Source organism: Nycticebus coucang, chromosome 24 (assembly GCF_027406575.1).
Source record: "Nycticebus coucang isolate mNycCou1 chromosome 24, mNycCou1.pri, whole genome shotgun sequence".
NCBI classification, from domain to species: domain Eukaryota; kingdom Metazoa; phylum Chordata; class Mammalia; order Primates; family Lorisidae; genus Nycticebus; species Nycticebus coucang.
Window position 1 is genome coordinate 18,890,324 of NC_069803.1, and position 263,029 is coordinate 19,153,352.

General features: G+C 43.6%; 2 protein-coding genes and 1 non-coding gene across 11 annotated transcripts; 2 read left to right on the plus strand and 1 right to left on the minus strand.

Annotated features, from left to right (window-relative positions):
• Positions 1-7,323: 7,323 nt before the first annotated feature.
• Positions 7,324-66,754, plus strand: PDGFRL (platelet derived growth factor receptor like). The gene is made up of 6 exons (XM_053578270.1): positions 7,324-7,510; positions 18,544-18,841; positions 52,597-52,748; positions 58,174-58,467; positions 63,345-63,484; positions 64,942-66,754. The coding sequence occupies exons 1-6, from the start codon at positions 7,456-7,458 to the stop codon at positions 65,128-65,130; spliced, it is 1,128 nt and encodes a 375-aa protein (XP_053434245.1). The 5' UTR covers positions 7,324-7,455; the 3' UTR covers positions 65,131-66,754.
• LOC128576644 (U6 spliceosomal RNA) lies at positions 15,559-15,668 on the plus strand. The gene has a single exon (XR_008377473.1). It is a non-coding gene; the product is annotated as a U6 spliceosomal RNA (small nuclear RNA).
• Positions 66,755-67,964: 1,210 nt separating the features above from the next.
• MTUS1 (microtubule associated scaffold protein 1) lies at positions 67,965-229,744 on the minus strand. 9 transcript variants are annotated; one of them, XM_053578264.1, is made up of 18 exons: positions 229,102-229,325; positions 223,852-223,949; positions 186,341-186,392; positions 182,089-182,157; positions 178,176-180,384; positions 170,495-170,690; positions 144,718-144,879; positions 136,966-137,100; positions 135,568-135,606; positions 103,392-103,606; positions 93,823-93,889; positions 78,631-78,833; positions 77,508-77,613; positions 76,111-76,184; positions 75,882-75,977; positions 72,914-73,030; positions 69,464-69,561; positions 67,965-68,521 (listed from the first exon to the last, which is right to left on the minus strand). In XM_053578264.1, exons 5-18 carry the CDS (start codon positions 180,237-180,239, stop codon positions 68,308-68,310), a joined length of 3,786 nt encoding a protein of 1,261 aa, XP_053434239.1. In that variant the 5' UTR covers positions 180,240-180,384; positions 182,089-182,157; positions 186,341-186,392; positions 223,852-223,949; positions 229,102-229,325; the 3' UTR covers positions 67,965-68,307. The 9 variants fall into 9 exon arrangements, with proteins under 9 accessions (XP_053434239.1, XP_053434238.1, XP_053434235.1 ...); XM_053578263.1 differs by lacking the exons at positions 186,341-186,392; positions 229,102-229,325 and adding an exon at positions 229,611-229,744; XM_053578260.1 differs by lacking the exon at positions 186,341-186,392.
• Positions 229,745-263,029: the final 33,285 nt, after the last annotated feature.

The following is a 263,029-nucleotide window of genomic DNA, read 5'->3' on the forward strand; positions in this document are numbered from 1 at the left end:
TGAGAAGTTCCATCTGTGTGGAAAGACATTTCATCTCATAAAATATCTCAAAGACATACAAAAGTAACTCTCATTATCACCTTATCTCAACTTGTCTTTTAAAGTAGGTCAAAATATGGGTGGAAACATCTAGGAAGAAACTGAACTCAATACCAATTTACTTAAGTGAAACTTGTAACAAATTGGTAGCCGCCTCTTAAATACTTTTAGATACCAGAGATTTCAGATGTCATATCCCCAGCTAAGGAGTACTACTCAGGTCGGAGCCATCGACAGAAAGGGAAACGAGGCAGAGACTGCAGTACACAGGGTGGGCTCAGATCTCCGCAGTGGGAAGCAAGCTGGTTGGGGAGCTCTGGGTCGCTTAACTTAGAAATACTACAGCGTTGCCATGGTTCAGGGGTTGCTCAATGGCTGAGGAGTCTCTAAGTCTCCAGAATCTTCTCCTGATTGCTCACTGATACCTGATAATTCTTCATGCAAGAACCAAGAGTTTCATTGTCCTGCTAAAAATTGGGTTTAAAATGCCAATGTTTTTGGCAGAACTATTGACTTACCTTGGCACCAAGGTGTAAGGACTGAGAGTAGATGCTTTTCAAAAAGAAGATGTATAGTAAAAAAAAAGCAGGAGAAAGCAAACAGGTGAGAGACAATTGGGGGACATTAAGTAAAGAGAAAGAGCGTAGGAAGAAGAGGCTGAAATCTGAAGTCACAGCTTCCTATTTCACCTGTTGGCTGAGAGTTGTCCCCTCCTTCCACGGCCACTGAGCAGCTCTGGGGACTAATGAACAGCTCATACATCTTCACAATGTGCTATTCATGTATCCTGCAGCTCGGAAGGTCATTTCTTTTGCCTTCTTTTGCCTCATTGATTGCAAGTAGGCCAAGTTTCCAGGATCCTTGCCCCACCCCATGATGTCTCTGGGAGCACCAAATTGGCATTTTTATTAGAAAAAAGTTTTCAGAGAGTGACATATTTAAAACTACTACAGTTAGCTTCTGCTGAAATCCTGAGTAATCCTTCTTCTTAAAATAAAATTCATATTGATTCTTTTTTTTTTTTTTTCAGACAGAGTCTATGTTGCCCTTGATAAGGTGCTATGGCATCACAGCTCACAGCAACCTCAAACTCTTGGGCTTAAGCAATTCTCTTGCCTCAGCCTCCCAAGTAGCTGGACTACAGGTGCCCACCACAACACTTGGCTATTTTTTTGTCGCAGTTGTCATTGTTTAGCGGGCCCAGGCTGGGTTTGAACCAGCCTACCTTCGTGTATATGGCCAGCACCCTGACCACTGAGCTACAGGCACCAAGCCTATCTTGATTATATTTCTGAAGTTAATATGAAACTAGTTAGAGAAGTTGAATGTCCTTATCCTAGGGAAAGGGAAAGGATACCCGAAGTATTAGCTGATTTGTTTTTTTTTTTTTTTGCTTATCTAATACATTCCTAATGGTATTTACCACTTTGAAGGGGGGGAAAATATGGGCGGCACCTGTGGCTCAAGGAGTAGGGCGCCGGCTCCATATACCGGAGGTGGTGGGTTCAAACCCGGCCCCAGCCAAAAACTGCAAAAAAAAAAAAAAAAAAGGGGGGGGGTAGGGAAGGCCAAGGAGTAAGGAGGTTTTTCTATGACATCTGATAGTCATAGAAAACCACTATTCACTTAAGTTTACAATGAAAATGTTACAGGTAAAATAATTGACAGGGAAATCATCATAACGGAAGCGCTCACATTTCACTGAGACTGTAATCTGACAGACTGCTGACACTGCTGCTTGTCCTCCGTCAGGAACACATGGTATACCACCTTGGGCTTCTAAGGAAAAACGGGAAGAAAAATACTTTTATATCCCCACGTCTACAAATACACCTTCCCCCGACCCTGGATCACACCTGGTTCTCTCACTTGTCCATTCCTGACTTTTTACTTCTCCCCTGCTCTTCTCTTTTCTCTGCAACTCCCCATTTCTTTTCTTTTCTTTCTTTCTTTTTTTGAGACAGAGTCTCACTTTGTCACCCTCAGTAGAGTGCCGCGGCGTCATAACTCACGGCAACCTCAACCACTTGGGCTCAAGTGACCCTCTTGCCTCAGCCTCCCCAGTAGCTGAGACTAAAACCGCCCTCCATGATGCTCAGCTAGTTTGAGAGACAAGGGTCTCACTCTGGCTCAGGCTGGTCTCCAACTTGTGAGCTCAGGCAATCCCCCCACCTCCGCCTCCCAGAGTGCTGAGATTCCAGGCATGAGCCCCAACTCTCCATTTCTTAAGCCAATGCACAGAATCGTAGCCCTCGCTCTTCACAGGGAGATAGTAATGCCTGGCCACTCTGATAACACTATGGCCTTGCAAATGTGATAGTGGTCCTCTGAATACCACTTTTACAAGGTGTTTCTGTGTTTTCAGCTTCCTTTCTTTGCACATGAAGAAATAGAGGAATGAACTCCCTGGTCTGTTCCATCCCTGAGCCACTTTCTATTTTGTAGGGTCAGGGGCCAGTGGATAATTAACCCTAAAGAGCAATGCAAGAGTGAGGCAGAGGTAGCGGATAGGCAAAAGCTAATAATGACAGAAAAAAATGGGTGTTGCAGGTAATATCATCATTTATCTAAAAACCCTCTAAGTCAAGTGAAAACTATTTAGACTATTAAGAGAGTTCATGAAGGTGACCAGATAGAAGCTAAACATAGGAAAGATTAATCAGCACTTGGGAAACCAGGCTTCAAGTTGTATTAGATTTAGAGCTGAAAGACGGTGCTTATTTTCATTGGCCAGCATTGCGGCAATTGTTGGAGAAAAAGTGGGGAAAGATAAACACAGAGGCTCTAATAATAAGATTCTTTATTACCCTAGAGATGAAGCACATGATTTTTACCGTGAAATAAAACCCATTAAAAATACAGCTTTGAGAAAAAAAAGAAAAAGAAAAATAGCATCTCAGTTTTGGCAGTTTTATTTTTCAAATTCAAAGTCATCTTGAGATTGGCTCATCTAGGGATAATAAACTTTGTGATTAAAGAGCTATATGTCTTGGAAAGCCCCTGTCCTCCTTACAGCCCCCGCCTCTATCCTGATACAGGCCCCCCAGCGCTGCCACAACGAAGCAGCATGGAATGAACGGCTGAAACCACAGAAAGGCATTTTCTCACAGTTCTGGAGGCTGGAAATCTGAGATGAAGGTGTCACAGAACTGATTTCTTCCAAGGCCTCTGTCCTTGGCTTTTCGATGATCTTCTTTTCCTTCTTCCCTCGTTGACCACATCTGCCTCCAAATTTCCTCTGCTTTTAAGGAATGGATTAGGACCAACCCCAAACAGACCTTATTTTAACTTTATTACCTCTTTAAAAGACCTTCCTACAAACACAGTAACATTCAGGTTAGAACTTCAGCATGTGAATTTTTGAGGGACATAATTCAGCTCGTAACACAAACCTAGGATAAGTGCACATGCCTAAATTTAGCTGAAGTGTAGGTGATAAGGAAAGGCTTTGGAAATAGAACTCTGAAATTATTTTCTATGAACCACTTTGAAAATGTAAGGGAGGCAATTTTCACTCACAATGGCAAAATAAGTATATGGTATATCAACCAGCAAAAAATGAGAAGCCTAATAATTAACCAGTAAGATTTCTGTGGAAAAAATGTAACCATGTAACAGTACATAAGTGTTTAACTATATGACATACATCACTTTAACTATATAAGTATATTTGATAGAAGAGGGGCTTTGGAATGCAGAATTCCAATATTGTTGTTTAAATACCAGCACTAGCCAATTAAAAAGTATAAGGGGTACGTAGACAAAGACGTGAATAAATGAAAAGATCCGTAACACTACGACATTCCTGGATGGGAAGCCTTGGTAGTATAAATGTACCCATTCTGACTCGGCACCCGTAGTTTAGTGAGCAGGGCACCGGCCACATACACCGAAGGTGGTGGGTTTGAGCCCAGCCCTGGCCTGCTAAACAACAGTGACAACTACAACCAAAAAATAGCCGGGCGTTGTGGTGGGCACCTGTAGTCCCAGCTACTTGGGAGACTGAGGCAAGAGAATCACTTAAGCCCAAGAGTTTGAGGTTGCTGTGAGCTGTGATGCCATGGCACTCTACCAAGGATGACATAGTGAGACTCTGTCTCAAAAAAAAAAAAAATGAGGTCGCGCCTGTGGCTCAGTGGGTAGGGTGCTGGCCCCATATACCGAAGGTGCCTGGTTCAAACCCGGCCCCGGCCAAACTGCAACAAAAAAATAGCTGGACATTGTGGCAGGTGCCTGTAGTCCAGCTACTCGGGAGGCTGAAGCAAGAGAATCGCCTAAGCCCAAGAGCTGGAGGTTGCTGTGAGCTGTAATGCGATAGCACTCTACCAAGAGTGACAAAGTGAGACTCTGTCTCTAAAAATAAATAAATAAATATATATATCCATTCTTTTCAAAAACATAAATTAAATGCAATCATAACCAAAACAATAAACTTTCTATGGAGATTGACAAGCTGATTCCAGTTTTCATCTGGAAGAGAAAATGAATGAGGATAATTAACAAAAGAGCAATGCTGGGGGGGGGGGAGGTGTCATCCCTTCCCCAAACAAATATCTAAACAGACTATTAACTCGCACCAAGTAATGCTGTGTGGTATTTGCATAGGCACAGACACAGAGATCAATAGAATAAAATAGAATAGAAACAGATACAGGTACGTATATAATTCAATGCATACTGAAAACCAGTTTAAAAAGATGGAAAAAGCAATAGCCATATAGCAAATGACTGTGTAACATTGACAATGTAACTGGAAACATATAAAATTGGTTTTCTAACCCATGATACCAAAAATAAAGTGTAGCTGGATCTATAGACCAAATACGAGAAGCAAAATTATAAAACTTTTACATGAAAACGTAAAATAGATAATTAAGACAGAGAAAGCCGATTGCACTAATGTACACAGCTATGATTTAACAATAAAAAAAAAAAAAAGACAGAGAAAGCCTGCCTAAGGAGCGATAAAACCCAGAAGCCATGAAGGAAGTTACTGAGACATGAACTGCATAAATATTTGTTATAATTTCTTGAAGAAACACACTATTAACAAAACTAAAGCATAAGCAAAGGATTAGAAGAAAATTTGTGCAATATTTAAAACAGCTTAACACAGGATATTCATTAGGACCCTGTGTGACCCTGGGCAAATTTCATGAGTTCATGATGTCTCACTTTTCTCATCTAAAATAATTGGGATAATTTTTGCTATGAAATTCACTACAGTTAATGAAAGGCTTATAATGTGTCAGGGTTCTAAGAGTTCTACATGTATTAACTCATTTACTGTGTTGATTCATTTAACCTCCCAGTATAAGTTAGATACAATCAGATAAGGCATAAAATGCTTCACACAGTCCTAACTTCACATAGCACTTGTAAAACATTCGTTATTATCGGTTATCATTGTCACCATTTAGTAAATATGTTTTCCACTTCCGTAACACTCATACGGTGTTTCCTACATGCTGGGCAATTTGGCATTGTTCTAGGTCAGGGTTGTCCAATCTTTTTTCTCTGCCACACAATGGAAGAAAAAGGGTTGTCTTGGGCTACACATTAAATACACAAACACTAAAAAAAGTTGATTAGCCAAAAAAAGGTCCATGCATATTTTTTGTGATATCCAACATCGCAGAGAAGCAAAAAAAAAAAAAGTCCTCACAAAATCAGCATGTGGCCCTCAAGCTGCACGTTGGACACCCCTGCCTTATTTTATACATGTTAATTCATTTAATATATTCATTGAATCTTCAAAACAAGTATGTGAGATAAGTACCATTACTCTCATTTCTTTAAATTTTGAGACAGGGTCTCAAGCTGTCACCCTGGGTAGAGCCATGGCGTCACAGCTCACAGCAACCTCCAACTCAGGCTCAAGCTCAGTTTTTTCTATTTTTAGTAGAGGCGAGGGTCTCACTTTTTGCTCAGGCTGGTCTTGAACTTGTGAGCCCCAGCTGGGCCCTGGCTCAATCCACCCCCCCTGGACCTCCCAGAGTGCTAGGATTACAAGCATGAGCCACCACGCCCGGCCCATTATTCTCATTTTAGAAATGAAGAGACTGAGATTATGACCAGCCACAAGTTTGACTCTGGGCATCTTCATCCATAAAATGGGGATAATAATGTTACTACTTCGCAGCCTTGTTGGTAGGATAAAGAACAAACACAGGTTAAGGACCTAACCCTCTGCTTGGATGGAGCACAGTAAATTCCTAATGAGTAACTATTATTTTTCAGGAACTGGTGGTGGAATACAAACTTTAATTAAAGACACATTTCCTGCCCTTGAACTTATAAAAATTGTGCAGGAGAAAAGCATAAACAGATACACAGCTAAATGCTAAATTTTATTGGTAGAGCTGACAGAGGTATCCATACTAGAGGAGTGCTGGGGTGAGGAGGTGAGGTCCCAGCTAAACCATACAGGATGAGTGAAGCCACAGAGGGCAGGCAGGTGGTAACACTGAGGGGACGATTGGAGGCAGAGGGAAAGCAGAGGCAGTGGACCCTGGTGGCTGGGTGTTGGGTGGGGGTGTGTGGAGGGGTTGGACAGGCGGTGCTGGACGTGTGAGGCCTGGAGGGCAGGGAGGGAGCACGGCCAGCAGAGAGGCGACTCACGGCCCAAGCTTTCTAGAATCCCAACCTTGCTGGACAGCCTTTGAAGGGTTTGAGCAGGGTGAGATTTTCTGGGGTTTCATTTGAAAATAGATCCAACTGGTAAAGAGAGGATGGATTGAAGTACAAGAAGGGCAGGGGGACCCATCAGGACCGGGGACCACGCTCCTGATGAGACAGGAGCCCTCAGCCCGGGGAGTGAAGCTCGGTGATGATGGCAAAGTGGGGAGAGCTGGTGCACACTTTACTCCCGGAATGAATCTGTCCTTGCCACCTGGCACCAGGTACAGGGCTGGGCGCAGAGCCCATCTCTGGCCAGACACGGAGGAGCAGCACGAACCAGGGACAACGGTCCTGTTACTGAGCGCGAGTGAGCAAAAATATTTAGGGCACTTTTTACAGAGCACTAAGACTCTGCTTGAGCAGGCGGGGCGAGCGCTGGTGATATTTGGACAATCATGTTTAAATGTGACCCGATCAGTACCCGCAGGATGATACCAGACCTTCTCGACGCCGAGCCTCGGAGAAGTTCAAGGAGTGACGGTCACACTGAACCGTCCAGGTCTCGCTCGCAGCCCCGCCTCCCTGCGCTGGGAACAAGCGCGGCGCACCCCGGCCCCGCCAGGGGGCAGGAGAGAGCACAGCGCGCAGGGAATTTAAAAAATCCACAAGTTTCCCCCCAAACTGGGTTCCTCCCCGGGAAACCGAATCCTCCAGCTGTGGCGTCCCAGGCGCCCGCCCCTCGCCCGCCGCGTGTCCCTGCGCCCCGGGCCCCCACCCCCGGCCCCGGCCCCGAAGATGAAGCTCTGGCTGCTGCTCGGACTTCTGCTGGTGCGCGAAGCGCTGGAGGATGGTGAGTGAGTCCGGCCGGGGGGACACCCGGCTTGTGCCAGACTTTAGCGGGGACCCCTACCCCCTGTCCTCCTCCTGCCAGCTCTTCCTCTCTATTTCGGCCTTGGGTGGCTCTGCCCCGCGGCACCGCTCCCTGCTCCGTGCACCTGCCCCCTCCGGGCAGGGTCCCCTCTCCTCCCGCTCGCCACGTCCCCGGAGAGCCTTCTAAGGAGGTGACAGTAGCCCGACCCTGGAGAGCCCCGGTGGGACCTCTCCGAGCCTCCCGGAAAGCCCTGGGCGGGCGCGTGGAGCATCCCCAGCCAGCGCCTGGTCCAGCCCCCAGTGTCAACGTGTCGGTCCGGGAGGTGGCCCGGGCGGGGGCCGCGTGGCTGGGGACCTCGGCGACGGAGGGCGGCTGCCACCGATGCGAGGCCATCTCTGATTCTTCTGCAAAATTCCAAATGCCTTCCACTTCTCCGCAGTCCCAAGTGTGTTTCGTAAACGTCCTTGTACTTAAATCCTGCAAGATTCACTTTTTTGATCTTTCTAGGGCTTTTTAAAAATTTCGATATATTAAATTTCAAAAAGAATCAAAATCCCACAGCTTGTTACATTTCTTATCTGATTGGCTGGAGAAAGGAGAAGATAATACTTTTTTTTGTTTTTATTTTATTTTTTTGGTACTGCTTATGTGCACCACCCGGGTCCACCCTGTTGTGTAGACGCATAACCACAGGGTCAGGCTGTGTGTGTGTGTGACATATTTATACTATCAGCCTTTAGTTGTTTTGCTTGTCTCATTATTTACTCAAGTGGTGTTTTTGTGTGCTACATATTTAATCTGGATGTATCCTGGTGTCCTCAAACGTTTTGAAATTCCTCATCTACCGTTTTTGCTTAGATTTGGTTGAAAGGCAGCTATTGCTGTTATGCAACCTCGCACTGGAGCCAGCTCAACCTGGCTCACATTTTATCCACTCCTCAATCCTGACCAGTTCCTTTCTTCCCTATGAAACTCCAGGCCTTCACCAAAAAAAAAAAAAAAACACACATTCTAGTTTGCAAAGTTCAAGATGGTGATGGGGCTTCAGTTGAGTGCAAGGCTCTCTTAAGCTTAGGGACCTGCTTGATAAAGTGCAGGCAGCGTAGACTGGGTGGGGTGGGGGGATAACACTTAATTTGGTGCCCAGAGAGAAGCTGGCATGAATTCAGCTTGTAAAATGCAGTATTAAAATGCTCCTGGCAAGTCAGAAATGCAGTATTTGGTATCATAAGGCAGAACATGGACGGATAAAGTCATTTCAAATAATCCGTTCACTTTTTTGTACCCAAGATATCAGTCTTGAAGGCTCAGGAAGCAACTTCAGCTTTTGCCTCTTGGCTCTCTCCCAGCCAAGGTACATTATTACAAACATCTGCTGCAGTAAATTAGCATCTGTTTAAAACGTAATTCATACAAGCAAGTAAACATTTATGAGACAACCAGAGTGGAATAGAGACAATATTTTATAAGAAATAATTGATAAATTTTAAGTGTGATTATAGCACTGTGGTTTTGTGTTTGAAAGAATATATATATATATATATATACACACACAGACAATTTATGGACAAAATAGTGAACATATACTTACTCATTAAATGATGTAACAGTTTTCCTAAACCTATTAAGAATGTTTTTCCTGGTTGGGTGTGGTGGCTCATGCCTGTAATCCTAGCACTCTGGAAGGCCAAGGCAGTAGGATCATTTGAGTTCAGGAGTTTGAGACCAGACTGAGCAAGAGGGAAAAAATAGAAAAATTATCCAGGCATGTGGCACAGGCCTGTAGTCCCAGCTACTCGGGAGGCTGAGTCAGGAGGATTGCGTGAGTCCAGGAGCCTGAGGTTGCAGTGAGCTGTGACCATGCCATTGCACTCTATGGGGTGATGGAGCTAGACTCTATCTCAAAAAAAAAAAATTTTTTTTTAAAAGAATATTTTTCCTGTTTTGAGTTGGGGCCAGGCACAAGCAGTGGGCATCTAATTGGTGGGTTGCTAACATGCTGCCATCATTGGCTTCCCAAAGCACAAACTGCAATCCTACAAACCCAAGGCCCACAGTCAGTTCATTCCACTGACTTTCAGTTTTTCTCTTCGTACCTAACAGAGAGCCTTGTAAGAGGAAAAGGCTTCTCTTCAAGTGTGAATTGGGCAGACATCTGTTCTGACCCAGTGACATTTGCCTTGTCTTCTAAAATGCTTTAAATTTTTGGAAGCGATGCTCTTCCACTTCAGCAAGAGGGGAAGCTGGAAGGCGTGTAATGCTTCAAGGCATGAAACTGAGGCATGAAAACAGTCAATCACTAACGCAAGACCCACTTAGCGACAAACATTGACCACAGCACTTCATTTTCAGCATTTATGTGGAATCAGGGCCACTGAGTTTATTGATTGAGTGTTCCTAGAAAGTACAAAATCGCAGGCACTTACTGACTTTTGATTACTTCCTTATTTTTGTTCAATGTCAGGAGCAAATGTTAAAGCATAAATATTGATTTGTTGCTGCTGTTTTGTTGAACACCAGAGCCTTGATCCATGCTAATTTAATCTTCAGTCTAACAAGAGGTTCTTTTACATCTTATGAAAGAGTTTTCCTTCTGGGAGGACTAAAGACATTCATTGAGGCACGAGGGCAAAACAGATTTCTAGAAAGGTAAGGGACAGAAACACAATGACATTGATTCTCTAATTAAGACCATGTAGCACTTTTCTGTCTTAGTTTATTCCTTGGAGACAGAGAGTAAACTTAGTTCAGAAATCTTTATAATTGAAAAAAGAATTATAAGAAAATGCCTCATTTTTGATGAGTACAAATAAGGAATGTTTTGAAGTACTTAGGATCTTCACCTGTATGTTCGACATACACAATAATCGCTGGTCCTTAAAGACAAGAAAAAGTTTGAGGGCAAAAGAGAGAGACCTGGTGAGGAGGGAGACAAGTCCTGAGGTGTGTTGGTTTTTCCTAGACAAGGCTGTAAACCCCTTGGTTTGTGGTGCTCATAATCAAATGGAAAGGACGGGCAATACACAAACAAGTAAAGATGTAATAATTTGAGACAACAACCAAAGCAAATAGACAACTTTCAGAATGGGAGAAGATATTTGTCTATTATGAATCAGACAAAAGCTGGATAATTAGGATCTACAGAGAGCTCAAATTAATCACCAAAAAAGGACCCAACAATGTCCAGGGGTCTTCAAACTCCACATGAGGTGGTGTGATTGTATTTGTTCCTGTTTTGTTTTTTTACTTCAAAATAAGATATGTGCAGTGTGCATAGGAATTTGTTCATAGTTTTTTTTTTAAACTATAGTCCGGCCCTCCAATGGTCTGAGGGACAGTGAACCGGCCCTCTGTTTAAAAAGTTTGAGGACCTCTGCAACAATCTTTTGTATCACTGGGTGAGAGACATGAATAGAACCTTCTCTAAAGAAGATGGATGGATGGCTAACAAGCATATGAAAATATGCTCCTCATCACTCATCATAAGAGAAATGCAAATCAAAACCACCCTGAGATATCACCTAACCCCAGTGAGAATGGCCCACATCACAAAGTCTCAAAGCTGCAGACGCTGGCATGGATGTGGAGAGAAGGGAACACTTTTACACTGCTGGGGCGACTGCAAACTAATGCAACCTTTTTAGAAGGAAGTATGGAGAATCCTCAAAGAACTCAAGTTAGACATTGCATTTGATCCTGCAATCCTATCACTAGGCATCTAACCAGAAGAATAAAAATCATTTCATCATAAGGACATTTGCACTAGACTGTTTATTGCAGCTCAATTTACAATTGCCAAATTGTGGAAACAACCTAAATGCCCACCAACCCAGCAATGAATTAACAAGCTGTGGTATATGTATACCATGGAATACTATTCAGCCACTAAAAAAGATGGATACTTTACATCTTTTGTATTAACCTGGATGGTGGTGGAACACATTCTTCTTATTAAAGCATCACAAGAATGGAGAAGCAAGAATGCCGTGTATTCTATTCTAATATGAAGGCAGTAGATGAGCTAATACAAGGGGGTGTAGGGAAATGAGGGAGCCAGGAGAGGGGAGGAGGGAGGGGGATGGGAGTCATGGTGTATGGCACACCTCTTGGGGGAGGGACACAATTATCAGAGAGATTCCACCTAACAAATGCAATCAGTGTAACCTAATCCTCTGTACCTTTAATGAATCCCAAACAACAAAAAAAGATAAAATAATTTCAAGAAGGGGGACACCTGTAGCTCAAGCAGCTAAGGCGCCAGGCACATACACCAGAGCTGGAGGGTTTGAAACCAGCCCACGCCTGCCAAACAACAATGACAACTACAACCAAAAAATATCTGGGTGTTGTGGCAGGCACCTGTAGTCCCAGCTACTTGGGAGGCTGAGGCAAAAGAATTGCTTAAACTCAGGAGTTTGAGGTTGCTGTGAGCTGTGATGCCACAGCACTCTACTCAGGGCAATAGCTTGAGGCTCTGTCTCAAATAACAATAATAATAATAATAATAATAATTTCAAGAAGTGCTAAGTAGCACGAATAAGCATTAATCAGGATGTATATGTTTCCCGTTGCCACTGTAACGAAGTGTCATGAACAAGGAGGCTTAAAACCACAGAAGTTTATTTCCTCACAATCTGGAGGCTTGAAATCCAAAGTAAAAGTACAGGCAGAGCCCTGCTGCTTCTGAGACTCCAGGTAGAAGCCCTCCCTGCCTCTTCTGCTGCTGGCCAGCAACCACTGGGGTTCCTCGGCTTGCAGCTAGCATTTTGGCTGTCTCCTCCCTGTGTGCCTGTCTTCACGTGGCGCTTCCCTCTCTGCGTGTGTCCCTTCTCTTCTGATAAGGACAGCGGTCACATTGGATGCGAGCCGACCCTAACGGCTTCATTGCAACTTGATTACATTTACAAAGACCCAAATGAGGCCACATTCACAGGTGAGGGGGTGAGGACTTCAGTGTATCCTTTTAGGGGACACACTCCAACCAGTAGCATAGGATGAGATGTGGAAAGGATGGAGGGAGGGAGGAAGGCTGTGGGTCAGATGGACAGTCAGACATCTTCCCGAAGTGAGGGAGCGACTCCAGGAAACGTCCAGAGTGCTAGGGTGGAAGCAGGAGCTACTTTGCAGGTGCCTTAACAGTCTGGATGAAGAGTGGCTTGGCCCACAGTGGTGACAGTGGATGGACGGTCTATTTTCAAGGTGAAGACAGAAGGATTTGCTGCCGGTTAAGATGTGAAAATTGAGACAGACTCTAATATGTTTGTTCTGAGCAACTGGGTGAATGGAGTGGCTATTTGCTGATTAAGGGAACACCGGGCAGGAACAGGTCTGAAGGGGCATCCAGGGGTCACTCTTGGACATGCTAAATTTGAGATGCCTACTAGTCTTCCAAGTGCCTGTGCTGAGTAAGCGACACAATATTCAGATCTGGACTTGAGTAGCAGAGCCAGGACGGGACCTGGGGCAGCTTTCAGTGTATAATTGCAAACAAGAGCCTTGGGCTTCTTAAGGTCATTCAGAGAGTGAACGCAGTGAGAGAAGGTGAGGAGGCCAGGAAGAAGTGTGGTCAGTGACCCTGGAGGCAAACCAAGACAGCAAGACGTCCTGGGACTCACGTGGATCGAGTTTGTCCAAAAATAAAGCCGTCAACTGTGTTCTAAGTAGAGTTCTGGAAAATGTTTCAAATTAAGTCTTTGTCCTGGAATAAAGGATCTTATCTTCAGAAAATGACACTTTCCTTTTAAAAGTGCTAGGAGAGGGGCGGCGCCTGTGGCTCAAGGAGTAGGGCGCTGATCCCCTATGCTGGAGGTGGCGGGTTCAAACCCAGCCCCGGCTAAAAACCACAAAAAAAAAAAAAAAAAAAGTGCTAGGAGAGTGTTTCTGGAGTGGGGTTGTCGAAGGGATCGGGGTGAGGAAGGACTCTCATCTTTCTCGCGATACACTTTCATGTCCCGAAGGTCACCGGTCACCTTCCCACCTTCTCAGCTTTGTTCATGGAAAAGTGTGTGTGTTCTGGGAGGGTGTTTCAGAAGGATGGGAAAATAAGAGTGGGTGTCTCCTGGGTTATATAACTAATTGGGAGACAAGGGAGCTGCTCAGAAAATTTATAGTGTGGTTAGGTAGATGCTGCCCTCAGGACTGGCCTTTCCTCTCTAATCTGCCTACTAGGGAAGAAAAAACCACACAGCTCTTTGATATTAATGACTGTTTAACGCGTAATCCCCATCTAAGCAGCAGTCACTGATTCTCCTGATGAATTTAGTTTCTCTTCCAACACAGCTTTATAGAATTAGAGATATTAATAGTCAGATCCCTTTTTTTTATTTTTTGAGACCTTGTCACTCTCTCACCCTGGGGAAGAGTGCTCTGGCGTCATAGCTCACAGCAACCTCAAACTCTTGGGCTCAAGCGATCCTCTTTTCTCGGCCTCCCGAGTAGCTGAGACTACTGGCACTTGCTATATGCCCAGCTAATTTTTCTACTGTTAGTAGAGACTTGCTTGTTGGTCTTGAACTCCTAGCCTCAAACAATCCTTTCGCTTCACTCTCCCAGAGTCCTAGGCTTACAGGCGTGAGCCATGTACCCGGCCTCAAATCACTTCTAATGAGTAAGGTTTGGTTGTACTCTCAGTCAATGCTGAATAATCACAGTTCCTTTGTCCTTCCTTTGTATTAATTTATTCATTCATTTTGGAGACAAGTTTTTGACCAGCGTCTCCTCACTTGGGGATTCTAATGTATGCCTCCGAACAGGAAACCCACACCTTCCAAGGAGGTTGGGCACCCATTCCCAGCATCGAGTTCTGTTTGACTTGGAATTTCTCATCGTATCAAACAAAGATATGTGCAAATGAAATGAAACTGCAGCACTGTCCTGACCTCTAAGTGGACCAAGAGGCAAGAGCATAAACCAGAGAGAACTGCAGACCTGGAGTCAGAGGTTCTTTAATACCTCTGGATAACCAAGAGCACCTGTAGCACCTGTAAAGTTAAAACAATAATAGCTGCTGTAAAGTTAAAACAATAATAGCTGCTTTGTCTCCTGCAGGAGTTTGTCATGAAGATCACGCAGGACCACCATGAAATAAGTAGCACTTAGCTAGCAATGGCTTACCGTGGCTCAAATGCTGTTCTCAGCATTTTAAATATTAATTCACTTAATTCCTGCAACAATCCAGGAGATAGTTATTGTTATCCTATCATTCTCAATTTACAGATGAGGAAACTAAGACGGGAGAAGGTAAGAAACTTCCTAATGTCACACAGCCAGTCATTGGCAGGCCTACACTTGAAGTCAATGATGATATTTAATTATTTGTGAGTTTGTGAGGGCTAGATGTTGGCACTGAGCGAGAGGTCGTAAGAACAGGATTGGTTCCAGAGCTGGGCAAGGCTGAGAGTGGAGGGTAAGTGGCTCTTGTGTCACAAGTCAAAGGTTAACACAAAAGATGCCACAACAAGTTTCATGGGTACACAGTTGAATCCAAAGCAGCTGAGTTTTTACAGGTGGGATCTTGCTACATTGCCCAAGCTAGTTTTAAACTCCTGTCGTCAAGCAGTCCTCCTGTCTCAGCCTCCCCAGTGCTGGGTTTATAAGTGTGAACCAACACACCTGGCCTGAGTGTTTTTGTTTTTTGTTTGTTTGTTTTTCAGACAGAGTCTCACTGTGTCACCCTCGGTGGAGTGCCATAGCTTCACAACTCATAGCAACTTCAAACTGTTGGGCTTAAGTGATCCTCTTGCCTCAGCCTCCCAAGTAGCTGGGACTACAGGCACCTGCCACGATGCCTGTCTTTTTTTTTTTTTTTTTTTGGCTGTAGTTGTCATTGTTTGGCAGGCCCAGGCTGGTTTCAAACCTGTCAGCTCCAGTGTACCTGGCTGGCCCCCTAACTGCTGAGCTCCAGATGACGAGCTGGCCTGAGTTTTTGATTATAATTTTCTTTTGACTTACCACATTTCCCCATTTTATGCAAGTATCCTGTAATTCTGTCTATTGGCCAAGGTTTGTATATTTATTTAAAATATAGAGTGCTCACTTTGACAGTACATGTACTAAAATTGGGTTGATACAGAGAAAATTATCAGTGTGGCTTCTGCTCAGGGATGACATGCAAATTTGTGAAGTGTTCTGTATTTTTATTTTATCTAACAAACGCAAACGATGTCACTTAATCATTTGTATCTTATATTAAATCTGAAACAACGTGTATATATATATATGTACTATATACACAGAATGTTTATCTCCGTATAGTGAAACAAGCACTTTGGAATTGAGGCCAAAGACCTGAATTCTTGCATTTTGCCATTAACCAGCTGAGTGACTTCGTGCAATTGATTTAATTTTTTTTTTTTTTTTGCAGTTTTTGGCTGGGGCTGGGTTTGAACCCGCCACCTCCGGCATCTGGGGCTGGTGCCCTACTCCTTTGAGACACAGGCTCTGCCGTTAATTGATTTAATTTTTTAGGGCCTCCTTTACTTGTTTTTCATCTCCAATGGAGGAACCCAGAGATGTTTTGCAGCCAGCGGACAAGCCCTCGGGTAGCTTCAGTGCTCTGGGAACAAGATGAGATGGGTTGTTTGTTAGGGAGCAGGTGTTGGACCTTGAACATTTGTGTGGGAGTCAAGCCCGTGGGAAAGGAGCACGTGGCGATCCTTGAGCACGTAGCCCTTGTACATCATTGCTGGGCACTCCCCACACCTGTTATCCCCTCAATAAATAGCCATTACAGAGGTTGCTGGGGATCGGGCTCTCCTGCACCTCCCTCTCCTCTCACCTCTCGCAAGCTTGTACTTTTAATCTGCGCACCGGTGACACAGCAGCACCACCATGATATGAACTAACCTAAATGATCTCTAAGGATCCTGTAAGTTTGGACAGTTTGTAATTCTATGGGTATATATCAAGCTTCCCCTTTTCGTGGGACATGCTGTGTGGACATGCTGCAGGGGCCCTGGCTGAGATTTCTGGAGTCTGGTAGCCTTCCAAGGGCAGGGCAGCAGGAGCGATCTTCCATGGTTGCAGGCAATAAGGGGTTCCTTGCCTGTAGAAAAGGCAATAATAATAATAAAACCAACTGAAATTCAGTCAGCTTTTTATTATCGCTATTTTGCTGGCAACTCAACAATTTAAGCGATGAGATACTCTTCCTCCTAAAAATATTTTGTTGGCTAGATTCGAAACCAGGGGTCCTCAAACTGCGGCCCGCGGGCCACACAAGGCGGTGTGATTGTATTTGTTCCCGTTTTGTTTTTATACTTCAAAATAAGATATGTGCAGTGTGCATAGGAATTTGTTCATAGTTTTCTTTTTTAACTATAGTCTGGCCCTCAACGGTCTGAGGGACAGTGAATTGGCCCTGTTTAAAAAGTTTGAGGACGCCTGAACCATAGCTATGGTTAACTGTTGAGTTTTAATAAGCTTTAAGTTGGTGCACACTTAGTACTTTAATAAACATTGTACTCATGTGGACAAAGGTAAATTTCATGCTCCTCATTAGAGAGTTTGTTATGATTCGAAATCTTTTGAGTGTACTTTCAGTACAGTTTGTATCCAGTGTCTGTGAGGCTTACATATTCCTATGTTTAAATAGTAAATTCAAAATGTATAATGGCCAAGTGTGGTGGCTCACGCCCACAATCCCAGCACGTTTGGAGGCGGAGGCTGGTGGATCACTTGAGCTCAGGAGTTTGAGATTAGCCCAAGCATGAGACCCCATCTCTACTAAAATTACAAAACCTAGCCTGGTGTTATGTTGGGCACCTGTAGTCCCAGCTCCTTGGGAAACTGAGGCAAGAGGATCACTTGAGCCCAAAAGTTTGAGGTTGGTGTGATGATGCCACAGCACTCTACCCAGGGACACAGAATGAGACTCTGTCTTAAAATAAAAAATGCAGGGCGGCGCCTGTGGCTCAAGGAGTAGGGCACCGGTCCCATATGCTGGAGGTGGCGGGTTCAAACCCAGCCCCGGCCAAAAAAACACACACACACAAAAAAAAAAAAATGCAAAAAAACCCCAAATGAACAATGATCAGAGAGATTGCAAAGGCAAAAAATAGACCTGAGTGGCTTCAGTTCTGCCATGACATGGGACCACTTGGAGATTGTGACACAATGTATGAACCTTAAGGAATAGTATTTTTGTAAGGGCAAATTTTAGTTTATACATGAACTAGTTTGCTAAATTCGAATAATTTTGAAGCTGAAATACAATAGAACCTCTGTAAGCTGACCACTCGAGGGACTGTAATAAACTGGTCAACATAAGGAGCTCGGCCTACTGTGCTCAGATGTACATATGGTGCGTGTCCACTCTAAAAATTAGGTCAGTGTAAGGAGGTGATCAATGTAGGGAGGGTCTCCTGTATATTTTTTAATTAATTGCTCTAAAACTAAAGAATGGATTAAAAAAGGTTACGTGATTATCATAAAAATAATTTTGACATGTGAGGGGGGAAGTATTAAAAAAGTTATCTAGGCTTGGCCTCTGTGGTTCAAGCGGCCAAGGCCCAAGTCACATACACCTGAGCTGGCGGGTTCGAATACAGTCCTGGCCTGCTGAACAACAATGATGGCTGCAACCAAAAAAATAGCCGGATGTTGTGGCAGGTGCCTGTAGTCCCAGCTACTTGGGGGGCGGAGGCAGGAGAATCACTTGAGCCCAGGAGTTGGAGGTTGCTGTGAACTGTGATGCCACAGCACTCTACCGAGGGTGACAGCTTGAGGCTCTATCTCAAAAAAAAGTTATCTACTCTAACAAAGAAGGAGGGGAGAGGGGGAAGGAAGTGCAGAGAGAGAGAAGGAGGGAGGCGGTGGGGTCTTGGTGTGTGCCACACCACTGGGGGCAGGACACAATTGTAAGAGGGACTTTACCTAACAAATGCAATCAGTGTAACCTGGTTTCTTGTACCCTGAATGAATCCCCAACAATAAAAAAAGTCATCTGCTCTAGGTATTGGCTACTCTGTGACTGTCACTCTGTACCCCTCTGCTCTCTCTTCACATGTGTATAGTTGCTGGCCAACACCCTCCCAAGAACAAGCGTGCAAAAGAACCAGGAGAGAACAGAATCAAACCCACCACCAAAAAGGTGAAGCCCAAAATTCCCAAAATAAAGGACAGGGACTCAGCTGATTCAACACCAAAGACACCGTCTATAATGATGCAAGTGATGGATAAAGGTCGCTTCCAGAAACCTGCTGCTACCCTGAGCCTGTCAGCAGGGCAAACTGTAGAGCTCCGATGTAAAGGGAATAAAATTGGATGGAGCTATCCTGACTATCTTGACACCTTTAAGGACTCTCGTCTCAGGTAAGTGTTGACAATTTTTTTTACTTGTGTTGGGACAAGAGTTTAGTGTCGATTCCCTCATGAAATAGGACATCATTGCTGATGTCTACCACGTCACTTTAATAGATTAAGGTTGAGAGGCTGAGGCAAGAGGATCACTTGAGTCCAAGAGTTTGAGGTTGCTGTGAGCTATGATGCCACAGCGCTCTACCCAAGGTGTCTGAGTGAGACTCTGTCTCTAAATAGATAAATAAAACAATTGATATAACTATCCTGAACATTTAATCTTTGACTTTATTTTGATAAATAAATAAAACAATTGATATTTTACATTATTCTAAACGTTTAGTCTTTGACTTACAGAAAGTATCTTAAACTCAGATTTGGTGCTTGAAGATTTAGTATTTTCAAAGAATATTTTCAAAGTTATATCAAAATTATATGTTAAAATATGTTTGAAAACATTTTATGGACCCAAAGTGAATCGAAGAATATTCAGGACCTGAAAGAAAAAAATTTTAACTTTTTAACAGGAGTGTTCAAAGTACAGTAAGGGTCTTATAAGAAAGTAAAGACAGATGTAGGTTCCTCAAACCTTAGGAAACGTGCAAATATGATAAACATCTAGTCCCAACTCTGTATTAAATAACAAAAAAAATCACATTTTATTTGACACCAGAGATTCAAGAAAGGACTCTTGACATCTTTCCCACAACGTGGTGTGTTTGGATGGAGTATTCGCCCTGTGTTTTCTTTTCCTGGGGAATGAATTCTTTCCAGGGCCATGAGGGGCTGGGGCTGGAATCTCCGCAGGTGTTCTTTCCACAAAACCTTGTAGTTTTAACTAATATCCGTGGTTTTCTGGAAACTAAGTTCACGTGTTAGCACATTTGTTCACATTTAATCTTCTGACTACTTCCTCTTTATTCAGTCAGTTGTGAGATATTCCTGGTCCCTGATCTATAAAAGCAGGCCAACGAGAAGATCAATTCATGGGGAAGAAAGAGCTCTGATGAACTTGCAGAGCCCCAGGACCCAAGTAGAGAAAGATACCTATACATTTGTTTTTCCCAAAGTGCCAGGAATGTCTTCTTTGCTTATCAAATAGTAGCATGAATTAATATGTTTGGCTTTATTTATCAAGGCATCAAACTGTTTGGTAAATGATTCCAACTTGAGACCAAGAAAGGAAAATTAGGCTCAGCGCCTGTAGTCCAGTAGTTAGGGTGCTGGCCACATATACTGAGGCTGGCAGGTTCAAACCCGGCCTGGGCCAGTTAAACAATGACAACTGCAACCAAAGAAATAGCTACAGCCTTGTGGTGGGTGCTTGTGGTCCCAGCTACTCAGAAGGCTGAGGCAAGAGAATCGCTTAAGCCCACGAGTTAGAGGTTGCTGTGAGCTGTGATGCCACAGCACTCTACCAAGGGCAATATAGACTCTCAAAAAAAAAAAAAATTAATGTCATCCAAATCCACCTTTGCCTGTTGATTTTACACCATGGTATTTGAGCATGCCGTGTCTCAGTTTCCTAGTCTGTAAAACAAGGGGTTACTAAGGACCCTCTCTGGTATGAATCTGAAATTTGAGAAAAGGTTTTAAATCAATATTTCAGTAAGTTAACATTTTAACCAGCAATAATTTCATATAGATTTTATGTAGATTTATTCCTAGTATACCTTTTAATCATTTTAAGAGCACTATGGTATTCCATCAGTGTGATATGGCATCATTTTCTTACCTGGCTCCCAGTCTGGCTGTTTGAGAAGTTTGTCCTATCATAAATAGTGCAATTATACTGGTGGGGCGCGGTGGCTCATGCCTGTAATCCTAGCACTCTGGGAGGCTGAGGCCAGTGGATTGCTTGATCTCATGAGTTTGAGACCAGCCTGAGCAAGAGCGAGACCCCTGTCTACTAAAAATAGAAAAAACTGAGGCAAGAGGATCTCTTGAGCCCAAGAGTTGGTGGTTTTATGATGCCATGGCACTCTACCCAGAGCGACAGCTTGAGACTGTCTCAAAAAGTGCAATTATGAACATGTTTGTATTAAAAAGTTGCTATGATCATTTATATGTCTAACACTGGGAGAAAGAAAACATTGTTTCCTCCATCAAATCCTAAGGATAAATGTGTTATTTTATATCTTTATGAAAGGAATTGAAGAGGGAGCATGTTATGGAACAGAAAGGCCAGCTGGAGGAACAGCTGGATCTGAAACCTGCCTCTCCCACTAACCAGCAAAATGATCTTTGAGTAATTTCCTTAGACACCAGTTTTCTGATCTGGAATGGGGGCGCAATATTACCCATTGTAAGTGCTGCCAATGCAATGCCTGGCCCATTGTATTGGTGGGTATGCAATACATTTTAACTAATTGTTACCAGGGTGAAGCATTTTTCTCAAGTACAATTATCCAAGTGATCATCTGGGACAATTCTGACCAGGATTATTGCAAATAAGGGGATTTTGCACTGCCAGCATGGCTGCTGCCACAGAGAATCAAAGAAAGCTTATGGGCTCGGAGTCCGTGAGTAGGGCACTGGCCATATACATTGAAGCTGGTGGGTTCAAGCCCAGCCCTGGCCTGCTAAACAATGACAACTGCAACTGAAAAATAGCTGGGTATTGTGGCTGGTGCTTGTAGTCCCAGCTACTTGGGAGACTGAGGCAAGAGAATCGCTTAAGCCGAGGTTGCTGTGAGCTGTGATGGCACAGTACTCTACCGAGGGTGACATAGTGAAACTCTGTCTCAAAAAAAAAAAACACTTATGGACCTCTTTCTGAACAATGTAGGTACTTTTATTTAATTGATTAATTCCTAGTTTTGTTTTTTGTTGTTTTTAAGACACAGTCTGGTTCTGTTACCCCCAGGTACAGTGTAGTGGCCTCATCATAGTTCACAGCAGCCTTGAACTCTTGGGTTCAAGGGATCCTCCTGCCTCAGCCTCCCGAAAAGATAGGACTACAGGCGCATACCTGGGCCACTATGCTAATTTGGTCTATTTTGGGTAGAGAGAGGGTTCTCTCTTGCTCAGGCTGGTCTCAAATTCCACAGCTCACACAATCCAACCATAATGAATTTTTTGGACTTTGGGGCCTGAGTTGCACTTCCCTCATGAAAAAGTAAGTCCTCGGAGGGTGAATACTGCATCTGTTTGGTTCATCATTCAATTCCTACAACAATGACACACACTGGAACTCTGAGAATTTTTTTCTGGTTTCCCCAGGGCTTTAGTGCTCAAGTGCAAAGTCAGTTCTTCGTCCTACGAGCTTTCATACGACGTATAAAGATCATAACTTAGCATGGCGTATGCCCTGCTAGACAGATAACAGAGTGTTAATGCATTTCATGTCTGTGGGGGTGTCCCACCTGAATCTGTCCTCACGGTGGCTTGACCTCGGACCCGTCAATCAGTTGACTTCTTCCTCTGTCTTATCCACACTGCCCCCTTCTGACTTCACTTCTCCATCCATGCACCTTAGTTGCTGGGGTCTGGCATTTCTCAACTTGTGAACCTGTCCTAAGTTCCTTTGCTCTCTGTTACTCCTTCATTCTGGAAGTTTCCAGCCCCACATGAACCTTTCCCTTACTTAGTATCACAGGTGGACACTGGGTACTGCGAGAGAAAGCCACGCAGCTGGCCGCTGGGGCTACGGTCCATCGTGGTCACCTCCATTCTGTCTAGTGAAGCTGAATACATTTCTCCAGAGCAGTGATTTTCAGTTAGCGTACGTGAGAGGATCTTAGGTATGCTGCGAACATTTTTAAAGATCGTTAATTTATTTTAGAACAGACGTTCAAAGCACAGCAAGTCTAGTCCTTTTTATTTTACTTTTTCTTTTTTAATCAATATAAATTAAGTGTACCACAGAACTTTAACTACAGGGTCAAGTGTGCCGTGAGATGAAAAGGTGGAGAAACACAGGAACTGTATGAAAGGGTCACAGCATTAGGAAGGTTGAGAACCACTGTCTAAGGCCAAAGCTCTAGCTATGCCCTGGGTCTCATCCCTACCTATGTTCTGGGTCTTCAACTTCTTCTTTTCATAAATTGCCACCAAATTATTATGAGAATTTCTGCCTTGATTCCCATTTATCCTCCAACCACCTTCCTCTGTCTTTTTTTTTTTTTTTTTTTTTTTTTTTGGCTGGGGTTGGGTTTGAACCTGCCACCTCTGGCACATGGGGCCTGCGCCCTACTCCTTTGAGCCACAGGCGCCACCCATTTTTTTTTTTTTTTTTTGACAGTCTCACTATGTTGTCCTGGGTAGAGTGATGTGGTGTCACAGCTCACAGTAACCTCAAACTCCTGGGCTTAATCGATTCTCTTGCCTCAGCCTCCCAAGTAGTTGGGGACTACAGGTGCCTGCCACAGCATCCAGCTTTTTTTGTTGTCGTCGTTTAGCAGTCCGGGGCCAGGTTCAAACACGCCGGCCTCGGTGCTTGTGGCCGGCACCCTACCACTGAGCAACAGGCGCCGCCCCTTCCTCTGTCTTCTTACCTTCACAGCCAGTCTCTAGGAGAAGTGAGACTCACTTTGCTCCCATTTTCCTTCTATTCCAACTTCAACTACCCCACCGGGCCCCATTACTCTACCTGCATTTTATCACCAAGGCCACAGGGCACTAAATCCAGAGTTCACTTTTCCATCCCCATGTGACTTGCTCCACCGGGTCCATTTAGCAGACTCCCGCCCCACGCTCTTCCCGTTTCCCTCTTGGTTTTCATTTTGTGTCACTGGCTCATCGGAGTCCCCTTTACCAGCTGTGAATCCTCTGTTGTCTCAGATGTTAAATGTTGGTTGTGTGCCCTCTTCATTAGATGCTGCCAAAGGCCCTCGATTTATCTGATGTTATCGTTACTTGTTTTTATTGGGCCCTCCAACTGCCTGCTGACCATGTTCACTTGGGTTTTTCAAGGGTCTGTGTTGAACATCTAAAGCTCAGCCTGTCCCTGTCCTGCACACCTGGGCTTCCTCCTGTTCAGCGACTGGCTCTAACTCCAGCCCATTGTCCTTGACCAGAGGCATGGGGATCACCTTGAATACTTCCCTTTTTCACTTCCACATCCAAGCAATGATACCCTGGGGGTGAGGGGAGATAGTCCCTTTCCCCCACAGTTTGCTGAAAGATCAGCTCACAATTAAGGCAGAAAGATTTATTTACCATGCACAGGGGGAGAATCACAGAGTGATTACCCAATATCCCAAGGAGGTCCAGAAATTTTTATACCCTCCTTTTAGAGGGGAGGGAGACATGAGGAATTCTCTAGAGGTGGTTCTGTTAAGGGGAAATAAATGGTTGCTAGGGAGGATGAAAGAATGCGGAAAATAGATTGGCTTGTAAATGACTCTCTTTGCAAATTAACCAGAGAGACTGGTATTATATTTAAAATGATTTGGGCCAGGTCTGGTTGCATTCTTGATCTTGAAATAAGGATGGGGAAGTCAACTGTTCTTTTCATAGATCTGTCTGGTTTATGTTGATAGAGGGAAATCTTCCAAGATCTGTTGATTTCTAAGGGCCTTTAATTCAAAATATTCTCTGTACTCAGGGGTCATATTTTGAGGTGGAATTTCCTCACCTCTTTCAATACTAGTAGCTAATTGGTTCTCCAATTTTCCCACTTCTTTCTACCAAAACAGGAGGGGCCCTAGGGTCTGTTTATTCCCTGGTATCCGCCTGTACCCAGCACAGTATCTGGTACTTTGCGGGTCCTTCATTAAGTATTTCAGTGAACAAATCATGCTGTGGACACTGAGCCTAGAGCAGGTCTCAATGTAGGGGCCCTGAGGCCACATGACCTGGGACTTTGGAAACAAGCTCAACAAACTTTATTATTACTTTTTTAATGTTTTTTTTTTTTTTTTTTTTCGGCCGGAGCTGGGTTTGAACCTGCCACCTCTGGCATATAGGGCTGGAGCCCTACTCCTTTGAGCCACAGGCACCTCCCTATTTTTTTATTTTTTTTTTCTGGCCGGGGCTGGGTTTGAACCCGCCACCTCCGGTATATGAGGCCAGCACCCTACTCCTTGAGCCACAGGCACCACCCTCAACAAACTTTAGACCTGAAAGGAAATTAGTGGTTATTTTGCTTAAGCCCCACGTGTTAACAGATCAGGAAACCAAGAGTTGTAGAGGAAAGATGGCTAGTCCAGACTGACAAGCTGGCGAGTGGCAATGTGGTTCCTAGAACTTGAGCCTCCTGGTCCCTGGGGTGGAGCTGCTGCTGAATTCCAGAACACTGTAGAAAGTCTAGTGGGGCAAATTCAGCTCAAATACACTGTTAGCCTAATGGGGCAGCTTCAGGGAAGGTAGATTTGTTTACTTTTTCTTTTAAGCTCTAGACTGGCCTGGACTAGACTAATAAAATACAGTAGAAGCAGTGTAAGTTGAACCCAAGGAACTGTAATAAACTGGTCAATGTACAGAGATGGTCAACATAAGGACCTGGGCCTACGTATATGTGGTGCATGTCCAGTCTGTGAAAATTAGGTCATCTTAAAGAAGTGGTCAGTGTAGAGGTTCGACTATACATGTGATTTCTAAAGGTAAGATGTAAAGCAGAAATTAATTTGCTTATCCAGAGTGGTGCATGTATTTCTTGTTGGGATGGCTTTGAATTGAAAGTGGTTGGAATTCTTTTTTTTTTGAGACAGAGTCTTACTTTGTCACCCTCAGTAGAGTGCGGTGGCATCACAGTTCGCAGTAATCTCAAACTCTTGGGCTTAAGCAATTCTCTTGCCTCAGCCTCCCAAGTAGCTGGGACTACAGGTGCCCACCACAATGTCCAGTTATTTTTATTTTGTGGTTGTAGTTGTCATTGTTGTTTGCAGACCCAAGCTGGATTCGAACCTGCCAGCTCCAGTGTACGTGGCTGGCACCCTAGCCACTGAGCTACAGGCCCTGAGCCAAATTGACACTGAAATGTTAAAACATTATACTGGGCTATTTAGAAAGGAGAGCCCTGTCAGAAGAGCCTAAAGGTAGCCTTTTCCCACCCAGAGGCGGGAGCCACAGGGAGGTTTATGAGTTCTGGGTCTCCTCTTTATTCTGTGATGCTTTGATGCTTGTTTCTTGGCATGAGCCAAACCATATCATCAGAAGGTCCACTAGATGGCAGGTTTCTCCAGCTAAAGAAACTTTTTAATGAGGACCTCTTGTGCCTCCTGGCCTTTCACCCTTTTATGTTAAGAAATGGACATAGTTTCAAGTTGCAGTTTAAACAATACACAATTCAATTTACCAACAAACAAATCAAGAAAGGCAGGGCATTTGTAAATGTGTGTAGCCACATGGGGACAAATTCATTTACAGCCCTGGGCCCTGATGAGTCTTTCAAGAGGGATGGCTGTCCTGAACAGCTTGGTTTTGTTAGAGGCTAACAGTAGCATCTGGAGGGTCTGTATTTTCAGGTGCTGAAATTGATTCAGATTTAAATTCCAGATCATATAGGTGTTCCCTTTCTTTGAGATTGAAAGCAAGAAAGATAATTTTTTCTTTTATTATTTTTTCTACTTCTCATTAAGCAGAAAGGACTTTTATTATTTTATTAAGTCCAATACACATAGATCATGAATACATTTATACATATGTGGGTATAATGTGATTTTTTTTTTTTTTTTAAAAACAATCTGACGTGGTTACATCAAACCAATCAACATAGCTTTCGCCTCATTTACTTGATTGTGTTAAGACATTTATGTTCTACACTTGACAGATTTGACTTGTACCCTTGCAATATGCTGCATAGGTGTGGTCCCACTGTTTACCCTCCCTCTATCAAACCTCCCCCCTCCCCTCCCTTCCCACTCTGTTAATTACTTTTGTTACATTTTATTTTTAATTATGTAATAGTTGTGTGTATTTATGTGGTCCATGTGATATTTTGATACAGGTATACAAAGTTTAATGATCGAATCAGTGTAATTGGGGAATCCATCACCTCTGGCATTTATCATTTCTTTGTGTTAGGAACATTCCAATCTTTTTTTTTTTTGAGACACAGTCTCACTATGTCACCCTCAGTAAAGTGCTGTAGCATCACAGCTCACAGCAACCTCAAACTCTTGGGCTTAAGCGATTCTCTTGCTTCAGCCTCCCAAGTAGCTGGGACTACAGGTGCCTGCCACAACGCCCAGCTATTTTTTTGATGCATTTTTTAGCTGGCCCGGGCCAGGTTTGAACCCGCCACCCTCGGTGCATGTGGCTGGCACCATAATCACTGTGCTATGGGTGCTGAGCCCAATCTCTTAGTCTCTACAATAAATCATTAACTATAGTCACGCCATTGTATTATTAAATATTAGATCTTGTTCCTTCTAACTGTATTTTTGCACCTATTTGCCATCTCCAACTTCTCTCCCCTTCCCCGTTACCCTTTCCAGCCTCTAGTAACCACCATTCTACTCTCTATTTCTGAGTTTAATTTAAAAAATCTTTAGATCCCACATGTATCTGAGAACCTGTGATATTTGTTTTTCTGTGCCTGTATGATTTCACTTAACGTAATGTTCTCCAATTCTATCCATGTTGTTGCGGGTGACATTATTTTATTCGGTTTTTAGAGCTGAATAGTATTCCATGGTGTGTACGCACCACATTTTCCTTATCCATTCAGCCATTGATGGACAATTGGGTTGATTCCGTATCTTGGCTATTGGGAATAGTGCTGCAACATGGGAGTTCAGCTCTCTACTCAATGTAGTCATTTCCTTTCTTTTAGACATATATACTAAAATAATATGGTAGTTCTGTTGTTAGTTTTTTGAGAAATTTTCATCCTTTTTCATAGTGGCTGTCCTAATCTACCACTAAGCCTATGAGGGTTCCCCTTCTCCACATCCTTGCCAGCATTTGCACCTCTCTGAGAAGGAGTGATGCTGAGCGTATTTTCATATATCTTTTGGCCATTTATATGTCTTTTCTTGAGAAATTTCTATTGGGGCCTTTTGTCCATTTTTTTAAGTTGGATAACATATTTGATTTTTTCCTAGTGAGTTGAGCTCCTTATATATTATGGTTCTTAATCCATTGTCAGAGGTGTAGTTTGCAGATATTTTCTCCCATTCTGTAGGTTCTTTTCACTTTGTTGACTGTTTCTTTTGCTGAACAGAAGCTTTTTAGCTTGACATGATCTCATTTGTCCATTTTTGCTTTGGTTGCCTGTGCTTTAGAGGTGTTACTCAAGAAATCTTTGCCAATGGCCTGGAGTGTTTCCCAATTTTTTCTTTCTTTTAGTAGTGTTATAATCTCAGGATTTATATTTAAGTCTTTAACCCATTTTGATTTGGTTTTTGCATATGGTGATCAGAGTCTGGTGTTATTCTCCTGTATATGGATATGTGATGTTTTTGTGCATTTTTTTTTTTTTTTTTGGCCAGGGCTGGGTTTGAACCTGCCACCTTTAGCATGTGGGACCGGCGCTCTACCCCTTTGAGCCACAGGCGCCACCCGATATGTGATGTTTTTGAATATCTTTTCCCTAAGTTATGTTCTTGATGCCTTTGTAGAAAATGAGTTGACTATAGCTATGTGGACTGATTTCTGGAGTTTTCTATTCACTTCCATTGGTCTGTGTGTCTTTTTATACTAGGACCATGCTGTTTTGGTTACCATAGCTTTGTCGTAAAATTTGGTGTGAAGTAATGTGAATCTTCCATTTTTGTTGTTTTTGCTCAGATGGCTTTGGCTATTCTGGGTCTTTTGTAGATCCATATATATTTTAGGATTATATTTTTCTATTTCTGCAAAGAATATATAATTGCTATTTAGATAGGGATTGGATGTACTCTGTAGATTGCTTTAGGTAGTATGGATATTGTAGCAATATTCATTCCTTCAATCCTTGAGCATTTTGGGGTGGCTTGTTCTTCTTTCATCGCTGTTTTATAGTTTTCATTGTAGAGAACTTTGACTTCTTCAGTTAATTCCTAAGTATTTTATCTGTAGCTTTTGTAAATCAGTTGACTTTCTTAGTTTATTTAAATTGTTCACTGTTGACTTATGGAAATGCTACTGATTTTTTTTTCCCTTTTCTTTTATGCTACTGATTCTTGTATGTTGATTTTTCTATCTTGCAACTTTTCTGAATTTATTTAACAGTTCTAATAGCTCTTTGGAATCTTTCTAAATATGAGATCATGTCATCTGCAAACAAGGACACTTTGACTACCTTCTTTCAATATTATTGATGCCATTTGTCTCTTCCCCTCGTCCGACTGCTCAAGCTAGAACTTCTAGTACTGTGTTTAATAACAGTGGTAATAGTGGCCATGTTTGTCTTGTTCCGGATCTTAGAGGAAAGGCTTTCAGTCTTTCCTCATTCAGTATGAAACTATCTGTGGGTCTGTCATATATGGTTTTTATTGTGTTGGTATGTGTTTCTTCTATACCCAGTTTTCTGAGAGTTTTTATCATGAAGGGATGTTGAATTTTATCCAAGGCTTTTTGGAATCAATTGAAATGATCATTTATGTTTTTTTGTCCTTTCGTTCTGTTGCTGTGATGCATCACATTTGTTGATTTGTGTGTATTGAACAATCCTTGCATCCCTGGAATGAATCCCACTTGATCATGATGAATGATCTTTATGGATTTATAGTATGTTGTTGAATTCAGTTTGCTAGTATTTTGTTGAGGATTTTGTATCTGTTGTTTAGAGAAATTAGCCTGTATTTTTTCCCTTTTTTTTTTTTTGTTGTTGAGTTTGTAAGTTTAGAAATATCCCCTCCTCCTCAATTTTTTGGAAAAGTTTAGGTGGGATTGGTATTAGTTCTTTGTATGCTTGGTAGAATTCAGCAGTGAAGCTGTAGGGTCCTAGGAATCTCTTTGATGGGAGACTTTTATTATTGCTTTTATCTTATTACTTGTTCTATTCAGGTTTTAGATTTCTTCCTAGTTCAATCTTAGTGGATTATATGTGTTCAGAAATTTATCCATTTATTCCAAGTTTTCCAATTTCTTGGCATATAGTTGCCCATAATGGTCTCTGATCCTTTAAATTTCTGTGGTGTCAATTATAATGTCTCCCTTTCACCTCTAGTTCTATTTATTTGGAAACTTTTCTCTCTCTCGCTCATTTTTAGTCTGGCTAAAGGTTTTGTCTTTAAGAGACCGATTTTTTGTTTCATGGATCTTTTGTAGGTTTTTGCTTTTCAATTTAATTTATTTCTGCTCTGATCTTTATTTCTTCTACCACTTTTGGGTTTTAGCTGCTCTTTTTTAGCTCTTTAAGATGCATTATTAGGTTACTTGGAAGTTCTACTTTTTTTTTTTTTTTTTTTTTTTTTTTTTTTTTTGGTAGTTTTTGGCCGGGGCTGGGTTTGAACCCACCACCTCTGGTATATGGGACCAGCGTCCAACTCCTTTGAGCCACAGGCGCTGCCTCCTTCTACTTTTTTGATGTAGCTTTTTATTGTTATAATCTTCCCTCTTACTGTTTTTACTGTATCCCATAGATTTTGGTATGTTATACTTCCATTTTTATTTGTTTCTAGAAATTTTCAAATTTCCTTCTTAATTTCTTCATTGACCCAATTGTTTCTCCTTTCTTTCCTTTTCCTTTTCTTTTTCTGAGACAATGTCTTACTTTGTTGCCCTCGGTAGAGTGCCATGGTGTCATAGCTCACAGCAACCTCCAACTCTTGGGCTCAAGTGATTTTCTTGCCTTAACCTCCTGAGTAGCTGGGACTACAGGCACCTGTCACAACCCCTGGCTATTTTTAGAGACGGGGTCTCACTCTGGCTCAGGCTGGTCTCGAACCCATGAGCTCAGGCAATCCACCTGCCTCAGCCTCTCAAAGTGCTGGGATTACAGGTGTGAGCCGCCGTGCTCGGCCCCCATTGACCTAATTGTTGTTGCCAGTTACTGTTTATTGAATGCTCTGTTTTTTGACTCCCCTGCCCTGTCTGCTATTAATTTCTTTAAAGGCATGTACCAAGTTCAAAGTCCCTTGCTAGGTAGATGCTGGATATAAAACAGTGAGAAAATCAGACATAACCTCTTTTAATCTTATGGGATGACTATTAAATAAGAAATTTTAATACAGCAGTGCAGGCTCTTTGCTAAGAGAAACACAGCAACAGGTAGGAGAAAAATTCAAGCTCAAATCTGAAGGTTCAGAGTTCAGGTAAAGAAAGATGGAGGAAAAGTCCAGAAGGAAGGGACTGTGTAAGACCTGGAGGATTTGGAAGGTAGGGGGAAGATGGGATGGGCGGAGCCAGCAGGGGAGAGAGAAGAGAGAGGATGCTGGGAGGTCAGCAGTGGGCAGGCCATGGAGGGCCTTGTTGGTCTTGTGAAGGGATTTAGAGTGAAATCTAGGCAATTATGAGTTACTGGCTTAAAGCTTTTATAAAATCTATATGCATAGAAAATGTAGAATGGTATAAACCACATGAGGGTTAGTACTCATTGCTTTTAGAAGAAAGACGAGGTCTCTTCCTGTCTCAGGTGTTATATACTCAATCTTGTTCCTACACCCTTTTTCCTCACACTGGGGTTTATAGACATCTTCTTGGGTATAACGTTTCTTTCCCAGTTACTTTTTAACTTTTGCTTTCATTTCGTTGATAATACTTTTTAATGCTATAATAATAATATGGCCAGGCACAATGGCTCACGCCTGTAAACCCAGCCCTCTGGGAGGCTGAGGCAGGTGGACTGTTTGAGCTCAGGAGTTTGAGACCACCCTGAACAAGAGCAAGACTCCGTCTCTACTAAAAATAGAACCAGCCAGGTGTAGTGACCCACATCTGTCGTCCCAGCTACTGGAGATGCTGAGGCAAGAGGATTGTTCAAGCCCATGAGTTTGAGGTTGCTGTGAGCTATGACAACATAGCACTCAGCCCGTAGGGACAGAGCGAGACTGTTTAAAAAAAATATATATATATATATGCAAGAGGGACTTTACCTAACAATTGCAATCAGTGTAACCTGGCTTATTGTACCTTCAATGAATCCCCAACAATAAAAAAATAAATAAAAAAAATAATAAAATAGAAAAGGTTTAATAATCTGATCATCTGATCCACCCCTGGTTGGGGATCAACATGATCATTTCCATTCTGGAAATATTTCACTTCGTTATTCTCTTCATAACACACTTCCAGAGTTTAGAGTAGGGGGATTCTTGGCATGGTGCTGAGCCAGGGAAGAAAACAAGAAGCAGAGGTGGCCAGGACGATGGCTTACATAAATCAATGCTGGTGAGCAGCAGGGAGATACTGGAGATCTCAGCAACAAACATCAGGGAAGTGAAAACAAGCTGGGCTGCTGTGGCCATCAGCCCCCATCCTGCTCCTTAATAACTCCGGGTCCAGGCTTTGTCTTTCAGGATGTTTGTGTGATGTCTGGTCGGATGTCAGCGTTTTTTCAGTCCAGAACTGGAAGTTGGGAGGAGTGGGTGGGGCATGGGAGGTCTCTTTGATGGCTGGTTCCTCTGAAAACAATAAATAGCTTTTTAGAGAAGGGAGGTGTCTGGGTTTCCTTTTGACCGCAGATGGCAGCGGCTTACTCCACACCCCCAGGTAACACAAAGGGCGAATGGGCTGCGGGAGCAGACGGCAGCCCCAGGCCAGGGAGCAGACGGCAGCCAGGCCAGACTCCTGCTCTCCAGCATCTGGAGGATTTAAAAGAGAAAGACGTGGGCGGCACATGGCTCAAAGGACTATGCAGGTTCAAACCCAGCCCCAGACAAAAAAACAAAAAAGAAAGAAAGATGTTAGGAAGTGTTTATAAACAGAAGAATCCCACTGTTGGAGAATGAATCTGCCCTGACTCTGACCACACTCTGGTGCTATGCTGGGAAAGGTGTTTTTTTTTTTTTTTTGCAGTTTTTGGCTGGGGCTGGGTTTGAACCACAGGCGCTGCCCTTTTTTCTTTTTTCAAAAGCATTTTATTTTGGAAAAATACACAGAACATAAAACCAACCTTTTTAAGTCTCCAGCTCAGTACACTTAAGCGCATTCACATTGTTACACAGGTGTCTTTTAAAAGCTGACTCTTTCCTTCCAAGCTCACTTTGTTTTCTGAGCAGAACAAACGAGGACGCTGAGATTCTGCTTTTGCCTTTCATCCTCAGCTTGGAGTTACAGTTCAGGTCCAATGTGCAGTAAATCAAAATTAATCACTGTGGTCAGACTCTGACCCTTGCCTTCCAGTGGCTTTCCACCCCGGAAATGACCACTGAACACCTGTCCAGTGCTGCAGGTGGAGCTTTCTCCTCCCAGACTGAAAGGCACCAGCGCCAGGGCCGCCAGGATTTCCCCAGAGATGGCTAGGTGGGGGCAGCAGGATATAAGACTTCTCCGGCTGTACGAAATGTTCTGTGCTCAGGTTGCAGGAAAACACGGCTTCGGTTCAGGACATGGGTGGGGGGAGGGTAATAATAGAACTAGTCTCATTGTGTTGGCAGGATGGAATGAGGTCACCCATGTACAACTGGGCAGGAGTAGCCGTCAGGGTACACATGAGCTATTTTTGTGTACCCTACTGTACCCAGAAGAGGTAAACCACAAGAAAAGTCAGTTTTTGAAGAAAATTCTTTAGACATGTGTCTCAATCTCCTATAGGCACTGGAAAGCTCACTGATAGTCATACTAATGGTCTAGCTATTCCATCTAGTCGTTAAGGTGGGGAAAGGGGTTGAAGTGTATTCTGTGATTTGGGGCAAGATGTTTTCTGCTGACTCTTATTTAAAAACAATGTTTCAGTTCGGCGCCTGTGGCTCAAGTGGCTAAGGCGCCAGCCACATGCATCTGAGCTGCTGAGTTCAAATCCAGCCCGAGCCTGCCAAACAACAATGACGGCTGCAACCAAAAAATAGCCAGGTGCCTGTAGTCCCAGCTACTTGAGAGGCGGAGGCAGGAGAATCACTTGAGCCCAGGAGTTGGAGGTTGCTGTGAGCTGTGATGCCACAGTACTCTACCCAGGGCGACAGCTTGAGGCTCTGTCTCAAAAAAATAAGTAAAAATAAATAATGAATAAAAACAATGTTTCATTAAACAAAACATTTCCTTCCTCGAGCATTCTGGTAAGTCGAGGTGTGCCCAGATGTGTTGCACAGCATTAAAACAGAGTGAGAAAAATGTATCAAGTGGAAGACACTCGGCCAGTGGTTCTCAACTGGTGGGTTGCGACCCCATAGGAACTGTATTAAAGGCCACGGCATTAGGTAGAGAACCACTGCACTAGAGGAATATTGCAGAACTATTTTATTATTAGTTTGTTTTATTATTTGTTTTATTATTAGTTTTTTTTTTTTTAGAGACAGAGTCTCAAGCTATCGCCCTGGCTAGAGTGCTGTGGAGTCATAGCTCACAGCAACCTCCAACTCCAATGCAAGTGATCCTCTTGCCTCAACTTTTTTTAGTAGAGACGGGGTCTCACTTTTGCTCACATTGGTCTCAAACCTGTGAGCTCAAGTAATCCACCCGTCTAGGCCTCCCAGAGTACTTAGGATTACAGGCATGAGCCACCCCACCTGGCTTTTTATTTATTTCTGAGAGAGTCTCACTTTGTCATCCCCTGTAGAGTGCTGTGGTGTCATAGCTCACAGCAATCTCAGACTCTTGGGTTCAAGCAATTCTCTTGCTTCAGCTTCCCAAGTAACTGGGGCTACAGGTGCCCTCCACAATGCTCAACTATTTTTTTTTTTTTTTTTTTTTTTTAGAGACAGGGTCTCGCTTTAGCTTAGGCTGGTCTCAAACTGGTGAGCTCATGTGATTTGCCAACCTCAGCCTCCCAGAGTGCTGGGATTACAGGCATGAGTCACGGCACCCAGTCTTATTTTTTTTTTTAATTAAAATTTTTTGTGTGTGTGACAAAGTTTAACTCTATTGCCCTGGGTGGAGTGCCATGGTGTCATCATAGCTCAAAGCAACCTCAAACTCTTGGGCTCAAAGGATCCCCTTGCCTCAGCCTTCTAAGTAGCTAGGACCCCAGCCCAGTTTTTCCATTTTTAGTAGAGACAGGGTCTTGCTTTTGCTCAGTCTGGTCTTGAACCCCTGAGATCAAGCAATCCACTTGCCTCAGCCTTCCAGAGTGGTAGGATTACAGGCGTGAGCCCCTGAGCCCGACCCACAAAACTATTTTAGATGGTACCTTGGTAGACTTGCAAAATGGAACATTATTTACAGTATAACTTTAAGTGTTTCATGACTACTGTGAGTGAAATCTTGCTTGAACGAATATGTATACCATGGAGGGGATGTCTGGGATTTGATGCAAAAAATGAAAATTGGTATAACGAATGGTAACATCGTCTTTTATTTTTTTACCAAGTATTTTGATGTGTGACATGTAAATAAAAGTTTTGAGAGGTATGTCAAAGGAGCAAGAAAAGAAGAAGAAAGGCTAAGCCTCCAAATGGGATGTGTTCTGTCCACTGGGATGTAACTGTGTAAAACGGCACATCATAAAACTGCAAAACATGGCGCCTGTAGCTCAAGCGGCTAAGGCGCCAGCCACATACACCAGAGCTTGCGGGTTCGAATCTGGCCTGAGCCTGCCAAACAACAATGACAACTACAACCAAAAAATAGCTGGGCATTGTGGTGGGCGCCTGAAGTCCCAGCTACTTGGGAGGCTGAGGCAAGAGAATTGCTTAAGCTCAGGAGTTGGAGGTTGCTGTGAGCTGTGACACCACAGCACTCTACCCAGGGTGACAGCTTGAGGCTCTGTCTAAAAAAACAAAAAAAAAACAAAAAACAGAGATGGGAGAAGTTTGCCTCCCATATTTGGGCTCCCTAAACAGCTCCGTCCCACCCACACAGTGGGCTGCAAGGGGGCAGGTGCTAAGTCACTGTCCTGGGAAGACTGCCCAGTACCTTCCCAGTCACTTCCCATCCTGCATTCCATTCGTCCCCTCTGTCCTGGGGCCTCCAAATCCTGTCTCCTTTCCTCTTTCAGCACCTGACTGCTCTAAACCTTTGGTTGGATGGCCTTTGGAGCTCGGTCTTGACTTTGCCCCTGGACTGCGTCTTTCAGATCACAACACACTGCTCAAAGCCCTACTCTCGCCCACACCCCTCCTCTCAAATCCATGTGAGATCTGGTGTTGCACTTGCCTTGGAGCAGAGGTCAGAAAGTGCAAGGTCACCCTTCCCTGTGTCCAGCAACGCTGCTCTTTTATGAACTTGACTTTGCAGCTATTTCAAGGCAGGGGGAGTTGGGACCTTATTTACCAACCAAAGTTAATGGGAGAGTGTGTGCCCTTGTGCAGTGACTCATGGAATACACAATATATCATGTCAGCTGGTGGCCGTCCTAGGGAAAGAGGCACAGGACCGAGCAGGGAGGGTGAGCACAGCTGGAGAGTGGAAGGTGGTCAGCTGAGCAGAGAATATGCCAAATGGAGTTCTTGCTTGCCTGATTTACGTATCAAGACAGTTCACTAAGTCAGAAAGGCTTGTGAGAAAAGAACCAGAAGTGGTCCCTACCACAAGCAGCTTAACAACTTGCGAGATAAAAGACGTACACCCCAAATACAAGTACAGAGCAACAGAAGACAGCTTGGGTTAAGTCTGGATGGGAAACAGAGAAGGCAGCTGCCAGCAGGAGCTGGGGGGGGGCAGTTTGATCCCGGGATGAGTAAGGCCCTCGCTGTCCAAGACCAGGTCTTGCAGATAAGATGAAGACATGTGGGAGAAAGGGCCCGGGAGGATGGACCCTTGGGGAATGTGTAGCCACCTTGGGGAATCACGGTCTGGCCTGGGCCCTACATTTCCAAATAATCAGGTTGGACCCAGAGAGGTTAAAAGATGTTCATTCCCAAGTTTGCACAGCTTAGCAAAGTAAATTAGAATGGTGTTTTGTTCCCAAGACCCCTGTATTCTCTATACCAGTGGTTCTCAACCTGTGGGCCCTTTGGGGGTTAAATGACCCTTTCATGGGGGTCACCTAAGACCATCCTGCATATCAGATATATGCATTACAATTCATAACAGTAGCAAAATTACAGTTATGATGTAGCAGTGACAATAATTTTATGGTTGGGGGTCACCACAACATGAGGAACTGTATTAAAGGGTCGTGGCCTTAGGAAGGTGGAGAACCACTGCATACCAAGGAAGCAAAGTCTTTTTCTTTAAGTTTCTGGTGTTTGTTCAGAAAACTTCTGTCGAAGTGACGTGAACATAAGCTGGGTACCTTGAAAATGTTGGCAACAGGGAGATTTGGTGGGTCTCTTTCTGCAGAGAATCCATGGTGCCGGGTGAGCCGCCCCGGCCCCCAGGCGGAGCATTCAGTGCTCTGACTCGGCGCAATGCGCTCCCGGTGCCTGTTAGTAATGTGAAGCTTGTTTTCCTAGCAAGGATGGCAGAGACTCTCTCAATTGTCTTCTGTCCTTCCTCTTTGGGGCCTTTTCTTCCCGAATCTGTGAACATGAGCTTAAGCCCAGCTGGGGAATCTTTTTCATATGCAGCCCACAGAGAAGTGGGTTATGAGCTCGTTCTGATGAGCTTATTCTCTATGGCAAGATTAAATTTGCCAGAAATATAATAGAGGCTAAGCAGCCCTAATCCCAAAATGCTCCAGAATCCCAAACTTTTTGAGCGCTGACATGAGACTCAGAAGAAATGCTCCTTCGGATATGAAGGCTAACGACTAATGGGGCGCTGACCCTCTCAACTGTGTTCACTGTTCAGCAATGCTTAAGTCGTTAGGAACGGATTAGAGAATCTATGAGCTGATTCTTCAAATCAACGCTGCCACATGAAGTTTTCAATAATCTTTTCTTTCCACTTGTAGGATTAGGGTAGGGTTTAACAGCCATTACTGTTCTGTTGCATTTATGTGGCTATGAGAACAGGTTTTTTGTTTTTGTTTTTCATTTTTTGAGACTGAGTCTCACTATACTATCCTGAGTAGAGTGCTATGACTCCATAGCTCACAGCAACCTCCAACTCTTGGGCTTAAGTGATTCTCTTGCCTCAGTCTCCGAAGTAGCTGGGACTACAGGCACCTGTCACAACACCCAGCTATTTTGTTGTTGCAGTTGTCGTTGTTTAGGTGGCCTGGGCTGGGTTCGAACCCATCAGCCTTGGTGTATGTGGCTGGTGCCCTAACCACTGAGCTACGGTCACCAGCCAGTTTGTACATTTTCATACATTGTTTTACATGTTAAAAAAAAAAAAAAAAAAACCTATATTCTACTCTGCAATGTTAACACTGTATCTTGGGATTTTCAGTGATCTTTTTGTTTATCACTAAGTTTCTAAATAAAATATATTTTATAATAGGAAGCAAATTATAATAAAGCAAAACAAGCTAAACCACTTAAAAAGTACTGAACAGCTGCACTATAAATGTGTAAGCGCAAGCGCTTATGTGGACTTTAAATACCTGCACGTGAATTTTACATCTTGTTGCCTTTTTGGAGTAGTGGTCCCTAACCTTTTTGGCACCAGGGAACATTTTCGTGGAAGACAACTTTTCATGGCCCAGGAGGAGGGGGCATGGTCTGGGGGTGATTCAGGAGCATTGCATTGACCTCAGATCATCAGGCAGTAAATTCTCATCAGGAGCACAACCTAGATGCCTCACATGTGCAGTTCACAGTAGGGTTCAAGCTCCTGTGAGGGTCTAATTCTGCCACTTATGTGACAGGAGGCCGAGCTCAGATGGTGATGCAGGAGATGGGGAGCAGCTGTAAATACAGATGAAGCTTCAGTCGCATGCCCACTGCTTACCTCCTGCTGTGCAGCCCAGTTCCAAATAGGCCACAGCAAACTCATCTTTTAAACTTTGCAACCATATGATTCAGATGTATAGGGTTATTCATTTTAAAAACTGACCTTACAGGTTGACTGCATCTTAATGCTTGTGACCAGAAATGTTTTGGATTTTGGATTTTTTTCACATGTTGGAATATTTGCATTATAAGCCTTACCAGTTGAGCATCCCTAATTTGAATGTCTGAAATCCTCCAGTGAGCCTTTGCGGGGGATGGGGAGGACGGGGGCAGAAATCGTCAAATCATCATGTATCAACATTTCTGGGATGTACAATCCTTAGGATAATTCTTTAACTTCTACTCAACCCTACCACTCTTTGTTTTTCCTGCAATTTCTAGATATTAAATGTCATGTTATTTTGGTTCTACTTTACTGTTCAAATTAAGAGTAAATTGGTTGAGCGCCCGTAGCTCAGTGGTTAGGGTGCCAACCACATACACTGAGGCTGTGGGTTTGAACTAAACCTGGCCCGGGCCTGCTAAACAATGACGACTGCAACAAAAAAATAGCTGGGCGTTGTGGTGGGTGCCAGTAGTCCCAACTACTTGGGAGTCTGAGTCAAGAGAATCACTTAAGGCAGCACCTGTGGCTCAGTAGGTAGGGCGCCGGCCCCATATACCAAGGGTGGCAGGTTCAAACCTGGCCCTGGCCAAATTGCAGCAAAAAAATAGCCAGGTGTTGTGGCAGGCACCTGTAGTCCCAGCTACTTGGGAGGCTGAGGCAAGAGAATCGCCTAAGCCCAGGAGTTAGAGGTTGCTGTGAGCTGTGTGATGCCATAGCACTCTACCGTAGGGCAATAAAGTGAGACTGTCTCTCCAAAAGAAAAAAAAAAGAAAAAGAGAATCACTTAAGCCCAAGAGTTTGATGTTGCTGTGAGCTGTGATGCTATGGCACTCTACTAAGGATGACATAATGAGACTCAAAAAAAAAAAAACCTCTTATGATTAACTTTTTTCCTAATGTGAATATTTTTCTGGTTATAACTGTAACACCATCCCAGGTTTCACTGAATTTCTTGCATCTGATAGTTCCTTAGCTTGTGCCCCGTTTTTCACCATGGCAGTCACTGCCGCAGCTGACACCTAGGTAGCAATGATTTGTTCCCATGGGCAGCAGAATCCTTAGGCTCCAGGGTATGCACATTTTAAGTCTGTTATTCCAGATGGCCTGATAGGATTTTCTGCTGGGTGGATCTCCCCTGTGTCTGGCCTGGTTTTACTTTGTGGTATCAAAGGGATATCCACTTTGCATTTTCTCCGGATCTGGGCAGTCTCTGAAGGAGCAAGAGGAGCTTTTCCTTTGTAAAGCAGCCAGATGTACAGAAAGACCTCAGCAGGCTGGCGGAGGAAGACCTACAAGGGAAGGGGGGGGAAACATTCCAGCGTGGCAGTCAGAATCCACAGCCACGGCTGGCAGGGCAGGGCTGGAGCGTTATCACGTATGTGATCTGTGAAAGAATAGAAAAGTGCCTGGTGGGGCGGTGCCTGTGGCTCAAGGAGTAGGGCTCTGGCCCCATATGCCAGAGGTGGGAGGTTCAAACCCAGCCCTGGCTAAAAAGTGCAAAAACAAACAAAAAAGTGCCTGGTGTTACTTTTTTAATAATACAGAAGAATCTGCCATTAATCACTGCAGTAGAGACCTGCATCATGTTTTGTGTGCACTAACATCGTGACCCATTGTTGGGGTAGAAACTTTGAGGTTACACTGCAAGGATGTTAACTAGTTCTTTGGTTGGTACCCAGACATGAAGCCAACAGGTAAAGAAAGATTTGTTCCAGCCTAATTTTGTTTTGTTTTTGAAACAGTCTCATTCTGTTACCCTCGGTAGAGTTCCATGGCATCATCACAGCTCACAGTACCATCAAACTGTTCAGCTCAAGCAATCCTCTTGGGCTCTGGGACTACAAGCGCCTGCCACAATGTCGTGCTATTTTTTTTTTTTTTTTTTTTTAGAGTCTCACTATGTTGCCCTGGGTAGAGTGCCATGGCGTCACAGCTCACAGCACCCTCAAACTCTTGGGCTTAAGCAGTTCTCTTGCCTCAGCCTCCCAAGTAGCTGGTACCATAGGCACTGGCCACAACGCCCGGCTATTTTTTGGTTGTAGTTGTCGTTGTTTGGCACGCCCGGGCTGGGTTCGAACCCACCAGTCCTGGTGCATATGGCTGGTGCCCTAGCTGCTGAGCTACAGGTACCAAGCCCATCCTGCTGTTTTTAGAGGTGGGATTTCACTCTTGCTCAGGAAGGTCATGAACTCGTGAGCTCAGGCAATCCACTCGTCCCGGCCTCCCACGGTGCTGGGATTACGGGTGTGAGGCATGGTGACTGGCCCCCACTTAATTTTGGATGCTGGAACTCTACCACCTTGAAGTTCCTTAGCTTGCAGATTTGCTTCTGTCTGCGTTTCTCATGCGTACTTCTTTTATCTTTCCTTTTCTAAGAATGTCAACAGCGACAGCTGCAGTATGTTTCACCCAGCTGTCCGTTTCCCTGAATCTGCACTCTGTCCATGTGGCTGTTCCCAGCATCGTGGGGCTGGCACATTATCAAATGGAGGCTTAGGGTAAACACAGGCCTTGTCCAAGCCCTTGATACTGGCCGAGCAAGTGCCCACGAGTCTTTACCTCCCTTGAGTCTTGGCGCAGTTCATTGCATATAGTAGGAGTCTAGAAATTAACATTTGAAATGAATGTTGGATAAAGAAGATATTTAACTATCTCTTGACCTTACAGCTTGTGTTTCTGCTTTATGCCAATGGAGGCAACACAGATTGTCCAAGGTGGGTTTAGATAGTTGAGTGGCTCTGGGAAAGTTATTTAAACTGAACGTTAGATGGTTCCTCTGTGGCTCCCACGCTTCGTGTATAACCTGGGGAAAGTTAGCTAACCCTCCGGCCTGTTCGTTCACCTACACGTGGAAATAGGAATAGTGCCTATCTCACAGGGCTTCAGGAAGGTTAAAACAGGTCACAGGACTACAACAGTGCTTAGTACATAGTAAACATTACTTAAATTTCAGTTATTGGTGGTAGTTTCATTATCTGATGGGATTGACAAAAAGTAACATGTACTTTGGGTACTATTAGTTATGTTGGCTATGTTTAATAAGGGGTACTTTTCCTGTTCCTGTTTCCTGCAATTAGTTACTAGATGGTTTAGTGTCAACTTAATACAAAAGCAGCGTGTTATTTCTGTTATGGGATTTTTATTTTATTTTTTTTGAGACTGAGTCGCACTTTGTTGCCCTTAGGAGAGTGCCGTGGCGTCACAGCTTAAGCGATTCTCTTGTCTCAGCCTCCCAAGTAGCTGGGACTATGGGCACCCGCCACAATACCTGGCTATTTTTTTGCTGTGGTTGTCATTGTTGTTCAGCTGGCCCAGGCTAGGTTTGAACCTGCTATCCTTGGTGTGGGTGGTCTGCCCCGTACTCACTGAGCTATGTGCACTGCCTTCCAAGTTTTTATTTGTGTGTGCACGTGTGACCCTATTTAGCAGGTTTTACAGGCTAGCTAGAGGCATCATCTCTCCATTAAAATTGTTTGAGTACATCTCATTTTGGTAGGATGAAAATCTAGGCCCTTTTTTTTCTTTCTTTTTTTTTTAGAGACAGTCTCACTTTGTCACCCATGGTAGAGTGCTGTGGCATCACAGCTCACAGCAACCTCGAGCTCTTGGGCTTAGGTGATTCTCTTGCCTCAGCCTCTCCCAAGTAGCAGGGACTACAGGCGCCCACCACAATGCCTGGCTATTTTTTTGTTGCAGTTTGGCCAGGGCCGGGTTTGAACCCGCCACCCTCAGTATATGGGGCCAGTGCCCTACCCACTGAGCCACAGGGGCCTCTCTAGGCCCTTTTCATTTATAAACCTTCATAACCTGAGTCTGTACAACACTAGATGCTTTGCTGATTACAGCAGCACTTAGTACATAGGCACTTAAGCACCTTCTCCAAGTCCCAGTGTCCCCATCAGTAAGAGGGGAGAGACAGTGCCTCTATCCCAATGTGACTGTGAGAACTAAGAGGGATCATAATAATGATATTATCTAAAATGTACTGGCTCGGCGCCTATAGCTCAAGTGGCTAGGGTGCCAGCCACATAACACTGAAGCTGGCGGGTTCGAATCCAGCCCAGGCCTGCCAAACAACAGTGACAAACTATAACCAAAAAATAGCTGGGCTTTGTGACAGGTGCCTGTAGTCCCAGCTACTTGGGAGGCTGAGGCAAGAGAATCGCTGAAGTCCAAGAGTTTGAGGTTGATGTGAGCTGTGATGTCGTATCACTCTACCCAGGGCGACAGCTTAAGACTGTCTCAAAAAAAAAAAAAAAAAGTATTAAAGCACTTAGTCTGTGCTGGAGGCTGTTCCAAGTCTTGAATTTGTATGGCGGGTGTACCACCATGCCCAGCCCTCCATGAACGTCTACTATAATTACTATGAGTCTGGAATGTAGGTCCTAGCTGGCTGTGGAAGGTATGAGCCGTAGTTGTGGAGTCTGAAGGTCATGGTAGAGTTGGATTTGAATCTAACGGGGACAGAGGGGTCCAGTGTTTCCCAGTCATGCATCTTTTTGTTACATACAAACCCGCTGCCTTTTTGCTCCTCTAAGGAAGTTGCCTTCCCTTGGGATGCATAGCCCCTTCTTGTATATATTCAAATCCTTACCTCTATCAAGACCTTCTTGGCCTAGAATTTCTTGGAATTCTCATGGCACTTTATATAGGAGGACTTGAAAGCAGAGAATGCTCTAAACATCATTGTTATCTCTCCTCTTCTTTCTGGCACCCCCTACTTAATTTGTACTCATTAGATATTTATGGGACCAGTGAATAATGATCCTGTAACCAGGGCTCACTGCTTGCCCTTGGCTTGGAGAGTCTGGCTGGGGGAGTTCAGGGACACAGGACCCCACCACTGTTACCTGGTCACCACCCCAGGTGAGATGCACAATTGTCTCTAACTTTAGAGTTCTCAGCTCCCTCCTGGGTGCCAACCCATGACATAGGTGGCCTCCAGGACAGAATAGGTTGGGCTACATGCAGGAAGCCTTGGACCTCCACTAATGGGAGCAAGACTCTGTAAAGGCCGTGCAGGCACTAGAAGACGCTCATAAATTTTGAACAAATCTCTTTGAAACCCGGACTTCCCTATCACTGAGCTCTCTGGGGGTCAGAGCTGGAAGTGTTAGTTCAAAAGGAAAAGACTTGAAGTGAGTTGATGTGAGTGGTTCAGAGCTGCCCCAGTTAATGCAAAAGCTTATCCTCTGATGGTACTTTTTTCCTGGCACTTGGTCGAGATACCCTTTTTTAGTTCTACTCAAACGTCACACCCTCTACCTCTTCCATGCCTGGGGATGTTCAGTGGTTACAAGAAAAGGAAAGGTCTTTGAAGAAGCATCATCAATCTCAGAGACTGCAGCTCTGAAGGGCTCAGTGAATCCTGGTCTGTTTCAGGGCACAGACTGGGGCCCAGAAGCCTTAGGTCATTTCCGACCCCGTGGGGAGCCTGCTGCCCGGACTATTCGAGACCATTAGTAGAACTGGACATTTTAACTCCAGGCATTTGAACTGTAATCCTACTAAGTAATTTGTTTCCTGTTTTATATTGTTTGCATAGAAGAGGGGGTGGAAAAATGCAGAAATGTTTTCCAGGGCATTTCCTTCCTTCCACCCCCAGACCTACTAAAGATACAGTGTGGGGATCTCAGGGTGTTGGTAGAGTTACTCCCAAAGGTTAGATTTTCATGTGCCCAGTTATTTCCCTGGTAGGAATGTCATCATATACTTTCCATTGCCAGGAGGCCAGCAGATGCTGGGCCCAGAGAAGGTGTCGAATGAATGTATTTGCTTACATGCTGATTCTGTACCCTTGTTCTGAGCTCTATGGGAATGTGGCCTGCAGATACAATATCCCCGGGTGAAGGGGGAACGGAAGGAGGGGGTGTTCTACATCCATTTTTTTCTCTCCTTTTCCATTTTTTATCCACGGAAATCTAGCTCCATCCCGATGCTAGTACATTGTTGAGGGGTGGGAGAATGGGGGAGCAGAGGAAAAGAGGAACGGGGATGCGGGGTCACTGTGTGTGACCCACCTCTTGTGGGTGGGACATAATTATAAGAGGGACTTTAACAAATGCAAGCAATGTAACCTGGTTCTTTGTACCCTCAATGATTCCCCCCAAATTAAAAAAATCAAAAACTGGGGCGGCACCTGTGGCTCAGTGAGTAGGGCGCCGGCCCCATATGCCAAGGGTGGCGGGTTCAAACCCAGCCCCGGCCAAACTGCAACAAAAAATAGCCGGGCGTTGTGGCGGGCGCCTGTAGTCCCAGCTACTCGGGAGGCTGAGGCAAGAGAATCGCGTAAGCCCAAGAGTTAGAGGTTGCTGTGAGCCGTGTGACGCCACGGCACTCTACCCGAGGGTGGTACAGTGAGACTCTGTCTCTACAAAAAAAAAAAAATATCAAAAACTGACATTGACCTTCTGATGGTTACCCAAGACTTTTCTTTTCTTTTTTTTTTTTTTAGAGACAGAGTCTCACTTTGTCACCCTTGGTAGAGTGCTGTGGCATCACAGCTCACAGCAACCTCCCACTCCTGGGCTTAGGCAATTCCCTTGCCTCAGCCTCCGGAGTAGCTGGGACTACAGGTGGCTGCCACAACACCCAGCTATTTTTTGTTGCACTTTGGCCCGGGCCGGGTTTGAACCTGCCACCCTTGGAATATGGGGCTGGTGCCCTACCCGCTGAGCCACAGGTGCTGCCCATTGGTTGCCCAAGACTTTCATTCTGCCAAGTGAAAGATGTGTGTGTTGTCATGAATGTCTTGGACATGTGAGACTGTCGAGTGTCCATTCTGGAACTTTTTTTTTTTTTTTTTTTTTTTTTTGAGACAGAGTCCGCACTATGACTCCCTGGGTAGAGTGCTGTGGCATCACAGCTCACAGCAACCTCCAACTCTTGGGCTTAAATGATTCTCTTGCCTCAGTCTCCCAAGTAGCTGGGACTACAGGCACCTGCCACAATGCCTGGCTATTTTTTGGTTGTAGTTGTCATTGTAGGCTCAGCGCCTGTAGCTCAGTGGCTAGGCGTCAGCCACATATATCAGAGCTGGTGGGTTTGAATCCAGCCTGGGCCTGCCAAACAACAGGGGCAACTACAACAAAAAAAAATAGCCCGGCATTGTGGAGGGCGCCTGTAATCTCAGCTACTTGAGAGGCCGAGGCAAGAGAATAGCTTAAGCCCAAGAGTTGGAGGTTGCTGTGAGCTATGATGCCACAGCACTCTACCCAGGGTGACATAGTGAGACTCTGTCTCAAAAAAAAAAAAAAAAAAAAAAGTTGTCATTGTTGTTTGGCAGGCTGGGGCTGGATTTGAACTCACCACCTCTGTGAGTATGTGGCTGGCACCCTAACCACTTGAGCTACAGGCACCGAGCCATACTGGAGTCTTTCTCCCGTGACCGCCTTCCTCTCTGTGACTTGAGATTTTGTTTTCCACCTTCTCTTTTTCTTCTGTTCTTTTCCTCATCGAGTTCATCCATTCCTTTGGGCTTCTCACCCTCACCCCCCCATAGCCAATTCCCCAGATACAAATCTAGTGCTGTTTTACCTCCTTTGTGCCAGAGCTGTCTTCCAGCTGTCCACAGGACACTCATATTCATACTTAGCTGACCCACATTCCATCACAAATTCAAAGTCTCCAGCAGTGAAGCTACTGTATTTGCCTACTCAAATCTCCTCGCTTTTCCCAGTGATTCCATTTCCATCAATTCCCCATTCATCTTTCAGACACACGGAAGGACCTTGGTGGTCACCACTGCTGCAGAGCACGCTTCCACCCCTCACACCCCGTCTGGCCTCATCCTTCTCTACCCTTGAATTTGCTTGGGTTCCACAGCCAACACCCAGCCCAGGCCTCGGGACTTAGCTCCCAGCAATGACAGCCTCCCTCCCAGGCTCTGCCTCTCTTCCGCCTTTCCCATTCTGGTTCTCCGGGCCGAGGCCCCAGCGGTGGTGTTCTCTACCATTCCCACATCCCAAAGTGGAGATGGTCCCCAGCGCTTGGCGAGTGAGATGAGATGTGCACCCCTCTTGCTATTCTTTTTTTTTTTTTTTTTGAGACAGGGTCTCACTCTGTTGCTGTAGGTAGAGTGCCATGGCATCATCATAGCTCACACAACCTCAAACTCTTGGGCTCAAGAGATCCTCCTATCTCAGCCTCCCAAATAGCTAGGACTGCAGGCACCTGCCACCATGCCAAGCTAGTTTTTCTATTTTTGGTAGAGGCGGGGTCTTGCTCTTGCTTAGACTGGTCTTGAACTCCTAAGCTCAAGCGATTCGCTCATCTCGGCCTCCCAGAATACCAGGATTACAGGTGTGAGGCACCACACCTGGCCCTCTTGCTATTCTCATGTACCACGACATCCAGCCCCCTCTGGTATCTCATTCTGTAATGAACAGATGAAATTTCCTAATCCTGGTGGAGTGCCCTCTGTGCATTCCAGGTCCCTGGCAGCCCTCATGTGGCCTGTAGTTTCCGGAGCAGACGTGCTGGCTGCCTGTCTGTCCCCTTGCCATCCATCCTGAGCGCCTCTAACCTTTACAAGTTCAGCTTGTTTCAGGTCCTCTCACAGCTGCCCTTCACCTCATCAGCCTATACTTCTGTGTTGTGAGAACCCCTTTAGTTATTCTGCTTTTTTTATTGTTGGGGATTCATTGAGAGTACAAGAAACTGGGTTACATTGATCGCATTTGTTAGGTAAAGTCCCTCTTATCGTGTCTTGCCCCCACGAGGTGTGTCACACACTGAGGCCCCGCCCCGTCCCTTCTTCCCTCTCTGTCTTCCTTCCCCCCCTTTCCCCACCCCCCTCCCTCCTCTCTCTCTGCTCTTCTCTTCCCCCGCCCCCACCATGTACTAGGTCATTAATTGTCCTCATATCAAAATTGAATACATAGGATTCATCCTTCACCATTCTTGTGATGCTTTACTAAGAATAATGTGTTCCACTTCCATCCAGGTTAATACGAAGGATGTAAAGTCTCCATCTTTTTTAATGGCTGAATAGTATTCCATGGTGTACATATACCACAGCTTGTTAATCCATTCCTGGGTTGATGGGCATTTAGGTTGTTTCCACATTTTGGCGATTGTAAATTGAGTTGTGATAAACAGTCTAGTATAAGTGTCCTTTTTCCTTCTGGGTAGATGCCCAGTAATGGGATTGCAGGATCAAATGGGAGGTCTAGCTTGAGTGCTTTGAGGTTTCTCCTTCCTTCCTTCCAAAAAGGTTGTATTAGTTTGCAGTCCCACCAGCAGTGTAAAAGTGTTCCTTTCTCTCCACATCCACGCCAGCGTCTGCAGTTTTGAGAGTTTGCGATGTGGGCCATTCTTGCTGGGGTTAGATGGTATCTGAGGGTGGTTTTAATTTGCATTTCTCTAATAATTAGGGACGATAAGCATTTTTTCATATGTTGTCAAGCCTTTGTCTTCTTTAGAGTTATTCTGATTTTTTAAATGTATATTAGTTTTAACTTCTTAGTTTGTAATATCTTTTGTTGTTTGATTCCATTTTTATTGAAGTTCTAGAACACACAAAATTTCATTAATGATAAATATCAGAACCGTGGTTGTGTTGCTTGGGAGTGGGGCGAATCAACTTGTAGAAAGGGATACAAGGAAACATTCTGGAACAATAGAAATGTTCTGTGTTTTGTTTTGGCTACGTACAAGTATCAAAATTCATCAAATTAAATACCTAAGCTCTATTCAGTTAACTGTATGTTAATTATAACTCTTTTTAGAAAAATTAAATCCTTCATTTTTTCAAAGAAAATAAAACTTATTAATGTTTTACCTACTTGATTCCAGTCAGCTCCGTGTTCCAATTACTGTACCCACTGTTTTTCTAGCTATGCCTTCTCACAAGGTTAATTACAGTTTGCGCTTATCTAACTGGAGGGTAACACCTCTTCTTTTTTCTAACTAAAGGATTTAGTAGGAACTACCCTAATTCATTCACGCATTGTAACGAATTCTACAACAACCATGTCCTTGATTTGATCTTTGCCCTGAGGACTCATTGTAACCAGCCTTTGTTACTTAAAGTATTTTTCTTTTCTCTCTTTTTTTTTTTTTTTTGAGACAGAGCCTCAAGCTGTCACCCTGAATAGGATGCCCTGGCCTCACAGCTCACAGCAACCTCCAACTCCGGGGCTCAAACGATTCTCCTGCCTCGGCCTCCCAAGTAGCTGGGACTACAGGCACCCACCACAACGCCTGGTTATTTTTTGGTTGCAGCCGTCATTGTTGTTTGGCAGGCTCAGGCTGGATTCGAACCCACCAGCTCAGGTGTATGTGCCTGGCGCCTTAGCCGCCTGAGCCTACTCAAAGTATTTCTTGATTTTTAACTTTTGTTGGATGAAAAAGACAAACAGTACTAATTTCAATGCCTTACGTCTCAGAATTTTTGCATGCTCTATTTTCTCCTTTATACCCCTTGCAAATAGGCCAAGTTTGTTCCTAAACTCAGCTCTTTCCTATAGTCAAATGCAGCTGATAACAACCGGCACCCTTGTAATATTCTGTTTTATAATTTGGTTACCTAAAGTAATAATTTTAAAAATATATTAATAAGCCTTGGTGCCCATAGCTAAGTGGTTCAGGTGCCAGGCACGTACACTGAGGCTGGTGGGTTCGAACCCAGCCTGGGCCTGGTAACGAGGACAACTGGAAGGAAAAAAATAGCCGGGTGTTGTGGAGGGTACCTGTAGTCCCAGCTATTTGGGAGGCTGAGGCAAGAGACTCTCTTAAGCCCAAGAGTTTGAGGTTGCTGTGAGCTGTGACATCACAGCACTCTACTGAGGGTGACATAGTGAGACTCTCTCAAAAATATACATATATATGTGAATAATATGACAATTGCAGCAGTATGTTTTGCAATGCCAGTGACTTGGGAGCCTGAGATGGGAGGATTACTTGAGCCCAGGAGATCAAGTGAAATATGATCAGGTGGCTGCACCAGCCTGGAAGTCAGAGGGAGATTTTTTGGAGCTTTACCAGAGCATCCTTGATTTTCTGTTCTTTGGCAGATTCCTTATATTCTGAAGACTTTGGCTTTTTTCTTTGGCCTAGTTCTACAGTTGGTCTTTCTTCCTCCGCCATTGTCTCCACGGAGGCAGGGGTGCCCCTCCCGCTACCAAGTGGCCTAGAGTTTCCCTTCCTCTACCTTGCTGAACCCCTCAGCCACCTGGCCTGCTCCCGCCACCTCCAGATTGTAATATCTTTAAAGTCCACTGTCTTGCCGGGCGCAGTGGCTCACGCCTGTAATCCTAGCACTTTGGGAGGCTGAAGTGGGTAGATTGCCTGAGCTCACGGGTTTGAGACCAGCCTGAGCAAGAGCAAAACCCCATCTCTAAAAATAGCAGAGCATTGTGGTGGGCACTTGTAGTCCCAGCTGCTTGGGAGGCTGAGGCAAGAGAATCGCTTGAGCCCAGGAATTTGAGGTTGCTATCAGCTATGATGCCATAGCACTCTACAGGGGGCGACAAAGACATTCTGTCTCAAATAAATAAAGTCCAATGTCTTTTTTAAATTTTTTATTAAATCATAACTATGTACATTGATGCATTTATGGGGTTCAGGGTACTGCTTCGATATACAATGTGAAATGCTTACATTGCACTAAGTAACTCATCCATCACAATGATACTCATTTCTTAATAGTTTTGAAAGGTGCCATTGCAAGGTGTATGATGCAATACCCTCCCCCCATATCTCCCTCCCACTAAATCCCCTCTCCCCTCCCTTCTCTCTCCTCTTCCCTTCTGCTTTCAGCCCACTGTCTTTATTTGCTGTACTAACTATCCCCAATGCTAATTGTATATTTCTCATTGCTGTAGTAATCATGATAGCTACTACTAATCTCTAATTATATGTAATTAAGATATAATGAACTGGCGTTGCAGGAGGTGCTCTGTGTTTCCTTATCTAATGAGCGTGAAGTCGGAACATACTTGACTTAAGGAAGACTTGCTCAGCTATCCCCAGCTCCAGCTCTCAGGGAAGCCACTTCTGTCAGAGACTCAGTGTCCTCGTCTGCAAAATAGGAACCTGGCAGCTTGCCTTTCTGGGTTCTCTTCATTTCCAGCACCGTGGTTCATTCCTCTCACTCATGGTTAGGGAATCCTTTCTGTGTACTCTGCCCAGATTTGTTGCTTAGAGCATTTAAAACAAACACAGCTTGATGCCTTCCCTCTGAGTTTTTACCAGACAGTGTAATAACAGGAAGCAAGGGACAGATAACAAGAGAGCCGATTACATCATTGGGAAAAAGTGGGGAGATTCCTGAGAGTTGATCCTTATCAGAAACTTCCTGAAGGAGGAGAGATTTCCGTTGAAAGGAGGCAGTTGATGGTGTGGGAGTGGAAGTGTGGTCTGGCAGGACCGGGGTGGGGGCAAAACAGTTCACCAGGGAGCACAACAGGGCTGTGTTTAAGACCAACCAACCGTTTTGCTGTATTCTAAAGTTACTGTAAACACTGTGTTATACTGCTGTAAGATAAAACCAGAGAATCTCAGAGGAGTGAAGTATTTGAGGTGGATCCCCAGAGTAGAACCACTTATTTTGGCATATACACCCCCATGCTGACTCAGAAGCCACAGGGCGCCTCCATGGCAAGGAAGATACATCTGGATTTCTGTCCCAATATCATATGATTAGTTACCATTACAATTGGCTAATGGTAGCATTTAATAATAAATATTTTTGCCTTTCTTCATTTCAAAAAGGAAATGGAGGGGTTTGCAGATATACTTTCCATGAAACAAGATAGAAAATAGGGGAGAGAGAAAAGAGAAAAGTACTAGCCTGGGCCAGAGCAAGACTCCATCTCTAAGAAAATAGCCGGGTGTTATGGTGGGTGCCCATATTTCCAGCTACTCGGGAGGCTGAGGCAGGAGTGAGAGAGGATACCCGGGAAGGGTGAGGTCCAGGAGAACAGGGCTTCTCAAGGAGACCCCAAGGACACACCTGCAGGGTCCTCTCCATGGTGACTCAGCTCTTAGGAATTTGTAAACTTAACTTCCTGGGACCTGGAAATTTCCACTTCTGTGAAATCCTATAGTTCTGTGGGGGCTGGAACAGCATCTCCTGTGTGAGTCAAACTGACCAGTGAGAAAGCTACCTATGGGATGGAACTTTTTGACTGTCGAGAAAAAGGGAAAGACCAAGCCAGTTGGGGAGCCTGGCCATTTCAAATTCTTCTATTCTGTAGCCTCTGCCAGCTGAAATAAAGCCCTTCCTCATATAAACATGGTGTTTGGGTATTCTTTTTCTCTCTCTCTTGTCTTCCAGCAACAAGAGGATTGCTTGAACCCAAGAGGTTAAGGTTGCTGTGAGCTATGACCCCTTGGCTCTCTACCCAGGGTGATAAAGTCACCCCCCCCCCAAAAAAAAATAGAAATAATAGAAGTCAGAGGAAATGTTGGAGCATCCGATAACTGTACATACTCTACTAGAGATGAGCATACTTAGAGGTCAAGGGTCTTAACAGCCAATGCATTTTTTCCTAAAGAAAAGTTTTTATTTTTAAGATGATAATGTAGCATTTCTAAGATTGCAGGCTCATATTCGGAGGCTTATCCTCACTGGTAAAAGGGATTTTGAACATGGAATAATGCTGCGAGCTTTCTTTTGTGTTGCCTGCTTTTAAAGGAACTCATTAGAAACAGGCTGAAAGCAAAACACCAGCCCCAGGCTTTCCTGCTGAGCTTGTGAGGCTGCGTTGCTAATGTACCCACGATCCTACTTAAGAAAACCCCAGCTCTGAGGTCAAAGAGAATGTCTCCTCCTGGGAAAACATAATTGTCATTTATTATTTCCTTTTAGGAAAGACTTTTCTCTCTACCTCCCCTACACACTTTGATTACTTTGTGCCACTGGAGAGAGTACACTGGGGTGTCTGCATCTGAGAACAGTGGACCCCTGCGTGATGGCTGGAGGGTCCCCGGCCCGGGGCTGACCTGCTTTGACTTTGTGTCTCTTTTCTGCACAGTGTCAAACAGCATGAACGCTACAGCCAATTGACGCTGGTCAATTCCACGGCCGCTGACACAGGCGAATTCAGCTGTTGGGGGCAGCTCTGTGACGGCTACATCTGCAGGAAGGATGAGGCCAAAATGGGCTCTACCTACATCTTTTTCACAGGTAAAAATGCTCGGTGCATCAGATAGACACTCAACTTCTGGCCTGCACCCAGATCTGAAGGTTCCCATTGCATGCTGAATAGCAAATAATGACATGGGGCCCCAACTGTTTACCAGGCCCTGGGCTAAATGCTTTACATCACTGACTTATTATTTCATGGAAGTCTTACAAGAAGCCTTCAGAACACATCCTATTAATACTATCATTTACATTTATTTTTTTCAGATGGGAAAGTGGAGGTTTAGAGATTAACTAAAGCCTTAAGGTTACACAGTAAGTAGTGGAATCAGGAGTTGAATACAGAACTGTCTAATCCCAGGGTCTGTACCTGTACTGGCCAATAGGGCAGCCACTGGACTCATGTGATTACTTACATTTAAATGAAAATTAGTTAAAATAAAATGTAAAACAGTTTCTCAGGGCACTTGACACATTTCAGTTGCTCATGGGGGACAGTGGCCAGAAGCTGTTGTCCTGCACAGCACAGAAAGAGAATGTTTTATCACAGAAGGTTCTGTCGGTCAGCACTGTTGGTCAGCCCTGCTGGTGACTTTTTACCACCATGTTCTCAGAACCTGCGATGGTCTCCTTCCTGGAAACTCCATAGTCAACAGGATTCGTCACTGAAGAGCTCCCCTCATTTGTTCTTGGAGTGCTATGAGCTGAGGTTTGGGGGGCAGGATTCCCAAGGTGGTGATCTTTGAGGCTCCGGTCTCTGTCTCTGAGCCTGGGTGAGGTATCTGAAAATGCATCAATCGCAGTGGAGAACTCTTGGGCCCTGCAGTGAGAGGTATGCGTTTGCATGGTGGAGCTTGCATTTTGAGAAACAGGCCTTGTTCAGAGTAGCTCTTCAGCCTCTTTCCTCTGCAAAGCTCTCTAAGCTGCAATTCAGGAAATGAAGTTCTCCAGCAAGGATCAGAGGTCAGGAACAGCTTGCTGGAATCTTGCAAATTCCACTCCCATTTTCTGTTGCTGAGATCAGAGTCCTGTCCTAGTGTTCAATCGGGATTTTATGAAATTCATCTGTGCCCTGAACCCATCTTCCTTTCAGCCTTAAAACGACTTAGGGCTATGACTCAAAATGATCTCACGCCCTGGCTGTTCATTAAGCAAAATCTCATATATTTTTCCCTTTCTGCCCAAATAGTTCCTGTCTGGCAAGGAGCTGTATTAACAGGGTATGCCACAATTCTGGAAGCACATGCGTCTCATTTACACGGTATTCCTAGGAAATAAGCAAAAACTGTTTTCTCTATTTTAGAATAATAATGCTGAGGCACAGACTCAGTGTTCCGTCACTTTTTAGTGGCAAGTCAAACGCTGTTTTTCTCACCCAGGATACGGTGTTCTATTGCCTTGAACCCTTTGTAGGACAAGGTGATAGCTAGACAGCCAGACAGACACTAGCTGGCTTACCTGGTGCTGTCTGGAGAATGCTAACAGTTCTTCATACACAACCCCTCTGGATTGTCATTTTCGAAAATGCTACACAGAATTGCCTGTATGCCCTTCGTATTATGTGACCCTTAGAGCCACAGGGGAAAAGGCAATGAATTAAGACTGTGGTGACAGACAAGGACTGATGCCACAGTGCAAATGGCAGAATGAAGACTCTTGCCAAAATTAGCCGTTGGGTCCTCCCAAAGTATTGATCGGGGTTCTTTTTTTTTTTGTGGGGGGGACAGAGTCTCATATGTCACCCTTGGTGGAGTACCGTGGCATCACAGCTCACAGCAACCTCAAACTCTTGGGCTCAAGTGATTCTCTTGACTGTTAATTTGTGCAAGTTTTGATTAATAACAGTCCCATCCCAAGGGGAGTTTCAGGGACTGACCCCACTGATGTTTTGTTTTTGCACGTTCTCTTGTGCTCCTTAAACAGATGTACCAAAAAAACCCACTTTGGTGGGGTCAATCCCTGACACCCCCTGCCCCCCACCAGGGGTTGCAACTGAGCAACTACAATATGTATTTCCTCTTTAAGCTTTATTCGAGAAGCTTTTGGAAGGTTTCCCCCCCTTTTTCTCTTTAATTGACATATAACTTTTTAAAAAAAATTTTATTGAGACAGTCTTACTTTGTCACCCTTGGTAGAATGTCATGGCATCACAGCTCACAGCAACCTCCAACTCTTGGGCTCAAGCAATTCTCTTGCCTCAGCCTCCCTAGTAGCTGAGACTACAGGTGTTTGCCATAGCACCCAGCTATTTTTTTTTTTTTTTTTTTTGAGACAGAACCTCAAGCTGTTGCCCTGGGTAGAGGGCCGTGGCATCACAGCTCACAGCAACCTCCATCTCCTGGGCTCAAGCGATTCTCCTGCCTCTGCCTCCCAAGTAGCTGGGACTACAGGCGCCCGCCACAATGCTGGGCTATTCTTTGGTTGCAGCCATTGTTTGGCGGGTCTGGGCTGGATTCAAACTCACCAGCTCAGATATATGTGGCTGGAGCCTTAGCCACTTGAGCCACAGGTGCTGAGCTGCACCCAGCTTTTTTTTTTTTTTTTTTTTTTTGTTTGTTTGTTTAGCAGGCCCCGGCGGGGTTCAAACCCACCAGCCCCAGAGCATGTGGTCAGCACCCTAACCACGGGGCTACAGGTACCCCCTACATATAACATTTTTAAATTAAAGAAAAACACTCAAATCTTAAGCATACAACTCAATAAATTATCCCCCAGTGAACAGACACATGTAACTACCACCTAGGTCAAGTGTGAGAACATTACCAGTGGCAGGGCTTTCCCAGTAAAAGGCTGGGGCTCTAATTTTCATATGTAGAAAAACCACATTAACAAGTACTTTATTAAATATCGTTTGCTATAATTTGAATTTACTTCATAGCCTCCTAACTTGTCTTTTTTTTTTTTTGAAATCTAAAATCCCATGTGCTTAGTGGACTTGAAGTAGTATGTTTGTTACCTACATAAGTGGGTGTAAGTACATTTGCAGGGGGCACATGTAACCTATAATTTCTAAAGTGCACTTCAACACATATTTTGCTTTGTAGATGGAAGCTACTGATTGCAAATACATTTTTTTATTTTATTTTTTTTATTGTTGGGGATTCATTGAGGGTATAATAAGCCAGGTTACACTGATTGCATTTGTTAGGTAAAGTCCCTCTTACAATCATGTCTTGCCCCCAGAAGGTGTAGCACACACCAAGGCCCCACCCCCCCCTTCCCTCTCTCTGCTTTTCCTTCCCCCCACATGACCTTAATTGTCCTCATATCAAAATTGAATACATAGGATTCATGCTTGTCCATTCTTGTGATGCTTTACTAAGAATAATGTCTTCCACTTCCATCCAGGTTAATATGAAGTGCAAATACATTTTTAAAGCAATGGGTGTGGTCACTTCAAAGCTTGTATTTATAGTACAAGGAGTCGGATGACATTTTTTGTGTTTTGAAATTCAGATGGTTTTTATTCTACTGGTTCACATTACTCTAGACACCCTTACTTATAAGAAAAATCGCCTTTAAGTGTCATGAGCATAAAATCCTGAAGTGTTACTGCTAAAAAGACATCTTTAATGTTATCTACTCCAGACTCTTCTCTTTACAAATGGGGGTATGGAAGCACAGGGGATTAAGTAACACATCCAAGGCCGTGTGGACTGAATCTGTATGAACACCTCAATGTCAGGCCCAATATTAACAAAGGTGCTCCTGGCTAAGCCTGAAAGTCAATTTATCATGAAGTAGCACAAATCTCCTGGCCTGGTATAAAGCCTTGCCAAAGATAGATACTGGGCATAGGGTTTCCTAATCTTCGAGCCGGGAGAGAGAGAAAGAATCTCCTTATTAGTGAACTTGGTAATCATAGCCCAAGAACTCTTGGCCCATGAAGACATTTGAGCAGTGTCCAGGAATTCTGACCCTCAACCTAAAACACCATTTAACTGACCCAAAAAAAGGCTAGTGGAGGAGAAAGCCAAAAATAATTATTTTTTCCAGAAACATTGCAGGGTAAATCATAGGAAATAATTTAACAAGTGTTTGGGTGTGCTTAGTGCCAGAGATTTCTCTTAGCACTTTCTATTACTATTTCTCTTACTGGAATAGTCCCTCCCAGAATGATCCAGAAAAACCAAGGATTTAATGTGCCAAGCCCAAGAAACAAACAAAACCCCCAAAGCCTAGCCCAGAGTCCTTTGTCTTAAGGACAGTATGGATAAGCCAGTCCTCGCTTCTCCCATTTCTGTAAGATATCAATAAAGAAGCCACATTATGTAAAGCTCACAGAACCAGGCAGAGTGATCTCAAAGGGAACAGCCAGTAAAAGAGACTGGCTGACGGTCCCCAGCAGGTGGTGGCCAACACCCAGTCTGGAGACCTACGGGTTGCTCTTCTGCTCCATTCCCTTGCACTAAGCTTGGCAGGGCGGGTTCTCTGTGTAGGGACAGGCTGGGACCCTGCATGTGCTGGACCTCCGTCCCTACTGGCCAGTGCTGCAGGGGCTGCTTTCTTCACGTAAAGCAACAGCGGATAACCTGAAGGTTTTGAAACTGCCCTTCAGCCTCTTTCCCTGCTTCCTCAGGGGCTGCAGACCTACGGGCCCGATTAGGCCTTGAACTAAGGAGGTAGGAAGTGAAAAATCAGCTTTCCAAATAATAAAAAGCATTTCTTTTCTTTTTTTTTTTTTTTTGTAGTTTTTGCCCAAGGCCAGTTTTGAACCTGCCACCTCCGGTATATGGGGCCAGTGCTGCCTTACTTCTTGAGCTATAGGTGCTGCCCTTTTTTTTGAGACAGAGTCTCACTATATTGCCCTTGGTAGAGTGCCATTGTGTCACAGCTTATAGTAACCTTAAACTCTGGGCTTCAGCCATTCTCTTGCCTCAGCCTCCTGAGGGCTGGGTGTACAGGCACCTGCCACGAGGCCCAGCTATTTTTCTTTTTGTTGTAGTTGTCATTGTTGTTTAGCAGGCCCAGGTTGGGTTTGAACCCACCAGCCCCAGTGTATGTGGCCAGCGCCTTAACCACTGAGCTATGGGCGCTGAGCCATGAAAAGCATTTTTAAAAGTCAGCTCTTGGCTTGGTGCCCATAGCACAGTGGTTATAGCGCCAACCACATGCACCGAGGTTGTCGGGTTTGAACCCAACCTGGTACTGCTAAACGGCAATGACAATTGCAACAACACCAAAAAAAATAGCCGGGCCTTATGGTGAGTACCTGTAGTCCCAGCTACTCAGGAGGCTAAGGCAAGAGACTTGCTTGAGCCGAGAGTTTGAAGTTGCTGTGAGCTGTGATGACACAGCACTCTACTGAGGGCGACATAGTGAGGCTCTGTCTAAAAAAAAATAATAAAACAAATATCAGTCTTTTCTATTCCCAAGGACTCGGTATTCTGAGCAGGTTCCCGAACCCGAAGGCACTGTGCCTGGGTCACTTCCCAGTGTCAGCGAGCCCCTGTCTTCCCCTTTGCAGAGAAAGGAGAGCTGTTTGTGCCATCTCCCAGCTACTTCGATGTTGTCTTCTTGAACCCGGACAGACAGGCGGTGGTTCCCTGTCGGGTAACGGTGCTATCCGCCAAAGTCACCTTGCACAGGGAGTTCCCGGCCAAGGAGATCCCGGCCAATGGGACAGATGTGGCCTATGACGTAAAGCGCGGCTTCGTGTACCTCCAGCCACGGGCTGCACAGCAGGGCATCGTCTACTGCAGGGCCGAGGCTGGGGGCAGGGCGCAGGTCTCAGTCAAGTACCAGCTGCTCTACGTGGAAGGTGAGCCTGGCATGATCGTCGTCCCCTCCCTGGCCGCTGTTGGTGGCCCGTTCCCTCCCTACTCGGGTACACAGGACTCCATTCTTCAAGGCTGCCCTTCTGCACTACCATTTCTGGAATGTCTACCCGCTTGCCTGTGACTCTGGCCCAACACCCCCCTCTTCCCTTCCTGCCGGATCCATCCATTGTCCGCACGGTGCTGCCTGTGTGTGTGTGTTTGATCATCAGGTCCCCTCCATACCTACCCTCCTTTGGGGTGTCCTCCCAGCCTCTTTGTTTTAACCCAAATCTGCCGTCTCCCAAGTGTACGGCCCGCTGTCCACAGCGAGGCTGCGTCCTTCTGCCCATTACCACTTCTGACCCTTGGTGTCTCTCCTTCGGCTGGGAGCCTCAGTCTCATCTCCCTTTCTGTCGCTCCTGTCTGTTCTTGAACATTTCAGTGCATGGCCATCCGTCCCCCTCGATAGACCATCCATCCTCCGACCACCCCATTGGCTCTAGCGATCACAGTGTGACTACAACTGTAGCCCAGGTAGTCCCAGCTCTGGCCACAGGCTCGCACTGTTCTAGACTGCTCAGTTTGCTCCCTTCTCCTGTCCCCAGGCCCTCCACCTGCGGGGCTTAGATCCTGGGTCTCATCACATCAGCATTCCACTGACGCCTGCAGACCTCACTCCTCTGCATGTCCCTCCTGCCTATCCGGGAAAAAATTAGGCTACATGAACCCATTCCACTGTCTTGTCTCCCTGGGCCTATGTTGCCCAAAGACCAAGGTTCGTACTGACCAACGAGTCTCTAGGAAAATGTGGGTCTTGATCAATGAGAGTTTTTTTTTTTTATTTGTTTGTTTTAAGGCAGAGTCTCACAGTTGTTGCCCTCAGTAGAGTGCAGTGGCTTCACAACTCATAGCAACCTCAAACTCTTGGGCTTAAGCAATTCTCTTGCCTCAGCCTCCCAAGTAGCTGGGACTATAGGCACCTGCCACAACACCCGGCTATTTTTTTGTTGTGCAGTTATCATTGTTGTTTGAGCTGGCCTGGGCTGGGTTAGAACCCGCCAACCTGGGCGTATGTGGCTGGCGCCCTACCCACTCAGCTATGGGCGCCACCCCCAAGGAGAGTTTTTAATCATTTGCGGCAAGCAAGTGCTAAGAAAAACCTCCAAAGCAGTGTCTCCCTGAGGGAAAGTGGCTTGAGGTTTTACAGGGTAGTTAAGAAAGAAAAAGACATGTTTTCACATGCAGGGACGGAGTTTTCTGGGGTTAGCTATCCCACACTTGTTACGGGACAACAAAGCTACCTGTCCTCCTGGGTGGAGACTTTAGCATGGTCAGGAGCAAAGTTCGCCTGCCTTCACCTATGGGCTGCCAGGGTCTGTGGGGCTGGTTTCAGCCAGGGGAGCAGCCGCAGGCCTCAGGAACAGAGGCTACAGAACGGGTTGATTGCTCAAGTTGGTTGAATTCCTGTGTGCTCTGGAGACTCCTTTCTTGCTTGGACCCAGAGAGCTGAGGTCTGCTGGGACAATCTGGCAGGTGCTAGAGGGGATTGCTATAATTGCCTGGTCTCTGGTCGGCACCCCTAGCATCCCTCGCCTTTTGTCCCATATTTTCTCTGCTTCCCCTGAATAATTTCCCAGTCTCTGGTCTGCCCCTGTCCTGTGTCCCCTGCCTTTTGTCCCAAATCTTCTCTGCTTTTTCCGAGGTGTCCTGTCAGCTTCCAGTCCTCCGATCCTGCCTGCCTCAACAGGAGGCTTCCAGCCGGCCTCATGCCCCTCCTCTTGACCGAGGTCAAACATGATCACATCTGTCCATATAAAATGGAAATATATTTTAAAAGTGTGACCCTTCTAGTGAGGACTTTCAGTTGCTTTCATAGCCAGCTGCTTCTGTTCCTAGTAGCTTCCATGTTCTGCTCTGATAGGCTAGTTGGGTAAGACAGCCCCATTCTGGTTTCTAGACTGTTCATTTAAAATATATCCAAAGGCTGTCCCCTCTCTCCCCACCATGCCCAGGTTCTGCAGCTGAGTCCAGAAGCTCAGAGCAGGAGAAAATAGTCCGCTCCCTCCTGTGCTCAGGGGCTTTAGTGCTGGGAGAGAGAGGCCTGAGCCCAAGCGCTGGTAACCCTGGTAGTAAAGGCTAACCCGGCTTCTCGTCTGTGAACCTGATGGGGCAGACAGTGGCTTCAGCACCTTACCCTGAGAGGTTCACTCCTAAGCAGCCACCTCAGTGTCATTGGCCTGAGGCAGACGTAACCTCATTCTGCTCCATGTGCACTTCCCCCCCCCTCTTTTTGAGACAGGGTCTCACTCGGTCACCCAGGCTGGAATGCAGTGTTGCAATCATAGCCTTGAACTCTTGGGCTCAAGCAATCCTCCCACCTCAGCCTCCCAAGTACAGGGGACTATAGCCACATGCCACCACACCTAATTGAAAAAAATTTTTGTAGAGATGGGGTCTATGTTATCCAGACTGGTCTTGAACTTCTGTGTTCTCACGCCCCTCCCCTCAGCCTCCCAAAATGCTAGGATTACAGGTGTGATCCACCATGCCCAGGCTATGTGTTTCTTTGCTCCAAGCCACAGTGTAGTCTGAGCTACAGAACACAAACGCTGGAGCCTTGAAGTCTCTGTGTCCCACCAATCCCCTGTCTCTGGAGTATGTGGTAACCAGAAACTTACCTGGATCCACTTGCCTCCTAGCAGCCCCCTCCTGGGCTGATGGTGCAGAGCCATCAACCACAGAGCTCAGGTCATCCCCCTTCCCTGACCAGAGGTTCTCGTGGTCTAATCGCTCTTGACTTTCTGGAGTGCTGCCCGCCCACCCCCACCCCTCCACTTGTCAGACCCTGTGAGGGAGGAGAGGAAGTGCTTGCATTTCACACACTGACATCCCTCAAAGGTGATTTCTGTCTCTCTGCAGACTCTCAGCCTGACCATGGCGGGTGGTCTTTGGGAAAGTCTGTCGTCCTGCAGTGGCGTTTGCCAGGCAGCCCTGTGGAAGGATGAGTGGCCCCAGGAGCTGGTGGCTCCCTGGAGTTGAAACTCAGGCTCCTTGGTGCCTGGTGTCAGCTGCTGGCGGTGGCCCCAGTGCTCTGTCACTAACTAACTCCTGCGGCCCTGCTTTGACCCTTCAGTCTCCCTGAGGCCAGTGCCCTTTCCCAGCCTAGCCACGTCCCTGCCTGAGCTCAAGGTCCCCTGCCCCACTTTCTTTCCTCCCCGTACCCCCACACTCCTTAGCTCACTACTATCTGGCTCTCTCCCTTGCCTGGCACCAAAACAGCTGTGGCCAAGGTTCCCAGGGACTCGCACGCCATTAAATCCAGCAGATAATTCCTGTCCTTTTCCTCTCCGAGCAGGAACAGCCTCCTCCCTGGTTCCGTTTCCCTGCCCTCCAGCTTCGTATTCTGCTTTGTCACCTTGTTGCCTCGACAGCTGTTCAGCGTTGGAGCTCCATGGGGTCCGCCCTCTCTCTCTCCTGTTCTCTTCCTGGGCAGCCTCTGCCTTCTCCATGGCTCCACGTCTGATGTGCACACTCTGAACTCCTAAATGAACGTGGGGCTCAGACCCGGGAGTGGCAGGTTCACATCACCAACTGTTCACCTAGTGCCTGTGCGTGGAGGCCTCAGGGCCCTTCAGCTCCCTTGTGCCACCCCTGAACCCAGGGTCATCCCTGCCCTGGTTCTTCTGCCTTCTGTCCCGGGATGGCCCCTCAGTCACCCAGGGGATAGGCCGGTGGCTGCAACTCAAGCCCAACCTTCCTTCTCAGGGTCCTTTCTACTTTTCCCATTAAATCAATTTCGAATCTGGTTCCTCTCCTCCTCACTGCAAAAAAGGGTTTGTACGGTCATCTCTTCCCAGGACTAAGGTGCACAACATTTCCCACTGACGTCTCTTAGGTTCATTCTGTCTCCAATCCATTTCCCACACTCTAGATGACTAATTCCTATGGCATCAGTAGGTTCCCACGTCTTCTAGTAGCAGGGCCAAAACTCAGGTCTAGTCTGAGCCGCTTTTGCCTTCCTTCCCAGCCTGGCGGCCGCTCCTCCCTGTGCCCCTCTGCCCAGCCTGGCGGCCGCTTCTCCCCATCCCCCTCTGCCCAGCCTGGGCCACTTGTCCCTGCCCTCAGCCCAGCCGGTCTGCACTGAGCCATCCCTCACCTAGGGCTGCACACCCATGGTTCCCATCCATGTCTCTGAAGCTCTTCCCTGAGATTTTCATTCAAATGTTACTGTTCTCAGACTATTCCGAACTGCTGGTACACTCTGGGCTTCTGTATCATAGCTCTAACACAAGTGTTAAAAGACATGATTACTTGCTCGGTGTTTACCCTTCTAGAATACAGCTTGCGAGGGTTCAGAGCCCAGGTCAGCCCAGCCCTTAACACATAGCTTTGCTCAGTTGAGTGAACTGGCCATAACGGAGAAACTCGTGCTGAAACGCAGGGAAGGCACTGCCAACCCAAGTGGCACTTGTGCCCTGCTTGTCCGTATGTTTAGACTTTTTCTAGGGATGGACAGCCACATACCTGCCAGCTCCCTGCTGCCCCTCTGGACATCACCACCCAGGCTGTTGTCACTATGTCCTACCTGCCCCTTCTCTTAGTGGCTTCTTTCTTCTTCTTTATTCCCTATAACCCCGGACAGACCTCTGCACCTCTCTCCCAATCACAAGCTTGGTGGCTGTCCCTGGGAGTTCTAGACCAGCAAAGTTGAGAGCTACAGTTGACTCAAAGGAAGCCAAAAGTGTTGGGCTGGTGTTGGCCAGGTGCTGGTGGGGAAGCTGTAAGCAAGGAAGAAATGTGTCTCTTCAAAGAACAGACCACAGCTGTGGGTTCATTTCCAGTGTCACGCTCAGTCTCACCTCACTGTGCTGGCTTCTAGTTCCCAGTGGTCCTCCGTCAACCACCATCGTGGCCTCCTCCAACAAGGTGAAGGGCGGGGATGACATCAGCGTGGTCTGCACCGTCCTGGGGGAGCCTGACGTCGAGGTGGAGTTCAGGTGGATCTTTCCAGGGCAGAAGGTGAGCACTGCTCCCGAGTGTCAGCCAGACATTTTAATACAGTTCTGTCCCCACCCAGGGACACAGGCCATAAATCAAGTAGCCCTAGAAACCCGTGGGACTATGGAAGGGGCCATGGCTGGCTTTTCTTCTTCTAAGGTGTTTCAGCATATTTACAAATGGACTTTATTTTTTTGAGGACAGGGAATAAAAACCAATTGGAGTCCATTAAGCAATTTGCTCAATGTACCCTCTCCATATGTAGTTTTTCTTTAAACCCCTTCGTGATGAGCGGTATGAAATGGACAGTCTTTAATGCCATCTTCTGGGTCTACTGCAGGTTAATCTCACCTCCTTCTGGGTTCTTTTTCAGCCTGCACAGGTTGTGCCCTGTGCTGTGTGGCAGGGACCTCTAAGCAGACATCTACCAAGTGGGCACAGAGACACAGCCTGTATTGAAAAGGTGCTGTGAGGCCAGAGATCATTTTAAAATAGACATCCCTTAAAAGCAGCTAAAGCTTATTTAGCTCTTGTGCACAGCCTGCTTACTAAAATAAACAGCTCTGCCTCCAACATGGAATGATCTTTGTTGCTAGAAAAAACTTGGCCTCCCCAGACATGCTCAGTAGCTGATATGCTTCTGGCCTATGGGTTATGATTGGTAGAAAATAACTATCCTTGGGGAATGGAGTTTACCAGCATTCTTGTGCTAGGTACTTGTTTTTAAAAAATGTTACCTGGAAAGGACATGAATGATTTTCAACAGAGGGTTTGTTTGTTTTTTTCTACGTTGCTGAGATTTTCTAAACACAAAAGGTATTTATTCACTTATATTAGTCAGTTCAACTGATTGAGACAGTATTATGTTCTTATCACCAGAGGTGTCTGAGACATTGCAATAGTGGCTCATTTTCCAGATACAGGGGGTCACGTGCCCCCATTCCGTATCTTATCCATCCTTGGTACAACTTTTCTCCCACTGGAGTCTAATGACACATTTGCCTAATCAGACGTCTCCCTCTTACACAGTGAGTGTTCCCTCAGGCTTCTGACTCTCTATCCTGTAAATAGGAGTCCCTGAGCTTAGGGGAGAGAGGAGGCCCATGGAGAGAAAGGCAGTGGAAAATTCTGGCCATGCCCTTAAGGCTTTTAATACCAGTTCCATTCCTTGGAGTTCCAAAAGGATAAATTGTATATTAAGTAGAAACTTACTGAAAAAAGGCCCCGAAGAGAGTGTGCCACACAGCACAATGAAATTCCAGATTTTTTCCAAATTCAATGGGAAAAAAATATAGCTTAAAATGATTTAAATGATTGCATAGCGTAGAAGTGCCTAGAGCTTACGAGCACTGCGTGCCAAATGATCTCTCGTGAGCTTGTTTCCCACTTTTGAAAGGGACGCTCAACAGTGTTGGGTGAATGGGAGCTGCTGAAGCAGCTTGTCTCTCGTGCTTCAGTCTGTGGGTGTTGTTACACAGGACGACAGGCCCGTGACGATCCAAGACTCTTGGAGGCTGATCCACAGGGGACGTGGTCACACCACAAGAATCTCGCAGAGCGTCATCATGGTGGAGGACTTTGAGACCATAGACGCAGGGTATTACATTTGCACCGCGCAGAATCCTCAAGGACAGACGACAGTAGCTACCACCATTGAGTTTTCCTGACGTGGAGAAGGGAAGTATGATGAACTTGTGGAAGCCCCAGTTGTAGAATTAAACGATGGGCTTTGGGATCCATTTTATTAGTGCTTAGCAGGAGGGCTGCTGTCCAGTACCTGACCCCAACCCCTGCCCTCGTGAGTCAGACCCAGACATCCGAACTCAAAGGGAGTCATCGGGTCTGTTAATACAAGTGTTAACTTTTTAACACAAAGCATGTATTTTGGTTGCTTACCTACATATGTGTTTCTAGTTTTTATAAGTAAATATGTAAACAACTTTATATAATCATTTCTATTAAATGAGCAATTTTTGTAAATAAAAAATGGGGTAAGTGCTTGTTTAAAAGTATAGCCAGAGCAGCAATATTTGGGTCAATACCTAGTGTTGACAACACGTTAAAATTTTAAGATGTACTAATATGTAGTTCAACTACTTAGCCGCAAGCATCAACTTTAAAGCAAACGTGAGTTAATTTATAATAACTGAAAAACATCCTACATACTTGATTTTTAAAATGGTATACTCAGAAATACTAATTCTAGATGAGTCTGTTCAATAAGGGTGAAAACATATTTTTAAAAGTGTAACTGTCAGACTCAGTGCCCGTAGCTCAGTGGTTAGGGCACTGGCCACATACACCAAGGCTGGTGTGTTCAAACCTGGCCCAGGCCTGCTAAACAATAATGACAACATCAAAAAATATCTGGGCGTTGTGGTGGGTTCCTATAGTCCCAGCTACTTTGGAGAGTCTGAAGCAACACTCTCTTAAGCCCAAGAGTTTGAGATTGCTGTAAGCTGTGATGCCAAGGTACTCTACCAAGCGTGCCATAATAAGACTCTGTCTCAAAAAAAGAAAGAAAAAAGTGTAACTGTCAATATAAAATAGATGCACAGATTAACATTTGTTTTAGACATCCCTATCTTCATAAATATTTACATCACAGCTATTCTAATTCTTATGTTATACAGCTCAGATTGTTAAAACCAGCCAAAAATTTCTTTTTCTCAAATACACATAGCTTCGAACTTGGAAAAGAAAAGCTTAGCGCTAACTCTAGCTGTGAGCTGAAGCTCTGCCCATGACCGATTCTGCGGTTGCACTGGAACATTCCAGGTAAGTCACGTCAAAGGAGACACAATCTAAATGACTACAGTCTGAGGACCAGAAGCTTTGCCAAGGCAAGTAGGTCAGAGGTTGCAATTCTTATATTGAATATTCCAGCATTATTTATTTGATCAAAGTAAAATACACTTTCCGTCACTAAAAACCGACAACTACAGTTTACACATCTGTGTTTTTATGACGTGCCAACATTTTGCATCCTACAGGAAATATTTGGTTTTTTAAAAAAAGGTTGTCTGTTCTATCCTCTGAAGAACATCTGATATTAATTGCTGTAAGATTTATTTCCCAGACACACTGTCTGGAGGACAGCAGGGAACCGCATGAGATTTACCACGTGTAGGGGATGAATGGCAAACCCAACTTTGGCTAAGGTCATTTGAGAATGAGTTTGGAAGCATGAGCAGAGATACTCCAGGAAGTGGCAGTGAACCTATGGTTCTATTTATCGGAAGCGAACGTGGAAAGTTACGTACATAATAAGCTACTGGAAGTTAGACTTCAGACACAATCACTAATTAAAGGGAACATGCACCGTGAGTGTCCATTTGCTATGTAGTGTACATGGAAATGACTCAACTATCCCGCCTCTAGGATCCTAGAGGCTCTTCTTACTCTCGGGGCTATTTGTACAGCAACTGAATGCAGATTAAGTAAATACTGACACTGCCAGGTTGACACATGCAGGGACAGGGAGAGAAAGCCACCGTTCTTCCTTCTGCCTTTTCCAAAGTCTTAGAATGGGGGGAGGTGATAAGTGACGTTGTGGAAGGAAATGGAAACATTTCTTGGAGAAGTGTCACACGAGCCACATTTTCCATTTGGCCAGTTCAAAGTCTACCTGAAAAATCAGCCTGGTCTTCCTACACCGTTTTCTTCTATTAAATACTGCATCATTGGTGTAGCCAAGGTGCTTCTGTGCATCCTTAACACTGAATCCTATTTTAATTCTACTAGCCCATGAGTTTCTCTGGTTCTCAATTCTTAAGCTTTTCCAAATTTATAGTATCAGCTCCAGGCCATAGTTTATTTGGAAAGTGGCTTCAGCACCTTGAAGACGAGCTGGCTCTGGAAAAGGACATTCCTTTAGCCTTGTGTCCCAGAGAGAAGCAGGCAGGAGGTAGAAGGTTTGCTTTTGTGGCTGAGGGGAGGAGGCTAATGAGAGAGAAGATGACAGTTTAAATCTGCAAGGACAGCTTTGATCAAGGTAAAAAATAAGGCAGAACCATCCATTGGTGCTGCTCTATTTTATACACATTTTTAAGAAAAATTAGGGGTCTACATTTTACTCCTAGCCTGAGAAAATGAATCATAGCATAGTGTTGGGCTCACAGGGGTAAAAAATCTACAGCAAAATGTAGTTTCAATGGACATGGCTGAACATTGAAAAACTGCCAGAAAGTTACCCCCCTACCCCCCAGGAAAAAAACGTAGAATGTGGACAGTGACAAGTCAAAGCTTCTCCTGTCATGACAGCCTCTTCCCAGCATAGCCCAGGGCTGAGCAGAGCTGGTAGGGAATCATAATGTGAGCAACTCTTGCTTTCTATTCTATGGCTTTGCTGAAATGTGTACACGGACTATCTGATTCGTCAGCTTTTGACTCAATACACAGCGAAGGCGGCTGCATCAGACACATGGGACGTCCACTTCATTCACACCCCGCCCCCCAGGCAGACCAAAATAAAACTCACAAGAAGGTGTCTGCGGTGAGGAAGAGTAGAAAGGTTATACATCTTTATCCTAATAGGCCCCTGAGAGCTTTTCCCCCTATGCTTAGGTGAAAAAGGCAATGAACAAGATTCTCTCGTTCTTTAAGTGCTCTGTGCAACGATGTCCGGGTCGGTTCTGAAATCTTTTTTGGAGGTGTCTTTAGGACTAGGTCAAAAGTCTCCCTCCAGAGTTCCAGTCTCAAAAGGAGCCGATTCCAGCAGTGACTTTCCAGTTACCGGCGGTGAATCCATGTAAGCTACTGCGGTGCTCCCTTGCTCCCCGTGAGGGTCAGTCCTACAGACCTGTATCCAAAGGCTTCCGGACAGTCTAGCGTGTTCAGATGTGTCATCTGGGTGAAATGCTAGGGCTGGAGAAGGAGCCGGAATTCCTCGGGGACTGGAAAGGGATAGCAGAGGACGTGGGGGACCGCTTGGGGCTACACAGGTCGCCGTTGTGCAGTTTCCACAGAAGCTCCTCGTTCTCCATGGAGAGGCGCTTGTTCACTTTTGACTCCTTCTCCAGGGATTCCTGCAGAACCGCCTGCTCGGTGGAGAGTTGCCTTAAAGACGGGAAAGAGGCAGAAACTATGTCAGTCTAAGTTAAAAAATAACTTAAAAAAATTTTTTTTTCCCACCATTTTAGATTCGAAAGTCCCAAGTTATCCTTTTGGGATAAAATGGAATCCTGTACCAGGTCAAAGATATTTGGCTGGCTAAGAAACCAAGAAGCATGAGCTTGAGGAAGGAGAATAAGCTATACCTCTTTTGGGCAATTTCCTAGCAGGAAAGTGAGTGAACTTTTTTTTTTTTTGCTTCCCAGGGGGCTGGGTTTGAACTCGCCACCTCTGGTCTATGGGGTCAGTGCTCTACTCCTTTGAGCCACAGGTGCTGCCCCAAAGTGAGCGAACTTTTATAAGCCTTCTACACGCGGGGGATGTTTCCTGTTTCCTTTTGTGCTGCTGTTTCTCTGCAAGTATTCTTAGGGCCTTGTAAGCCAGAGGGTCTGCAAGACGCTGGCTCACGGGGGGCTCAGTGTCCCATCCAGGCCCCTCTGGTAAAAGCACAAACTGCCACAATCATTTCTTCCATAGAGAAATTCGTACCCCTTTACCCACTGGCTTCAGTGGCATTTCCAGGAGGGACAGGAGTGGAGGGTGCTAAGAAAGTATGGCCCTTGGTTCTGCACCTATAGCTCAAGGGTTAGGGTGCTGGCCACATACACTGAGGTTGGCAGGTTCAAACCCGGCCCGGGCCAGCTAAACTACAATGACAAATGCAATAAAAAAATAGCTGGGTGTTGTGGTGGGCACCTGTGGTCCCAGCTACTTGAGAGGCAAGAGAATCACTTGAGCCCAAGAGTTTGAGGTTGCTATGAGCTGTGACATCATGGCACTCTACTCAGGGCGACATAATGTGACTCTGTCTCAAAAAGGAAAAAAAAAATATAGCCAGACGTTCAAGGAAGGGAGGCGCTTCGGAGAAGCAGGACATGTTCTTTTTACCTTGAAATGGCCATGTGCTTGTCCATCCGGGCTTTTAACTCCTCATTCTCTTGCTGGAATTTCTTCAATTTGTCAACCAGGGCTGTGTTGTTGTCCACCTTGGCATAAGTAAGAATTCCCATGTTTATATAACAAAAAATAAGTACCCCCCCCCCATTTCCTTTTTCCCCTCCTCCAGAACTCAGTCTAATCCAGTGATTCTCAACCTTCCTAATGCGTGACACTTTAAGTGGTCGCAACCCATAGGTTGAGAACTGCTGGTCTAACCCATCATTGCCATGAGCACACTGTGGAAAGACTTAATTAAGGAAAATTTAATACCATGCTGAAATACAATCAGATGCCCTGAAAAAAAAAAAAAAAAAAAAAAAAAAACCTCTAGCAGCAAAATAGAGCATCTAGATATTATTTTAAAAAGATGTTTGCCAGGCCACTTAAAAGTGGACATTACCCAGGAAGAAACGGATTTGTTCCAGATTACACTGTTTTAGAATATTACCCTGAGAACTGGTGGCCTGTTCTGGGTGCTGTGTCTCTTTCAAGGTCAAATAAACGTCATAGCTCACACCTGTGTTTATCAAAAGCTACTATAGTAGCTTATGATAAATTCTGCAAAACAAAATATTTCTGCATTTGATGAAAACTCCTAGGCTAACAGTTCTGAGTCCGCCAACCGTTCCAAGTTCTCAGCAATGGTTAATGGGGCCTTACACACAGTTCCATGGTCACTCTTCAGCACTGACCTCTCTTCAGCACTGCCAGGCACTGCAGTGACCCAGCAAAGCTCTGCAGAGCATTCAGTGAAAAAGAAGGGACACTGCGGAAGGCCACCCCCCAGAGCCCAACTGAAGATTTGTTTGTTCTGTTCTCCTGCGGGCCTGGTGCAGCTCAACTTTCAAGGTAAACAAATTAATTGGTGGAAGAGATTAAAGGATAAGATCCCTGAAGACATTTAATCACTTAACATGATGAAGAGCTGATTACATCCCAGCTCACTTTCTAAAGGTACAAATTTATTACTTGCTTAGGAGGTGTTACATCTCCATCCAAATTCATTCTAAGTCCCTATCCTTGTAGCATAGAAATAACTTTCTAAAAAATGAATCTGGAATTTCTCTGTGTACCATTCAGAGAAGTGCAGCAATCATAAAGGAATTCTAGGTAAAACATGGGTGGAAAAATCTGGAACTGGAGACTGAGCAGTGCTTGGCCTTTAAATATTATCTCATTCAATGCTTCATAGAGTGGGAAACTAGTCCTGAGAATGTCCCAGAGCTATTAATAATTATTGGCAGAGCTACTTGCACAGCAAAGCTTTCTCCCTTAAGACATTTAGCACGAGGCAGTTTTTTAATTTCTTCAAAGGCCTGGACTTTATAACTGAAGTCACAGTGGGGTTCCCTGTCATCATGTTAACCCATTCTTCCATATACACACAACAGAAGGCTGATGGATATTATTATAACTTTTTGAGTATTGCAAGAAACAGACATACTATGATCAGCAAAAAGTCCAACGTGCTGGTAATTTATGGTGGACCCTGTTTTACTACGCATGGTTTTTGGAGAAGTGCTGACACGCGATTGGCACACAGAGCAACTTTTTTTTGTTTTTGAGACAGAGCCTCAAGTTGTCGCCCTGGGTAGAGTGCCTTGGCAGCACAGCTCACAGCAACCTCCAACTCCTGGGCTCAAGTGATTCTCTTGCCTCTGCCTCCCAAGGAGCTGGGACTACAGGCACCCGCCACAACACCTGGCTATTTTTTGGTTGCAGCCGTCGTTGTTTGGAGGGCCCAGGCTAGATTCGAACCCGCCAGCTCAGGTTTATGTGGCTGGCACCTTAGCTGCTTGAGCCACAGGCGCCGAGCCAGAGCAACTTATTAATAGGACCACCAGTCACCACTGATGGCCAGATTAGCAGGGTTATCTATTAGACTTCCTATCACTGATGACCCCTGGCAGGAAGTGGTATGTATGTCAGGATGGGCCCATTAACCATCATAAATTCCAGGCACAGTGGTTCACACCTGTAATCCTAGCACTTGGGGAGGCTGAGGAGGGTGGACTGCTTGAGCTCATGGGTTCGAGACCAGCCTGAGCAAAAAGCAACACATCATATCTACTAAAACTAGAAAAACTGAGACAAGAGGATCGCTTGAGCCTAAGAGTTGGAGGTTGCTGGGAGCTATGATGTCATGGCTACTCAGCCCAGGGGGACAGCTTGAGACTCAAGAAATCATAAGTTCCATTTCTTCAAGAAAAGGAGATTTTGGGCGACGCCTGCGGCTTAGTGAGTAGGGCGCCGGCCCCATATACTAAGGGTGGCGGGTTCAAACTGCAACAAAAAAATAGCCGGGTGTTGTGGCAGGCGCCTGTAATCCCAGCTGCTCAGGGGGCTGAGGCAAGAGAATCACCTAAGCCCAAGAGTTGGAGGTTGCTGTGAGTCCTGTGACATCATGGCACTCTACTGAGGGTGGTAAAGTGAGACTATCTCTACAAAAAAAAAAAAAAAAGAGATTTCCCGATAATTCAAGGTGCCCAAATATCCACAGGGTAGCTTAGCCATTACCTCCCTCAACAAAGGAAATCTGTCCGAAGAAAAGCAACGCAAACGCACCATGCTCCCTACTGTCCAGGGCTGGTTTGGGTTTGCAGGAGGCCCCTGTTCAGCCATGAGTGTTGCCGGGAGAAGAGGCAATGATTGCCAGGCAACTGGCACAGTCGAGAGCCGACTAGAGCAGTAGCTGGGCTCCAGCTGCTTTGCCAAACCCTGCCCACTTGGCTGGAGCCCGCCCAGCAGCAGCTGTGGTTCAGGGCTGGGCCAAGACTGATGCCAATCACCGGCTGCGCCACTTGGTCTCACAACACAAGCCTCCTCTGTCCTAGAGGCTCCACTCTACATTTTACTCATATTTTTCATAATGCTTGCTCTTTCCCCACTGGATTAATGTTATTAAAGCTTAGTTCTTTTACCACATGCTAACCCCCCATAAGGAAGGTGAGGAATTTAGATAGACTGCGTTGCTTCCATGGGATTAATTTATATATTCAACTGTTTACGTCTTGGACATAAGAAACCCACCCAGAGTTGGTGGGAAATTAAGGCACTGGTTTTATATTACAGGTATTCAAAATTTTTTCTTATCCAAGTGAAGGTTCACAGACCTATAAAATGTGAGCCAGATTTGTTTGTCATAGTTTTCCCAAGAACTGAATGCTGCTTTATACAGTCCTTGGGGGGGGAAAATGTTTTGGAAGGCACCAGTGACTAAGCCTTAAACATGCATGGGAAAGAAAACATTATCTTTTGTATGATTTCCAAGTATCTTGAAGTAGCAGTCAACCTAAGGCCAGAGGTCTAAGTTCAGAGCTCTGCATCTATTTCCTGGATACACCCCCGGCCCCTTCCCCCATGGTCAGACCCTCGACCGTTCTTCTGAAGGAGCCGTACCAGTTTCTCCATTTTCATTAACTTCACGTCTTGTTGGTGCAGCTTTTCATTCTTGATCTCCAACACAGCTTTCAGGCTTTCTAATTCTTGCTCCAGATACATGATCTGCGGGTTTTTCTAAAAAGGACACAGCAAGACATCACTCTGACTTATCTCCCACGACCAGGTGGTCCACATTCTTACGGTAAAGAACCTTTGATTTGGCTGGTGCATAAACAAGTAACAAGGGGCTTCGTCTCCTTAGAGCAGTTTCAAAGACAGAGGTGGAAAAGAGGAGTTAAGATCGTTTTAATCTCAAAGACTTTGAGCATAATATTGAAAACACTCTACTCGTTGATCAATAATTTAACATGCAGAAATATTGGTTTCATCAAATACGTTATTGGAAATGAGAAAAACCATGGCTGTGGTGAGGGACAGAACTCTGTCTGGAAGGCAGGGACTCCACAGTCCTTTATTGGTGTTTGCAGGGAGAACAGGGAGTAACAGCTTGTAACCCCAGTAACTGGTTAGGAATGAAAGGCAGAACCTTTACAGGGCTCTCTCGAAAATAACAGTGTCCTGAGTCTTGAGAGTGTTTTTTTTTTTTTTTTTTTTTTGGTAGAGACAGAGTCTCACTTTACGGCCCTCGGTAGAGCGCCATGACGTCACAGGACTCACAGCAACCTCCAGCTCTTGGGCTTCCACGATTCTCCTGCCTGAGCCTCCTGAGCAGCTGGACTACAGGCGCTCGCCACAATGCCCAGCTATTTTTTTGTTGCAGTTTGGCCGGGGCTGGGTTTGAACCCGCTACCCTCCGTATATGGGGCCGGTGCCCTACTCACTGAGCCACAGGCGTGATACTATGTTGCTAGGCCATAACTCTAGGGTAGCAGTAACACCCCAGCACCTACATGCAGTATAGCACATACTCCAGTAAAGTCCTTTCCAAGAGAAGCAGTGCATACGTGAAGATGTCCTCTGAGAGCACACGGTGGGTGTGACTCCCCGCCCCAATCCTTGTTTTGGTAAATTCAACTGAACCATGGAAAAGTTATTACACACACTGATAACATTAGATCTACTCATCAGGTGTTTAATGAAGGCCTTTCTTAGATAAGATTCAGCGGTGTAGAGAGATGAACAAAACTATTCTCCAGGGCAGCGTTTTCTGGCCTGGACCAATCCTGACTATAAACACATCTTCCACTCCAGGCTCTTTTGATAGTATTTCAGAGTAGCTGGAAGAGAAGATCTGAAATGTTCCCAATATCCCGAATGACAAATGCTCCAGGTGATATCCTAAATGCCCTGACTTGATCATTACATGTATAAAAATATCACAAATATGCAAAAACAAAAAATGTCATATATAATGTCATTGTATATTTTATCCCGAAAATAGCATATCCTAATTCCTTTCTGTTACAGGGAAAAAGCAAAATTTCCTCTGTCGATTTTTAAATTAGGAAGCCTTGTACCCAATGCACTTTTCCCTACTTGACTAACAGCCTGTCCCTTTCTCCCTGACCCCACTCCTGTGGGCTCTCTTTCCCACGACCCCAGCGTGCCCTGCCAGGAAAAGTCTGGGGTACGGCCGAGTTCCTGGATCTGTTTCCTCTTTAGCTTTTCCAGAGTGGCTGTGGTAGAACCAGCTCCTTTGTGTCCTAGGAAGCTCTTTACAACCTGTTCCCTGAACCCTTACTAAGGTTTTCACTGGCTAAGAATGTTCCAGAATAAATAGCTTTGAAGTTTCCTCACATATGACTTCATCTAATTTTATCAAATGGTTAGAGAGACAGTCTCCCCAGGGGATTATCCCCTAAAGATCTCACTGAGAGGCCCACACATGTGCTTTAAGAGTTGGCCACAGATTTTAAGTGGTGAAAAAGCTTTGCTTCTGCTGTAGTCCCAGAGCATAAAAACAGAGTGAAAATGGTGGCACCAAAGGTAGATGCAGCAAGAAAAAAATTTTTCCCCAAAAAGGTAGGGGGTCAGGGGACTATGTGCACCATTCCATGTTGCAAGAGAAAGTTGAACTTGAGCTTACATGAGATTTGTTTTTCAAAAGTAACGTTTATCTGTAAAATGAAATAATATTCATCCATAAAAAATGAAGCACATGCTACTACATGAACCTTAAAAACGTTATGCTAAGTGAAAAAAAGACCATGTATCATTTGTATAAATTGTCCAGAATAACCAAATCCATAGAGATTAAAAGTACACTGGGGGGCTTGGCGCCTGCAGCTCAGCAGCTAGGGTGCCCGTTACGTACATGGGGGCTGGCAAGTTTGAACCCAGCCCGGGCCTGTCAAACAATAACTACAACAACAGCCAGGCGTTATGGCAGGTGCCTGTAGTCTCAGCTACTTGGGAGGCTGAGGCAAGAGAATGGCTTAAGCCCAAGAGTTTTAAGTTGCCGTGAAAGGTGATGCCATGGCACTCTACCCAGGGTGACATTTAAAAAAAAAAAAAACACACTGGTGGTTGCCTAGTACTGAGGGATTCGGGAAATGGGGACTAACTGCTGATGGACACAGGGCTTCTTTTGGGGATGATGAACTCTTCTAGAATCGGGTACTGATGACCCATGTACAACTTTATGAATATACCATCCATTGTACATTTTAAAAGGGTGAACTTTGTGTTATGTAAATTATCTCAAAAAAGTTTGTTTTTTAAAAAGAAAAGTCTTTGCATAAGAGCCTGTTCTCAATCAGTAATTTTCTTGTTTTCCGGAAGGTAACAGCTTAGACTACTCAAAACATATCGGACTTCACCTGGAGGTCACTTTTTAGGATGTAAGAAAAAGATACCACTAAACGAAGAAGCTGGTTTAAAACAATTTAAAAAGCACCTTGCTAGACCTCAAAAGGCTTCCAAACCTGTGTTATTTCTCTGGCTGCTAGACACTTAATGGACTCTAATAAAAGGCAATTGAGCAGAAGACAAATTCCACAGTGATGAAAGGGCACACATAACTTACGAAATTTGCTTTCTCTCTTGAGACGCTTTTTTGTTCTTCTACTTTAAGCTTTTCATTTAAAGCATCATTTTCACTCTTCAGGTCATCGATTTGCTTCTAAAAGACAAAGGAGGAAATGGGGAACAGAAGTTAAAAACAGGACACGTGGTAGAAATGTATCAGCAGCACATAAACAACAATGCTGGGGTGGTTTTTTTGGGGGAGGGGAGGACTATGGAGATTCACCCACCTCTAGTGATTCCTGCTTCTCAGAAAGTAAATCCTCCAGTGATTTCTTTTCTATTTCATGGCTTTTCTTGATTTCTGGAAAGAAATGTTTTGAAGGCAGTAACAGACTATGAGATCACAGTACTGCACAACCACTAAACCCTATGAGGGAGGAGCGGGTTACAAAGTGACAGGACCATGTTACTTGACAGCTGTAGGGTGCTTTCACCAAAATTAAGCCCCCCTGTTCTCAACATAGCCTTTCGAGGTGGGCAGGGAAGAGAGTCCCGTTTGATGACTGACAGCTGAGGCCCACAGAGGCCAAGAGAAAACACTGGGTGTCCATTTCAGGGCAGGCTCCCGAAACACTGGCCCCCAGAGTCTTGGTCTGGAGCCCTGCACTCTTTTCAATGAACTAAACAGAAGTCTCAAATTAAACTCATTTCTAGCAGGAAGGAAGAAAAACTGTGTTAACTAAACGTCTCCCCGGAGGCAATTTTTCATATTATCTCTGACCTCACTCAAGTATTTTTCTGATGAGAGAGTCCTTGCTAAAAGTCATAAAGCCAGTTCTTGGCACAGGCCGACTTGCTGCTCTGGTTTAGCAGAAAGACTTGGGCCACAATGCTGATTCTGTTCTGAAAGAAGGGCTTTTTATTCTTTTCTTTTTGCTTCAACTCCTCCAATGATGGTAGAAGATACAATAATAAAAAAGCCTCTTTTTTTTTTTTTTTGGAGACAGAGTCTCTGTCAACCTGAGTAGAGTGTTGTGGCAGCATAGCTCACAGCAACCTCAAACTCTTGGGCTCAAGGCAATCCCCTTGTCTCAGCCTCCCAAGGAGCTGGGACTATAGGCGCCCACCATAGAACCCAGCTACTTTTACTATTTTTAGTAGAGACAGGGTCTTGCTCTTGCTCAGGCTAGTCAAACTCCTGAGCTCAGGTAATCTATCCACCTCAGGCTCTCTGAGTGCTAGGATTACAGTCATGAGCCAGCTCCCACCCCAGAAAGTTTTTTATTCAGCAATTGTCACCCACACTTCACAGCAATGCTGGTCAGCGAGAGCAGGTAGTGTGCATCCTTCCCTGTGGCCAGGATAGCTGACACTTTCAACTTCCCAGGGACCTAAACTGGCCACCATCATCACCACCACTGCCACTGCCACCACCACCAAAAAAGGCCTTTAAAATCTCCCAAGTACATCCTACTTGTACTTATAGCAAACTATTATTTGCAACCTCAGGGGTAAAAGGCATCTGTTAACAATGAACAGCGCAGAAAGGGACCGAGAATACTCCAGACCACGAGCACAGGGCATTCTCAGAAGGGGAAAGTTATGAATCATTTCCATCTAAAGACGTACCAGGCTGTTCCATTAGATCTTTTCCTGTTTAAAGACAAAAAAATAGTATCCTTGCCTGAAAGGGAGGCTTCGTAGGCTGCCTTGAGCAATTCTATCTTCTCTGAGTGGCTAGCTTCAATTTCCAGCTTAGAGGTTTCATGGGCAGCATTTAAGTTGTCAAACTATAAGAAACAAATAGTTACTTTTTAACAGTAAAAGCGAAAATCCTCAGCTGAGTTAAGGGAGCAGCCGCAGTAGGAGTTTTTACACAGAAGCTTGTCCTCCAGTTTAAGGGCTACGTAGCACATGGAAAGAATGGATTTGCCACTGCCAACTCTCTGTTCTGTCCCATCCCTAGGACCACAGACACTGAAGCTCTCCAGGGGCCACTGATGGAAATAGCTGAGTCCATCACAAGGGATGAAGGTGTGTTTCACCACGACAGGGCCACACGTGCTCCGTGCCTGCACGTTAACCACTGTACTCTTGAGTAGTCACTGCAAATATTTGCTAAATGAAAACTGAGTTAAAAAAACAAAGCAGCCAGGAAATTAACAAGAGGCTTATGACATGCTATTAAGTGAAAAAAGGCAATGGCAATTAAACAAGTGCCATTTAAAAAAAAAAAAAGAAATGGCTTGGCGCCTACAGCTCAGCAGCTAGGGTACCTGCCACATACACCAGGGTTGGCAGGTTAGAACCCAGCCTGGGCCTGCCAAACAACAATGGCAATTACAAAAAAATAGCTGGGCGTTGTGGCAGGCGCCTGTAGTCCCAGCTACTTGGGAGGCTGAGGCAAGAGAATTGCTTAAGCCCAAGAGTTGGAGGAGGTTGCCGTGAGCTGTGATGCCATAGCACTCTACCGAGGGTGACATAAGTGAGACTGTCTAAAAAAAAAAAGAAGAAATGTAAACCATTGATTTGGCACCACCACAACATGATGCTTACAATGGAATCATTTCTGAGTAGTAGAATAAAGGGTTCTTTTACATTTAATCTTTTCTTCCTTCTTTTACTCAACACATGTACATTGTTTTGGTCATAAGAGAAAAAATCCCCCCCCCCACAAAAAAAAAATCCGATTAACATCTTTTTCTCCTGTTAAGCTAAAAAAACACCAAACTCATCGAAGGAAATGAGCAACAACCAGAAGTAACCAGCCGCTGCCAAGAACACGCTCAGCTTTCAAAGGCACAGACCTGCTCTTGCAACTGAGTTTTATACTTCTCTGCTTCTTCTACATAGGTGTCCCGAAGCTTTTCATATTCCCTGGTGTAAAATTCTTTAAGCTGATTCTCTCGTTCTGTTCTATCGGCCTGGTGCTGCCGGACGAATCCTTCGTAAGCTAGTTGAAGCTCATTCCTGGATTTTTCTAATTTCTCACAGGTGGTGGAAGCAGTGACTAAAAAGAGATAAAAAAGAAAATTGAAGGTGACAGTTCATTGGTTTAATGTCCTAAATTCCTAACACTGACGCACAGCTGTGATAACACCGGACATACAAACACAATCATGAGATCTCTCTGGTGACCAGATCTCCCAGCATAATTACATGGAAGGGAACTGTAAAAAGGAACAAGGGAAAATGATCTCTGGCAACAAAACAAAAACAACAAAAAACCAGCTCAGGGCGGTGCCTGTGGCTCAACGGAGTGGGGCGCCAGCCCCAGAAGCTGGAGGTGGAGGGTTCAAACCCAGCCCCGGCCAGAAACTACAAAAACAAACAAAACCCCACCCCAAAACCTGACTACCAAACAGTAAGAAAAGTACTTGGGAAGAGCCAGGGTGCCAAATGAAGCCCTCTTTTGCATGGTGACCAGAGTAGTGACCACCAAGAGAGGAACCTCAGACTGGCTGTGACATTTTATTTATTTACTTTTTGAGACAGTCTCATTTTGTCCCCCTTGGTAGAGAGCTGTGGCATCATAGCTCACAGCAACCTCCAACTCCTTGGCTCAAGTGATTCTCTTGCCTCAGCCTCCCAAGTAGCTGGGACTGCAGGCGTCCACCACAACGCCCAGCTATTTGTTGTTGCAGTTGTCATTGTTATTTAGCAGGCCCAGGCTGGGTTTGAATCCGCCAGCCTTGGCATATGTGGCTGGCTGTGCTATGGGCACCGAGCCTGGCTGGGACGTTTCTAAGGTCCAGTTACTCCATTCCCGGCCTGTGAGTGCAGCAGCTCAGACACAGATTAGGCAGAGCAAACACGTGCTCTTTAAGCCTGTACTACAGTTGACCTGATTTCAGTTTGTTATTTCAATTACCATGGTAATAAAATCAGAGCATCCTATCTCTGTCCCACTGTTACAAAATAAAATTCCTAATGATGTAACACGGAACAGAAGAAGGCGTGTATATAGATAGATCCGTGTACACAAACTGTAATCATCCTACAAGATCTCAAATCTCTCAGGAAGCCTGATCTGGATCACTTCCCGCCTTCCACCACTGATGTGTGAATACAGGTGAAGGGGGTGCTCTGTGAATGCTATTGGGCTGCATGTTCACAACACCCCGAGAACAGTTACTGGTAAATCTGTTAATCCTGACCTTTTAGTACAAAATCTCTATTTCAGGACTTGGAGAAGGAAAACAATTGTTTTAGGGTAGAAAAAAAAGGATAGTTTCATGATGATTCTACCTAAGAAGTGTGAAGGCAGGGTGTGATGGCTCATGCCTGTAGTCCTAGCGCTGTTGGAGGTGGGTGGATTATCTGACCTCAGAAGTTGGAGACCAGCATAAGCCAGAGTGATCCAGAGTGAGACTCTGTTTCTACAAAAAAAAAAAAAAAAAAAAGCCAGGCGTTGTGGCCGGTGCCTGTAATCCCAGCTATTTGGGAGGCAAAGGGCAAGAGAATTGCTAAAAAGGAAGAACGGAAAAAAAAGGAAAAACAAAAAAAAAAACCCTTCAAACTAAGAAGAGAGAAAGCTGGCTGAAATTGAAAACAAAACAAAAAAAAGGGTGAAAATGGCAGGTTCTTAGGACAATTCTCCTACAAAGATGTAGACTTTTTCCCTCGGGAAATACTGGTCCCTTGCTCCAACTTACTCTTATTTCAGAGGTAAAAAGGGCCACACTGAAATAATGGCCAAAAGTATCTGCTAAGAAAAAAAAATCAAATCCACAAATATTTATTTAAAAGGGAGAGGAACTAACGTCTAACAAACAAAAAACTACGACTTGAGGCCTGGTGCAGAATGGGGCTGTGTGTGTTATCTCGTGGAACCCTCAGAGAGGTCCCCTGGGAATCTTATTCCTAAATGTATAAATATGGAAACTACTTAGAGAGTAAATAACCTGCCCAGCAGTGCAGCTCTAGCAGGTGGTAGAGGATGGTATTTGGGTGAGCAGTCTGAATTCTGATTCTGTCTGCACCACAAGCTGGGGCTCTGCTTTCCCACCAAGCTGCCTCTCAGGCCCAGAGCTGATGAGGCACATGGAGGGGCCTCCTGAGAGGCTCGGGACCCAGACGCATAGCAAGGGCCTGGGCAGTACCTAGGGCGCCGTGGGGCAATCCATGTGGTTCATACTTAAAGAGGATCAGAAGGTTTGGTCAAATGTTTAAAATAATTTTTCAAACAAACTGTGGACTGCAAACTAATACAACGGATCTATCTGTGTACACGCATTCTTCTGTCCTGTGTTACATTGTTAGGAATTCTGCTACTCTTGGGAATAATCTAAAAGGGACTACTTTGGACTAGAAGAGCTTCTAAGTGGAAGTTAAGAGTTTGCTCCACCTGCCAGAATTTACCACATCTGCTTATAATCAAACGACCATCATTTTGATTATACAACCTTAGCACATCAGACTTTAATCAAACAGGATACACAAAAGTCCTTTCCCATCAGCCACTGGACAGGCCATTTCCTGTGTTTACCAAAAGAAGAAAAAATGCTAAGAAACCGAAGCTCAGATAGTGTGCAGTTGTGTTGGCCACCATGGGAGAGGTGACGGGAGGACACAGGAGGACAGATGGGAGGTGATGGGAGAAAATGGGTCAGATGGGGCAATTGCATGCTGCTATCCTCACAGCCCAAAGCAGCAGGCCCTGCCCCAGCTGGTGACATCAGCCTGCAGCTGTGCACAGACCTTTGCTCTGTTTACAGTGTGGGGAACAGCTGGGCCCTGAGGATCACTCACACAAATGCCTTTAGTTTCACTAACTGGACTGGGTGCCTAAGGAAGCAGTTATTTAGCATAAAGACTCATGAAATATTTCTAAAATGATGCACATGTGAACGTAGGGCTCTCAGAGTGCTCCTCAACTGGGGTGACATACTGCGGGGGCAGGTGTCAGCCCATGGCCACGAACTTCCCTGCACTCACAGCAGGGCCATCTGCATGTGCCCTAGCGCCTGTCCTCCATCTAGTCCCACGTGGCCTCCGGACTCCATCAGCCTTCAGTTAAGTGATCAGACACCCCAAAAGCCAAAACCACATGTAAAGTCTTCCAGAACTTGGAACAAGCAAGCATGGAACTTCCTCCCAGTGCTAGGTGCAGCAGTTTGATAGAAGGAAACACACAAATACAAAACCCACACAACAAAGTCCAGGAGGTTCTGTGTCCTTGCTGTTTTAATCGGTTCATGGATTTTTAAAAGTGTATATATATATATATGACTGAAAGGCACCAAAAAGACCACTGCCTGTGGAAGGTCGGATTGTAATCTTCATATGCACATTTGCAAACTACAAAAGCTGTCTCCAGCAACCTAGCTTGAAATGAGAAATAATGGTTTTCAGAATTTCTTTATTTATTATTTTTATTGACACAGTCTCACTTTGTTGCCCTCTGTAGAGTGCTGTCCTGTCATAGCTCACAGCAACCTCAAACTCTTGGGCTCAAGCAATTCTCTTACCTCAACCTACCTAGTAGCTGGGACTACAGGTGCCCACCGGAATGCCCTTTTGTTGTTGTTGTTGTTGTTGTTGTTTGTTTAGCAAGCCCCAGGCTGGGTTAGCACCCACCAGCCTTGGTGTACGTGGCCAGTGCCCTAACCACTGAGCTACGGATGCCAAGCTGGTTTTCAGAATTTAAAAAGAAAGAAATTATCCCATTTACAAAATAATCCTGAAAACATAAGGCCACCTTAAGATTAGAAGTCAGTATTTTTCCCTCTGGAACACACCAGCCCTGAGAAGAATTCTAGGCCAATGACAGAAAAACGTTAGAGACCCTCCCTGACAGTTTAAATCATGCTTATCTAGGTGAGGAAAAACATTTCATCAGAAAAACCAAAATAGCTTAAGTTTTATCTTTCAAATAATTATTTGTATGATGCTGGGTGCAGTGGCTTATACTTGTAATCCTAGCACTCTGGAAGGCTGAGGCAGGTGGACTGCTTGAGCTCAGGAGTTCCAGACCAGCCTGAGCCACAGCAAGACCCTGCCTCTAAAAATAGCTGGGCATTGTGGCAGGCGCCTGTAGTCCCAACTACTGGGGAGGCTGAGGCAAGAGAATCACTTGAGCCCAAGAGTTTGAGGTTGCTGCGAACTACGATGCTATGGCACCTTACTGAGGACATCAGATTAAGATTCAGTCTCAAAAAAAAAAAAAATTACTTGGATGACATCTGGAGAGGGTGCATTACCATAATTGAACATCACCTCTAAAAAATAGAGCTGGTTTCCTCCCAGGTCTTTTAGCACTGTGGTTCCCACGCCCTGCACTGCAGACTGGTACTGGTCTGTGGTTAGGAATCGGGAGCACAGCAGGTGGGCAGCAGGTGAGCCAAGCTTCCTCTGTGTTTACAGCCACTCCCCGTCTCATGCCCAAGCTCCACCTCCCATCACATTAGCAACAGCACTGGAGTCTCATAAGCACGTAAACCCCACTGTGAACTGTGTACCTAAGGGATGGAGGTTGCACGCTCATTATAAGAATCTAATGCCTGATGGTCTGTGGTGGAGCTGAAGACATGAGCAACACACTTCGAGTGTCACTCTCTCCCATCAGCCCCCAGAAGGGACCACCTGGTTGCAGGAAAACAAGCTCAGGGCTCACACTGATTCTGCCTTCCAGTGAGCAGTATAATGATTTCATTATATATGATGATGTAATAATAACAGAAATAAAGCACACAATAAATGCAAAGGGCTTGAATTATCCTGAGACCACCCTCATCCTCTTCCACAACCCCTATCCTGATCTGTGGAAAAATTGTCCTCCACACAACCAGTCCCTGGTGCCAAGAAGGTTGGGGACCGCTAGCAGTTGTCCCCGAGGAGCAGGCATGGAGCTATTACTTAATTAGTCCTCATGGGTTTTTCTAAGAGGGGAAGGGCAGACTCTTATTATTTCCATCTCCTGGAGACTCATTTCCCTTTGTTGGCTGATAAAGGTGCTGTTTACACAGGAAAATAGGACACAGCCATGCCCCCAAATTGTCACTTTCTTTTGAAACGATACAGTCTTTCTTAGATTTTCTGAGTAGCAAACTTTATTCTGCGACAACCACAAATATTTTAATGCTCAAGAATATGAACAAATGATGCAGAATACAAATGCCTACATACAGTAACTAAGAAAATGCCATGAAGGCTACGTTGAACAGTGTGATGAGAATATTTCAGATTGTCTATGAAACCCGCACACTGTACCCCTTGATTGCACTAATGTACACAGCTATGATTTAACAATAAAAAAAAAAAGAAAGAATATGAACAAATGTCTTAATAGAACAGAGCCAGAATACTTAGATTCGAATCTCAGCCACACCACCCACCCGGTACGTGATTTGAGCAAATGAGGTTTTCCAAGTCTGAACTTCCTCGGTTTTTAGATGGAAATAACATGAGCGCCCCCTCGATCGGATTCAACAAGATAACACGTGAAGCCCCTGGTCCTGGCACCCGATCAGAGTAACAGGGCAGACAAATGTCACCACGATTATGATTACTAGCCTTGCAAGACTCCACCAATTGAAACGTGTTTGAAGATTCCTCAGAGACGTGCTTGGGGTTCCATAACACAGTATCATGCTACCAAAAAGTGGCATTTTTTGTCTAGTACACAAACAAGATAAATACGCACACACGCCATGACACAGGTAACACAGCGTAGCACACACCAGGCTCAAATCTTTACTCCCTCCTACTCTTATTCTTGATATTATATGCAACAACCTCTTCTAGGCTTTTAGGAGATAGTGTCTAAATCAGACCTATCATAAAGTATTAAAAAAGAAAAGGAAAGGATAACTAAAAACCGGGGAGGTGAGAGCCCATGGAGGCCAAGCAAATTTTCATCTACATCAGAGACTGTGAGAGAAAGAAGAACTAGACAAGAAGCAAGACGATTCCATTCCCAAACCGCATGCACACACTTTCTCTGGCTGCTTCTGGCAGGCCTGCCGTGGGGGGTGACCCTTCTCCCGGAGTGTCCCTTCTCAGCACAACCTGAAAATGAGGAGCTCTAAATCCAGCTCTGCTTGCCTGCCTTGGGCCCCTCTCTCAATTTCTCTCTGGCCACCTGCTTTTACTTCTGCGCCCTCACAGCCAATACCCCGACTGGGCTGAACATAACTCTCGTATCTTACTTCCCCTGTACCCCACACCCCCAGAACCACGCAGGAGCACCACCTTCCCCTGTAGCAGTGTGACCCCATTTCGTAATATTATTTATTTTTTTTTTTTGGTTATTGGCTGGGGCTGGGTTTGAACCCGCCACCTCTGGCATATGGGACCGGCGCCCTACTCCTTGAGCCACAGGTGCCGCCCCGTAATATTATTCTTTCAAGGGAGATCCTATCATGCCCCACTTCCACGCTGTGCTGATGACTCTCGGAACACAGGGTCTGTTTTGAAATTCGAGGTACTAAGTAAGATCACTGAACCGAGTCCCCAAGAAGCCATTTTTAAAAAGCAAGCTGATACTCTGTAGACAGGCAGGACCCCAGACTACCACACAAATAGACAGTCCCAGCTTTTTGGGCCTGTGTGTCCTGATACGCAAGGCAGGAATGAATACCGCTGTTCTGCCAACCTTACAGTTTGGTGAGAATAAAGTGAAATACAAGGGTGTTATTATCCTGCAGAGAGGGAACCTCACAGGCTATCTGTGGAATGGTCACTTCCTTGTAAGAGCTCCACAGTTTGATTCCCTAAATGTACTCTTTGACATGGCCAAAACATTCAGCAGACGTTTCTAAATTTCCAAATTAGCCACAAATGGCTGATTGCTTTTAGGAATTATATCAGTGACTCCATATGAACCAGTTTCAAAGTCTTCCGCTAATCACAACTTTTCCAAAAACCTCACTATTAATCCTCCTGCAAATAGTATCACTTTACCTTTAAAAACTCAGTTCTTACTTTAAAAGTGCTCTAATGTGGGGCAGTGCCTGTGGCTCCAAGGAGTAGGGTGCCAGCCAGAGGTGGTGGGTTCAAACCCAGCCCCAGCCAAAAACTGCAATGAAAAAAAAAAAAGTGCTCTACTGTGTGTTTTTTCGCGCAACAGTGCAATACTTTGAGTTAATAAAATCAGCATCACCACAAATCTCATTTTGCTGAAGAGGAGACGGAAATGGCAGAACGGGATCTGGAACCGGAACACCGGACAGCTTGTGACCGGCTATTTTCCCAATAAGCTACAGAAGTCCGAAGCTAATTCACATGTACAATGGGTGCCTCAGGTTGTAGGCCTTAATTCTCTTGTGGAAGCCTAGTTGAAAAGACTGCATGATAAGGCAGGTAAAATATGACTTTCTCTCTCCCACGCTGATCAGTCCTAATGAAGTCTTAACTCACAGGTGGGGAGATGGGCTGGCCCAGCCAGCCTGTCTTCCATCTTGCTCTGCAAGCCCAGGTGCCAGCTGGGCCTTCTCAGCCTCCAGCTTCTCCCTGCCAACACCCATCCTCCCATCCCTGAAGAAAAGTCTCAAAAGCCTTTGCTGTTTTTCAGCTACTCACTGGCCAACAACATACTGCAAAACAGATGGTCTCCCTGTCACAACATTCAACGTACAAATGAAAACATTTAGGACTAAAAGTGGCCTGGAGACAATGTTTAAGATTCAGGCCTGAGGAAAAGGAGGCAGACTTTAAAGAAATCACACTTCCATTAAAAAAATAAGTCTACTGTTAATAAAAAGGTGATTCTGAATCAGGTACTATTCTGTCTCTCCTACTTTCTGATCATTTTTAAGGCACAAGGGTCAAAAGAGTTGGCAAAACTCCTTAGCATAAAATTTGGTAGCCTATTTATAAGAATAGATTCAATTCAGTTGTAGCTATATGATACTTTCACTATGGTAACTTGACTTTTTCTTTGTGGTTGAGACACAATCTCACTTTGTTGCCCTCTGTAGAGTGCGGTGGCATCATAGCTCATAGCAACCTCAAACTCTTGGGCTCAAGCAATCCTACTCCCAAGTAGCTGGGACTACAAGTGCCCACCACAACGCCCGGCTATTTTTAGAGACAAGGTCTTGCTCTGGCTCAGGCTGGTCTCAAATTTGTGAGCTCAAGTAATCCACCAGCTTCGGCCTGTTAAATTGATTTTTCTATAGTTTTTTAACATAAAGAAAACAACATTCTCTGCAGTTAGTACAGTGTCAAAGCACTGTGCTGGGAGCACTTCATCAGAATCACTGGGCTGGGCATTAAAAGCGCAGGTTCCTGGACTCTGTCCCAAGGCAAGTGAGTCAGAATCGAGCCATGTGACAACTAAGAATCTGCATTTTAACCAGGTCTATTTCATTACACAGTGAAGTTTGAGAACCACTGTTCCAGACAAAATGACATTAATTTAGGAAAATCAGAATTTAGGAGTCTGAGCCGGACGAGGTGGTTCACGCCTGTAACCCCAGCATTCTGGGGGGCCAAGGTGGGTGGACTGCTTGAGCTCAGGAGTTTGAGACCAGACTGAGCAAGGGTGAGACCCTGGCTCTACTAAAAATAGAAAAAATAGCCAGGTGTTGTGGCGGGTGCCTGTAAGTCCCAGCTTACTCAGAAGGCGGAGGCAAGAGAATTGCTCAAGTCCAAGAGTTTGAGATTGCTGTGAGTCTTTATGACTCTGTCTCAAAAAGAAAAAAAAAAAATTAAAAGTCTGGACATAGAACAATGCACAGGATAAGGCAGAACACTCAATGAATTTATGAAGGAAGATACCCCCTTGGCTAAAGTCCAAGTTTAGGATAGGGGTGGATAGGAAAAGGATGAGCTGAGTCTGAGGTTGCTATCAACTCTATCTTCAAATAATTCAGCAAGATAAATAGCTCTGTTGTTGTGTACAGTTGGTTTTCATGATATTAATAGATTTTTCATTAAAGCCTACTTTTAAAAAAAAAAATCACTTCTGGAATTCTTTTTTTTTTTTTTTTTTTTTTTGAGATAGAGTCTTACTATGTCTCCCTCGGTAGAGTGCCGTAGCATCACTGCTCACAGCAACCTCAAACTCTTGGGCTTCAGCAATTCTCCTGCCTCAGCCTCCCAAGTAGCTGGGACTACACATGCCTGCCACAACACCTGGCTATTTTTTTGTTGTTGTTTCAGTTGTCACTGTTGTTTATCTGGTCTGGTCCGGGCCGATTCGAACCCACCAGCCATGGTATATGTGGCTGGCGCCATAATCACTGTGCTACGGGTGCCAAGCCTCACCTCTGGAATACTAGAACTCAAAAGTGAGTTTTTAAGTCACTTTAAATACACAGCCTCACTAAACCAAAACTGTAGACAAAATAGGGAGGATGAGAAAATTAACACATTCCATAAGGTGTCAGGTAGTCTGAAGTTCATGAACACCAGTGAAGTGTTGATTAGACAATCTGTGTCCCGCTTTTAGCAATATACTTTTTTTTGCAAGTTACTTTCCCTTAGTAGATAAGACATATTTTAATTAAACAATATTTCTTAAACCCTTGACCAGAAGAAAAACATTTCAAAAGTAGCTCTCAATAAAAACCAGGGTTTATTTTGAATAATTGTATAACCTTTCAAATAGTTTCATCAAGCTTTCCCTGCTGTGATTATATTTTTTAGTCTAGCCATCTGGGGTTCTTATTTGAGCTCTCTGCTTTCTAGCTGTTTGGCCTTAGGAATTGTTACTTAACTTCTGAACCTCAATTTCTTTCTGTTTTATTTCGCCTTCTTTCTCTCTAAATAAAGGCAAACTAATAGAGCTGAGCGTTGGTAGACATGAGTAGGCAGCTGTGTTACTGCTACACCAAGCTCATAATTTTTACACATAAACGGCAAAATCAACTAGTCCTTTAGACAATTCTTATGGGAATTCCAGACAGGTTTAGTGAATTAAGGATTAAAATCTCGTTTGTTTCATTAAATAGAAATAATCAGGACCAATATATAAAAAGATATAGGTTAGCAGTTTCTTGTGATGGCTAAAACATAATTTTGAAATACAAAATACCTTTGGCCTAATTAGATGAAAAATGGGATTCCAAGGACTACCGTTAATGAAAAGCATCAGGAACCCCAAAGATAATACTGATGGCCTTCTCCTGTGCCAGTTTTTATTCAGCACAACTCTAAAGAGAATCAAAATGACACATTTACCCCATATCCTAGAGGCAAAATGTTTGCTGTGGATGTAGACCCTTCAATTTAACTCCAATGTTTTTTTTTTTTTTTTTTTTTTTTTTTGTAGAAACAGAGTCTCACTTTATGGCCCTCAGTAGAGTGCTGTGGCCTCACACAGCTCACAGCAACCTCCAACTCCTGGGCTTAAGCAATTCTCTTGCCTCAGCCTCCCGAGTAGCTGGGACTACAGGCGCCCGCCACAACGCCCGGCTATTTTTTGGTTGCAGTTTGGCCGGGGCCGGGTTTGAACCCGCCACCCTCGGTATATGGGGCCGGCGCCTTACAGACTGAGCCACAGGCGCCGCCCCAACTCCAATGTTTTTAAAGGCTGATATTTTCAAATGATCTGCTGATTAACTGGGTTGTCAGACATAACATAAAGTGTTCCCAAGAAACACATAGCTCACCCTTTATTATTATTCATTCCTAAAGACAGAAATATTCTTTTTAAATCGTTCATAATAAAACATTTCTGCATAAAACCCACAAAGTATTGGTGGCTCCCATAGCTCTAGTGGTGTTCTTCTCACTTAAAAATTTCAACTCTTATATACCATGCTTAAATAAAAAGAAGCACTTCAAGTGCGTGTAAATATTTATCAATTACTCACAATAACAAAAAGCATATTGTATCCCCCCCCCCCGCCCACCAGGAAGCAGGAAGGAAAGCATCTTTACAGTTAAGGATTTTACTATCTGAAGACAACAGGGAAACTTGAGACATAGCAAGCTCATCAACATAAAATGTCCAGGGATCCCTGGAACCAGGAGACCCTCATGGTCTGTGTTCTGAGGAGACCGAGGTTTTGTTTTTCTTTTTTCGAGACAGAGTCTCAAGCTGTTGCCTTGGGTAGAGTGCCATGGCGTCATCACAGCTCACAGCAACCTCAACTTCTGGGCTCAAGCAATCCTCTTGCCTCAGTTTTTCTATTTTGAGTACAGACAAGGTCTCCCTCTTGCTCAGGCTGGTCTCAGACTTGTGAGCTCAAGCAATCCACCCCCATGGGCCTCCCAGAGTGGTAGGATTACAGGTGTGAGCTACCTATGACTATGACGGCAGAGACAGGCTGTCCTCACTTGGCAGTGAGGACACTGGTCAGAGTACGTGCGTGAGGATGATGGGAAAGTCAGTTAATGACGGGGACAAATGGAGGCTGTGAGTCTGAAGGTCAAAAGCACAGACTCTGCTTGGGTTTCAGGGCTGCTGAGTTTACGAAGTGCCCTTTAGCCTTTGTAGTTTTTAGCAGTTTGTGAACCTTGCCTCAATTTTCATAGAAAAGACAGAGAAAAATGGCCCAACGGGAAAGTGACATGAAAGACCCCTCCCCCACCATAATTTTGGACGTTTTGGGGGGATACTGTGATGAGATGGTGATGGTGGCAGCTCTCTTCAGTCGCCTGTGATGAGCCAGGCATGTTGGCACTGTTTCGTACAAAGTTTTGATCTCCAACCCATGGGCCAGTGACTGGTACCTGTCCACAGCCTATATTAGGAACCAGGCCCCACAGAAGGCGGTGAGCGGTGGGCGAGGGAGCAAGGCTTCATTTATATTTACAGCCACTCCCCTCCCTGGTACACGGAAAAACTGTCTGCCATGAAACTGGTCCCTGGTGCCAAAAAGGTTGGGGACTGCTGATACATAATACTATTTGAGTTCCACAACCACCCAGCAAAGTACACAGTGACTTCCAACTGCCAGTGAAAAAAATGTACTCAAGGAAATTAGGTGACTTGTAAGTAGGCGTGGATGACAGAACCCTGATCTACTGGCCGCACACACCCAACTCGACTGTGTCGAACTGGTGAGGTCTGTCTTCTGTGTGAGCACCCAGCCTCAGGGATTTCTAATAATAGTCTAAATAACTATACCTGTCTATAGGTAGTTTAATGCCTTCAAAAACAGCCAGTGTGGTTCATTACTACACAGCTGTAATATTGTGTACATCTCAATACCTGTTACTTAGTAACAAGAAACACTTGGTGCTGCACTTGGAGGCAGACAATTACTGCCATTTTACCCACAATGAAACCGGGACAGAGGACATGAGAAGGGGCCTGCCCTGGGTCATCCACGTACTAAAGATTAGAACCTCAGCAGTGTGACAACATAGTCCTAACTCTGTGGCTCTGCCACCTCAATTTTTAAAATGGGGTTTTCACCTTCGCTGTGTAAACCTGGCTTTTTCCATCTTGACCAATGTTAAAACTAGCAATCCAACTAGCAACTCCGAGAGCCTCCTCCCCCAGCTGCAGCATCAGAAGGGATTGTCTGGTTGGTTTTGCTTCTCTCTCCACTGACAGAACCCAAACCTTCACGAAATGCTTTCGAATGTCACCAGAGCCACTCTGCCCGATTCAAGAACAGTGATGAAACAGAACCTAACAGTGCTGGGTGACTGACCCATGTGGACGAGCCAACCACGGCATCCTGACACCAAGACGGCAGCAGGCCAGGGCACCTTCTTATCACAAACGGAAAGGGGACAGTGGGTGCAAATTGCTGAGGTTATTTCCTGTCAGGCTGGGTGTCTCACTGGAGGTGCCAAGCACCTGGGCCCTCAATCATGCTGTCCACTCAAATGTCAACAGAGGATCCCCCATTCAAGCCGAGTGAATGAGGGCACTGTTTCCTCCTCCCCATTTCTGCCTTGTCTGGGGAGAGAGGCTGAAATGTGAACCCTGAGACAAGCTCACTTCCACCTCCACCAGGTCATCATGAGCTCTGAAACACACACAGAAGTCCTCTTTCCTGGTCTACCCACTCTACATCTGGTGCATTATTTAAGGCACAAGCAAAAAAGCAAATTAGGTCCATCATTTAGGTCATCAAAAGGGCAGCAGTCACATTAAGTGAGGTGGCATAAAGCCTTAAAAGTCTCCAAGAGCTGGGGCTGCCTCCCTTAGGGGGTTTCCCTGAAACTGTTTCATTAAAACTCTCCAAGTCTTTGAGGTTCTGCAGTTTCATCTGTCTTAAAATTACTTTTCCATGAAGAGTCCTTCATGGTCTAAAACAAGGTCAGGGCTGATGTATGGGCTTTGCCGTAGCATCACAGCTCACAGCAACCTCCAACTCCTGGGCTCAAAGTGATTCCCCTGCCTCCGCCTCCCAAGTAGCTGGGACTACAGGCTCCCACGACAACACCCAGCTTTTTTGTGTTGTTGTTGCAGCTGTCATTGTTGTTTGGCGGGCCTGGGCTGGATTCGAACCCGCCAGCTCAGGTATATGTGGCTGGCGCCTTAGCTGCTTGAGCCACAGGCACCAAGCCAGGGCTTGGTATTGAGAGTTTGGCCTCACCTGCCAGTAGGAGGCAAAGAGAAGAGAGGTGCAGAGAGAAAGTCCCCAACCCACACTCTCTGCACTTTGATTTTTACCCAGGTGGGGGCAGGGATGAGAAAATTGAGGGTGCTCATGCCCAGCGAATTAGATTGGCAGTATTTAAACCCTGCTTTTGTCCAAAAGAAAAATGAATAGCTTTTCCGGGCGGCGCCTGTGGCTCAAAGGAGTAGGGCGCCGGCCCCATATGCCAGAGGTGGTGGGTTCAAACCCAGCCCCGGCCAAAAACTGCAAAAAAAAAAAAAAAAAAAAAAACAAGAAAAATGAATAGCTTTTCCTAGAACTAGATGAACACAATTTGCTTCTCCGGCTGTTCCCTCTGCATTACACACGCATCCAGGCAGACTTTAAGTGGAGATGGTCAGCCTGCACAGAACACTGCAAAGAACAACTCTGGATCCGCAGAAGCTGATTCTCTAGGCCAGCAGTTTGCAACCTGTGGGTCTCAACCCTCAGGAACTGTATTAAACAGCCGTGGCATTAGGAAGGTTGAGAACCACTTCGCTCGGCTGAGTAGCCTGGGGCAGACAGGAGAACCACAAGGCAGTCAGTTCACTCCCACATGGTAGAGGCAGTAGGGGGTGGTGTTGTTTCTGTGCCTTGAACCTCAGAAATGGGAATCAAGACTTTAGCCTAGGCTCAGCCCCTGGAGCTCAAGCAGCTAAGGCGTCAGCCACATACACTAGAGCTGGCGGGTTCAAATCCAGCCCTGGCCACCAAACAACAATGACAACTACAACCAAAAGGCGGCTTGTGGTAGGCGCCTGTAGGTCCCAGCTACTTGGGAGACTGAGGCAAGAGAATCGCTTAAACCAGGGAGTTGGAGGTTGCTGTGAGCTGTGATGGCACACCACTCTACCCAGGGTGACAGCTTGAGGCTATGTCTCAAAAAAAAAAAAAAAAAAAAGACTTCAGCCTGATAATAGTTGGGCTGTGTGGTGGGTACTACAGACGCGTGGCCCCCTGTGGAGCTGGGAGGTTATTCACCATCAGCCCCATCCACAAGGTAGGATTTGAATAGAATACGCCTTTTTTTTCCAGATAGGCTGTCCTAATAGGTAGCATCCTTTTAACTTTATACTCATAAACCATCCCCTTGGAAGTGTCATGTAATGATGGTTATTGGAGAGGAAATCTTCTCACTAATATGAAAGTGGTCCAGAAAAAAAAAAATTATTTAGTAAGAATTCAGGTAATTACAAAAACCACCCAATCCCTCTCTTGAGCAAGAGAAATGTTTTGGTCATCAGCAGCTCTGCTAGGCTTAGTCAGATCAGTGCCAGGAATTCTGTGAACTGGAGGTCAAGCTGCCAAGATTCAAAAGAAATGTCCACAGTAAGTGTCTGCACAGATAACTGGGGTGTGAGAGCCTGCAGGCCCCGGCAGGCGACGCCAGCCACAGTACAGAAAGGAAAACCAAGTTTCCCGATTTTCCCCTCCTCCCATAAAATTTGATAAAGCAAACAAAACAAAACAAAGAACCCCTTCCCTTCCCCCAAACCAAAAACCTCTTACCTAGTTCTCCCCGGAGGTTAAGGAGTTCTTGAGATAGGGTCTTCTGTTGTTTTAGCGCTTCCTCCCGCTGCAGAAAACACACATCAAGTTACTAATGATTTCAAGAGGGTCCCTTTCGGTAAGGTTTATCTGTTATCGCTGGCAAAGGAGCCCCAGAATTGAGAAGCCAAGATAGGGATCATTTAGGCTAACAATTTGTGTTGTTTTAAAAAACAAAGGGTCGGGCAGCGCCTATGGCTCAGTGAGTAGGGCGCTGGCCCCATATGCGAGGGTGGCGGGTTCAAACCCAGTCCCGGCCAAACTGCAACAACAACAACAAAATAGCCGGGCGGGCACCTGTAGTCCCAGCTGCTCGGGAGGCTGAGGCAAGAGAATCGTGTAAGCCCAAGAGTGTGAGGTTGCTGTGAGCTGTGTGACGGCACGGCACAGTGAGACTCCGTCTCTACAAAAAAAAAAAAAAAAAAAAAAAAAAGACCTAACGCCTTCCGTTCTCCTACGCCAAGGGCAGTAAAGACCTAATCAGTTTAAGATAAATATTTAATGTCCTAAACATAGTCACTTATATGTACTTTGTCCTATAATCGCAAATAAAAAAACTTTTGTTACTAAGGCTAGCCCTTCACTTCTAAAAGAAAAAAGTTTGTTCTAAAGCTACAGCAGAAAGATGATCTTTTCAAGACAAAATTAATTATTCAGCCACACACAGTTTTCTGAAGATTAAGACACTTTGAATCAGCTATAATTTTAAACAGATGTTAAGAGAAACAAACTCAAGAAACCTAGGGTAGCTGTTTGAGTCTTTAAAAAAGCAATTATGAACCCTGCATAAGGCACAATTTTCAAGTTGCTGTAACTCATAGCAGTCACCATCAAACACACTCCTACTTACACAAACACAGTGATTAGACACAGGTCCTTAAAAAGTAGATTTCCCAGCACCAGGGCATAACTAAGGAAAACGAAGACCATTTGAAAGCTCTCTGAAACCTGCCCTCCTGGGATCACCCGGAGTCTCACCACATCTTGACCACAGAAGAGCAGAGATCACGAGACCTGGCTTTTGCAGCAGCAAGAATTGCTTGTCATTCGAAGCATTTCCCCCTGATTCCAAACAACCTCTGCAGTAGTCCCTGACACTCTTCCAGAAAAGCACTATAAACAAATACTAATTACCCTTGTTGCTGCCCTTGGAAGATAGAGGCACATTTTGGTGCTAGAACAGCCCATTTTCCAGCTTCTGTCTCCAACTCCCCCACCCTCCCCACACTCCGAGAAGTGCACAGGTGGCCACGCCACCCACCAGTCGGGTCCGTCTACATTCAAAGCTCCAGCAGGAGGTGTGCCATTGGCCGGCGGGCAGCCTGACTTCACGTCCTGCAGGTTACCGTAAGCCTCAGACTCCTCTCTCCCACAGAAGCTGATACTGCAGCTTCTGCCTTTTGGCACAAGCAGCCTGTGACTACTTAAAGCCACAGCCCTTCATTTATGAAAAACGAGAGCCAGACATTAGCCTGATCGATTGCCACTCAGTTAAATATCGGCTGGAATGGTGGAAAGACAGACTGACCCTCTGTGCATGGATAATGGAGTTATTTTCAGGGAGCCGTTCCACTCCCCTCTCTAATTGAGGTCATTAGATTATTACACTTAATAATAGAACAGGGAAACTTGCTCTTCAAAACCCATATACCAAATGAGGTTATGAGCTAGTGACGGGCAACGGAAGGGGGTGATTGTGACTTAGAGTTTTAAATGACGTTCTGAAATGAATGGTGTTTCCCTCAAAATTTCATTTGACTGTTTAAAACTGGTCCATGGGTGTTTTACTAAAAAAAGTCTGAAGTGCTGGTTTGAGAATTAGACATCATATATAGCTTTAACTTTTACTTTGTACTCATTAAGAGCCAAAAAAGTGAACGCTGAACGCCAGCACTGTCATGTGGCAGTTAACAGTGACTGGAATTTAAGAAACGCTTTTTCACTGAGTACCTTTTGGCCTCAGTGGTATCCTAAACACTTGATTTTTTAAAAAGTGGTATTAAGGCGGGACATGATTATAAGAGGCGCTTTATCTAACAAATGCAATTAGTGTAACCTGATTCTTTATACCCTCAATGAATCCCAAACAATAAAAATAAAATAAAATAAATAAATAAAAAGTAGTATTAGTGAGTCTTAAGTTGTGAAAATTAAAAAGTCATTGGTTTTCTTTTTTTGGCTGGGGCTGGGTTTGAACCCACCACCTCTGGCATATGGGGCTGATGCCTTACTCCTTTGAGCCACAGGTGCTGCCCCAGCTTTGGTTTTCTAATGTAGAAATTAAAGTTTGAGGAAAATCAGCCTGGTTAATAATAAAAGGAAAAAAATGCGAATACTTCTCTTATCTCAACTTTAAGCCTTAATTTCATCCATTTAGTAACCTACTTCAAGCAAATATCAGTGAGTTTTATCAGGAAAATCAGATGACGTCTTTACTAAATATCCACAAGAAATTCTGAAATGTTATCTGGTACATTTACTTAGAATTCACTTTCCAGTAGTAGCCGAGTTGCTAATAGAAGGGAGAGAGAGCAAGAAAAATTAAACCACTTTTCAAATTTATGGCAACTCAAGGGAAGATGAAAAAAAAAAATCCAAAAATCAGATGGTATAATTTTAAAGAATAATTTTAAGAAAACCATTATGTTCTATCACAAACATATACCAGGTGGCATTTTTTCTTCTTAAAAGAGTGTTGGGGACAGGGAACTTCAGTCCAAATGCAGACGCTTCCCCAAACCCGAAGGCACTCAACCATTCTGTCCTCAGTACCTCGAAGCTATTGACATCTTCCAACCTCTGTGAGTCGTAGCAACAGGAAAACCTTGGGGTCTTCTCTCATTCTGTCTAAATGGAAAGTCAGCGGTCAGCCAGTCCTTCTTATATCACGTGTCTCAATCAACTCCATGTTCCTACTAGTGTGACCCCCACTCTGGTCCTGATCTGTGCCAACAGACTGCTGGACCATTGAAAGCATCTCTTCACCTATCAGAGGCTACTAGATTATTACTCCATATTCTTTTTTTTAGACAGAATCTAACTTTGTCACCCTCGGTAGAGTGCTGTGGCGTCACAGCTCACAGCACCCTCAAACTCTTGGTCTTAAGTGATTCTCTTGCCTCAGCCTCCCAAGTAGCTGAGATTATAGGCACCCGCCACGGGGCCCAGCTATTTTTTGGTTATAGGTGTCATTGTTGTTTGGTAGGCCTGGGCTGGAGTCGAACCCAGCAGTTCCAGTGTATGTGGCTGGCTCCCTAGCCGCTAAGCCGTTACTCCATATTCTTTAAAACAGAATTGTTTTTAAAATTTTTTAGAGACAGGGTCTCACCCTGTCACCTAGACTGGAGTGCCATGGTCCCTGCTTAGCTCCCTGCAGTCTCTAGCTCTTGGGCTCAAGTGATGCTCCTATCTCAGCCTCCCAAGTAGTTGGAACTATAACAGGCACATACCACCAGCCCCAGGTACTTTTTCTTTTTTTTTAGTAGAGATGAGGTCTCACTAGGTTGCCCAAGGCTGGTCTTGAAATCCCGGTCTCAGGTGATCTTCCTGCCTCGGCCCCCCCAACCCCCCCAGAGTACGAACATGACAGGCATGAGCCACCTACCATGTTCTTCGTATAGAATCTCTTGCTCAAAAAGAGCCTCTCACTGAGCAAATTGTAAAAAAAAAAAAAAAAAAACAAGCAATAAAACCACTTCACTGGATGGTTCCATGGACCCAAATCAGCCAGCTCCTGTTTAAGATTCCTGGCCTCGCTTCCGTCCAAGTCACATGTGCTATGCATGTGTCACCTCCACACACTTGTCAATGGCACCTTCCCTGGAATGTCTGGCTTTCTTTACTGACCCTTCTGGGAAGGTTCACTGTCAATCATGGACGCCATCCCTCCCCCCAGATGCCTACAAAGGACACTGATGCTTCTGGATTGGTTGGAAACGTGTTAATCAGTACCAATGAACTAAATATTTTTTTCAAAGTAGACGCTATGAAAAATACAGAAGAAATTTAAGACATGGTCCCTGCCTTCAAGGAGCCTGAGACCTCAGTAGGACTAAAACGTCCAGATCTAATTCTTTGGGTTAGCTATCAAAGCAGATGACCTCACTGGAGGGAAGCCAGTAAAGGAGAACAAAAACCCCAAAGGCTTTAAATACGAAAAATGCTGGCCATAACGCCCAGACCGCAAGAGACATACGCTGAGCGTTAGTTTCTGCCTGATTCTCCCTGCTAGCTTGCTCTCTACGGATACTTACCCTTTACTTGTAGAGGATAAATGCACCATCTCACTTAGAGATGGACTTAATTTTTTTTAATCAGCTGCTCTTAGATCAGTGTTTCTGTCTTAGATCATGAAGTTTTAACAGTCCAGATAACATGTTTATTTAATTCTCTGTTCATTTGTAACATGCACAATTCCACACAGTATGAAAAAACAGAAAGGTGGGAATCAGGAAAGAGGCTTTTATACTCATGCATTAAATATATGAAGTGCTCCAAGGAAGAAAAAACAACTGGATTCACCATAATTGAATTAGGAGTCTCTGGGACATAGGCCCTTCGTCTCTGGCTGTCATCCCATCCGTGTCTTTGAATTTTGCTAGCATCTGAGCAGAGTCAACTGCACAGGCACTCTTGCAGAAAAGAGCTGCATCAGATGGCACAGACGAGCCCTGGGCCCGACGTTCTCCCCATCACCTACCCCACAAGGAGGTGCTCAGTGCGGCTACATTTTTCATTGCAACAATTTTACTAATAGGTTTGGTGCCCATAGCTCAGTGAGTAGGGCACTGGCCACATACACCAAGGCTGGTGGGTTCCAGCCCGTCCCCAGCCTGCTGAACAACAATGACAACTGCAACCAAAAAAATAGTCAGGCATTGCTGTGGGCGCCTGTGGTCCCAGCTGCTTGGGAGGCTGAGGCAAGAGAATTGTTTAAGAGCTTGACGTTGCTGTGAGCTAGGACGCCATGGCACTCTACTGAGGGCGACACAGTGAGACTCTGTCTCAAAAAAAATAATAAATAAAAGAATTTTACTTATAGGGCAGCGCCTGTGGCTCAGTCGGTAAGGCGCCGGCCCCATATGCTGAGGGTGGTGGGTTCAAGCCCGGCCCCGGCCAAACTGCAACCAAAAAATAGCCAGGCATTGTGGCGGGCGCCTGTAGCCCCAGCTACTCGGGAGGCTGAGGCAAGAGAATCGCTTAAGCCCAGGAGTTGGAGGTTGCTGTGAGCTGTGTGATGCCATGGCACTCTACCGAGGGCCATAAAGTGAGACTCTGTCTCTACAAAAAAAAAAAAAAAAAAAAAAAAAAGAATTTTACTTATAGTAGGCAGGCTGGTGTCATTCAAAACCCACCTTTGTACAGTTATATCTAACTTTAGGTTAGATTTCACTTGCAAAAAGAGATCTGGAGGCACTTTAAAGAATTAGAGGTTTGGGGCCGAGCGCAGTAGCTTATGCCTGTAATCCCAGCACTGGGGAGGCTGAGACAGGAGGATTGCCTGAGATCACAGGTTCAAGACCAGTCTGAACAAGAATGAGACCCTGTCTCAAAAAAAAGATAGCTGGGTTTTGTGGCGGGTGCCTGTAGTCCCAGCTATTTGGGAGGGTGAGGCAAGAGAATTGCTTAAGCCTAAGAGTTTGGGGTTACCGTGAGCTATGATTGATGCCACAGCATTCTACTGAGGGTGACAAAGTAAGACTGTGTCTCAAAAAAAAAAAAAAAAAAAGAATTAGAGGTTTGGAGGGTGACCTGGGTCCTGTTCAGGCTTCCCCAGAAACCCACGCCTTTTATGAAGAAACTGAGATCATTGCCGTCAACATTGTCATTTGCTTTGTCTGTCTTCACAAAACCCTGTCCAATTCTGCAAGGATAAATCCAGAATTCGAAACTAAAACATGGGTGTGTCCCAGAGAATGTGATGTCGGCTCATAGATACATGAGGCATTTATTAGAACTTTTGCGAGGTAATGAAATACGTCCACCACGGAAGTGGGAAAGCTGTAGTTACTAAACAGATTCGTCACAAGAGGACAAGTGAAAGTTCGAGGACGCCGTGTATAATCAGTCATTTTACCCAAAATGTCATGCTGCAGAACCGTTTAGAAAACATCAGCAATAACAAGATACATACATAAAAACACAAACTTCCAACACGCATGTGCAAATATCCACAGCACATGTACTTCGGCAATGGGGACAAGAAAACTAAAGGGTTAAGGGAATTTTTTTTAATTGCTTCGCTTTCCTTTTCGTTCTATCTTTCCTTTCCAACTCTTTTACAACAGTATCCAGTACACATTAGGCAATGAGTCAGTATTTGCTAGTTATAAAATAAAGGGAAAGGACATGTACATAAAGAGTTCATGTTTCTCCTGCCTGCCCTTCCATCTTCCCCATTCAACTATGTACTCTGTCTGCTAGAGGTGCCGGGGTGGCTCCTGCCCTCAGAGAATTTCCTATCTCATGAAACAAAAATGAACACTAAATAGATGCCTCTAATATAAAGCAGAGAACGAGAGCATTCCGGAGCTGTGTTCGGTGCAGTCACAATTACACGGGTCCTGGGACAGAAGGAAAAGTTGACGTCAGTGAGAGAGTCCTGGAGACTCACTAGGGAGTTGTGGACTGACAAAGCACCTCTCAGTAGCTCCAACCCAGGAACATTCTCCTCTCGTGCTGGGTGGTCTCCTCGCTCTCCAGCTGAGCACCTGATAAAGGACTTGGCCTGGCTTAGGGGCCAGTGATACGGGGGAAGTATCTTCAAACACTAGGACTGCACAGAATGTTGGTGCCACGGGAAGTATTTAGGGACTGTACACACTGCTGGTCCCTCTGCTATAATCTTCTTCTGGACTTTTGCTCAGGGGAGGGCAGGAGAGCCGAGACTGCCTTCTTTCTGTAATTTGCATTTTTTAGTTTAGTTGCACGTAATGCTGGATCGATGCAAGTTACAGGAAGGTGGTGATGAGAAGCGGCTATGAGACAGATCTGAGGATGCAGGTGTCAGGGGCAAGGGCAGGAATGGTATCTGAACAAAGGAAGCAGCACAGGACGTCTCCAGGATGCTGTGTGTTCACTGCTTCCTAGACCCGAGTGTTAAGTCCTGGCTCTCATCTCGCTCGCTGCCCGAGGACAGGCAAGTCACGAGGCTCTCCCTCCACTTTCTTATTTGTAAATTCCAACTCGTTGTGTTTTTTGGTGAGGATTTAATCAGGGCAAGGCTCTCTGGCACTAGTAAATGTTCAACAAATGTTAAGTTCCTCTCGCTTCTCCTTCACCCCTTTAACGTGCAGCTGGAGCGTCTGAGGGGTGGGGGTGCCAAATCAGAGAAAGCTTTATAGTCCAGTTATATATGTTTGCTTCTTCCAAAGAAACATAATGTAACTCATGGAGGCAATTTTCAATTTCCTAGTAGCATTTAAAAAGATGAAGTTAATTTTAATCAGATATTTTATTTAACACAACTACATACAAAATAATACCATTTCAATGTAGTCAATATAAAAATGGAGATATTTTAGCCAGGCATTGTGGCAGGCGCCTGTGGTCCCAGCTATTTGGGAGGCTGAGGCAAGAGAATTGCTAAAACCCAAGAGTTTGAGGTTGCTGTCAGCTGTGATGCCAAGGCACTCTACCCAGGTGACAGCTTGAGACCCTTGTCTCCAAAAAAAATAAGTAAATAAATAGAGATATTTTACATTTTCCCCTAAGTTTTTAAAGTTTATGGATGTTGTACACTAGCTGCACATGTGAATCCAGACTGATCACACTTGGAAGGCTCAGTGGCTGTACAGTGGCCACCATATTGGACAGATTAGTTAGTTGTAGGTAACGGAGAACCACAGGTTTTAATCAGCAGATGGAACGGTTTGGGGGAAAAAAGCTGCTAGCAGTTCCTGGGATGGGTTATAGGGAGAAGGAGCCAAGCCTGGAGACTGGTTCAACAGTTGCTATCATAATCTAAAGGACAGCCATCAGGGTCTGGATGGCCTCAGTGGGAGTGGCAAAGATGGGGAAGGGAGGCACGCGGTGGCGGAGAGCTCACAGGAAGTGGTAACTGATCTCGAGAGGAAGAGCTGGAAATGGGGCTCTTAGGCTGGATGTGATAAGACAAAATAATCGGTTGATCTCTAAATAGAAAAGCTAACTGTTCCCTACATTTGATATTCTGTGGTTTCCCAAATTAGCTGACTTAATTATTGAGCAAACTTATAAGAAAACTCTTGAGCTTCTTTCCTTTTAAAGAGAAAACAAAAAAAAAAACTACTATATACTACTGTAACTAAGAAACTAAGTAAAGGTCTCCATCTCCTCTTCAAAAAATACATAGACAAACCTTTAAAATATTCAAATATTCATCTGTCTATTGGCCTGGTGGCTCCTCAAAGGCGAAAACCAGGTCTCTCAGTCCCCTCTGTCCCCTCCTTAAAGAGACAACTACATCACAGTAGGCTTGGTATAAGTTTGTTGGACTGAACTGAACCATACAACAACCAAATTGTACAGTTTTCTTCTTTTGAGACATCATTTCCTTTTTTTTGAGACAGAGTCTCACTGTGTCGCCCTGGGTAGAGTGCCGTGGTGTCACAGCTCACAGCAACCTCAAACTCTTGGGCTTAAGTGATTCTCTTGCCTCACTCTCTCAAGTAGCTGGGACTACAGGTGTCCGCCACAACGCTCGGCTATTTTTGGTTGTAGCTGTCATTGTTTGGCAGGCCCGGGCTGGGTTTGAACCCACCAGCTCTGGTGTATGTGGCTGGCGCCCTAGCTGCTGAGCTACAGGCGCTGAGCCTGAGACATTATTTCTATCCATCTTTAAAACAACTGTGATAAAAAAATATTAATATCTAAAGAGCTGAAGTTACGTTCTCATCCCAGTTTTCCCCTCAGATAATTAGAGTTTTTGTTATGATGTCAATAACATATGTTCATATAAACTTGGTTTTCTCAATGAATTTTTAAACCAGTTCCTGAATCTTCCCTGTAGATTATCAGGGAAGAGCAAAAGAATAAATGAAATCTGCTTGGCTGTGGTCATACCATAGATTATTTTAGGAATGGATGAAAATTTTAAGAAAAATCCCCACACATGATTCTAAAAGTTACCTCCATAGTGCTCTTTGACCTTTAAACTCTAAATATAATTAACCTGTATTTCAAAGCATTAGACCCAGTACAGTATGGAAAGCTACATGCGGTTAGACAAAAAATTAAATGGAATAAATGTTAATGCTAGTCTAGGTGTAGAGGTGCCCAGGAGTGTAACAGGCAATTATCTTTTTGCTACTGTCATTCTAACTGAGAGGCTCTAAGGGATAAAAGGAAGCAAGAAAACATTTCCATCCTAAATGTCTGGAGACTGACTCAAGTAATCAGGTGAGTTGACAAAAGCACAGCTGTGTAGATTACAGCTGATCCTCCGAATGGTTAAACTTACAGACAGTCCCAAGACACAAGCAAGAGCACTGTCCCCGGTTCCTACCTCCCACCTTGGTGAGAAAGACTATTTCCAGGGCACACGTCCTTACCTCTGCGAGAAGGTGCTGAATCACAACCGTCAAGGCTTCCAACTTGGTATTTCCACAGGAAAGCAGCTGCTTGAGCTGCAGGATAAATGCGCTCTGGTTTTCACATTTTGTCTTAAATTGAGCCAATTCTAGTGTTTTTTTCGAGGACAGCACATCTGGAGACGTCTGTGTCTGGATACATAAACTTCTGGGATTCTGCCGCCTGCCCTTTTCAACTGCAAAAGCAATTAATACAGGCATGAATACAGGAACTACTACGAGACGTTAGTTTTTGTAACCACCACCGCCTGGATTCAGAGACAGCCAGATGAGCCACAGAGACGCAGTTATGCTCGCACATGGACGAGCACTGGAATTAATCAGAGATCTAGACGCTTGGAATTCAGAAGCACAGACAACAGCTTCAGTCCTGACTTCAAAAGATTTGCATGGAACAGAGAACCCTCGCCCAAAACAAAGTTAGCAACCCAGAAACACAAAAATTGTGTACAAAGTGATGATGATTTTGTAGTTTCTAATTTTCCAGTTAAATTGGTAGAGAAACCTGACTGTGGCTAGTATTCTGGTTACGAGTACTAAAAAAGAAAAACACCGGTGGCACCCATGGCTCAGTGGGTAGGGCGCTGGCCACATATACAAAGGGTGGCGGGTTCGAACCTGGCCCCGGCCAAACTGCAACAAAAAATAGCAGGGCATTATGGTGGGAGCCTGTAGTCCCAGGTAATTGGGAGGCTGAGGCAAGAGAATCGCCTAAATCCAGGAGTTGGAGGTTGCTGTGAGCTGTTGTGATGCTATGACACTCTACCCAGGACGATAAAGTAAGATTCTGTCCCTAAAAAAAAAAAAAAAAATGATTGGGTTGAAATGTCCTTTCCTCCTCCTACATTTTCTACAAACTCCTCATCCTTTCCCTAGCAATGGCCTGGTTATTACGAAGATGTATATTTAGACGCATCATTTCCTAATCTCTAATAAATTATCACATAGGGTGAAAAATCTGCTCACATTTACCCCTTGTCAAGGTCATTGTTAAGAGTACTATCTGCCCAGGGGAGGCAAGATGGCTGACTGAAGCCAGCTTTCCACAGAGGCTCCCATCCAGAAGGAGAGTTAAAGGACAGAAATTGAGCAAGTAACCTAGTGGATTAAAGCTGCACCAAGAGGGAAGGTTGAAGAACAGACATCAACCCCCCTGAGGCGAGCTGTGACCCCCAGGATACAAACAAAAGGTACAAAATCCATCACCAAGCAGACGGGAGTCCCCTCCCCCATAAGAACGGCTTGGAGTGCCCCACAAACAAACGAGCAGAGTTCAAAGGTCCTCCCACTACACTCCACGGGAGAGACCCTCTAAAAACTGGACCTACCTCCCCTACTAGAGTGCCACGGTGTTCTCCTGCCAGGCATAAAACTGTATATATATTTTCTACCTGCAACTCTGAGCTCCCAGCATTCCCCTCCACTCTCACTCTGAGGTCTGGAGGCCTATCCCCCAGGAATCCAGATTCTTGGGTGATTTCTCGAGGGGTGTGGATAGGGCCTAGACTGCAGCTGGTCAGCGCTGATTCTGCAGCACGGGAGTGGAGAAGGCGGTTGGCTGAGGGGGAACCACACCGGAGTGGCGGTGCCGAGGCGCAGAGCAGCAGCCATTTTTGGCAAAAATAGGGCTCACTCCCGGATATTCAGAAGCCACACCCTCGTCTCTCAGGGCAACCAGAGGAGGCTGGGCATCTTCTCAGGTGGCAACCACTGCGGAACAGATCTGGGATGGAAATGCAGGCCCCGTGAGCAAAGGGTTTGCCTGAGGTGGTACCAGCCTGGGTGGAGTGCAGGGACTAGAAAACGCATGCCCAGAGCTGGGAAATTCCCAGGGCGGGGCTGACCCAGAGGACCGCTTTACTGAGCCTAAGACAAATCTGGCCCTCAGGGACTCGTCAGGCTATAGACAAAAGAAGGCAGGAGGCTAGAACTGACAACTAATCGAATACAAACTTGCAGGAGCGAAGACAGGGCCTGAGGCGCAGGCTCTGGGAACTCAAAACAGCTTCTCTTCTGCAGGGGAATTTAGCAGGGACAGAAACAAATTCCCACAAAGTTGTTCTGTTCTGTTCCGGCAGTAACATCAATCAGCGGTGGGGCCGGAACTGAGTGAACACCCCCCCAGCCTCCATCAAGCGCCCGAGGTTGTTAGGCCTCACCTCCCACTGCTAGATAAAGCAGAGCGCAGTGGCCTGGCTGAGCAGATATAGATTTTCTTGTGATTCAGGCAGGTGCAAACCCCTGGAGTACCTGTTCACTACAGGCAACTGGGTCACAGCCCTGCGGGGCTATCAGTGACTGGGTCTGACAGAGGTGCAAGGTGGGGAAGGAGACATCAACCTTTCCAGACTAATCTATTTGCTGGGTGGGTCCTCCTGACTTCATGGAGCACCGGAGCAAGCCATATCAGAGTAGTCACCAGATCCCTGCGATGCAGTTGCCAGAGACGTTTTAAACTCTCCCACCTGAGACAGGTGCTGACTGAGACAATTGATTTGGACCTTCTGAACTGAGCCAATCGCCTGAGGACTATTCAAGTGGTGCCCTGGGTGTGTGGTTGTAGGAAGGTTTGATTTTCCTTTTCCAATTATTGCCTGTGGTGGGCAGGGTGACTTAATTGCTGGTATTTCTCCACAGCTGAGACTTCAACCCAGAATAACTGTTTCACTAGGGTAGGACAGAGACCAGCTAAAACAACACAGAACCACTTAGCCCCACCGCACCAAACAGTCCCCAGTTTTACAGGCCATAGCACTGTACGGGTCCTCGACAAAGCTCCAGGGGAAAAATCAAACGGTGTAAAATAATCATGGAGTGGAATCAGCGGGAAAACTCTAGTAACATGAATAACCAGAATAGATCAACCCCCACAAGGAAAGATATGGCAGATGTAACTGAAGATCCCATTCATAAACTGAAGATCCCATTCAGAACAGAACAACTTTGTAAAGATCCCTAGCTGAGATGTCAGAAATCAAATTCAGAATTTGGATTGCAAACAAGATTAACAGAACGGAGGAAAATTTGGAATTAGAAATTCGAGGAGCAATTCAAAAGTCGGAATTAGAAATTCGAGGAGAAATTCAAAAGTTGTCTCAATAATTTAACAAATTTAAAGACAAAACCACCAAAGATTTTGACGCACTGAAGCAAGAATTTGCAGCTCTCAAAGATCTGAAAAATACAGTAGATTCCCTCAGTAACAGAGTGGAACAAGCAGAAGAAAGGATTTCTGACATTGAAGACAAAGCTTTCAAATGCTCCCAAACTCTCAAAGAAGAAGAGAAATGGGGATCAAAAACAGATCATTCTCTCAGAGCTCTGGGATAATTCGAAGAAGGCTAATATCCGCCTTATTGGAATCCCTGAAAGTGATGAAGTGGCCTCGCAAGGCACAGAGGCCCTTCTCCATGAAATTATGAAAGAGAATTTTCCAGACATGCCAAGAGATTCTGAAATTCAGACAGCAGACAGTTTCAGAACCCCAGCACAACTCAATCCCAATAAGACATCCCCCAGGCATATCATAATTAACTTCACTAAAGTTAATAAGAAGGAGAAAATCCTGAAAGCAGCCAGACGTAAGAAATCCATTACCTACAAAGGGAAGAATATTAGAATGACAGGAGATCTCTCTGCTGAAACTTTTCAAGCCAGAAGAGGGTGGTCATCGACTTTTAATCTCCTCTAGCAAAATAACTTTCAACCCTGGATCCTGTATCCAGCTAAACTGAGTTTCATTTATGATGGAGAAATTAAATACTTTAATGACATTCATATGTTGAAGAAATTTGCCATAACCAAACTAGCTCTTAAGGATATTCTCAGACCTATCCTCCATAATGACCAGCCAAATCCTCTACCACAAAAGTAAACTCACTCAGAAACTTTTGAACAAACTCCAACTTCCACAGTGGCAAAAGGATTAAAAATGTCCACTGGACTTTCGAAAAACTCGATACCCAAAATTTTACCAGACTTATCAATATTCTCCATTAATGTGAACGGCTTAAACTGTCCCCTAAAGAGACACAGGTTAGCTGACTGGATACAAAAACTCAGGCCAGATATCTGCTGCATACAAGAGTCACAGCTTACCTTAAAAGATAAATATAGACTCAGGGTGAAAGGATGGTCGTCCATATTTCAGGCAAATGGTAATCAGAAAAAAGCAGGTGTTGCAATTCTATTTGCAGACACAATAAGATTTAAACCAACAAAAGTAAGGAAGGACAAGAATGGTCACTTCATATTTGTTAAGAGTAATACTCCTCAATATGATGAGATTTCAATTATTAATATCTATTCACTCAACCAGAATGTGCCTCAATTTATAACAGAAACTCTGACATGAGCAACTTGATTTCCTCTAGCTCCATAATAGTTGGAGATTTCAACACTCCTTTGGCAGTGTTGGATAGATCCTCCAATAAGAATCTAAGCAAAGAAATTTTAGATTTAAACGTAACCATCCAACTGGATGGATTAGTTTGGATTTAGCAGACATCTATAGAACATTTCATCCCAACAAAACTGAATGCACATACTTCTCCTCAGCCCATGGAACATACTACAAACAAAGTCAATCACATCTTAGGTCACAATTTACCTCAGTAAATTTAAAGGAATAGAAATTATTCCTTGCATCTTCTTGGACCACCATGGAATAAAAGTTGAACTCAGTAACAACAGGAATCTGCACACTCATACAAAAACATGGACGTTAAATAACCTTATGCTCAATGATAACTGGGTCAGACATGAGATTAAGAAGGAAATTGCCAAATTTTTGGAACAAAATGACAATGAAGACACGAATTATTAGAATCTCTGGGATACCACAAAGTCAGTCCTAAGTGGGAAATTTATAGCACTGCAAGCCTTCCTCAAGAGAACGGAAAGAGAGGAAGTTAACAACTTAATGGGACATCTCAAGCAACTGGAAAAGGAAAAACATTCCAACCCCAAACCCAGTAGAAGAAAAGAAATAACCAAAATTAGAGCAGAATTAAATGAAATTGAAAACAAAAGAATTATACAACAGAGCAATAAATCAAAATGTTCGTTTTTTGAAAAGGTCAATAAAATAGATAAACCTTTGGCTAACATAACCAGAAAAAAAAAAAAAGAGTACAATCTCTAATCTCATCAATCAGAAACGACAAAGATGAAATAACAACAGACTCCTCAGAAATTCAAAAAATCCGATACCCATTCTAAGATGCACCGTAGGCTATGTAGAACAGTTTGATGAGAATATTTCAGATTGTATATGAATCCCGCACATTGTACCCCTTGATTGCACTAATGTACACAGCTATGATTTAACAATAAAAATAAATTAATTAAAAAAAAAGAAATTCAAAAAATCCTTAATATGAGTATTACAAGAAACTTTATTCTCAGAAATATGAAAATCTGAAGGAAATTGACCAATATTTGGAAGCACGTCACTTAGCCAAGACTTAGCCAGAAATCAAGTGGAAATGTTGAACAGGCCAATATCAAGTTCTGAAATAGCATCAACCATACAAAATCTCCCTAAAAAGAAAAACCCAGGACCAGATGGCTTCAAGTCAGAAATCTACCAAACCTTTAAAGAGGAACTAGTACCTATATTACTCAACCTGTTCCAAAATGTAGAAAAAGAAAGAAGACTACCCAATACGTTCTATGAAGCAAACAGCAAAACTTTCCCGGATCCCCAGACCAGGAAAAGACCCAACAAGAAAATTATATACCAATATCACTAATGAATATAGATGCAAAAATATTCAACAAGATCCTAACAAACAGAATCCAGCAACACATCAAACAAATTATACATCATGACCAAGTCAATTTTATCCCAGGGTCTCAAGGCTGGCTCAATATATGTAAATCTATAAGTATAATTCAGCACATAAACAAATTGAGAAACAAAGACCATATGATTCTCTCAATTGATGCAGAAAAGGCTTCTGATAATATCCAGCATCCCTTCATGATCAGAACACTTAAGAAAATTGGTATAGAAGGGACATTTCTCAAACTGATAGAGGCCATCTACAGCAAACCCACAGCCAATATCGTATTGAATGGAGTTAAATTGAAATCATTTCCACTCAGATCAGGAACCAGACGAGGCTGCCCAATGTCTCCACTGCTCTTTAACCTTGTAATGGAAGTTTTAGCTACCACGATTAGGGCAGAAAAGGCAATCAAGGGTACCCATGTAGGGTCAGAAGAGATCAAACTTTTGCTCTTCGCAGATGATATGATTGTATATCTGGAAAACACCCGGGATTCTTTACAAAACTCTTAGAAATGATCAAGGAATACAGCAGTGTCTAAGGTTACAAAATCAACATTCATAAATTGGTAGCCTTTGTATGTACCAACAATAGTCAAGCTGAAAAACCAGTTAAGGATTCTATTCCATTCACAGTAGTGCCAAAGAAGATGAAATATTTGGGAGTTTATCTAACAAAGGATGTGAAAGATCTCTATAAAGAGAACTATGAAACTCTAAGAAAAGAAATAGCTGAAAATATTAACAAATGGAAAAACATACCATGCTCATGGCTGGGAAGAATCAACATTGTTAAAATATCCATACTAACCAAAGCAATATACAATTTTAATGCAATTCCTATTAAAGCTCCATTGTCATACTTTAAAGATATTGAAAAAATAATACTTTGTTTTATATGGAATCAGAAAAAAACCTCAAATAGCCAAGACATTACTCAGAAATAAAAACAAAGCAGGAGGAATCACGTTACCAGACCTCAGACAATAGTATAAATCGATAGTGATCAAAACAGGATGGTACTGGCACAAAAACAGAGAAGTAGATGTCTGGAACAGAGTAGAGAACCAAGAGATGAATCCAGCTATTTACCATTATTTGATCTTTGACAAGCCAATTAAAAACATTCAGTGGGGAAATGATTCCCTATTTAACAAATGGTGCTGGGTGAACTGGCTGGCAACCTGTATTAGACTGAAACTGGACCCACACCTTTCACCATTAACTAAGATAGACTCTCACTGGATTAAAGATTTAAACTTAAGACATAAAACTATAAAAATACTAGAAGAGAGTGCAAGTAAAACCCTTGAAGAAATCGGTCTGAGCAAGTATTTTATGAGGAGGACCCCCCGGGCAATTGAAGCAGCTTCAAAAATACACTACTGGGACCTGATCAAACTAAAAAGCTTCTGCACAGCCAAGAACACAGTAAGTAAAGCAAGCAAACAGCCCTCAGAATGGGAGAAGATATTTGCAGGTTATGTCTCCGACAAAGGTTTAATAACCAGAATCCACAGAGAACTCAAATGTATAAGCAAGAAAAGAACAAGTGATCTCCTTGCAGGCTGGGCAAGGGAATTGAAGAGAAACTTCTCTGAAGAAGACAGGCGCACGGCCTACAGACATACGAAAAAATGCTCATCATCTTTAATCATCAGAGAAATGCAAATCAAAACTACTTTGAGATATCACCTAACTCCAGTAAGATTAGCCCATATCACAAAATCCCAAGACCAGAGATGTTGGCGTGGATGTGGAGAAAAAGGAACACTTCTACACTGCTGGTGGGAATGCAAATTAATACATTCCTTTTGAAAAGATGTTTGGAGAGGGCGGTGCCTGTGGCTCAGTTGGTGGGGCGCCGGCACCATATACCGAGGGTGACGGGTTCAAGCCCGGCCCCGGCCAAACTGCAACAAAAAAATAGCCGGGCGTTGTGGCAGGCGCCTGTGGTCCCAGCTACTTGGGAGGCTGAGGCAAGAGAATTGCTTAAGCCCAGGAGTTGGAGGTTGCTGTGAGCTGTGTGAGGCCACGGCACTCTACCGAGGGCCATAAAGTGAGACTCTGTCTCTACAAAAAAAAAAAAAAAAGAAAAGATGTTTGGAGAACACTTAGAGATCTAAAAATAGATCTGCCATTCAATCCTATAATTCTTCTACTAGGTATATACCCAGAAGACCAAAAATCACATTATAACAAAGATATTTGTACCAGAGTGTTTATTGCAGCCCAATTCATAATTGATAAATCATAGAAAAAGCCCAAGTTCCCATCGACCTGCAAATGGATTAATAAATTGTGGTATATGTACACCATGGAATATTATGCAGCCTTAAAGAAAGATGGAGACTTTACCTCTTTCATGTTTACATGGATGGAGCTGGAACATATTCTTCTTAGTAAAGTATCTCAAGAATGGAAGAAAAAGTATCCAATGTACTCAGCCCTACTATGAAACTAATTTTTGGCTTTCACATGAAAGCTATAACCCAGTTATAACCTAAGAATAGGGGGAAGGTGGGCGGCGCCTGTGGCTCAGTGAGTAGGGCGCTGGCCCCATATGCCGAGGGTGGTGGGTTCAAACCCAGCTCCGGCCAAACTGCAACAACAAACAAAAATAGCTGGGCGTTGTGGCGGGTGCCTGTAGTCCCAGCTGCTCGGGAGGCTGAGGCAAGAGAATCGCGTAAGCCCAAGAGTTAGAGGTTGCTGTGAGCCGTGTGATGCCACGGCACTCTACCCGAGGGCGGTACAGTGAGACTCTGTCTCTACAAAAAAAAAAAAAAGGCTAGGCATTGTGGCAGGCGCCTGTAGTCCCAGCTACTCAGGAGGCTGAGACAGGAGAATCGCCGAAGCCCAGGAGTTGGAAGTTGCTGTGAGCTGTGTGATGCCACAGCACTCTACCGAGGGCAATAAAGTGAAACTCTGTCTCTACAAAAAAAAAAAAAAAAAAAAGAATAGGGGGAAGGGGGAGAGGGAGGGGAAGGAGGGGCAGAGGGAGGGTGATTGGTGGGATTACACCTGCGGTGCATCTGACAAGGGTACATGTGAAACTTAGTAAATGTGAATATAAATGTCTTAACACAATAACTAAGAAAATGCCAGGAAGGCTATGTTAACCAGTGTGATGAAAATGTGTCAAACAGTCTATAAAACCAGTGTATGGTGCCCACTATTGCATTAATGTACGCAGCTATGATTTAATAAAAATAAATAAATAAACAAAAAGAGTACTATCTGCCTGACTATACTGTTGCATTTTATGTGAAACAAAAGTATTGTAGGGTTTTTATTCCTTCAAGCAGTAATAATAGCTTAAAATACTTTTTTAAAAGCATATGCTAACACTCCATCTAAGAAGCCAGGCTGTGATGACTCTCTCCCTATGCCATGGTGTCCTGGGAATTACTCAGTTGTAAATGAAAAACTGTTTAGCTTTAGAACCACGCCAAATACATCAGGCACTTTAAATATCAAACAGAACTGGAGAAATGGGAAATAAAATGCTTAGCTTCTGGAAGTAAACAAATCAAATAATCAAAACAAATCTAAATCTCAGAAAAACCCACTAGAAACTAAAAAAATAAATAAATGTTTCCTTATTCTAACAGCCTTTCTCCAAGCCATCCATATTTTCTGGTAACAAATCTAAGTCCACTTTTTAATCAATTAGTAATTATTTCCTCCAAGCAAACTACTACCATGATTGTGGGAAGGAAATTAACAAAAACCCCTAAGTATTTGTGGTTCAAGAACCCATGGCAAAAATACACTCAATATACTCTAAGTTAAAACCAGAGAAAAGGTTCTCATTTCTATGGTGGCATTAGATGGCTAAGCAACTCATATTTATATTAATACATGATAATTATCAGTTCTAAAATGACTAAAATATCCATTGTGTTTTCATACTTTGTGAAGAGAGGGAGGGGGATGTACTTAATCCATTATTCTTTATTACTAACAATTTTTAGTAGTGGCTTATCAATAATTGTCACTTCCATAGCAGATGGAGTAAACAGCCAAGTTAATATTGTCATAATATCACAGGTCCTGAAGGAAGAACAAATTATAGAGTCACAGTATTAATGAAAAATAATCTCTTCGACCACTTGTCAAATATCTGAGCTTAGCATTCCTTTATGTCATTTCCTAAGTGTTCTCAGAAATTGTGTTTGTCACATACCATAGAATAATAATTACACAGCATTTTACTGCTCAGAGTGTTCTCACTTTCCACTTGTTTGATCCTCCCAGGAACCCCAGCTAGGGAAGGCGAGGATAACAGATATAAAAGGACTTGCCCTAGTGTACAAAGCTTCTATGGGATAGATTCCAAGTCAGAACCCAGGCCTCTAATGCCAAGGTTCTGTTGTTCCCACATATTTCAGAAAGTGGATTGAGTGGAAACATAACACATCATGTAAATAAGAATAAATATTTATGGGTGGCACCTGTGGCTCAGTGGGTAGGGTGCCAGTCCCATATACTGAGGGTGGAGGTTTTGAACCCGTCCCTGGCCAAACTGCAAAAAAAAACAAACAAAAAAGGCAGGTGTTGTGGTGGGCGCCTGTAGTCCCAGCTGCTCAGGAGGCTGAGGCAAGAGAATCACTTAAGCCCAAGAGCTGGGGGTTGCTGTGAGCTGTGATGCCACAGCGCTCTACTGAGGGTGACGAAGTGAAACTCTGACTCTAAAAAGAAAAATAATAATATATATATAAAATAAAAAAATATTTATGCAATAAGCTTAGCAAAATGCTACCTTAATAAAACACAACAAAAAACTTAATTCTTGGACTCTATTTTTAGATCGTCTAAATTCTAGATTCTAGAATTAGTCATTCTCCTGACTGATATCATTGCTACATGTCCTACCAGTATTTTCTTTAAAATTCATTTGTTGATAATTGCTCTACCATTTTGTGAGTCTTAAATAATGTTTTATTCTCCTTCTAGAATTTCTATGCCAATCAATGGTATATTACTTAACATAAAATTAAAGTTTTAAAACTGGTTACAATTACAAACTCTGAGAGATAAATCTTTCATGTTAATATTTTTGGAGACAATACTCTTTAAGATTCTTGCTTTTTCATGAATGGATTAATAAATTGTGGTATATGTATACCATGGAATACTATGCAGCCTTAAAAAAGATGAAGCCTTTGCCTCTTTTATGTTTACATGGAAGGATCTGGAACATATTCTCCTGAATAAAATGTCTCAAGAATGGAGGAAAAAGTATCCAATGTAGTCAGTACTTCTATGAAGTCAACTTATATTTACTCACACTTTCGCATGAAAGATAGAACACAACTATAGCCCAGGATGAAGGAGAGAAAGAGTAAGAAGGGAGGGGAGCGGGGAGATTTGACAGAGGGAGGGTAAAAGGCAGGACCACACCTATGGAGCATATGACAAGCATACAAGTCAAATCTTTCAAATGTAGAACACAGATGGTTTGGCACAATAATCAAATAAATGAGGTGAAAGCTATGTTGATTGGTTTGATCTAACCATGTCAGATTGTATTAAAAAAAAAATCAGCACATTATATCCCACATGTGCATGAATGTATTCATGATCTATGTGTATTTGACTTAATAAAAAAAATTAAAAAAAAGATTCTTGCTTTTTTGTGTATAACAAAAATATTATGTGATACGTATAAAATAATGTTTACTTTTTCAGGGACGAGAACAGGAACCAGATAGATTGAAAATGTCCTAAAGCATTGCTGTATACCTCTTAATCATGGGGTACATGTATTACCTATAGAAAAATTAAATATAAAATTAAAAAACAAATAAAATTGGCTTTAAAAAGGTGGCTAATGTGAATTTTGAGCACTTAAATCTTTAACACAGATCCATCCAGAAAACCTCGGGGAATCTAATAAAGAATCAATGTATTACACATGTTAGTGACTACTCAGAAGAGACTTATAATTAAGAAGGAAAGAACATACTGACATATTCTTCTAGGAGTACATGTCTTCAAATTTAACATGACAACAAATAAACAGAGGACCAGTTCACTGTCCCTCAGACCGTTGGAGGGCCGGACTATAGTTCAAAAAAAAAAAACTATGACCAAAATCCTATGTACACTGCACATATCTTATTTTGAAGTAAAAAAACAAAACGGGAACAAATACAATCACACCGCCTCATGTGGCCCGCGGGCCATAGTTTGAGGACCCCTGATGACCCATTAAGGCTCCACCGATGCAAACAAGGAGCTATTTCACAAGACAGCAGCCACTAATACTGGCTTTCCCCACCTCTATTATATAAATTAGTTTTTCTTCTGAAAATATTAAACACTGGCCTTCATTTGGGCCTTGGTTTTTTGTCTTAGTGAGCATTCTCATTTCCCAATGTTATCAGGTAATAAAAAACTGCTCAGTATTACAAAGCCTGCTATGCCAGCAGCTTAAAAAAAAATGCAGTAATGACAGCGTGCACCAACAAGGTGTTTTAAATTTAACACATGGAGGAAGCCAGGACCAGGAATAGCGTCCTGTCACCACCAGGCATTCCTTCTAAAACAAGAAGAAAAAGTCTGCAAGGCCCTTCTCTATGAAGTTACTGGCTCCAGTGCGATTATTTTATAATTTTCATTTTTCTTTTTACTCACTTTGTTACCCTGTGTAGTACTATGGTGTCACAGCTCACAGCAACCTCAAACTCTTGGGCTCAAGTGATCTTCTTGCCTCCTGAGTAGCTGGGACTACAGGCACCCAGCTATTTTTAGAGACAGGGGTCTCACTCTGGCTCAGGCTGGACTTGAATTCCTGAGCTCAGGTGATCCGCCCACCTCAGCCTCCCAAAGTGCTGGGATTACAAGCGTGAGCCACTGTGCCCAGACCCCCAACACTTAACTTCTAAAAATTTATCAAAATAAGTATGTATTATGAAGGAAAAGTTATTTAATACCTCGCTACCTCACTTCACTGGAAGACTAACAAAGGGCAGATTTTCATGTCATATAAAAAAGCCATAGTTATAGGAACACCATAGTTACAGGAGCTTAACCTTGATCTATGACAACTGAAATGTGTTCAGCATAATACCATTCAAAATACCAGTAATTAGGCAAAGTCTTATCAATCAATGGGGCATGAGGCCAGCAAAATATTTCAAGATTCCTTACTCTGGATTCAGGGTAAGGGAACTAAAGGGCAGGTGGTGGAAAGATGTATCTCACATCTGTTATTCTTGATCTTGGTCCTTTTTAATCTCTTTTGTCATCTACAAATGATTGAATCTTATCTTTTTACACACAAATTCTGACATAAGCCAGGTGTGGTAGCACACGCCTATAATCTCAGCTGCTCAGGAGGCTGAAGGGGAAGAATGTCTTGGACTCAGGACTTTGAGGCTTCAGTGAGCTATATGATCACACCACTGCACTCTGGCCTGGGTGACAGAGCAAGACTTTGTCTCAAAACAGACAGAAAACAATAACGAAAACTTGATAAAACTGGTTAAGTGAAAATGCCGATTAAGACAAACAAAAAAACCATGTCCATGTGAAGGCTAGTGTTTAATATGTTTTTATAGAAACTTTCTCAAATGGCTTGTTTTCTGTATCTTGTAGTACGAGAGAAACACAAGAGAAGCTGAAGTTTATTTACTGCTATCTTAAAGTGCAATTCACCCACAAAAGCACTACCAATAAAAATATATAAGACCGACATCTAAAGTTAAGAACATTCTTTCTCAATGTATTTTATCACTTAAAATTAATTCATTTAAGAGATTAAAAATCAACTATTAAGACCTGTGTCCAAACTAAATGTTTAATTGAAATAATTACAAATAGGTAATCATTTACCGCCCCCCCACCCTCAAATTCATATAACAGACAAAAACTGCAAGGCCAATTGCAAGGTTCAACTTATTAAATTACATACTCCCCTAAAGTGGCTAATATCAGCTTCTGAGAAGTAACTCTTTTGCCTTCTCTGTGGCACATACTGTAATAAAGTGCTTAATCTGTCTTATTTACCTGCATATACAACAAAGATAAGAGAAGTCAGGTACTCCATTTCCCAGCCTCCCTTGTAGGTAGAGATACCATGTGACAAAACTTAGCCAATGAGATATAAGCTTAAGTGGTTTGGCTCCACCCCTTCCTGCTCTTTTTCTTCCTTCCTGGATCAGCCATTGTGAATTCATGAGGCAACAGGCTTAAGGAAAGGACTAAGAAAATAGCAGAGCTGTTGATTCTGACATTGCTGAGCCTCTGAACAACTTCAAAGCTGCTGCTTCTTTTTTTTAAATTTATTTATTATTAAGTCATAGCTGTGTACATTATTTGCAATCATGGGGCACCATACACTGGTTTCATATACCATTTAACATATTTTCATCACACTGGTTAACACAGCCTTCCTGGCATTTTCTTAGTTATTGTGTTAAGACATTTATAGTCTATGTTTAGTAAGTTTCACATGTACCCTTGTAAGATGCACCGCAGGTGTAATCCCACCAACCACCCTCCCTCTGCCCATCCTCCCCCCTCCCCTGCCCTACCTCTTGCCCATATTCTTAGGTTATAACTGAGTTATAGCTTTCATATGAAAGCCATAAATTAGTTTCATAGTAGGGCTGAGTACATTGGATACTTTTTCTTCCATTCTTGAGATACTTTACTAAGAAGAATATGTTCCAGCTCCATCCATGTAAATATGAAAGAGGTAAAGTCTCCATCTTTCTTTAAGGCTGCATAATATTCCATGGTGTACATATACCACAATTTATTAAGCTGCTGCTTCTTAATTGAAACAAACTACCTCTTAGGTAAGCTGTCTGTTATCTGTGGCTAAAAACAGTCCCATTTGACAGCCTCAAAAGTGAATACAAGAACATAATCTGATGAGTTTTATTCTAATTAAAGAATGTATCCACATTCTGCCTCTGACTGACTGAACACCGACTCAAATAGTTCTCTTTAGTGCTGCTTTAATAGAAATATTTGCTCTAATACTGTTTCTGCCTTTTCTCCCTTCTTTTCACTTTGATAATCTCACTAGCTCAGCAGGAAGAATTCTATTTCTCAGTGCAGTCACCATCACCGGAGTCGAGAAGAACAAATGGTATCGATCATTCATCGTGACAACTGCTACAAGTATCTTCACCTTCATAGAAGAACGGAATTCTAAGTGGCAAGGAATGCTTTTGTAGAAAATTCGTTTCCATCCAATGACTCGGTATAAAATTGGAACAAACATGTTCAGGTGAAATTCTGAAACGGACTGAGCTTAATACTTTGGCAAGTGAGTGTCATTCTGGGACTTTCTAGAGGATTCCTTCCTGATCCTGATGTCTTCATTTGTGCCTTCGACATCCTGCAGCACCATGGAGAATAGCTGCCATATTTACCTTTTCTCTTCTCGCCCCTATTTACAGGGGAGATGAGACGCTCGATCCAGCAATGCACTTGGTCAATGGTGCCATCCAATAACAGAGTGTGCCGCAACCTGTACACGGTTCCACAAAAGGGCTTCTTCTGACTGGGTCCCTCTGATTGCTCTGATTGCTAACCCCTCTCTCATACCACATTCTATGTTCAAAAATCCTACAATGCTTCTGTTTCCGGGAAGGAATCATCTTTTCCCCGTCCTCCAGGCTTTTCATATTGTTTTCTCTGGAACACTTCTTGTTTGTTGGCTAATTCTACATATTTGGAGGATCCAACTTAAAAGGCCCTTTTGGAAAACCTGGATAAAGGTACCTCCACTTGCTGAGAGCTGCCAGGATGTCTACTCTTAAATATGGGCCATAGGTTTTAGTCCCGTCCCTGACACGTACTGCGTGCCCTTGGCCTCAGACTTCCTGGTGTAAAATAAGACAGAATGAATCATCTCTATGTGTGTTCTAGCTTAAAAAATGTCAACTGCAGTCAAATTTCAAAGATAATTTTTATTTACATTCAGATAATAAAATGCACCTAAAACATCACTGTTAGCTAAAGTCTGGTCATGAAAGCCTTGGGTCTTTTGCTTAAGCTGTCTGTCCTACCAGATTACTGGGTGGTCTGCGTCTGTCCTTCCTCTTTAATCGTGGGCTGTGTGAAGTCAGGGACCACATGGGACTCAGTCCTGGCTGTAATCCCAGCACCTAGTATTGTGACTGGCACAATCAGCGCATGTCTGATTGATGATCCTTTGTGACATGAGTGAATTAATCTGGAAGGTGAAAGAGAATTTAGAAGTAGAGAGAGACAGGTGTATGGGCTGAATATCAAATGCTTCAGATAACCCAAAAGTCTTAGGTGAGACTGGACAAAATTGTCAATACTCAGCCACCTTTTACTTCTAAGAAGAGCAATTTCAAATGTTTTGATCTAATAATGCTGGAATCAGGGTGAAAAACAAAGATGTGAAAGGATGGAAGTCTAGATCCTTGCAACCAATCGATTGTACATAAATGAGGACAGATGATGGTTCAAAGATGACTGAGTTTTGATGACCAGAGAAGAGAGAAACAGGATGTCATGAAGAGAAATAAATAAGTCGGAAGAATGTGCTCAATTTAGGACGTAAGGAATGAGAGAGAACTGATGAATTTCTAGGCAAAGTAATATATCCAAGGTTTTATAATCTAGCTAGAAAATTCATAGAACTTGAGGTTAAGGGGAACTTGGAAACCATCTCATCCCATGTCTTTATTGTCTAGCTCTATGAGTTTAGTAGCACAAGGCCATCACTTAGTTGCCAACAGAACCAAGGCCATGAACCAGGACTCCTGGAATCCCGGTCAACACCACTGCCACTGAGCGCACACCTGGTCCTTTATTAGAAATACAAAAGTTACTGCCTGGGTAAGATTCAATATCCATTTTACTGGAAGAGTTCTCAGAACTTAAAACTTTGTAAAGTGGGTAAGATCACAAAAGATTCTTGCTGGAGTTAAGTGGAATTATACTCATTACATAATTTTAAAATGCTTCCTCCACACCAAACTCTTTTTCCATCATTTCTCTGGGTCTAACAGAATCACAGCAAAATTCATAACTGGCAATATGTGCAAGGCAAAAATTCTAAATATGGGTCTTAGGTTTTAGTCCCATCTCTGCCACTCCCTGTGTGCCCTTGGGCAAGCTAATTCACTTCTCTGAGCTTCCGACATCCTGGTGTAAAAAAAAATTGACTCAAGCATGTCTATGTGTGCTCTAGACTGAAAAGCTATCACTGCAATCAAATATTTAAAAACATTTTAATATAAACTCAGAGAATTAAAATGTACCTAAAACATCACTACGAACTAAGGTCTGGCAATCAAAGCCCCTTTTGTGTAAGCTATCTGGGAAAGCTACCTGTTTTTCACAATAATACGACAGACAACGAACATACCCACTATTAGACTGGTGAAATAAATCATGCCTCTCCCAACAATAGAATATTATAGGATTTTTTAAATACAGTAGATAAACATCTGTTAACATGACAGCCTAAGATACATTAACTTTCAAAAGTAAGGTATAGAAGAATATACAGTATGCTTTCATTTCTGTATAACAAAAAAGGCTGTATAAGACAACACAGGTTTGTACATGATTAGAAATTACAGGAAGGGTGGAGGGAGGGTAATGGGTGGGGCCACACCTACGGTGCATCTTAGAATGGGTACAGGCGAAACTTACTAAATGCAGAATACAAATGTCCACGTACAGTAACTAAGAAAATGCCATGAAGGCTACGTTGAACACTTTGATGAGAATATTTCAGATTGTATATGAAACCAGCACATTGTACCCCTTGATTGCACTAATGTACACAGCTATGATTTAACAATAAAAATAAATTAATTAATTAAAAAAAAAAAGAAAGAAAAGAAATTACAGGAAGGATCCCAAGCAACCAATAGAGTGGCTGTCTGGAGAGGGCAGGGAGCCAGGCTGACTTAGGATGGTCCAACCTCTGTACTGGTTGGTATTTATTTTTAACTTGGAACATGAATTACGTTATTTTTAAAAACAGTTAAAATTAAAAGCTGTATGGCAGTATTTTAGATCATGCAAAGTTTTGCAAGTATAGGGCACTGGTATTTTTTCCCCCACCTTTTTATTTTTTCAGGTTGGAAGAATGACAGTCACACCTGGGCTAGGAGAGGAGGGTCACTGTTTGCGTGCTGGATGTTCACCTCCTACGTACACCTGCAGCTGTGGCTCCGACCCAGAGCGCCCAAGGCTGGCAAACCCAAGTAGCAGGTCAAGGAGAATTATGAAACATGAGTGAGAGGTGCTGGAGAGAATGAGAATTCTCCTGCAGAGAAGGCAGATGCCTCTGGGAAAACTGAAAACAGTCAGCTGGGAAAAAAACATCACCAGGGATAGAGCCGAGCCGAGTGAAAAACAAGACTTGTCAGGGCTGACATGCCCATGAAACAGAAAAATAAAATCTCTCTACGTCCTCATTAAAAAAAAAATCCTATGACAGTTAATGCTAACCAGTGGGAAACATGTCTAACAGCATCTCAGCTGCCCACTTTACACTCCAAATAAAATCAACTCAATTTACATGGTCATAGAGATCATCCAAAAAAAAGAAGGGGCAACACTGGTCAACCAAATCCCCTACAAGGGGGCAGGCAGGTTTGCAGACACCTAAAATACACACTCAATTTATTTCCATTTCAGGCACAGGAAATAAAAAGCAGATATAAACAAACACCAGGGGAAGTGCTTTGTAACTGCAAGCATTTTTGCTGTGAAGATGAGCAAACTACATTGTAACCCACTTACAACCTCTCCCCATCCACTAGGATGTTTTGACTTCTTAAGTGCGTATGCTGGAGAAATCTTTTGTATTGACAGGTATTAAAATAACCTGTCAACATCTCAGTGGGGAACTACAGGATGGAGACCTGGAGAAAGCCTCTCATCTCCTTTCATAAGGGAATGAGAAACGGTTTTCTTCACTGACTGTGTCCTATCTCCAAAATCATCGATGTAATTTAACAGGTGTTGGTTTTCACAGATCTGCTTACTGTCAGAGAAGAGAGTTAGGGAGCACCGAAGTGACAGTTCCGTGTCCTATAAACACAATCAAGACACAGTCTTCTTGCACACATTAAAATATCATGCACCCATGTGCCGAAACGCAAGAGAAAACTGCTTACTTTTAAAAATTAAGCTTAGTTTTCTCTTTAGAGAGAGCGTCATTTCCCTTTCCCCAATTATCTGTCTCCTTAGAAAATCTCTGATAAACATCTACAAGGTAATCAATACCCCCCTCACCCCAACCCAACACTAAAGACAGATCTATAGAAGACAAACCTGTATGGAAAACAACAGCGCTTTTCCTAAACCCCGAAGGAAGCCGAAGATTTCGAAGCAATCCTTTGGCAGTCAGCCGCACGTGAATGGTGGATAAGGAGAATTTGGGAGACAACAGCATGTCTTCAGAGCAGGTGGAAGGATTTCACGGAGAGAAAGCTTCTTCCATGGACCATCACATACTGTCTTTTTGAACTCAGTACTCCTCAAGGCCAAGAAACACAAAAGGAAACATGCCTACAGAGCCAATGTCATTCCACAGACAGACATGAAAAAGAAGAAAGAAAAGGGAAAAAACCCAGAGGGATCCAAGTATTTCTGGCTTCCTCTTTCACTTCCAAATGTTGCCAAAACAATGCTCTCCCTCTGCACAAAAACCTCCTCTTAGCAAATCCAGAAGTAAGCAGCCTCGGAGTTACATCACACAGCCCATGCTTATGTTGTGGTTTTCAACAGAGATGTGAAGGGAGGGGAGAGTGGGTGGTCTCCCGAGCTTTCTGTAACCAATCGCGTCACAGAGCCTGGAAGGCTGGCCAGATCGTTAAGGGAAATTAACTACTTCAAGTGCCTGATGTTAATTTAGTAATTATTAAAAAATTAAGATCACATTAATCTGTGCCTTGATTTTAAAATGTTGTATCACTGATATTCACGCTAATAACGTGAGCATGTTTTCTTCAGATGTTTTCCATGTAAACCTGTGTATGTAATCCTGTTACATATAGGTTAAAAAAAAAAAAAGACTTCAAGCAATAAACGTTCCCAACTACAATGTTTAGTAAAATGTTTGTTCTATTACATTAATGACAGATTGTCAAAATGTTAAAGTTCAACTTGAATTCTCACCTGCTGAGAACTTCAGAGTCAACCATAAAAGGTTAAGGCAATTTCTCTACCAGATGTAACACAGGAGTTCCACAAGTTTCAGAACTCAAATAAATGCAAAAATTGTTAACCATACATAACCCTATTAAGTGCTACTAAAATGAGTGGGACATGGCTCTTCTTTTAGAAATTCTACAGAGTATTTATGGTCAGAAAAGGGAAGAATCAGGATGAAATATCGAAGCCCCCAACCTACCATGTCTCAGAGGTTGCCAGCATGAGAGACAGACCCAATAACATGCCCAGCTGTTACTAGAGATACAACTTGCTCATATTCAGACAGTAAATCTCCTAAATGTACTGCACCACAACTACTGATGCACAAACAATCAAGGAATTAATGTCAAGAAAAGCTACATGTTGCCTTTTTATATTACCATAATTTATTTAAAAAAACCCTAAACACTTTTCTCTGCCAGTATACGGATATGAAACACGTGCCAAGACCTTCATCCATCCTCCAAAACCTTTAACAAAACCAAGATACCAATCAGCATTAAAATCATAAATGGAAGAGTTAACTATTGATATCATTAAAAATAGACAAGACCCACCTCTCCCTAAAGGAGGAGAGTTTTTGTTTGTGGTTGTATTTAGTTATTTGCTAAGTAATAATGAACTCAAAATTATCCTTGTTAAAAGGGAGATCCTTTCGCCTCGACTGCCTGAAACAGTAAGTCAGCAATCTAGTCACCAATTAATCACATTCATTAAAAATTTTACTTGAAGTATATTAAGCTACACCATGTATCCTAAATGTTTTATTATCTTTTTCTAACAGCAGAACAAGAAAGCTGCAGGAATAAAGAGAAAGAGTGCCAGTTGGAAAGAAAAGTCGAAAGTAGTTCTTGGTGGTAAAGTGAAGTAACACAACCGTGGACAGGTGTACTTGGGTACAACCAGCCCAAGATGGGTTTCAGTTCCTTCCCAAATATATTCTGCCCCCTTGTGGCCATCGGCAGAAGTGTGCCAAAATAACAGTCAACGCTTACAATCTGCCTTTCCAGGCATTCTTTATACTCTGCACAATTTTTTTATTTACTGACTTACATCACTAAATAAGTATTTTGAAGGTTGAAAGTATTTTTATAATATGTGTGCTTCTGGGAATAACAAAGTTTAAACAATGGTTCAAAAAAGTTCGTTATTAGATCAGCTCATATCGCCTGCACATTATCCGTATTTTTTGAAGTTAAACTAAGTAGCAGTAAAGTACATAAAGTGTCAGGCTCGGTGCCTGTAGCATAGTGGTTAAGGTGCCAGCCACATACATGGAGGCTGGCGGGTTTGAGCCGGGCCCAGGGCCAGCTAAACAACAATGACAACTACAAGAAGAAATAGCCGGGCGTTGTGGCGGATGCCTGTAGTCCCAGCTACTTGGGAGGCTGAGGTGAGAGAATCACTCAAGCCCAAGAGTTTGAGGTTGCTGTGAGCTGTGATGCGATAGCCCTCTACGGAGGGTGACATAGTGAGACTCTGTCTCAAAAAAAATAATAAAGAAAAATAAAGTGTCAGTCTTGGTTATTTTGCAAAGTCTTAATTTAAGGAAAGAAGGACAGTAGGGAAAAATATTAAGAAAATTTTGGTGCCAAAGATGGAATCGTTTACAGTTATAAAATTTAGGCACAAGATGAGTCTTTATGAAGTACAGCAAAGCCTCTATTAGGATGTCATATGGGAACAAAACATCATTTAAAATGTTACACAAAAAGTAAAGTTACATAATGTTAAACAAAGGTAATGTTAAACAAAAAGTAAAGAATATTGAAGCAGATGTACCAGAATGTCTATCAGCAATGTTCTGGAGGTACAGTAGGTGTGATTTTTAATTTTCTTTGTTTCAAGGTTTCCTTATTTTCCTTTGGAGACAGGTTCTTGCTCTGTCACCTGGGCTAAAAGTCCAGCGGTGTCATAGGTCACTGCGGCCTCAAACTCCTGGGCTCAAGTGATCCTCGTGCCTAAGCCTTTTGATTACCTGGGAGTACAGGCAGGCACCACTACCCTTGAGTAAATTTTCTATTATTTTGTAGAGACAGGGTCTCATTCTTGTTTAGGCTGGTCGTAAACTCCTCAAGCATCCTCTCACCTGACCTTCCAAAATGCTAGGATTACAGGCATGAGCCACCCCACCTAGACCAATTTTCCTACTTTTTTTAACGATGATAAGAGAGCCTAAAAATACATATATATTTTAAAGAAGTAAATATGTTAAATTAGTTTTGTAAATTTAGTAAATGTTAAAATAGTTTTATAGAAAGCCTACAAAATATGCTGAGTTCCCATTAATGACACAGATGAAAAGCAATTAGCATGTTAATTACCATGTGTATATTTAACTTATGCTAGTTTTGAGCACAGGGCCCTGTGAAGCATATATAACTCACACATCTCTTGCACATTGACCGCCACACTAGGGAAAAATTTTTTTCCTTAGGGCCACAGTGTTTTTATTAAGTTAAAAGATGTCTGAATTATATATGTTTCACAAGGCCCCAGGCTCAAAACTAGCATGAGTCAAATACAACTCACGTGGCAGTTAGTGTCTTTGACCTAATAAAACACTGTGGCACCCAGGAAAAAAGAATTTATTTCTAGGATGGTAATCAATGTGTTAAAAGACTATGTAAAGTATATGGTAAGGCTTAAACCACAAAAGATGATGAATATCATCACAGTATATTCAGAATATATACAGAATATATCACAGTATATTCAAACAATCGAGATCACAAAGTTGACTGCAGTCTCTGTAGAAATGTGCGTCTTTTTTTAATCAGTGGTTTAGAAAACAACATTATGATTCTAGATATGACAGCATATGCTGTGTGGGGGTACTTATGTGCTAGGAAACGCACTCAAACTAGGACCAACTTGTTTGCTAATAAGATCAGAAAGACTCTGGAAGAACATTAAAATTTAAACCAGTCTGCTGTTTCAGAAATTCAGATATCTCTACCCAAACGATCTTCCTTAGCCCAACACAGAATATTAATCTGAACATTCATCTCCTTGTTTTCCCTAACACAACATTAACTGCGACATTTTCATTTTACTCTTTGTAATCTTTAATATAGTAAGTTCAATTATCTATTCCGATTGTAGAACATGCCACTCAAGGCCTAATTTTCCTTGTCCTTTTGCTTGATAGGATATAATTATCAAAAAATTCATACAGATGGCTCGGCGCCCATAGCACTGTAGTTAGGGCACCGGCCCCATACACTGAGGGTGGCAGGTTCGAACCCATCCTGGGCCAGCCAAATAACAATGACAACTGCAACAAAAAATAGCCAGGCATTTTGGCAGGCACCTGCAGTCCCACCTACTTGGGAGGCTTAGGCAAGAGAATCGCTTAAGCCAAAGACTTTGAGGTTATTGTGAACTGTCGCCACGGCACTCTTCCAAGGGCAACACAGTGAGACTCTGTCTCAAAAAATAATAATAATAATAATTCATATGTAACAGTTAAGAAAAAAAGGATTCAACTTCTACCCACTCATAAGATTATGTGTAAGCTCTCCAAGAACACTGGCAAGTCTTTTATTTCTTTGGTGTACCCAAAAACAAACAAAAAAAATCCACCTTTCCACCTTAATTTAAAATAATGCTTTTAATTCATGTACAATGTTTGTTTTTCGAAACACCCCCCTAAATGTTCACTGTAGATGTTCTTAAAAAATTCAAATTACAGGGCGGCGCCTGTGGCTCAAAGGAATAGGGCACCGCCCCGTATGCCAGAGGTGGCGGGTTCAAACCCCAGCCCCAGCCAAAAACTGCAAAAAAAAAAAAATAATAAAATAAATAAAAAGAAAAATTCAAACCACTTTGTACATCATACTGCTTCCCAACTAGCTTTTAAACTTAATTTAAGCTTAATAAACAAGCTTACGGCACCTGCTTTTTAAAGCATGAGAGGAAAGTAATAATCCTCATAAAGTGACAATAGAAAACATCCTCATCTCGTCTCTCACCAAAGGAAACAGTGGCAACGCTGGGATCCCCTCATCACAGACATTTCCCCACACTTGGAAAAGAGGAGGCAGAGAAAGCCACCCTGTTTTTCTGTGCTATCTTTACAAAATTGGTACGGAAGGAGCAGTGCATTTTAAACTTCCCCCGGCAGATGACATGGCACCCGAGAGTGATGAGCTTGTGAAAAACAATCGGGGAGCTGGGTAACCACAACTCAGCTGCCTTTGGTATCCCAAACAACTTTAACGTGCAGTAGAACCACGGTAATAATAGTATACTGTGGCACGTGGGATATCTTATAAACAGTCAGCCAAGCTTCATTTAGAGGCAATCTCAGCTAGAATCTTGTTAACATCATAACCTCTAAATCAATTAAAACAGCTAGACCTTATGATGATGGTTCTTGACTTAGTGGTCTTTCCTTCTTGTTTCAGGATTTAAAATAATTCAACTTTTTGGACAAGAAGTCTACAATATACCCCTAGCCTTATTTAAAAAAACACGAAAGGGTCAGTGCCCATAGCTCAGTAGTTAGGGCGCCAGCCACATAAACTGGGGCTGGCAGGTTCAAACCCGGCCCGGACCTGCTAAACGATGACAACTACAACAAAAAATAGCCAGGTGTTGTGGCGGGCACCTGCAGTCCCAGCTACTGGGGAGGCTGAGGCAAGAGAATCGCTTGAGCTCAAGAGTTTGAGGTTGCTGTGAGCTGTGATGTCACAGCACTCTACTGAGGGGCAGCATAGTAAAGCTGTCTCAAAAAAAATTAAAAAATAAAAATAAAACCTAAAAGTTTATCATCATCATCCTGACAGCAGAAGTAGCCATTCTTTGAGAACCTTTTAGACAACAATTCTGTAATGTCAAAATTATTCTCGTATTGGGAATTATTCTCCAAATATTCCTGTATTTTCTAAATGAGAAATTTGAGACTGGGAGACAAATGCTTAGCAAATGAAACAAATAGAAAGTGATAGGACCAAGGTTTAAACCAACATCCTCTGCCTTAATAAAAGTTCATTCTTTTTCTGCTCTTCTTCACTGTCGTATGAGATACAGTTTCTTTAAAATGAGTGATTAAAGATTAAGCTAAAACAATGCTGCAACATTTTCAATGATTATGTCAGAAAACTTTAAAAACAACATCTAACGTTGAGCAGGGTATGATGCAGCCAGCGGTGTTCTATGAAGCTTCTGGAAAACAATCTGGCCGAGTGAAGCGGACCAGGCCTATTCAGGCACGAGGGTTTGACTTACTGATACTACTTTTAATAATCTAGCACAAGGCTCGGACCCTGTGGCTCACGCGGCTAAGGCGCCGGCCACATACACCTGAGCTGGTGGGTTCGAATCCAGCCTGGGCCTGTCAAACAACAATGATGGCTGCAATAAAAAAATAGCTGGGTGTTGTGGCGGGCGCCTGTAGTCCCAGCTACTTGGGAGGCTGAGACAGGAGACTCGTTTAAGCCCAGGAGTTTGAGGTTGCTGTGAGCTGTGATGCCACGGCACTCTACCCAGGGTGACAGCTTGAGGCTCTGTCTCAAAAAAGAAAAAAAAAAAAATCTAGCACAAGAAACTCGATTGCAAGTTCTAACTGTAAAGATGTTCATCACACAGAATCACTTATGACTATGATCCCGAAGCATCTCGAACATTCAAGAAGAGCAAGTAAGTTGCTAGCACATCTGCTCAATGCGATAGTCATTAGAAGTGGCTTTATATATTAAGTGACAAAATGAGACACAAAGTTATCTGAATTTTACTTGAAACTTTAATAACTAAAGTTTTAAGTAAAAAATCCGATTTTTAAGCTCCTACATGCTACACTTTGTAAAATCTGGCAAACTGCTATAATCAAAAGTGACTATTTCACTAAAACAAAAAGGATATGAAGTTGGTCAACTTTAAGTCTTCACCACTGCCTGTGGCTTTCAAAACAAAATAAAAAGATCTCAAAGCCTTAGTACAGTGACTTCAAATTTAAAACTCAGAGGAACATGTTTGTATGTGGAGGGAACGTCTTATCTGAAATATGACTATTTGTTTGATGAATGTAAGTCAAGGCGACTTGCAGTCACAGAGTATCATAGTGGGAGAAACCTTACAGGTCAACCCTTTCAAGTACATGGAAAATAAAATTAGCATCAAGGGGCTTCAATGATTCACTCAAAGCAAAGTTATTGGCTTTTTTTTTTTTTTTTTTGAGACAGAGTCTCACTATGTCGCCCTGGGTAGAGTGCCACAGCGTCATAGCTCACAGCATCCTCAAACTCTTGGGCTCAAAGTGATCCTCTTGCCTCAGCTCCCTGATAGCTGGGACTACAGAGGCACCTGCCACAACATCCTGCTATTTTTTAGAGATGGGGGTCTAACTCTTGCTCAGGCTGGTCTCAAACTCCTGAGCTCAAGCAATTCACTGGCTTCGGCCTCCCAGAGTGTAAGGATTACAGGTGTGAGCCACCACACCTGGCCTAATCACTGGCTGTTTGGACAACATCTCTTAGCATCAAAGCCATCCCTCCAAAAACTAACACACAGCAACTTTTCCCTATTAGTCTCATCACATTACCAGCTTAGTCTTAGATCACGGTTAACAACCAACCATGAGATCCTGGAAAAGTCATGTTTATGGTTTTGGGAAAACACACGGATGGACCAACCAACCTAGATGAAACTGCAATGTTAACCTTTTAAAATACATTCTTTTCCACTCCAAATATTAGAGCATTAATTAACATTATGTTAAGAGGGTCAGTGATTACTCAGAAACAGGTGTTTTAGAACTCTCCCAGACCTACCATTTCTACTCCATGGTTAAAGGCTTTGCCAGACAAGCCCAAATGATGGGTATTTTCCATTTCTTTTCTCTCCTAATCAGGAATTCATCTGCCATTCCAATAACATGACCTGTCAAGGGTCAATGACGACCTTTGGAAATGAGGCATGACGTCAGTCCAACAACACAAATGAGGGAAAACGCCTAACGCTGCGGCCTTTCTCTGTGGTTGAGAAAGGAGTCATATACTAAGCATTGCTATTTACTATTCCTGGAAGGGAGTACACTTTATCATAGTTCACATGATCATAAACTTGAGACGTGAATTTAGACTAACTTTCTAAAATAGGCCTTTTAAAAATATTATATATATATATATATTTTTTTTTTTTTTGCAGTTTTTGGCCAGGGCCAGGTTTGAACCTGGCCCTACTCCTTTGAGCCACAGACACTGCCCTATTATTTTTCTTTTTTTAGAGACAGAGTCTCACTCTGTTGCCCTTGGTAGAGTGCTGTAGCATCACAGCTCTCAGCAACTTCAAGCTCTTGAGCTTAGGCAATTCTCTTGCCTCAGCCTCCTGTGTAGCTGGGACTACAGGCGCCCACCACAATACCTAGCTAAATAGGCTGGTGTTAATAAACAGTCTATTCAATCTGCTATTAATATAACTACTTTAGTTTCTTTTGATTAGTATTTGCATGCTACATATGTTTTCCTTTCCTTTCCCTTTAACATATCTTTAACTTTATACAGTATTTGAAGTGGTTGTTTTATAGATAACATATAATTGAGTCTAGCTTTTTTGGTCCTATGTGATAAATCTTTGCCTTTTAGTGTGATGAATATTTAATTAAAAAAATAAAAAATAAAATATGCATATTAGAATCATTTAACCAACAATGTCAGTGGCAGCTTCCAAACCATAGAAAAAACTAGAAACAGGACTTAACAAAAGAAGTCTTCAAAACTGTAAAACATTGATGAAATAATTCAAAGAAGACCTACCAAAATGGGAAGCCATCCCATATTCACGAATTGAAACACTTAACATTGTTAAGACAGCAATGCTCCACAAATTCATCTATAACACCTCCCGAAATCTCAACTGACTTCTTTACAGACAGTGACAAGGTAATCCTACAATTCATACAGAAATTCAGAACGGCCATAATCTTAAAAAAGAAGAACAAAGTTGAATAATTCAAACTGCCTGATTTCAAAACTTCAACTATCCCATGGTCATCAAGACAGTGTGGTACATACAAAGATATGCAGATATCCAAGTAATAGAGTCTGGAAATAAATTCCCACATTCATAAGCAATTATTTCTGACAAAGGTGCCAAGATATGTCAATGGGGAAAGAATAGTGTTTTCAACATCTGGATGTCCACATGCAAAAAATGTAATTAGACCTCTACCTCATACCATATAAAAAATTAACTCAGGTTGGGCGTGGTGGTGGCTCACACCTGTAACACTCCGGGAGGCCAAGGTGGGGGGATCACCTGAGCTCAGGAGTTTGAGATCGGCTCCAGCAAGAGAGAAACCCCATCTCTACTAAAAATAGAAAAACTAGCCAAGCCTAATGGTGCACACCTATAGTCCCAGGTAAATGGGAGGCTGAGGCAAGAAGATCACTTGAGCCCAAGAGTTTGAGGTTGCTGTGAACTATAATGTCATTGTGCTCTACCCAGGGTGACAGTGAGACCCTCTCTCAAAAAAAAAAAAAAAAAAAAAAAAAAAAATTTTTTAACTCAAAATGGATTAAAGAACTAAGTGTAAGGGCTATTTACTAAAATATTTTAGGAGAAAATATAGACATAAATTTTCACGATCTTGAATTAGGCCCTCGTTTCTAAGATATAACACCACAGCATAAGCAAAAGAAAAGAGATCAACAAGATCTCATTAAAATAAAAAAAAAAATTGTGTTTCAAAGGATGCTATCATGAAAGTAAAAAAACAGCCCTCAAAATGGGAGAAAATATTTGCAAGTTATGTCTCTGATAAGGATCAGAACACATCCAGAACTCATAAAGAAGTCCTACAATTCAATAACACCAATAACCCAGTTCAAAGAATGGGCAATGGATCTGAATAAACACTTATCTACGGAAGATATACAAATAGCCAATCAGCTCAGGAAAAGATGCTCAACATCATCAGTCGTTAGGGAACTGCAGACTGAAACAATGAGGTACCTGACTCAGCGCCTGCAGCACAGTGGTTACAGTGCCAGCCACATACACCAAGGGTGGGAAGTTCGAACCCAGCCTGGGCCACCTAAACAACAATGACAACTGCAACAAAAATACCTGGGCATTGTGGCAGGTGCCTGTAGTCCCAGCTACTTGGGAGGCTGAGGCAAGAGAATCGCTTAAGCCCAAGAGTTTGAGGTTGCTGTGAGCTGCGATGCCACAGCACTCTACCCAGGGCAACATAGTGAGATTCTGTCTCAAGAGAAGAAAAGAAAGAAAGAAACAATGAGATACCACTTCACACCCAGTAGGATGGCTACAATCAAAAAGCCAGACAGGCTCAGAGCCTGTGGCTCAAGCGTCTAAGGCGCCAACCACATACACCTGAGCTGGTGGGTTCAAATCCAGCCCAGGCCTGCCAAACAACAATGACAGCTGCAACCAAAAAATAGCCAGGCATTTTGGCAGGTGCCTGTAGTCCTAGCTACTTGGGAGGCAGAGGCAGGAGAATCACTTGAGCCCAGGAGTTGGAGGTTGCTATGAGCTGTGATGCCACGACACTCTACCCAGGGTGACAGCTTGAGGCTTTGTCTCAAAAAAAAAAAAAAAAAAAAAAAAAAAGACAGACAAAAGCCAATGTTGGCAAGGATGTGGAGAAACTGAATCCCTTACACACTGCTGGTGAGGATGCAAAATGGTACAGTCATTTTGGAAAACAGCCTGGAACGTGCTTAAACAGTTAAACAGAGTCACCATCTGATCCAGCTTTCTGATAATGGTTATTTTTTAACAAGCGAAGTCACTCTATAGAACATCAGTTTTCCTTTTTCTCCAAATTATTAGGACATACTAGAAATTTAAAACAAAAGAATACAAAAACAGAAATGTGCACAGTAAAGTCTCTTTTTGCCTTTTTAACTTTTAAAAGCTTTACTAACCATATATTCAAATGCAGCCTACTGGGGACCTTCAGAATTTAAATCATTCTGCCCGACGGACTATTCCAGCTTTTAGAATCTATAAAATGTTAATAATTTTGACCCAATTCCCTCACATTTCCTTTCTTTTTTTTTTGTAGAGACAGAGTCTCACTGTACCGCCCTCGGGTAGAGTGCCGTGGCGTCACACGGCTCACAGCAACCTCTAACTCTTGGGCTTAAGCGATTCTCTTGCCTCAGCCTCCCAAGCAGCTGGGACTACAGGCGCCCGCCACAACGCCCGGCTATTTTTTTGTTGCAGTTTGGCCGGGGCTGGGTTTGAACCCGCCACCCTCGGCATATGGGGCCGGTGCCCTACTCACTGAGCCACAGGCGCCGCCCCACACTTCCTTTCTTATTGAGGAAAACAATACACTTGGTGGGGCATCAAGGGTAGAGTGTATTAGTTATTTGCTACGCAATGTTATTCATCCTATTTTCTTTGCAAAAGAGCCTCACATATTTATATCTCCTGCCCCGTTTCTCTCACGTCACACCCTTCAGTCCTTGTACTTTTCCATCGGAGCTCTTAGGCGACCAGGAGCACTGTCAAAGAGCAGGAAGATTTTGAAAGGAATCTTATTTTCCAAACAGTACGTGTCAACAATGGGCTTAAAATATTCAGGAGACCATGCTGTCTACAGATGTGCTGTCACCCAGGCTTTCTTTTTCCATGTACAGAGCACAGCAAGTTAGCATAATTCCTAAGGGCCCAAGGACCTTCAAACTTTAGGTTCAGCTTAAAGTTCAGCAGTAGCATTAGCCCACGTCCTTTCAAGTTTTGGAGCCGGGCACTGACTTTTCCTCTCTGGTTATGGAAGTCCAAGATGACATCTCTTCCAATAGAAAGCTGTTTCCTCTAACACCGAAAATCTATCTGGTGTAGCCACCTTCTTTGGCTGCCTTAGCTAGAGTTTCTGGATAACTTGCTGCAGCTTCTATATCAGCACTGGCTGCTTCACCTTGTATTTTTTATGTTATGTTTGATGCCAGCTTCTTCCCTTAACCCTGTGAACCAGCTTTTGCTGGCTTTGATCTTCTGCAGCTTCCTCCGCGCGCTCAGCCTTCATAGAATTAAAGAGACTTTAGGTCTTTCTCCAAATGACTAGGGCTTAAGGGAATGTTGTGGCTGGTTTGATCTTCTATCCAGACATCTCAAACTTCCTTCCACACCAGCTATAAGGGTGTTTTGCTTTCTTATCAGTCACTGGAGTAGCACTTTTAATTTCCTCCAAGAACTGTGCATTCATAACTTGGCTAACTGGTACAAGAGGCCTGGCTTTTGGCCTATCTTGGCTCTCAACACGACTTCCTCCCAAGCTTAATCATTTCTAGCTCTTAGTTGAAAGTGAGAGTCCTGCAATTCTTGGTTTCACTTGAATACTCAGAGGCCACTGTAGGGTTAGTGACTAGCTTACTGTCAACAGCACAGAGTCTCAGGGACTAGGAAGACTTGGGAGGTGGGGAAACAGGTGCTTCACAGGTCAGAACACACACGACCCTTATCAGTCAGGCTCCCTGGATATGGGCACAGCTGTGGCACCCCGAAACACAATAGTAACAAAGATCATTGATAAGAGATCACTCACAGGCATGAGATGATCATGAAAAAATAGGAAATACTCTGAAAATTACCAAACGTGCCACAGAAACAGTGAGTATGTGCTGTTGGAGAACAGCACCAGCAGACTTGCTTGGTGCAGGGTCACCACAAGCTTTCAGTTCGTAAAAAACAAAAACAATGTCTGCAAAACACAGTGGGCTGTGCCTGTACCCTCCTTTCTTCTGATTTGGAAGCCACATAACTGTCTCATCACTGTGTATAAGAGAATGCAGGTAGCAGACAGGGCGCCTGGTCAGCTCTGCGTGAAATGGAGGAACTGTAGTGCATATACTTTGTGAAATCTTTTCTTGCTTCTTGAGACACAAAAGTTTTTGACTCTCAAACACTGAGGCTGTGGGCTGTCCTAGAGAGAGATTAGGAGTATGTCACGCCGCAAGTGGAGGCTGCTGAAGTGTTAGAAGGCACGAAGTGTCATATCCTGAGACCATTTAGCAATTAAAGAGTGTCCGATGTAAAAAGCCATTAATCTTGGGAAAAGTATATTTTCCATTTCATTTAGAAAATGGAAAATAGTAACATCATTAACAGAATCATTTTGTGTAAAAACACAATTATCTGTCATTAATAAAATGCTCTTCTATTCATGATTATTTTTTCCCATCCATATTGAAAGTGGTCACTTACCCACATTAAAAGCTGTAAGTAGACTCTTTCTTGAAGGACCTAAGATATTCAAAAAATAGAAAATATGTAAAACACAACATATCTGAAATATCACACACAAACAAACCATTTTGTAGATAACAGTGTTTTATTTTCAAAAATAAATAAATGCTCTCTAAATTTTAGGTTCCAGGTGGGAAATACACTGAAATGCAATAGACTTTTATCACATTATATTTTAAATATAAGATGATATTCCAAATAGCCATCAAAATGACAGCTTAAGAGTGACATGAATTCATCATCATAAATATGATGAGTTTTAACAGGACAAGCCCCAGCACTTTTTTTTTTTGGGAGGGGGGTAGTCAAGAACAGCTCAAGTTCAAATTTTAAACATACTTAAGTCACGTAATACTGAGGGCAAAATGCTATTCCGCTGCTGATCAAGCCAGGTGCCAGACTGTGACAGCCACTCCCATGCGCCTTCTGCAATTGACAATTAACGTTCAGCTCTGAAGAAAAGCACAAGCTCTTCCTCCAAACCGACATGATATAACACACAGCCAGGAGCGATAACAGGTACAGTGGGGCTAAAAAGAAAACAGCAGGTGCCTCCGCTTGAGGAGAAAGTGTCCTCTGTAGCGAGCGCACAGCCGGCTGCAGTTTCCCCGTTAGATCTGCTCCTATATTCTGGGAGACTTTACAGAGACGATCATCTCTTCACTGTGTGGCTACTATAAATGGAAAGCACTGATTCCCACTCAAGTAAAACCTTTCCCGACGCAAAAATTCACAAATCCAGTGGTGAGGCATTTGGGAACCCTGGAGTTCCCTGTTCTCCAAAGTAATCGGTGGAAGCTCTAAGTTCTCATTCTCTGAAAGTCACCAAAGCATCAAAGTCCAACGATGAAGTCCAAGTATCAAAGTCACTTTCAGTTACTGTGTTCTTGAACTATGGGGCTTTATGGTTCTGGGTGAAACTACTTTCATAGCTGGGTGTCCACCCCAACTGATGGCCTCAAGTTTATTTCTTTGAGAGTCTGCTGGCAACTTGGAGAACCCCCTCCACCCCAGTAGAATCTACTGTAGGAGTGAACCAACCAGTTCTATTCCTTTCCCTCTCGCTGCCCTGCGGGTCCACCTCAGAGCAATCTAACCCTAGAAGTTCTGTTGTTTTCGCTGTTTGCCTTTGTCCTGCCTGCTGACTTACACATTGACAAATTTTAACTTCAGAACCCACCCACCTTTTCGGAACAACTCCCTTGCTGTACAAATGTATCACATCTCCTTACTTGATAACATTTTTTATGAACAATTGTTAAACACCCTATAAGCCTGTCAAAACTTAACTTCCTACCAGCCAAGGACTTGAAAAAGCCTTGCCCCCCCTTCTTCCATCCACGGTGAAGTTCATACCTTTTGGAGGAGTTTTTAGCAAGTGAACATGAGCTCTGGATACCAAAGGCTTCAAATGAAAGGATCCTGAGGAACCGTTTTGAAATGCTGGTTTGGGAGGTTTCTCCTCATACTTGATGATGGCAGCATTACCAGCTGTAATAAAACAGAAGAGTATTTTTTATAGCTACGTACACTACCAATTGTCCCCACTCATTTCTTCCTCCTTGAATCAACAAGCTCAGTGAGCATGTGCACCATGCCGGGCATTACTGAGTCCTGGGAATACTAAGGTCCTCATAGGTAGTTTGCATCCCTACAGGTGCAAAGTACAGGCCACAGAGGGATGATGCACCCTCAGATGCCTGGTACCGTCCAAGTTTATGTATCTTGTCCAGATCAGCTTTAATCCCAGATAAAAGTTGGGAAATAGGTTAGATGGCCATTTGGGCTATGTAATAAATATGCCCAGGGTGCAGCTAGGAAGAGCCTCCCTCTGCAGAAGGACAAGGCATCACATGGGCAGAGCTAGGGAGGGACTCAAGAATAGCAGTGCACAAACTCCTTGGGAGCTGTAAGGATCAGGTCTGGTTGGAATCCCCAGCTGCTGGAGCAGGGAGCTGAAACACCAACATCTGTCCTGGAATAAAAATGCCTAGCCCCAAAGCAAAAGCATAAAGGGGAATTCACCTAAGTAATAATCATCATCTCTCATATTGCGTGTAAAAACTTCCCCTCCAACACCCTAGGCTGGATATTTGAATTCGTTCTAAATTATCTTCAACACCCAATTCTATTCTATTGCTCAATATTTAACAATCGTGAATTTATTTACTACCAACTTTGATTCTTTTCTCATCTCGCTCTAGCCAAGGGTAAGATGCCTATCTTGTTTACAGACCGATTATAACTGTGAGGGCAGCTAGGAATTTTTCACTCGGCTAAACTATTGCAACTCCTACCATAGAGCTGATAAATGTCACACTCAAACCTTGCAAAGGCACGTTCCAGATCCAGTCCCTGTACAATGAGCCATCTGCTTATTCTTCCTGTGCCCACAGATAGCGTTAGTGATATCAGGTCAAATCAACACAGAGCCTTCTCTCCCGCTGTCAAGCTTCTGTCAATTTCCTATGCTTCTTTCTAATTCTGGCCTTCCCTGGAACCTAGGGACTTGGTTTTTCCAAAGTTGACAGGAAGCTAATGGGAATGACAATACTAAAGATACTACCATAAAATTCAACATAACTTTTTACAGCCTTAAAATAACAGAACCAAAATTCCCTATGCATATCTGTTACATTTTCATGTAAAATGAACAGCGGAGTTTCAACGAGCATTTCAGCTTTTGCTGAATCAACGTCAATATTATTATACAGTCTTAGCCACATACTGTAACAATCTTACTTTTCTTGAAGCAATTTATTATGTTCAACGGCAAATCGCGTGTTCACATTTTGAAAAATGGAGTGGAGTTCAATTTTCAAGCTTGATATATAATGATCTGATTCTAAATTCATGCTTTTCTAAGCTTTAGAAACAAAGACCTCCAAGTTTACAAAGAATTCAGTAAAGAGAACAGGAGGTGTCAGGGTGGAAACCAACTGTCTCTCTGCCACTCTCACACTTAACACAACACTAGATCTGGCACCCGCCTCAATGTCAACTTCCTAGCATGTAAAATGAAAACAGTGGCCCCCACTCCAAAGATAAAATGTCTGTGGATTTTGTTTTTTGAGACAGAGTCTCACTTTGTCACCCTCAGTAGAGTGCCATGACATCACACCTCACAGCAACCTCCAGCTCTTCTGCTTAAGCGATTCTCTTGCCTCAGCCTCCCAAGTAGCTGGGACTACAGGTGCCCGCCACAACGCCCGGCTATTTTTAGAGACAGGGTCTGGCTCTGACTCATGCCGGTCTTGAACCTATGAGCTCTGGCAATCCACCTGACTTGGCCTCCACCTGACGTAGCCTCCTGTAATGCTAGGATTACAGGTGTGAGCCACTGCGCCCAGCCAAAAGGTCTGTGTTTGACTCAGGTACAAACAATTTTAAAATATAAAAATCATTTGTATGTTTATACATATTTACATGAGACATATACGTAGATAATACATACCCCTGCTCCCTATAATCATGTTACGCACACTTCCCATCTTATGAACAACAGGCACAAACTGTCCTGCGCTGAACATACTTTTATGACCAACACTCAAATGTCTACAAATTCCTGAAATACTCTGCTCTAGGCTGGCCCAATGCTTTCTGCTAAACTCTTGACTTGAAGGAGTAGATCATTACATGCTGTGATCACTTTAAGATATTTCTCTGCCTTCTATTTTAGCTAACATGGCAACTGGCTGGGCATCCCTGATAACTAAATTTTCCCTTATCCAAGGTTATTATAGCCAAAGGATAAATTCTTCAGTGGTGATAGTCCCGACATAATAAGACGAATAATCATTTCCACCACAGGGGCAGCGCCTGTGGCTCAAGGAGTAGGGCGCTGGTCCCATATGCCAGAGGTGGTGGGTTCAAACCCAGCCCCGGCCAATAACCAAAAAAAAAAAAAAAAAGGAATCATTTCCACCACAGGATGAATGCTAGCTGCAATATCCAACTTCTGGTCCTAACTTGGGCCCTGCTGAGCTTGCACTGGGTCACCTCACCTTTCTGCCTACGATTAATGGATCTGAAAGTCAGGTGTGGGAATGGACACTGTGTGTGTCACAGGGTCCCTGTTAACTGACTATGGTACCCAGTCTCACTGAGGCCAGATCCATCAACCGAATGGTCCTAAACACTGTGCTCCCGGGGGCCATGACCAGTCAGTAACAATTGGTCTATACAGTCAAGATATCCAATTCCCCATGAGGTCACCTCGGCCTCAGCCAGCTCTAGGATGTAGTTTAAATGTCATCTCTGGTCCTGGCTGTCTCGATTATGCAGAACAACAGATTCTCTGGAATCCTTATTTTCATTTCACCATGGCCAAAATGTGATTCAAGTGGAATAAAAGAGAGTGATAATTGAGTCCAAAAAGAAGAGAGATAACTCCAAAAAGTCCATGCAGCAGCAGAAATGATTTTCCTACTAGAAAAAGGCTTATTGTTCCAGACGTTCACTTGCCAACTCACATTTCCTACAGCACACTCCAGCATCTAGTTAAAATTAATTTTTATTAAATCATGTGTATACACACAGAGAAAACATTCTGTTCATCGCTTGAGTTTTTTTGTGAATTGGTTTAACACTCCTCCTCACTACGCCAGATCATCTGCCCACCTGGCTTCAAATAAAGTAAGTGCTGAAGCCTAAGCTTTCAAATTTCAAAGGCAAAAATCACTCAGCTTTGTAATAAGAAGAAGGTCTCATATATACCTTTGAAAAACATTAAGAGAAGAAGAAGAACAAAATCAAAAGTGGTCTGGATAATGATACTTCCTTATTAAGTAGTCATTTTCAGGGGTATGTGGCACTAACATGTTCTGTGATGCAAAGCCAGCAGGGTCTACTGCCTGTCCCTCACCTCTGCCTCCACCTCCGCCAAGGCAGACATCACTAGTCAAACAAAGATCTTTCCCTCTGAACCTAGCAGCAGCCTGGGAAACAGTTAACACTGAACTGTACATGATTCTTATCTACTAACCAGGGTTGGCAGGTGAGATAATACTCACTTGCCATTTCTGCCATGAGAAAACAAAACAGAGGGTAAATAAGAGTCGTCCTTCTATCATCTTAATCATTTGAGCAACTCTAAACACCCTCCTTCCAAATGATCGTGGATCATCCTATTACATGAAATGAAAAAAAGTGAGAGACAGTTGTTGCTACTGCAAAGATTTTGAAAATGACCTAGTCCTTCCCTCGCTGATGAGATGAGGCTATGGAGACGAAGAGAAGAGAAAGACTGCCTGACTTCACACAAGTTAGTAGGAAAATGAGGCTGACTCCACAGGGAGCGACCTTTTCTGTACATCACCCCACCTCAGCCAGGATTGGCCACAAGGTGCAGGGGAAAAAAAAACGCTCCGTTTCTTTCTTGAGTCTCTCTCTGGTCCCCTATTTCGAAGGGAGTGCCAATAGCTTTGGTTTGCATCCCTGACATTTCCCCTCACCATCTGTCTCTCAAAAATAAACATGTTTTTGTGGCCAAAGTGGAAGGTGATGGAAGTCTTTGGACTTCCTATTTCTGCTAACGAGGCAAAATTTCTACACTCTTCCAAGACCACCTTCTAAACTGCATGATCCTCAGAGCTTCAATTCTATTCAAGACCTACAATATTTATTTTTTTTTAATTTATTTATTTTCATCCAATCACTTTAATGATTATTTTAAAAACTGGAGGTATCTGAGTCTAAAAGAGCACATAAAGTATAACGTTTAAACCTGTATACACGAGCACATTCTGTAAAGAAACGACTGTGCAATGTTTTATACTAATACCCAAAAGGAAATCAGTATCGTAGCTTTAAAATTTTCTATGCTTAAAGGCACACGCACACAGAACCTGCTTGAACTCATAAATAAGAAAAATGTATTGCCTTACATAGGTGGATTCTGTCATTTTAAAACTTGGCAATGTTATTTCTATAGGATTCCAAAGTACCGAGAAACAGATGGCTCATTTTACAACAGTACTATGCTGTATCAGAAGTTCTTAATGATGCCACCAACAATCTCACAAAGAAACGAGCAGACAATGCAAGAAAAAAAAAGTCTTTAAAAGAGTTCAAAGGCTTGAGCCGTTATGAATCAAAATGCAGTCAAAAGATCAAGTGTATTTCCTAAAGTGATCCTTCATTATCAGGAGAAAAAAATTCAGCTCAAAATGACTTTGGTCCTGTTTTGAGGTAGTCTTTTTTAAAAAGTACATGTTTAATGCTTTTGTTTGTAAGTGAGGAAAATAACAAAAGATGTGATGTTTCCATCTTAAATCTTAGTCTCACACAACTATAAGCTCACACACAAAAACTACTAGTTATTGAACCAGAAATGCAATTATCACAGTCTTTGATAAAAGGATTAATTTTATGTGCTAAGAACATTGGACAGTGCTGACTTATATTTCGTATGAGTCTCAAAACATAAAAATGTACGATAAAACTCGTTCTACACAGAAGCATTCACATCTTAACTACACATAAATATGCCCAAGAAATATAACAATTAACGTAAATTACAAGTTACAAAAAATAGCAATTGACAGATCTTAAATAAATTTATTGAATAAAAATTTAAGCATGCTTACAAAGGAAAGAATCAAAGCAGAAATCGTCGACCTACTTTTTTTCCCAGTAAACGTGGCTAACAAAGGAATTATACAAAGGCTGTAGGATCCCACGACCAGCAGTGTCAATAAGGTAGCATCATACGGCCTCTCTGAGCCAGCCGGTGGGGTGAGTGTAGAATTGATAAAGATTTTTGAAGAAATATCAGTTTCTGTACAACTGCGAAATCCTCCTGGTATAGTCATTTAAAAGGATCAAAGCACGCTTAGGCAGGAACCACTGCAGCCATGTTCACACTCATATCCCTCAGGCTTGCTTAGTGAATTAGAACGGAGAGGAAAAAAAAAAAGTCTGTAAGCTCCAAGGCACTACACAAAACAGATTAAACCAGCTAGCAAATCAAACTAAGAGAGAGACTCACTGGTTTGAATGCTTCGTCTGCACCGGGGACACTTCACTACTAGACAGGCACTGTGGGTGTAGGGCAAACCCTTTTGTTAAAAGACAAAAAGCAACGGACAAAAGCATTTGACAACCTCTTTTAGAAGTATCAGACGCGGGACTGAGGTGGTGGCCAAGTCAACATGGCTGTCGAGGGGAATGCGTCTGCTTCAAGGACCATAAATGCTATCGCCACCCAGCCCTTCCAGAGCACAGTGGTGATTCTGTTGTGGCAGTTTGTTTTTTAAATGGCATTACGAAATGGAAAGAGCAGGGGAGTGAAATGATCTTAAAATAGCACACGTGTGAATGAATTCTTCAAATTCAGAGAGCAATCTGTCACATGCAGACCCTTCTGATTTTGTGGCACGACTCCAAAATGCAAGCAATAAGCAGATAATAGTCCTGTTTCGTTTTCAGGACCGTATCCCAGTGTGCCTGAAGTGCCAGCGTGCAGCTGCTTGCTATCCCCCTGCTGAGTGATCCACTAGAAATGAGTTCATGAATTCAGTCACTCATTGGATGCCTCATCCTCCACCAACACACTCGCAATCCTGTCACATATTTGCTGTGTGCCTTTGAACCGGTAACAACATCTCTGAGCTTAAATCACATCATATATAAAATCAGGGAAACAGTAAAAATTATTTGAGAAGAAAAAAAATGTTCGGCAACTCTATAATACTGCTCTATAGGCAGAAAAGTTCAGTGATAGTTATTCCACTTGGCTTCCACCCCCTCACCAAAAAGAAATTGATGTCTCCATGAAGCAAAGACATAAGCGCTCTGCTTCTCTCCGCACCCGTGCAATCTCGTTTCATCTGGTATCCTAGTCACCCACGTAAATATCTCCTTTCTCCTCTCCTCCTCTTAGAGAGAGGACAATTTCTTTTGTATTCTGGTCCCTCTCTGCACCTATCATCTATACAAATCAGGTGCTCCAAATTTATATTAAATCATTAACTTGAGAATTATTTTGTGGCTAAATATAAGAAGGAAATTAGAGAATAAGCACTCTGCCCAAATATATCTTCTGAATGAAAGGGATAGCTCTGGGTGGCATCTGTGGCTCAAAGGAGCAGGGCGCGGGCCCCATATACCGTAGGTGGCGGGTTCAAACCTGGTCCCATACAAGAAAAAAAAAAAAAAAAGGGATAGCTCAATTAATTTTGATACCCAGAAAACAGAATTCACATTAACTGAACACTTTACAAAGTATTCTCCTGAGTTTAAATGTTTTAGAATTAGGCTTAAAGTTATAATATTTTAGTCATATTACACTGAATCCAAAGTAAAAGATTATAAACATACCGCCATAAGAAAGTCTTTTATATAGTAAATGAAACTAGGCCAGGCACTCTGGGAGGCCAAAGTGGGTGGACTGCCTGAACTCACAGGTTTAAGACCAGCCTGAGCCATAGCACGACCTCATCTCTAAAAATAGCTGGGCATTGTGGCAGGCACCTGTAGTCCCAGCTACTTGGGAGGCTGAGACAAGAGAATGGCTTAAGCCCAGGAGTTTGAGGTTGCTGTGCCCTACCAAGGGCAACAAAGTGAAACTGTCTCAAAAATAAATAAATAAATAAATAAATAGGGTGGCACCTGTGGCTCAAAGGAGTAGGGAGTCAGCCCCATATGCCGGAGGTCGCGGGTTCAAACCCGGCCCCAGCCAAAAACTGCAAAAAAAAAAAAAATCAACAGAATATTAAAAAAATAAATAAATAAAAATAAAGTAAATGAAACTGAAAGTTACTTTTTTCTGAGTCTAGTTGGGTATCTGACCCCATAGGTTGCTCTATTCTTTCCTTAAACCGCAAACACCATCACCTCCAACAATGCACTTTGGAATCCTTCATGAAAAATACACCTTCAACACGTATTATAATTATTTCAGGGTTTCATAGCACCTTCATCAAAAGAGAATGTTTTTCAAACAAATTGTTTTTCCTGTCCAACTTTCAGAGCAATTCCAAGGCGGCAGTATGCATATTTTCCCAAAATTATGGGGAAAAAAATTCCCCAAATTACTTGTACAGCATTAGTTTTCCCGGTTAAGTACTGTCTGAACAATCCCCAGAGTTTGGCCTCGGGCTGACTTACAGTTATTGCTGTAAGTGCTCAGATCACTGTGGGTGCTGGTGACCGAGGGGGAGCTTCCTGTCCTCCGCAGGGCAGGACTTTTCAAAGATGCTTTGGATTTAGGAAGTGGTCTAGGCAAATTCACCCAAGACGGCTGTGCAGTTTTCAACGATGCAGGTTTTCCTTGGGTTTAAAAAAATAACAATAATAAAGTTTTCAACTGCTATTCATCTCAAAAGCTGGTGCTTTAAGCCTGTCAACCCAAACATCTTGCACTATCAAAAGAAATCAAAACTCAACATCAATATTCAGAATCATGTAACGACAGATGTAAAAGGAAAGCTCCACACAGACCTATTTATTTTTGATAATTTAGAGGCAAAAGGGAAGAGAGGATAAGGCAATCAGTTTAGACATGAGCAGTGTGGCTGTAACCCTGAAATCTAAAGTAACTAACTCACATATCCCTGACGTCAGAAGCCTGAACAGAAAAATCATTGGAGAAAGCAGCTTGTGGAAAAGCCGAAATCAAGGAATAAACCACCAATTAAAAAAAAAAAAAAAGATAGTCCAGGTATATGACTAGGCTACCACTGTAAAAAATGAATACATGAAAATTTAAAAATAACCAAATCAGGAAGAAATTCAATCCCATGAGAATAATTTCATTTGAAAAATGCCTAATACCTAACACCAGGGGGTGCTCTATTAATAGTCTTTCTTTCATCTCATTTTTGCATCTTTACTTCTCACAGTTTATTCTGCCAAACTTAAATGGTCTTCAGATTTCTATTTCTTTTGTGCGGCAAAAATGTTTCCCCTTATCAGTGAAATGCACAAGCTTCCTTCCTATCCTCTGACACCTCTGAAACCACACCACCCTGATGGTCACACCTGCCACCTTGGTAAATAGGGGTATTAGCCAAGTTCAACCCTTTGCTCACGACTCTTCACATTCATTCTCTTGGTAAGCCTATTTTACTCACTTTAACCATCCAGAACATCGCACATTCTTACTCGCAGCCCCATCCTCCTTCTGAATTCCAGTGTCACTTGAGTTTTAAATTCCTTGGTCAGCATTTCGACTTGGGCTGACGCTCTCCTTTTTATGCTAAGTATAGGTCCACATTTATTTTCTTTCTTCCAGCTGCAGCACACTGGAATCATCTCTTTCTCCCATGTCCTCACTTAATCTAGTACCAGCTCTCTCACTTACCACGTAAGTGAAGAAAGTCAAGAGTTGAAAAAACAGACTTTTGATGAAAATAATATTGTCATGAATGACTAAGGACACACAGCGGTTCAAGTAATGTTACTGGGAAGTTATGCCCATTGCTTTGTCCTAGTGATTTCACTTACACAAATCTCGTCTTAATAGACAAAAAGGGGGCAGCGCCTGTGGTTCAGTGAGTAGGGCACCAGCCCCATACACTGAGGGTGGTGGGTTCAAACACAGCCCCAGCCAAACTGCTACAAAAAAGACTCGGGTGTTATGGCGGGCGCCTATAGTCCCAGCTACATGGGAGGCTGAGGCAAGAGAATCACCTAAGCTCACAGAGCTGGAGGTTGCTGTGAGCTGTGATGCCACAGCACTCTACCTCGGGCGACAGTGTGAGACTGTCTCTAAAAAAAAAGGGGGTGGGGGGGCTGCGTGAAGTGGCTCACCCCTATAATCCCAGCACTTGGGGAGACCAAGGGTGGGAAGATTGCTTGAGGTCAGGGGTTCGAGACTATATCAAGACTCTGTCTCTAGAAAACATTTTCAAAAATTAGCCAGGTACGGTGGCACACAGCTGTAGTCCCAGCTCTTCAGAAGGGTGAGGTGGGAGGATAACTTGGGCCCAGGAGTTTGAGGTTACGGTGAACTATGATCAAGCCACTGCACTCCAGCCTGGGTGCTGGGTGACAGGGCAAGACCCAGTCTCTCAAAAAAAAAAAAAGCTTACGCTCCTCGGGTCTGGCATTTGAAGTCACCACACTAAGGCTCTCCCCTAGCTCCAGCCTTCCCCGGGCACTGCCTATTTACATCAGGGTATATTTTGCTTCCAATCATTTTAGCTTTCTTTCCGACACCAGTGCACACCACGTGCCATCCAACTTTACAAGACAGGCCATTGCTTTCCAAAGAGTTCTTCCTCCCAATCCATCCTATGAATCCTCATTAGCCTCTGATATCTTGCCTAAGTAACGTAATAGCCTCCTAAAGTCCTATCCTCCCAACTCCATCACATTAACCTCCTGAACATGAAATTTAAGGTCATGGCCCCATCTAAAATTTGAGGCACCCCATCATCTAGAGGATGGAAATCTTACTTTTAAGCTTTTTTTTTTTTTTTGAGACAGAGCCTCAAGCTGTTGCTCTGGATAGAGTGCCGTGGCATCACAGCTCACAGCAACCTCCAAATTCTGGGCTCAAGCGATACTCCTGCCTCAGCCTCCCAAGTACCTGGGACGACAGGCGCCGGCCACAACGCCCTGCTACTTTTTGTTGTAGCCGTCATTGTTGTTTGGTGGGCCTGGGCTGGATTCGAACCCGCCAGCTCAGGTGTATGTGGCTGGCGCCTTAGCCACTTGAGCCACAGGTGCCGAGCCACTTTTAAGCTTCTTAATTAATATTTAATTTTAAAGGCATAAAAGGCAGTCCTAGGGTTGATTCCTGCCAACTTCTGCCTTATTCCCTGCCCCCACCGCTCTACGCACCCACACATGCCCCTAGTTGCTTCTTTCCAGGCTATTTCACTCTACTCTTTGGCTTACGCCCATCCTGCGACTGAGCAGGCCTCCTGTCATCTGTCCCCTACCTCTGCCCAGTGAATATGAACTCAGCTTTTTTTTTTTTTTGAGACAGAGTCTCACTTTGCTGCCCTTTTTAGAGTGCTGTGGCATCACAGCTCACAGCAACCTCCAGCTCTTGTGCTTAAGTGATTTTCTTGTCTCAGCCTTCCAAGTAGCTGGGACTACAGGCACCCACCACAACACCCGGCTATTTTTTGGTTGTAGTTGTCGTTGTTTGGCAGGCCTGGGCTGGGTTTGAACCCGCCAGCTCCCGTGTATGTGGCTGGTGGCCTAGCCGCTGAGCAACAGGCGCCGAGCCCAAAGTCAGCTCTTGACTCTCCCGTGCTGCAAGTCTGCAGCCCCTCCCTGCATCTACTCAGTCACCATCTGCATTTTAAAACGATCCCCAGGTGATTAAAATACACATCAAGTTTCAGAAGCACTGTTGAGAGTCATGGCCTTTTGTGCACCTCTCCTCCCAGGACACCCTCACCTGTGTACAATGGACTACATCTTCCTTTCCGCTCATGCTACAGACTTGCTACCATCAGAGCATCTGTTTCTGTATGCCTCCCGCGCGAGGCTCCAGGGTCCCTACAAACAGGAAGAGCAGCTGATTGGATTCTGCCCCTTAGGACCTGGCCAAGTGTCTGGCATGGGGTAAGACTTAATGTTTACTAAATGAATTTTTCTTTTAATGCCAAGAGTAAATGACAAATGTTTAGAATGCCTTCTCATCACGTACATGGAAGCATTATACACATAACCCATTTGTACAAAGCTTATCTGTCTCTTCCATCTATTAGCTAACGAGAGACTTTCTTCTTTACATCCTTTACAATAATTAGCAAATATTAGGTAGCAATACTTTTTTTATTTATATTTAGCCACCTGTTTTACTTTTTCAGGGGTAGGTAAAACACAGATCTTTAGAACGTAAATGTACCAAATTTCTGCCCCTTCAGAAACATTCTAATGAGTCATCAGCATCAGAGGTCATGAGCAAGGTTGGCCAAGTAACAGATCAAACTTTCTGGGCCACAGCCACCATGTCATCAAGGCTCAGTAAATTCTGAAAATTAGCTTATTCTTCAGAAAAGCATGCTTCCTGGCATCGGTTCTGAAAGCCCTCTTTGGTTTGCAGGCATTTCTGCATGTGCCTAAGGATTACTCCAGAAAACCTGTGTCCTCTCTGATTTCAATATAAAACCTGAACCAGCAACAAGTTACCCCCAAACCCAAAGATCATTCCCCTAACCTGCCCTGTCCCATTTTCACAAGTCTTACTGTCACTGCCACCTGATGACTTGTCCTCATCAAAGTCATTCCCATTCCACCATTTATCTTAATTAATGAGTGCTGAGTATACTAAACAATGGCTCTTTCACCAAAAGATTAGCTCCTTTGATACTGAGAATAATCCTGTTTCTCTTACTATCCCAGTTTATATATGAGAAAACTATTCAGGTAGTTAAATGGCTTTCTTGGGTCACATAACCAACCAGTTATAGGGAGGCTTAGACTCCAAGTGCCTAACCACCAGCCCGATGTCCCTCTGCTGTGCCACAGAATAGAGGCAGCGTTGTAGTTCCAGAAAGTAGCACTGGGCTTGAAGGCAGACAGGTTCCACCCCTTACTCAGGGAGCTCCCAGGAAGGAAGGGTAAAAACAGTGGCAATACAACAAGGCATCTGTTGTAAACATGCAACTGTGCCACCCACCAACCATCCTAATGTTTAACTTAAGGACAAAGTTGGACCGAAAGTAGTTATGACTGGATTTCATATAAAGAAACAGTAAAACCGACCCATCATGAGCAATTTTAATGGCCTGGCAACCTCGGGCCAGTTGAGAGACTGCAAGTAAACCATGCACTAAATTCTTAAACAGCACAATCAATACAGGACTTCTCTTACAGTTTTGAAAAGGGAACATTTACCAGTTCACATCACATAGTGTAACTTACTCCAGATGTTCAGGATAAAGACTTAAGGTCTACTTGCAGAGATAATATTGACCTTCGTGGTTTATTTTAAGCTCATGCACTTAGCACAGACTTACAGATAGACAATGGATCTGTCTTGATTCTGTAATTATAACCACTTCTGCCTAGGGGAAAACTGGAAGGAATAACATTTGCACTTTGCCATAGATTATAACAGAGAGTCGACTGGATTTGAGGCAAGCCTTCATTAATCAATTTGCTAAGACAACTACCTTGGAAAACCTGATTATGTGAACTATATTCAACCAAAATAATCAGCAAAATGCCAGTGGAAATATTAGGTGAAAAAAAGGACATTAATATTATACAGAGAGTAGAACGGTGCTTCCCAGGAGCTGAGAAAGGGAAATGGGGAATTATTCGATGGGTATAAAGTTCCAGGTATGAAAGATGAGTTCTAGAGATGGGCTGTGCAACAGAATGCCATGTTTAACAATATTGTATTGTGCACTTAGAAATTTGTTGAAAGTGGCTCAGTGCCCGTAGCTCAGTGAGTAGGGCTGGTGGGTTGGAGCATGTCCCGGGCCTGCTAAACAATGACAACTGCAACCAAAAAATAGCTGGGCGTTGTGGCAGGGGCCTGTAGTCTCAGCTACTTGGGAGGCTGAGGCAAGAGAATCGCTTAAACCTAAAAGTTTGAGATTGCTGTGAGCTGCGACGCCACAGCACTCCACCAAGTGTGACATAGTGAGACTGTCTCAAAAAAAATAAAAATAAAAAAATTGTTAAAAGAAAAAAAAGAAGAAGAACAAACAGGACATGGAGGAAACAGTGATAGCTGTGAGAAGTGGGAAATGAATGGATGGGACCAAATTACATATTAGTAGTCACTGAGAAACTATCTGATTGGGTTGAGAACAACTCAGAATTGGCTTAGGGAAGCTAAGGGTTCAAAGGCAAAAATGAAAGTATAGAAATAGAGTTCCATTTTTGCATGCCCCTGCAAAGAGAAAAAAGTGTCATTTTTTAAAGTTTAGACTTAGCTACATATCAGAAAAGTCCAGAAGGCAACACCACAATCTTATGGAACTATTATGGGGTAGAGTGAGACATGAAGGAAAAGATAAAAGGGCAGAGAATGAGCAATTTTCCCTTCATATTTTATTAACCCACATTACGTTTCCTTTTTACCATGAGCATATTTTTCTAAAAACTAGTAAGTATTATTAAAAGCACATGGGGTACGATTTAATCTAAGACAAAGCAGGTAAAAAAATCAAAGGATAAACTGGATCAACGGTTAAAGTAGATTCAAATAAGCATTTTTTTCCTGGGCACCTGTGAGCATTTTCTATATTCTTCAATCCTTTTTGTTTTATAGTCCTGAGGAAAAAAATAAAGAAGCCAGTGCCTTAATTAATGCTTCTATATCATTACCATGAAGTTAGTCACTTTATTACAAGAAAGTTCTTCAGTATTGCATAATGGGAGTGTTTCCTAGGACTGGAATTAAAGCCAAAGAATGAATTCCTGAGAGGTGCTCCTTTGTCCCAGAACTTGTATTAAATGATTAATTCCCCAGGAGAAAGTTCCTGGGACCTTCACAGGGTTTGCGGTGTAATCTCTCAACAACAAGCCTGTCTTCTCCACTCTCGAAAGAAAGGCCTAAGAAAGAGGGTGGGTCCCATATGGCGCAGGAAATACCTGCAAAGTAATGAATGGAATTTCTAGAGCCATGGAAACATCTACCAGTCCAACTTCTCATCTCCAAACTATCAACTAGACGTAAATGAACTCAGCTTTCACAGCGTTTTCACTAGCCATTCATTCAACATTAAAAAAAGACTTGTCATTCTATATATTTATGGGTTTGGAAGATGAGTTTCAATTTGTTAACAATGACAAAAACACTGACCACTATGTTACGTGTGTCAGACAACCTAAATCATCTTAATGAATATGGGAACAATGGTGTCTCACAAAGGGGTGTGTTACCCAAGTATTTTACTTGCTTACCTAGTAAGATAATTGCAGGTAATCACAAAGCTCAAATGAGTACAGTTCTAGAAATTGCAGAAATCACTACTGGCTATTTTCAGTAAAAACTGTGAACTATTAGGAAAGACCATAATAGTAAGATATGTTATTATGCATACTTAATATGAATAGTGTGACGGGGAAGAAAAGGAAAATGAGGCTGGAGGAGAGATGGCACTGAATCCAGGCTGCCCCTAGACGGTAACTGCTGGGTGGGGCAGGGAGTATGATGGGAAGATGGGTAACAACAGCTTCCTTAGCATTTGCACAGAACTTGATCATGCGGTAGCAACGTGCAGAGCTGAATGAAGAGTTTGAAATTGGGGAAACAAGCTAGAAGGCTACTGCACCTGCCAGGCCTAGAAGAGTGAGGATTTTACTCAGTGAAAACGAGATGACTGAGGTCAGTTTAACTAAACGTTAATAAGGCTTACAGGGGGCAGGGCCGTTAACTACTAGAGTCAGAAAGAGACAATGCCAAATGAACAGACATGGTTACGACATAAAAGATGAGAATATGTTTACAGCTATAATGTTAACTTGGGTTCTTTCAATGCAACCACATAGAGAAAACTGCCTTTAGAATTATCTACTGTAGCCAGGTGAAATGGCTCACACCTGTAACCCTAGGACTCTGGGAGGCTGAGGCAGGTGGACTGCCGGAGCTCAAGAGCTTGAGATCAGCCTGGGCAAGAGCGAGATCTCATCTCTAAAAAAAATAGCTGGGGGCTCGGTGCCTGTGGCTCAAGCGGCTAAGGAGCCAGCCACATATACCTGAGCTGGCGGGTTCGACTCCAGCCTGGGGCCCGCGAACAACAATGATGGCTGCAACCAAAAAAAAAAAAAAAAAAATAGCCGGGCCTGTAGTCCCAGCTACTTGGGAGGCAGAGGCAGGAGAATTGCTTGAGCCCAGGAGCTGGAGGTTGCTGTGAGCTGTGACGCCATAGCACTCTACCAAGGGCAACATAACGAGACTCTCTCTCAAAAATAAATAAAGAAAGAAAGAAAGCTCGACGCCTGTAGCTCAAGCGGCTAGGGCACCAGCCACATACCCTGGAACTGGCAGGTTCGACTCCAGCGTAGGCCCACCAAACAACAATAACTATAACAAAAAAATAGCCGGGGGTTGTGGCAGGCACCTGTAGTCCCAGCTACTTGGGAGGCTGAGGCAAGAGAATTGCTTAAGCCTAAGAGTTGGTGGTTGCTGTGAGCTGTGACGCCACAGCACACTGGGCAACAGCTTGAGACTGTCTCAAACCCCCCCCCCCAAACAACAAACAAACAAACAAAAAGAACAAGCAACAAGCATTGGCAAGGACATGGAGAAATTGGAACTCCTGTGCATTGCTGGTGGCGATGTAAAATCGTGCAACCATTAAGGAAAACAGCATGATGGCTTCTCAAAAACCTAAAAAAATTACACGATCCAGCAACTCCATATCTAGGTATGTGCCTAAAAGAAGAGGAAGCAGAGACTCAAACAGATACTTATTTGTACATCTGTGTTCCTAGCAGCTTAATCCACAAGAGGCAAGGCGTGGAAGCAACCCAGGTATCCAAAGGCAGAGGCATGAACAAACAAAAGGTGGTTACATAGGCAGCAGTGGAGTATTATTCAGCCTTAAAAAAGAAGGAAAAAACTCTTGAAGAAATCAGCCTGGGGGAATATTTTATGGGGATCACCCCCGGGCAATTGAAGCAGCTTCAAAAATACACTACTGGGACCTGATCAAACTAAAAAGCTTCTGCACAGCCAAGAACACAGTAAGTAAGCAAGCAGACAGCCCTCAGAATGGGAGAAAATATTGGCAGGTTATGTCTCCGACAAAGGTTTAATAACCAGAATCCACAGAGAACTCAAACGTGTAAGCAAGAAAAGAACAAGGGATCCCATCGCAGGTCGGGCAAGGGACTTGAAGAGAAACTTCTCTGAAGAAGACAGGCGCACGGCCTACAGACATATGAAAAAATGCTCATCATCTTTAATCATCAGAGAAATGCAAATCAAAACTACTTTGAGATATCATCTAACTCCAGTAAGATTAGCCCATATCACAAAATCCCAAGACCAGAGATGTTGGCGTGGATGTGGAGAAAAGGGAACACTTCTACACTGCTGGTGGGAATGCAAATTCATACATTCCTTTTGGAAAGATGTTTGGAGGACATTTAGAGATCTAAAAATAGATCTGCCATTCAATCCTATAATTCCTCTACTAGGTATATACCCAGAAGACCAAAAATCACATTATAACAAAGATATTTGTACCAGAATGTTCATTGCAGCCCAATTCATAATTGCTAAATCATGAAAGAAGCCCAAGTGCCCATCGACCCACGAATGGATTAATAAATTGTGGTATATATACACCATGGAATATTATGCAGCCTTAAAGAAAGATGGAGACTTTACCTCCTTCATGTTTACATGAATGGAGCTGGAACATATTCTTCTTAGCAAAGTATTTCAAGAATGGAAGAAAAAGTATCCAATGTACTCAGCCCTACTATGAAACTAATTTATGGCTTTCACATGAAAACTATAACCCAGTTATAACCTAAGAATATGGGGAAAGGGAGGGGAGGGGATGGAGGAGAGTGGGCAGAGGGAGGGTGATTGGTGGGATTACACCTGCAGTGCATCTTACAAGGGTACATGTGAAACTTACTAAATGTAGAACATAAATGTCTTAACACAATAAGTAAGAAAATCCCAGGAAGGGTATGTTAACCAGTGTGATGAAAATATTTCAAATTGTATATAAAACCAGCACATGGTACCCCATGATTGCATTAATGTACACAGCTATGATTTAATTAAAAAAAAAAAAAGGAAGGAAAATTTGACACATGCTACAATGTGGATGAACCTTGAAGACATGATGCTAAGTACGACAAATATCGTATGATTCCTCTTATGTGATTTCTCGAGTCGTCAAAATCATACAAATGCAAAGTAGAGTGGCGGTTGCCGGGACCTGGGAGTCACTAATGGGAGTTAGTTTTTAATGCATACGGGATTTCAGTTGGGTAAGACAAGAAAGTTCCAGAGATGGATGGTGGTGATGAGTGCTGGGCACCAGGGCTCGAACCTGTAATCCCAGCACTCTGGAAGGCTAAGGCAGGAGGATCCCTTGAGCTCATGAGTTCAAGACCCGCCTGAGCAAGAGTGAGACCCCCCATCTCTACTAAAAATAGAAAAATAATTAGCCGGATGTTGTGGCAGGCGCCTATCATCCTAGCTACTCAGGAGGCTGAGGCAGGAGGATTACTTGAGCCCAGGAGTTTGAGATTGCTGTGAACTAGGCTGATGCCATGGCACTCCAGCCTGGGCTACAGAGTTAGACTCTGTCTCAAAAAAAACAACAACAAAAACAAAACAAAACCAAAGAGATAAAGCATTTAAAATAAAACCATACCAAAATTAAATACGGAGCAATGTTCTCTTTGGGTAAAGAAAGTCTTGTTATGCCTAAACCATAGGAAAAATGAAAGGAAACAATATACTTAACATTGAAAAATTTTAAAACACCAGGTGGCGCCTATGGCTCAAGGGGTAGGGCGCCGGTCCCATATGCCGGAGGTGGCGGGTTCAAACCCAGCCCCGGCCAAAAAAAAATTTTAAAACACTGTACACAAAATAAAGAGACATATATATGATAAAACAAAGAAGAGAAAAATGCTTGGTAGAAAACCAACAACAATCTTATGCCCCACAATATAAGTGAGCAAAAGCTCTAAACCAGCGGTTCTCACCCCATAAATGCATGAGTGTACAAAGTTATGATTTAATAAAAAATTAATTAAAATAAATAAATGAACCAGCAGTTCTCAACCTGTGGGTTGGGACCCGTTTGTAACAATGAAAATACATCCTGCATATCAGGTATTTACATTACGATTCATAACAGTAGCAAAATTACAGTTATAAAGTAGCAACGTTAATAATTTTATGGTTGGAGGTCACCACAACATGAGGAACTGTATTAAAGGGTGGCGGCATTAGGAAGGTTGAGAACCACTGCTCCAAACAAAAAAGAGTTGGTACAATTATTATTATTATTTTTTTTTTTAAGAAACTTGGTGGCGCCTGTGGCTCAACAGAGTGGGGCGCCAGCCCCACATGCCGGAGGTGGTGGGTTCAAACCCAGCCCCGGCCAAAAAAAAAAGAAACTTGACCTTACTGGGTCTAACAACACCTTTCTTGGCTGGCCAACTGTCATTCCTAACCCCCTGTCGCCACTGTTTGATCTATAGAAAGGTTTTAAAAAACCAAATATGTGCTTCTCAACCTTTCTTGATGTTCGGGGCAACCAGGTGATCCCGTCTGTGCCAGCAGGACGCGAGGATGAGCATTCGCGGGGCCAAGCCGCTGAGCAGGAGCTGTCCTCCTTGATAACCACAGAGAGGCATGTCAGGAGGAGGACCCCGCTCGGGATGTGGTCACTCGCTGCCCATCTTTGCCCATCACAGCAGATGGTGACACACAGAACTCTCAGCGACCATATTTTAACTGAAAAGCCAATGACAAAACCAATATGCCAAGGCAGGAGGAGTGGAGGGACAGGAGGACACTACCCCATCGTCCAGCCCGGAACTGCCCACCTCTGGACTTCCCAATCAGAATAAACGCCCAGAGTTTTGGTGCACCCAACCGACTGGTTTTCTGTCCCCTGTGGCACACTGCATTCTTAACTGCCACAGTCTCCTACCAGCCATCTGGGCTGCAGTCGGTGCCTCTGTATGGGGTTCCAGGACTCCTGCCTCTCTGGCTGTCCCTGCTTGGTCTCCTAGGGGATTCCTCATCCCCCCCCCCCCCCCCCCCCCGTCCTTTAAACTGAAGAGTATGCAAGAGGTACCCTGGAGCACTCTAGGGAGTGCCGCAGAGGGGACCGGGAGCTGTTCTCTTTCTGCACTTAACTGCCGTGGTGATCTCACCTGGTCCTGGCTCTAAATGTCATCTGTCAGCAAATCCCAAATTTCTATCTGTAGACCAGGCTTCTCCTACGCACTTTAGACTTGTGTTTCCAGCTCTTATATATCTATTATCCATCTCAACGTAACGTCTCTGTAACCGCGCCCCTGATAGCGACTTCCTAGCGTCTGTCTTTCCATTTTCCTTTCACGGCTCACACCAAAATGTTCATAGTCACTCCTGCCTCTTTTCTGGGCTCTCATTCCTCATCCAGTCTAAGCAGGGGCTGGCTCTATCTGGCCACAGCCCACAGCTGTGATTACTATGCTAACCCCCTTCCTAATGTCCCTGTCTCCACCCCACATTGGACCTATTCTCAACACAACCAAGAATGCGATCCCATTAACATTTAAAACCCTCAGCTTAAAAGTCCAAGTCTTTATTATGATTTATTATGCATGAGCTGGCTCTCTCCTACCTCTCAGCCCTCATCTCCTATTCCCTCCTCCTACCTTCCTTTCTTGTTCTTCTCAGAGCATCCACTTAAGCTCCACCTCGGGGGGGCTTCCCTTCTGCTGTCTGCTTCTAACTGGAATGGCTTTCAGCCGTCCATGACGGCCCCTTCAGCCCTGGACTCAAAGGCCACCTCCACCAGCTGCACTAAAATTTCACAACCTTCCCACCCCCAACATTCCTTATCCCCGTATCTGCACCAGCATTTTCTCTCTCTCTCTCTCTCTCTCTAGTGCATCTCATTATCAGACATACACATACTTTATTCTCCCCACCACGATGCAACTTTAAGGAGAACTCATATTGATCTTATATTCATTGCTGTATCCCAGCACTTTGCCGACTGAATCTACATTTATTCCCCAAGTAATTTGAGTGCCAAGCATATGCCAATTAAAATAACATACCATTTTGCTCATCCCTAAACATAACAAATATTTATTTCAAAAGAGTGTCAGAAATATCAAAATACTGGCAAGGGTTTTGGAAAACATTCTTTGATACTCAGAGCGGGAGCACAGACTTGTGTACGCTGTCTCCGAAGAACAACTTGGTAACTAACACAGCCTTCAAAATGCTCATGTCCTTTAATTCCACCTGGACGAAGGCGGCCAAGGAATTTACCTGACCCACTTATGTCCTTACACATAAAGTTCTTCAATGCTGAATCATTTAACATACCAAAGAAAAACCTGGAAACAACATCAATGGTCCAAAAAGTCTAAAGAAATAAAGCACAGAATATTCACATGGTGGGACATTCTTACAGTCATGTAAAACCATATTATTAAGAAGGATTTTAGAGACCAGGGGCAGTAGCTCACACCTGTAATCCTAACACTCGGGGAAGCTGAAGCAGGAGGATCCCTCCAGCTCAGGAGTTCTAGACGAGCCTGAGCAACAAACAGTGAGACTCTGTGTCTAGTTTAAAAAAAAAAAAAAAAATTAGAAAAATTAGCTGGGTGTAGTGATGGGCACCTATAGTTCCAGCTACTCAGGAGGTTGAGGCAGGAGGGTCACTTGAACTCAGGAGTTCGAGGTTGCTGTGAGCTAGGCTGACTCTAGGGCACTCTGACCTGGGCAACAGATTGAGACTCTGTCTCAAAGAAAGAAAAAATTTAAAATTCTAAGAAAATAAGTACAGACTCGGCATCCGTAACTCAGTGGTTAGGGTGTTGGCCACATGCACCAGGGCTGGTGGGTTAGAACCAAGCCACAGCCTGCTAAAAACAATAACAACAATGACAACAAAAAATAGCCAGTGGCGGGCGCCTGTAGTCCCAGCTACTTGGGAGACTGAGGCAAGAGAATCACTTAAGCCCAAGAGTTTGAGGTTGCTGTGAGCTGTGCGGCCATAGCACTCTACCAAGGGCGACATAGTGAGACTCTGTCTCAAAAAAAAAAAAAAAAAAAAGGAAAAGAATGCAAATAGTTATAAACTATGAAGTTCAAAATGATTTGGTGCTAGTGAGATTGCAAGGGAATATTTTTTCCTTAACTTTGCACTTAAAATAGTCTATTTTTAAAAGAGCTTCCTGGGGGGCGGCGCCTGTGGCTCAGTGAGCAGGGCGCCGGCCCCATATACCGAGGGTGGCAGGTTCAAACCCAGCCCCGGCCAAACTGCAACAAAAAAATAGCCGGGCGTTGTGGCGGGTGCCTGTAGTCCCAGCTACTCGGGAGGCTGAGGCAGGAGAATCGCCTAAGCCCAGGATTTGGAGGTTGCTGTGAGCTGTGTGACGCCACGGCACTCTACCGAGGGCAATAAAGTAAAACTCTGTCTCTACGAAAAAAAAAAAAAAAAAGAGCCTCCTGGGAAGGGGGCAAGGGAAACTTTATAAACTATCCAAATTGCCTGGTTAAGTTCAAGATGCACAGTGGGTGAAGTTTGCCTCAGTTGGTTGGGACAACAATGCCGCATCTCCTTCCTGACATTGACAGACATGGTCTCTGTCTGGCCTCTTGTGATTCCCAGAACTCCACCACTCCACTGTGTCCTAACTGGCCCAGCGGCGCTTCTCTGCACAAACACGCCTCTGTCTTGACTTGTGCTTAGCTCTGCTTTCTACACCCTCCGCCCTAAATGTCCCCTCCTTCTACTTCCTAGTTCACCAGTCAAGTCCTGAAAAATACTTCACTGTGTATCCTTATTATTCTTTTCCTGAGATCTCAGTGGGCAAAAATTAAACAGCCCAAACAATCGACATGAAGCCAAGACTGGCCCTCACCTAAAGTCAGGGTGTGCCTCTATTATACTATAAAAACTTTATATGATAGAAAGAATTTAAGCAATCTTTGGTATTTGTATTACTACCTCACCCTCTCCTGAAATCCTATAGCTCTTTTTTCATATTGTAAGGACAAATGTGAGAAAAAGAAAACGTCATCTCTTCTATTTGTTTATACCCTGAGGGCAAAAACCAAGTCTTACTCAACCCACAATTCCTCAGTGTCTGGCATCTGACTTGCAGAGTATATGCTCTCAAACTGTCTGTTAAATAAATGCATTATCTCCCAGAACACAGGATTTCAGTAACACTACACATTTATATAACACAAAACGTGATTTTTAGCATCCTTCATTTTTGAGTTAGCCACGGCAATATCTACTCGTACTCTGTTTAACCATCTTCCTTTGCTGAAAATCGAGGGTACGATTATAAGGCGGAGCCACCGCCATACAGGTGAGTCACAACAAAAACACGGCACAGCTTAAGAGAGTGATAATTTGACAGAGAAACAAGAACATCCCACAAAGTGAGGTTCTCACGATGGCTTGAGTTGGACAGAAGCACGGTATTCACGGAAACACTGTTGGTACCTGCCTCTGCATGCACGTTTACCAGAGGTCTACTGCTTCAGGTGTGGATTAAACAGAAATAGCTTCCTTAGTCACAGGCCTGGGAACATGTGTCCCATAAGGGAACATTTAGAATTCAGGGTGTGCCAACACCTATCATCCTAGCACTCAGAGGCCAAGACCGAAGGATCCTTTGAGCTCAGGACATTAAGACCAGTGTGAGCAAGAGTGAGACCCCATCTCAACTAAAAATAGAACAGCCACCTGGGAGCAGTGGTGGGTGCCCATAGTCCCTGCTATTCAGGAGACTGAGGCAGGAGGATCCCTTGACATCAGAAGTTTGAGACCAGCCCGAGCAAGAGTTAAGGTCCCATCTCTACTAAAAACAGAAAACTGGGTGGCACCTGTGGCTCAGTGAGTAGGGCGCCAGCCCCATATACCGAGGGTGGTGGGTTCAAACCCAGCTCCAGCCAAACTGCAACAACAACAACAACAACAAAAAGCCGGGTGTTGTGGTGGGCACCTGTAGTCCCAGCTACTCAGGAGGCTGAGATAAGTGAATTGCCTAAGCCCAAGAGCTGGAGGTTGCTGTGAGAGGTGATGACACAGCACTCTACTGAGGGTGATAAAGTGAGACTCTGTCTCTACAAAAAAAAAAAAAAAAAACAACAGAAAACTTAGCCTGGTGGTCATGGTGGGTGCCTGTAGTCCCAGCAACTTGGGAAGCTGAGGCAAGAGGATCCCTTGAGCTCAGGAGTTCGAGACCAGCCTGAGCAAGAGTAAGACTCCATCTCTACTAAAAATAGAAAAGTCAGTCTGTTGGGCACCTGTAGTTCCAGCTATCTGGGGGTCTGAGGCAGGAGGATCCTTTGAGCTCTGGAGTTTGAGGCTGCTGTGAACGAGGCTGACACCTCGGAAATCTAGCCTGAACAAGACAATGAGGCTCAGTCTCAAAAAAAAAAAAAAAAAAAAAAAAAGACCAGCATGTGGGCGGCGTCTATAGCTCAAGGAGTAGGGCACCGGTCCCATATGCCGGAGGTGGTGGGTTCAAACCCAGCCCCAGCCAAAAAAAAAAGATCAGCATGTAGGGTGGCGCCTGTGGCTTAGTCGGTAGGGCGCCGGCCCCATATACCGAGGGTGGCAGCTTCAAACCCGGCTCCGACTGAACTGGAACCAAAAAATAGCCGGGCGTTGTGGCGGGCGCCTGTAGTCCCAGCTACTCGGGAGGCTGAGGCAGGAGAATCGCTTAAGCCCAGGAGTTGGAGGTTGCTGTGAGCTGTGAGGCCACGGCACTCTACCGAGGGCCATAAAGTGAGACTCTGTTTCTACAAAAAAAAAAAAAAAAAAAAAGAAATAAAATAAAATAAAAAAAAGATCAGCATGTAATAAACCAAAGATTTAGAGATGTTTGCATCTTTTCCCCAACTACCACAGAAGGATGATGAGGAATCTTCATATGTTCATCAGCAAACTCACCACCCGGCACTCCTGCTGAGAATTCCTACTAAGAACAGAAGAAAGTGGGGCGGCGCCTGTGGCTCAGTGAGTAGGGCGCTGGCCCCATATGCCGAGGGTGGCGGGTTTAAATCTAGCCCCGGCCAAACTGCAATAAAAAAATAGCCGGGCATTGTGGTGGGCGCCTGTAGTCCCAGCTGCTCGGGAGGCTGAGGCAGGAGAATCGCCTAAGCCCAGGAGTTGGAGGTTGCTGTGAGCTGTGTGACGCCACGGCACTCTACCGAGGGCAATAAAGTGAAACTCTGTCTCTACAAAAAAAAAAAAAAAAAAAAAAAACAGAAGAAAGAACACAGGGGCCTCCTGGCTATTTAGAAGCCAAGGTTCATGAACAGAGCTCCTTTGAGCAGTTAGATCATCGAGACATCGAAAGAGAACATCATCTTAAGCTTATCTCTCTTCCTAAGGATACAAAAATGAAGAAGTCAATAAAATCTGCACAAACTTGCTTGGAAAAAATATCATCCAACCTTGTCAAAGACAGTTGGAAAATACGAAAAAAGGAAGCTATCCCACAATTATCCACAGCTTCTCTCCTGCGTCCTCACTCTTCAACCTCCAAATTCATCTGCGTCCACCCACGTCTGCACTCCCCCTCTTTATTCCAAAGATGCATTCTGGCTGTCTTGGACATCCCCATCCCACATACCTTCATCAGCTCTTTTCCCACAGGCTGCCTTGGTCTCTGCACATTTTTATTGCCTAAAACGCCAAACTTGCACACACACCTTTGAGGTGCTTCTAGGTCTTTAATCTCTTTACATTTAACACGCCCCAAACTAAACCCACCATTCTCCTCCTGCAAACCTCTTTTTTGCTACTCTATTCCTCATTTCCTTTGATGGCCTCATCATCTGTCCAGCTATCCAAACAAGAAAGCTGGGGAGACTCATGAGACTATGCACCACCAACAGAGCCAAAAGAATACTTAAGTGTTCTCCTTTCTACTCCCCCAAACTGCAGGACCCTTAAAGTTTGTGGCTAGATTGTCAGAACTAATCTTCCTCTACCTTGCTTGAGTCAAGGCTCATCTCTCCTGTGTCCCCAGTGCCCGTTACTTAACACACGCTGAGCCTGGCCTTAAAGTTCCCCCACACACCATCTATCCCTTCATAACTCTCCATCTGCACTCGCAAGAACGCCAGCCACCTTCTCTGTTGACAAACTCCTGCAGGCACATTCCAAGACCAGTTCAAATGTCACCCTCTTCCTCCAGTGTTCCTTAGGATGAACAAGTCTCCGTTCCAATCAAGCCAAATATTTTTAAATACCTGTTGTGTAACAGGTACACTTGGCTGAGCACTGGAAAATAGAAAAATAATGAACAGACTTCTATCCTTATGGCTCTTACAGTTTATCATGAGACAGATATGTATGAAAATAACCCAATTCTAGCCCAAGAATATGGGGAAAGGGAAGGAGGGGGAGAGGGGAGGATGGGTGGAAGGAGGGTGATTGGTGGGATTACACCTATGGTGCATCTTACAAGGGTACATGTGAAACTTAGTAAATGTAGAATATAAATGCCTTAACACAATAACTAAGAAAATGCCATTAAGGCTATGTTAACCAGTGTGATAAAAATATTTCAAATTGTATATAAAACCAGCACATTGTACTTCATGACTGCATTAATGTACATAGCTATGATTTAATTTAAAAAAAAAAAAGAAAGAAAATAATTACTGAGCAAAGGCAGCGCCTGTGGCTCAAGGAGTAGGTCAGCAGCCCCACATACCGGGGGTGGCAGGTTCAAGCCCGGCCCCAAACAAAACTGAAAAAACAATAAATAAATAAAATAATAATAATTACTGAGCAACACAGTAAGTGCAAAGTGTCACCAAGGCCATGTGACAGCTGAGCTGGGACCGGAAGAAGGAAGAGCTTGCATTGTAATGATGTGCTCACTCTTCCCCTCCGCCTCACCTTCCAACTAAGGAGCTCCTAGGTGGGCGTTATTTGCTCAGTCATATTCAGAGTCTCAGAATCAGGGAGGCTTCCCACCACATGGCAGGTACTCTAAGTATTTCTTGAATGGATAGGTAAAGAAAGACTACATCATGATACATTAAACATACCTATGAGTCATCCCACAATCTATTCTAGAATTACTAAGGGAGAATTGTGTGAAATACCTGGAAAAGATCAAGAATCGACAGTGACCACGTTGGTAAGAATAGAGACACGCTTGTCTCCCCCTAGGTCTGGCCTCACCACCTCCACCCATGAGCTCTCTCCAGTCCCCACCATGCCCCATTAGCAGCTTGTGGGTCCTCACCCACACCTCTGCATCTTTGCACTGGCTGCTCCCTTTGCCCAAAAAGCCCCCCCCACGTGACAGCCAAGAGGCCCGTCCTTCTCCCCGTCTGGTGTTTGCTCCACCGTCACCCTCTCAATGGGACCTTTCTTGACCACTCTGTTTAAAAGTATAACTCTGGCTCTCCGGCTTGGCACCGTAGCACAGTTGTTATGGTGTCAGCTACATATACCAAGGCTGGAGGGTTCGAACCCAGCCAAGGCCAACTAAGCAACAATGACAACTGCAACAGAAAAATAGCTGGGCGTTGTGGCGGGCACCTGTAGTCCCAGCTACTTGGGAGGCTGAGACAAGAGAATCGCTTAAGCCCAAGAATTTGAGGTTGCCGTGAGCTGTGATGCCATGGCACTATACCCGGGGCGACATAGTGAGACAGATCTCAAAAAAATAAAATTAAATTAAAATAAAAGTGTAACTCCCTTCACCACTCTCAGCACTTACCATCTTACGTACTAACATTTCAGCTAGTTTATTTCATGATTCTCCTTTTTAGGAATTAAGATCCTTAAAAGGCAGGAATTTGTCTCTTTTATGCACCTTTTTCATTCCTAGCACTTAGAATAGTTGTCCGCATGGTACCAGCTACTCATTAATACACATGCCCCCTCCCCTTTTTTTTTTTTTTTTTGAGACAGTCTCACTTGGTCACCCTCAGTAGAGTGCTGTGGCATCATAGCTCACACCAACCTCAAACTCTTGGACTCAAGTGATTCTCTTGCCTCAGCCTCCCTAGTAGTTAGGACTAGAGGTGCCTACCACAACGCCTGGCTAGTTTTTTTGTTGAGCAGGCCCTGGCCAGGTTCAAACCTACCAGCCCCGGAGAACGTGGCCAGTGCCCTAACCACTGAGCTATGGGCACCCAGCCAATACACACGTCCTTTAATGAAGAATCACTCATGTCCAGGGAGGAAGGGCCGAGTGTGCTCTGTATGCATGTGAGGAGCACTGGCCCTGGGGGAGGCTGCCCGGGTCACTTCTCATCTCCAACAGTCACCCACCGTGGAACTTTGGGCAACTTGCTTACCCTTCCCGAATCCCAAGTTTCTCCTCTGTAGACGGGGATAATCATAGGATCTATACCTCGGGAGCTGTGAGAATTAAATGAGCTTATGCATTTAAGAGAGCTTAGCACAGAGCTTTGGCACCTCGCACCCATATCATGCTTCTCCTGTTACTGTTTTTATAGAAAGCGATCCTGAGACACGTTCCTTAAAAGGTGCCCTGGCCCTAAAGACATACAAACACGGAACCATCTATTAGCAGCACATTAAAGTCAGCTTGTGGAATAACTCACGGGGGTGAGCATTTCTGCTTTTTAATCCTTTATTTGCACAAGGATGTGAAAAAATTTCTCATCACTTTGCCTATCACCTGTCTCAAAGTCCCATCTAAAAAAGGGTGCAAGGACATAAAAGTCATTTGAAGAAGACTGTAAAATCTCTTTAATAAATAAAGGGAAAAATCAGTTTATGGAAACCAAGGGGAAAAGAAAACAATGTAGGAAGAAAAAAAAAAAAATTCAGCAAGAAAGGCGAGAAAGCTCTCATGAGGGGCAAGTCGCTGCAAAGTTTCACATGTACTGCTCTCTTGAAAGGAATTTACTTTATTAACCCACAATAAACTGAATTAAAACGCAGGATTTGCCCTTTTGAAATGTTACTTCTCTTTCTCTAAAGAAAACTAAAATGATGCCTTTCCTGAAGGTCTTCTTCATCAGACCTACCCTGAGACATTCTTCACGTTGGGGGCCTTATCCACTCCCCTCAAACATCCTTTGTGGGTGCTGCACAAACATGCATTCACCCGTCCTGGGTGGGGTAAAGGATCCACAGGGCAGGGAGAGGGTTCTGTGCTCCTTCTATAATCCTACCCGGCCACTGAAAGGGCAATGGCCTGTTTGCACAAGGGAACACGTCCATTTATAATCTAAAACCTGGTAAGAACTGGTATTGCCTCCAGAAGAGCATGACAGCAGGTCTCTGAAGATGCCAGAATCAATCAGAGTATTTACTAGGCAGTTATTTATTCCACAGCATTAATTTTCAAAAGTCACATAAAATCATTTATAACAGGCTCAGCGCCTGTAGCTCAGAGGCTACGGCACCAGCCTCATACACGGGAGCTGGAGGGTTTGAATCCAGCCTGGGCCCGCCAAGCAACAATGCCAACTGCAACCAAAAAATAGCCAGGCATTGTGGCAGGTGCCTGTAGTCCCAGCTACTTGGGAGGCTGAGGCAAGAGAATGGCTAAACCCCAGGAGTTGGAGGTTGCTGTGAGCTGTGATGCCACAGGACTCTACTGAGGGTGACATAGTGAGACTCTGTCTCAAAAAAAAAAAAAAAAATCATTTGTATCAAAGCTTTAAGTTGAGGGTCTACAAAGAAGTGTACCACAGTCTCCGTGCCACTCAGCTGAGCACAAGAATGTTAATGCCTTCAAAACTCATGGCCATACTAACAGCACTTCTAGAAACTAATAATTTCAGGGTTAAGAGCATGAACCCCGGAGCACAGTCTGAATGGTACCTCTGCCCCTTTCTAGCTGCGTAACTTTGGGCAAGTTATTTAACTGTCCTATGATGTTTCCTTGTTTACAAAATAGCAGTAAGCCCCATAATGTTACTAGGAGGATTAAATAAATTTATAGGTGACATTATTAAAATAGATCCTAGAACTTCGTAGGCATTTAACAGCATGAGCTACTATCATCTGTGCTATAATAATTGTCATTAGAAATGATTTTCATCCCTGAGGTATCATCTAACCCCAGTGAGAATGGCCCACATCGCAAAATCTCAAAACTGCAGATGCTGGCGTGGATATCAAGAGAAAGGAACACTTTTACACTGCTAGTGGGGACTGCCAACTAATACAACCTTTCTGGAAGGAAGTATGGAGAACCCTCAAAGCACTCAAGCTAGACCTCCCATTTGATCCTGCAATCCCATTACTAGGCATCTACCCAGAAGGAAAAAATAATCCTTTTACTATAAGGATTTAGTACACTTGCACGAGACTGTTTATCACAGCTCAATTTACAATTGCCAAAACATGGAAACAGGCTAAATGCCCCCCAACCCAGGAATGGATTAACAAACTGTGGTATGTGTATACCATGGAATATTATTCAGCCATTAAAAAAGATGGCAACTTTACATCCTTTGTATTAACCTGGATGGACGTGGAACACATTGTCCTTAGTAGAGCATCACAAGAATGGAGAAGCAAGAATCCTATGTACTCAATTTTGATATGAGGACAATTAATGACCTAGTACAGGGTAGGGGATAGGGGAAGGGGAGAGCAGAGAGAAGGAAGGAGTGGTGTGGGGTCTCGGTGTGTGACACACCTTTGGGGGGCAGGACACAATTATAAGAGGGACTTTACCTAACAAATGCAATCAACGTAACCTGGTTTCTCATACCCTCAATGAATCCCCAATAAAAAAAATGAAATTAAAAAAAATAATAATTTTCATCCCTATCTCTCCCCTTATATGAGTGAAAAAATAATTCACATTCCAAAGAAACGAAGGTACTTTGGATTTGGTTTGTTATAATTTCTTATAATCAGGTTGTAGATAAATTTCCACATTTTGACACGTAAAATGGAAGTGCTCCAGTGGGTTTTATTAGAATTCTTTCTCATACTCATTTTAAAGTTCCGATAAAATGGCTATTTCAACTCCAGGTCTGGTTTTCCACTTAGTTCTCTGAAAGGATTTATTGAAAACCCCCAACTGGCTGGAACATTCCTTCTGCTCACCTTTCAGCAGAGCAGCTCTGTATGAGTGGATATCCATTTGGTTTCAATTTTCTAATACACAAACACTTCAATGGTACACTCGCAATGATCTGAAGCCACATTGTGTACACTCCTTATTTTTCTGTTCTCCTTTTAACCCTGTTCCTCGTCCCCCAGAAATACCTCTCAATTTACTGTGAGCCTCTATTAATTTTTTACAAAACAAACATAACACAGCATAATCAAATTAGTCATCTCAGTCCACTTGGGCTGCCATAACCAATACCAGATGAGATGGCTTGCACAGAAAATTATCTTCTCACAGCTCTGAAGGCTGAGAAGTTCACGATCAAGGTCACAGACAATTTGCTTCTCAGTGAAGCCCCTCTTTCTGGCTTGTGGATGTTTTCACAGTGTCTTTTGTGGCTGAGAGAAAGCTCTGGTGTCTCTTCCTCTCCTCGTAAGGACAGGATCCATCATACTGCATTAGCGTCCCACACCTACGACTTCACTTAACCTTCACCATCTCCTCCCAGGCCCTGTCTCCAAGTACAGTCCTGTTGGGGGTCAGGGCTTTAACATGTGAATTTAGGGGAACACTAATATTCACTCCCTAAGTGTCTTCTAACCATTCAAACACAAAGTTCAAATCCATAACATTTCTGATTGCATTTTCCATTTATATATGGAAAACCACCAGGGAAAATAGAATTTAGTTTTTAACTCAGACTGAAAAACAATTCTGAACGTGTAACTCAGTTATCAAGCTCAGTGACACAGGAGAATTAGAGCTCAAAAGCTTTCCCTATCTTTTGATTGAGACTAAAGAGATCTCTTCTGAGACATGAGAGTATTGTAACAGGAGAAATACAGGAAAAAATGCTTCACTGCTTAGGGGGACTGATTGCCTACATTAAAGAATTCAGTCTTGGGCTGCACCTGTGGCTCAGTGGGTAGGGCACCGGCTCCATATACCGAGGGGGGTGGTTCAAACCTGGCCTGGCTACACTGCAACAAAAAATAGCTGGGTGTTGTGGCGGGCACCTGTAGTCCCAGCTACTTGGGAGGCTGAGGCAAGAGAATCACCTAAGCCCAGGAGTTGGAGGTTGCTGTGAGCTGTGATGCCACAGCACTCTGCTGAGGGCCATAAAGTGAAACTCTGCCTCTAAAAAAAAAGAATTCAGTTTTTTAAAAGACACCCTGGGTATGGCCTACTTTCTTATAAGTATGTACACTTAGGCTTTCTGGAGATTCAAGTATCACGTGGAACCTAGATTCAGACCAGTCATAGCCACTGGTCAAAAAATCAGGTGAGCTCCAAACTGTCCCTAGAAAGATAAGGACTGCAAAAGCTCACTTGGCCTCAGAGTCTCAAAGATGTGATTTATTTTCCAGAAGTAAAAGGCTGAAGTCCAGAGAGAGTAAATGACTTGCTCAGGCAGTTCACTGGTGCCAGAGAGGTGCTGAAACACAGGGCTTCTGACCACGTGCCAGTGGCCGCACTCCAGCACCACGCCACGGGTGCTGCTCAGATTCAAGGGCACAGGGCGCCCCCCGTCCTCTGGCGAGCACCATGAGCCTCACCGGGCAGCAGCAGTGAGAAACAGCTTTGATCTTCCTCACGCTTTGACTCCCCAACCGCAGCAGCATCGGAAGGAAGAACCACTATTTTTCCCAATGTCTTTTAGCTTCTCTTCTCTTTTTCTCCCAAATGATGAACACTCCAAGCTGAAGAATTCCTGTTTCCCACTTAGCTCCTCTGGGATGGAAATGGAAACACCGCCCATCCCATTTCTTCCACTCACACCTCTTCCCCGGTCTGCTGCCCAAAACCACACGACTTTGACATTGGGCTTGAATCTAAATAAACAGCCTTTAAAACGTGTCTGTGTGTTACGGGCATCTCACACCTTCACAATAGGATTGGAAACTAAAACCTAAAAAATACTAAATTGTAGAGTGGTAAAGAGATCTTCTCAGATTGGGTTGGTTTTGTTTCTATAAAACATTCTCACATGTATGGACTCATAACTCTAACTAGAGACGTATCTTTTTTTCCAGACTACTCAAAAAGTAGTCACTATTTTTACAAGGGACTTTCTAAATCAATCCGACATGCCTTTAATTTGCTCAAGGTTACACCTACAGAAACAAGGCGTGTTCCCTGCAGAGTATTCTTAGTCAACCAGAATGGCTACCAGGCTTTTCATCTTAGTCTTTATTAAACTGGGCTGACTTTTCCTTTTCTTGCTTTTATTTGTAACACAAAGTTATCTGTGCCTCTGCCAAATTTAGTATCATACGTAACAGCAATTCTTTTTTTTTTTTTTTTGTAGGACAGAGTTTCACTGTATTGCCCTCGGTAGAGTGCCGTGGTATCACACAGCTCACAGCAACCTCCAACTCCTGGGCTTAGGCGATTCTCCTGCCTCAGCCTCCCGAGTAGCTGGGACTACAGGCACCCGCCACAACGCCCGGCTATTTTTTTGTTGCAGTTTGGCCGGGGCTGGGTTTGAACCCGCCACCCTTGGTATATGGGGCCGGCGCCCTGCTCACTGAGCCACAGGCACCGCCCATAACAGCAATTCTTGAAACTCACAAAATTCGGGTGGTGCCTATGGCTCAACAGTAGAGCGCTGGCCCCATATGCCGGAGGTGGCCGGTTAAAACCCAGCCCCAGACAAAAATTGCAAAAAATAAATAAATAAATAAATAAAAATAAAAGTATAACTTTCATGTCTTCATATCCCTGTAAATCTATATCTTTCAGTAAAATTCAGAAAAAAATCTAATCTCTTCAGACATGGTGAGGGCCCATTACGAATCGACTGTCTAATACTTTAGTGTTGTTAAGCACTCAACTATTTATAACAATTTTTAAATAAAATGATATTAACTACTAGCCAATTGTATATTTATGCATGCATCCTTTGAACAGCTTGTAAGTTGGTTTATGCACACATCTTTTCCCCCAACTAAGCTTTGAACTGCTCTAGAATAAGAGCTGGAGGTTGCTGTAAGCTGTGACACCATGGCACTCTACCGAGGGTGACAAAGTGAGACTCTGTCTCAAAAAAAAAAAGTATCTTTCTCTACCATTTCTGGTCAGGATCGGTCCACTAATGTGCAAACGCTTAATGATAGACTGTATTAGCATTGGTCCTATAATCAAAGCTGTCTTTCTAATTTCACATCTAAGTAGGTCATAAACTTGTATAAGCATAGTCGAACAATTTTATTCTTACCAGAGCTGGTCAAACGCCTGATCCTCTGGGGAGACAGAGCTCTATCAGCATGGAGATTCCTGCTGTCACTGTTTCGCCTCAAACAGGAAACAGAAGCCCCGGCTTTGGCTTTTGAACTAGGTATTTTCCTCAAACTGCAGGAGTCGGGCTTGGATATAGTCCTATCTGAGGTGGCAGTAGTTTTTGAGGCAGGACCCTGTAAAAACAACAACCCAAATTTTAGTCCAGATCGAACTTTCTCCATACCGCTTCCTTACAGTGGTAGTTACGTGAAAGAAACAATTTCTTTTTTTTTTTTTTGAGACAGAGTCTCATTTTGTCACCTTCAGTAGAGTGCTGTGGCATCACAGCTCACAGCAACCTCAAACTCTTGGGCACAAGTGATTCTCTTGCCTCAGCTTCCCAAGTTGCTGGGACTACGTGCCCACCACAAAAACAGCCCAGGTATTTTTTTTTTTTTTAAGAGATCAGGTGTCTCTCTGGCTCAGGCTGATCTCGAACCTGTGAGCTCAGGCAATCCACCTGCCTCAGCTTCCCAGAGTGTTAAGATTACAGACCTGAGTCACTGCACCTGGCTGAGAGAAACAATTTCTATCTCAGTGGATATACCAAATAAATACAGTTGTCCCTCCATAGCATGGCGGACTGGTTCAAGAATTCCCACAATACCAAAATCCATGAACGGTCAAGTCCCTGATATAAAATGGGGCAGTCTTTACACATAACATACACACGTCCTCTAAATCTGTGGTCCCCCAGCCCCAGGCAGCAGACCAGTACAGGTCCACGGCCAGTTAGGAACCAGGCCACACAGCCGGAGGTCAGAGATGGGAGAGTGAGTGAAGATTTATCTGTGTTTACAGCCGCTCCCCCCATCACGCTCATCACCTTTCTGGGCACTTCCTCCCGTCACATCAGCACGGCACTGGCTGCTTTAGGAACATGAACCCTACTTTAAACTGTACATGCTCCTTATGAGAATTTAATGACCCCTGGTCTGTGGAAAAACTGTCCTCCATAAAACCAGTCCCTGGTGCCAAAAAGTTTAGGCACTGCTGCTGTAAATCACCTCCAGATTCCTTCTAAATACCAGGCCTACACATCATTTCATTCATGTGGATTTGACACGGGACTCTGCAAATGGCAAATTCAAGTTTTATTTTTTGCAACTTTGTGGAATTTTTTTTTCCTGAATATATATACATATTTTGAGACAGAGCCTCAAGCTATTGCCCCGGGTAGAATACCGTGGCATCATAGCTCACAGCAACCTCAAATTCCTGGGCTCAAGCAATCCTCCTGCCTCAGTTTTTCTATTTTTAGTAGAGATGGGGTCCCGCTCTTGCTCAGGCTGGTCTTGAACTCATGAACTCCAGCAATCCACCTGCCTCAGCCTCCCAGACTGCTAGGATTACAGGTGTGAGCCACCACGCCCGGCCATTCCTGCACTTTTTCAATCCAAGGTTGCCTGAATCTATAGAACCCATGGATATGGAAGCTGACTGTAGCTAGTTTTACTATATATCAGGTAAAACTCTTCATGATCATCTGCCTTTGTACCCATTAGGAGGGCCGTTCTCAAGATCACTCTCTGGTGCTACAAGTTAAATACAAGCTACAGTTTTCAGGCCTTTCCCTGTGGCTCCCCTCTATGGCATCCATGCTGACAACTCTTACCTTTTGGTTTCCTAACAGAGCTCTTCTCTGAGTCTGTTCTTCCGTATCTTTAAAAGCTCATCTTCGTGAGGGCTTCAACTTGACCCTGTTCCCTTTTCTCACTGCATACTCTCCCTACAAGATCTTGGTTGCCATTTCAACTATCATCTAGGCAATGGTACATCCAAAATCCAAATGGTTTCTTAACTTTCCCCTGCACCTCCACATTCAGCATCCCCTGGGCCCTTCTAGTTAACAATGACAACAATGGGCGGCGCCTGTGGCTCAAGGAGTAGGGTGCTGGTCCCATATGCCAGAGGTTCAAACCTAGCCCCGGCCAAAAACTAAAAAAAACAAAACAAAACAAAAAAAACAATGACAACAATGATTATGTTATTATTGGTTTTTACTCACATGCAGCCCTTACACTATGCAAAATACCAGTCTAAATTTTAAATACAGTAGAACCTCCATAGTTGACCACCTCCCTAAAGTAATTTTCATAGACTGGACATGCACCACACCTACTCAATGGAAGTTCCTTATATTGACTACTTCCGAATGCTGACCAGTTTGTTACAGTCCCTTGAGTGGTCAATTTATAGGGGTCCTACTGTATATATATCATTTAATCCTCATAATAGTCTTGTGAGTTTTACACACTTACTATACCTCATTTTACGAAGAACATGAAGCACCTTCTGAAATTAAACTTCCTTTACCCATCCATCTCAACACTTTCCTCTTCCCACATTCACAACATACCCAGGAGCCCAGCTTAAGCAACAAAGGCTACTTCCTGGTGCTGGCTTTCTTACCATCTCTGCGTTAACATAAGTGTGGCCATCCTTTCTCACCACAAGTACTGAAACTACCACATTCTCAGGATCCTCTGGTCTCACCAGCTTCTAGCAATCTCTCCCAAACTCAATCAAGATTGGAAGGCCCTCGCCTTGCAGATGAAGTCAAGCCTTCCTAACAAGTAAGCCTTTCCTTACGGGGCAGCCCCTCACTCCCCCAGTTCTGCACTCTGAGCTCCTGCCACACCCACTACATGGAGTACCCTAAATCAGAATATCTTCTTGTCTTTTTTTTTTTTTTGCAGTTTTTCGCCGGGGCTGGATTTGAATCTGCCACCTCCGGCATATGGGGCCGGCGCCCTACTCCGTTGAGCCACAGGTGCCGCCCATCTTCTTGTCTTTATATTTGTACATGGTATTCACTGGTACCCAGAGTACTTACTCTTTAAGTTGCAGCAAGTGACTAATATGACAGCTCTCCTAGATACCTCACTGCCAACACCCACTGGCCCTCCTGGAGGAAAGACGCCGTGTGCATTCCCAGGTTGGTGTGTTAACCTACCCCACTGGGTCACTTTCTAACATAACCCACTGCACCAGGCAATATGTTTGGCCAGGGGCTGTATCTTTCCTCCCTCTATGCTAACAATCACCACAATAAACAAGGTCTGACAATTAAGCTTGTGAACTCATCCCAGAGAAAGTGCTACCCTCCTCATTGCTGAATATCACTAAGGTCACCAGGTGGCCAAAGGGAGTCCTTGAAGGTATCATAATGATACTGCTCAGCAACGAAGTATATAGCACTTTTTCTAGAATGAGTTTGCAAATTTAACTGTCCCATCTCATATATAATCTATTTTAAATTGCACACAAACTTTATGGACAACCTGTGTATATACAGCACACAGTTGGCACCCAGTAAATGTTCCCATCCTACATAAAGGGGAGCCTTACTCGGAGTATAAATTTTGGCTCAGGACCTGTAGCTCAGCAGCTAGGGCGCCAGCCACATACACCAGAGCTGGCGGGTTCAAATCCAGCCCAGGCTTGCCAAACAACAATGATAAAAAAAAAAAAAAAAAAAGTCAGGTGTTGTGGCAGGCACCTGTAGTCCCAGCTACTTGGGAGCCTGAGGCAAGAGAATCACATAAGCCCAAGAGTTGGAGGTTGCTGTGAGCTGTGACACCACAGCACTCTAACCAGGGCGACAGCTTGAGACTCTGTCTCAAAAACAAAGTATAAATTTCAACACTCTAAACTACAATTTGTATTCTCCCTTTATGTAAATAAAAACCTGAGTGTCACAGACACTAAGTGACTTGCCTGAGGTCACTTTTCCAATGAATGACAGATCTACAATTTGAAACTACTCCAAAATCCCCCTTGTCACCTCAATGTTGCATATCCCCCACTTTTACTCTTTTGTAATCAATCCTAAGGGTTAATTTCCAGTGGGGATACATAAAGCCCGAGCTGATGACAACTGAATTCAACAGCAGGGGAATTCAACACTAACGCGGTAGGCCAATGTCCTCCGAGGACAGCTGAAGGTCATGTTCTGGCACTGAAGAACACAGAATTGGCCAAGAAAAGCAGGTGACTGTATACAAACTAACAAAGGTCTTCTGTCTCTGGCCAAGTTAAACTAAAGCTGGCTAAGTTAATCTCCCAGAGAAAACCTTTTAAAAAGCAAATCAAACTTCTCATCAACTTATAAAAGTGAAATCTTCAGCAAATCACGTATGTTGCCTTTCAGAGCCAACATTCCACACCACTTTGAAACCCTGTGGTATGTGGAGCAGACAGGGCAAGACTCAGATCAGGGGACCTGAGTTTGAACCCCAATTTTATGACTTACCAACTGTGTGAGTTTTAAGTGACCTCACTGAAGGATTAAAATGTCATTAACAATTGCCCTGTTGTTACACCGGGCAAACAACGATGCATGCAAAGCACCTGAGTTTTACTGGGAACATCAAACAGCATGATGTTTGTAAGCACCATACCTGGTCCAGAGCAGGCCCTGGACAAACGAGTGCTTTCCGTTTAGATAATTCTCCACTCCTGTTACCATTTAACACACTATCACAAATGCACGACCTCTGGAATGGGGAGCTATACTTATCTCCTGTATCAAATGAAAAGCAAATACCTGCTTCCAAACAAGAACCTTTCTAAAAATGCAGATAGGCTGGGCACTGTGACTCACACCTGTAATCCTAACACTGGGGAGGTCAAGGTGGGTGAAATGCTTGAGCTCAGGAGTTCGAGAACAACCTGAGCAAGACAGAGACCTGTCTCTACTAAAAATAGAAGAAAAACTAGATGGGCATCGTGGTGGGCACATGTAGTCCCAGTTACTCAGGAGGCTGAGTAAGGAGGACTGCTTGAGCCCAACAGTTCGAGGTTGCTTGAGGTAGGCTGCCATCACAGCACTTTAGCCAGGGTACCAGAGTGAGACTTTGTCTCAAAAATAAAAAATAAAAAATATTCAGAGCTGGGCGCAGTGGCTCATGCCTGTAATCCTAGCACTCTGGGTGGCTGAGGCAGGTGGATTGCCTGAGCTCACACGTTCGAGACCAGCCTGAGCCAGAATGAGACCTCGTCTCTAAAAATAGCTGGGCATCATGGTGGGCACCTGTAGTCTCAGCTATTTGAGAGGCTGAGGCAAAAGAATCACTTAAGCCTAAGAGTTTGAGGTTGCTATGAGCTATGATGCCGCCACACTCTAGCGAGGGTGACAAAGAGAGACTCTGTCTCAAAAAATAAATAAATAATAAAATAAAATAAATTAAAAAGATTCAGATAAACCCTGACCCCCAAACAGCCTAAGGCTTCAGTAAACTCAGGGCCTAATTTAGGCCAAGATCAACACTGAAAACCAACATCCCTCCAGAACTGTCTGTTCACAGCTTCAAGGCAGATGGAGCCTTTGGGAATGAAATGATTAACACCCACACCAGTTTCAGTGAAACAGGCAGCAAATGTCCATTCAGTTGTCTACAATAAGTGCAAGGCCTGTGGCCTGTGGCCTATGACAGTCTGCCTAGCCCCTCCCTGATCCTCCTTCAGAAGGCACCTGTGGAAATGTGTAAGGGTGATCATGGAAACAGGATGAGTTCTTTATATCAGTTGGCAAGTAAAAAGTTCCAGTGTTGAAAATGAGACAATCCTTCAGGACTTACAAAGTACTTCCTATCTAATTAGGAATCCTGATTGCCAGATTCCTAAGATGAAAAGTAGAACAGTGTCTCTGAAATGAACTGGGATCCATTTCAACCTGATGATTCTATAACCGTACTTCAATATAATAGATATCTATATAATAGAAACACCAAACTAGGATGCTGATTAAAATAAAGAAATTGTAATTTTTCTTGTACCCTCAATGAATCCCCAACAATGAAAAAAAAAAAAAAAAGAGGGTGGCGCCTGTGGCTCAAAGAAGTAGGGCGCCAGCCCCCATATGCTGGAGGTGGCGGGTTCAAACCCAGCCCCAGCCAAAAACTGCAAAAAAAAAAAGAAATTGTAATTTAATTTCGCAAAACGTGAAAGTATAAATGATATGATTTTTCTTTTTTTTTTTTTTTTCGTAGAGACAAGAGTCTCACTTCATGGCCCTCAGTAGAGTGCCGTGGCCTCACACAGCTCACAGCAACCTCCAACTCCTGGGCTTAAGCAATTCTCTTGCCTCAGCCTCGCCCGCCACAACACCCGGCTATTTTTTGGTTGCAGTTTGGCCGGGGCCGGGCTTGAACCTGCCACCCTCGGTATATGGGGCCGGGGCCCTACCGACTGAGCCACAGGCGCCGCCCATGATATGATTTTTCTAAGTTTGACTACAAGAGAATGTAAAAATAAAATCTGACTTTGGAAAGAATAGACAAGCTTGTTAGGTTAGAAATTCCTGATGTACTGTTTTTCCCAGCAGAGAAAATACTTATTGTTAGAGCCAAAACCTCTCTCAACCAATCCAGCTCAGGAACATCTTCAGCCTTTCCTAACCTTATGTCCTGAAGGACCTGACATTTCCTCTCAGGTGGCCACTAAGGACCCTGAAAACATTTCTAAAATAGCCCTTCAGCACCTGCGGGTTACTGGAGCCATAAGCCCTCCAAAGGGCAGGCTGTCCACATCACACTTGCCTCCCTCCCCTGGCACCTACCCCCAATTCCTGCCCCAGAGGACAAGCACCCAAGGACAGCCTGCATGAGGCTGAAAATACACCTAAGTCCCCACGGCCAAAAATAGTGCTGAGGACGTGTACACAGTGCCCAACAGTAGCCTACCCAATGCTTCTAAAACCCAGAAAAATAGCTTCTTTGTACTATTCTCAAAAATACACACATGATGCAGGACACTATTATAAGAGGGTCTTTATCTAACACAAGCAATCATTGTAACTAGGTTCTTTGTACCCTCAACGAATCCCCAACAATCAAAAAATATATACATATATATGTCTGTATTTCAAGAAAGGAAATCTTTCGACTGCATATGAATTCTTTATGCTGGAAAGCAAACTCTTAGGTACCCCTAAATATCTGACAGGTGCTTTGGAAAATATATTGCCTTTTCACTGTACATAAATAAAACAGATTTTATGTGCCAGGGATCGATGTTTAGGCCTACAAGAAACTGTGGACCGCCACTAGTCCAATTCCTTCACTTTGGGATCTGCAGAATTCCGTGCCCAAAAGCATATTAGCTGGTTAGAAGCAAAATTAAGAACAGGGCTCACAGAAGAGGGCTCTATTTCCCAGAGCCAGCTCCTTAGCAATAGGAGACCAGGAGTTATTTTTATGTTAATATGTTTACCAGCTCTCCCCTAGCATTTCTTAAATGGGGTCCAATATGGTTTCAAATTTATACAATTTTTTTTCTGAAAAGCAAAATATAAGGTGATTCTATCAGGCATTTAACTTCAAAAAACCATACTGAAAATTCAAATAACTTAGTTTTTTAGCATAACATTAAAAGGAACATTGGTACTTGATACAAAATACTGATATTGAGAGAAAATACTGATTTCCCCCAAAATGCAAGTTTGTTATATTGCCATCTATTAACACTCTAATGTTCTGACAAGACAAAGAATTAAGGCCTGAAACCAAATTTGCAAAGCTGGTTCTGCAATACTATTGACTCATAGATAACTAATTGCTCCATTCTCTCCACCATTCCCTGAAGCATACAAAAAAAAAAAAAAAAAATGCACTTACCATAAACAGAGACCCATACTCAAAAGTCTCATTCATAAGCTGTTTTAGTTCTTGTTTTTCCATAGATGCCTCATTTTCTTTTTCACCCCTCTTTTCGGGGCTAATCCTATCGATATTGGAAACATATGTCATTGCCAAACATTCTGAACTTTCCATTTCAACAGGGAGTATGCCCTTGATCTTCTGAAATAAGGCTGCGACGGACCCAGTCTCACACGGTGAATTAGAAGAACTTGCTTTGTCAACATCTTCCTGATTCGATTTCACGGCAGATGTTGTTCTTGGAATCTTGTGGGAAGCGTTTTTAGAATGAGTTGTAACATGCACAGCCTGGCTAGTAATGAGTTTGTTAAATTGCTGCTTATGCGTCTTGTTAATTAGAATATCTGCTTTTGTGTCCGCAGTCAAGTCAGATCTTGGTGTTTTGTTCAAAACGGTCAACTGTTTTGAGGAAGATGCTGATGAGGGTGAAGAGGCACTGGTCACCTGAGCTTGGGGTGGAACCTTTGATAACGTGGGGTCTCTGGACTGCAACGCTGGTCTGGACATAACTTTAGCTTTAACATTCTTGAAGTCTGGTCTTGGGTAACTTATAATTTCGGTTTTTCTAACTTTGCAGCCTGTTAGGGTATTTGTTTTGGTTGCTGATTTTCCTAGACTAGGTTTAGACATGTTGACAGGTGTCCCCTTCAACTTTGGGGAGTTTTTAAGCTCTCGATTATTCCTCTCCACTTTTTTACATTTCTCTGTCACTTGGATAGGTGAAACGGAAAAGTGTATGGTTGTGGGTTCCAGGATTGGTGTTGACATGCAAACCATTTTATTTGTGCTAATGACCTTATTATTTTCATCCCAAGTCAATTCAAATGATGAAACCAATGGTGAGCCATTTAGTATCAATTCTGAGGTACAATTTTGGATTCCCAAATCCTTTTCACTGGAGGCAATGTATGTGTCTTTAGTCACAGTAACTTTATGTTCTGGATTCAGCCCTTGGGCTTTATTTTTATCAAAAGCTGGCACCACCAAAGGGCATTCATCATCAATAAGACAACTGGACACTGTCTCTCTTAGATTTTGGCCTATTTCCTTTTGCCCATATGAGCTGTGTGAATGCGTTGCACTATTTGGTTCATCCGTAGATAAACAAAAGAACTCTTGTAATACAGACCCACTGGGGACGTCCATGCCATCAGAAACTGCTGTTTGAGCTTCTATCTCTTTTTCTCCAACTAGTTGTTCCTGTGACCCATCTGTGCACTCACTGGTGACCTTTCCTGAAGAATATTGACACTGAATTTCAACATCTGGAACAAAAACCTCGGTTTGCATCATGACATCAGAACATGCTGGGTAAGTTGTGCCTTGAGCCTCTGATGGAATGGCTTGAGGGTTTTCAAAGCTCTTTGGATCACACCTAGTTTCTCCTACACGAATCTTATCGGAATGGGAAGGCATCCTAGTGGAAGAGGGTAAAGGAGATGTCTTTCCACTTTTCCTACTGGTTGGTGGCAGACTTTCGGTAGCAGGCAAAGATGGTCTCTTTTCAAAGGTATGATGTGACTCGGTGCAGTTAACTTGACCCACTTTCGCCTCAAATGTTTGGTTTAGCTCCAAGGCAGAAGAGTAGTCTGCACAGTTCAAATCATCATTAGGCTTCCACACAAAAGGCAGAGGTGGCTGAACACTCAGTTCCTGAAATGCTTTTAGGGAATGACAATTGTTATGCAGATTTTCATGCTTCTCTGCATGTGCAACAATGGGACCCTTATGCCTGTCTAACACCTGCTTTCCAATGAAATCACTTGAAGACTTTTGGTGATCAAGCACGTCAGTGTACTGATGGCTTAAAGAAATATTTTCACCATTGTTCCCAGCAGGGTCAGTTTTATAACCAACCACCATGTCCTCTGAGTTAGCAGAACTCCAATTCACATCACTGGTTGAAGGGTTTTGTGCTGGTGGTGACTTGGGGTTGTATGTATACGTGTTTCCATCTGTATCGCTGATAAATAAGGATTGCAATTCATCTTCTGTCTTATCACCTGAATTATCATCATTCATCCTGAATAGTAACGTTAAGCCTTTCCCATTATATTTCTGCTTCAATTCCTTTCAAAGGAGAGAGAAGAAAAAGTGATCCACTGCGTAAGTCTTTCAGTTGAAAGTTTTATAGTCTAAGACGTTTGAAGAAGAAACGATTTGTTCTCTGGAAGAAATAAAATGTACAACTCAAGTAAATATAAGAAAAACTTATTATTCAAGAATTAATCAATGTGTCACCCCTTGATTAATTTCAATCACTTTATTTTTACATTTAGAATCTACAACTTTTCTTTGGAAGCACCTTCAGAAGAATGAACTCACACTATTGACATGGGTAATTGAGTGAGGACTAGCTAATCTACCACCACCCCCTCCAAAGACATTTCTTTTAATTGAAGAGAATGGAGCAGAATGGAAGATGAGGTCATTGCTAGTTGTCCCTGTGGTTACTACTGCACAATTGACATCCTTCCCTTCCTACTCCCTGGGACTTCCACTTGTCACAAGAGACAAGGAAGCTAAATTTGGCAATAGTTTTTCTTTTGAGGCAAGTGGCAATCTTTACTTCTTCCACCAAAGCTTATATAGGCCCATAACGTAATCAATAAACACATGACTTAAACCTTGGCCCCAGGCCTTTTGCTGCCTGGTACTTATGGGCCTACAGGTAAATTGGATTAACTGATCACCATTTTACTACCATTATCTAAAGCTATCCTTGGGCGGCGCCTGTGGCTCAGTCGGTAAGGCACCGCCCCGAATACCGAGGGTGGTGGGTTCAAACCCGGCCCGGCCAAACTGCAACCAAAAAAATAGCCGGGTGTTGTGGCGGGCGCCTGTAGTCCCCGCTACTCGGGAGGCTGAGGCAAGAGAATGACGTAAGCCCAGGAGTTGGAGGTTGCTGTGAGCTGTGTGAGGCCCCGGCACTCTACCGAGGGCCATAAAGTGAGACTGTGTCTCTACAAAAATAAATAAATAAATAAATAAAGCTATCCTTATGGGCTAAGGTTTAACTGGTTTAACTGATAACTACTTCACTAAAGTTATTCTTACGCTAAGTAATCAAAAACAAAACCACAAAGCAAGATTCTGGGGAAATAAGCTGTTTGAATGCTTGACCATCTAGCAGTTTTTCCTTCTTGTTGGTTGACAGAGTGACCATGCATCCTAATTTGCTTAATACAATCCCAACTCATGTCTATGGTCCCAGCATAAATAGTAATAGTCCCTACCTTTCATTCTCAGAAAGGGCCACTACTGTTTCCATGAAGAATGATTTCTGGATGGACCACGAAGGTCTGGCAAAAATCTTCACTGGTCTTTAGCCTTTGCCTCATGCCCCCAGGAGAGGTGAGGTAACTTGCTGAATTTTGTAAATTTAGGAAGAATTAGCTGCCCAAGCTCAGAATGGCCTAGTGCCTTCCTTTTTTTGGGTTGGGAATAAGGTGCCCACTGGGCCCAGGACGAGGGTCAGGTAAGGGAGGCACCAGAGGCACCAAATTGAAGGTAAGATTAGTACCAGGGCCCTGCTGAGCCATCCTGGAACATGAGGCAAAGGGAAAGTCAGAAACTAATCCTGCCTTTACGTTTTCGGTATTTTGTTCATCATGGATTTTTTTGTATTAATTCTAATTTTTTAAAAATAAGGCATTAAATCTGACCTTGATCAGGGTTTTTTTTTCGTATTCCTTAAATTCTGGAGTTCAAGGCAGGTGCTTCACTCATGTCCCCCCACAGTCCTGACTCTGCTGTTGACAAAGGGCACAAGCTCCACCCTCCCCCCAACCCCCTCAGCCCCCTTAATCCACCCCCCCAAGCTCCATCCCTGCAGTGGAGAGGGTGAGGGAGGGGTACAGGGGATACCCACCCTGTTTCCCTGCACTACAGTGATGAGGTGGTGGGGTCTCTCCAACAGAGCTCTCAAGCTAGCTTTCATCTGTAAGTAGAAACAAATCCCTATGATTATAGAATCTGTAACTATAATTCATCTATAATTTCACCTATCTACTAGACTTTTTCTCATTCATTCAAAGGGTTCAAAGGAAGGACAGAGGTAGGAATAACATTCAAAGTGTTAACAACTGATCATGAAAGCATGCTGGCCATAGTCCTGAATGAAACACGTTCTGGAAGGCCAAGGAATCATCCTGGAGAGGCTACAGCACCCCAGGACAACACATAGGCTCCAGAAGTGGCTGTGCACAAACAATTGCAGAGAACCTTCCAGGACTTCAGCTCCAGAAGGGCAGAAATTGGGAGAAGAGGGAGGGGAAGGGAAACGAAGGTCTGTTTAATTCACCAATACATCCCCAACACTCAAAAGAGTACCCGAGTGTGCAATAAATGTTCGTTGAATTAATTTAACGTATGAAAGGGCCAAGAGAATTTGATTTTAGACTTTTAACTCTTTCGGATTTCACAACATTAGGACTTTAACTTGCAAAGAAATTCAATCCTAAAATTAATTTTTCCAGGAAAACTTGACAGTGGCAGAGGGCTTGTTCAAATTTAGGGAATCTCTATGTTACTGCCATCTTCATGTTGTCACCGGATCTCACTGCGTCTCTAGTAAACCATGTGGGGGCAATCCGGCTGTGTATCATCTGAGATTAGAGAGGCAAAGTAAATTCAAAGACCTCAGCAGCACCTGTGGCTCAAAGGAGCAGAGCACCGGCCCCATACGCTGGAGGTGGTGGGTTCAAACCCAGCCCCGGCCCAAAACTGCAAAAAAATAAATAAATTCAAAGACCTAAGTGGAGTGGCCTCAGAATTGATTTAAATAAAGCCTCTTTCTGAGATGGCTAGGACAAAACCTCAATTGCTCCCCGAGGGCCAAAAGAGTATCCCACAGGGACGGTGGTTTTTCTGGGGAGCAACCTCTTGAAGGTGTGGGTGAACTTGTAAGTATGAGGAGATAGAACTCGAAGAAGGGATGGGGCGGTGCCTGTGGCTCAAAGGGGTAGGGCGCTGGCCCCGTATGCCGGAGGTGGCAGGTTCAAAAACAAAAACAAAAAACGGATGACAGGGGTGAATGCTTCCTCCTTATTCCTGGTTCTTCTCATCTTGTGGGAGCTTGGTGTATCTTCGTTTGCTTTCAATATGACCATTTATTTTCATCCTGCCATGTAAACTAACTTATGTGACTAGAAAACATGGGAGGAATGAACAGGGCAGGTTTGGCCGTGTTCCTCCACTGTCTTTTTGGGGGTCAGAGTCTACCTGTGTGCAGAGTTGAGGACACTCCACACTTCCAGGAGCAGCCAGCCACATGGCGACCAGGACAGCTGAGCTGAGGACTTACTGCTGGGAATCCTTTTAGCCTCATACACTGAGCTTTATCCTTCCCTAACGGTCTTTATCAGAGATGATTTAATAATTCAAATGCCTTAATTGTATGGTATTTCTCCAGTGGTCCAGAACCCTGATTGAGAAGAAGAGTGAGACTTATGTATCTTTCAAAGATCACAGTTAATATTGCTTGCTTTTGTTTATTTTCCTTTAATTCCTAGTTAAATCTCATGTGACAGGTTGCAGTCAAAACTCTGTTTCATGGGCTCAGCGCCCGAAGCTCAGTGAGTAGGGCTGTTGCCCACATACACCGAGGTTGGAGGGTTTGAGCCTGGCCTGGGCCTGCTAAACAACGACAACTGCAACAAAAAAATAGCTGGGCACTGTGATGGGCACCTGAGTCCCAGCTACTTGGGAGGCTGAGGCAAGAGAATCGCGCAAGCCCCAGAGTTTGAGGTTGCTGTGAGCTGTGATGACAAGGCACTCTACCAGCAAGACTCTGTCTCAAAAAAAGAAAAACAAAACAAAGCAAAACTCTGTTTCATGCACAAAATTATTTTCAAAAAATTGTATTAAATTACCTTTAGCTTTTGTGTATAAGGTGTATATAAAACATAAATGTTAGGCTGGGTGCGGTGGCTCACACCTGTAATCCTTGCACTCTGGGAGGCCAAGGCGGGTGGATTGCCTGAGCTCACGGGTTCAAGACTAGCATAAACAAGAGAGAGACCCTGTCTCTAAAAAATAGCCAGGCGTTGTGGCAGGCACCTGTAGTCCTAGCTACTTGGGAGGCTTAGGCAAGAGAATCACTTAAGCCCAAGAATTTGAGGTTGCTGTGAGCTGTGAGGCCACAGCACTCTACAAGGGTGACAAAGTGAGACTCTGTCTTAAAAAGAAACATAAATGCTGTTTTGAGACTTGGGTCTTAAGATCTCATTATAAAGGCAAATATTCCAAAATCCAAAAATAATCCCAAATCCAAAACACTGCTGGCCCTAAGCATTTCAAATAACGAATAATCAACCTGCAACGGAGAGGGAAAGAGTTCATACTCCTATTATAAATTGTGCCCCTAACCCCAAAGACAGGCTAAAGTACTAATACGGTATCGATGAGAAAAAAATAACCAACTTATTTGAAATTAGGGTCTAGTGTGCTTCTGAGAACAGGGAGTCTGGACACAGGCAGGGACACAGGGAAAAAGCAGCCTATGAAGTTAGAGGCTGACACAAGCTAAAGAAGCCCGCAGGGCCACTAGAAGGTTGGAAGAGGCAAAGAAGGACCCTCCCCTCCAAGTATCAGCAGGTGCTGTCCTGCTGACAACTCGATTTTGGACTTCTAACATTCCGAACTGTCAAAGATCCATTTCTGTCACCTGAAGTCACCTAGTTTGTGGTATTTTGTTCCAACAGCCCCGGGAAACGAATAAACACCCATTGTAGAAAATTAGTAAAGTCTTCAAGTCTGCTTATGGATTAGTTGTCTGGAATTCAGAACATAGTTTCCAGATTAAAAATTATGCATAAGCAATTGTCAGGCTCCCTGACGGCCCACAGATTATGTTTTAACCTACAATGCAGCACAACCGCTGTCCAACAGTGCTGCTACGTCCCCCCAGGACTAAGGGACACGCAGGTAGCACTGCGTCACACACACATGGTCCTTTGCCATAGCCTTGGCCTCTCAATAACTTTCTTTTTTCTTTCTTTTTTTTGTAGAGACAGAGTCTCACTTTATGGCCCTTGGTAGAGTGCCGTGGCCTCACACAGCTCACAGCAACCTCCAACTCCTGGGCTTAAGCGATTCTCTTGCCTCAGCCTCCCAAGCAGCTGGAACTACAGGCACCCGCCACAACGCCCGGCTATTTTTTTTATTGTTGCAGTTTGGCCGGGGCTGGGTTTGAACCCGCCACCCTCGGCATATGAGGCCGGCGCCCTGCTCACTGAGCCACAGGCGCCGCCCCTCAATAACTTTTTTCTTCCTTCTAGTTGGCAAAGGGGAGATGGTAGATACTCCTCTCCCAACCCCTCAAGGACAGGGACTCCTTGCTCTGTGCTGGCCAGAGGGTGAGGGGGCGCTACCCTTACTCCTTCACTCACACCTCTGTTCAGGTTGCGCAGACACTAACAAGATTAGATTCCCTCCAGATTTCTCTCCCTGCTTGTAATGGCAGCCAAGGTTACAAGAGTCCTTCATTTCTGGGCGGCGCCTGGGGCTCAGTGGGTAGGGCGCTGGCCCCATATAATGAAGGTGGTGGGTTCGAATCCGGCCCCAGCCAAACTGCAACAACAAAAAATATATATTTAGCTGGGCGTTCTGGCGGGCGTCTGTAGTCCCAGCTACTAAGGAGGCTGAGGCAAGAGAATCGCCTAAGCCCAGGAGTTGGAGGTTGCTTGAGCTGTGATGCCACGGCACTCTACCGAGGGCAATAAAGTGAGACTCTGTCTTAAAAAACAAACAAAAAAATAAGAGTCCTTCATTCCAAAGATGACTGACAGATAAGAGATGAAGATACTGCCATAAGGGCAGCGCCTGTGGCTCAGTGAGTAGGGTGCTGGCCCCATATGCTGAGGGTGGTGGGTTCAAACCCAGCCCCGGCCAAACTGCAACCACAAAAAAAAAATAGCTGGGCGTTGTGGCAGGCGCCTGTAGTCCCAGCTGCTCGGGAGGCTGAGGCAAGAGAATCACTTAAGCCCAAGAGCTGGAGGTTGCTGTGAGCTGTGTGACGCCACGGCACTCTACCGAGGGCAGTAAAGTGAGACTCTGTCTCTACAAAAAAAAAAAAAAAAAAAAAAAAAAAGATACTGCCATAAATATAAAAATATCCTTACCTTGAGAGAAGCCTACACAGCCAGCCACTGATGGTTTAAACGCTGAGCAATACTGAAAACAACAGAAAGAGACGAACTTCTTAATTTTTTCCTGGGTCACTTTGTGACCTGGGTAGGTGACGTGCCATCAGAGTTCACAGCAACCTCAAACTTTTGGCCTCAAATGATCCTCTTGCCTCAGCCTCCTAAGTAGCTGGGACTATAGACTAAAAACTAGTCTTACCAAGCCAGACTAGTTTTCCTATTTCTATTAGAGACAGGGGTCTCACTCTTGCTCAGGCTCGTCTTGAACTCCTGAACTTAAGTAGTCCACTGGCCTCGGCCTCCCAGAGTGCTATGATTACAGGTGTGAGCCACCACACCCAGCTCAGACTTGTTAAATTACAATTATTATGCTAGTTTGGGCTGGGTGTGGTGGCTCAGGCCTGACATCCCAGTGCTTTGGGAGGCTGCGGCAGAAGGATAGCTTGAGGCAAGGATTTTTGAGACCAATCTGGGCAACACAGGAGATCAGTCTCTAGAAAAATTAGCCAGGTGTAGTGATGTGCACCTGTAGTCCCAGCTACTCAGGAGGCTAAGGCAGGAAGATCACTTGAACACAGGAATTTGAGATTACGTGAGCTATGATGGGGTCACTGTGCTCCAGTCTAAGCGACAGAGTAAGACCCTATCTCTTAAAAAGAAAATAAATGAATAATTATTAAGATAGTTTTAAAACGTAAGCCCCAGAGGGATAAAGACCTGGGAATATAAGCACTCAAAATAGATTTGGTTTTGCTGCAATAAATAACCCCATACTTGAGTGACATAATACAAATGTCCAGGGGTATTATAAGCCGGGAACTTTGCCCAGAGCCCTCATCGACCAGGTACCCAGGCTGACTGAAGATTCCACCATCACCAAACACTGGAAAAGTTTCTTGGAAAATGATGTGCTCAATCTTAGGGCTCTAAGAAAAAAACTGGGGAGCTTGAGCTACAAGTGGCATTTCTCTGAACTTAAAATCAGCAACTCTCAGCTTCTGCTCTAAACTATTAATGCTGGTCGGCTGTTGTAAGCTGCTCATTGTAAGGCAACATTTAAATTTTTTCTGCTGCTTATTCCAGCCACTGAGGTAATATCTAAGGAACATCAAGGTCTTGATGTCAAATCCTGCTCTAATTATATGCCAAAGCTAACTTATAAAACACATTCTGACTTCAGAGACTAAAATGTGTGTCTCAGGAAAGAATACAATGATTTATTTAAACAAAGCTAAACACTTTGAGTCACTGATTTGGTGTTAGAAGAGACCTTTAAAAAATAAAAAATAAAATTACAAAAAATTATTATGGATTTTTTTTTTTTTTTAGAGACAGAGTCTCACTTTATCGCCCTTGGTAGAGTGCCGTGGCATCACACAGCTCACTGCAACCTCGAGTAGCTGGGCTTAGGCAATTCTCTTGCCTCAGCCTCCCAAGTAGCTGGGACTACAGGCGACTGCCACAATGCCCGGCTATTTTTTTTGTTGTACTTGGGCCAGGGCTGGGTTTGAACCTGCTACCCTCAGTATATGGGGCCGGCGCCCTACTCACCGAGCCACAGGCACTGCCCGATTATGGACTCTTACACCAAAGCAACATTAAAATCCCCTCTCAGATTGAAATTAACCAAATCTCTGCCCATTCCAGTGAATGCATCAAGTTCTAAGCAGTTTCTCCGTTACCTACACATTCCCTGTCCAAAGTCACAAAGCATACTATGAATTGAGGATTCAAAATCCAGCTACAAGTGGCAAAACAAGCTCAAATAATCAGCAAAGACAAAAGTTTAATCTGTTTCATGGAAAAATGAGCACAAGTTGTCCACGATTAATGCACTCGGTTAACAAGGTCCCAGGTTCCACTGTTCTCACTCCTCCGCCACACAGAGCCTCTACCTATGGCCCCAAATCACACCTTTTGTGTTCTACCCACAGAGGCATCAGGCACAGAAGCTACCTCCATGTCACTACAAGATTAATTATTGCTGTGGCCACACTTACCTAAGAGGTAAGTTAAGAATTAGATACCGGGGCTCGAAGCCTGTAGGTCTGTGGTTAAGGTGACGTCCACATACACCAAGGCTGGCGGGTTCAAACCCCACCTGGGCCTGCTAAAGAACAATGACAACTACAACAAAAAGATAACTTGGGAGGCTGAGGCAAGAGAATCTCTTAAAAGCCCAAGAGTTTGAGGTTGATGCCATAGAACTCTACTGAGGGTGACAGCTTGAGACTCTGTCTCAAAAAAAGAAAAGAAAAAAGAAAGAAATAGAGGTTGGCGCCTGTGGCTCAGTGAGTAGAGCGCCAGCCCCATATAATGAGGGTGTCAGGTTCAAGCCCGGCCCCAGCCAAACTGCAACCAAAAATAGCCAGGCGTTATGGCGGGCGCTATAGTTCCAGCTACTTGGAAGGCTGAGGCAAGAGAATCGCCTAAGCCCAAGAGCTGGAGGCTGCTATGAGTTGTGACAACATGGTACTCTGCCGAGGGCGACAAAGTGAGACTGTCTCTTTAAAAAAAAAAAAAAAAGAAAGAAAGAAATAGATACCTGCCAGGAGCAGTGGAGTTCAAGACCAGCCTGAGTAAGAGTGAGACCCCGTCTCTAACAAACAGCCAGGTGTGGCTGGGTGCGGTGGCTCAGGCTTGTAATCCCAGCACTTGGGAAGCTGAGGTGGGTGCTGACCTCACAGGTTTGAGACCAGCCTGAGCCACAGCGAGACCTCGGCTCTAAAAATAGCCAGGCATTGTGGCGGGCACCTGTCATCCCAGCTACTTGGGAGGCTGAGGCAAGAGAATCACTTAAGCCGAAGATTTTGAGGTTGCTGTGAGCTGTGATGTCACAGCACTCTACCCAGGGCTACAACGCTAGACTCTGTCTAAAAAAAAAAAGCCAGTGTTGTGGCAGGCACCTATAGTCCCAGCTACTTGGGAGGCTGAGGCAAGAGAATTGCTTGAGCCCAAGAGTTTGAGGTTGCTGCAAGCTATGACTCCATGGCACTCTACCCAGGGCAAATGAGAGTCTATCTCCAAAAAAAAAAAAACAGATACAAAGAATACAGGCTGCCTATACCCAGAAAATACTATAACCACAGAAGTGGGGGAAAAATGGAGACTGAGAGACAGACAGCCATCTCTGGCACACTTACCACAGACCCAATGCTCTATTCCACATAACACTGAGAAGAGGTTTATACTTACACCTCCATGATTATCTACTTACCTTTTTTTTTTTTTGAGACAGAAAAAAAAAAGTTGCCTGGAGTAGAGTGCCATGGAGTCATAGCTCACAGCAACCTCAAACTCTTTGGCTCAAGCAATTTTCTTGACTCAGCCTCCCAACTACAGGCACCTGCCACAACACCCAGCTATTTTTTTTTTTTTTTTAATATACTGTTGGGGATTCATTGAGGGTACAAGAAACCAGGTTACACTGATTGCATTTGTTAGGTAAAGTCCTTCTTTCAAGGGTGTGTTTTTTGTTTTAAGAGACAGGGTCTGGGGCGGCGCCTGTGGTTCAGTGGGTAGAGCACCCGCCCCATATACCAAGGGTGATGGGTTCAAACCCGGCCCCAGCCAAACTGCAACAAAAAATAGCCGGGCGTTGTGGCGGGTGCCTGTAGTCCCAGCTACTCAGGAGGCTGAGGCAAGAGAATCGCCTAAGCCCAGGAGTTGGAGGTTGCTGTGAGCTGTGTGAGGCCACGGCACTCTACTGAGGGCCATAAAGTGAGACTCTGTCTCTAAAAAATAGAGAGAGAGACGGGGTCTCGCTCTTGCTCAGGCTGGTCTCAAACCTGTGACCTCAGGCAATCCACCCAACTCGGCCTCTCAAGTGCTGGGATTACAGGTGTGAGCTACTGTGCCTGGCCTACTCTACTTACATTTTAATAAGAGGTCTTGTAAAAACCAGGATGCCTTAAATTCAGACTTATTCTGAAGGCATTTTCCAGAATCATGGACAAAATCTTCACTAAAGATGGTCCTTTCATTGTCCTTATGATGCTCTGATGATGGACTTGGAGACCCTACGGAAAACTCAGGGATCACTTTGAACCATTCTAATGGAACAAATTGAATTTCTTTTCACAAAGATGGTCCACCAAGTTGATTTTCAGTCTGGTTTTGCTTTTCAATGAATAGAAGGAGTACCTGACATCTACCATGCTTTGGGCGCTGGGCATCATTAGGGGTTGGGGCTGGTATTCTGGATCAGGAATAATGAACGGAGGGCCTAACTACAGAAGAGATCAACAGAATGCAACAGAAGTAATATGCAGATCACAGCTCAGAGCATACGGACGTTAGCCTAGGGAAGTTCAGGGGTAAATATGTAGGACTCTGTCAAGTACAAACAGGCAGACAGGCCATGCAGCCAGAGAGACTCACACAGCCTCCCAAGAGTGAAGGGAAACAGTAAGAGGCTCCAAGCTGGGGTTGAGGGAGAGGGACGGGGAACAACCTGCCAGCTCAGGACTTTGGATTCCATTCTGAGAGCAGTGCGTGTCTACCGAGGGTGTGACAACAGATACTAACACTTGGCTCCACCCCAGTATGGAAGGTGTCCCAGTGAGGAGACACTGCAAGCAGGAGGTTGTTGGGACAGATCTGAACTAACTTAGTGGCTGTGAGCGACACAGGAGAGAAAGAGAAGCCGAACAGACTCACCTCCGTGTCATCCTGGCCTGGCAGCAGAGACAGTGGCACTCAGTAAGTGCCCAGTCAACGTCTGCTGAACTAAACATCGTTTAAAAAGACTATTTCTCTTACATTAATATTTAAAGAAGGGTGCTGCATCAGATAGAATAGCAGAGCTGCATAAATAATATATCACACTCTAGGTAGACACAAAAAAGATTTAAGCTTTTAGTATGAACTAGGGGAGTTTTGTAACATCCTTTTTTTCCTTTAAATAAACAAATCTATGAGTTTAGAGAATTAATTCTGGATGCAACAGAGGGCTCAAAAGGTTCTGTTGTGTTTTTCCCCTGTTCCAAACAACAAATAAAGGAGAGATTCAAAGAACAAATAAAAGATCTGGGTTAAAATGAATAATTGATTAGGCATAGAGACAGATAACGGTTATAATTATCCAAGAAAAAGTGCTTTCTTTCTAAACATATACATTTTACAAACTTAAGAATTTTTTAAGAGAAAATCCTATTCAATGAAGAAAGATATCAGAGAACTATGTCTAAGAAAAAAAAAAAAAGAAAAGAAAAACCTACTTCAACAAAAATATAGCACCCCCCTTTCCATACCTACCCTTAAAACCACATAATGAGGCTTATATTTAAAGTATCTTTAAAGAGCCTACATGTCACTAATTAGAATATTTTATAAGAATAATCAAATATTACCAACGGTCTTAAAACAGCTAGAAATTACCCCCACCCCCAAAATAAAAGCCATTACTAGACCACCAGCAGAGAACAAAGGATTGTGTTAGACACAGCATTCCAAACTCATCTAAAGCTGATAAAAACACAAGAAAAATGAAAGAAGCATCTAAAGGAAAGGTATTATTTTTACATTAATAAAGGTTAAACAAACTATTGTGTTTAAACTTAATGACTGAAGTTTCTTTTTTAGCCTACACTTATAATTTAAATAAGCATTGGTATCAGAAACTGACTTAGTCTGTTAACACTACAGTCTGGTCAGTCAGTCTTAGATAATCACACGATGCAATTAAAAGCCTTTTAGGGGGTGGGGGGCAGGTAATGGGAGTAGTGAGGGCCCAGCTGATTATGAGGGACACCACCACTAAAGAAAACTCCTAGCTAAAGTCTGCTGAAAGTAGAATGATTCAAAGCCAATTATCTGACCTACTGAGGGTCAAAAATGCTGATTCCTGCAGTCATTCCAGAAATATGCCTTTATTCCAACAGTTCCTGGCTCCAGGACTTCCTAAAATCTCCAATCCAGCATGTGGAAGACCCCACACATTCACAAACTCTTTAAAACCGCATTCCTGAAAGCTTAGTCAGTAATTTTACAAAGTGAAATGGCTTAACATTTTCTTTTCACAAACAGCTATACTTCAAGGCATCCAATATTCTTCAAATATATCGCAACAGGCAGCATCAATACTAGAGCTGTCTTCCCCCATGGCTCATCTCTTGCTGCTGAGATAGTGTGAAAGTCAAATTACAAAGTTTAAAACGCTCCGAGAATGTTAAATTATAAACACCAGAGGAGTTTCAGCTTTCCATCCCTCCCACTGACTCACTCCCTTATCCTTTGTAGAGAGAGAGAATGCACTATAACCAAAATTGCAGTGCAAAGTTGGCAAATAATCAAGGGTTCTGGCCACTCTGGATGACACACTATACTAAAGTGTGTGATAAATAACAATTTTCTACCACACTCCATGTAACCGTTATCTGTAGTAGTGTAGTATCTATCTTAAAGTAGGAGAAATCAACACAGTATGGTAAATATCACAAAATATAAGATTTTAAAAGCAGTTTATTTTTTAAAAATCACTTTTAAAACTTAACATTAGTATTTCTGCTTAATTTCAACGGCCCAAATCAACTACCCTGTTTCCCTGAAAATAAGACAGTGTCTTATTTTAAGGTGTGCTCCCAAAGATGCGCTAGGTCTTATTTTCAGGGGACATCTTATCTTTCCTATAAGTAGGTCTTATTTTCGAAGGATGTCTTATGTTCAGGGAAACAGGGTACAACAAGCTAACTTACCTACATTCCTCAGAATATCAAGCTTGCCCCAGGGTACGTACGCTGGCCCAAGACTGCTAAGAAAGTAGGCAAGAGATGTCTTATTCACGTTGTCTGCAGCCCTCGTAAAAATCTTTCATTTGCACCTAAGAGACTGTTTTTCATACAGCAATGCAGAAACTTCAACCAGCCTAAAAGGAATCCAAACACCAGACCATCTAATGACTCCTCCCTGGAGACCACAGTTATTCAAAGACCAGCTCAGCCTTGCAGCAATAATGGACCTAAGTGTAATGACTTATTTTCCCTCTGCTAAACCAAAAAATTTTCCTTGGACTCTTCGCCAGCGAAACATCACAGACTTTTCTGAGGCTGTATAGGCAGAAATCTTGTACGCAGATGTTTCTTGGTTATACTGTACCTCACTTAGAGTAAAACTCAAAACAAAAAAAGACAAGTTCTTTAAGCAGCTTGCTGGTCTGTCCAGACCATCTCTGAAAACAGGAGGGACCTGCGCTTGTCAGATTAAATCAGCATTCACTGCAGTTTACTGCTCCTCAACTAAGAAACCAGAATATTCCAGTGACTTGAATAATAAAAAAGGAAAAACAAGCCAGGGGCACTGGCTCACACCTGTAATCCTAGCTCTGGGGGACTGAGGTGGGTGGATTGCCTGAGCTCACGAGTTCGAGACCAGCCTGAGCCACAGTGAATAGCCCGGCATTGTGGCAGTGCCCATAGTCCCAGCTACTCGGGAGGCTGAGGCAAGAGAATTGAGCCCAAGAGTTTGAGGTTGCTGTGAGCTGTGATGCCGCAGCACTCTCCTGAGGGAGACAAAGTGAGACTGTTTCACAAAAAAAAGGAAAAACATTCTAAAGGAAAGATGTTAAGTATGCATCCATATCATCACTGGATTTAGATTTAAGATACAATCTTCACCCATTTGTCTACAATTTTATTTTATTTTTTGTTTGTTTTTTTGTCTACAATTTTAATTCTCATTTCCTATACCAATAAATTCGCAGGGGTTTCATATGCTTTACCAATAAATTTGTAGGAGTTTCATATGCTTTAAACTTAGGAAGTTCACAGTACTAAGAAATTCTCAAATAAAGTAATATATGTAAGGGAAAGTTTATATATGTATCATACCATTAGCAATGGTTCACCATCTCAGGTCAGTGATGGTGGTCGTGGGGGGGCACATGGTTCTTTCATATTATAAATTTGCTTTATACAGTTCTAGTATTTAAATATTTATACTTCTCAAATTTTATTTAACTATCAAAATATTAAAAATATATTTATGCTCCTGTGGAATAAAATATTCTTTATAGACTGCACATTCTGATGCACATTTTTTTTCATAGAAACTGAAATTAAAAGATCTGGAAATGTTTTACTCGGACCCTTGAGCTTCTCTCTCTCTCTTTTTTTTTTTTTTTGTAGAGACAGAGTCTCACTGTACCACCCTCGGGTAGAGTGCCGTGGCGTCACACGGCTCACAGCAACCTCTAACTCTTGGGCTTACGCGATTCTCTTGCCTCAGCCTCCTGAGCAGCTGGGACTACAGGCGCCCATCACAACGCCCGGCTATTTTTTTGTTGTAGTTTGGCTGGGGCTGGGTTTGAACCCGCCACCCTCGCATATGGGGCCCACGCCCTACTCACTGAGCCACAGGCGCCGCCCCAACTTTTCTTTTTTAAGAGACAGAGTCTTACTTTGTCACCCTCTGTAGAGTGCTGTCGCATCACAGCTCACAGCAACCTCCAACTCCTGGGCTTAGGCAATTCACTTGCCTCAGCTTCCCAAGTAGCCGCGACTACAGGCGTATGCCATAACGCCCGGCTATTTTTTGTTGCAGTTTAGCCGGGGCTGGGCTTGAACCTGCCACCCTTGGTATATGGGGCCAGTACCCTACTCACTGAGCCCCAGGCGCTGCCCTAGACAGGCTTCTCTTGGGCGGCGCCTGGGGCTCAAGGAGTAGGGCGCTGGTCCCATATGCCAGAGGTGGTGGGTTCAAACCTAGCCCCAGCCAAAAAAACCACAAAAAAAAAAAAGAAGACAGGCTTCTCTTGAAATAAAATACTACTTTCACTAACAAAGATAATTTTACTGTTCTCCTGCAAACAGGGACCACTCATAAAAGTGAGAGATTGACTACCACTGACAAATCATCTTTCCGGGTTTAGAGTATCAGTTCACTTAATCCAATCTACTCATTCCATATGTGAGAAAACTGAGGTCTAGAGAGAATAAATTATGATTTTTAGCAGTGCCTCTATTACATAACTCTAGGACTCACCATTTGCACCATATCCGATGAAACGGAAACCCCAGGGCTACTGTTCCCATTAAAGATGGTGTGCTCCTAGAATTGTATAGCTTAGCAGCCCTGATGACTTTCAAGTTCGTACAATTATTTACAAGCAGAACCAGAATTAGAATTATCTCCCACTTCTTCTTTGGCTCACCATCATCCTGCCTCATAAAAGAAAGAAAGCAAAATTTGGCCAGACATGGTGGCTCACAGCTGTAAGCCAAACACTTTGGGAGGCCGAGATGGGAGGATTACTGGAGGCGAGAATTTGAGACCAGTCTGAGAAATATAGCAATAGAGATCCCATCTCTACAAAAAATAGACAAATTGGCTGAGCACCCATAGCTCAGTGGTTAGGGTACCAGCCACATGCTCTGGGGCTGGCGGGTTAGAAACCAGCCTGGGCCTGCTAAACCACAATGACAACTGCAACAAAAAAATAGCCGGGCATTGTGGCAGGTACCTATAGTCCCAGCTACTCGGGAGACTGAGGTAAGAAAAATCACTTGAGCCTAAGAGTTTGAGGTTGCTGTGAGCTATAACGCCACAGCACTCTACCAAGGGTGACAGAGTAAGATTCTGTCTCAAAAAAAAAAAAAAAAAAAAAAAAAAAAAACAATGAAAAAGAAAAATTAGCCAGGTTTGGTGGCAAGCACTAGCTACTTGGGAGACTGAAGTAGTAGGGTCACCTGAGCCCAGGAGTTGGAGGTGACAGTGACCTGTGATGTCACTGTACTGTACCCCAAGGGAAAGCACAAGACACTGTCTTGGGGTTGAGGGGAAGCAAAATTTAGCGGTGCTTTAGGGATAAAACCCTAATTTTTATCCTCTTTAACTCTGTGCATTTAATCTCCTTAGGTAAAATGACACAAATGCCAGACTAATCCTGCAGATATTAAAGGAATGCCTAAAGAAACTAGAGACAAGACTCTAAAAAAACTTAACAAAAATTACAGATGTCCTACACCGATGCAATGTATTCAATAGTTTGTGTCCCAAACCTACAGGTGGAAACAAGAGTAAATATTTTACTCGTATTACCCAAACGTGAATCCTCTATTGTTTTCAATATCCCTGACTATATCTCAGAGGATTTAAATTATTCATAATTATGACTGTCATATCATATCTGCTAAAACCTAATTATCTGGTCCTGCTTCCCATTACAGGAGACCAGCTTCATTTGTATTGATGTCATAGCAAGGAAGCACTCTTGGCTATAATCGCTGATGCCAATTAAGATAAGAAACCAGTACATTCAGTACTCCACTAGGTTGCAAAGCAGATTAAATTTTTCTACAAAGAGGAAGTAGGCCAAAAACTAGACACGATATGTTCAACTTTTTTATAACCCAGCATCACTCAATGAACAAGAAGATCTGGACACGAAGTAAAAACATTTCAGTTCATTATTCCATAAATACCCAGAGTAGTTGTAATTTCTGAAACTATGGAACCACCTATGATTCAACACAAAGAAACACATGAGATAAAAAATAGGGAGGAAAAGAAAGTGGACAGAAGGTGCCTTTGAAAAAGTACTGGTATGGAAACTACTTGAAGATTATGTAATAAATAAAGGCTCGGTGGCTAAGGCATCAACCACAGAACACTGGAGCTGAAGAGTGTGAATCCAGCCTAGGACTGCCAGACAACAATGACAACTACAACCCCCCCAAAATAGCCGGGTGTTGTGGTGGGCACCTGTAGTCCCAGCTACTTGGGAGCCTGAGGCAAGAGAATCACTTAAGCCCAAGAGTCTGAGGTTGCTGTGAGCTGTAATGCCACAGCACTCTACCGAGGGCAACAGCTTAAGACTCTGTCTCCAAAAAAAAAAAAAAAACAGGATTATGTAATAAAGCTGAGTAATCCACATTAAAGAATCAAATTGAGATTAAATCCATAAAGATAAATTCAGCAGATCTACTATAAACTAAATTATAGTTCTCTAAGTCTGTGCAATAGACATTCAGCACAACTTTTCCCCACTTTTCACCTAGTTGGTTTAAAAAGCTAACTTAGGCTGAGCAGCTAGTATTTCTCTTTACTCCTGGCATGCCAGTAAGGGACCAAAAGAAAAAAGGTGTACAGTAAAATATAAAGACTAGGAATCAGAGTCCAAGAAAAAAAAAAAAAGATAACATGTTAAACATCACTGGAAATGAATGTCTGTGAACCAAACTTTTAAAATGTTTTGCAATGCCTTAGATCACCATAGCCAAGTGCAAAGGTGGGGAAAGAGTCTTCGAGAGCCGTGGTAGTCATACGGTCTTTGAGATGGCTTAGAGATGCTCTAGGGCACATCAGGCAAGGCAGAAAGCCCAGTGTCTGTATCAGTGGCACCTTCTAACATAAACTTAGGGTACTATCTCCCTTTGATGTATGTCTTAGTCTGTTTTCTGTTTCTACAATGGAAAACCACAGAAGGGGTCATTTACAAACAGAAGTTTATTTTGCTCACAGTTCTGCAGGCTGGGAAGCTGAAGAGCATCATGTATGAGGGGGCAAAAGTGCCCCAGCTCAGGTCTCTCTTCTCTTTTTATAAATCCACCAGTCCCAGACTGGGGGACAGGGGTGGGGTGGGCACCCTGATGACCTTATCTAATCTTAATTACCTCCTGAAGTCCTGACCTCAGGTCAACACATGAATTTGGGGATTAAGTTTCCTGACACATAAAATTTGGGGGGGGGGGGCCATTCAAACTACAGCAACATAGCATCAAAACCCAGCAGGGACTTCCAAGGAAGAACTTTCTGACACCGCCCTCAGTCACTCCAGTGTCAAGCAGCCTGGACAGTGAGTAGGGCACTGGCCACATGCTCCAAGGCAGGTGGGTTCAAGCCTGGCCCAGGCCTACCAAACAATGACAACTGCAACAACAAAAAAAATAGCCAGGCGTTGTGGTGGGCGCCTGTAGTCCCACCTACTTGGGAGGCTGAGGCAAGAGAATCGCTTAAGCTCATGAGTTTGAGGTTGCTGTGAGCTGTGACGCCACAGGCCTCTACTCAGGGCGACCTAGTGAGACTGTCTCAAAAACAAAAAATGGGTTAAAAAAGTAAATTTGTTAGATATATTGTACACCACCCAAAAAAGCAAAAAACAAAAGGCAACACCACAGACCCAGAAAAGCCACAGGAAATGGCATCATGGTACCTCAACTTTCCAAACTACAGAATAGGAGAAAAATGCCACACCACCCCTGCTATCAGAGCTCTGGGCCCCCTCATGACTATTTGGCACACTCCATTTTTACTGATCATCAAGGCCTCACTGCCAGGGCATAAGCTTCTCTGAGTGACACAGTCGCACAGAAAGAATCCATTTGTACATATGAAAAATGCCCTAAGTTTCCAAGTTCATTGTTAAAATAGTCACTGAAATTCTTTTTCTATCAACTTAAAAGTCATAAAATAGACAAATGATTTCAGAGAGGAGAAAAATGATCATAGTAGCCAGAGCAAGTTTGCTGGCAAAGATTTTTCAGATGTGGATGTTTACATCTTGACCTGTGGCCACCAGACCCCAGGGCAAGTAAAGCTCAGGTGGAAACTTCACATGAAGCAGTCTGGCCAACCTCGGTGACTCCAGCTGGGACATAAAAGTCAAAATGACCCCAAGATCCACAATCCAATACAGTGGGTCGTGAGTCGCACGACTTAGGAATAGGCTTCTGGGCTGGGCAGACATTTCAGAGTTAAATCAAGGTGCTTAGGTTCCCACTGGGCCCCCTAAACAGTCAGCAGTCATGTAGATATTATTTCCAGACAAAAGGTGATACAACTACCTCTCCATGGAACATTCCCATTCAAGAACCACTTACTAAGGAGTTTCCTTTCCAAGGTTAAACAAACCTGAACTAGAATACACGGTTCTGAGAATAAGAGCTGTCTTACAAACTTGCTAGTATGAACAGCCACCTGCATAGGAGGATTGAAAATATTAGGAAAAATGAACAAAAAACAAGTAAAAAATACACCATAACAACTATGTTTATAGCATTTACATTGTGTTAGGTATTTTAAGTAATCTAGAGATAATATAAAGTATATAGAAGGATGTGAATAGTTTATATGCAAATACTATATCTTTGTTTTAGAGTTTTGTTTTGTTTTTTTTTCCAGTTTTGGCCAGGGCTGGGTTTGAACCCACCACCTCCAGCATATGGGGCCAGTGCCCTACTCCTTTGAGTGACAGGCGCCGCCCTGTTGTAGAATTTTTTCTTTTTTTAACTTCAGGTTACTGTGAGGGTACAAACAACTAAGTTATAATGAATGCTACATCATTTTATATGTATTCATAGGCTAGATTGTAATATTCACAGGCTGGGAGGGTAGGGATCCTGGAACCAATCCCCTGTAGCTACCAAGGGATGCCTGTATAGAAGTTTCCAGCACAAAGCTTACGTATAAAGTGAACATTCAAAACATGTTGACTATAAATTAGATGTTCTTAGCTAATATCTTAGTTAAATATCACTCATAGGTTATAAATCAAAATTGAGTGGTAAACAACTTTTGATATCTAATATACAAATATAAACAAATAGATAGATAGATATCCCCTGGCCCTCTCCTCTATTAAGACTTAATTATAACTGCCCCTTTGGAAAGCTATTTCAACAGGAATAACAGCGGATTTTGTTATCTTACTTTAAGAGGAAAACTTTGAGTTTGGGTTCACTGCACACCAACCTTCTTTCTCTGAGAACAACCCCTTCTACTCACTGAGCTGGGCTCCACTACTCAAACTAGTAAATTAGCCCTCGAGTAGACGCCCACCTCCAACGGGGGCAGATTTTCCCACCCCCGGCCCTGGGATGCAAAGCAGCTGGTCAGGCACAGTGTGTTCCTAGAACTCCCTGGAACTAAAGGGCCTAAACCCAGGCTCTGAGCACCAGCCACCTCCCTCCACACACCCAGAAACAGAGAAAGCACAGCTCTATAAAGAGAAGAATAGGACCAATGTACTAAGAGAAAAAGAAAAAAAAAAAAATGATGATGGGATGATCACTAACTCACTCAGTTCCCGACGCCCCCCCAGACACTGCGTCCCCAGAAATAATCCATGCCCTGATAATACACACCCAGGTTTTGTTCCCATTTGCTTGAACAGATTCCTACATCTTACTTTTGATTAAGAGTCTGAAGTAAACTATCACCAAAATTTATCAAAGGAAATACCTTATGGGACTTCCAGCATATTTTCTTCAACTAGGAAGACTTGGAAACAATCTCCATGACAGAAACAAGGAGTTAATTAGAAAATTACAGTTTGGTAACTCAGGGAAATACAGCCATTTATCAACGATGCAGTTTATAAAACCAGGAAAAATCTGTGTGTTTTATGATTTAAACCCATGTAAAATATACAGGAAAATGAAAACAGCAGATGTGAACTGGGGGTATGAGGCTGTGAATTACTGATAGTTATTTTAATTTCTTATAGGTGCTATTAATTAAAACTAGGAAGAAAAATCTAAGTGCGAAAGCACAAGAAATAGCTCAAATGTCCATGACTAATAAATAAAAAAAAAAAAAATTGTGGCACAACCATAATGAAAATACTACTCAAGAAAATACTACCCATGAGTATACCCATGTTCATAGTATACCCATGGTAAAAGGTTAAAGAAAAGGTAAATCATGGATCCAACAGATGTGTCTCCAATATATACGCTGTGCAAAGATGCCACAAATGGCTGTGCTAAGAGAAAAAGAAAAAGCTCTTGTGGTTAGGACCCACAGCTCAGTGGTTAGGACCACCAGCCACCTACACCAGGTCTAGTGGGTTCGAACCTGGCCCAGGCCTGCTAAACAAACAAACAAAAAACAAAACAAAAATAGCTGGGTGTTATGGTGGGCCTTATAATCCCAAATACATGGAAAGCTGAGGCAAGAGAATCGCTTGAGCCCAGGAGTTTGAGGTTGCTGTGAGCTATAAGGCCACTACTGAGGGCGACAAAGTAAGACTATCTCAAAACAAAAAAAGGCCACACACAAACAGGTACACACACTGTATAACTCTTCATAAACAACGGAAAGGCAAAACTAAGGGGCAGAATCATTGTCTGCCCAGGAACGAGGGAAGAGGACTCAGAGGGGCAAAAGGAAACTGTGAAATCATGGAAATTTCTATTGGTTGATTGGGGTTGGTGGTTAAATAACTATGTGCTTTTCAAAACGGATTCATCTGTACACCCCAAAGGGGCATATTTTACAACATGTAGCTTATACCTCACTAAACCAGACTCAAAAATAAAGAGGACACTGAGCTTGGAAACCAAACCAAAGCTCCTTCAGCAACTCTAAGATGTGTTTTCTAATCTTGGGTGAGGCTCATTTGGCAAGTGTATTGAGAGCCATTCTTATGCCAAATGCTCTAGGACTTGGTACAGAGGGAACAAATCAAATAAACACAACCACGCAAACAATGGTAGTGAAAGCAGAGAAGCTCGGATGCTCTATTTGCTATCACGGGAGGGGGCGTTGAGGAAGGGGCCTCTCTGAGCAAGTCACACCAGCTTGAGGACCAAGGAGCAGGTGATGGGGCAGGGTGGAAAAATTCCAAATGCATCATATCTGTGATCAATAGCAACTGTTTAAACGTATGGAAGTCCACTTAAATTTTAGTATTTTGGTATCATGTAAGACAGAGCCCTAACACATGAAGATCTTAAAAACAGCATTACAGGCAGGAGATGACCTGGAGATGGAAAGAAGTTCTTGGAACCTTGGGGACCTGCAAGGTGTATTATGGTTTCTACATCCATTGTCTATACTTCAAAAAATGATCAGCAGAATGTCTGTATTTCTCTGAAATGAGGTTGCCTAAGGGTAACTAAACCATATGTTACGATTTTTTTTTTTTGAAAGATTTGTTGTATGTTTTTACTTTTGGCTGAATTTATGGTGATTTACCATAGTTTCCCGAAGCCTATCAAAGTTTTAAATTACACACACACACCCCCTTTCGTACCAAACAGTGAACAAAGCATTCCCCCTTTGGTAAACAAAACTCTTCATTCACACTATGGACGCCTCCGCTGGAGGACACCTCCTACCCTTGATTCAGAGGCACTGATCTATCTTGGTTTTTCCCCTCGAGAAACTCAAAGATTTTTCTTCGCCATATGCCTATTCTCTGATTAAATGCCTGCCAAGTGCTGGGAGCAAGGCTGGGCACAGGCCCCAATCCTGCTCTCCCCTACATCCTCACCTTATTTTTTTTTTTTTGGGGGGGGGGGGGCGGAGATACTACATGTTGTCCTTGGTAGAGTACCATAGCATCACAGCTCACAGCAACCTCAAACTCCTGGATTTAAGCGTTTCTCTTGCCTCTGCCTCCCAAGTAGCTGGGACTACAGGCACTTACCACAATACCGTCACTGTTGTTTAGCTGGCCTGGGCTGGGTTTGAACCCGCCACCCTTGGTGCATGTGGCCAGCACAGTAACCACTGTACTACAGGCACGGAGCCGCTCACCTAAACGCATTCTGTCTGATAACAATTTCCACAAGCTCATCCCTAGCTCCGGTCTTTCTCCAAAGCTCCAGATTTGCAGATTTGAATACTCAACTGTCAGTGTGGCATCTTCATTTGCATATTTAACAGGCATCTCAAACTTCAAGCCTGAAAGGGAACTCTGGGTTCCAGACCCCTGCCAACTTCCTCCTTATCCCAATGCTCCATTAACACACCTGCTGATCAGGCCAAACACCAGCCATCAGGCAGGCACGTCCTCCAACAGCAACACCAACGGGCACTACCTTCAAACACATTTGAAATGCAACCATTTCCCACCTACACTATCATCCCCCAGCCCAACCCCACATTCTCTCTTCTGGACTGGCTAAATCATGAACCCCTCGCCTCCTTACAATACAGTCTCTATACAGAAACCAGAATGACCCTTTTGAATTGTAATTCAGTTCATGCCACCCCCAATTCAAGACTTCTAATGGGTTCTCCTCACACTCAGTACAAAAAAGGGGGGGACCCAGTGATCTATAACAATAATTTAGCAACAGACTGACCTTTGTGTTAAAGGTGTTAATAAGAAACATGTTGGGCCGGTGCCTGTGGCTCAGTGAGTAGGGCGCCAGCCCCATATACGGAGGGTGGCAGGTTCAAATCGGGCCCCGGCCAAATTGCAACAACAACAACAAAATCACCGAGCATTGTGGCGGGCACCTGTAATCCCAGCTACTCGGGAGGCTGAGGCAAGAGAATTGCCTAAGCCCAAGAGCTGGAGGTTGCTGTAAGCTGTGATGCCGCGGCACTCTACCGAGGGCAACAAAGTGAGCTCTCTGTCTAAAAAAAAAAAGAAGAAAAGAAACATCTTGGAAGGCAAGGGAACATTTGCTGACACCTCAAATCAGACGACATTGCTTATATTGAATAGTCCATTCTGAGATGCTGGGAAGAGTCCCTGCAAATCAATGCCCATTCATCCCTAAATCAATATCTGTTCAAAGCTACAGTTACCTCCCTCCTCTTATCTAACCAATTACCCTGAAAGCTCCAGGGTAAAAGGTCCTCTTGCCCTTTGGCCATTGATTTTAAGTTTAATCTCATAATTTCTAAAGTGAACTGATTCTATCGGGAAGAGAACAAAGAAGCCTCCAAAAGAAATACTAAGTTTCAAATACCTCATACCCAACCAGAAAACAGCTAGCCCTCTGTTAAGATTTTATGTCTCAATTTCCCATTGAAAAAGATTCTGCTAGCCCATGTGACTTCAGCATAAAATCTGGATCCTACCATATCCAAAGAGTTGTTAGTAAGAATGTTAAAGAATCTGCCCATAAACTTCCATTTAAAAAATGTATAGGCTAGCCGGGCATTGTGGCGGGCGCTTGTAGTCCCAGCTGCTCGGGAGGCTGAGGCAAGAGAATCGCGTAAGCCCAAGAGTTAGAGGTTGCTGTGAGCCGTATGATGCCACGGCACTCTACCGAGGGCAGTACAGAGAGACTCTGTCTCTACAAAAAAAAAATAAAAAAAAAAAAATAATGTATAGGGGGCGGCGCCTGTGGCTCAGTCAGTAAGGCGCCGGCCCCATATACCGAGGGTGGCGGGTTCAAACCCGGCCCAGGCCAAACTGCAACCAAAAAATAGCCAGGCGTTGTGGCGGGCGCCTGTAGTCCCAGCTACTTGGGAGGCTGAGGCAAGAGAATCGCTTAAGCCCAGGAGTTGGAGGTTGCTGTGAGCTGTGTGAGGCCACGGCACTCTACCGAGGGCCATAAAGTGAGTCTCTACAAAAAAAAAAAAAAAAAAAATGTATAGGTCTTGGGGGGAGGATGGGTGAAGGGAGGGTAATTGGTGAGACCACATCTATGGTGCATATTACAAGGGTACATGTTAAATCTACTAAGTGTAGAATATAAAGGTCTTCTTTTTTTTTTTGGGACAGAGTCTCACCTTGTCACCCTAGGTAGAGTGCCGTGGCGTCACAGCTCACAGCAACCTCCAGCTTGGGCTTAGGTGATTCTCTTGCCTCAGCCTCCCAAGTAGCTGGGACTACAGGCACTCGCCACAACACCCGGCTATTTTTTTGTTGCAATTTGGCCGGGGCTGGGTTTGAACCCGCCACCCGTGGTATATGGAGCCAGCGCCCTACTCACTGAGCCACAGGCGCCGCCCGAATATAAAGGTCTTAACACAATTACTAAGAAAATGCGGTAAGTCTATGTTAACCAGTTTGATGAAAGTATTTCCACTTGTATATAAAACCAGCACATTATACCCAATAATTGCATTAATGTACACAGCTATGATTCAATAAAAAAAAATTGTTTAAATGTATAGGTCTTTGTTGAAAGGTCCTGTTGTCCGCAAGTTTTCAAACAAGTTCCACTTTGTGTTCAGAAGCAGTACGGGAAACAAGACATCACTGTTTCGATTTCTCAGGCTAACAGTGATAAACATTAAATACAAAAGAGTTTTCTGCAAATCTCAATCAACTAGAAATAACATCCCAGTAAGCTCAGCCTCCCGAAAAGAAAAACCTCATATTGACTTTTATTGTTCCTGAAAATTTTTAAATGCACTCATTAGAACTGTTACCTCCTCCTACATAAGCCAAGAAGAAAATGCTTCCTTTCCACCTGTCTGCAGACAATGCACCCTTCCCACTCTCCACTGCCTGCTTTTCTCCTCCATGATCCTCTTCTGGCAGCGGGAAGGCGGGGTGGCTCTGTGCCATTCAGGCCCTCTCCGCAAGCTGTGACTATTTTTAGGCCAGCGGCCCCTCTCTGATTCCGAACTTGGCCCTCTATAATCATGAGGGAATCTTTCGAAAGAAACCCTTCCGAAGCCAGGCAGGTCCCAATGGGATTAGCAACACTCCTCTGCTCAGTCAGCAAGACTCTCCTCTCCTAAGGGCTTCAGAGAAAAATGCCCTCTAACGACAGCCAGGGTAGGGGAAAGCCACCTCTCTGATTTGTAAGCCTGATAAAATCACAGACAGTATGCCTTGCACAGCTGGCCACACATAAGGCTGCGCTCCCATTTCAAAAGCGCCAGGCATAGAGTCTGTGACTTCATCAGCTTAACAAATCAAAGCTAAATCCTCATACATGGACTTTAACCCATGTGCCAGAAAATTTAAAAAGATTCATTGATGAGATTTTTTTCCTTATAGGTCACGTCCATTAGCACCACTAAGATTTCAGATTTGTGTAACAGCTTTGGAAAGAGGTATTGATAAGAAATATTCAAAGAAAATGTTAGTCACCCTTTAAAAAAAGAACAGCATACCAAGACGATGTCATAAGTTAAATACCTCCTTGTGCTATGTATAAATATAACCATACTATATCATTTCTAATTGGAACAGGCCTACCAGAAACACTAAATATATCTGATGCTAAAACTATACCCTATTTCCTGCTACACCTCCATAAAAGACAACTATAGTAACATGAATTTCAAGAACTAAAAGTTCAAGATAAATGTTTGGTTGATTTTTCCATCTCACTATTAAAATGAAGCATAAGTCGGGGCGGCGCCTATGGCTCAGTCAGTAAGGCGCCAGCCCCATATACTGAGGGTGGCGGGTTCAAACCCGGCCCCGGCCAAACTGCAACCAAAATATAGCCGGGCGTTGTGGCGGGCGCCTGTAGTCCCAGCTACTCGGGAGGCTGAGGCAAGAGAATCACTTAAGCCCAGGAGTTGGAGGTTGCTGTGAGCTGTGTGAGGCCACGGCACTCTACCAAGGGCCATAAAGTGAGACTCTGTCTCTACAAAAAAAAAAAAAAAAAAAAAAAGAAGCATAAGTCGGGTGGCACCTGTGGCTCAGTGAGTAGGGCGCTGGCCCCATATACCAAGGGTGGCGGGTTCAAACCCGGCCCCGGCCAAACCGCAACAACAAAAAAATAGCTGGGTGTTGTGGCGGGCGCCTGTAGTCCCAGCTACTCGGGAGGCTGAGGCAAGAGAAATCGCCTAGACCCAGGAGTTGGAGGTTGCTGTGAGCTGTGTGATGCCACGGTACTCTACCGAGGGCAAAAAAGTGAGAATCTGTCTCTACCAAAAATAAATAAATAAAAATTTTTTTAAATGATACATAAGGCTTGCTGTCTATAGCTCAGCAGCTAGGGCACCAGCCACAAACACCAGAGCTGGCAGGTTTGAATCTAGCCCAGGTCTGCCAAACAACAATGACATCTCCAACCAAAAAAATAGCTGGGCATTGTGGTGGGCACCTGTAATCCCAGCTACTTGGGAGGCTCAGGCAAGAGAATCACTTAAGCCCAAGAGTTTGAGGTTGCTGTGAGCTGTGATGCCACAGGACTCTACCAGGGTGACTCTATCTCAAAAAAAAAAAAAAAAAAAAAGAAGAAGAAAAAAATGACAAAGATGTTCAGTATATATGCTGCTGTGCTATGAATTCAGAAATGAATTTGTGAATATGGAATTTCACAACTTGGGCTTTATTTAGCTTTAATATTCCAAGGCTAACTCCTTTAACTCTCAGCCTTTAGCTCCTTGAAAACAGTCCTTGAGTCTGGCTCCAAAGCATATGACAACCCAACTGTGACAGCCATTAAAATCATTGGTTTATGAAGGTCAGTCAAGAGGAAACCCTAGTACGCCCTCAGCAATAAATTCAACAGAAACGATTCAGTAATATGCTGACTCTATCCTGAAAGACAACCTGAAGAGTCCAACAAACTCCAAAGTGACCGAGGCCAGGACCACAGCTCCCGTTCCCACACACCTGTGGGCCCTGCTGACCTAACAGGTTAAGTTCAGATTTTTTTTTTTTTGGTAGAGACAGAGTTTCACTTTATGGCCCTAGGTAGAGTGCCATGGCATCACATAGCTCACAGCAACCTCCAACTCCTGGGCTTAAGCGATTCTCTTGCCTCAGCCTCCCAAGTAGCTGGGACTACAGGCACCTGCCACAACACCCGGCTATTTTTTTGTTGCAGTTCGGCCGGGGCTGGGTTTGAACCCGCCACCCTCGGTATATGGGGCCGGCACCTTACCGACTGAGCCACAGGTGCTGCCCCGTAATTAGGAGATGTACTTTTTTTTTTTTGGCCACGGCTGGATTTGAAATCACCACCTCTGGTATATGGGGCCGGTGCCCTATTCCTTTGAGCCACAGGTGCCGCCCAAGTTCAGATTTTAAAAGCAACAATGAATACAGTGGAGATTTTTCACTGAAGGGTGGAAGAGAGATGCTCTCCCCATGCTCAGGCAACTAGTATCTATGAAATTCAAGAGCCTCTAAATGTCTTAAAGTGAATAATTCTAGTGTCCACACATGCCTTTCTCCAAATGTCAAATCTGTTATAAACTATTTAAATCAGAAGTAAAATAGCATCTCTCTCTTTGGCTACTAGCTTCCTAATTTAGCTGTTAAAGGCAAGATGGCAATGTGGCTTCGCTTAGTCCACATTTATGCTTAAGAATAATACTATTCCCTGCTGTTATCTAAATGTGAGACATTTGAATCTAAATTTTATCCATTGCCTTACAAGCTTTCCCTTCATATTAGAAGATTATAAGAATGAAATAATCGGGCGGCGCCTGTGGCTCAGTGGGTAGGGCGCCGGCCTCATATACCGAGGGTGGTGGGTTCAAACCTGGCCCCAGCCAAACTGCAACAAAAAAACAGCTGTACTCCAAGCCTGCATCTAGGAACCAGGGATGCTTGGTGACAAAATGTTTACGAGGATACAGTGAAAACGGAAAAACAATGCAGGCTTGGCACCCATAGCACAGTGACTACGGCGCCAGCCACATACTGGGGCCGAGTATGTGGGGAGGCTGAAGCAAGAGAATCGCCTAAGCCCACGAGTTGGAGGTTGCTGTGAGCTGAGATGCCACAGCACTCTACCAAGGGTGATAAAGTGAAACTCTGTCTCTACAAAAAATAAAAATAAATAAATAAATGAAATAATCCTTATGCAACGTTTACTGTTTTCAGAGCCTCCAATGAAGCTACAAGGGGCGGGAGGTATGGAAGATGTCACAGAACAGTCCCAGATAAGCTCAGTGGCCAGAAATGACAGAGCCAAAGGGCACAGGGAGGGCTCCACCGCTGCAGATATGCAGCTTCCTGAAGGAGATGAAGCATGAGCTGAGAATAAGAAACAGGCAGGAGGCCCTTCTCAGCCTTTCAGATGGGATGGAATAGTAAAAGCACCTCTCCAAAACTCACCTGCAAACCTGGAGGCACCAGCTTTTGTCATCAAAGGTGCTTCAGGGAAAACAACTTACTGACTGTTGCCGACACATTAGATAAAAAACATTAAACACAAAAATGAAGAATGTATCATAAGCACAGAATAAAGTCCATTCCTTTAGATTATATAAACTTAGCCTAATGAAAAGCTTAGTATATTTCTTTTTTCCTTTTTTTTTGTTTGTTGTTGTTGAAACAGAGTTTCACTATGTCGCCCATGGTAGAGTGCTGTGACGTCACAGCTCACAGCAACCTCAAGCTCTTGGGCTTAAGTGATTCTCTTGCCTCAGCCTCCCAAGTAGCTGGGACTGCAGGTACCCACCACAATGCCCGGCTATTTTTTGTTGTAGTTGTCATTGTTGTTTAGCAGGCGCTGGGGTTGGGTTCAAACCTGCCTGCCTCGTTGTATGTGGCTGGCGCCGTAATCACTGTGCTATGGGTGCCAAACCTGCATTTTTTTTTTTCCCATTTTCACTGTATCCTAGTAAACATTTTGTCACCAAGCATCCCTGGTTCCTAGATGCAGGCTTGGAACCTCTCACCTTGGTGAGAAAGGCAGTCTGGGATGTGGAGAGCAGTTTCCCACCCCACCCCCAGAAAGATCAAAGCAGCAGACCGGGAGAGAAGGAAATTCACAAAGGGGGGCGGTGCCTGTGGCTCAGTGAGTAGGACGCCGGCTCCATATACCGAGGGTGGTGGTTCAAACCCAGCCCCAGCTGAACTGCAACCAAAAAATAGCCGGGCGTTGTGGCGGGCGCCTGTAGTCCCAGCTACTCAGGAGGCTGAGGCAGGAGAATCATGGAAGCCCAAGAGCTGGAGGTTGCTGTGAGCTGTGTGATGCCACGGCACTCTACCGAGGGCGGTAAAGTGAGACTCTGCCTCTACAAAAAAAAAAAAAAAAGAAAGAAATGCACAAAGGGAAGGGCAGAGAGGGCCAACGGACCCGAAAAGGCCTAGGACACTGCATGGGAGGGTCAAGGGTAGGCCGACCCTTCCACAGGAAGCCACCAGCAACAACACTCACCAGCACGCACAGGCACAGGGCCTGCAGGCCACACAGGGACAGGGCATGGTAAGACTGGCTGCAATGAGCCGCTTCAGCAGAGCCCAGAGAGCTCTGGGAACCGCTCCTGGACCCCCCCTCACCCATGCGGGGATGCTGCAAAGCTCCTTGAGGACCCAGGAATCTCAGAAGTGGAATTCCTGGGAGGGAGGAAAACTGCCTTTCCCAGGAGAGAAGAACCTTAGATAGGAAGTGTGAATTGACCAAATTCAACTCTCGAAGTGAATTATTTACCTATTACATAAAAGAAGCACAGTTATCTTGAGGTTGCTATATCTACACATTCTCTTTAGGTAAGAGGAAATGGGGATGCCCGAGGTAGCTGTGTCCTAAAGAAATAAAGTTCCCTTGGGGGCCGTAACGTGTTAAGTGTTAAACTGCTTCTGTAGTTGAATGGCCTGGGCCAGAAGAAAGGGGCATTCCAGCAACATTAAGGAGTTGGAGTTCTCTCGGTTAAATACTAAGAGTTAGGGCACTATGTTTACTAGCCAGTATTTCAACACTGTGGGAGTAACTAACCCTCAGGAACTCAGAGGAACGCACAAGATAATTCAGTTCAGGGCCAGCTCACATGGCCACAATTTTGGGGATCACTTAGGAACTCTCACCTACCTTGAACCAAGAAATACTGTTTCGTATCATAGCTGTGTATTTCCAAAAGAAAATAAAAATAGTTTTGTTTTTTTTTTTTAAAAAAGTCTTTCCTGATACAGTTGACAAATATTATGGAGTGAGGCCGACCTCATAGCTGAAAAAATGATCTGAAAGCTCCGAATGTCAGGACTGGGGAAAGAAGTGCTGTGTAAACAGTGTTCAACATATCCAGGGGCTGACGAGGAGAGACCTGTCTCCAACACAGACATGGTGTCAATCCCACTTCTCTGCCCACAGTCAGTGGACTGTGTGAGGCCAGGACTGGGGAGCAGGCTGCTGCCTCCTCAGGGACAGAGATAGTGACATCAGTGCACAGTTCTTCAAAGTCCACAAAGTGTTCTCACAGTCCTTCTTCTGGATGACAGTCCCCTGGGACAGACAGGTCATGTGACAGTCACCTTCCCCCTTCTCCTCCCCCTCTAGAGATGTTAAATCTGATGTTTCTAGTTTAGTACTCTGTCCAAGAAACAGAGTTAATAAGTAGCAGCAATGGACAGAAAATTCAGTTCAGATGTGTAATCCTGATCTCTTTCCACCCTCTTTCCCACAATAACAAAATAATACAACATGTGGTGGCTCTGCACAGCTACAGCTCTTAGAGCCGCCTTGATTTGGAAGGCATGCTTTATTCACAGAGCCCCCAAATTCACTCAGGAACTGGGTTACCTTGGGCAAGCCCAAAACAATCTTGGCCTCCTTTTCCTCATTACCAAGAATTGATATCACAATAACAATCCATTTCATAAAGTTGTTTAAGAGTTAAATAACATTTTTGGAAACTTTCTAACACGCACACAATTGTTGTTACTGATACAATGTCAACAACCTCGTATGACAAGCTTCACTATCGTCTTCACTTTACTGATGACCAAAGCTCAATGACTAGTTCATCCAGCCAAGGAACCTTCCAGGATGACGGGCACACGCTCTATCTGGTGTACTGGCTGGTTATATAGATGTATACTTGTCAAAACTCATTAACTATACACTTGAATTAAGTGTATCCCATTTTGTGAAGCTTAATTTTATCTCAATGAAAAAATCTTCTGCAAAGATCACGTGTGGTAAACAGCAGAGTGTATCCTGGAACACGGCCATTAATTATTACTGGAACCTGAAGATGTTTTTCTTGGTTCTTGTTCTGTAATCTGCTCTCAGCTAATCCCTCCTACCCAATCGAAACCCCAGAATGTTGATTACATCTACTATCACAGTCCCATCTTACAAACACCTGTCCTAGTGCATTTTGTGTTGCTGTAACCGATAACCTGAATCTGGGTGATTAAAAACAAGTTTTACTTGGCGCATGATTCTGGTGGATGCTAAGTCCAAGTCTGGGCAGCTGCATCTGGCGAAGGCCTCATGCTGCTTCCACTCATGGCAGAAAGTGGAAGGGGAGCGGACACAGAGATCACATGGAGGAGGAGGAGGAAAGAAGAAACTACGGAACCAGATTCCGTAATAACCTGCTCTCACGGGAACACAGACTTCCACAGGAACAAGAATTCACCCACCCCTTAGAAGGGCATTAATCTATTCCTGGGGGATTAATCTGTTCAAGAGGCATCTGCCTCCATGACCCAAACACTTCCCACTGGTCCCCACCTCTCAATTATGCTGCTACATTGGGGATCAAATTCAACTTTGAGTGTCAGTGACGGACAAATGGCATCCCACCTGTAGCAACATCAATACTGACTACACCCACCACTTCCCATTTTTGTCTGTCCTGTTTACTCAGAGTTTTATGCTTTCCTGTTACCTCCTGAATCCGTTCACCTAGACCCTCCTATAGAAGTAGATCTCCAGCTACTACCCTGTAGGGCACAGGACAGCCACAGATGAAACCTCACCTTCAAAACCAGGTCAGGACCATGTTGCAGTTGCCTACAGTCCCAACTCAACAGACTTCTGAAAACCTAAAATGTATTCTCCATCCAAGTCAGCATTCCCTCAACAATTTATTAAGCAATTAAAGAAATACAAAAGTGGTGAACAAGATAAATTCCCTGTTCTTTCAGATATTATAATTTTTTTTTTTTTTTTTTTTTTGTAGAGACAGAGTCTCACTTTATTGCCCTTGGTAGAGTGCCGTAGCATCACAGCTCACAGCAACCTCCAACTCCTGGGCTTAGGCAATTCTCCTACTTTAGCCTCCCAAGCAGATGGGACTACAGATAATTTTTAAAATTCCATCCAAAAACAGGTTTTTCATGAAAATCATTAAAAAAGTATGAGAGTCCAAAGACTAAGTTTTAGTATAAAATTGAACCAACACAGAAAAGACTTTTTTTTTTTTTTTGAGAAAGAGCCTCAAGCTGTCACTCTTGAGGTAGAGTGCTGTAGCATCACAGCTCACAGCAACCTCCAACTCCTGGCCTTAAGCGATTCTCTTGCCTCAGTCTCCCAAGTAGCTGGGACCACAGGTGCCCGCCACAAGGCCCAGCTATTTTTTGGTTGTAGTTGTCATTGTTGTTTGGCAGGCCAGGGCTGGATTCAAACCTGCCAGCTCTGGTGTATATGGCTGGTGCCTTAGCTGCTTGAGCTACAGGCGCTGAGCCAGAAAAGATTGTGTCTATAAAAGTAAATAACTAAAATCAAATCACCATTTACATCCAGAGCTTATCAAGGGCACTGTCAAGAATGGTATGTTAAAGAAATGATCTGATGGAAAGACTTTGCATGCCTTTTGTTTCTGACTTATATACAACTCATAAAAAAAAAAAAAATTACGTAGGCTCGGTGCCCGTACCTCAGTGATTAGGGCACCGGTCCACATATATTGGGGCTGGCAGGTTCAATCCCAGCCTGGGCCTGCTAAACAACAATCACAACTACAACAAAGAAAAATAGCCCGCTGTTGTGGTGGGCACCTGTAGTTCCAGCTACTTGGGAGACTGAGGCAAGAGAATCACTTAAGCCCAAGAATTTGAGGTTGCTGTGAGCTCTGACACCACAGCACTCTACCCAGGGCGACAAAGTGAGCCCCTGTCTCAAAAAACAAACAAAAAAATTACCTAAAAGGTAGCATAGGTAGTTTCAGGGAAATAGGGGTAGACCAGGTGGGCAGGATAGTTTAAAACTAAAATAAAAATATTTTAGTGTTAAATGATCATGAACAGCCCTTTATTTAGAACCATCAGCCAGTTGTCACATCTTTTCAAAGTTCACTTGGCTAAAAGGAAATAATTTTCCATTTTAATCATGCCAACACCAATGAAAAATGTCATTATGTGTGTATAGTTATACAAGTTGGCACCTCACCTTGTACCAACCTTTATTAAATATCAACTTCCTGTACCCTTGACTTGAAAATGATTACCTACTGGGCAGTAAGCAGTTCTGAACAGAAGGTCATCATCATACTTACATACTTAACTCATAGCAGCAGCCCCAAGGACGAGCCCTCCCTAAGAGGGCCTACTTTTATTTTTATTATTTTTTTTTTTTGTAGAGACAGAGTCTCACTTTATGGCCCTCGATAGAGTGCCGTGGCCTCACACAGCTCACAGCAACCTCCAACTCCTGGGCTTAAGCGATTCTCTTGCCTCAGCCTCCCGAGTAGCTGGGACTACAGGCACCTGCCACAACGCCCGGCTATTTTTTGGTTGCAGTTTGGCCGGGGCCGCGTTTGAACCCGCCACCCTCGGTATATGGGGCCGGCACCTTACCGACTGAGCCATAGGCACCGCCCAAGAGGGCCTACTTTTAAAGTCCTAATACTGGAGAGCCCTAGCAGACAATTTGGTAAAAAGAGAACTAACAACCTTCAGAGCTAAAGGTCATGACAAACATGGGCAGTCCCTGGTTTGCCCATGGGACTGAAATACAAGTTGAATTTGCATATAAGTTGGAACAGGTACATTATTTGTTACCTGAATAGCCTCCATTTGTAAGTGTGAGAGTATTTCTGAAAGATGTTTGGAACTCAGGGACTGCTTGGGCTGTAACTATAGTTGTATAAGGGCATTTGCTTTTTCCCAGTTTTGACTCACACCTGGCTTTACCTCCTACTTAAATTTCCATCTGGGATTACCTCCATCTTTGTCACTATACACCTGCCTCTCGGTAGCTTAAAATAAAAAAATAGGAGTCAAGATTTCTATTTGAAAAAAAACTTCTGGAAAAAAATATTAGGCCCTATTTACACCACACAAGACTTTGGACTGTTTAGCTATACAACAAGATACAATCAAATGATTTAAATAATTGTTACTAGAGAATTTTATTAGGTCTTTCTGAAAAAGTGATATAAAAACTAGTCCTATAGAAATGGAATAGAATATGTCAATGTAATGAACTGTAACTGTCAATTTCCCATTGGTGCTGCTGATCTAAATCTAAATGGCTTGTAACTTTAACCTTCTGTTTTATGGTTAGAAAATGAAAACATAAACCAGAATTCTAATGGTGACTTTGTCCCATCTCAGCAACAATATGTAGAAAATCCTAACATCAATTTATTTCTTCTAACTGGCATCAAATCTAGACAAGTAACAGTATTAGACTGAGATAGGGAAATGAACTTGGGACTAGTCCTGGTTCCGTAACATGCTCACCATCAGACAAAACATTCATCCAAACAGTCTGGTCCCCAGATTTACACTGCCTAAAACAACACTCATGACACTCTCTGCCCAACTCACAGGGCTGATGTGATCACTGACTCAATTCCTAGTGTCATATTTACAAAGTGGTTTCCAAAAACATTTAGAATTATTTCATGTGACTTGAAAGATAAAAATTCAGAATTGCTGCAGTATTTGAATACTGTATCTGAGCAGCAACATTTTATAATTCCAACTCTTTTTTTTGTTTGTTTGAGACAGAGTCTGACTCTGTCGCCCTGGGTAGAGTGCTGTGGCATCACAGCTCACAGCAACATCAAACTTTTAGGCTTGAGCAATTCTCTTGCCTCAGCTTCCCAAAGTAGCTGGGACTACAGGTGCCCACCACAATGCCCAGCTATTTTTGGTTGCAGTTGCTATTGTTGTTTGGCAGGCCCGGGCTGGATTTGAACCCACCAGCTTCGGTGTATGTGGCTGGCGCCCTAGCCACTGAGCTACAGGCGCTGAGCCACAATTCCAACTCTTAAATACAAAAAGTTTTGGGCTCAGTGCAGTGGCTCAAGCCTGTAATTCTAGCACTTTGGGAGGCTGAGGCAAAAGGATAAACTGAGGCCAAGAGTTCAAGAATAGCTTGGGCAACGTTGTGAAACCCTATCTCTATAAAAAAAATGGAAAAATCAGTCAGGCATAGTGGTGCATACTTGTGGTCCCAGCTTCTCCGGAGGCTAAGGTAGCAAGATTACTTGAACCCAGGAGTACAAGGCTACAGTGAACTATGATCATGCCATTGCACTCCACCCTGGGCAACAGAGTGAGCCTGTCTCAAAAGACAAAAAAAAAGGTTGGATTAATTTATGGGTTAAAAATTAGAACAGGGGACGTCAGTACTTTAATATCTGCAAGTACATTATGAGGCCTAAGTGATGACTCAATTCTAAGTGTCTTTAGAATGTGCTGATAACAAACTGGCAACATAATTCACACACTTTAGCAAAGATGAAAACATCTGCTTTGATTTTTAAAAATACAGTTCAAACATAACAAAATATCAGGAGCTCACTAAACTCCATCTCCAAAGAAAACAAAGACGTGACAAAACTGGAGTCCAAGAAGAGATAATCTCAAATGTTACTGGCACAAACCAATTACTTCCAAGGAAGAGGGACGTTATCAGGCTCCTATGCCTGGAATTTAATTCCCAGCAGAGAACCCCAGCCCATCCAAGCAACACCTCCAAAGTTAAGCTGCAGAAATTAAATGAAACACCTACCTAGGAATCAGAAGAGATTTAAAGCAAGAGGCACGGGAAGGTTATTAGCACCTACTGGTCATCTTCTACAGACATGGCACCATGACAGAATGACCCCAGGAGACTGGCACTATCTTCCCAATGTCATGACGGGGTAACTGGGGTGCAATGGGAACGAAGCAGACCGAAGGTCACACAGCTAATGTGGACGATCCCAGAAATGAACCCCGTTTTGCCTCATTGCTAAGTCTCTGCACTCTCTTACATTCTTCTACCAAATGTGCTGGATCCCCTACCACTTCTTCCACTTCTATAACAAAATATGTCTCCAGGGTAGTTTAATGGATGTCTGAGTGAGCAAAATCTAGCTAAATGTTGAAATACGTCTATTTGCTTTATTATTTCCAAATTCAATAAAGATAGGAGAAAGGAGAGGAGAAAAGCAATACCCAATACTCAAGGATGGGGAACAGGGCTACCCATTCAAGATCAAAACAATTTAGGTGTAGTGGTCCCTCCAGTGGACACCCACATTCTGTATTAATTTTACATCTTGAGCCAAGCTGGGTGTGATGGCTCATGCCTGTAATCCCAGCACTTTGGGAGGCTGAGGCGGGTGGATTGCTTGAGCTCAGGATTTCTAGACCAGCCTGAGAAAGACCTCGTCTCCACTAAAAGATGAATGGATGAATAAACAAACAAACAAACAAACTAGTGGGGTCTTGTGGCATGTACCTGCAATCCCAGCTACTTGGGAGGCTGAGGCAAGAGGATCCTTTGAGCCCAAGACTTTGAGGTTGCTGTGAGCTATGAGGCCACAGCACTCTACCCAGGGTGACAGAGACTGTGTCTTAAACAACAACAAAAAAAAGAAACAGAAGACAAAATGGACATCTTGAAATGGGCCAGATGCTAGGATTCCTTTCTCCATCCAGCCCTGGGAGAGGGAGAGATTGGGGAGGCTGGAGGCTGTGTCATAAAGATAACCTAGAGATGGACAGCACCTGTAGCTCAGTGGGTAGGGCGCCAGCCCCATATACTGAAGGTAGAGGGTTCGAACCCGGCCCCGGCCAAACTGCAACAAAAAAAATAACTGGGTGTTGTGCCGGGCGCCTGTAGTCCCAACTACTTGGGAGGCTGAGGCAAGCGAATCACCTAAGCTCAGGAGTTGGAGGTTGCTGTGAACTATGATGCCATAGCACTCTATCGAGGACGACAAAGGGAGACTCTGTGTCCGAGATAAAAGAAAAAAAAAAAAAAAAGATAACCTAGAAATGTATACAGACATGTATCCCTGGAAAGACAGCATTTTAGGGCAACTAGGAAATCTGTCAAAATATGCATCTGGGGGGCTCAGGGCCTGTAGTGAGTAGGGCACCAGCCACATACACTGAGGTTGGTAGGTTCAAGCCCAGCCTGGGCCTGCTAAACAACAATGACAACTGCAACAAAAAAAATAGCCAGGCGTTGTGGCGGGCACCTGTAGTTCCAGCTATTTGGGAGGCTGAGGCGAGAGAATCTCTTTTTTTTTTTTTTTAGAGACAGAGTCTCACTTTATGGCCCTCGGTAGAGTGCCGTGGCCTCAGACAGCTCACAGCAAGCTCCAACTCCTGGGCTTAAGCGATTCTCTTGCCTCAGCCTCCCAAGCAGCCGGGACTACAGGCGCCCGCTACAACGCCCGGCTATTTTTTGGTTGCAGTTTGGCTGGGGCCGGGTTTGAACCCATCAACCTCGGTATATGGGGCCAGCGCCTTACCAACTGAGCCACAGGCGCCGCCCGAGAGAATCTCTTAAGCCTAAGAATTTGAGGTTTCTGTGAGCTGTGATGCCACAGCACTCTACCAAGGGTGAAGGGTGACAAAGTGAGACTCTGTCTCAGTAAAAAAAAAAAAAGAAGAAGAAAACATATTTTTCATCTGATTATTTAACCTACAAGGTTGTAAGTTTTAGATGTCAGTGGAAAAAGCTATAACCACCATTTTTCCAACAAAATATATGTGTCTGCATTATGAAATGGCTTAAGGATTCCATAAACAGAGAAATTTAAGGCAGGATTTTTCCTACCTCCATTCCCTTTTCATTGACTGAACCCACTCTTTTCCAATTTGAACTAAGTCAGTAAATCCCCCCATATAGGTGCCATTAATATCCTCATAAAGGACGTCAAAAAGCAAAACAAAAATGCTTTTTTTGTTTTTGTTTTTGAGACAGAGTCTCGTCTCCCTCAGTAGAGTGCTGTGGCATCGTAGCTCACAGAAACATCAAACTCTTGGGCTCAAGCAATTCTGTTGCCTCAGCCTCCAGAGTAACTGGGACTATAGGTGCCCACCATAACACGCAGTTATTTTTAGAGATGAGGTCTTGCTCTTGCTCAGGCTAGTCTTGAACCCGCGAGCTCAGGCAATCCACCCACCCTGGCCTCCCAGAGTGCTAGGATTACGCATGAGCCAACGTGCCCGGCCCCCCAAGAAATGCTTTTTGAACCTAAAACATTCGCTACTTCTTGAGAACATTAAATCAATTTCAATAACCAGCAATTCTAGAGAACTATAAAAAATATCTTACAAAAATACAAAACTACTCTGTAACACATTTTTTTTTTTTTTTTTTTTTTGTAGAGACAGAGTCTCACTTTACTGCCCTCGGTAGAGTGCCGTGGCGTCACACGGCTCATAGCAACTTCCAGCTCTTGGGCTTATGTGATTCTCTCTTGCCTCAGCCTCCCAAGCAGCTGGGACTACAGGCGCCCGCCACAACGCCCGGCTATTTTTTTTTGTTGCAGTTTGGCTGGGGCTGTGTTTGAACCCACCACCCTTGGTATATGGGGCCGGCGCCCTACTCACTGAGCCACAGGTGCCGCCCTGTAACACATATCTTATGAAAAGTAATAAGAACACTCCTGGGCCTGGTAAGTCATCTGAATTCTTCTTAAATTATAAATGAATAGTTCTCTACACAGAAAACAGCCCGAATCACTATTCAACAGAAATTGTCAACTTGTGGTTGTCTGCACAAATAGAGAATGTAATTATCACAGGTGGAATTACTTATGTACAAGTATTTGCACGTGGGCGTGCCAGATGTTCTGAGAATGGCTCTTCCTCATAAAATAGAACCCCCATAAAATAGAAGGACTAGGAAGCTCCGCACCTCCAGCTCTGTGGCTCTGCTCCTAACGGCATGGCCTTTCAATGGGACACGAGAAGCTCAGCTGCTTCCTCTCCTTGCTTGCTGAGTATGTAATACTGATGAGGGGGGAGGACAAGACCAGAGCTCAAGGAGAAAAGCAGTACAGAAATTAATCTCTCTGGCTGAAAAGACCTTCTAGACCTTTTTAACAATGAAAATACATTGTGACATTAGGAAGGTTGAGAACCACTGTTCTAGTAGCTGTGACTAGAATTTCAAATGCCATGCCATCACAGCTTTACTCGATTTATTCCAGGCTACATCTGGAACAAATAATTATAAAAGTACAAATATAGGGGTGGCACCTGTGGCTCAGCGGGTAGGGCGCCGGCCCCATATACTGAGAGTGGCGGGTTTGAACCTGGCCCCGGCCAAACTGCAACAAAAAAAATTGCCGGGTGTTGTGGAGGGCGCCTGTAGTCCCAGCTACTTGGGAGGCTGAGGCAAGAGAATTGCCTAAGCCTGGGAGCTGGAGGTTGCTGTAAGCTGTGACACCACAGCACTCTACCTAGGGCGATAAAATGGGAGACTCTGTCTCTAAAAAAAAAAAAAAAAAAAAGCACACATGTACCCAGCATCAGAAGATTCAGACCCCATACTCAGATGCTTACAATATGTATGTAGCGGCTCAGCACCTGTGGCTCAAGGGGCTAAGGCACCAGCCACATACACCCAAGATGGTGGGTTCGAATCCAGCCTGGGCCCGCCAAACAACAATGATGGCTGCAACAAAAAATAGCTGGGCGTTGTGGTAGGTGCCTGTAGTCCCAGCTACTTGGGAGGCTGAGGCAGGAGAATCGCTTAAGCCCAGGAATTGAAGATTACTGTGAGCTGTGATGCCATAGCAGTCTACCCAGGGTGTCAGCTTGAGTCTCTGCATCCAAAAAAAAAAAAAAGTAGCAAGAAGATATCAGAAAAGGTAACTAAAGAAGATTATTCAGAGAAATTAAGAGAAGCCAAAGAGCACAGTGCTAAATGTCTTTCTTCTCGACCCTTTGGGTGAGAAGAGTTAACAGTGACTCAGGACAAGGATTCTTTAGATAACCAAGAATGTCAACAAAGCTTTATGTTTACCACACTTGGGTGAAGATAGCAGGCAGGATTTCCAGTGACACAAGGTTAACAACCGGGGAGAATATTTCCAATAATACAAACACTAACATTTCCAAAATTGCACTTTTTATCCTGGTTGGGTTTTTCTGACTGATTTCCTCTGAGAATTGGGACCAAATTCTTTCCATGACTGGGTTCTCCTACTTTGCAATGTTCAGACTATAGAAAGTGCTCGATATTCACAGCTGAGGCTAGTGAAAAATCGACCACAAATAGCCGGGCGTTGTGGCGGGCGCCTGTAGTCCCAGCTACTCGGGAGACTGAGGCAAGAGAATCACTTAAGCCCAGGAGTTGGAGGTTGCTGTGAGCTGTGTGAGGCCACGGCACTCTACCCAGGGCCATAAAGTGAGACTCTGTCTCTACAAAAGAAAAAGAAAAATCGACCACAGTATCTAACAGAAGGATTTTTACTAATGCTTTCACTACATTAAAACCTAATCTTCACTATACACTACACATCAATGACATGTGGGGCCCAGATTGAGGACCTAATAAAATAAGGCCATTTCATTTTTTTCTTGGTAGACAGGTGCAAGCACGGCTCAGCTCCTTTTAATCCATTTCTTATTTCTCAAATGCTTCCTACTAGGCAGGCAGGACTTCTGAAATTCTCACTTTAAGCAAAGTCTAAGAAGGTAGATTTGTAGTAATAAGGAAATACGGTTCAATTCTGTATGTGGCTAAGAATGAAATGATTATTACAGTGTAGCAGTTTACTATATAATAAGATTTTTATAGCACAAGGTGATTTAACCAGAATTCTGGTAACTATGACTCAATCAACTTCCCCTTCAAGGAAAGGGGGTAGGTCTGTGTTTAAATGTCACCTCTTAGATTGCTTATATTAGAACTGGCTTCTGGCTGGGCCCAGTGGCTAAAGCTTGTAATCCTAGCAGTCTGGGAGGCCGAGACAAGTGGACTGAAGGAGTTCAACACTAGCCTGAGCAAGAGCCAAGACCTTGTCTCTACTAAAAATAGAAAAACTAGTTAGGAATTGTGGCAGGTACCTGTAGTCCCAGCTACTCAGTAGTCTGAGACAAGAGGATTGTTCAAGCTCAAGATTTTGAGGCTGCTGTGAGCTATAACGCCAGGGCACTCTACACAGGGTGACAGAGTGAGACTCTGTCTCAAAACAAAAAACAAAACTAACTTTTAGTTTTGTTCACAAAGCTAGCCAAGTGAGTTATGTTTTAAAAGTACATGCAGTTTCAGGTGGCGCCTGTGGCTCAGAGGAGTAGGGCACCAGCCCCATATACCAGAGGTGGTAGGTTCAAACCCAGCTCCGGCCAAAAAAAAAAAAAAAAGTACATGCAGTTTCAACTTCATATCATTAATTATTATTATTATTATTATTTTTGAGACAGAGTCTTACTATGTCACCTTTGATAGAGTGCTGGGGTGTCACAGTTCACAGCAATCTCAAACTCTTGGGATCAAGCAATTCTTGCCTCAGCGTCCCAAGTACCTGGGACTACAGGCACCCGCCACAACACTCAGCTGGGTTTTTTTGTTGCAGTTGTCATTGTTTTAGCAGGCCTGGGCTGGGTTAGAACCCACCAGCCTCAGTGTATGTGACTGGCGCCCTACCTACTGAGCTATGGGCACCGCGCATATCATTAATTGTTAACAATCATCAAATACTCTACAAGATAAACATAAAAGAAAATTAATTTTTCATCTGTCACTGAACACTGCTAAAAACCTCATATGAACTGTTTATCTGAAATGAGGTGAAGAAATACTGATTGTTCCTTCAGGATTGGGAAATGTGTAAATAATGAGTTAAACATTACCAAGTTTCCAATGCATATAAAGTATAGAGGAACCACTCAACAGTCAACTTAATCAACTATCACAAACATTATTTAAGTCATATGTTTATTTACTCAAGAACATATAAACATACTTTTTTTGTGTGTGGTTTTTGGCCAGGGCTGGGTTTGAACCCACCACCTCTGGTATATGGGACCGGTGCCCTACTCCTTGAGCCACAGGCGCCACCCTAAACATACTTTTTTTTTTTGTAGAGACAGAGTCTCACATACCGCCCTCAGGTACAGTGCCGTGGCATCACACAGCTCACAGCAACCTCTAACTCTTGGGCTTACGCGATTCTCTTGCCTCAGCCTCTGGAGCAGCTGGGACTACAGGCGCCAGCCACAACGCCCGGCTATTTTTTGGTTGCAATTTGGCCGGGGCTGGGTTTGAACCCACCACCCTCGGCATATGGGGCCGGCGTCCTACTCACTGAGCCACAGGCGCCGCCCAACATACTTTTTTTTTAAGAGACTGAGTCTCACTTTATCACCCCCGGTACAGTGCCGTGATGTCACAGCTCACAGCAACCTCCAGCTCTTGGGCTTAGGTGATTCTCTTGCCTCAGCCTCCCGAGTAGCCAGGACTACAGGTGCCCGCCACAACGCCTGGCTATTTTTGTTGTTGCAATTCGGCTGGGGCCAGGTTCGAACCTGCCACCTTTAGTATATGGGGCCAGGGCCCCACCCATTGAGTCACAGGCGTCACCCCAAATATACATGTTTTAAGAGATGGGTCTCACTCTGTCACTCACGCCGGAATGCACTGGCATGATCATAGCTCACTGCAGCCTTGAACTCCTGGGCTCAAGCGACCTCCCGCCTAAGTTTCCCAAGTAGCTGGGATTACGGGTAGAAGCCACCAGGCCTAAATAATACATTTTTATACTTCTCCTTACTCGTTTGATAAGTATGTATCTTTCCAAGAAAGATTCCTTTCTCAATACCAATTTAGGACATGAAATTTCCTGAAATATTTGTTAACTGTAGAAAAATCAGGGTAATTGTGATTGGCATTCAAGCTTAAACACTAATTTTCTTTTCTTCTGCATCAAGCTTAAAATACGATTTATTTATAAGGTATAAATGTCAGTATTTAAAAGGATGATAATAAGGCCATTGATGATTAAAAACTCTTTCCAAGGCACCTTACCCAGAAGACAGATGAGTTTTCCAGTCTTTTCTTCTCTTTTGGGGTGTTCGCTCTGTGGGTGGCTCCGAGGTCTGCCCTTCCGCCCAGCACAATCCTTTCTGAAACACAAAATCAGATCAATTCAGGCACACTGCACTACCTGGAAGGCACTTAAGTGCAGTTTATCTTTAAATAAACACATTTTTTATTACTCCTCAATATGGAACTTACACTAAAGTCCAGGAAAAACTTACCAGCTTTAATGAACTTTCGCAATCAAGGATTTATGTGCAAATATGTACTTGTGGAGTGCCTGAAAGCTATTTACTTAAGTGAAGCACCTCTAGGTACAACCTTGTTTATGCTCAAAATTAGTTCAGCAAACCTTTCTTCCTTGATTGCATAACATCTGGACACCAGGGTAATCAAAGATAGCAAATTAGCCTGTGGTGTGTGAAAATGAAGTTGTGTTGTTATCTATCTGCACTGTAAAGATGGGCCCCCACATCTGTGATCCCCAACATGGAAATGTCTTTTTTTCCCCCTGCCTTATGCCAAGTGAACAAGAAAAAGTCATGACTAAATATCATGGAAAGGAACCCACATAGAAGTAATAACTGCTGATTTCAAAGATTATTGAGGTCATTTAAAAAAAAAAAAAAAGAGACAATCATCAGGGCAACCATCTGTAAAACTTAGTCTAGAAATAAATGTTTTTTACTTTTATTTATTTATTGATTTATTTTTGAGACAGGGTCTCACTTTATCGCCCTTGGTAGAGTGCTGTTGCGTCACAGCTCACAGCAATCTCCAACTCCTGGGCTCAGGCCATGCTCTTGCCTCAGCCTCCCGAGTAGCTGGGACCACAGGCACCCGCCACAATGCCCAGCTATTTTTTTGTTGCAGTTTACCTGGGGCCAGGTTCAAACACGCCACCCTCGGTATATAGCGCCCTACCCACTGAGCCACAGATGCCGCCCTTGAAATACATTTTTAAAAGAAATCACTAGTCAAATTCAATGCCTACTTATACTGGACAAGCTTTAGGGAACCAGATTTCAGGCTGGCAAAGGTCAGACCATCCCACCTAGTCCCTCTTTGCCTACAGGGTGGGATCACTCATTCTCCCCCTCTGGAGGCCACAGGCACCATGGCCCAAACAGCTGCCAGCTAAGGGGCCACTTCTTCCTAGCCCTGCCTTCCTCCAGAAAAAGTCTGGGGCCATTTTTGAGCGTCCCCAAACTCATACCAACATCATGCTCAAAGCTCAAATACAGGCCCAAAGTATGGAGAGGGAAAGGGCCTGAGGCTCTGATGGAAAGCACACTCCTTTCAGTGAGGCCTTTAAAAGCCTCCAGGGTAATATTTAAGCTTCCACAGTGTAGAAACAGAACGCAAGTTTGGAAACCCCAGAAGGCGTTTATTCCCCCTCAAAGAAACAGTTTCACCTATGAGTCGTGTTGGAAATTAATTTGAGAAAAAAGTTCAGCTACATATACAGTGTATCTTCTTTCTGGACATCAAGATAAGACTTGTAGTTTGATTCAGTATCAAACTATATTAATGATTATAAAAAGAAGAATGTGGCAAAATAGTAACACTACAGGGGCGGTGCCTGTGGCTCAAAGGAGTAGGGCGCTGGCCCCATATGCCAGAGGTGGCGGGTTCTAACCCAGCCCCGGCCAAAAACTGCAAAAAAAAAAATAGTAACACTACAGACTGACTGTTGAGAATAAATGGATTGTGGGCCTAGTTTTCATAATCAAAGAACAACAGATCTGAAAGACTTTCAGTCTCTGAGATTTAAAATTTTATGCTCCCATTTCAAAGGATGTTGTTTCTCATAGTCTACACTACCCACAGGGACTCCTCACCAACAAATGCAACCAGGTTTGCAAGAGTCTTTACTCCGCTCGGGAGGCTGAGGCAAGAGAATCGCTTAAGCCCAGGAGTTGGAGGTTGCTGTGAGCTGTGTGAGGCCACGGCACTCTACCGAGGGCCATAAAGTGAGACTCTGCCTCTACAAAAAAGAGTCTTTACTCCAGGACACAGAAGTTCATGTAATGGAATTGAAAAGAAACTAACTCAGAATTTGGAAGGAATTCTTTTAAGTTTTCTACCACAGGCACATATAGTGCTCAAGCTATGATTTACAAGTGTTAAAAGTGCTGTTTTGGGGTGGCACCTGTGGCTCAAAGGGATAGGGCGCCAGTCCCATATGCTGGAGGTGGTGGGTTCAAACCCAGCCCCGGCCAAAAACCACACACAAAAAAATATATAAATAAAAATAAAAAATAAAAAAAGTGCTATTTTGAGGCGGCATCTGTGGCTCAAAGGAGTAGGGCACTGGCCCTATATACTGGAGGTGGTGTGTTCAAACCCAGCCCCGGCCAAAAACTGCAAAAAAAAAAAAGTACAAAAATGCTGTTTTGAGAAAGCTAACAGATTTATCAGCATTAAAGTATAGAACTTCTGTGAGTCAAAACCACTTATAAACACAGTTACAAGGCAAAGACGAAATGGGAAGAAGTATCTGAAATATGAATGGTAAAAGTTTACTATCAATCCATAAAAGGTTCTTATGAATAAATGGAGAAACACTAATATTCCAGGGAAAAAATCTGGCACTACATTCAACTAAAAATGAAAAACAACTAGACTTTTTGGTGTTCAAAATCATTGCAAAGAAAGAAAAGGAAATTTAAACAGAGATAGCACTATTTCACCTATAAAGCTGGCAAGAACAATTTTGCCTTTTATGAGTGATTCTTCCTGTTGACAAGAATATCTGTGGTAATACAAGTAAAATTATGGGGTCAGTGCCCTACCTTCTGAGCCACAGGCGCCACCCTCGAAATAAATTTTTAAAAGAAATCACTAGTCAAACTCGAGCCTACTTATACTGGACAAGCTTTAGGGAATAAAATGCTGGTGGAAGCTTGATTTGGTTAAACATTTTTCATAAAGCAAATGGTCAATTTGTTTCAAGAGCCCTTTGAACAATCAGCTGTACTTCAAGGACTCCATTCTAAGGAATTACACCTCGTACATAAAGTTTTCAAAAGGATGTTTGTTGCAAAAGAATATTTAGTAATAGTAACCAGAAATATAATGAAAAGTTCATCTGTAAGAAAATAGCTAATTGATACGTCTATATAACACAGTATCATGCAGCCACTAAAATAAGATTATTATTTATTTTATTATTATTTTTTTTTTTGCAGGCTTTGGCAGCACATGGGGCCGGCCCCCTACTCCTTTGAGCCACAGGCACCACCCTAAAATAAGATTTTTGAAGACTTAATGACATGGGAAACTGTTCATAGTTGAGTAGGAAAAAAGCCTAGCATGCAATGGCATATTGGTATATATACTGTATTTTGTATAATATACAAATAAATGTATTTTTACAGTTACTATGTAAAGTGTATTTTTACAGTATTTACTATGTAACTGTAAAAATAAATCTATTTGTTACATATATTAACAACTATAAAGAAAATATTGACCATGATTATCTTTGGATGGTGGGATTATCTAACTTTCACTTTTCTGAATCTACCCTTTTTAATACAGCAAGCATATGTTAATTTTGAAATCATAACAGCATTAACAGAACAAGGGTATTAAGTAACAGACTTTATAAATCCTTAAGCCTAATTACTGCAGATTAATTTCCAAAAAATACCGTAAGAAATCTAAAACATCATAATCCTATTATTTAATAATCCCCTTATTTACTCTAAAATGTAACCTTGAATTATTAACATAAAAGATGCAGATCTTCTACCAAGCTGTTTTGTCCACACAAATCTGACTTTAAGAAAATTGAGAAAAACTAATGCAAGTTACATAAATATGTGTATACATTATTTTAAAGTAAATTACACTAAGGGTTTTTTTTTTTTTGTAGAGACATAGTCTCACTTTAAGGCCCTTGGTAGAGTGCCGTGGCATCACACAGCTCACAGCAACCTCCAGCTCCTGGGCTTAAGCGATTCTCTTGCCTCAGCCTCCCGAGCAGCTGGGACTACAGGCGCCCGCCACAGCACCCGGCTATTTTTTTTTTTTTGTTGCAGTTTGGCCGGGGCTGGGTTTGAACCCGCCACGCTCGGCATATGGGGCCGGCGCCCTACTCACTGAGCCACAGGCGCCGCCCAGGGTTTTTTTTTTTAAGTATAGACGAGTAGCTCTAAATTTTTTTCCCCTCTAACTTCCCTATAGAATATAGTCCTTAGGAAAAAATCTGCAGCAGCACTTTCTACACTGTAAAGCTCTCTGCAGTAGGGCACCTCCGTGTGAATTTAAATCATTTTCTGTTCTTATCCTGTCTGGAAAAAGAAGTTTGTCTACAGAACCGCAACTCCACTCATGCAATTCCTCAGGGTCTGCATACACTGTCACCTGCGTGGATAAAGCCGCCTTGAAGAGCTCCCAGGTCCTAGGAAGCGGCGACTCTTTCCATACACTCCACTCTCACCCTCCACCCCCGGCGCTGTGATTTAGTCTGACAACCACTGAATTCCCATCACCTGGCAAAACTTGAAAGCTTTCACCTCCCCTCCCCCCAGTTTCGCCTAAGACTCCGGTTTCATTCAAAGAAAACAAACAAAAACATCACTGGACTTCCTTTCTTAGGACACTAACTACTTAAATAGTATTTCACAGAGCAACTTGAACTACGCAGGCTCCATGAACATTTAACCTGCTCGGTCCTGCTCGCTAGGAAATTACGCCAAATCAACAAATAGTGGAAAAGAACTTGTCTTGCAAAGAAGAGGACAAAGATTACTCTAAGTAAACACCTAAGTCCGCCGATTATTACAAAGGAATCAATGAGGTGACCTTAGTGGATTTTTCTGGCGAACTTGAAAAGTACAAGCGAGCCCCGGCACGTAGTGGCCCCGGCGAGAGGGTCCGGAACCGCAGCAACCGCATTGTTTCCACTTTCTCAGCCCTGATCGCTCTGGGCTCAGAACCGCCCCGAGCAAACCCCCCAGGGAGAAGGCTGGGACAGGCGCGGACCCCGAGGGTCAGGTGCGGGGCGCGGCAGGACTGGGTCCCCAGTAAATCCCGCGGTCACGTTCAAGGTGACAGCCAGGAGAGCCGCAGCGTCCCTTCCGCAGGAGCCCCGCGACCCACGTGAGAGCCGCCTCCGGACTACCCGCCCCTCACCCCGAGAGCGAGTCCAGTCGGCTGACCGCCGCGCTCCCCGCGTCCTCCTCCACCCTCGCCCCGGGGCAGCGGGAATCCACTCAGCCCCGCACTTACCGCCGCGCTCCGAGCCAGCCCCAGCCCTCCCAGCTGCCGGGGCGCAGCGCTCGGACCCTCGGCCGGGGCGCGCCTGGACCGCCCGGGAGGCCCGCGGGGCAGCGTCCGCACTGGGGGCGCCTCGCCCCACCCCGACCCCGACCGCCGCGGCCGCTGCCAGGCGGGAACCCCGAGACCCGGCGCCCCGGCCTCCCCGCCTCCGGGAACGCCAGGGGGTGGAGCGAGGCGGGGAGTTCGGGAAACTTGTAAATAGAAAGCTGCACGGCCCCGGCCACCCCCGCCGCACCGCGGCGGCCCCTGCGAGCCGGAGACCCAGGCCCGGCGGCGGGCACCAGGGCTCAGCCCCCGAAACGTGAAAGACGCGCGAGGCGGTTCCTCGGGGCAACTCCCCGCTGTCCGCTCCCCGGCTCCTCTCGCGCTCCCGCGTCCCGGTCCCGCAGCCCCGCGCGCTCCCAGGCTAAGAGCGGACGCGCCCCAGCCGGGCGCCCCCACCCACCCCGGCCCTGCACCTGTTGCCACGTGCGTCGCGGGTCCCCAGGCTGCGGCCGCAGCACCTGGCCCAGCAGCGCGTCCCCGAGCCACGCTCGTCCCCGCGGGCGACCGTGCTTCCGCGGAGCCTCGTGCTGGCGCCCCTGGCCGGGCTGTCCTGACGATCCCCTCCCCCACCCCGCCCTCTCGCCACCTGCGGGCTCTGTCCAGCCCTCGGGCCTGCCTCGGGCGGTGGGGCTGTTGCGGCGACCGTGCAGAGTTATCAGGGCAGAGGCTTACAAGGAGCCTGCAAGGATTGCCTCTTACAGGGTCGGTCTTCCAATCTGTATTATCTTCAAGCTTCCAAAAAGTTGACCAGCAAGCATCTATTTAAGGTTAAAGAAATGAGCGCTCCAGCTGTTACAGCTTCAGGTAAAAAGTTGAAAGGGAATAGGACGCCAGAGAAAGAGAAAAGGCCCAACCCACTTTTCTCTAAACACAAACTATTCCTTGCTCTTTGCTGAACGGCAAATTTCACCCACAGCCGTCTTTTAGGCCCAAAAAATATTTTCTTCTATACGCCACGTGTTTTAATACAAAGCTTTTCCAAAAATGATACGGTGTCTGTGAGGCTGTAACGTTACAAGACAACCTAAGAAGAAAATTATAAAATTTTCTTTTTTCTTTCTTTTTTTTTTTTTTTTTTTTGAGACAGAGCCTCAAGCTGTTACCCTAGGTAGAGTGCTGTGGCATCACAGCTCTCAGCAACCTCCAACTCCTGGGCTCAAGCGAGTCTCCTGCCTCCGCCTCCCAAGTAGCTGAGACCACACGTGCCTGCCACCACGCCCGGCTATTTTTTGGTTGCAGCCGTCACTGTTGTTTCTCGGGCCTGTGCTGGATTCGAACCCGCCAGCTCAGGAGTATGTGGCTGACGCCTTCTTTTTAATTACCTGATTTGGGTTTACTAAAAGCCTTATAAGAAAAGAAGCTTTTCCTGAGGATAAATTTTAGGATGTGGTATTTCATAGTCTTCTATACGCTGAATATTGGATTATGGACAGATGTATAGTTTTTTTTGTTTGTTTTTGTAGCTTGACTAGGCCGGGTTCGAACTGGCCACCCTTGGTATGTGGGACCGGTGCCCTACGAGCCACAGGCACCACCCCACCGTTTATAGTTTTAAGACCTTTTCACATGCACAGTGATCCCTTATTTCCTCACAAGACCCGGGAGTACCTAGGTCAGATTTTCTCCATTATTCAAGTGAGAAAATTGAAGCTCAGGGAGGTCAAGTGACTTAGGCAAGGTTTACACAGCTTGTGAGGGGCAAGTATAAACCCTTAATGCCTAACTCCTTTCTTTTTTAAAATTCCATTACATAATGACACCTCTCATTTGCTTTTGAAATCTCCATTGTAAAGACAGACATGTAACCAATATGATTCTATGACTTTAGGAAAGGAAGGTGATTAAACAGGGCATTAAACACCGTTGGATGATTCTCCCTTATGCAAAAGCACACACCAAAACAAAACAAAAAGTCACTGACATTATTTCTGCAAGTCCCAAACGATTATGCTAATTGGCAACATGCCTCCTCCCTAAGCAGAATGTTCCTTGTGTTAAACTTGCGTGACCCAAATGATTTGGCCCAACCCCCGGCCCCTACGGTTCTATTGTGTGGCTTAGTTATATCTATAAATATAGAACCTGTTTTACTTCATTTTTCTATCAGATAGATTGAGGGAAAAAAAAACCTACCCTCTGCTAAGTAATTAGAGCTACTTGTGTGGGCACTGGGAAATCTGAAACTTAGTTTCTAATTGCATTCCCATAAAAACAGAAGTTGTCTTCTAAGGACATCATCAGGAGCTCCATCAAGGCAAATATTCGAGAACTGAAGCTATTGGCTTTTCTTTTCATCCTGGTTCTGGGCATGTTGTCAGGCTCTTGATCTACAGACTCCAGGAACAATATCAAGGATCAGATATTAACTCCACATCATTTGATGGCCCTTTGTTCTAAAAAAAAAAAAAAAGTGAACATAATTTTTCTTTCTATGAGAAAAATGAATATTAAATCTACATTGAGAAACCATCTTTTCATGTATCGGACTGTTAAAAATTAGAAAGTTTGGGGGCAGCGCCTGTGGCTAAAGGGAGTGGGGCGCCAGCCCCATATGCCAGAGGTGGTGGATTCAAACCCAGCCCTGGCCAAAAACTGCAAAAAAAAAAAAAAGAAAAAAAAAAATTAGAAAGTTTGATAGCCATTGTGTGTTGGTAAAAGTGTGGACAAGTAGTTACCAGGACAGTAAGTTATAATGACCTCCACAGAGGGCAATTCACAATACCCACAACATTCCAAATGTGCATATGTTGTGAGCCAGTAAGTCTGTACATAAGAGTTATCTCACAAAGTACATGAGAAATGGCACGTACATAACATCTTGGGTTTTTTTAGCATTGTTCATAACAAAGATTAAAAAAAAGTATGAATGTTCATTAGTAAAGCACTAGTCATAATACAGTCATGTAATAAAACCCAGTGAAGGCTTTAAAAAAGAACAAGAAAACTTTTTGTACCATTATGAAATGGTCTCCTTATTTGCAAATTTTTTAATGCAAAATTCTCTAAAAGTATGCTACTATTTCTTCTAAATAACAGGAAATTATATACACTTGAATGTATGCATCTGTTTGTATAAGAATAAAATATCTGAAAAGATATACCGAAACTGTTGATATTAGTTGCATCTTGAGAAAGTTGTATAGCTTAAGAAAAGGGATTGAAGAAAAACTTGTCACTATGTTTAACTGTGTACTTTCATGGATTTTTTTTTCCTTGTAGAGACAGAGTCTCACTTTATTGCCCTCTGTAGAGTGCTGTAGCATCACAGCTCACAGCAACCTCCAACTCCTAGGCTTAGGCGATTCTTGTGCCTCAGCCTTCTGAGCAGCTGGGACTACAGGCACTCACCACAACACCCGGCTATTTTTTGGTTGCAGTTCGGCTGGGGCTGGGTTTGAACCCACCGCCCTTGGTATATGGGGTCGGCACCCTACCCACTGAGCCACAGGTGCCGCCCACTTTTTTGGATTTTATACCACATAAATAACAGTACCCATTCTTATATTTTAAAATTTTTGATGACTCGAAGTTTTGCCAATAGGATTGACTAATTTTCTCTGCCAACTAATTTCACTTATAGATAAAAGATCAGCCTTCTCATGCATTAATAGGGGTAGGGATGCTTTCAATCCTATTTCTTTTCTAGCTCATTTTAAAAACAAGAGTTTAGTACAAAAACCTCTAAGAGACATGTGTAGTGAAAACGATGAGTTAGCAAATTCCTTAGAATTTTATTAGTCCTGACATCTCCCTAGGGGAGAGCTTCCAGCTAACTTTCCCAAAGTCATATTCAATCAGAAATGAAAGAGAATTCTAGGCCTAATTCCCAAGATGAATACTCTTATACATTGATTTGAGTAGGAAGGAAGGAATTCCAAGGGAATTCCATGGAATCATATTACTTTGTTCCCAATCCAGGTCCCTCTTCTTATTTGTTATATGTGTTTACTTAGACCACCACTATATTGAACAGGGATTTGAACAACTCTAAAAGACAGGGATAGGAAATTAAAAAAAATGAATGCTTAGAAGTATAAATATCTTGGCTTGGCGCCTGTAGCTCAGCGGCTAGGGTGCCATCCACATACACCAGAGCTAGTGGGTTTGAATCCAGCCCAGGCCTGCCAAACAACAATGGCAACTACAACAAAAAAATAGCCGGCCTATTTTCCTTGTTGTGGCAGGCGCCTGTAGTCCCAGCTGCTTGGGAGGCTGAGGCAAGAGAATCGCTTAAATCCAAGAGTTTGAGGTTGCTGTGAGCTGTGATACAACAGCACTCTACAGAAGGCAACATAGACTCTGTCTCATAAAAGAAGAAAACAAAAGTATAAATATCTTTAGCATAAAATAGAATCCCAGGCCACACCTGTGGCTCAGTGAGTAGGGTGCCGGCCCCATATACCGAGGGTGGTGGGTTCAAACCCAGCCCCGGCCAAACTGCAACAAAAAAATGGCCAGGCGTTGTGGCAGGCACCTGTAGTCCCAGCTACTCGGGAGGCTAAGGCAAGAGAATCGCCTAAACCCAGGAGTTGGAGGTTGCTGTGAGCTGTGATGCCACGGCACTCTACTCAGGGTGATAAAATGAGACTCTGTCTCAAAAAAAAAAAAATAAAATAAAATAGAATCCCAAGAAAAGCATACAGGCAAGAGTAAACATATTGTTGGGCAACAAATTAAAACTCTGACCTTCCTGGTAGCCAAGTGCCCCAACCAGTTATATAATTGCCATTTTTAAAAGGGGCTGGTAATTCCTTAAAGGAAGCAAAATTTTTCCTACCACTGAATTCTAAGAGAATTTTTTTACTCATTAAAATCAAGACTGTTGAATGGAAAACAACATTATACTTATAAAATAATGGAAGGAATTTTGTGTGGTTATTTTCTATAGTGGCCTTGAATGAAACCAAAATTATTATTATAAAATTCAAGTTGAGGAAGATATTCACCCAGTCAGGGACTCTAGCCTAATGTCATCCAGTCAAGGATTAGCTATGCAAAGAGGTGTGTGTTGATGGTTCCTTCTTCAAATACACTTCAGAAAGTCAAATATGGTCATGGTACAATCCTAACTTCTTCACAAATTCCTTGCCTCAGAGGTAGTAAACACAGTTGGATTATACAACATTCCAGAAATTTTCTAGCCAGTCAGCCGTTAGATAGCTGCTAAAGAATTGTTAGAAGTTGGGGTAGTCTCTGACATAGTCTCAGAATGATGGAATTTTGTGATACTGTTGATGACATTTTTGCTATGTTTGTGAACAGAAAATGTATATTACAAACAGACACAGGACTTACAATTCTTGCATTCCAAGCAAGTGAGACATGCATAGTCAAATACACAAACTGATGGTGGTACAGTGAATGCTACTGGATTTATTTACAAATAACACTCCTGGAGAGAAGGGGGGGTCACCCATGTGTGACACACCTTTTGGGGGTGGGACACAATTATAAGAAGGATTTTACCTAACAAATGCAATCAATGTAACCTGGTTCCTTGTACCCTCAATGAATCCTCAACAACAACAACAAAACCAAAACAGGAGGGCAGTGCCTGTGGCTCAAAGGGGTAGGGCGCCGGCCCCACATGCTGGTGGTGGTGGGTTCAAACCCAGCCCCGGCCAAAAAACAACAACAACAACAAAAATAGGCGGCGGCACCCGTAGCTCAGTGGGTAAGGGCGCCGGCCACATACACCAAGACTGGCGGGGTTAAACCCAGGCAGGTCCTGCTAAAACAACAATGACAACTGCAACCATAGAAAGTAGCCCAGCGTTATGGCTGGTTCCTGTTAAGTTCCAGCTACTTGGGAGGCTGAAGTAAGAGAATCACTTAAGCCCAAGGGTATGAGGTTGCTGTGAGCTGTGATGCTACAGCACTCTACCCAACATGATAGCTTGAGACTCTGTCTCAAAAAACAAAACAAAACAAAATCAAAAACTCTCCTGCTCCTGATTTCCTGTTCTTCTTAGTGGGCTCAGAGAATCAGCTGAACTCTTTTTTTACTGTTCCAAAAGAGTAACTATGAGATTAGGGATATTCTTAGGCAAATATCTGCAGATATGTAAGTGAAAATATCAAGAAAAGAGTTTTTGGTTGCAAGTTCAAAGCAGTAGCAATAATAAGGAATTTATAGCCCCTCTTAACAAAATAACTAGAGAAAATCTGAGAAACTTTTTCATCTCCCCAGACCACGAAAGGCCTCTTCAACAGTCCTTCTATTCCAATTATAGCCTACGTAGAAGGAACTGTTCTTATAGCATGATGCCAAAATTATTTTAGCTCACACACAAGTTGTCCTATAATTCTGCTGCGGACTTCCTCATATTAGGAAGAAATTAAGAAAAATAGAGTACCATGAATTTGTTATTGCAACCACTTTGAAAATGTTTACTTTGAGTAGCTTAAACTGTCATGACTAAAGAAAACTACTGGTCTGTGTAATCCACTCTTGACAGTGAATCATAACTGTGTGACACTGAACTAGGCTTTGCTCCAATCAGATTGAGTCTTTCCTTAAAAAGAGGATGCATTTTCAATTTCAAAGTAGTTATTGCTTCATGACAAATATTAATAAGTCTGTGGCTTTGAGGTCTGATATCTTTGAGACTACTACAGTCGACTTAGACTTTTTAAATTTGCTTTTGCTTATTATTATTATTATTATAGTTGAGACAGTCTCATTCTGTCACCCTGAGTAGAGTGCCACGGCATCATAGCTCACAGCAACTTCAAATTCGTGGACTCAAGAATTCCTTTTGCCCCAGCCTCTTTAGTAGCTGGGACTGCAGGAGCCAACCACAACACTCCATTCATTTTCGTTTTTTATTTTCAAGTAGATACAGGGTTTCACTCTTGCTCAGGTTGATCTCAAGCCCAAGCAATCCATCTGCCTCGGCCTCCCAGAATGCTAGGATTACAGGTATGAGCCACCATGGGCAGCTGAAATTTCTGGTCTTGATTCATGTAGTTCCTGATTCGTGATGGACTCTGCAGTCTCCCCCACTAACCCCTTGTAAGTGCTATGCAGTCAAGCGGGCCAAAGTGCTGTATGTTCTAACAAGTGTCTACAAATCATGATAACGTAGGAAGAGAGCTGTAAACTAAATAAACAGCAGCAATTAGCCTTCGTGTGTTATGTCAGCATTCCTCAAAATATAATCCTTTTTCTAAACCAGGGCTGGCAATAAGCAATAAGCATTCCTCAAAATGTAATCCGTTGTCTAAACCAGCGCTGGCAATTCAGGAAAGAAGCACTGAAAATACCATTCTCCTTGTTTTCTCCATTCAGCGAGTCTGGATGGACCACGCGTAAATCACATTGCAGCATACCAACGTTGTAAATAAGATAATCTTCCTTAGGGGCGTCTAGAACACTGAGAACGCCAATTGTTAATCCAGGATGGTCATTTGATACCACCAAAAATTGATCTATTTTGCGAAGTATATGTCTGATCTCTTCTTCAGTATCTAAAATGATGGTTAATCCCCACTAATGATCTCCAAATCTTAAATAGTAGAATAAAACCCCCAAATATAATTTTTGCTCCAAAATGCAGATGCAAGTTGAAGTTAGAAGATTTAGTTTTGACACCTAGATATGTTTTAGTGGATTTGACCCTTCTGGATCTTAGTTTCTCTTTTAGGGATTTAGCTCTTTAGATTTCGTGGGGACACGTGTTGTGAGAATAAAAGGCAAGGTATTATTATTATGATTGTGTTTATTAGTTGTGCAGTATCGTATGGTTGGAGTTACTGAGATTGTTCATTTCCTTTCCCATTGGTCTACAAGATAGAGGCTATGGAATAAACATTCCCTCCCGCCTGTTAGACCCAGGGCTGCCATCTCTTCCTATTGCTTTCATGCCATGACTCAAGCCAGTAAACCAGCAATCTCTGAATCTTCTGGCTGATACTTTCCTATCTATAAAAAGAAGTGAGTGACTTGGCGCCCGTAGCTCGGTGGTTAGGGCGCCAGCTACATGCACCGGGGCTGGTGGGTTCGAACCTGGCCTGGGCCTGCTAAACAACAATGATGACAACAGCAACAAATAGCTGGGCGCTGTGACTGGCACCTGTCATCCCAGCTACTTGGGAGGCTGAGGCAAGAGGATTACTTAAGCCCAAGAGTTTGAGGTTGCTGTGAGCTGTGACACCACAGCACTCTACCAAGGGCAACATAGTGAGACTCTGTCTCAAAAAAAAAAATGGAGTATGCATGCCCAATATTTTATTTTTCATTAATTCAATCATATATAGCACTAAACTACTGCACACAGTAAAGTATACCATGATAGAAAAGAATGACATTTTTTTTCTTTTTTTTAGAGACAGAGTCTTACTTTGTTGCTCTTGATAGAGTGCTGTAGCGTCACAGCTCACAGCAACCTCCAACTCCTGGGCTTTGGCAAGTCTCTTGCCTCAGCCTCCCGAGTAGCTGGCACTACAGGCACCCACCACAACGCCCAGGTATTTTTTTGTTGCAGCTGTCATTGTTGATTTTAGATGGCCTGACCAGGTTCAAACCTGCTAGCCTCAGTATATGTGGCCGGTGCCCTACCCACTGAGCTACGGGTGCCTCCCTGCACAGTGATATTTTAATGAAACCTGGAGGAAATTAAAATACCTAAGAATAAATTTAACTTGAAACATTGCTTTTTAAAACATGATTCAGTTCTGGGTGGCTCCTGTGGCTCAAAGGGGTAGGGCGCCAGCCCCATATGCCAGAGGTGGCAGGTTCATACCCAGCCCCGGCCAAACACTGCAAAAAAAAAAAAAAGAAGTTAAAAAATGATTCGGTTCTAATAAAAATGCTCTCTTTTAGAGAGACTAAAGACATCAGTTTAAACAATTTAATATGTAGATTTATTGCAGTAACAAATTCCAGTAAGAACTAGTGGTAAAAAATAAATGGATGGCAATATTAAAAAAAAAAAATTTTTTTTTTGTTTTGCAGTTTTTGGCCGGGGCCAGGCTTGAACCCACCACCTCTGCTATATGGGGCCGGCACCCTACTCCTTTGAGCCACAGGCGCCTCCCCAATTAAAAATTTTTAAATTCTTTTATTTAATCATAGCTGTGTACATTGTTGCATTTATGGGTTTCCGTGTACCGATTTAGTATACAATGTGAAATGCTTACATTGAATTAAGTAACACATCCATGACAATTATACTCTTTTCTTCATAGTTTTAAAATGGAATATAATCTTCTTAGTAAAGTATCTCAAGAATGAAAAAAAAAACCTTTATTGCACTCATGTACACAGCTATGACTTAACAATAAAAATAAAAAAATAAAAAAAGAATGAAAAAAAATCCAGTGTACTCAATACTACTATGAAATCAATATGGGCGGCGCCTGTGGCTCAAGGAGTAGGGCGCCGGTCCCATATGCCGGAGGTGGCGGGTTCAAACCCAGCCCCGGCCAAAAAATCACAAAAAAAAAAAAAAAAAAGAAATCAATATGTAATCACCTACACATTCATATGAGTGGTAAAACATGACTATAGTCCAGAAAATAGAAGAGAAGAGGAGAGGGAAGGGGAGGGAGGTGATGGGAGGAGGGAGGTATTTGGGGGACTTCACCTAATGGGCATGATGCAATGGTACATTTTAAAACATTTTCTTTTTTTTTTGTGGTTTTTGGCCGGGGCTGGGTTTGAACCCGCCACCTCCGGCATATGGGACCAGCGCCCTACTCCTTGAGCCATAGGCACCGCCCCAAAACATTTTCATATGTAGTAAATGTATGGATTCAGCAGATTTGGAAAATCGAACACAGTGCAACAATGATTAAAATGATACAGTCTTGGGTTGTCACAGTTTAAAATAAGAACCTATCCTATAACAGAGACAGAACAGACACAGGGCAAGAGATAACCATTAAATTGCCTTCCAAATAGTTGGCTAATAGGTTGGGAAAAAATCAAGTTAGCCACATAGATATGTGAGACCAAACAGTATAATCAATTCCAGCTGTGTCAAAAAGTAACTGCATTTTTTCAAAAACTGAGGAGCAGTTTATTTATCCCACATGTGAAAAGAACATGCACATCTTTTTCTAATCACTGAAGAAAATGGGTGCTGTTATCAGAAGCAAAAGGAATTAATTGAATGTGCTGTAGAACCTCTTTAAGTTAACCAACCAAGGGACAGTAACAGACTGGTCAACATATGGAGGTGGCCAACATAAGGAGCTAGGCCTAGTGTACTGATACGTACATGCGGGGCATGTCTGGTCTTTGAAAGTTAGGTCAACTTAAGGCAGGTAGTCAATGTAGAGAGGTGGTCAACTATGGAGGTTCTATAGTCTTTAAAATTTTTAATTTTTGGCTTGGTGCCCGTAGCACAGTGGTTAAGCTGCCAGCCACATACACAAAGGGTGGCAGGTTCAAACCCACCCTGGACCAGATAACAAAAATGACAACTGCAACAAAAAATAGCCGGGCATTGTGGTGGACGCCTGTGGTCCCAGCTACTTGGGAGGCTGAGGCAAGAGAATCTCCTAAGCCCAAGAGCTGGAAGTTGCTGTGAGTTGTGATGCCACAGCACTCTACCAAAGGTGACATAGTAAGACTCTGTCTCAACAACAATAAAAAAAATTTATTTTCATATAATAAAAGGTAAAATAAAAATGCTATAATGGAAATGTCCAGTATAGACACATTACCTGATAATAGCTGATAATAGCTTTCTCAGATTATGAGAAAAATAAATGATTATGTAAGTCAATAACCACTTTCCATGTCCTGAATGATCAATAGATTTATAGTCAGGAAAATTTAGACCAATTCTTGTACTTTTAAAAATCACCATTTTAGCTGAGCGTGGTGGCTCATGCCTCCCAGCACTGTGGGAGGCTGAGGAAAGAGAATTGCTTGAGTTCAGGAGTTTGAGACTTGCCTGAGCAAGAGTGAGACCCCGACTCCTAAAAAAATGAAAAACCCAACCGGGCGCCTGTAATCCCAGCGGCTTCCAGAGGCTGAGGCCATGGGATGCCCACAGCCTGAGTCTGAGGTTGCAGTGAGCTAGGATGCCACTGCACTCTGCTCAGGGCATAGGGTGGGACTCTGTCTCAACAACAAAAAAATAAAATAAAAATCACAGTTTTATTCAAAGTGGTAATATAGGTAAATTTGTCCAATATGAAAACTCCCTTACAGACATATTAGACTGGAAGAAATTTAAAAATTGTAAAACACAATCTTGATGAGCCTCGAAAGGGAAGGCGGAGGCATATTTTATACATGAATGGTACAAATGTGAAATGGGCGCGTGTATCTGGGCCAACCTACAATACGCTCTTAGTCTCACTCCCCCTTCCTTTCTCCTAGGAGAAGAAAACTAACTTATAAAACAATTTCATTGCAGCATTACCTACTATGAGGAAAATCAAAATGCATCCATTAAATGCCCAAGAATATTTAACTGTCTAAGTAAATTGTGATGTTTTACCAGATACAAATTAAAATGGAAGTGGAGGATACAGTACATGGATATAGTAATATGAAACAAAGTGAAATAAAACAAACAGTTTGAATGCATGATCATATTATATAATTATACAGAAATATATCAATGTGTATTGCTGTAGATCAGAAAAGGATTTTGATGGATATAAAATGTATCACATTTCCTTTTTTTTGCAGGCAATGCAAACAATTTTAACAACAATGTATACCATTTACAGAATGCCTGCTGTGTCTGTCACTCTTGTCATTGCTTTTATGTGTATTAATTTTATTTGATCTCGCAACAACCCTATGTGTTAAGTACTATTTTTATTTATTTTTTATATTTCTTTCTTTCTTTTAGAGATAGAGTCTCACTCTGTGGCCCTCAGTGGAGTGCGGTGGCATCACAGCTCACAGCAACCTCTAGCTCTTAGGCTTAGGTGATTCTCTTGCCTCAGCCTCCCGAGTAGTTGGGACTACAGGTGCCAGCCACAACACCCGGCTATTTTTTGGTTGCAGTTTGGCCTGTGCTGGGTTCGAACCCACCCACCCTTGGTCTATGGGGCTGGTGTCCTACTCACTGAGCCACAGGCGCTGCCCTTATTTTTATTTTTTTAAGAGATGGGGTCTCACTATGTTGCCCAGGCTGGAGTGCAGTGGCTATACACAGGTGTGATACCACTACTGATCAGCACGGTAGCTTTGACCTGCTCTGTTTCCAACCTGGGCCAATTCACCCCTCCTTAGGCAACCCTGTGGCCCCCTGCTCCAAGGAGGTCACCATATTGATGCTGAACTTAGTGCAGCCACCTGATCAGCATAGCGCACTACAGCCCAGAACTCCTGGACTCAAGCGATCCTCCCGCCTCAGCCTCCTGAGTAGCTGGGACTACAGGCACCCACCACAACACCCGGCTTGAGTACTATTTTTAGTCTTCATTTTACACATGAAGATATTGAAACTCAAAGTAGTCAAATAAATTACTCCAGGTTGCACAGCTTAGTTTAACTGGATTTGTTTGTTTGTTTGTTTGTCCTTAGTATCTTCAACTAGGCTGCTGAGATTGTGTTGCTATTAAGGATAGGTTACATCAGCAGTCCCCAGCTTTTTTGTCACCAGGGATTGGTTTCATGGAAGATAATTTCTCCATGGATGGGGTTGGGGATGGGAGTGGTTTGGGGATGATTCAAACACATGACATCCACACTTCAAATCTTTAGACATTAGGGCCTTAGAAGGACTGTGCAACCCAGATTCCTTGCTTGCCCAGTTTACAGCAGGGTTCCCTCTCCTCTGAGAATCTAACGCTGCTGCTGATCTGACAGGAGGCAGAGCTCAGGCGGTGATGAGAGCATGGGGAATTTGAGGTTGCTGTGAGCTATGACGCCATGGCACTTTACCCAGGGCGACAAGGTGAGACTGAGACTCTGTCTCAAAAAAACGAAATAATAATAAATAACGAGGTGGCGAGGTGGTAAACATTCTAGGTTTTTGGTTTTGTTTTTTTTTTTTGATTGAGATGATTTTTTTTTTTTTGGAGACTGAGTCTCACTTTGTTGCCCTCTGTAGAGTGCCATGGCATGATAGGCACCCGCCACAATGCCCAGCTATTTTTAGTTGCAGTTTGGCCAGGCTGGTTTTGAACCCATCACCCTCAGTATATGGGGTCAGCGCCCTACTCACTGAGCCACAGGCTCTGCCCAACATTCTAGGTTTTAAAGAGAGCCATAACAGAGCCACCTCCCCCGGCACTGCGTGCACAGAGAGCTATCTCCCTCCTCATTTCTTTACTCAACAATTTGCACAGATGCACCCATTGGACCACATAATTCAAAGGTTTCAAGAAAATGAAGCAAATCTCTCTCAGAAAAAAGGTTAGAACCTTCAGGAAAAACTCCTCAAAATATAAAAGGACCGGCCATTATGTTTCTCAGGAAATAGTCTCACAAATCCATTGCTTTTATTTATTTTTTTTTCATTGTTTAAGAAATTTTTATTAAAGCAAGAATTTTATAATCCAAATTACATTTCCTTGCTCAGTTATTAATTCTGTTACTTAAAACAGAACTGACATTCTGAGCTATTCCTCAGTAAAGAATTACGAAATTAAAGAAAGGAATGCTTTAAATTTTTGTACTTTGCGGAAAATTCTTTTTCCCGGGGTCTATAAAACATTAATTTGTTTTTGTATTTTACTATTATTTTTTGTTTTTTATTTTTTTCATTGCTTTTAAAGGGAGAAATTTTCCCGGTTAGATTGATTCCAGACCTTCCTTGGGTCAACTGTTTCCACGTCAGGCTAATCTGTCAGACTGCCTTCATGCTTAATCTGATTATTCCTTATCTTTCATACTGAGTCCAAGCAGAACAACCTTTCCTTTTTTTTTCTTAATGACAGAGTCTCACTTGCTCTGTTGCCTGGGCTGCAGTGGAGGGTGCAATTGTAGCTCACTGTAACCTCAAAGTCCTGGGCTCTAGCAATCCTCCTGTCTCAGCCTCACCAGTACCTGAGACTACAGGCATGCACCACTCTGCCCTGCTACTTTTTCTTATTTTTTGTAGAGATGGGAGTCTTACAAAGTTGACAGGCTATTCTCAAACTCCTGACCTTAAGGATTGCACACCTCGCACCCCCCACCCATACCACCGTGACCTCCCAAAGTGCTGCCATTACAGGCCTGAGTCACTGCCCCTGCCTTGAGACTTTTTTTTTTTTGTAGAGACAGAGTCTCACTGTACCGCCCTCGGGTAGAGAGCCGTGGTGTCACACGGCTCACAGCAACCTCTAACTCTTGCGCTTACGGGATTCTCTTGCCTCTGCCTCCCAAGCAGCTGGGACTACAGGCGCCCACCACAACACCCGGCTATTTTTTGGTTGCAGTTTGACCGGGGCTGGGTTCGAACCCGCCACCCTCGGCATATGGGGCCAGCGCCCTACTCACTGAGCCACAGGCGCCACCCTGCCTTGAGACCTTTTAAAAACATTGCAGACTGTTGACATGTCTTCTGTTTTATAACCTTGGTAGAAATGACAAGCCAAGGAAAAGAAAGTTAAATTCGGGCGGTGCCTGTGGCTCAGTCGGTAGGGCGCCAGCCCCATATACCGAGGGTGGCGGGTTCAGGCCCGGCCCTGGCTGAACTGCAACCAAAAAATAGCCAGGCATTGTGGCGGCGCCTGTAGTCCCAGCTACTTGGGAGGCTGAGGCAAGAGAATGGCTTAAGCCCAGGAGTTGGAGGTTGCTGTGAGCTGCGTGAGGCCACGGCACTCTACCGAGGGCCGTAAAGTGAGACTCTGTCTCTACAAAAAAAAAGAGAAAAGAAAGTTAAATTCAACCTTAGGCCCCTGGATCCAGAGTAGATAATTATAGGTTTACAAAATCTACATGCATGTGGTGAAGCTTGATGGACGAGGAGCATGGGATTTATTAATACACCCATGAATTGGCGTTTCAGGACAAGAGTTATCAAGCAAAGACTTAAAAACTTTTATCATTAGACTAATTGTCATTCACTTGATCCTCCAAATGTAACAAAATCCTTCAATCTACTTTCCCAAGCCATTATTCCTTACTTTCAGCATAATTAGTTTGTCTATCATTAAACATTTATTTTCTACAGTGCTCTTTGGAAGACAGACAAAGCAGTCACTTTGCTCCTTTATATTGATTCCTGAGTTGTCCTTCGGAAAAGCTTTCAGGAAGTTTAATGGTTTTGAATCAATGGTAGTTAGGTTTATGCCATGATTAGCAAATTTGCTTCTTTCTTTTCATTTCAAGTCGAGTATTAGAACTTAGATCTTTCTTTTTTCATCTAGTGTAGACTATCATTATTAGTGAAGACGTCAAATAACACTTCTTTTAAACTATAACCGATTAATTAAAATAGAAAACAAGGCAACTATGAATGTTTTTATCAGACATAATTTTAATTATTTTATTTTATTTTTTTTTGAGACAGAGCCTCAAGCTGTTCCCCTGGGTAGAGTGCCGTGGCATCACAGCTCACAGCAACCTCCAACTCCTGGGCTTAAGCAATTCTCTTGCCTCAGCCTCCTAAGTAGCTGGGACTCAGGTGCCCATCACAATCCCTGGCTATTTTTTTGGTTACAGTTGTCATTGTTGTTTGGCAGGCCCAGGCTGGATTCGAACCCATCAGCTCTGGTGCATGTGGATGGTGCCCTAGCCGCTTGAGCTACAGGTGTCGAGCCAATTTTAATTATTTTAAAAAGAACTCATACAATCAGTGAAGAATGGGGTCTCTGGAGTGGCCTGAAGCTAAGGGTTTTAGGTATACTTTTGCCTTCTTTGGGGAAGAACTAAATAGTTTTATTTAACAGAAAAAAGACCCTTTATCAAGATTTCCTTCTGGTTTAAACCTGAGCTTGTGATTTATAGAAGCCCTTTCAAAAGCTTTGGTGCCTTTTTATAGAACAATTATCACAGGTTTACCTGTTATTGCCAGAGCTCCCTTGGGTTCAAATGTATATGTCTTATCTTCCCTGAAGCAGATTAAAGTAAAACAGAACAATCTTCAATCTCAGGCATATTGGTTATATATTTGATGTGGTTAATATATAAGGGGGCTCACTTATTATTATAAAAAATACATTGAAACACTTGATAGTCTTTTACTCTTTATCATAGGTAATTCAGAAGTATTTACTAAATAGATCCTATTTCTTCCTATGTACTTTTCCATGTGCATATTCTAAAAAAAAATCTGAGCGGCGCCTGTGGCTCAGTGAGTAGGGCTCTGGCCCCATATACTGAGGGTGGCAGGTTCGAACCCAGCCCCAGCCAAACTGCAACAACAACAACAACAAAAATAGCTGGGCATTCTGGCAGGTGCCTGTAGTCCCAGCTACTAGGGAGGCTGAGCCGAGAGAATCGCCTAAGCTCAAGAGCTGGAGGTTGCTATGAGCTGTGCTGCCATGGCACTCTATAAAGGGTGAAAAAATGAGACTCTGTCTCAAAAAAATATATATATATAAATAAATAAAAATCCACTGGATAAATATGAAACAAATTTATATGTATATAAATTTATATATAAATAAATAACTAAATATATATAAATAAATAAATAAAAATCCACTGGATATAATATGAAACAAAGTATAAAATGTAGTCTCTAACCTAAGAGAGCTGAGAAGTAATAATTACTTAAAATTTATATTATTTATGAAGGAGAAGCCAGGAGAGGAGGAGGGGGAAGGGGTGAGGGGAGGGGATCGGTGTGCTCCTTAAGGGTACATGGCACACCTCCTGGGGGCAGGACACAATTACAACAGGGACTCTACCTAACAAATGCAAACACTGTAACCTAATTGCTTGTACCCTCCCATTAATCTGTTAAAAATTATATAAAACATTTTCTGGGGCTGGACAAGGTGACTCACACCTGTAATCCCAGCACTTCGGAGGCTGAGGCAGGTGGATTGCCTGAGCTCACAGGTTGGAGACCAGCCTGAGCCAGAGCAAGACCCCATCTATAAAAAAAATGCCAGGCATTGTGGCTGGCACCTGTAGTCCCAGCTACTTGGGAGGCAAGAGGATCACTTGAACCCAAGAGTTTGAGGTTGCTGTGACCAGAGATGCCATGGCCCTCTGTCAAGGGTGACCAAGTAAGACTCTCAAAAAAGACAAACATGGGTAGTGCCTGTGGCTCAGTGAATAGGGCGCCGGCCCCATATGCCGAGGGTGGCGGGTTCAAACCAGGCCCCGAACAAACTGCAGCAAAAAATAGCCAGGCGTTGTGGTGGGCACCTGTAGTCCCAGCTACTCGGGAGGCTGAGGCAAGAGAATCACCTGAGCCCAAGAACTGGAGGTTGCTGTGAGCTGTGACACAACAGCACTCTACTGAGGGCAATAAAGTGAAACTCTGTCTTAAAAAAGAAAAAAAAAGGACAAACACACTAATTTTCATACTGTGGTTGTGATCTGAAATAGCAATTAACATTGAAATAGCCTTAATTTTTCTCTATTACTACACTTTTCTCTAGAACTTCAATTAATTATTTTACTGAAGAATACTTTTTTTTTTTTGAGACAGAGACTCACTCTGTCACTTGAATTAGAGTGCCCTGGCATTCTAGTAGTAGGAACTACTACATTCCAGTAGTAGGAACCAAACCACTGGGTTCAAACAATTCTCCTGCCTCAGCCTCCCAAGTAGCTGGGACTACAAGTGTGCACCACCACAACCAGCTAATTTTCTATTATCAGTAGTGACTGGGGTCTTGCTCTTGCTTTATCTGTTCTAGAACTCAGGACCTGAAGCGATCCTCCTGCTTTAGCCTCCCAGAATGCTAGGATTACAGGCGTGAGCCACCACACCTGGCCAGAATGTTTTTCTTCATGTACAGTTTACTGTGCTAATAATTTAGGAATTGTGACAATAGTCATTCAACAAAGCACAATACTTTAGTTATCTAAAGTATTTCAGTGTAGTTACCTGATGCTCTAGATAAGGCCTCTGCTTCATTCTCTGCTTTAAGCATGTGCTGGTGGTCAGAAGATCAGGTTATTGGCTCAGCGCCAGTGGCTTAAGTGGTTAAGCCACATACACCCGAGCTGGCGGGTTCGAATCCAGCCCAGGGCTACCAAACAACAATGACAGCTGCAAAAATGGCTGGGCATTGTGGTGGGCATCTGTAGTCCCAGGTACTTGGGAGGCTGAGGCAAGAGAATGGCTTGAGCCCAGGAGTTGGAGGTTGCTGTGAGCTGTGAGCCACAGCACTCTACCCAGGGTGACAGCTTGAGGCTCTGTCTCAAAAAAAAAAAAAAAAGATCAGGTTATCTTTTAAGCCATAACAAACCATGTTTATCAGCACTTTACTGACAGCGCTAGACAACAACATGTAGCTTTAGAAGGGATCACCTGGAGTTTCACTTCATGTGATGGCAAGTAGCTGGTATCAGACTAAATCTCCTGCAGGAAATAACTATACACGATGAAAAAAAAAAAAAATGTCTGTTTGAAGGCACTGGAGAGTAACCCAAAGCAGTACAAACTGGAAGGGAGTCAATCCCTGCAAGAAGGGAATCATACATGGTTCTTTTTTTTTTTTTTTTTTTTTTTGCAGTTTTTGGCTGGGGCTGGGTTTGAACCCACCACCTCCAGCATATAGGGCCAGTGCTACATGGTTCTTGAAATGAAGGTATTGCTCAGTCTCTCTGCTACAGAGAAGCTAGAACTCAGGAAAACACTAAAACCTTTTTTTTTTTTTTTAAGACAGAGTCTTACTTTGTCACCCTTGGTAGAGTGCTATGGCATCACAGCTCACAGCAACCTCAAACTCTTGGGCTCAAGTGATTCTCTTGCCTCAGCCTCCCTAGTAGCTGAAATTGCAGGCGCCCACCACAACGCCTGGCTATTTTTAGAGATGGGGTTTTGCTCTGGCTCAGGCTGGTCTCAAACTCATGAGCTCAGGTGATCCACCCACCTCAGCCTCCCAAAGTGCTGAGATTACAGGCATGAGCCACCACTCCTGGCTGAAAACTATAATCTTAATTGCCTGAAGGACAGTGTTTGGGGCTGCCAACATGGCTGAATTGGGAGGGGGGGAATACCAGAAAGATGAGGGACAGGGAAGCCTCTCCATCTGTATGTAACTCCATATCCATTCCAGCACATCTCTGAACTGTGTACATGTGGGGGACTCTAAGGAGCCAACCAGGAGATTGAAAAACTCAACAGAGATTTCAGCTAATGCCCTGACATGGGAGATAAAGTTTGGATTTGAGTCCAGCCAGGTAACTAGAGCAAAACTCAAAAATGGGGGGGTGGCGCCTGTGGCTCAGTGAGTAGGGCGCTGGCCCAATATATCAAGGGTGATGTGTTCAAACCCGGTCCCAGCCAAACTGCAACAACAACAAAAAAAATAGCTGGGTGTTGTGGTGGGCGCCTGTGGTCCCAGCTACTGGGGAGGCTGAGGCAAGAGAATCGCTTAAACCCAAGAGTTTGAGGTTGCTGTGAGCTGTGATGCCACAGTACTCTACTGAGGGTGACAAAGTGAGACTCCATCTCAAAAAAAAAACAAAACTCAAAACTGGGCCAAAAAATACACAATCAGGAGTCCTTACAATGGATCAGCAAATGCACCAAATGCAATAAAAAATTACTAGATATGCATGCAAAGAAGTAGCATGTCTCTTGACCCATAATCAAGAAAAATTCAATCAATAGAAATCAACTCTAGGCTCGTCGCCTGTGGCTCAAGCGGCTAAGGCGCCAGCCACATACACCTGAGCTGGCGGGTTCGAATCCAGCCCGGGCCGCCAAACAACAATGATGGCTGCAACCAAAAAATAGCCGGGTGTTGTGGCAGGTGCCTGTAGTCCCAGCTACTTGGGAGGCAGAGGCAGGAGAATTGCTTGAGCCCAGGAGTTGGAGGTTGCTGTGAGCTGTGAAGCCATGGCACTCTACCCAGGGCTACCACTTGAGGCTCTGTCTCAAAAAATAAAAAAAAAATAAAAATAAATAAAAAAAGAAATCAACTCTAATATTTCCCAGATGTTGGAATTAACAGACAAGATCTTTATTTATTTTTTTTTTTGAGACAGAGTCTCACTTTGTCACCTCAGTAGAGTGCTGTGGCGTCATAGCTCACAACAACCTCCAACTCTTGAGGTTACTTTTTTAGAGACAGGGTCTCTCACAATGCCCTGCTACTTTTTTAGAGATGGGGTCTCGCTCTTGCTCAGATTGATCTCACACTGGTGAGCTCAGGCAGTCCATCCACCTCGGCCTCCCAGAGTGCTAGGATTACAGGCATGAGCCACTTTGCCAGGCCAGAAAAGATCTTTAAAGAAGCTGTTATAGGCCAGGTGAGGTGGCTCACTCCTGTAATCTAACACTTTGGGAGGCCAAGGCAAGTAGATTGCTTGAGGCCAGGATTTTGAGATCAGCCTGAGCAAGAGTGAGACCTTGTCTCTCCTAAAAGTGAAAAATTAGCCAGGTGTGATGCCATGCACCTGTAGTCCCAGCTACTCAGGAGGCTGAGGCAAGAGAATCACCTGAGCCCAAGAGCTGAAGGTTGCTGTGAGCTGTGACACTACGGCACTCTACCAAGGGCAATAAAGTGAGACTCTGTCTCAAAAAAAAAAAAATAAGTTATATATATATATATATATATATATATATATAACAGGAAAAAAAGATCAATTCCCGAGGCGTCATATCTTCTCCCACCATTGCCATGACTCAAGAAATCTTCTGCCAGATACCAGAAGGTACTTAATACCCAGTGAGGCTAAAAGAGATGGAAGAAGAGGGAACGGAGGAATATGAGGCCGAAGAACCAGGAGCTTCTCAGGCTGAGGGTCAGGAAGAACTCTGGGAAAATCTGTTTTTAATCAGTGCGTAGCTATGGAAATATTAAGAATGTGGCTAGTGCGGTGGTGGCTCATATCTATGATCCTAACACTTTGGGCAACATAGTGAGACCCCATTTGTACAAAAAATTTAAAAAATAGCTAGGTTTGGCTTGTAGTCCCAGCTGCCCACCACGTTAAGGCAGGATCGCTGGAGCTCAGGAGTCTGGTGTTGCAGTGAACTATGATGATGCCACTGCATCGTACCCTGGGTTACGGAGCAAGATGCTCTCTCTAAAAAAAAAAAAAAAAAAGAAAGAGGCGGTGCCTGTAGCTCAGTGGGTAGGGCGCCAGCCACATACACCAAGGCTGGTGGGTTCGAACCTGACCCTGGCCAGCTAAAGCAACAATGATAACCGCAACCAAAAAATAGCCAGGTGTTGTGGCGGGCGTCTGTAGTCCCAGCTACTTGGAAGGCTGAGGCAAGAGAATTGCTTAAGCCCAAGAGTTTGAGGTTGCTGTGAGCTGTGATGCCACAGCATTCTACCAAGGGTGACATAGTGAGACTCTGTCTCAAAAAAAAAAAAAAAAAAAGATACAGGAAAAGATGTTAAAGTTATCCTTAAAGTTTTTCTGTTATGCAGTAAGAATGGACTCTCTTAAGTACTCTCTGAAGAGCTCAATAAGGATCCTGGTTGCTTTTATGCAATATTTGATATTTTCTGCTGGGCTAAGAGAGTGGCTAATGTATATGGACCAGGCATATTGAATATTACTTTAACAATGCCGTCTTCCCCGCAACTCCGCTTGCACAGACTTTATAGGGTCTGCATCCTTGTCTGTTTCCTGTGTCATTGTAACGCTAGTGCTTACATAATTAGTTTCAGGAATTAAATCACTATTGGTTAAATTAATGTGTGATTTGGGGCGATTTGCTTAACTTTTCCAGACCTCAGAGTTTCACTTCAAGCTTCTTGACTCTTTCAGTAGAAACAGCACTAACTGGGCGGCACCTGTGGCTCAAGGAATAGGGTGCCAGTCCCATATGCCGGAGGTGGCGGGTTCAAACCTAGCCCCAGCCAAAAACCAAAAAAAAAAAAGAAACAGCACTAACCGCAGAGAAGAAAAGCACATTTACCACTCCACCCCAGCCCCCAAAGGGTTGGGTACCCTGAAGGGGCCAATTACACTGATATTTCTCTGGCGTTTCTTAGAAGTTTCCTGTTAAACACTTTGTTTATGCCCAGGAGTTGGTGGTTACTGTGAGCTGTGATGCCACAGCCCTCTATCCAGGGCAACAGCTTGAGGCGCTGTCTCAAAAAAACAAAAAACAACAAACAAAAAAAAGCTTTGTTTATGATTCATCTTAAAACTTTCAATATTATATTCCATGCCATTATAGATCAGTGTTTATTTAAAATTAATGTCATCTTGGCTCAGTGCCTGTAGCCCAAGAGGCTAAGACTCCAGCCACATACACCAGAGCTGGCAGGTTCGAATCCAGCCCAGGCCTGCCAAACAACAATGACAACTACAACCAAAAAAAAAAGGTCAGATGTTGTGGCCTACTTGGGAGGCTGAGGCAAGAGAATCACTTAAGGCCAGGAGTTGGAGGTTGCTGTGAGCTGTGATGCCACAGCACTCTACCCAGGGCAACAGCTTGAGGCTCTGTCTCCAAAAAAAAAAAAAAATAAATAAATAAATAAAATTAATTTCATCTCAATCTTATACTAAAAATGAATGGCATTGTACTTATTACCCCTGGGGCTACACAAACTTCAAACCTGTTTGAGGAGCACAAGTATTCATTAAATGATCTGTAAGACTTCCTTTGAGCTCAAGGTTTTATGACTCTTTGAGCCTAACAAGTCAAACAGCTAATATTTGCTGAATGCCTTTCATGTTCAAGTCACAGGACTATAAGGAACAATGAAATGAAATGCCTTTCAGGAGATTGAGCTGTTGCGACAAGTTATACACCATGTAAAACTGGAATATTTTGAGGCAGTACAGCCTTGTGAGCAGAACATCTTGTCAGTGCAGAAGAATTCAGGATGATTGAGCCCTCTGGAACTCAAGTTTCCCCCACCTGTAACAATGGGGTGACAGGGCAGCACCTGTGGCTCAGTGGGTGGGTGCTGGCCCCATATACTGAGGGTAGCGTGTTCGAACCCTGCCTCCGCCAAACTGCAACAACAACAAAAAATAGCCGGGCGTTGTGGCAGGTGCCTGTAGTCCCAGCTACTCGGGAGACTGAGGCAGAGAGAATCGCCAAAGAGAATCGCTTAAGCCCAAGAGTTTGAGATTGCTGTGAGCTGTGATGCTACAGCACTCTAGAGAGGGTGACATAGTGAGACTGTCTCAAAAAACAAGTTGCCAATGAGCATGGGGTGTGGCCTCCATGAAGTCATGGAAGGAGAAATACACCACAGACATACAGGAAACTAAAAATGGCAATCTTTTTATTTATTTGTTTTTTCGAGACAGAGTCTCACTATGTTGCCTTTGGTAGAGCACTGTAGTGCTTAGCTCACAGCAACCTCAAACTCTTGGGCTCAAGCGATTCTCTTGACTCAGCCTCCCAAGTAGCTGGGACTACAGGTGTCCATCACAGTGCCTTTCTATTTTTTGAGATGGTCTGTGATCTCAGGCAATCCACCCTTCTCAGTCTCCCTAGTGCTGGGATCACAGGTGTGAGCCACTGTGCTTGGTCCTAAAAATTACAATCTTTATGGACTTGAACTCTCAATTAAAGTGATATCTCCGAAGAAGCAGAATATTGTGGGCTTTGAATTGTAAATTATGGAACTTAGAATCACTGCTGTGGACTTTATTTTAAGATGATAAGTCCCTTTGTATAATTTGGTTTATGTTTTGAGACAGCTGGGAACATTTTGGCCAAGACAAAAGGGCTATTTTAAATGCTTCATCTCCTTTAAAGAACATTAAAAGGTGGGCGGTGCCTGTGGCTCAGTGAGTAGGGCGCCAGCCCCATATGCCGAGGGTGGTGGGTTCAAACCCAGCCCCGGCCAAACTGCAACCAAAAAATAGCCAGGCGTTGTGGCGGGCGCCTGTAGTCCCAGCTGCTTGGGAGGCTGAGGCAAGAGAATTGCGTAAGCCCAAGAGTTAGAGGTTGCTGTGAGCAGTGTGACGTTATGGCACTCTACCCGAGGGCGGTACAGTGAGACTCTGTATCTACAAAAAAAAAAAAAAAAGGGCGGTGCCTGTGGCTCAGCGGGTAGGGCGCCGGTCCCATATGCCGGAGGTGGTGGGTTCAAACCCAGCCCCGGCCAAAAAAAAAAAAAAAAAAAGAACATTAAAAGGTGGCTCTGCGCCTGTGGCTCAAGCGGCTAATGCGCCAGCCATATAGACCTGAGCTGGCGGTTCGAATCTAGCCCAGGCCAGCCAAACAACAATGACAGCTGCAACCAAAAAATAGCCAGGCGTTGTGGTGGGCGCCTGTAGTCCCAGCTACTTGGGAGGCGGAGGCAGGAGAATGGCTTGAGCCCAAGAGTTGGAGGTTGCTGTGAGCTGTGAAGCCATGGCACTCTACCCAGGGCGACAGCTTGAGGCTCTGTCTCAAAAAAAAAAAAAAAAGAATATTAAAAGGAGACTTGAAGAAGCCAGATAATTGCTTGCAGAGATCAAGTGTCAGGGTGGTAATATTGCCAAAAGACTAAAGAAGAAGAATATGATTGTATTTTTTAGTAAAATATGAACTGGCATTATCCCAGATGTGGGATAGAATAGAATAGAAGCAAATTCAGAAAGGCATTTTGATATAACTCTTAATGGGAGGCTAAAAGCAAATGGCCTTCAGCCTAATTTGAAATATATTTCGTAATTATTGAAAGAATAACACGTGGCTCAAATCTCAATCTGGACACTAAATCCGTTTTATATGATGAAGGCTGATCTTTCTTTTTAATTGATCAATTATGTTTATTCAACATTTTTATTATATTAGAAATTTTTAATAGGAGTAGAAAAGGGTTGGCGCCTGCAGCTCAAGCAGCTAAGGCGCCAGCCACACACACCAGAGCTGGTGGGTTCGAATCCAGCCTGGGTCTGCCAAACAATGACAACGCCAACCAAAAAAAAAAAAAAAAAGAAAAATAGCTGGGCATTGTGGCAGGTGCCTGTAGTACTTGGGAGGCTGTACTTGGGAGGCTGAGGCAAGAGAATCACTTAAGCCCAGGAGTTGGAGGTTGCTATGAGCTGTGATGTCACGGCACTCTACCCAGGGCAACAGTTTGAGGCTCTGTCTCAAAAAAAAAAAGGAGTAGCAAAATTAGTAAACAACCATTTCTTTTTTTTTTTATGTAGAGACAGAGTCTCACTTTATGGCCCTCGGTAGAGTGCCGTGGCCTCACACAGCTCATAGCAACCTCCAACTCCTGGGCTTAAGCGATTCTCTTGCCTCAGCCTCCCAAGTAGCTGGGACTACAGGCGCCCGCCACAATGCCCGGCTATTTTTTGGTTGCAGTTTGGCTGGGGCCGGGTTTGAACCCACCACCCTCGGTATATGGGGCCGGCGCCTTACCGACTAAGCCTCAGGTGCCGCCCCAGTAAACAACCATTTCATTTCTTCTCTCCTCCTATTTCAGCCACACATGGGCCAGTTGTAATAAATGATACAGATTTCAGCTGTACTTTGTTAAATATTCTTTTTTTTTTAGACAGAGTTTCACTATATCACCCTCAGTAGAGTGCCCCTAGCGTCCCAGTTCACAGCAACCTCAAACTCTTGGGCTCAAGCAATTCTCTTGCTTCAGCCTCCCAAGTAGCTGGGACGACGGGCACCAGCCACAATGCCCAGCTATTTTTTGTTGCAGTTGTCATTGTTGTTTAGCTGGCCCGGGCTGAGTTCAAACCCACCAACTTTGGTGTACGTGGCTGGTGCTGTAACCAAGCCAGTAGTTTGTTAAATATTCTAAGAGCTGCCACAGTTCCAAGAACTAGAGAAAACTGCCATCCACAAATAAACTACCAAAGTAAATGTAAATACAGTGTGGTTCTAATTTTCTTTTTTTTTTGTCCGGGGCTGGGTTTGAACCCATCACCTCCAGTATATGGGGCCGGCGCCTACTCCTTTGAGCCACAGGCACCGCCCTGGTTCTAATTTTCTTTCATACAATCTCAGACAACCCCAAATAACTTTATAAATACCTTATTTTAAAAAGTAATTTGAAAACCTATCAAAACTATTTAAAATATTTCTTTCTTTCTTTTTTTTTTTTGTAGAGACAGAGTCTCACTGTACCGCCCTTGGGTAGAGTGCCATGGCGTCACACGGCTCACAGCAACCTCTAACTCTTGGGCCTACGCAATTCTCTTGCCTCAGCCTCCCGAGCAGCTGGGATTACAGGCGCCTGCCACAACACCCGGCTACAGTTTGGCAGGGGCTGGGTTTGAACCTGCTACCCTCGGCATACGGGGCTGGGGCCCTACTCACTGAGCCACAGGCGCCGCCCATAATGCAGAGCTCTCAAATGTCCTTCAATCAGGCCAGAAATCTTCAAAAAAATTATGATCACTGTTACAAACAGAATGAGTAGAATGTTTAAGTTTAGGCCAACCAAAAAAGCCCCATGTCACTTTTTTAATTTAGTCATTTCCTCAAGTATACTGTAAATTGGAATGGTTATAACACAGGAAGCAAAAATAAGCTTGCAAGGGAAATTTCTAGAAGCTCATGAAAACAATACCGTTCCATATGGCAGATGCAAAAGGAAAAATAGTTCTTTGTTTTTCTTTTTTTTTGAGACAGCCTTCTCATCGCACATTCATGAGAGCAAACACATTCACAGGGATTGAATCCACCTTCTATCATAATTACCCAGCTTGATTTTACTTGACTGTTTAAACTTCTGGAGGCTAGCAAGTCCAAAATCAAGGTGCTGGCAGATTCAGGGTCTGGAGGGATGCTCTCTGGTTCATAGATGGTGCCTCTCACTGTATCCTAACATGAAGTAAGCGCAAGGCTGAGCTTTTTGAGAATGTTATAGGGGACTAGTACCTGGTGATGATGGTAACTCTCTATATTAGACCATTTAAAGGAGATTTTTGAAATTCAACTAGAAAGAAAATAGATTGTTAGTATACAGTATTAGCATTTTAGTGGAGCCATGTAAATGCAGAACAAATCTCTATTTCAAGAAGTTTCTAGAAAGCATACTCCTTTTGCAAAATGTGGAAAAGACCACAAAACTTAATGTTGAAACTATGTATTTTTTGAGCACTATTGAAGATGGTAGCTCCCAGCTATTCAGGAGGATGAAGTGGGAGTATCCCTTGAATCCAGGAGTTCAAGTTCAGCCTGGGCAGCATATCAAGACCCTCTATCTTTATTTGTTTATTTATTTTTTGAGATAGAGTCTCATTTTGTCGCCCTCGGTAGAGTGTTGTAGCGCCACAGCTCACAGCTCACAGCAACCTCAAACTCTTGGGCTTAAGCGATTTTCTTGCCTCAGCCTCCCAAGTAGCTGGGACTACTATAAATGGCTGTATTTGAACAGTGCAAAGAGCATGCTACAATTTGTATAAAAAAATAAGATAAAGAGGGCGGCACCTGTGGCTCAAAGGGGTAGGGCGCCGGTCCCATATGCCGGAGGTGGCAGGTTCAAACCCAGCCCCAGCCAACCCCCCCCCCCCACACACACACACAAAAGATAAAGAAAGAACACATATATTTGCTGGTATATACATCATATATCTGGAAGTATACAAAAAAAATTGATAATCTTGGTTCACCTCTAGGACATGGGAGTGAAAGGAAGAAATGTGACGCCATGGACTCTACCGAGGGCAACAAAGTGAGACTCTGTCTCTAAAAAAGGTGAGGGGGGTGCACAGGAAACAATACTTGACTGAGAAGGGGTATGACAGAGCCTTTGGGATTCTGGAATGTTCTATATGTTGATTAAGTAGTTATTACTCAGCTAAATACATATGAAAGTTTATCAAGCTAGATAGCTAAGATTTGTGCACTTTGCTATCTAAATGTAACACCTCAATAAAAAAAGAAACCCAATCTCTCTGATTAATATTAGAAAAATATATCAGGCTGGGTACAGTGGATCATGTTTGTAATCCAAGCATTCTGGGAGGCTGAGGTGGGACGATTGCTCGAGGTCATAAGTTTGAGAAAAGGCTGACCAATAATAAGACCCCATCTCTACCAAAAATAGAAAAGTTTAGCCAGGGTGTGGTGGCACACATCTTTAATTGCAGCTACTCAGGAGGCTGGGCCAAGAGTTTGAGTTTGCAGTGAGCTAAGAAGATGCCACAGCCAGGCAGAGTGGCTCACACCTGTAATCTTAGCACTCTGGGAGGTGGAGGGGGGTGGATAGCTTGAGCTCATGAGTTCAAGACCAGGCTGAGCAAAGCAAACAAACCAGCCTGAGCAAGAGCAAAACCCCGTCTCTAAAAAAATAGCCGGACATTGTGGCAGGTGCCTGTAGGAGTTTGAGGTAGGGTGACACAGTGAAAGTCTGTCTCATTAAAAAAAAAAAAGAAAGAAAGATGCCATGGCACTCCACCTATGGAGACAGAGTGACACTCTGTCTCAAATCAAACAAAAATGTATTTCCATGCTCAATCATTTCTTGCTCTGGCAGATTAAAAGACTGAAAATGCATCTGAGTATTAATCCAATCAGAAGGATCCAGCTGTCTCTACTAAATATGGAATCGACATGATAAAATTGCAATCAACCCAGGGCATTATGCACAATAAATGCATCAGCAGAACATTTGGGGGAGAATATTGAATAACTTTTATTCAGTGAATATGCTTTCTGTTGAGAAGTGCTTGCCTCTGATTGCCTTAAACTTGTGAGTCATAGCCTGGAGGAAGAGGAAGGGAACGGTTCAGGACTCTCCTCCCACTCAGAGCCCCTACTGACCACAAGTCCTTGGCTTTGATTCTTATTAGAGGTTTTCTGCCAGACTTATGATTTTCCACACTCTAAAATGCAAGTGGTACAAATAAATGATACATGCTCAGGGCCTACAGAGGCCTTTGATGTTTCTCGGACTTCCCTGGGGGTCTGTCCTACACCTTCCTGTCCCTCAGCGCCCTCCATTTATAATGTAACACAGATCATGCATTTTGCCTTGAATTAGCAGCCAACAGTTGGACTTTGATTTGTCTGCTATTCAAGCCGCTCTAGGTAGGGTTTGATGAGGGTACAAACCACAGGATTTCCAGAAAACCAAACCTTTAGAAAGGGCACATCTATCAAAATAAAAATTTTCTGATGATACAATGGATGTTAATACTATGTTGGTATACCATGTCCTGCATTCTGTAAAACTAAACTGGAGCACATCAAATGCAGCTGGTAAAAGTAGAATTTAGTCAGCACCTGCTCTCAAGTTCAAGGCTATATCCTGCCAGGTAGGCAGAAAGGATCAGCTGGAATTTCTGTGGAGGAGCTTGACTAAGGATTCCAGAAGGTCAGCACATTGGAAGTGGTACAGAGTATTTGCCAGCTCTCCCTGCAATCAGCGTTGACATTACCAGATTCCAGGGAAATATGTAGGATCCAGAGAAAGGAGTGAGTCGAACATTCTCTTGACTTACAGCCGCAAGTGCAGATTAGGGATTACATAGTGAAACATCATTCTGAGAGTGTAAATATTCGTTTATTGCTCACCACCAGCTGTATGCAAGATGCAATATTTTTTAATGGCTTTGAATCTGTGGGTGCCTGACACAACATGTGGCTATTTTTGTTGTTGTAGTTGTCATTGTTGTTTAGCAGGCCCAGGCCAGGTTCAAACTCACCAGCCCCGGTGCATATGGCTGGCACCCTAACCACTGAGCACAGCGCCAAGACATATCATCAAAAGTTTTGAATTATAAGATTCTCTGAGCAGGGGCGGCGCCTGTGGCTCAAAGGGGTAGGGCATCAGTCCCATATGCCAGAGGCGATGGGTTCAAACCCAGCCCTGGCCAAAAAGAAAAAAAAAAAAAAAACTGCAAAAATAAATAAATAAATAAAATAAAGTTTAAAAATAAAAAAAGATTCTCTGAGCAGTGGTGAATGAGGGATTCTTTCTGGCCTTCCATAACTACAAAGCCCTTGGTAAAGTATGTGAAGATTGTCATTTGCTAAGTGATTCATCTGTTACCCACTCCTGTCATGGGCTAGTCATCTGACAATCAAGAGGTACAGATGAAAAGAATGCTCATCAACTTTAATTGCTATGTTTTGGAAATAATGTGTAATAATATTAAAACCACAATTCCAAATCATACACTTTCTAAGGTTTGGAAGACACCAAAAGATCACTGAGTCCAACCACCCGGGTGATGTTTGTGGGCATTTGCAATAGTCTCTGCAAAAGCTCCACCCTCAATTAAGTCAACCTGGCCATGATACTCTTATCAACTTAAGAGGCAGTTTATCTTTTAGATAGGTCTGATTCTTGGAAGGTTCTTTCTAACTTTAGTTAAAACTAGCATATTTGGAGTTTCCATCCGTCATGTACGTACTTGTTTTACTTACTCTTGAAGTCTTATGGAATAAATATTGTATATTTTTCCATAAAAACCCTTCAGCTATTTGCTGGCTGTTAACATGCTTCTCTCAGAGTCCTCTCCGCATTTTCCAGTTGAATGAAATATTATTCATCTTCTCCATGTGGATGGTCTGTCCTGAATGAGCCTACGGTTTATTAATATCCTTTTCATGCTGAGTGATGGCCTGGGCTAGACCAGGTGATCTGACAGAGCTTGAGTCCAGGGCTGGGAGGAGGAGGCAGGTTGGGCCTCGACAGTGAAGGGGGAGCTGCTGAAGCCCTGTCCCCAGAGGTATGAGCATTGCATTGAGGCCAGTGGCCTCTGCTAGGACCTTGGGAGGGGGACCTGGCCCCTGTGACCACTTGGCCATGCAGCTTCTGTCTCCAGGAGCCAGCTGCAGTGTGCAGTGTGGCCTGACCTCTCCAGGCCTGTCCCTCCAGCCTGTGGTCAGGCACAGGCTGCTCTGGGGAGCGGGGGGTGCAGCCTGGGTGGGTACTAGGGGAGACTGTGGGCTGCTGCATGTTGAGGCCCCCGCCAGAGCATGACCTGACCTCCCCCCCCCAAAAAAAATATCCTTTTCATTTTGGTCCCACATTGAACACAATACTCCATGTAGAGTTGGGTAAGTCTAAAGTAGTTGCTTCTAGTATTTTAACTTCTAGATATTATACTATTTGTTAGTGAACCCCAAGATCATACTAGCTAATTTTTGGTAACAACATCATCTTTGTGAATATTGTATTAACTCTGTGCAACTAACTTTTCCCTTGCCCTGAGACAGAGCTAATTAGTAGGTTATTCTTCAGAGTTTCCCCAGAATTTTGTGCAGACTGCTATCTTCTTTTTTTTGAGACAAGAGTCTCACTCTGTTGTCCTAGGTAGAGTACCATGGCATCCTAGCTCACAGCAACCTCAAACTCCTGGGCTCAAATAATCCTCTTGCCTGAGCCTTCCAAGCAGCTGGGACTACAGGTGCCCACCACAATGCCCAGCTATTTTTTTTTTTTTAAGAGACAGAGTCTCACTTTATCACTCTCTCTTTTTTTTTTTGTAGAGACAGAGTCTCACTTTATGACCCTGGGTAGAGTGCCATGGCATCACACTGCTCACAGCAACCTCCAACTCCTGGGCTTAGGTGATTCTCTTGCCTCAGCCTCCCGAGCAGCTGGGACTACAGGTGCCCGCCAAAACACCTGGTTATTTTTTTGTTGTAGTTTGGCCAGGGCTGGGTTTGAACCCGCCACCCTCGGCATATGGGGCCGGCGCCCTACTCACTGAGCCCCAGGCGCCGCCCTATCACTCTCGATAGAGTGTTATGGTGTCACAGCTCACAGCAACCTCCAGCTCCTGGGCTTAGGTGATTCTCTTGCCTCAGCCTCTCCAGTAGCTGGGACTATAGGCGTCCACCACAACACCCTGCTATTTTTTTTTTTTTTTTATTGTTGGGGATTCATTGAGGGTAGCCCTGATATTTTTTGTTGCAGTTTGGCTGGGGCCGGGTTTGAACCTGCCACCCTTGGTATATGGGGCCGGTGCCCTACCCACTGAGCCACAAGTGCCGCCCACAGACTGCTATCTTAAGACAAAATTTAAAGGTATTCTCCAGTTATGCACTACTTAACAATATCTTGGTCAAGGATGGACCACATATATGACTGTAGTCCCCCCAAAACAATACTGTATTTTTACTGTACCTTTTCTGTTTTTTTAGGTACATAAATATTTATCATTGTGTTATAATTGCCTATAGTATTCAGTACAGTGACATGGTTTACAGGTTTATAGCTTAGCAGTGATAGGCTATCCCATGTAACCTAAGTGTGTAGTAAGTTGCACTATCAAGCTGTATGTAATTACACTCTTCGATGTTCATATAATCATACAATGATGAAATTGCCTAATGACACGTTTCTCAGAACATAATTCCAGTGTTAATCAATGCATAACTGTAATTATTTTATCATTTTTATTTTAATTTATTCTAATTATTTATTGTGTTCTTAACATTTGACTATGAACTCACATGGGTAAATTTTTCATCATTTTGTTGTAGTGGCTAACAAACCATCTGTTACTCAAAACATGTTTGTCAAATGTTAAACTAATCCCTTGATGTTGCTTTGTAAAGTGACTCTAGGCTGGGTGTCTGTAGCTCAGAGTAGGGCGCCAGCCACATACACCGAGGCTGGTGGGTTCCAGCCTGGCCCGGACCTGCTAAACAACAATGACAACTGCAACCAAAAAGAGCTGGGCACTGTGGCAGGTGCCTATAGTCCCAACTACTGGGGAGGCTGAGGCAAGAGAATCGCTTAAGCCCAGGAGTCTGAGGTTGCTGTGAGTTGTGATGCCATGGCACTCTACCAAGGGCGACATAGCGACACTCTGTCTCAAAAAAAGAATAACTCTAGTTGACAAAGACTCCTGTATCATAATATAACGTGAAAGATTTTATATTAGAGACCCACAAAAATTAATAAATCCCCTCTCTTTTCCTAGAGGTCTGTTTATACCTCAACCATCCAGATGAACACTTGTATAACTTCAGTCTAATGAACATCAAGGAAAGGGATTATTAAAACCAATAGCTCAGTCAACTGTATTGGTTGGAGGTATGCATTAGGTATGCCTCCAAGTATGCTAGGTACAATATTGGAAACATTATGTAAGAGTATGGACAGATTACTGGGCAGAGCCAGGACCCACCCTGGCAAAGCAATCAGCTCTAGAAGATTGAAGCCATGTACAAGCTTGTTTGAAGGAAACCTGATACTGGAAACTTCCAGTGAATTCTGCTGCCTCGGCAGTTATATCCAACAGTCTGGAGTAAGAAAACATATTTAGAGAACAAGCATGCCTGTCAGGATGGCAACGAATCTGATCTTAAACTAGAAGGTTATGGTCCTGTTCATGCTGTTAGTGTTTTGCAAATGCTGCATATTCTTTCTTAAGCGGTCTTTGCTTAAGACATATCCCTTGCTAACAGCTGTTTATTAAACGCTGAGGAACAGGTACTCAAGACCTTAATTCTACTGGATTTTGCAAACTTGTTTTTCAATTTCCAGCTCAGCTTTGGTAGCAAGACTTCCAAATGATAATGAACAAACAATGCTGTAACAAGTCCTTCTGGCAATGAGGTCCTGTCTACGCTAGGCGAAGTGCATGTCTTTGATGTGATTTACAAGATGCATCCAGTCACGCCTCCCTTCCCCTCTGCCCATTAGTTCCCAACAGGGGCTTTAAACCCAAAATAAATATAGGTGTTCCTATATTATGAAAGAGCATTTTCCATTACCTGAGAAAGAATGGAAGACATTCTAGTCCTCCCTTATAGCACCTTAAGAGGCATTATTGAATCTTGCACCTGAAATGTTACAAGAGGATATACCTGAAGGACTAAGTGCCAGACAACCAATCCCCAGGAGAGAGCAGGCAGAGGCTGGGATTGGCCCCCAAACCACATACGGAGCCTCCTGAAGCCCCCGAGCAGCCTTATGTAGACACTGCATCAGTGTTGGGCATGAAGGCCCTAGGTCA

Coding starts and splice junctions, on each gene's coding strand:
- PDGFRL (XM_053578270.1), top strand. CDS start 7,456: ATGAAGCTCTGGCTGCTGCTCGGACTTCTGCTGGTGCGCGAAGCGCTG. Junction 7,511..18,543: donor GCGCGAAGCGCTGGAGGATG/GTGAGTGAGTCC, acceptor ACATGTGTATAG/TTGCTGGCCAACACCCTCCC. Junction 18,842..52,596: donor TTTAAGGACTCTCGTCTCAG/GTAAGTGTTGAC, acceptor TTTTCTGCACAG/TGTCAAACAGCATGAACGCT.
- MTUS1 (XM_053578263.1), bottom strand. CDS start 180,239: ATGAATGATGATAATTCAGGTGATAAGACAGAAGATGAATTGCAATCC. Junction 77,614..78,630: donor AAACTCAGTTGCAAGAGCAG/GTCTGTGCCTTT, acceptor TGTTTCTTATAG/TTTGACAACTTAAATGCTGC. Junction 69,562..72,913: donor TAATGAAAATGGAGAAACTG/GTACGGCTCCTT, acceptor ACTTATGCCAAG/GTGGACAACAACACAGCCCT.